The following is a 261,732-nucleotide window of genomic DNA, read 5'->3' on the forward strand; positions in this document are numbered from 1 at the left end:
CCCCCCCCCCCCCACCCCCCCCCCCCCCCACCCCCCCCCCCCCCCACCCCCCCCCCCCCCCACCCCCCCCCCCCCCCACCCCCCCCCCCCCCCACCCCCCCCCCCCCCCACCCCCCCCCCCCCCCACCCCCCCCCCCCCCCACCCCCCCCCCCCCCCACCCCCCCCCCCCCCCACCCCCCCCCCCCCCCACCCCCCCCCCCCCCCACCCCCCCCCCCCCCCACCCCCCCCCCCCCCCACCCCCCCCCCCCCCCACCCCCCCCCCCCCCCACCCCCCCCCCCCCCCACCCCCCCCCCCCCCCACCCCCCCCCCCCCCCACCCCCCCCCCCCCCCACCCCCCCCCCCCCCCACCCCCCCCCCCCCCCACCCCCCCCCCCCCCCACCCCCCCCCCCCCCCACCCCCCCCCCCCCCCACCCCCCCCCCCCCCCACCCCCCCCCCCCCCCACCCCCCCCCCCCCCCACCCCCCCCCCCCCCCACCCCCCCCCCCCCCCACCCCCCCCCCCCCCCACCCCCCCCCCCCCCCACCCCCCCCCCCCCCCACCCCCCCCCCCCCCCACCCCCCCCCCCCCCCACCCCCCCCCCCCCCCACCCCCCCCCCCCCCCACCCCCCCCCCCCCCCACCCCCCCCCCCCCCCACCCCCCCCCCCCCCCACCCCCCCCCCCCCCCACCCCCCCCCCCCCCCACCCCCCCCCCCCCCCACCCCCCCCCCCCCCCACCCCCCCCCCCCCCCACCCCCCCCCCCCCCCACCCCCCCCCCCCCCCACCCCCCCCCCCCCCCACCCCCCCCCCCCCCCACCCCCCCCCCCCCCCACCCCCCCCCCCCCCCACCCCCCCCCCCCCCCACCCCCCCCCCCCCCCACCCCCCCCCCCCCCCACCCCCCCCCCCCCCCACCCCCCCCCCCCCCCACCCCCCCCCCCCCCCACCCCCCCCCCCCCCCACCCCCCCCCCCCCCCACCCCCCCCCCCCCCCACCCCCCCCCCCCCCCACCCCCCCCCCCCCCCACCCCCCCCCCCCCCCACCCCCCCCCCCCCCCACCCCCCCCCCCCCCCACCCCCCCCCCCCCCCACCCCCCCCCCCCCCCACCCCCCCCCCCCCCCACCCCCCCCCCCCCCCACCCCCCCCCCCCCCCACCCCCCCCCCCCCCCACCCCCCCCCCCCCCCACCCCCCCCCCCCCCCACCCCCCCCCCCCCCCACCCCCCCCCCCCCCCACCCCCCCCCCCCCCCACCCCCCCCCCCCCCCACCCCCCCCCCCCCCCACCCCCCCCCCCCCCCACCCCCCCCCCCCCCCACCCCCCCCCCCCCCCACCCCCCCCCCCCCCCACCCCCCCCCCCCCCCACCCCCCCCCCCCCCCACCCCCCCCCCCCCCCACCCCCCCCCCCCCCCACCCCCCCCCCCCCCCACCCCCCCCCCCCCCCACCCCCCCCCCCCCCCACCCCCCCCCCCCCCCACCCCCCCCCCCCCCCACCCCCCCCCCCCCCCACCCCCCCCCCCCCCCACCCCCCCCCCCCCCCACCCCCCCCCCCCCCCACCCCCCCCCCCCCCCACCCCCCCCCCCCCCCACCCCCCCCCCCCCCCACCCCCCCCCCCCCCCACCCCCCCCCCCCCCCACCCCCCCCCCCCCCCACCCCCCCCCCCCCCCACCCCCCCCCCCCCCCACCCCCCCCCCCCCCCACCCCCCCCCCCCCCCACCCCCCCCCCCCCCCACCCCCCCCCCCCCCCACCCCCCCCCCCCATCAGATGCCCTCAACTATTGACCTGATTGCCTTCTGTGTTACTCACAAACAAGGTTTCTCCACCCACCCTGGACACTCCAACAGATATATACTCCACTTGCTTTCCCAACATCAGATCCTCTGAAGATGCCAGCCACAGATGCAGGCGAAACGTCAGGAGAGAATGCTGCTAGAACACAGCCATACAGCCCGGAAACCACACAGCACCCAAAATCAGCAACTGTTTGTACACCTGTCTTCTCCATTGTGGCCCCCAGGTTATGGAATGGCCTGCTTGAGGAGGTCAAGAAGGCTCCCACTCTCCTGGCTTTCCTTAAACTAAGCAAAACTGAATTATTCAAGAGGACTTTCCTACACAGGCAGTAGAGCTGCACTGTATTAAATGTGTCATGAAGTTACTTGCATAAATTATTATAGTGTAGACCACAGTCCCTAATAATTTATACAAGTAATTTGGACAATTTATAGCTTTATGAAACTAGGATTCCACAGTGAGATTTTGCATCACTTAATGCAGCATGTTAATACTGGTGCTTTGCTTCAGTTCAGTTTTTAGTTTTCTGGTTCTACAACCTAGTCCTGTTGTATTCTTGTTGATTGTATGGACTCGCTCTGTGTAACCTGCCTTGAGTACAAATCAGAAAGGCAAACCAAAATAATTTAAATAAATGATATAATTTATTCCTTAGGCATTAAAGATTCCAGAGAGATTCTACTATCTTTAGACACTTTTTCTCACTCTGACTATAAATTTGGGGAGGCATTAATTTGGCCAGGCATGGGGAAATAGGCAGATGCCACCTATCTCAAAAGTTCTTTTCACATTAGATGGTGAAAACTTTGTCAGTTGATTTTTCATAAATTGTATTAAATTTTTCTGTGTGATTTATTTTCAGGAGTGGTCTAACATTAAAAAATGCAAATTTCCCCAAATGTTTGAGAAGGAGTTTCCAGCAGAGGTAGGTTTATTGTTTTAATCTGTTATTTCAAGTATCACCCATAAAATTAACATGAAGTATTTACAAAATAAACATTCTATAATTATACTGTATTAATAGCATTGGCAAATAATTCTGATTTACATTTTCAAGAAAACCCACATCACTAACCCAATCAGACAAAGAGCAGCTCCCTCTGGGGCTGTTTCCATTTGGGAAAATAGTGTGGGGTGTGTGTGGGGGCTTCTGCCAAACTCTTGTCACACTCTGCTCCTAGTCTGAATTGGACCCTAACACATCTGATTTTTAAAGAAAGAAACACTGATAGTTTCATTCATGACAGTCTGTGTGCCACATGTAGTTTTGCGCTAAAGCTGGGCATGTCATGTTACCAGTGGAGGGTTGCCATCAGTTGACTTGACAGCACTTAACTCACACACAATTTATGCTTTACCTTTGGCTTTATGGATGCTGGGGGTTTTGTGATTCTTTATAATGTAGTGCATAAGATCTTTAATGCTTTTTTGCAAATTGCTTTAGTGGCCAATATTTGTAGAAAAGGCCAGTTTCAACATGTTTTCAATAAATGAATAAATACTGCGGTAAAAAAAACTTGTCCATAATTTTTCTTATCTGTTCTCCATTACAGTTTTTCTTGTTAATACCATTATTTTGTTTCCTTATAGCAATCTCTAATTAAGAACATGCTTTCAGAAGAACCGTGTAAGAGGCCATCAGCGACTGAGATCTTGGAATCATTAAATCAAGGCGAAGGGAGGGGCCGACACACTTGTTAACTAATGTCTCAGGACATAACCACAGTATTTCTTTGGTATATTTAAAGTCTAAAAATGTCATCCTAACACACAAGTGACATGCAGGTATCAGACTGCTTGGACTTTTTAAGGCTAAAGGGCTTTGCCTCTTCCAAAATTCCCTGAACTGTTGGGGATACTTTTTTTAAGGTTGGATCAGTATGCAGTCAGGTAATCTGGGGTATGCAAGGAAGCATTCTCAGGTGATGTCTTCCATGATGTCTTCCGGAGCCCTTCGGGGATCGGGCGGTATACAAATTAAATAAATAATAATAATAATAATAATGTTATGGAACCCTCTGCTCACTGACAGATGGGCCGTATAGCTTCTCTGCATTTCAGCGAAGCAAGCAAAACCTTATTGTTTGAACTTGCTGTAAGGTGACAGTAATGAGGGAAAGCTGATTTCATTGCCTTTTTAAATGATTTATACTTGTTTTTATTATTCTGCTGCATTTGGTTTTTTAATCCCATTTGTCTAAATTGAGAACATTTTTAAAGGATAGGATCTGGCCAATTAATGTCTGCTGTCCTTCACTGTTTAATATCAATTTACATAAGTATTCATAGCTTGCTTAATTCTTGCTTCTTGAAAAATAATGGTGTGTGCCAAATCTTCAAGTGAATTAATAAAAGCAACATTGTGTATCGGGGTAGACAACTGGTAGATCACTGTCTTCTGGCAGATCATGGGCTCAGAAGCCACAGTGAATCCTCATTACCCATTGCTCACTACCATAGATATAGCACTTAGGATAAGCCTTCCCCCACCTCCCGTTCTGTAATTACCAAATGCATACAACCTCTGGCCAATTTACTTTTTTCTTAGTCTAGCAACCGTTCAGATTAATACTCTTAATGATCTATGAGGCATACTCTCTTCCGTTTTCGACCCTCAGGCATTTTTTCCCTCCAAAATTCCAATTGCCATTTTCTTCTATTATTATGCAGCCCCCTTTGTCAAACTGTTACAATAGAGGTAGCATAAAAATGATGATTTTTCTTTAGGTTGTTACTTTGTGTTTTCCCACCTTTATAATAAAATGCAAATAAAAATATTCTTCATTTGATTAGTGTGAACACCTCTCAGCCAGGCAAAGATCTACGCTTAGGAAGCACAGAATAAACCCTTTCCCTTCTGTCAGAAACAACACTTAGGCACCAGGGCCTTTGTAGCTTTAAAAAGATAACAAATTGAGTTTTTATTTACAAGAACAAGGCCAATTATGTGCAACTTGTTCGCTGCATAGCGAGAGCCAATGTCTGTCGCAGCAATATTTCTTGAATGAACATATTTCTTCAAGACCATATTTCACCTTTCAATCTGCCCGTGGCAAGCGAGACCACTTCTAGCACAATTTTAATTTTTCTTCACCGCCAGGACAGAGGGACCTGCTAGTGAGTGCAGCTATGCCCTGGAGATCTTTCCCCCGCCCATAGGCAGCCGCTTTGCACACTTTCTCCTCTGCACCCCCTCCATGCTTCCGATTTCTTCTTGCTTCTCTAACTATTGGACACCCTCTAACGTTGGACGCCCTGAACCTTTTGCAAGGAACAGTGCAAGTTTCCCGCTGTCCACTGGTAGACTTCTGTTCTGGAACGTGCATTGGTTTGTTTGCTGGTGGGCATATCAATAAAGATGGGGGTGCAGTGTACTGGAAGAGGAAGGACAACAAAGGACCATTGAAATAAACACGAGCGAACTCTCTGGCTATGTGTGGCTCAATGGTGAGTGCTGTTTGAGAAACGAGGCGATTCTCAGTCCCCCCCCCCCCCCCGCCCAGTGTGCCAAAACCTCTTCCTAAGCTGGGGTTTGTCAGCTCCAGCATCGAGAGCCCCTAACCCTAACCCTAACCCCCAGTCCCTCCTGGCTCAAACTGCTCTCAGTTTTCATTCATTCCTCGCAAAGGGAAGGAGTTTTGTGCCAGCCCATCCTCCCAATTTGGGGTTTCGTTCGCACTTTCAACTCAAGACTTTGGGTCCATCCCCCCTAACTCCTGCTCCCCTCCCCTTTGTTTCCCAGGCACAGATCTGCGTCTCTAAATGGAGAGACTGCCTCTCTAAATGGAGAGACTGGAACCAGAGGCCAGGCAGACAAACTGTGCTGCAGGCTCCGGGCTGCCTCTTCACATGTAAATAGGAAAACATGAGGAGAGCCCATTATGTGCCTGTTGTGCAGAGAAGAGGCCTAAGGTAAACATCCCATGTGTAGTTGCTCCCAAAGTAGTTTTGTCAGAGTACTACATATCATGAATACGTCCTACCCGAACATGAGCCGATCCAGTATTCGGATCGGCTTGTACATATTTGGGCTTCAGCGCACACGGCTTGTGAAACTTTTTTTAAAAACCTGTGGAAACCCCCCCCCCCCCGCCACTGCATGCGGCTTGCAAAAGTTAACCCTCCCCCGTGAATTCCTCCCCCCAACTGCCACACGTGGCTTGTAAGTTTTAAAAAACTTGTGAATCCCTCCCCCAGCCTCCGCACGTGGCTTGTAAAAGAAAAAAAACCAACCTCACATCTCCTCCCAGCCAACGCACACAGCTTTAAAAAAAAAACCTGGTCCACGGCTTGAAATGCTAAAAAAGGAAAAACCGAAAAAACCCCATACCTACTTTGCATTGCTGTCTGTGTTGGGGGGGACTCTCTGTTGTGATGAGGGCTCTGTTGGGGGCTCTCTGGTGTGCTCCAGGGCCAGCCTGAAGCAGGAAATGTAATGAACTGAGACCAGACAATCAGAATCTCTATAGAAGAATAGGACCTTTATTGAAAGGCTGAAGCTCCATTCAAAGGCTTGCAAGCAATGAGATAAAAACTGTAGAAAAGTGTCCAAGAGAACTCTGGCCCGTTCCCCACAGAAACCTTCACACGCCAGGCCAGTCCAGTCTGGGAAGGATGCCAAATAATGCAGATAACACAAACAGCGAAACTTCACAGCAGGTGTTAAGCAGTAACTGAACATTCCACTCCCCTCTTCACAGGAAAGTTGTGGGATGAAGGGAAAGGAGCTTTAAGCCACCTTGATTCTCCCTGTCCCTAGACTCCTCCTTACAGGAGAAAAAGGGGTGGGGGAATCTCCAAACTCTGCTTGTTCTGTTGATCTGGCTTCAGGTCTCAGTCCATTGTGGTGTTTTTTTAATTTGTTGCCAGGAGGACAGAAAACACAGCAGGAGGGGAAAAGTTTAAACTGGCCAATGAAGTGTGAGCTCAACTGCTCCTTGGCCAATCAGGGAAGGTTTTTATTCCCTGGGATCTTGGTAGCCTGCTTGCCTGCCTGGCCCAAACATATAAATCGCAGGGGTGCTGGTTCCACCCAGCCCATACTGTGCCAGAGACTTGAGACCCATTGTTCAAGAAGAGCTTGAACTTGTCCTGCTTCTATCTCGTGACTGATAATTGAGTGCCTGTTCTGCAGAGGGGAATTTCCTGGAGAGGAGAAAGAAGATGCCAAACAGTTTGATTTTACTTTTAAAAACAGTTTGCTTTTGCTAACAGTTGGAAGTGTATAGCTTTCCTGTTGCTCTTTGGAATTGGGGGGGGGGGGAACTGGGGAGGTTAAGCCCCCCAAAGGCCAGGGTTCTTGGAGTTTAACTTGTTATTTGTTCAGTTGTTTCACTATTGTGATTTTTGGGTGTGTGTGCCGGGCAGGGTAGGCCTTAGGCCTTAATAGGGAAACACTGTGACTTTGTGATTTTACCTTGTTCAATCGTTAGTTTGGATTTGTGAAATTTATATATAGGTGTCTCCCAGTTTGTTGCTCCCCTCTCCCTGTTCTTCTCGCTTCACTTTGTGGCTAAGTTGCTACTTACTCACTTGGTTTGGTTCTGCTGTTAAGTTTGTCTTAGCTTTTTTCCCCCCAAAGTACCTTTTCTTTAGAAGTGGTTTGTTTTCCTGTAGGTCTTGCTGTGGCCTGGGCAGGTCTGTGTGTCTCCAACTTTAGTTTAGAGGAGGTGGGGGTGGCATTGTTGTATGTTTCTTCCAGGCTCAGGTAAAGTAGCCTTGCCTTGGTTTTTCCTTTGGGTTCCCTTTTGCCACTGGAGATGAGCCTCTTAGCTCTCCCGGACTGACCTGGCCACAGTGATCCATGCGACGGTCACCTCCAGGTTAGACTATTGCAACTTGCTCTTTGCAGGCCTTCCCTTGCGGTTGATCCGGAAGTTGAAGTTGGTCCAGAATGCAGTGGTGTGACTTCTTACGGGTAGTTCATCTCGAGATCACATCTTGCCCGTGCTGCACCGCCTGTACTGGCTTCCGCTAGAATTCCGAATCATCTTCAAGGTGTTGGTTTTAACCTTTATGGTACTCCGCAGCCTGGGGCCTTCATATCTTAAGGAACGTCTGTCCCCATGTGTCCCTGTTCAACCTCTTTATTTGGCAGAAGCCAATTTGCTGGTGGTCCTGGGCCCCTCCATGATACGACTGGCCTCTACCCGGGCCAGGGCCTTTAGTGCCCTGGCCCCAACCTGGTGGAACACTCCCGCTCCCAAGCCATCCGGGCCCTGCAGGACCTAGAACAGTTCCACAGGGCCTGCAAGATGGAGTTGTTCCACCGGGCCTTTGGGGAGGTTGGTCGTTGAAACTGCTGTCCCCTGCGCCCCATATTCCACCTTGGGGGCTTGTCCATATTATGCTGACTGCCCAATGAGTTTGTCATTGTTTATGTTGTCATCTGATTTTAAGATGGAGGTTGATGGGTTTATTGGTTTATTTATAAGAGCCCTTTGGGGATGGGGCGGTATATTAAATATGAATGAATGAATGAATGAATGAATGAATGAATGAATGAATGAATGAATGAATGAATGAATGAATGAATGAATGAATGAATGAATGAATGAATGAATGAATGAATGGTCTAAACAAGAACTAGATGATGGCCAAGTTCCCGCATTATATTAAACATGACGGGGAGGGTTTGGTGGAGGGAGAAGACTTTATTTGCAAAATGGCTCGCAAAAGAGTCACAGCTAAGAGCCAGTTCCTTAAATTTTGGACTTACAGAAGAGATCATAAGTGACCAAACCATCCTAAACGATTGTACTGGGCAAGAGCTTGCAGTAGCAATGGAGGAAACAAAGTACACTTTCTTCACCTCCTTAACTGCTCTCTTGTATGACTTCATAAACATTCTATATGAGTGTCTTGTTCCTTCGTCATAGACCCGCCACCACACTCGCTCAAGTCGTCTCAGCTCCCACTTCATTCTTCTCAGCTCCTCCAAGAAGCAGGGAGCTGGTCTGGGGCGGGGGCAGAGAGGACATCTTGGATTGACAGTCTCAATTGCTTCAGAGAGCCTGGAGTCCCAGCTCTCTACAAGCGCATCAAGAGTGTCGCCAGTGGGTGGAGTCTCCTGCAGGATGTCCTGAATCCGCTCTGGGTCCATTAGTCTCCATGGGCAGGCCCAAATAGGCCAGTTTACTAGACAGGGGGTTGCAACGGCATCAATTCAGGCCTTAAGGATGTAGTGGTCAGACCACAGCACTCTATCTATAGAGGATAAAGCCACATACACGCCCACCACAAAGATTAGGTTCAGAGTGTGGCCTTGATGGGCGGGACCCCCGGTGTTTCCAAAGAGAGGCCTAGTGTCATGGATGACACTAGATTTGCAGCTGCTAAAGATAGTTAAAGGAATCCGTACTGAGTCCCTGTTGTAAACAAAACAGTCATACTAAAGACATACATGATTGCTAGTTTGTATTCTCTGGTCCTTTTAGCTCCTGAACTGGCTGTTGTGTTCTCCTGTGGTGGCCAAGAAAGCCAATGCAATTCTGGGCTGTATCAATAGGAGTATAGTGTCTAGATCAAAGGATGTAATTGTACCTCTCTATTCTGCATTGGTTAGATCTCACCTGGAATATTGTGTACAGTTCTGGGCACCGCAGTTCAAGAAGGATATTGATAAGCTGGAACGAGTCCAGAGGAGGGCAACCAAAATGGTAATAGGTGTGGAATCCATGCCCTACGAGGAAAGACTCAGGGAGCTGGGTATGTGACATGATAGCCATGTTTACATATTTGAAGGAATGTCATGTTGGTGAGGGAGAAAGCTTGTTTTCTGCTGCTCCAGAGACTAGGACCAGGAGTAATATGTTCAAGGTGAAGGAAAAGAGATTCCATCTAAACATCAGGAAAAACCTCCTGACAGTAAAGGCTGTTCGACAGTGGAATGCACTACCTTGAAGTGTGGTGGAATCCACTACTTTGGAGGTTTTTAAAGAGAGGCTGAATGGCCATCTGACAGGAGTACTTTGATTGTGTATTCTTGCATTGCAGGGGATTGGACTTGATGGCCCTTGGGGTCTGTTCCAACTCTATGATCCTGTGAAGGGTTAGCTATGAAATAGCTAGACTGCCAAGCTAGGTAAGGTGCTTCTTGCTGCTGTCTTGGCCAGAAGTGTTGCCATCCTAGCCCCTAAGAGTTGGACATCACAGTCCAGATGGGGGGATGGCCCATGAGAGTGATGCTGGGCTGCAACGATACATTTGCCCCCTCTACAGGCATAAGGGGACACCCCTGCTGGGGAGAAGGCAAAGATGTTGTTGTGTGGGCACCCCACAGCTCCATGGTAGTGAAACCCAAAAGTGGGCACTGCTGCAGAGCAACTCCGGTGTCTGAGTGGATGCTGGCATGGGGAGGGGGGGAGCAAGATGGGGGGTTTCCAGGGGTAGGGCCAACTATAGTTGGCTTCCACCCAGGCTTTTGAGCTGGAAATGCCATTGCCAAGATTGCTGGGATAACTCTATTAAGCCCTGTGGAGGGCTTTCCAGGCAGCTGGGTTTTTTTTCTTTTTACTGTTTCCCCACGCAGTGTGGAAGTCTCTGGAGATGGTGCGACAGCGGTCCTATCCCTGCCCACCTCAGCCCCATCAATTGGGCTGTAAGTCTCAAGACTATAGAAACTCCCAAATCATTCTGGCTATTCTCTTTCCCAATTCCATCCTAGCACGAGCCAGCTACTTTCCTTTTTCAGATTTTTTTTACCCTCCCCCTTCCAGTCCCAGCTCTTGTGACACCGTAAGATTGTATTTTGAGGAGCCCTTTACTCTTTAGTACTGGTTGCCTTCTTCCCATCTGCTTCTCTATGGCCCAGTGGTGGGATTCAGCACCACTTCGGCAGAACCGGTTGTTAAAATGGTGCTTGTAAACAATCAGTTGTTAAATTATTTGAATCCCACCACTGGAACCGGTTGTTAAATCTTTTGAATCCCACCAGTGCTATGGCCCCTGCAGACCTTTTCCTCTTGTTCTGGAACTGGGCTGCTGCCTTCCTTAGAGTGGAGCCTCTTTTCTACCAGTGGTAAGGGACTCAGGGGTGTGGCAGACTCATTTCCATTCCTGTAAATTATATACATATTTACATTTTCTGTGACATACAGTTTTAAGATTTTTGCAGTCCCATTCTCTCTCTCTCTATTCTAGCCCCGTATTCCATCTCAAACAAAACAGATGGGATGGGTTAGCCTTCCTGCAAGGAAGGATACTTTATTGTATTATGAAAAATACAAAAGGGGAAAGAATGCATAACCTTCACAGATAAACAAAAATTATATTTTAAATATATAACATCCCACAAAACGTTTGTCCTGTTCAAAAGTACACAGTCTTTGTATTTAATTCCATATAGCTCTTGTGGCTTTTCAGACACTTGATTTGTCATTTGAAAATTATTCATGATCTGCAAAAGTGTCTCCTGGGCAGTTTGAAGACAAATCTTCTTGATCTGAACATAGAATAGAGGAAAAATTATACAAATGGAAGAAGAAAGTCTTATTAGACTGAAGCAAAATATTTTGAAGATAGTACAGGTTGGAAAAGACAAATGACAGACCAATTGGTAGTTGCAATTAATGGCTCTGGCTATCATATCCTCCCCACTGTTAGCAGAAGCAGGAAGTTCCTGCTCGTAATGATGTGGTGCAATAAACTAACAGCAAAATTTGGATGAAAGCATTTTTAATACTTGTTAAATTATTCAGAAAGCTGGGAATAAGGCATATAGGTTAACTTTATGACAATCTTTAATGTGCTTAACAAGCAACAAAAATCAGCCAACACAGTTGGCTGACAGTAGGCAAATGAGAATCACCTTGCTTGCAAAATGTTATCAGTCAGTGTGGTGCAGTGATTAGAACACTGACCTAGGATCTGGGAGACCCAAGTTGAAATACACACTCTACCAAAGAAGCTTACTGGATGACGCTGGGCCAGTCACATATCCTCAGCCTAACCTACCCAAAAGGATTGCTGTGAGGATAAAATGGAGGAGAGGAGATTACTGTGCAGTGCTTTGGGTCCTCATTGGGGATTATAGTGGGGTATAAATGAAATACTTGATAACAATAAATTGGACACAGAAGAATCACATTTTGGAAGTGAACTGGGATTTTCTGGATGTTGAAAAGGGAAGCAGTGCTGTACAGCATACCATGTGCTTTGAATGCTTCAGGATAATCTCTAGAATGTTACTTGTGAATTTAGCCAGCACATAGAAACCACGTTTAAATTTCCATGAGATTTGCTCCCAGTCAGGGGCGTAACGAAGCAAACTGTAGCCCTGGGCAAAACCTGAGTTGGATCCCCCGCCCCCCCAATGGACGGCCACTCCACCACGACCAAAAATTTTTTGCACCAGGACATTGGTGCTGGCGGGGGGGGGGGGGGGCATTTTTAGACATATCAGCACTAAAATTGCAGCTTATCATCAGGAGACTGTCCCTATGCTGCCATCCAAGTTTGGTGAGGTTTGGTTCAAGGAGTCCAAAGTTATGGACTCCCAAAGGGGGTGCCCCATCCCCCATTGTTTCCAATGGGAGCTAATCCCCAAATTGCATGGCCTATGCAGCCCTTTGTTTGGAGTTAGGTAAAAACTCCTTGGAATCAGCTGCTTGGCTGAGGGCTTTTAGATTCTGGCTGCGAATTCATTTTCTCTCGGACTGTAATTCCCTGGTCCACCGTCTGCTCTCTGACACCCATTCCAACCCCTGGTTTTCCATAATTGAAGAAAAAATGGCCTCTATTGGACTGTCAGTGGATTCATTTTGCCCTTTGTCCTATTCAGAAGCTTATAGAAAATTAAAAGGTCAACTATTGGATAGAGAGTTCTCTATCCTAATCACCGCAGCCAAGAAAACGTCCCCCCCTCCCCCGTATTTTTCTCTCCCATTTGAACGGGGCCACTTGGCATACTACCTGTATTGCTTAATAAACCCTGCTCAAAGGAGAGTCATAATGCTTGCCAGGTTTAATTTTATGCCTTCTGCCTTGTTACATGGCAGATTTAATAAGCAAGAAAAGGCTAAAAGATTGTCCCCATGTAATGATGGCTCAGTTGAATCTCTGGCCCACCAATTACTACACTGTCTCAGATTCAAGGAAATCAGATCCAAGTATGTGAATCTTTTCCTTTACATTTACCAGATCTCCCCGATTTAATTAGATTACACTACTTGTTGGACAATCCTGATCCTTCTCTCTGTATGATAGTGGCAGACTTTCTCCTGGAAATTATTAAATGCCAGTAGATTTCGTTTGACCTAACATTTATTTCCTGTATTGTATATGCTTTTTAATCCGTTTTTATTACTGTTGTACTGTTGTCTATGCCAATAAAGGCTTGCAATGGGAGCTAATAGGAGACGGGGACTCCAGTTTTGAGGGTCCATAACTTTGGCCCCCCTGAACCAAGCTGCACCAAACCTGGGGGGTATCATCAGGGAAGTCTCCTGATGAGACCCTGAAAGTTTTGAGACTGTGCCTTCAGAAATGTCCCCCCCCCCCAGCCTGCAACCCCCATTGATACAGAAAACTCAATCCAGAACAAAGATTCTTGGGCAAATTTCTGGGATGTTCCTGAAGGGGGCGCATTTTTGGATGTATCAGCACCAAAATGTCAGGGTATCATCTGGAAACTGTCCTGATGGGACCCCCCCCCCCCACCAAGTTTGGTGCAGTTTGGTTTAGGGGGAGATGGGGGTTACCCTTTGCTAAGGAGATGGGGGCTACCCTTTTGAGGGTCCATAACTTTGGACCACCTGAACCAAACTGCACCAAACCTTGGGGGTGACATCATGACAGTCTCCAGATGATACTCTGAAATTTTGGTGCTGATACGTCCAAGAATGCCCTCCCGGCAAGAACATCCCGAAATTTGCCCAAGAATATTTGATCTGCATTGAGTTTTCTGCATTGCTGTCAATGGGGGTTGCAGGCTGGGGGGGGGGGGGGGAGATTTCTGAAGGCACAGTCTCAAAACTTTCAGGGTCTCATCAGGAGACTGCCCTAATGATACCCCCCAGGTTTGGTGCAGTTTGGGTCAGGGGGGCCAAAGTTATGGACCCTCAAAACTGTAGCCCTCATCTCCTATTAGCTCCCATTGGAAACAATGGGGGATAGGGCACCCCCTTTGGGAGTCCATAACTTTGGATTCCCTGAACCAAACCTCACCAAACTTGGGGGATAGCATAAGGACAGTCTCCTGATGATACGCTGAAATTCTGGTGCTGCTAGCCTAAAAACTGCGCCCCCTGCAGGCCAAAAATGGAAAACCACTAAAAATACCCCAAAACAAACCCAGCATTTTGATGCCCCCCACAAAGTGATGCCCTGGGCAGCTGCCCACCTTGCCCAATGGGCATTACGCCAGTGCTCCCAGTAGAGGAAGAGAAAACTATTGAGCTGCAAGTAAATCTCTCCTGTTATTTTTCAGTAACTTTTTTTTTTACCTTCATAGGCTGTTCCACACCAGGTGCAGTAGAAATAACGTTCCCTTAAATATGCTGTCAAAATTTGTAATTTCTCTGATGCCTGTGCAAAATACAAAAATGAAAATATCTTTAAGCATAAAATTCCTGGGAAGCATTTTTCTAAAGGGATCAGAAGTGCAGCATCATGGCGCTATCCTAGGTGGTGCTCTTATAAGGGGACAGGACTCTAGTCTGTTGTATTTATAGCCTTGTTCTTTCTGCACTCCCTTGGATCTTTGTACAGTTATCCCTTACAGATCATGACTTCTCCCATCATGGTTTTGACATATCGTGGGTTGGCATAAAAATTAGATGGGAATTTTTTGCGGAGATTTGTGGAAGCTGCAGATGACACAGAAAAAGTTTAGAAACTCAGAAATGTATTTTATATGTATAATAACACATTTATCTTTTAATACCATAAATATACACAATTTCTTCTTAAAAGTTAAACTAAAAGAAAAAATCAGACTTATTCTGTGGTATAAAGGGAGGGTCAACATTTTTATATGGATTTCCAGATTGCATGGGGACACAGTGCCCCTAACCCCAGTGACGTGGAAGGGATAACTGTAGTCACTCTTTGTATTGCTTATGTTATAACTTGCCTTAATTTCCTGTATGCATTGTTTTCTGTTGCCATTTATTTTGATTTCTAACCCGACCAAGTTGGGCTCAGGGCAGTTTACAACATAATTAAAATTACATATCTGTAATCTTAGTCCTGTTGCATTATTATTGAAAGTTTTGTGTTGTCTGACTGAATTGGATTCTATGTGTTTTGTAGTTTGTCTTAAATTTCAGTGAGGAAGGTGAACTATTAATTAAATAAATACATTTTCTTCACTTGTTTTAAAAACTGCAGATGCATATATTGTTTTATTGTTGTGTTACTGTTATATTGAGTGATATGAGTCACCCTGTGCCCATCTTGATGGGAATGGGTAGCCTAAAATTCCAATAAATAAATCTACAGTAAGCAGATTTTCATGTAAGAATCTATACAGCCTGAGCAAAATCCTGCATACAGACATGTACATTTTCAAGGATAGCTTCATTGATCAAATGTAACCAATTCTGTCAACAATATCCTATGTGAGATTATATACTTTTAGAGAATTAAATGTTTTAGTGCTACGAAGTTGAATTTTATATCCAAATATGCTGATAGTCCTACTGTATGGTTCTGTTCAGATAATATACTTATTTAACTGCTATTCAATATTTATTTTTTCCTGATTCTCAGATGGCAAAACTAGGATACATAGCAAATAGTGGAGCAGTATGCAGTTGCACATATTCACATATAACTTCTCTTTTGGAAATTTTACATTTCTATGCCCTACATAATATGATGTTGATGTTAAAAAATCACAATATCTTGGGCATCTAAATTTAGAGACTCTGAGAACTGATGCTGTCAATTTGAGCCCTACACTGACATTGTTATAGAGCAGTGATGGCGAACCTTTTCGAGACCGAGTGCCCAAATTGCAACCCAAAACCTACTTATTTATTGCAAAGTGCCAACACAGCAATTTAACCTGAATACTGAGGTTTCAATTTAGGAAAAAACGGTTGGCTCTGAGGGGTGTATTACTTGGGAGTAAGCTTGGTGGTAGTCAGTGACTTTGCTTTGAACTGTGCAACTCTTCCAATGGGTGAATCACAATCCTAGGAGGGTTTACTCAGAAGCAAGCCCCATTGCAATCAACCAAGCTTACTCCCAGGTAAAGGATCGCACTTTAGTTCTTCGCATGAAAATCAGTGGGGTTTAACAGCGCTTAACAGGGTTACCTTCACTGCTTCCCCAAAACGAGGTCTCAGGTTTAATGCTAATAATCGAGCCCAGCAGCCCAGACCAGCCTAGATTGGGGGGGGGGGGGGGCTCTGTTTTCACGTGCCCACAGAGAGGGCTCTGAGTGCCACCTCTGGCACCCGTGCCATAGGCTCGCCACCACTGTTATAGAGCTTACACCAGAGTGTCCTGTAAGAAGGGGCCTGGCAGAAGGGGCAAATCTGCAGATGACTCAGAAAAGTAAACAAAAGATCTTTCTTGGGGAGTTTGTGTGTCCCAGAGGACCCTAGCCAATTAACTTGAGAAACAAATCCTGATGCCAAAAATGATAATGACTGAGCTTCATTTTGATGACTTGGTTTTCACACTGAAATCTGGTTTGTTTTTTCCTTTCCTATCTAAACTGAACTTGTGAAAATGTCTTTTTAAATCACTTTTTCTGCCTTGTAACTTTGGCAATGCTTTCTAGCATACAGACACAGAATATTCTTGCTTAAAACAATATCTGAACATACGCTTAAGTCATCTTCCTCTTCTTCTTCTTCTTCTTCTTGCTCTTCCACATCTTCTTGCCTGCCTGGTCTTAACCAGAACCAAATCTCTCTGGGTAGTTCAAGGCCCTTCAAAATAAGAATTTTAAAAACTGTGAGGGAAGAAAGAGATTTGCAAGCCCTTCCTGTTGATTAGCTGCCACAAGGTCAGAAAATTTTTGCAGACATCCCATTTCCACTCAGTGATAGCACCCCTTCCCCTCACACCCCAGGAGTGCCCCAAAACAAATTGTTAACACTAAAAGCCACCAATTACAAAGAGTACATCCCACTAAATGATGCTGTACACCTAGAGCCCTGTACCTGCACTGCTGTTTAAAGGCTCTGCCTGGTTGCCACATCTGCCTACTACCTTCCTACAAGCAAGCATAGAGCTGATCTACCACAACTTCACAGATCTGAGCTACTCTGAGCATGATAAGCTTACATACTTCCTCTCCCCATTACCACAGTGCAAAACCAAATTGGTGTGGCAAAGATTGGACTTCAGCATTCACAATACAAGTTCCATAAATAAATAAATACATAAATAAATATATTGTACGTATTTTGCTCAAGCATTTGGGCTGAACAAGGGAACAAAGAAAAATGAAGACACAGTCCCTTTCCCCTAAAATCTGCACTTACCCTAAAAACAATTTTAGGATAGACTGGCTTTACTTGAAGGTGTACTGGTTTAAAGTTCAGCATTACCTCAATTCTTGTGATTGATATTTCTCTCCATTGTCCCTTGTTGGAATCCCTAGTTTAAACTTAGCCCATCATGGATTGTACCTAACAGAAGAGCTGGAAGTCAAGAGAGCTTATTCCTTGTGTTCCAAGTTTAAATAATATCTGCCTTTCTCCCTTTGGGATGACCTTATTATCCTAAAAGAAGAGTTTACATTTTACAAATTTGGCTGTTTCCCTTTGTGTTCCCTCTGTGTATGACCTGGCAGCAGAGCGCGTAAACCATTGTCCTGCTTTGGTCAAGTCATTATCATAAGCAAGATCTTTGTGCTTGGAATTTGATGGTTCTTTTCTCCAACACCATTTTTTGTCAGCTGTGAATTTGTAACTGGGTTCCTAAGAACACACAGAGTGTGGTCCCCATTCATAAAATATTGGGATGAATTCCTGCATGGAGGGTAGTTTTTCACACTCATCTCCTGCCTCATTAGTTTCTTAACAGTGTCATGTGACCACTTGACAGAAAGATTTATTTAAGATTTTTTTTAAATGATAGCCAAAAAAATCACACATGAATTAAAGAAAGATTGCAAAATAATGTGCACATTGATAGTAAAATTAAAAATGAAGCATCGTTAACAGCAGCAAGCACTACTTTACAGTATGCAATTTAAAATATAATCAAAAAGTAAATATTCTCTGGAAAAGCTGTGGCCACCAATTCTGAACCCCAAGTTTACAAACTTAAGTGGAAATAAGGAAGCAGAATGCACAACCCCGGGGTATGCGCCCTTACACTGAAAGCATCCTACAAATGTACAACAGGTACAACAAGAGGCAGGTGGAAAGTCTCTGGCCTTTGCGCCAGTTTTCCATTTTTATGGGGGGAGTCCATCACCTGAGTCTAAAGTGGTACAGACCATATGATCACCTCAGTATTCCTCATTCACAGTCTGCCTTTCTTGTCGAGACCTCCCCCACTACTTTTCTGCACAGGTGGACCTAGCCTAAACTGCAGATTATTGACAACTTTGCTTTTCTTGCACAAGAACAGCCACTCACTTATCGACTCAGGCAATTTGGCGGGAGCATTCTGGAATACCAGAAAAGAATTGTTTCTTTTATTTCAGCCTATTGGTGTGCTTCCAAGTAAATTGCAATATGTACGCTTGGAAACATGTTTGTGGACTTAGCTGCCAGCTTCAATTCATTCAGTGCAGAATTTTTTGCCCAGTATGAACTGCTGGGTTACAAATGTGCAAGCAAGCAAGCAAGCAAACAAGCCTCTTACTTTCTGCATATCTAACTGGTGGCAGGCTTTCTGGCTTTTCTCCAGGTCCCGTTTTACTTGCAGTTCCTCCTGTTTGGTTTTCATTCTCAATCTGTTGATTTCAAAAGGCAGTTAACATACATGGCACAGGAATAAAAAACCCCACTTTGATCAGAATTAGTGAAGAAATGGAATGTACAGCTTTAATCCCTACAGATAATCCTACCTGTAAAAAACATTTGCTAAAGGAAGAATAATAAAGGTAATTAAGATCATGCTAAGGCTTTCAGAATTTGATGACACAATGACTAGAGCTGGGTTACCATGGCACCCACCAACACCTTTCTTGGTGCCCATCAAGTGTTTCTAGAAGGTGGGTGGAGCCATATGCGACTGCTTCTGATTAGTCACTGGAGATCTGATTAGCTACACAGATAAAAATAACACTGTTTCAGTGGCAGCTGCCACAACAGTGTTTTATTCTCTCTCATCCCTCATTTTTAAATTACCCCTCATTTGATTGGGCTTCCTAGGTGTGTGTGCATGTGGCTCCACTTCCAGCATCAGCCATTTTGTGGCTGCGTTTATAACCTTTGGTCAGAATTTCAGAGGTGCCCATAGGCTCAAAAAAGTTGAGGACCTCTGGACTATACGGTAAAATGAATCAGAGCAACACCAATAAAACATAATGAGCTTCTTCCACCACAGAGGCCAACTGAATTCTATGTATGGACATAAGCCCCACATGTGTCCACTAAAATCCTTCTTTTCCCTACCTTATGCGCACAGTCTAGTGCTGTACTGGCTGCAATGGAACAAATCTGGCCCTTCACATTAGGAGACTGACTCATATCATCTTGCTGTCTCCAGGCCCCTGCTACTTTGTCCAGTTACAGTGCAAACAAGAATGTTCTCACATTGTGTGCTTGCAGATACATATGAAATCATAAAATCGTAGAGTTGGAGGAGACCCCAGGGGCCATCAAGTCCTCTCCCCACAACAGACACCTTGTGAGATAGGTGGGACTGAGAGAGTTCCCAAGAAATGTGACTAGCCCAAGATCACCCAGCAGGAATGCAGGAGTGTGGAAACACACCTGGTTCACCAGATAAGCCTCTGCCACTCAACTGGAGGAGTGGGGAATCAAACCCGGTTCTTCAGATTAGAATCCACTGGCTCTTAACCACTACACCACACTGGCTCTCTTAACAGTCTGTCAGTCTTGAAATGTTAGGAGTTTGCATCCTCATGCTTTATTAATCAACATTTCAAAACTAGTCAGTGGAGACTAAATGATGGATACACCCCTGTTCCTGGGCTGTAAGTCTGACAAGTGATCTGTGATAAGAAAGAATGTTACAAAGTGTGATGTTTATGGTCTTATGGTCTGCAATTAAGTAAACCAGATGGAAATAATAAAGGTGTACGGTCAACCACAAAACTACCCCAAAGCTCATTTAAATACTAAAACAACCACCTCCCTTTGCTAATCTCCAGCCACAACTGATCATGGATCATAAGTAATTATATGAAAGGGGTTTCATATGTTTATCATGTTCTGGGATAATCCCAAATCAATATCATCAATGAGGTATCAGCGATGCCACCTTTTAAAACTCATTAACCTGTTTAAATGCTTACATCTTGCTTCTGTAAAATTGCTTCCTGCCTCTTGAGTCTTGCTGAGATTCAGCTTATTCCAGTTGCAAACCCGTTATCCTTATTTATACCATATCTCTTGCCTCTGAAGTCTTATTGCTTGTTTGGACTTTGGGGTTCGCTGTTGTCAAAAGTGTCCGCAACATTAGGATATCAGTTCTGAGACCTATCCATAGAGTTTCCTTCTACACAGAGAGACAGCTATTTTATGTGTATGGAGGGGGAAGATTCATGTCTTGTTTTCTTAAAACATAGTTCTATTTTTACTCACATTTTCTTGGTAAAACCAACATTTAAGTTTTTTTCTTGCCAGATAATATTAATGAGTACAACCACGCTTATACCTAGATCCTCAACATCAGAAATAATTCCATGTAGGGTTGCAGCCTTAAACTTTTGTTATACATTAGCACACTTATTTTGTATTTTGTTACAGTACATTAATCTCCAAGTTAATTGGCCTGTCTCCCCCTACATCCATGAAAATTGTGTGCATAACCCCCCCCCCCCCCAAAAAAAAATTCATGTGAATGACGTTTTTTGCACATTACTTGAAAAGGTCAGTGGTCTGCTTCTCTGCTTGCTTTCGCAAGTGAAGTTTTCTTCTGTAGTTTTCCAGATTCTCTTCAGCTTTTCGTTTTCTTAATTCTTCATGTCCAAGCCCACTTCTACCTGTTGGATGTTCAAAATATGTTAATATGGTGACAGGCATCATATCCAGAATAAACAAATAAGCAAAAGAGGTAGATTTCTCACCCACCTTTGTTCATGTTCAAAGGAATAGGCTCAGTAATCCCTTCTCCTGCAGAAAATCAGAGCAGTTCATTAATAAAGAGTAGCCACAGTTGACAATGAATATGGGACAGACTTGAATTCCTACTTCTTCCAACAAGCTCAGAATTGTTAATTTGGGATTACTTCGTTTTATTTCTATAATCAGCCTGTGAGGTATACCATTTCTACTAGAAATCATTTATCTAATTTTGATGGGACACTAAATCACGGTTCCTTTTTTCCGCAGGCACAAGCAAAGATTTTGATTATTCAGGGTGGTGAAAATTTAGGGAGACTAAGAGGAGCTCTTCAAATTGAAGACAGACAACAGATTGGTAGTTGACATTCAATGAAAGTTAGTGCCAAGTGATACATGTTAGGCAAGATGCATGTTGTTAGGGTCTAAGCTGGTGATAAAGACTGAGAAAAATGGTCTTGGAGTTGTAGTAGACAGCTCATTGAAAATGTCATCTAAGTATGCACCACCATTTTTTTTTTAAATCCATGCTAGTGATCATCAGGAAAGGGACTGAGAACAGAACTGATAGTACAGTGATGCCTTTATACAAATTTCTAGTGAAGCCTATTATCTACAATGCTGGTTGCTGCCTTTCAAAAAGTTAACTGAAGGGCTGGAAAAAATGCAGAAAACAGCAACCAACATAATCACAGGTTGCAGCACCTGCTTTATGATGCAAAAAATAGAAATCCTGGAACTTTTTAATACGGTATATAAAAAACAACCACCTAGGGGTGACATGATAGCAATCTATAAAAGGATGTATATCAGATGCTGGGGAGCAGTCAACTGGTGAAAATTGTTTCTGAGCTGACTATTGGCACCTGACTGTTAGAAACAGGGTTGTGAACTACATGGACCAGAGGTGTGACCCAACACAACTATTCTTGTTCAGGTCTCCTCAGTAACCATTAATTAACGCTCCCCATTTAAAGGGTTGTGCTTTCATTATTTTGGCAGCTATACCAGTTTTTTGCCAAGATGATCTGAAATTCTGATAATTAAATAAAATTCCTGTAGAAACTAGCACTATGTTTTGAAAGGCAGACTTACCACTCTTGCCTAGAGGCTGCCCACTTTTGTACCCCATCTTTTGAAGCATAGCAAAGCCTTTGTTCTCATTTCCCAAAGCAATGCTTAAAGCATGATCGCGTTGCTCTTGTTCCTGTTCTTTTATACTCTTCTGCCTGCTTCTTTGGTTCGCTTCTTTTTGTTTTTCTTCTTTTTTTAAAGCTTCCTTTACATGCCTCAGCATGTGTACTCCTGGCCTGATGTCCTGGCTGAATAAGAACAATTACATAACCATTATCTCTTTGTATAAGACATGGAAGAAATAGCAGCAAGAGCCACTTCAGTGAACCAAAGGATAAATCTAAGAGAGCAATCCTACAAGATCCCCTGATAGGACAGATCAAGCAAGACAAAACCAAAAAGGCTGAAGCGTGAGAGTCATCAGTCCCTTTTCTACCCAGCCAACCAGAGGCCAAGAGATGACGTCTCTAGCCCTCCTGGGATCTAGATCAGGAACATCACCCTTGCAAGGTAGGATGCTTACAAAGTGCGTTTCATAAGAACATAAGAACAAGCCAGCTGGATCAGACCAAAGTCCATCTAGTCCAGCTCTCTGCTACTCGCAGTGGCCCACCAGGTGCCTTTGGGAGCTCACGTGTAGGATGTGAACGCAATGCCCTTCTGCGGCTGTTGCTCCCAATCACCTGGTCTGTTAAGGCATTTGCAATCTCAGATCAAGGAGGATCAAGATTGGTAGCCATAAATCGACTTCTCCTCCATAAATCTGTCCAAGCCCCCTTTTAAAGCTATCCAGGTTAGTGGCCATCACCACCTCCTGTGGCAGCATATTCCAAACACCAATCACACGTTGCGTGAAGAAGTGTTTCCTTTTTATTGAAGATCCTAATTCTTCCCCCCCCCCAGCATTTTCAATGAATGCCCCCTGGTTCTAGTATTGTGAGAAAGAGAGAAAAATGGCTCTCTGTCAACCCTTTCTACCCCATGCATAATTTTGTAGACTTCAATCATATCCCCCCTCAGCCGCCTCCTCTCCAAACTAAAGTAGGTCCCAAACGGCTGCAGCCTCTCCTCATAGGGAAGGTGCTCCAGTCCCTCAATCATCCTTTTGTTGCTCCTTCTCTGCAAAATTTTTTCTATCTCCTCAATATCCTTTTTGAGATGCGCGCGACTGGTAGAACTGGACACAGTACTCTCAGAATCGCGGTCAGCGACCACTGCTTTATATAAGGGCATGACAATCTTTTGCAGTTTTATTCTCAATTCCTTTTCTAATGATCCCCAGCATAGAGTTTGCCTTTTTTACAGCTGCCATGCATTGAGTTGGCATTCCCATGGAACTATCAACTAAGACGCCTAAATCCCTTTCCTGGTCTTGTGACTCTCTCTGGATAGCACTGGACCCCCTCTGTAAGCGTGTATGTGAAGCTCTTGGATTTTTTGCCTCTATGTGCATCACTCTTACATTTTGCTACATTGAAACTGCATTTTGCCATTTCTGGAGCCCACTCACCTAATTTATCAAGGTCCGCTTTGGAGCTCTTAAGCAATCCTTTGTGGTTCTCACCACCCTACATAATTTGGTATCATCTGCAAACTTGGCAACCACGCTACCCACCCCTACTTCCAGGTCATTTATGAATAGGTTAAAGAGCACTGGTCCCAAAACAGATCCTTGGGGAACACTACTCCCGACATCTCTCCATTGTGAGAACTTCCCATTTACACCCACTCTTTGTTTCCTGTTTCTCAACCAGTTTTAATCCATAGGAGGACTTCCCCTCTTATTCCTTCATTGCTGAGTTTTCTCAACAGTCTCTGGTGAGGAACTTTGTCAAAAGCCTTTTGGAAATCCAAGTAGACAATGTCCACCGGTTCACCCCTGAAGTCCCACATGCCTGTTTACACCCTCAAAGAACTCTAGTAAGTTTGTAAGACAGGATTTGCCTCTGCAAAAGCCATGCTGACTCTTTCTCAGCAGGTCTTGCTTTTCTACATGTTTAATAATTTTATCTTTAATGATAGATTCTAGTAATTTACCAGGAACAGATGTCAAACTGACTGGCCTGTAATTTCCCGGGTTCCCCCTAGATCCTTTCTTAAAGATTGGTGTGACATTGGCCATCTTCCAGTCTTCAGGGATGGAGCCTGATTTCAGGGATAAGTTGCATATTAAAGTGAGAAGATCAGCAATTTCATGCTTGAGCTCTTTAAGCACTCTTGGATGAATGCAATCTGGGCCAGGGGATTTGGTAACATTTAGTTTATCAATGGCTGCCCGAACTTCTTCCTTGTCTACAACTATCTTCGCTAGTTCCTCGGATTCGCCTCCTAAGAAGCTTGGTTCAGGTGCAGGAATGTTCCTCACCTCCTCTTGGGTGAAGACAGATGCAAAGAATTCATTCAGCTTCTCTGCAATCTCCCTGCCATCTTTTAGCACACCCTTTGTTCCTTTGTCATCTAACAGGCCTACCGCTTCCCTTGCTGGCGTCCTGCTTTTGATGTACTTGAAGAACTGTTTGTTGCTGGTCTTGATGTTCGCAGCCATGCGTTCCTCATAATCCTTTTTTGCCTCCCTTACAGCTAACTTGCTTCTCTTTTGCCACCATTTGTGTTCCCTCTCATATTCTTCATCAGTCAAACTGGACTTCCATTTTCTAAAAGACATTTTCTTTTTTCTGTTTCACAAAACAATCTGGTAGCTGTAGCCAATGAGGGCTAAAGTGCTAGATTCTGACTGGAGCCTCCTGAATTCAAGAATGTCACAAAAACATGAAGTATTTTATTATAAAATTACTCAGCAATAATATATAGAACAGCAGCAAACTGTAAGGATAAAACAATAAAACTACAAGTCTTTTATTGGTTCAAGATCCAGATGTTACCCATAAGACGGAGTCTAATAAGGTTTCACAGCTCAAGGCAGTATGACCCACACAAAATCAAGGAGTGATTTTGAAAATCAAGAAGTTTCTGGTCTGAATGACCCACACAAAATCAAGAAATGTCCCAAACTCAAATATAATCCTGGCACAGGAGAAAAATGCACAAAGAAAAATTAGCATGAAATATCTTCCCTATGTGGTGAATGGCCTGATTCCAGTTAACCAGTCAAAATGTATTCCAAATAATGTAATGACCAATGAAACATATTGGTAATCAGATGATCCAGCCAATCAGATTACTTTACCAATTAGACCAGATACCCCACAACTGCATCAGCTCCACTTAACAAACAGGAGTTAACGAGATGGAGTGTACTCTTGTAGATTCCTGCGACCTTAAAACTATTAGGCCTAACTGCCTAGTACCAGAACCTTGGTTCTCATCTCCTTTATCTGAGTCTATGAAACTACAAACAGCTTGACCGAAGTTTTCAGAAAAAGAAACTTTAATTCTTCTAGGCCTCACCCTGCTTTAAGTTTAGTTAAAGTTTTAGTTAAAAAGTCTTCAAAAATAGTTTCAACAGTGTAGTGTATTGACTCAAAGCAGGTGCCGTAGCTGAATTGTAATTGGCAGTCAGCGCCCTGTATTTAATTAGTGCAGCTGTAGTCACTGCTGTTCTGTTGTTGTGGAGTTATTCATGGAATAAACTGCTGGTGTTTAATTCTCATTCGTCTTGGACTTCTCGAAACATTGCATTGGCGACGAGGATGAGATTTGGCCTTTGGAAGCATTGGAAACTGTGAAGTAGTGAACGGACATTAGAGCTGAGTGAATTCTGGCTTTCCAAGGGCAAATGGAAGAATTTAACTTGGTGTTTCCTTTGAAGTGACAGAATTATGAAGCCAGATTGGAATTTTATCTACTGTCTAATGACATAATTGAACCAGAGAGGGAAAGTGCAGGGGTTTTTTTAGTGTTTGTGGAGAGGGAGTTTTTGACCTAGCCACAGCTTTGATAGCTCCTAGGAAATTACCGGCAACATCATATGAAAAGGGAGCAGCTGCTTTTTATTCCCCAGCTGGTGACTGGTGGCTCCCTCTGTGCTGCTCAGGTGGGCGCTGCGGCCGCCGGCCATCTCCTGTACTCCCTGGCCTCCCTGCTAATAGGGGGGCTGCCTGAGCCATCTGGTGTTGAGCTGCAGCGCAGACTGGCTCCTGCCCAAGAGCCAGCCTTCCTGTCAGCAGGAAGGCTGGGGAGGCAGGAATCGATCTCATGTGCCTGCCTGAGTTGTGAGCTGTGGCCGCAGGCCAGTTCTCGGGCAGGAGCCAGCCTGTGGTTGCAGCTCAACAGCGAGTGGCTTGGGGAGAGGGGGGCAGCCTGAAGGAGAAGCCTGGCAGGGAAGCGCTGACAGGTGGCACGCGGCAGGCTCCCGGCCTGGCTGCTCCGGCCCACTGGGTGTCCCTCAGCCCAGCTCTGCCAGGCCCGGCCCTGCCAGGCTGCCCGGGACTGCTGCTGCAACTGCAAGCTATGGTAAGAGGGGTGCGGGGACATGGGGTGTGTGTGCACGGAGCAGGTGTTGCCTCTGGGCGCCATTTCCCCCCAGTACACCTCTGCATCAGTGTACCTAACAGATGCTAACAATTGTGACATCAAATTTAGAAAAATACTCTACTTACTTACTGGACAGTGAGTAACACACTTCTCTCTATGATTCACCTCTGAAGATGCTAGCCAGAGATGCAGGCAAAATGTTAGGAACAAGATCTACCAGACCACAGCCACACAACCCAGAAAGTCCACAACAACCACTCTACTTACTGAACATTAATAAAGGAATCAGACATGTAGTCCTCTTCTGTGTCTCCCATGCTTAATAGTGCTTCACCTGTCAGCTTCTTCCCTAAAAATGATACACTGCTAGATTTTAAAATGCATTGTAAATGTTTTCTCTTCATTTCTAAACACATACACAGTTTAACAGTTCCAAGGTTTATACAAATGTAGATACATGCTTTCATCTGTCATAGATGTACCAACAGAGGTAATCAAATATTATGGCCAACAAATATTGGATAGTTTTTTATGCGTTGTTTGAAAGCAGGGATAGGTTTTGCAATATTATTTTCAGTCCCTTTGTTGAAACTTCCACCATGCAAACAAGGGATTTTGACAGACAAGCCAATTTGCAGGGAATGGGGGGTTTGAGACTCAGCATCCGGCAGCTTACTCTTAGGCACGTCTATTCGGAAACAGCCCTGGCCTGGATAACCCAGGCTAGGCCGATATCGTTAAATCTCGAAAAGTAAGCAGGGCTGGCACTAGTAATTGGATGGGGGGCCGTCAAATAATACCAAGGACACTACGCAGAGGCAGGCAACTAGAAGCCACCTCTGTTAATCTCTAACCTTCAACACCCTTCTGGGCGCTATTAGGCTAAGCCGGTTGCACGTTCCACTCTCCGCCACCTCCATTCGGAAGTAAGCCCCACCGAGTTCAACAGGACACGCTTCCAAATAAATGTGCCTATAGCTGCAGCCAGAGTTTTCCATTTTTGGAAATTAAGCCATTGCTCTTCACCTCTCCGTCGATCTCTCAGACGATAATCCTAGACGTCCTTATTCGGAAGGAAAAACCATGGAAATTAGTAGAGCTTCCACGACAACAGTTTACAACTGCTATCGGATTTACTCCCACCTTGCCTTAATACCTCCTAGAGATACTCTCTAGTCCCCTGCCCGACCACCAACCCCAACCTGATCAGCTACTCTCCGTTCCGCATACAGACAGTCGACTCCACAAGCGAGACCGCGAACGGCGCGTGCGCATTCTATCCGACTTCCTTCCAGGGTCTCCTCTGCGCTTGCGCATGAGCCGGCGCTTCCTCAGGTGTCTATGGAGAAGCCCGGTTCGCTCTCTGAGCCGCGGCTTCGGGAATTCGCCTCTCTTTGCCGAGCTCCCTAATCGTGTGAACAGTCAGAACAGGCCGATCGGTGGGGCGTGAAGAGAAGTTGTGAGGTAAGGCCATTGTCTGGAAAGAAAGTTGAGCGGCCTTCGGGGCAAAGGCTCGGTGGAGGGGAGGGAGCGCTCCTAGGGATCGGAAGCGGTGTCAGCTGAGCGGTGTCCCGGTTGCGCGGGGTGCATCATGGGGATTTTGTTGCCCTGTCAGACGTCACTGCGGAGGTCTCTGTCAGCAACAGCTGGCGAGTGGCCCGACGTTGGAAGCGTCAGCCTGCGTTGTACCGAGCCAGTCCTCCTCGCCCGGGGCTGCAGCTGCTCTCCACGGTCTGAAGCAGCGAGAGATCTTTCCCTGCACCTGCTGCCTGCGAGTCTTTATGTAGAGGCTGAAGCCGCTTGCATGTGAACTGGGTGATTCCCTCTGTTTTCCAAGCCTGATGAGCTCAGACATGTCTATCATCAGGACCCTGGCCTTGGCTGGCTCGGGTTAGCCCCGTCTCATCTGATCTCGGAAGCCAAGCAGGGTAGTGGTCCCGTCCCTCTTAGTACTTGGACAGGAGGCTATCCAGGAAGAACAGGGTTGTTGCACAGGGGCAGGCAGGCAATGGTTAGCCACCTCTTTCATCTCTTGCCTTGAAACCCCTAGCACGATCAGCATAAGTTGGCTGTGACTTACAGCTGCACCCCATCCCTGTTCACTTTTCTTTTGTAATGATGTGAACGCACTTAGCAGATACTTAGAGGAGCACATACCTGTATACCTACTGAATGAGTCGAAGGATGTGTTCCTGATTTCTAATACTTGAGTCTTAGGTAGATGTCCTTCTGCTGTGCCCATGGCCTACGGTATGTGCAATGTGCATTAGTTCTCTACATGAGCCAGTTTTGTGTTTAGTCTTTATGTGCATATTTTCCCATTTGGCAACTAGAACACCTGTTTTCCTGTTCTGGTGTCAGACTGCATTGTTCTCTTAATGTGTAGTTTGTAAAAACCATAATGTGTATTAGTAGACAATGGAAAATATATCAGATTATTTACTTATTTTCATTATTTATAGTCCAGCTTTCTCACTTGGACTCAAGGCAGATTCCACATAATGAGTCAATGCAATACAGTCAGTAAACAATGCAGTAGAATTAGGGTTGTAGACTCAACCAGAAATCTAAAAATAGAACTGAAGCAGAGCCTAAATATTAACATGCTGCATTAAATTATGCAAAGTTACATAGTAGGATCAAAGTTTCAGCAAGCTATACACACTAGTATAGACCTCATTCCCTATTAATTTGTCTAAGTAACTTTGTGAATCATATGGTACGATGCAAGTCAATTAATTGCATAGAAAAGCCCTCTGGATTAGTTCAGTTTTGCATAGCTTGAGGTCGTTGGGAGTTTTCCTGACCTCCTCAAGTAGGCTATTCCATGAAGTGGGGAGCACGGTGGAGAAGGCACATCTATGGTTTTTGATTTTGCCCACTTGCAAGTTAGCACCCACAGAAGGCCTTGCTTGGATGAGTGAAGCTGTCATGGTGGAGTGTAGAGAGGCAGGTGGTCTCGTAGATATGAGGGTCCAAGGCCATGAAGGTGATGCCCAGTACTATAAACGTGTAATTGTTGTTACATATACACATTTTTTGTAAGGTGGAATAGTGTGGTGTGAAATTTAGACTTAAGATGCGTTAAGATTATTGTACCAAATGGGGGAGAGTGAACCACTTGAACCAATAAATCATACTGGGAAAAGTTATTGTTTTAATGTAAAACAAAATTTGAGTCTAGCACCTTAGAGACCAACAATATTTTCCAGGGTATAAGCTTTCATGAATCAAAACTCACTTTTTCTGTTTTAATGCAGATAGTCCCCCTTTTCTCAGTGTTGGGGATAAATTTTAAATCTCTGGTATGTCTGAAATAAGATAGAACAAATGCATTTAAAGTGAGGGTAAGCTTATTTTTAGTATACTTATCTGCCCTATTTATCTATATTTTTACTTCTACAGCAGGAATTAAGAACATCCATAGCAGAATCAGAATTTAGCTAATCATGGAGCTTGCACACAGTTTGCTATTAAATGAAGAGGCTTTGGCTCAAATTACAGAAGCAAAAAGACCAGTTTTCATCTTTGAATGGCTGCGGTTCCTTGACAAAGTGCTTGTAGCTGCTAACAAGGTAAATTAACTCCCCCCTTCCCATTTTTTTATGATTTCTCTTGGATTGTAGGCCCATTCTGGCTTTTAAAAAGTAGAAGCTTTGAGTATTCTAAACCTTTAAAAATGACTGAACTGTATAAAACCTCTAAGTGCTACTGCTCCATGTCACTAACTCTACTGCTTTGTGATTGGGATGAAATTACATTATGTCTCATTGATTCATGGTTTTTCATTTTTTTCCTGGCATAATGTGAGGAGAGTTTTCTTGTGAGTTTAAAAGACATGGCAGAATACCATTGGAAAAGAACACTGGTGAAAAAGTTATCTCAATGAAAAATAAGATGATTCTTGATCAGACACACATAACAAAAAATATCCTAGCAATAATACTACATAAATATCAACCACCTGAAAGAATTAAGCATTGAAATGAGAAGGTTAATATAAATTGGCATATTTTTTTCTTGACAGACGGATGTAAAAGAAAAGCAAAAGAAACTTGTTGAACAGCTAACTGGTCTAATCAGTAGTTCTCCTGGGCCACCCACTCGAAAATTACTCGCTAAAAATCTAGCCGCTCTCTACAGCATTGGAGACACTTTTACTGTATTTCAGACACTTGATAAGTGTAATGACATCATCAAAAGCAAAGATGATACTTCTGCCTACTTACCAACTAAACTGTAAGTAATAAGTTGTAAGTACCGTAAGTAATAAGTACATTTTTTATTAGTAGACAAAATTGGTCCTGGTCTAGTTAGGGCAGTCCAATCCGGAGGGGGGTGGGGCACAAAAGGAGTTGTGGAAGCAGCCTTGTCTGTTTGCCCACCCTGCTGGCATAAGGGGCAAATATGCTGGCAGAGAAAGCGAACACGCGAGTGGGCAGGCACCGTGTAGTTCCGCTGCACCTGATCTGGAAGAAGCTACCACACCAGAGCTACTTTAGCATAAAAGGGAACACTGACATAGTTGGGGGAGGACTAGGGGTGTTCCCGGGGAGGAGCTGACTGTAGTCAGTTTCCAAAGGCCTTTTGGCCTGGGAACACTCCTGATGCATGCCTCTGACTTGCACAGTAAAAACATGAAGTAAGCCACTTTTTCCTAAGGAGTTTTCCAGGTGGCAGTGGGTTGCCTTTTTCCTGCTGCTTGCTGTGCTGCGCACAGATTGGGCTGTTAACTTCTGAGAGCACAGATTCCTCAGTAGTTTGCTGGCTGCTTTCTATGATTCTTGCTTGCAGTGTGGTATATTTCAGAATTCTCTGGGGAAGGTATACAATGATAAATGGCAGAATGACATGATTGTGGGTTTCCTCCTTTATTGCCTGACAAGATTTAAGGGAGGCTGCAAAAGAGTGACTCTGCAGCCTGCCTTGGATCCTAGGTGGAAACAGCAGTAACACAGGAGATGCGTGCCACATCTTCCATACCTTCCAAGGTTGCCATCCTTGGAGGCTGAATATTGAGTGTATCCTTCAGGTAACATATGTTATTTAGAGTATAAACTTTAGTACTTTTTATGTAAGTCTTCATGAGCTCTGCCACAGTTTTCTGATATTGTACACATTTACTTAAGATGGTGCCTTAAATAAGCTTTTGAGTGAAACGCTGAAGTAATTGGTTTGCATCAGGACTCAGGAACACTGCACCAAGACAACTCAAGAATTTGAAAGCAGATCTTATTATAAGATATACTTGTATGCCTGTAGAATATTGTTTAGAGATTATGTGTATACTTGGATTTAGTGACACGATGTTAGTGAAGATTATCAATAAACAAAGCATACACGCATAAAGGTGATTTATGAGATAATTCTATTCTGGTGCCTTTTGTGTACAACATTAGTATAATTAGCAGCCCACAGGTTGTGCTGCTCCATTTCTTTTGTGTTTGTCTTACCCTTGGAGATTTGGCATCCCAAGCAGTCTCTTTCATCTGTTGGGAGCTCAAACTAACACTATTTGAAGGAGAGAAGAGGAAGAAATAATAATTAAAAATATGGTCCATTTTACTGTTTTGTAAGAATTTTGTTTAATTTTCTGTTTACAAGAAGAGGAAAGCTTATGGCATTGCAGATGCTGCTTTAAACAGAGATATTTTTCCACATGAAAGAACTTGCACATTCTCATAAGTAAAATGTACTCAGTACATACGAACACAAGAAAGAGCCTGCTGGATCAGACCAGAGTCCATCTAGTCCAGCACTCTGCTACTCGCAGTGGCCCACCAGGTGCCTTTGGGAGCTCACGTGCAGGATGTGAAAGCAATGACCTTCTTCTTCTGCTGCTCCCAAGCACCTGGTCTGCTAAGGCATTTGCAATCTCAGATGAAGATGCTCGCATACAAAGATACTGATTCTGTCAGCATTATGGTCGCTGTTCCCTATTGGTTCAACTGACTTCCCGTACCAGGTCTTGGGTCCCATATAGAATTAGATCTAGGATCACCTCTCCCCTGGTTGGTTCCACAACCAACTGCTCTAAGCCACAGTCATTTAGCATATCCAAGAATGCTCTCTCCTTACTATGACCTGAACATGCATTTTTCCAGTTTATGTGGGGATAGTTGAAATCATCCATTACCACATTTTTGCTTTTGTTGGCCTCTCTAATTTCTTTTTCCATTTCAGAATCCTCCTGTGCGCTTTGGTCAGGGGGACGATAATATATTCCTAATATTAGACTATCCTTCACACCTGGTATTGATATCCACAGTGCTTCTGTAGGGGAATCAGCTCCCCTTGCATTGTCTATTTTATGTGACACTAGGCTCTCTTTGACGTAGAGGGCAACTCCACCCACAATACACCCTGTCCTATCCTTCCTGTAGAGCCTGTAACCTGGGATAACAGCATCCCACTGGTTCTCATCATTCCACCATGTCTCTGTGATGCCCACTATATCAATGTCCTCCTTCAAAACTCTGTACTCCAGCTCCCCCTTTTTCAGTCAAAGGCTTCTACTATTAGCACAGAGACCCTTGTATACCTTGTCTCTGTATCTAATCTGGGATTTATGTGCTTTTCCCTCTAGCCCTTTGTAGACAATGTCGTTGGTGCCAATGTGGACCACAATTGCTGATTCCCCCCCCCCAGTACTGTCTGCCTATCTAGTAATCATGTTACCTATTTCAGAGGTACTGGTTACTTGCCAACAGGCATCCTTTGGAAAGATATGAACTAGGATTCATTATATAGTTCCTGAATAGTGTCTTTTCTTAATGATAAGTTTTCAGTAAAGTTCTGCATCAGTTTTATCAGTAAAATGCCTCATCAGCTTTTCTGACAGCAATAGTTAATTGCATTAGCTTAAATACCTTTTCAGATCAAATAATTTCTGTCAGGAGTGAAAGTTTACCTTATTCTTAGATTTAGCTGCTAATCGTTTCCTTGCAAGGCAATATGAAAATATATGGCTGCATGGAGAATACTACTTTAAAAACTCCTAAATAACTAATCTGCATTTTAAACTTAATAGTCTAAAAGCTGGAGCTCAGTCCAGCCGAGCGTGAGTGCAGAGTCTAGGTGTTACAGAATCACCCCGTTCCATCTCTCGGCTAATATTTAATGTGTGGCAGTAGCCTTCCATATCCCTTTTCAGGTCTCTGTCCTGTGATATGAGTTTGTGTGACTCAGAGAGGTAGGGCTTGATGAGTGTATGGATGGTATGCACAGATTACTCCCCACCCGCAATGTTTTTTCTTGCTGCTTGCATGCCTGTTCATTTCCGTGGTGATGAGCAAGACACAAGAGAAAACAAGGCTTTATTTAATCATGTAGGATTCCTTCACAATGCCATACTGTTTCCCTGCTTGTCTGGACCAAGCTTTTTGTTTTTTTAGTATAGATCAGCCCCCTTTGATACTTTGGTGAGATATTTGGAGGTTGAAGTAGGGATTAAGGAATGTGTTTTGGATGATTCCTTATGGACAGGTCTCTGAAGGTTGCTGTTGGAGGCCAGTTATAATCAGTGTGGGACTTGCCTTGTGGGTTTAGTCTTATTCCCCATGGTATTCAGTCTCTGTGTAAAGACTTTAGTTGACTAGATTGCCATTAATATGCTGATGACACCAAGCTCTGTATTTCTTTACCTGGTGATGCTGTAGCAATCAGCCAAAGACTGATTGATATGGAAATTCAGTCCCTTCACCCAGTACAACCTGCAGTATGTTCCCCAGTTTTTCTAAACCTACCCATCCTACATGGGAAGATAGCAAAATACTTCTATAGTCTCGACAACCCAGTCCATCTCGCTACCGCATGAGCATTTATGCTTTCGCCAAGAGCTTAAACGCCTTTTCCTTCTAAAGTTACAATCGGGAGATTTCAAGGTGTTTTATTCGCTGACAGACTATGCCCATGCTCTGTTAATGCCGTGGATACAATACAGCATATCCTCCTAGAATCATCGAAACTGCACTCTGTAATCACGGTAGTCACTATATAATCCCGATTATTAAGGCTAAAACAAATCTGGCTTCCGCTTATGTAGTGAAGTATTTACGTAGTGACGCATCTTCTGAGATACAACCTTTAGGGTCGCTACATATCTAGCGGAAGTAATATCGCAAAGACGGTACTAAAATGTGTCCCTCAATGTATCAAATCATCTAAATTACATTGATTTGATGTCTGAGGCTCAGGTCATTGTGGTGAACATGGGAAGTCATTCAAATCAGTTTTGATTAACATATGGATGTTGCGGTGTGTCTCCGGAGAGTTTTTGTATGATTTGTCCTAACTTGGTGAACTGGATTCCTCGTTGTGTTGCTGTTTATCATACAAACATACTGTATGCAGAATTATTTATGCCTAATAAAGGTTTACTGTACTGTACTGCTGTAGCAATTCTGTACTGGTGCTTTGCCACTGTGGTAATGCTGGTTAGGAATGCTAAGCCCTTGCAAGACACTGTTCTTACCACTTTTTGTGGGATCCAGCTGATATTTGCTGCTTTGCTGACACTTGCTAAGGGTTTTATCATTGCTGGAGAAGAAAGCTTTCTTTCGACTTAATTTTCTCTAGAAATCGCCCCTTACCTTGATCCAACTGATTTGGCCACATGAATCCATGCTGCATTTACCTCAAGGCAATATTACAATATTACCTATTGTAATAAACTATATGCAAGTCAATTTGGAAACTCCAGAGAGTACAGAAAGCAACAGCAGAATTGCAGTAACGCATTTTCTGCATCAGTTTCATGCCTTAGATAGGGTTTTTTTTAATTGTTGGCAGAAGCGTAGCAAGGGGAAACTGCACCCGGGGCACATGTGTGTCCTGCGCCCCTGTTGCGCTGGCACCCGCCCCACCCCGGAGTACCCCTGCCACGTCCCCTCCACGTCCCAGCCATGCCTTCACCGCGGCTCCGCCCCAGGGTGTCGCACCCCCCTCATCCCATGGGCGCTACACCACTGATTGTTGGTATCCAAAATGTAAGCTAGTAATTTAGAGATTCTCATGAAAGATATAAAGTATTCAATCAGGGGGAGCCACTGGTTAGCTTTTGGTCTGATGCTCCCATTTACTTGGTAAAAAATTGCTAGAGATTATTTTACCCTTTTGCAGCACGGCTGTGGCGTGTGTTGGAGCATTTTATGAAAAAATGGGGAGAATGCTTGGCAGTTCTTTTCCAGAAACAGTTAACAACCTCTTAAAGTCTCTGAAAAGTGCTGAGGTGAGTGTAAGCAATGTTCTAAAAGTTCTGTGTTTTTTTTCATTGTCCTTCCATGTCAAGCTGGTAGAAGTTTTGACAGAGCCCACTTAGAAATTGCCAGTGGGTTAATCTGTGGGTTTGAAATTCTCCGGTTGTTCCAAACAAATGTTGCCATGTCAATTGGCAGTTTCTCTGTTGTTTGCTGTGTAACTAATCATCAGATTGCTACATTGGTCTATCTCCCTTGTGTTGTCACCAGATAATTTCTAGGAGAGCATGCAGGACAGCTAGACTGTCAGCCAGTCATGTTAACTGATATTGTGGTCTTTGAGTGGCTGCCTCATTTTTCCATAAAGGTTGAGCATCTTCAAAAAATACTGTTGCCTTTATGGAAACTTGCTGCATATTCTGCATGGAACTGTATAAGTGGTACCTCTGTATGCATATACTGGTAGCAAAAATACCATATTTTCCACAAAATTGAACCGTTTCATCATAACAATGAGCCTGCAGTCAGGATAAAAACAAGCTGGAGGTGGAGTAATGTGATAAAATCCTGAATAAGTGAAATGGGGAGTCATGAACCTGCAAATGGTGAAAAATTGTGTAGGTTTGAAACTGTAATTTAAACATAATTCAAGAAAGAATATAAGAAGAGCCCTGTTGGATCAAACCAGTGGTTTATCTAGTCCATCATCCTGTAAGAACATAAGAACATAAGAACAAGCCAGCTGGATCAGACCAAAGTCCATCTAGTCCAGCTCTCTGCTACTCGCAGTGGCCCACCAGGTGCCTTTGGGAGCTCACATGTAGGATGTGAACGCAATGGCCTTCTGCGGCTGTTGCTCCCAAATCACCTGGTCTGTTAAGGCATTTGGCAATCTCAGATCAAGAGAGGATCAAGATTTGGTAGCCATGAAATCGACTTCTCCTCCATAAATCTGTCCAAGCCCCTTTTACCGCAAGCTATCCAAGGTTAAGTGGCCATCACACACCTCCTGTGGCAGCATAATTCCAAACACCAATCACTGTACGTTGCGTGAAGAAGTGTTTCCTTTTATTAGTCCTAATTCTTCCCCCCAAGCATTTTTCACCAATGAATGCCCCCCTGGTTTCTAGTGAGGACAGGCTTGAAAGAGAGAAAAATGTTCCTCTCTTCTCAACATTTTCTACCACCATGCATAATTTTTTTGTAGACTTCAATCATGTATCCCCACCCTCAGTCCCAGCCTCCTCTCCCAAATCCTAAAAGAGTCCCAAACGCTTGCAGCCTCTCACTACATAGGGAAGGTGCTCCCAGTCCCTCAATCATCCTTGTGTACCCTTCTCTGGCACTTTTTCTATTTCTCCCTCAATATCCTTTTTGAGATGCTAGGCGACCCAGAACTGGACACAGATACTTTTTCCAAGTGCTGTCGCTTTTCCACTGCTTTATATAAGGGCATGACAATCTTTTGCAGTTTTATTATCGTTCCTTTTCTGTAACCAATGATCCCCAGCATAGAGTTTGCCTTTTTCACAGCTGCCGTGCATTGAGTTGACATTCCCAGCTGGAACTATCAACTAAGACGCCTAAACTCCCTTTTCCTGGTTCATGACTGATAGCACTGGGCCCCACCCCTGTAGCATGTATGTGAAGTTTGGATTTTTTTGCCCCTATGTGTACTTCACTTTACATACTTGCTGCATTGAACTTGCATTTACACCGCCATTTCTGAGGCCACTCATCTATCAAAGGTCGAAAAGCTGGAGCTCTTAGCAATCCTTTGTAGGTTTCTCACCACCCTAAGCATAGATTTGGTATCATCTGCAAACTTGAAAAGCACCCACACACTACTCCACCCCTACTTCCAAGGTCATTTCACTGGAATAGGGTTAAAAGAACGCACTGGTCCCCAAAACAGATCCTTGGGGACACCACTCCCGGCTATCTCTGAAGCATTTAGTGAGAACTTCCCATTTACTTACCCACTCTTTTGTTTCCTGTTTCTCAACCAGTTTTAATCCATAGGAGGGACTTCCCCTCTTATTCCTTCATTGCTGGGAGTTTTCTCAACAGTCTCCTGAGTGAGGGAACTCCTTGTCAAAAAGCCTTTTGAAAATCCAAGTAGCGAACAATGTCCACCGGTTCACCCCTGTCCACATGCCTGTTTTACCGCACCCTCAAAGGAACTCTGTAGTAAGTTTCAGGGTAAGACAGGATTTGTTCTCCTCTGCAAAAGTTTCAAGTGCTGACTCTCTCTTTTCCTCAGCAGGTCTTGCTTTTCTACATGTTTTATAAGTGTTATGCTTTAATGATAGATCTCCTACTTGAATTTACCAGGAACCAGATGTCAAAACTGACTATTTGTGGCCTGCTTAATTTCCCGGGTCCCCCCAGATCCTTTCTTAAAAAGATTGCGTGCTTGACATTGGCCATCCTCTCCAGTCTTCAGGGATGGAGCCTGATTCCTTGGCAGAGATAAGTTGCATATTAAAGTGAGAAGATCAGCAATTTCCGCTTGCAGGCTCTTTAAAAGGAACTCTTGGGTGAAATGCAATCTAGGCCAGAGGGATTTGGTAACGATTTAGTTTCATCAATTGCCAGAACTTCTTCCTTGTATCTACCACTTTATATCTTAAAGCGCTAGTTCCTCGGATTCGCTTCTCCCACAACAAGAAGCTTGGTTCAGGTGTGTAGGAATGTTCCTCACCTCCTCTTAGGTGAAGACAGATGCAAAGAATTCATTCGAAGCTTCTCTGCAATCTCCCTGCCATCTTTTAGCACACCCTTTGTTCCTCCTTTTGTCATCATCAACCCTGGGCCTACAGCCCCTTGCTGAAAGCTTCCCTGCTTCTTTGATGTACTTTGAAGGAACTGTTTGTTGCTGGTCTTGACGTTCATAGCCATGTGTTCCCCATAATCCTTTTTCGCCTCCCTCCCAGCTCACTTGCTTCTCTTTTGCCACCATTTGTGTTCCCTCTCCTATTCTTCATCCGCCAACCTGGACTTCCATTTTCTAAAAAGATATTTTCTTTTTTTCTGATAATTTTTATCTAACACTCTCTTTGTGTTAATCCATAGGTGGCTTTTCTTTTGGACTGGAATTGCTGCGCTTTTCTACACCTTGGAACACATTTCCAGCTGAGCTTTTATTACTGTGTTTTAAATAACCTCCAAGCATCCTGGACAGCTCTTGACTCTCTTGATTTTTCCCACTTTCAGCCTTCCCAAGCACTATCCCCCCCCATCATCTTTGAGAAATTTCCCTTTCTCAAGGCGGAATGTAACTACATTAGTAGTTGCCACTTTGTTCGCATGACATGAGATACTGAATCTGACAGCATTGTGGTTGCGCTGTTCCCTACTCCGGCTCAACAACACTGGACTTTACCTGCACCCAGGTCTTGGAGGTCCCGCATAGAATTAGATCTCAGGGATCACCTCTCCCCTGGTTGGTTCCACAACTATGCCCTCTGCTCCTAAGCCACAGTCATTTAGCATATCCAGGAATGCTTACTCTCTCCTTACTATGCAAGCCTGAACATGCATTTTTCCAGTTTATAGCAGAGGATAGTTAAAATCCACCCATTACCACTACATTTTTGTTTTTGTTGGCCTCTCTAATTTCTTTTTCCATCTCAGAATCCTCTTGTGCACTTTGGTCAGGGGGACGATTATATATTCCTAATATTAAACTGTCCTTCACACCTGGTATTGATATCCACAGTGATTCTGTAGGGGAACCAGCTCCTATGACATTTCGTCTATTTTATAGTGATACTATGCTCTCTTTGATGCTAAAGGGCAACTCCACCCCCAAATTTCGCACTTCCTTGGGTCCTATCCTTCCTATAGGAGCCTACGTAGCCTGGTATAACAGCATCCCACTGGTTCTCCTCATTCCACCATGTCTCTGTAATGCCCACTATATCAAAGTCCTCCTTCAAAACTCTGTACTCTAGCTCCCCCATTTTAGGTCAAATGCTTCTACTATTAGCATAGAGACACCTGTATACCCTGTCTCTGTCCTTAACCTGGGATTGATGTGCTTTACCACATGCTGTCTCACATGGTAACTCACCAGTTCCTCTGGCGGTACAATAGCAGGGCATAGAAACCTTCCCCGACGTTGCCTCCTAGTACTGGGATTCTCAGGCTAACTGTTTCTGAATGTGGAGATTCCCTTTAGTCATAATGGCTAATAACCACTGATAGACCTATCATCCATGAATCTGTCTAATCCCATTTCATGGAGAATAGGTGTATCAGTGGCTACTAGCCATGGTGACTAAGTGATCAATTCCCAGGGTACATAGCTCACGCATTAGATGGAAATTTTGCTGTTCTATGATCCGGTTACTGTTGGTTTTTAAAGTGCTATCTGAAATGGCAACTACTAGAATTATTTCTCTTACCTCTCCTCCAGGTCTACCAGCAAAGCTGATGGACTCACTGTTACTATCTTGTGCTGTAGCCGTTATGCTAGCAGAGATTGGCAACATATCAGCTGCAGTATTATTCTATGCAGCTGGGGCAGAGTTGGACTTTAGTACTTGCCTCCGCCAAAGAAAAGTCCCAGTCAGCCTTATTAGCCCCTAGGACATTGTGACAGAAATAGAGAACAAACTTTTGCTCCCCAAAAACCTCCTTGCATGGCCATTTCATGCACTGCTGAATAAATGCAGTAGAGCAAGGGCATGGAAGTTTCTGCTGTGAGTCTGTTCCTGTGGTTTTCTGCTCTTACACCACTGAGCAAAAATTAGGCTGTTTGCTCACATAAACTGCCTGCTTATTGATGCATGTTTCCTACATGTGCCACTATCTCAGAGCCACCAGTGATGTGATGGTAAGGAAAAAATATGTATTGTGAAGATTTGAAGTATTATCCTTTTAGTGTGTTATAATCATAGTATACTGAAATAAGATGAAAATCAGTATGTAACTGGGTTGGAAAAATATGAAATAACTTGCTTATAATGATTGCTTTGTTTTTGATCTCCTATTTCTTTCTTTCTTTTTTAAATTCCACTGTAATTTCAGTCACAAGGCCGGAGTGAAATATTGATGAGTTTACAGAAAGTCCTGAGTGGACTGGGTGGTGCTGCAGCTTCCTGCCACCGTGATATTTATAAGTATGCTCGATCTCTTCTGACAGACAGATCCATGGCAGTGCGATGTGCAGTAGCAAAAGTAGGTTTATTCATGGAAAATTATAGCAACATAATTTCCAGTTTGCGTGTATCTGCAGATCTTTTAGCATTAAGGTTTGTGTAACGGTGTTCACCTCATAGATGGGGTCAACACGCCTATGCTGATCCCAATAATCATTGTTATACCTTGTCTCACAGAAAGATAGAACCTCAATGTTCAATTAATCCACAGCCACTTCCTGAACCTTCTTTGTGTTGAAAGGAGGTAGTAGCCATCTTAGGGGACCAGGAAAAATTACAAAATAGGAAGGTTTGAGTTTTGAAAAACCAATGGTTGGAGAAAAATCCCTAGCTGACCCCAAGGAGAATTCAGTTAAAACCGCTGTGATAGCCCAAGGGATTCCAGAGATACAGGCATTTTTACCTGCAGTGGCCACTTTGGAAAAACGAATGTGTGCGTGTCTGAATTTCAAAAAAAACTATTAGTGGGGGAGAATCCTCAGGGGCCACTGAGCAGAATGCAGTTAAAACCACTGTGATAGCCCAGGGGATTCCAAAGATGCAGGTGGTTTTATCCACAGCAGCCATTTTAATATTTTCCACAGTGCAAGCACACTATTTTCACTTCTGCCAAAGAACGCAGAACCACGTTTTGATCTTTTGGTGGAACAGAGTATGGAAGCATCAAAACTTAAAAGATGAAGTGTGACATTGGATTACAGTCAACTTGTTTGTATGGCATTCAAGAAGCATTTGGGCTGCTGCAGAGCAATTGTATCATTCTGAAATGGTGGCCACTGGCACATGGTGACAAATGGTGGGGAGGAAACCAACTAACATCGGCTCCTTCCCCACCCCACCCCCTGTTATACAGGCAGCGGCAGCAGCAGGGGCGCTGGGATGCTGGAGCTGCAGCCCAACATTGGGGAGGGCCATTGCGGCTGCTTACCCCTCTGCTGGGGCAGGTGCCGCAGGAAGGGCAAATACACTTGTGCACTTCCTAAGCCAGTGGATTTGTACCTCCCCCCTATGGATGGAGGGGTTAGTCTCAGATTTGGTAATAGCAGTTATGTATCAACACCACTTTAGTCACTTTCAGAATGCTAGAAATAATAAAAGGATGAGGAACAATTTCAGTTTATTAAGCAATCAGGTTGAGCATGTGATCAAATGTCAGGTTGGTGTTGTTGGGAGGGGGGAGTGTCTGGGAGTGCTTTCGCTTTTGCAGGTGCACCACTATCTACTGGCTCTGGCCTTGGAGTTCTGTGGCTGGGAAGGGCCTCCAGGCTGGACACTTGTGACTCTCTGTTCCCATGTGGGGGTGGGGATTATGCTATCCATATTATCAACTGCTTGGCGCCTTTTCACCAGAACTGTCTTCTTCTGTCCCTCATATGTCTTCAATAAAATCCTTGAAAACCTACAAGCGTTTTATTGTCTGAGTGGGGGATTGACATCATAGCAATGATGGTACTTAAGTTCAGAAATGAATAAGCATTTTAGAAGTGTTCAGCAATTCTTTTTTTTTAATCCAGTGCCTATTGGAATTACAAAATGAAGCTGTGTTTATGTGGACAACGGAACTGGAAAATGTAGCAACTCTTTGTTTTAAGGCTCTGGAAAACTCAAATTATGGTGTACGAGTTGCAGTATCCAAACTTTTGGGAACAGTTATGGCCACAGCATTAATACCAAAGCAAGCAGCAGGTATTGAAAATTACATTGTCTGTAAAAATTACTATCCTGTGTTTGGTGATTTCACAGCATCATATCGTCACATAGGAATATAGTCACATAGGATGATTGTATTTGTTTGCTTCTAAATATAGCTAGGGAATTCTTTATGTTTTCTTCTAAGTTCTTGCAAATAACTAAAGTAAGTTCTACCTATGTAGACAAATGATTCAACCAATAGAGTCTACAACATGAGTCAAACTTTGTCTTGTGAATTCAATACCTTAATATGTCAATAATGTCATCTCACGATTTTACTTCAATTTCTTCCTTGGAAGCAATACTGAATAGGTTTTTGTTGTAACAAGGTTTGCTGCAGCACTTCTCAAAATCATGAGCCAATGTGGTATAGTGGTTAAGAGTGGTGGACTAATCTGGTGAACTGGATTTGTTTCCCTGCTCCTACACATGAAGCCTGCTGGGTGACTTTGGGCCAGTCACAGTTCTCTCAGAACTGCCTCAGCCCCATTTACCTCACAAGATGCCTGCTGTGATAAGAGGAAGGGAAGGGGTTTGTAAGTTGCTTTGAGGATCCTTAAAGGTAGAAAAAAACAGGTATAGAAACCAACTCTTCCTCTTCTATAATGTGCACTCAAACAATACTTTAAAAACTTACATTAAATTACCAATTTGTTGTTGAAGTAATGCGCCAGAATGTGAAACGAGCTACTCTAGAAGAGGTCTTGGAGCTTATGGCCACAGGATTTTTGCGAGGAGGATCTGGATTCTTAAAAAGCGGTGGTGAGATGTTAAAAGTTGGAGGATCTGTCAATCGCGAAGTGAGAGTGGGAGTTACTCAGGTGCACTTGATTTTTAAAAGTTTTGTTTTACTCTTAAAGCCATTTAAAACCATTAAAACTTGCCCATCTAATCACAGTCCTTCCTACATTCGTCTGAATTCTTTTCATGTGTGGATGTGATATGCCAGTTACCCATAACTTAGAAATATAATTTTTTAATTGCCTGCAGTGAAACAATTGCCTCAGTTTGGCAGATATCTGACAACTACAATGTGTTCATAATACCTGCCAGTAGATGCCACCTACTGATTTTAGTTGAATAAGTACAGTTCTTCTATTTCACAACATATTAATTGGTTTCCTCCAAGTAAATTAATGGAAGTCAACATCTCAGGGCATGTGCATACCTGCCTCCATTTGGATTTCTAGAAAGGATAAATAACAAAAAACCTCCAAGATGTTTCAGTTTTTCCCATATGTCATGTGGGTTTGCACAGATTTCCTTTTAATATGTTTGCGTTATGGCATAGGTTAAAAATTTGACTCCATATCTGAAAAAAGGCTGTTTGCTGTGAAATGTCTTGATCATTAAGCTTCATTCTTTCCTTTCTGTTCTTTCATTCTCTTTTAAGAATTTTGAGCAAATTCTCCATTTTTTATTAATAATTGTGTTTTATATTTGTAGGCCTATGTTGTCTTTGTCACAACATTAGGAGGCCAGTGGTTGGAGCGCAATTTTGCTACGTTCTTGTCTCACGTACTGGATCTGGTTTCTCATCCACGAGCAACTCAGACTCATGTAGAAGCTGTGTATTCTCGAAGATGTGTTTCTTTTATACTCAGAGCAACTGTAGGCAGTTTATTGGGTGAAAAGGCACAGATTGCTGCTGCCAAAGATATTTGCCAAGCTATTGGTAAACAGATGAAAGCAGTAGGTAAGAGTAAGAACTTGAGCAAATCAGTAGTTGCAATGCATGTATTTTCTAGTATGAGAATTTTGTTAGTACTCCATGGTTCGTAAAGTTGTAATATAAAATGCTTTGTTTTAAATAGCATAGTTCATGTTTATATATGATTTCTTAACATTAGTGCTTTAAGACCTGATTTTTTTTCCAGCTTGTGAGCCTATTTATGTTGGTACTAAAAAGCAATGTTTTGGTAATCTAAATATAATATATATATGGTAGGAAAATAGTCTTGTAGCGTTATTGTACAAATGTTTGCCCATGGACTTTATTTCTTACTCCAGTGGGAAAGGCAAGTTAATCTTTTACAGCGATAAATAAATAAATATCTTTGTGGCATTTTGAAGACTAATTCCTTAATTTTGGCATAAACTTTATTATTCACTGTTTGCCTCTGAGACTGACATAAAATGACTTAATAGCCTGGCATAGTGGTTAGACAAGTGTCAGACTTGGACTGGTTCAAATATCTACTTGGACATGGGGTGACCCTGGGTCAGTCCTGTGTCCTAACCTGTTTGAATGAGGGAGGGGAGAATCACATATACTGCTCCTGGCATGATAAAAATGGATAGTTAGCTTGTCTAACTAGTTAGGTTGCTTAAGCACACCTTAACTGAAAGGAGAAGTGAGATTCGGTTCCTTTCATGGTCACAGCTAAGGTTTTTAGCCAGTATACTTCAGTTATTCACTGCTTTATCCTTCTTTACTCTGCCTAGTTTACCTCAAAATACCAGAACACTGTAGAGTATTTCTGTTGCTTCTCTGTTCCCTCCCCTCCCCCCCCCCCCTTGGTCCTTTACAGAGGCTGTTGTGAATGATGCTAATATTGAAAATAAATCGGGAGCAGCCGATGTTGCTGCAAGCCAGCATGTGATGGTTTGTGCCCTTCAAGAGCTTGGGAGCCTCGTTCAGAGCCTGAATGCCACTGCGTCTCCTCTTATTCAGGAACCTTCCACAGGTAGGCGGTCAAGTTCAAGTTCAGTTATCTGCTCACTCGATCATCCTCTACAGAGTTCCTTCTGGTGTAAAATACAAGGTGCAGTAGAGAAAAAGACATTAGGTCATTTCAGCAAGTCGAGGTTTTCTCTAGTTTGCATTCATAGTGATTTAAATGCAGTTTAAAAAGAAATACCTTTGTGTGAACTTTGTCAGTTGTTTTTTCACAAAGTAATGATCAGTATCTGTGAACTTCAGTGTGCAGTCTGTGGAGGGAAAGCTGGTGTATGCAGCCTCTGTGCTTTGATTGGGATGAAAAATAAGAGGCAAAACCAAATTAGTTTTAAATCTGGTCCCATTGAGCAGGTTGGCTTCTGCATCCTTCGTGGCTTCCTGCTATGGCTAATAAAAGAAATCTCTCTTCCTGTACCCAAAGTGAGATGGCGGCTGCTTAAAATGTTGCTGTTGTTCATGCTTGTTTCAGGGCTGCTGGAGACGGTTACTTCAGTTCTCCTTCATCCAAGTATGGCCGCCCGACTTGCTGCGGCTTGGTGCTTACGCTGTGTGGCAGTGGCCTTGCCTTTTCAGTTGACTCCTTTTTTGGATCGGTGCGCGGAAAGACTCAACAATCTGAAGACCTCACCAGAAGCTGTTAGTGGTTATAGTTTTGCAATGGCTGCTTTGTTAGGCGGAGTACATCAGTGCCCCTTAGGCATTCCACATGCAAAAGGAAAGGTGAGAGTATGAACATTTAATCTTCATTGCATGCACAGAGAAAAATGAAGCATCATGAAATAATATTAGCAGTTTGAGAACTGAATAGAGGTTGTGGTCCAACAAAGCAAAATGTAAACACAGTCAACAACTGAAAATGCGTCTTTGACATTTTCTGAGGCTCTTGCCTCGGCCCTCTTAAAAAACTGAATAGTGGTTTGCCTCTTAGGCTGAGGGGGGTGGGTGGGTGGGTGGATCTTCGAAAAAAGCTTTGGTTGCATTCTTGAGTCATTTGCAGACTTGTATAGTTTCTTTGGATCACAGCCAATTTTTCTGTGAGTATTTTATAACTATGGTTTTTCCTTATTTTAGAAGCATTTTAGTACACTAATCAGAGGGTAGCTGATAGCACAAGCAAACCATCAGTGACGGGACAGTAAGATAATGTTCACATAGAATAGTTGGGATTGTGAAATACATGATCAAAACATTTTATTTGAGAACATTTGTATATACATTACCGCACTAAGATATTTTGTTTTATTCTTCTGAAAAAATATTTGGTTACATTCTTAGACATGAAGAGCAGTAAAGCCAGTTTAATTCTGAAAGAAGTGAACAATGATGGGTTTCCTGGTGAAGGAAGGCTTGCCTTGTGCTAAACTAGCCCGTTGGTTTTATTAGGTTTTGTTCAGACCTAAATTGTAATCTTTTGTGTTTCTTTCCCTTATTTTCAGATGGTTGTTAGTATTGCTGAGGATCTCTTACGAACTGCTGCACAAAACAGTAGATTGTCTTTGCAGCGAACACAGGCTGGGTGGCTTTTGCTTGGAGCGCTCATGACTTTAGGTGTGTTAAAATTGCTATATAAATTGCTAATAAAGTCTTTATTGCTATTAATTTATTTAAATCAGTGGGGATCCAAAGCAGGTTACATCATTCTCTTCTCCATTTTATCCTCACAACAATCCTGGGAGGTACGTTGGGCTGGCTGGTCCGTGTATTTTTCTTTTATACTTAATAGGCAGCCAGCTCAGATTAACACAGATTTGAGCCTTCCAGAAAATAAATCTAAATAAATGGGATTGTGCGTAAATTGGAACAGAAATAGAAGTTAGAATTAGTGATCATATTTCTTTTCTTATTTTGGTTTCCTTAGAGTAACAGCTAGTTTGGGAAAAGAACAAATCTTCCTCCTTTTCGTTTTATTTTAAAATGTGAAATGTAAGCACTGGGGTAGAGGGAGTGCTTTAAACCCAGACTTTTAGGAAACCTATCGGTACAATAACTTTGACATTATTGAATAAACCCAGTTATGAACAAACTACTACTGAAATTTCCTATATACAGGGCAATGCTTCCTCTTATTTTAAATTAAATGAAATGTTATTATTAAGACTTAAAAGTGTTAGAGCCACAAAAAAGGACTCAGAAAATACATGTAACAAAAGGGCTCCCAATTTTGCCTGCACAGAGTAAATTCAGATTATTTTACCATCTCACGCAAGCCAGCATAGTTACTCTGCACTGTTATTTATTTAAATATCTAAAGTATTTATATCCCACTTTCCCCCTAATCAACAGAGTTCAGTGACTTTCATCAAATTAAAAAATACAAGCTTCCAATAAATATGAATGAAAATTAAGCATACAGTATGTGAGGTCATTTGTTTTGATCTAAAGTGCCCACCTCTCTCTATATGAGCCCAGTTAGCTAAACTTGATCTGTTTGTGCTATCTTGTAAGGTCCAGGATAGTCTCAGCTGTAGCACTTTCTTTTTAGAACTTGCTGCCTGTAGATATGAAATTGGCAGCCTCTTCCAGTTTGTGTGTGTCTGTGTGTGTGTTCGCATGTTGCAAAATCACAGCTGACATGGCAACCCTGTAGGGTTTTCAAGGCAAGAGATGTTTGGAGGTCATTTGCCTCTGCCTCATGACCCTGGTGTTCCTTGTAGGTTGCCCATCTAAATACTAACTAGGGCCAACGCTGCTTAGCGTCTGACATCTGAAGAGATCCAGGGGCTATCCAGATTAAGGAATTGCAAAACAATACTTTGTGAAGAAGCTTTTAACACATAGGGAATTGGTTGAAATGAGAACTCGAGTTCTGAAGAAGCTTTTTATAGAAGGATCTTATACTGGCTGTGATTTACCTCCTTGATCAGGTCCTTCAGTAGTTCGTTATCATCTTCCCAAGATGTTGCTCCTTTGGCGAAATGTTTTCCCCCGTTCTCTGAAAGAGCTAGAAGCAGAGAAGGCTCGCGGAGATTCCTTTACATGGCAAGTAACACTGGAAGGACGTGCAGGAGCTCTCTGTGGTAAGAGCCTCAAAGACATAGATACAGGCTCAAGAGTAATTTCAGTTTGTGTTACCTTTAGGATCCCTTGTGCATGCAGACAATAAGGGTTTTGCTTGTTTGGAGTCCTGACAAATTGGTCCATCCAGAGTGGTTCATTTTCTCTTTAAGAATGTGATTAATTATAGGAGTGTAAAAGGGTGTTTGTGGGTTACAGAACAGAAACTATAATATAAGTTAACTTTCTGATGACACCACAAACCTAGCTGAAAGAGTTTGGGTAAGTTGACAACACAGAGAGCATGCAGATGACATGAGCAGATCCTGTCAGAGTGAGTGGTGGAATCTGTCCTGTTCCAGATATAGAAGTGGATTTTGATCACTGGGCAGAAAGTGAAAGAAGTGGGGCCATCTGCAATGAAATTGGCATGAAGAGTTTTAGGGAACCTGCAGCCCAATCCTATGTGTATTAACTCAGGAGTTATTCCCTGTTAAATATACATAAGATTGTTGCTTAAGTCAGTGTATTTTCTTATGTTCTCTAGAATACCAAGTTCTGCCATATTTCATGTAACAGAACCTGTCCTTCCAACCATGTATACTAGTGAACAGGATTTAAGTTTCTTGCTGTAGTTTTTTGCTTGACCAGTCTGCATTTTGTATCCAGCCTAGTTCTCTCTTTTAGTTTGGGATATTGTAACCAGTTTAGAGTCCTGCTTCAGCTCCAGAAGATAGATTCTACCTACAATTTCTGTGGATGGAAAGATGTATTTCCATGGAAATGAAACTTCTCTGCTTTCCAATGCCTATAGTACCTCAAAAATGTCCTCCTAAAATGCTGTCCTGGGAACCTCTAGAAATAGGGGGGGGGGGGTTTAAAGGTAAATCACAGAGTAAGGGGTCCAAGAAAATCCTCCTGCCTTGTGGGTACAACCCTCTATGCCAGGGGTAGGGAACCTGCGGCTCGAGAGCCGCATGCGGCTCTTCTGCCCTTGCACTGTGGCTCCACGAGCCGAACCGCTGGCCCCATCCTTGCCCGCCCTGCAAAGGTAGCAGAGTCAGAAGAAGCGCATCCATGCTTCTCTCAGAGATGGCCGGAGTAAAAGGTAAAAAAATACAGCAATCCTGCCAGTGTTATCTTTATTTTAAATGTCAAAAATTATTTGCGGCTCCAAGTGTTTTCTTTTCCCATGGAAAACGGGTCCAAATGGCTCTTTGAGTGTTAAAGGTTCCCTACCCCTGCTCTATGCATAACACAGCATAACACTTGCTTGCTTTCTTCTTAACTTTATTTCTTAACTTTATTTATTTGTCAAACCAAGCTGTAAGTTAAATTTCTCTTTTGGTTGGGAAAAGATTGGAATTCTACCAGGATTTAGATTACTTTGCTTATTAAGTACTAACATTCCTTAATTGATGACTAACCTGAGTTAAATATTATCTGATACATTTATCATTAATAGCTATGAGGAGTTTTGTTGCTCACTGTCCTGAACTTCTAACAGAAGATGTCATTCGCAAGTTGATGACTCCTATTGAATGTGCTATGACGATGATGTCTCAGTAAGTATGTCTTTCTGCTGTGGCTTATCCTTTCAGAATTATCTGTTCTCTGCATAAGCATACCGGTATGTGTGAAAACTAGCGAGGGATGTTTTATATTCACATAATATCAAAATGAAGAGAATACTGACATTTCAGCTTAGCTTTATTCCCATTTTTTGTCTTTATTGTTTATAGTTTAAGATTTTTTATTTTTACCTTAAATTATTTATCTGTTCTGGACATGGAGGAATTTAAAGATGTGTATGCTGATATAAGAAAATGCAATTCTGTTACAATATTGATATTATAATTAACAAGTCACCCTTTTGGGAGGCATAAATCCATGGACGGCTTTTGATGGTGGGGCTTTTGTGGGGGGCGGGGGCTCACCCCCCTGTGCTGCTAAAAAGCCCTCTGGTGGTTGCAGGAAATCTCTGTAGTGGCGCCATCCCTAGCCACCCAGGGGTCTAGATTGGGCTGCCCACCTACAATTAATGTTCTAACATTTACTATATCGACAATTTAAATGCTTTACTGAAATGTAATTTTCATTTCCTTTTGACACATAGCATTCCCTCTGTAATCAAGGTCCATGGAGCTCATCTGAAAGCTAGCGCCGCAATGGTTCGATTAAGACTTTATGATATTTTGGCTTTGTTACCACCAAAAACATATGAAGGTAAATTACATTACATGGTTGACTATTGTTCTCAGCATACAGATCAATATGTGGAGCTGACTGTGTAACTTCTTTTGCTATTTATTTAGAAGTAATAAAATTTGTGCGTGATTAGGAAAACTAGTTTTAATTTTTTTAAGGGATGTTAATCACAGTTTTTTTGTCTATGTTCATGCATGCATATGCACACATTCTTCATTCTGTTCAACAAACATTTAACTACACAGGACAATGTTAAACGTGATGAATGATCCTAATGCTGGAACCTTTCAGCAAGTTCATCATCCCCAAGAAGGTCAGGTTCATCATTAGATCCAGGCCCCCTCTTGGATTGCTAATGTAGCAAGGGATGTGTTTTATCCGCTGAGCCCAGAAAAAGAATGGTTTGACCATCAATCTAAATGTTGTAACATCTCAACTAAACTATGTGATAGCAACTGTTCCAGGATATATCAGCAGAATTTCTAGTATTAGCTGAATGAAGCATAATGTACTGTTTGCCACTGATTATGGACTAAATTCAGGTTCTGAATTTCTAAAATATTTTTAGTCCCAGTACTGGCATAGATGAGGGAGTGCCTTCTCTTATATGTTCTTCCCTTTCCCTTAAGATCAGGCACGATGAATCTTTTAGTGATCCCACCATATATGTTACAGAGGCCCAGTGCAGAAAGGCCATTCTTTATCCACAGATATGGAACCAGATATCCTATGGCTTGTCAGATGCAGGTTTGGAACTCTTTTAAGTGAGCATATGTGACTAATTTATACAAGTTTTTCATGGCTAACATACTTTTGTTTTAATAGTATTTGGCTGTGATTAGTTTGCTTTATCTTAGATTTGTTTTACTGTTTTGTTTCTGTTTTATGGTTTTCCTTGCTTTGAGAATGTTTGATTAAAATTAAGCTATATATTAAGCTATACACAAAACACTGAACCATACTTCAGTACACAGATCGTTATCACCCCTGTGCTGAAAGATCTCCACTGGGTTACCTGCATGTTTGCTGGCACAATTCAGAGTAATAGTTCTTAACTTTAAGGCCCTGAATAGCTTGAGCTCTCAGTAACTGAAGAACCGTCTCCTCCTGTTCTCTCCAGTCCACTATTTAAGATCTGCTTCTCAATTCCTGCTCTCTTTGCTTCCATCAGAGGTGGATGGTAGCAAAAGGCAGGGTATTTCCTATAGTGGCACTTCACCATTTGAATGCCCGTCCCCTTGGGGGTTTTATCCTACCAGTTCTTTAATCATCCTCTTCTGTTGTGTGAATAGTTCTTATGTTTCATATGTTCAAGGGCTTCATCTCTTGACATTGTAGTGATTTTAATTGTAATGTGCTTTGAGAAGGACTTTGAAGAGGCAGGGTAGAAGTATCCTAAATAAAGAAATAGATCTTAAGAAAATCAAGTCTAAGTTGCCTTGTTGATAATTTGATTTGTATTCTGTGGCTGTGATGGTATCCTGAATGCCCTTTGAGGTTCAGCCACCACTGGTATCTAGTGCCTCTGAAAAGTTGATCTGAAGATTGGGGAACCCTCATAAATGATATTTCATCAGGACTACTGCTGTGAAAGGGCAACCAGAAGCCATGTTCGCAGAAGTACTTTACACATGCAAATTGATCTCTTTGGATTCCAGTCTGTGTTTCTCCTCTGATATGTATTCAGGATTATTTATACCTCTAAAGATATCAATTTCTAGATAATATTATATAGCATCAAACACAGTATTGTTCATGAATGCAATTTTCTGTCTTGCCAAGTACTTCTGATGTTGGAGATCATTGTGTGGCGTAGGAGGTTAAGAGCTCGTGTATCTAATCTGGAGGAACCGGGTTTGATTCCCAGCTCTGCCGCCTGAGCTGTGGAGGCTTATTTGGGGAATTCAGATTAGCCTGTACACTCCCACACACGCCAGCTGGGTGACCTTGGGCTAGTCACAGCTTCTCGGAGCTCTCTCAGCCCCACCTACCTCACAGGGTGTTTGTTGTGAGGGGGGAAGGGCAAGGAGATTGTAAGCCCCTTTGAGTCTCCTGCAGGAGAGAAAGGGGGGATATAAATCCAAACTCCTCCTCTTCCTCCTCCTCCTCCTCCTCCTCTTCTTCTTCTTAATATTTCTAGTCACAACAGCCAACCGAAGTTGGCTTTACAGTACCTGCAAGTAGACAGTTGCAAGATTGCCTTTGGCCACTGTGCCATGTTAGGACCAATGTTGGTCTAGCATTCCTATACCACATTATTATTATGTTGAATCTGTTCTTGCTTCTGTGATATTTGCTGATTGATGTGCTGTTAACAAAAGCTGTATTTTCAAATAAAACGTTTTTCCTCTAGGATCATTTAATGCCCTCCTTCGAGAGCTAGTGGCTGAATTCACTTTGACAGATAACTCTGCGAATACTACAACATCCCTTCTTAGATCACTTTGCCATTATGATGACAGTGTTCTTCTTGGCTCCTGGCTGCAGGAAACAGACCATAAATCTATTGAGGACCAGGTAATTTTTTTTGCCATTTTCCAGCATTCAGGTCTCATTTTTAAACCTACCCGAATAAACCTTGCATTTTATGTCAGCTTCTAAATATTTCTAGGATGAATCAATTCTACTAATTTTCCAGACTTCAAAACTATTAAATCCAGGCTCCTTTTAAAGTAAAGCTTGAAATACCTTATTTCTTGTGTTGTGTTAATGCAGAAGACTATTGTCAGGCATATGAAGAATTTATGCTAATAAAATAAGTTTACTGATCAACAGGTGTGGGATACTTTTTTTTTCTTTTGGCATCCAAATGACTGTCCCCATCACACATAACATAAGAAGTACCCTGCTGGATCAGACCAGTGGTCCATCTAGTCCAGCATTCTCTCACAGTGGCCAGCCTGTTCCTCAGGAGGGCCCACAACAGAGATCAAGATCCTCCCCTGATTTTGCTTCCTGGTGCTGGCATTCAGAAGTTTATGCCTGTGCACGTGGAGTTACCATGTCCCTTTAGTCACTGTGGAGTCACCATGCCTATGCACGGGGAGTCCCTTTAGTCACCATGGCTAGTAGCCACTGATATATCTATCCTCCACGAGGATACACTTGCTGGCTGCTGCACTAGGGCATCTGTTAATCAACCATGTTTTTTTGCTTCCTTTGTTTAAATCTAGATAGAAACTTTATGTGAAAATATCTGATGTTTCATCTATAATTTCCTGTGTCATGTAGCTTACGAGTCAAGAGACATCAGTTTTTGACTTCTTAGTAATTACATGATTGCAATCATTAACTGTTACTCATGAATCATACAAAAACGTTTTAGTCTTTTTTTAAAATTCTGAACCCAGTTCCTCCAGCCAACAGATGTAATTATTTTGGGATTTACTTGGCAGTGCATAAATGACATCAGCTTTCTATTGAACAAGGACAGCTTGAAAGTGCCTATTGCCTGCTCAAGTAGTAATTTATGTGAGTGAGGCAGGTTTTCTTGGACCAATATGCAATGTTTAATGTGCGAAATATATGTCAGGATCTTATTCCAAACATTTTAATGCTTTGCAGCTTCAGCCAAACAGTGCCTCTGGAAGTGGTGCCCTAGAGCATGACCCATCTTCCATTTACTTACGTATTCCCCCTGGTGAAGCTGTGCCTGGTCCACTTCCTTTGGGAGTATCGGTCATCGATGCCTCTGTGGCTCTCTTTGGAGTGGTATTTCCTCATGTTTCCTACAAACACAGGTGTGTCTTAATGAAGCTTATGTTCTGATGCCCTGTTACTGTATTCTTTAATTCTCCCAACATTGAAATGGGAATCCTATTTAAATGATAGCAATTGACAAATGTTGGATGGTGTCTTTTCTAATAGCATACATTATGTATTGTTTGGACATAAATCCTCCATGTGGAGTGCTTATTTGCATATGCCGAGTAAGTTATAATCAGCAGTGAGTGGGGAGCTTTACTTCACAACTTTACCTGTATGCTTTATTTTGTATCAGCATGGCCAACATGCACAGTAACATCACCCCAATTACATTATCACACACTGCGGCCATTCAAAAGGACCTATCAATTACATACCTGTGGATTTGTTAGTTTTTGTAGGCCTTTTCTCAGTCCTTCCATAAATATCTCACTATGTTTATTTTTACAGACTACAGATGCTGGATCACTTTGCAGAATGTGTCAAGCAAGCTAAAGGCGTCCGTCAGCAAGCTGTGCAGCTTAATATTTTCACTGCTGTTCTCAGTGCATTAAAGGTGAGCCTTTTTCAATAAATATACTGCAGTAGGGTTTTTTCATTTTTTGCTCTTTCTGTCATTAGAATTGAATAACGTTGCAATTAAGGCACTTCTAGAAGGGTATGTTTGCATAACAAATTCCTTTGCGATGATTACATCTGTTACTTTTATAAAAGCACCCTAGTCTGTTCCATTATATTACAGCCTTACTGCCTTTATTGATGCCATCCTGAATAATTCTTGTCATGGAATGATACTATCGCTACAGCAAAGGAAAATCAGATATGACTGTGAAAAGCATCTTTGCCTTTTGATCTCCTGGAGGGAGGACAGGAAGCCATGCAAAGGTGCCAGGATGCAACTTCAAAGGCCCAAGTTACCTCATGGCTGGAACAGAGTTTTCCTGAGAGGGGGAAAATAAAGGATTTTAGATTCCATCTTGAGACATGGCCAGAGAAGCATCTCTGGGCCATGGGTTCCCGGAATGGGGACAAAAGAACCAAAAAGAATTTATTCAGCTGAGCCATTTTTCTAATTGCATTTATGTTTTATTTCTTTGTTTTGAACTTTTACAATAAATCTTTGAGAAATCAACTGGTTGGAGTTATTGGAGAAAAGGACCCAGATTTTTACTGAAACAAGCGTGGCTCTCCCAGGCTTGGTTTCATGATAATTCTGTTTTACACTCACTCACTCACTCACTCACTCACTCACTCACTCACTCACTCACTCACTCACTCACTCACTCACTCACTCACTCACTCACTCACTCACTCACTCACTCACTCACTCACTCACTCACTCACTCACTCACTCACTCACTCACTCACTCACTCACTCACTCACTCACTCACTCACTCACTCACTCACTCACTCACTCACTCACTCATTTTAAATTTGTATCCTGTCCTCCCCAACCAAGGTTGGGCTCTAGGCAGTGCACAATATTTTTAAACAATTTACTAACACATGAAGTTAAAATCGATCCATCATTAAAACATATTAAACACACTACCCACTATAATCAAGATGGTGAATTAATAAGCCTGTGTCAGCCCATCTGGCCTAGCTCAGTGTGAATCCTCTTAATATAGTCCGGGCATGGGCCAGGCTGCAAGCCGGGTTAAAACAAAAGAATCACACATAATGTGATTGTCAAAAAACCTGGATTTGCGGGGTGGGGTGGGGATGCAGAACGGATCCACTTTAGGATTGGGATCTGTGTGAAGTTCTCCCCCAACCCAGGTTTTTTACCGGGTTTATCCCGGTTTAATTGGCCTGTGTGGAAAGGGCCTAACTGGAGAAGCTGTGTATACTGAGAGAAAAGTCTTTCTGAATCCTTAAGTCAGTACCACCTAAGAGTAACTTAAGACAAAACTTCTCTTTTATATGAAATACAACATCTAAGAAGCTGTGCAACCTAGAAAGCTTGATAAAATCCTGTGCCTATGATGGAAGCCTAAGGTCGCATATAGCTTGCTTCTATCTGATTTCCATCTGCTGATTCTCTTCATATTTCCATGTTTGTTCAATAAATTTTCCTTTTAATCTGTTTGAACCTGCCTCAGATCTCTGGAGACATTTTAAAAGGAATTGGTTGGAAAAGAAAAAGGCATTCTACACCTTAGGGTGAGACAATACTGGTAGACACATGCTACCAGAAAGGCTACTCGGTCCCTAGGGACCCAAAAAATGAAAAAGCAGGAAAGTCTGCCTTACAATCGCCATATCATCTTTAACCCATGAACATTCAGTAGGCTATTGCAAAACTAGCTGTGGTGAAACATTCTCACTCTGACTTGTAAGGATCTGTTCTATCTTGCCCTCCAAGACATCTAGCCTGTGCCATCCATCTGGCTTTCCCAACACCTGGAGGGGCTGTTCTCTCCCTGTTTCAGTTCACACACTGCCACTACCTGGTTCTTTGTAGGAACTGCCTGCTGAGAGGATCAGGGCTCCTAGCTTCCCTTCCCTGCATTACTACTCTCTCTGTTCCCTGCTAGATATCACCTTTCTAGCTGGGGTGGGGAGAGCTTGAGCATCACATTGTATCTGACCAGGCCTGGCATTTGCATCTGTAGGGCCTTATTGAATGAGATTGGAGAGCAATTGACTTTCCCTCTCCTGCTTGTTCTTCCAAGAGAATGAAGATTAAAAAAAAAAAACCAAGGTGAAAGTTTTGTTCCATCCAAAGCTCTAAAGAAATAATGCCTTTCTAACATAAAATAACTAATCAGTGAACAGCTGTTGACACTATGTGAAAAGCTAGATGGTTGAAAAGGCATGTTGGTTGAAAAGGCATTATTCTGGCAGGGGCTGTTGGGAACCGTAGTCCAAAAACATCTGGAGCACCAGGGCTGGACACCCCTGCCCTAGGGTTTCATTCCTTATGACTATAAGTCAGCCCTGTTTGCATTACATGATCAAGCCTATAATGTTTCTGTAATTGAAAATTTATTTATAAGTACAATAGTTTTGATATGTTATCTTTTGAAAATTAATTTCTGTGTAATTTCATTGCATTTTTCTCTTTTATTAAAGGGCTTAGCTGAGAATAAAAGTACATTGGGGCCAGAAGAAGTTCGCAAATCTGCCTTGACACTAGTTATGGGAGCACTTGACAATCCCAATCCCATTCTAAGATGTGCTGCAGGAGAAGCTCTTGGCAGAATGGCACAAGTGGTTGGAGAAGCAACTTTCATTGCTCGAATGGCTCAGTTCAGCTTTGACAAGTATGTTGTGTTTTGTGCCAAGTTAAGCTTAATCCTTGTTTAGTAAATGTCTTCTACTGTGATACAAGCATTCTGTTTTCAGTTTGAATAAAATTGTATAAAAGGTATAAAATGGAGCATACAAATGACTTCAAATTATACAAAGTTATTAATTTTGGTTCTGAAGATGTTATGGCAGCCACAGGCTTTTATAGTTAATTAGTATAAAAGATTTTTTCATCTGTTTTGTCCACTGAAAAGTTTAGTCTTAGTCTTATAGTAAGCTTTGTTTTTTGGTGTTGGCTACATGCTTAACATAGATTTAAAAAATCTTGACAGACTGAAATCTGCTAGAGATGTTGTATCAAGAACAGGCCATTCCTTGGCTCTTGGCTGTCTCCATCGTTACGTTGGTGGAATAGGTTCTGGACAGCACCTAAAAACCAGTGTTAGCATTCTGTTGGCACTAGCACAAGATGGAACATCACCTGAAGTCCAGGTAAAATCAATATACCTAATTCTTAATGTGGTCCCATATGTGGATATTTAAATCTAAAGAATGGCACCATGACAGATCTTCTATTCATTCTTCCTCTAGACTTGGTCCCTTCATTCACTTGCTTTGATAGTGGACTCCAGTGGACCAATGTACCGTGGATACGTGGAACCCACTCTATCTTTGGTTCTTACCTTACTTTTGACTGTGCCCCCATCACACACAGAAGTACACCAGTGTTTGGGTCGATGCCTTGGTGCTATAATAACAACTGTTGGCCCTGAGCTACAAGGTAGGAATAGAAATCAATTAAAATGAACGTTACCATCGTGCATCCAACTCCATACATATGTGATCCCATAAATTTTTCAGTGGGACTTCAGAATTTATAAGTAGAAGAATCACATCCTAAAGTTGCTGTTTTTTAATTTTTTAAAAACTCTGTCCCTGTCTCTACTCCCTTTAATTGTATTTTGAGGAATTCCATTACACAGTCAGTATTTTATTGAACAAGGAATACTGAGAATTGTTAGTGTTTTTTTCTAATTGATAGCTGAAGTCCTTTAGTCCAGCAGGAGCATCCAACAGTTCTGGAGCTTCTGGTGGGTCTAGTGTCAACTAGGCACCTTAACTGTAGAACACTACTTGCTTTCTGACCATTCAGTGAAATGGGGAGACCCAGATCAGAATTCAATGCTGACTGGAGAAGGGCTTTGACTGCGCTTTACACGATTCTAACTTTTGTACATTTTATGAACCCTTTCAAGTAATGTGGTGGAATAAACATGAGAGATTGAAAACTAAAACTTTATAACAGTGTAAACATTGTTTTAACTGTTTTCATTTTCTTTAAGGCAATGGAGCTACCATTTCAACTATTCGCTCATCATGTTTAGTGGGGTGTGCAATTACACAGGATCATTCAGACTCTCTTGTTCAAGCAGCTGCTATTTCCTGCCTTCAGCAACTTCACATGTTTGCACCACGCCATGTCAACCTCTCTAGTCTTGTTCCCAGTCTTTGTGTAAGTATAAAATATACTTCTTATTCTGTCAATTCTATAAGATTGATGTATTGGTAATAATAACTAAGTGCTTTCAAAAAAGCACAGATCCTCATGGATCCTCCTCACTTTTCCACTTGGTCACCCCAAAGTGTAGGCTATCCCTTACACTTGTATGATTTTTACTACTTCCAGGATACAGAGCTATTCACCACCTGATGGTTAGTGTTAGGTAAAAATTGCAGGTTGGTTTTATTGATGTATTGGTAATAATAACTAAGTGCTTTCAAAAAAGCACAGATCCTCATGGATCCTCCTCACTTTTCCACTTGGTCACCCCAAAGTGTAGGCTATTCCTTACACTTGTATGATTTTTACTACTTCCAGGATACAGAGCTATTCACCACCTGATGGTTAGTGTTAGGTAAAAATTGCAGGTTGGTTTTTAAACATTTTATGATGTTTTAACTGAAATACTACATTGTATACCACCCAGAACCCTTCGGGGATGGGCGGTTTAGTAAGTAAGTAAGTGAGTATGTGAGTGTGTAAGTGAGTGTGTAAGTGAGTGTGAGTAAAAATAAATAAAAATAAATAAAAATAAAGTCATAATCACATCACAGCTCATGCCCCTGGGCACATGTCTGAACACAACAATCATGCATCCCACGTTCCATGGCACCACAGTGGTGCAAAAACCTTCTTAAAAACGTGGATCCTTTTGATTTTTGCACCGTCATCCCCAAATCATCATTACATCACAGCTTGAGCCCTTAGCCACATGTCGGAACACAACAATCACACATCCCATGCTCCGTGGCGCTGCAGTGGCGCAAAAAAGCAGTGGGAGGTTTGGGATGGAGTGAGGCTTGCTGTTATGCTGAGCTGGCTCTGTGGTAGAGATTTCAATGGGAACAGCTCTGCTGGGGGTCTTGCTCTGGGTAGGGGCACCAAATTTCCTGCAGGGCTGCTGGTGAGTCTCCTGAAAGGAACCAGCAAACTTTGCTGAAGTTTGTGTGGGAGGGGCAAATGCTAAGGGCACACGATTGAAGGTGAAGCTGATGCCCACAGAACGAGTGCCCAGCCATCCAAACTTCAGCAAAGTTGACTGGTTCCTTTGAGGAGACTCATCAGCAGACTTATGGAAAATTTGGTGCTGCTACCCAGAACAAAACCCCCACCAGAGCCCCCAATAATATCTCCAGCACAGAGCCAGCTGGGCATAACAGCAAGCCCCATTGAAGTCTATGGTGAGAAAAAACAATTAATTTTTCCCGCCATAGAACTTGCTGAAGAGCTGTGCTCTGAAGTGGCTCTATTGCAGTCAATGATGAATTTATGTGGGTGTCTGTGGGCATGGACGTAGGTAAGGGGGGTTCTCGGTTTGAACCCCCCCAATTCATGTCCGAAGCTCCGCCCCTCCGTTTGTGGGTTTTAAAAACATTTTAGTGCTTTTTTGGTGTTTGGCCTGCAGGGGGAGCTTGTTTGGACTAGCAGCACCAAACTTTCAGGGATTGTTTGGGGGACACTCCTGATGATACTACCCGGGTTTGGTGAGGTTTGGTTCAGGGGATCCAAAGTTATGGACTCCCAAAGGGGGTGCCCCTATCCTCCATTGTATCCAATGTGAGCTAATAGAAGATGGGGGCTACATCTTTGAGGGTCCATAACTTTGGACCCCCTGAACCAAACTTCACCAAACCTGGGATGTTCTATCAGGAGAGTCTCTTATTGATACCACCCAGGTTTTGTGAAGTTTGGTCCAGGGGTCCAAAGCTATGGACTCTCAAAGGGGGTGCCCCCATCCCCCATTGTTTCCAGTGGAAGCTAATAGAAGATGGGCGCTACACATTTGAGGGTCCATAACTTTGGACCCCCTGAACCAAACTTCACCAAACCTGGGTGGTATCATTAGGAGAAACTCCTAAAGATACCCTGAAAGTTCGGTGCTTCTAGCTTAACAATTGCACCCCTCACAGCAGGCACCCCCCAAATTTCCCCAGATTCTCCTTTTAAATCCACCCCCTTTGGCATGGATTTAAAGGGAGAATCTGAGGTCCTCAGTTTAGAAGAAGAAGAAAAGTTTGGATTTATATCCCCCTTTCTCTCCTGTAGGAGACTCAAAGAGGCTTACAATCTCCTTGCCCTTGCTCCCTCACAACAAACACCCTGTGAGGTGGGTGGGGCTGAGAGAGCTCTGAAAAGCTGTGACTCGCCCAAGGTCATCCAGCTGGCGTGTGTGGGAGTGCACAAGCTAATCTGAATTCCCAGATAAGCCTCTCCACACAGCTCAGAGTGGCAGAGCAGGGAATCAAAATCCGGTTCCTTCCAGATTAGAATGCACCTGCTCCTTGACCACTCATACACATACGTGAAAGTGATGCTGTTTCAGGGTGGGGGATATTTCAATGTTGTTTAACTAGGGACCCCAGATTCTCCCTTTAAGGTGGATTTAAAAGGAGAATTTGGGCTCTCTAGTTTAAACACCATTGAAAGTGATGCTGTTTGGGGGTGGATTCCAGCATCACAGCAGCTGCCCCGGGGGTGGGGGGCAAAACTCAGATTTTGCACCAGGCTCCATTTTCCCTCTATGCCTCTGCCCAGAGGGGAGGGCTGGGCAGGGCAGGGCAGGGCAGGGGAGTCTGCCATCCCCAGCTTTGGAGAGCTGCTTTTATAAGTGCTAGGCCAGGGGCGGGGCTTGGGGAGGCATGGCCATATCCTAGGGGCGGGGGCGGGGCGGGGTGTGGCCCCACCCCTGAACCCTCCCATAAAAAAATCTATACCTACGTCCCTGTCTGTGGGGTGCCCATTTTTAAAGGTAGAGGCACCAAAATTTCAGGGTGTCTTCAGGAGACTCTCCTGATGATACCAGCTAGGTTTGGTGAGGCTTGGCTCATGGGATCCAAGGTCATGGACCCTCAAAGGGGTAGCCCCCATCTCCTTGGGTCTGGCAGTGGTTCAGAAGCCGGTGAGAAGGATGAGCAAGAAAGCTTGCATGCTTTGGCAGGAGGTGAGACAGCATTCCGGCTGGGAGCGGCGAGTGCCAGAGGCTCAAAGCATGGACAAGGTACTTCGGAGGCCACACCCAGGTGGAAGTGATGGCTGGACAGAACTCCTAAAAAGTTTTATGCTTAGTCAGCAAGCAACCCTGAACCTTTTAGTAAGTCAAGACCTGTTAAGGTTGAAGAGACTTAAGAAAAAGTTTGTCAAGTATGAAGTAGGGACGGATGTGAGTATATTTTTTAATCTTTTTGAAGCTATATGCCAGACCTATAGAGTTCCCTACTTTGAGTATGTTACAGTATTGTGGCCCCAGGTTTCGGGAGAGTTGGCCAGACTGCTCAGTGAACTCACTCAGAGAGGTGAAAGAGACATTGCTTTGAAACTTTTTGGCAAGACTGAACACCAGTTAAGGCAACAGTTTCGTCAAGCTTCTCCTAGACCAGGGGTAGGGAACCTGCAGCTTGAGAGCCGCATGCGGCTCTTCTGCCCTTGCACTGCGGCTCCACGAGCCGAGCTGCCGGCTTCATCCTTGCCTGCCCTGCGAGTGGCAGCAGAGGCGAGAGACACACCAACTGCCCGCGGATGGCTGGGCTGTGCCACGGGCTTCCCCTCTCGCCTGCCCCATTGGGCCGAGGCTGAGCCGCCGCGAGGCCGAGCCGCCGGCTTCATCCTTCCCTTCTCTCCCGCCCCGTTGGGCCGAGGCCGAGCTGCTCCGAGGCCAAGCCGCCCAACTTCATCCTTGCCCGCCCTGCAGGCAGCAGGGCAGGCGCACCAATTGCCCATGGATGGCTGGGCGGCGCCCGCGGACGCTTTCCCCTCTCACCACGCGCCCACTGGAGCTGGGCAGGCAGTTTCCCGGTGGCCCGGCAAGGCCGAGCCACCAGCTTCATCCTTGCCCGCCCTGCAGGCAGCAGAGGCGAGGCGCGCAATTGCCAGCGGGCCCGGCTGGGCAGTGCAGCGAGCTTCCCCTCGCCCACCCTGTTGGCCGGGGCAGGCGCTTTCCTGGCAAGCCCGGCAAGGCCGAAGCAGCTGGCCCCATCCTTGCCCGCCCTGCAGGCAGCAGGGCAGGCGCATCCATGCGCTTCTCAGAATGAGTGGAGTAAAAGGTTAAAAAAACCAATATATACAGTGTTATCTTTATTTTAAATGTCAAAAATTGTTTGCGGCTCCAAGTGTTTTATTTTCCCATGGAAAACAGGTCCAAATGGCTCTTTGAGTGTTAAAGGTTCCCTACCCCTGTCCTAGACAAAATGAGAGCATGCGTGCATATATGGCATATATGCATATATGGCAGACTGGTTTAGAATTGCTGGTGTCTGGACTGTAAAAGATGCTGTTAACTTGATAGTTAAAGAGCAATTTTGCCAAACTCTGCCAGAAGGTGAGTGTGAGCTTGTACAAGCCAGGGATCCTTTGTCTGTGAAGGAGTTGGCAAGCTTTGCTGACCAAATCATAACCTTGAGGAGTAAAGAGACCATGATATTTGGCAAACCAGCTGGAAGCTAGTTTGCAAACATGGGACATCTCGGGAACCAGAAAGTCAGTTTGAAGGGACAGCAACTTTAACTCCCAGAAAGGAATTTCCTCTAAAGGCAGACAAACCCGCAGCTTCATCTACCCCTACTGGACTGGTGTGTTTTTACTGCAGAGAATGAGGTCATCTTAAACGAAATTGTTCCAAGCTTGAGCAAAAGGCAGCTGCTAAAGTGAAGTTCTACTCAGGTGAAGAAGATGAGGAGCAGGAAGGTCCTCTGTCTGATTTGTCTCAGGAGAGTGCAGCATTCACGTCTACCCAAATGGTAAGAAAGTCAGCTAAAGCATGGCCTGATCCAGAGAACGTAGCAGTGTGGAGAAGGGCAGCAGAAGCAGAGAAGTCAGGAAAGCTGTCCCAGGTCAGCTCTACTGCCGTGATTCATCAGCAACAGATCGTCAGTATCAGGGATGTTATCTCCCTGGAGCAGAAGCTCTGGGTGAAACACCTTCGCAGAGGACCTGTATTAATTGACAATAAGCTTCCCCTAGAAGTTACTCTGGATTTGGGTGCAGATATTTCATCGATTAGGGTGGATCTACTACCTAAGGTGCCTCACAAGCGCTATGGATAAGTTAGGATTTTGCCTTTTGAAGCCAATGAAAGACTGATGGATTTGGTGGAGGTTAATGTAAAATTTTGATAGTGTTAATGCATTTGAAATGAGATTATGATTTTATTGTGGGGGCAGACTTGATGTTTTGGGGTGGAGAAATGGGTGCAATTTCCTATTGCTCTAGGAAAAAGCATCTTGAGAAATTTTTAGAGGAGGCAACAGAAGGGAGGAAGAGTTATCTGAACTGAGGGATGGTGAAAGGTTAAATCCTCTATCTGTGAGTGATCTATAGCAAGAACCAACAAAGGAAATTAGTGAAGAGCAATCCTTAGCAGGTAGCACTAACTTGCAACCTGAAGCCTCTAAGGGGATATGCAGTAATTCTGTTACTGTAAAAAGTCTTTGCAAGTTACTGAAGATTTTAAACTAGAACAGAGAAATTGTCCTACTTTAGCTGAATGCAGGAACAGACAGCTACCCTTGCATAGTTGTCCACTAGTAAGTCTAAGATTTTTATGGGGAAATGGTCTACTGTTCAGAGAGTATCTGGCAAAAGGGATCAGTGGGTGTTTATGAAGCAATCAAACAACTGATTGTGCCAGAAAAATTCAGGCAGGAAATTCTAAGACCAGCACATGAAATCCTGCTTTTGGGTCATTTGGCTAAAATAACAGAGAAATTTCTATTGGCCAGGTATTCATAAAAAAACGCAAGAGTTCTGTAAAAGCTGTGATGTGTGTCAAAGGGTGGGCTACCTGCAAGATAAGATTAAGGCACCCTTACATCCATTACCTGTAATAACTAAGCCATTTGAAAGAATTTGAGTGGATGCTCTGGGGCCTTTACCAACTAGTGGTGCGGGAAGATAATACGTTTTGTTATTAGTTGACCATGCATCCAGGTATCCAGTCGCCAATGCTTTGAGAAGTATTTCTGCACAGAATGTGGCAAGATGTATTCTTGAGATTTCATTTTACTTTGGTTTACCAGCGGTAATAGTTTCTGATATGGGCAGTAATTTTACATCGAAGCTCATGGGAGAATTATGTGAACTAGCTGAGATTCAACACATCCCAGTTGTAGCCCAGCACCAAAGTGCAAATGGCTTGGTGGAAAGACTGATCCAAACCTTGGGAACGATGTTGAAAGCTTATGCTTTGATTTGCTCAAAGAATTGGAATGCAGCATTACCTCCTCTAATGTTTGCTTTAGGAGATGTGTCACAGAAGAGCCTGAGGTACAGTCGAAATGAGTTGATCTTTGGGAGAAATATTAGAGGTCCTCTGGACTTGATTAGAGCTAACCGGGAAGGAATTTTGAACCTGGAGTGCCCAAACGGTGTCGCTGCTTATTTCACAGATTTGCAACAAACCTTGGAGGATGTTTGACAAGTGACTGGTGTAAACTTGGAAAAGGCACAACAAAGGCAGAAAGTGTATCATGATGAGAAGGCTAGGCTTGGGACTTTTTGTGTAGCAGATAAGGTGCTGTTGTTGAGTGTGGATCATGTGGCAAAGCTGTCAGTGGCCTGGCAAGGGCTCTTCGAAGTTTTAAAGATTTTTGCCTCTTGATAATTATCTGGTGAGAGAGTTAGGCAATAATAGAAAATCTAGGGTGGTGCATGCAAACCATTTGAAGTTGTATTGGGAGTGAGCTGGCATAGTTTTTTTCTCTCATGGCTAAGGAAGAGGAGGGAACTGCCCTCCCAGGTGCTTCTTTTGAGGAGGGAATGAGTTTTGCTGATATGCAGATTTCTGACAATTTGACTGAAGAGCAGCAGAATCAGTTGATTGAGATTTTATTGGACTTTAAGTCAGTGTTTTCCAGTAGACCATGGAGAACTCAACTTGATCTCACATCATACTGACATTGGTAGTCGTACACTGATTAAAGCCAACCCTTATCCTCTTAATGATCCTGTGAAGCAGGTGGTGGCTAAGGAGATTCAGCAGATGTTAGACCATGGAATTATTAGGAAGAGCATCTCCAGGTGGGGAGCTCCCATTGTAATTGTGCCAAAGAAGGTGTCAGAAAATGATCCTCCTGAGTATTGGTTGTGTGTAGATTTTAGGAAGCTGAACAGCAGAACGGAATTAGACCCTTATCCTACTCCAAGAGTGGATTAGTTAGTTGAGCAATTGGCAGGTGCTACGTGTATTTCCACTCTTGATTGTAGTAAAGGATACTTTCAGGTACTTTTAATTCCTGAAGCTACTGAGAAAAGTGCATTTGTTTGTTTTGCAGGACATTTTGAACTTTTAAAAATGCCATTTGGGTTAAATAGTGCAAGTAAAGTTTTTCAAAGGCTTATGGACAGATTTTTGGATGGGTTACCTTTTGCACAGAATTACCAGGATGATGTAGCTGTCCCATCTTCCACATGGCAAGAGCAGTTGGAGCATCTGAGAATTGTGTTACAAAGGTTGCAGGAAACTGGTTTTACTCTAAGGCCTGACAAGTGTCACTTTGAATGCAATGAATCTGTACATTTGGGTCGTCGTGTAGGTGGTGGCAGGCTTAGACCTTTAGAGGCTAAAATAGCCAGCATTAAAGAATGACCTGTACCTACTACTAAGAAGGCTGTTATGGGGTTTCTAGTCCTGATTGGACTTTATCGTTGTTTTGTACCTTATTTAAGTCAGATTGCTACACCATTGACAGATTTGTGCAAGAAAAAAGTTCCAGTTAAGGTTGTGTGGACTCAGCAATGTCAGGATGCATTTGATCAGCTGAAAAGGTGTTTGATAGATGCGCCTATATTGGCTGCACCAGATTTTCAGAAACCTTTCATAGTTCAAACAGATATTCGTAAAAGAGGCATTGGTGCTGTTCGAGACCAAAGGTCTGAAGACCAGGAATTACATCCCATTGTGCATTTAAACAGGAAATTACTACCTTGTGAAGTTGCATATTCTACTGTAGAGAAGGAGTGTTTGGCTTTAGTTTGGTCATTAAACAAACTTAAGCCTTATCTAATGGCAGCCAAGTTTTTTGTTCAATCAGATCATAATTCAGTAATATTTTTGAATAAAATGAAAGGAACTAATGCAAGAATTTTGAGGTTGGCTCTGAGCCTACAAGATTTTCAGTTTGAAATTTTCCATATCAAAAGTAAAGAGAGTATAGTGGCTGATGCCGTGAGTTATTGCAGTGGGTGAGATTTGATGGCTAATTCTGCCAGTGTATTCTCAAGGGTATTACATTGTTAGTTTACTATTATTTGTATTTTGTGTTAACCTGATTCTTATTTTTTGTAACAATGCTGCTGTTCCAACAATGTTTCCAGCTCTGTTATGTATATGGTTAGATGAACTTTGTATTAGAACTAATTGATATTGCCTGTACATATGTTGTCTTTATATATATTGGTAGATGTAATTTGTTGACATTAAGCCCTCAAATTCCATCTTTAGAAGGGGCATGTGAAGAAAGTGTATGTATTCCTTTAAATTTACTTAGAGATCTTTTATCTTGTAAACAGGATCTTTTATGAGGCAACAATTTGGTCTTGCTAGGTCGTAAACAATGCCACCCTTTGGCCCTCATTAAAGTTGTAAATTGTATTTGTGTTTAGTTAAGTAGTGTTATTATTTAATTAACAAAATTGGCTTTTACAAGGACACATTCTGAACTGGACTGGAGGAAAAAATTCTATAAGACCCCTGACATGATGCTAAAGTTATTCAGTTATTCATTCATTTATTCATTCCTTCATCTGCCTTGGGCTGAATAGGCTTCTATTGTATTGGTATTATACTTGGAAGTGTGCTGAGAGAGAGCTGATTGTACTATTTCTTTTTTCTTTCTTTTTAATAACATTTTAAAATCTCAGCTGTTTGAGAGTATCTGGATAAAGAACCCTGTTCTCGATATGTTACTGGAAAGGTACCTGATTGAGGGTAAACCTTTTTTCCCCCACAGACCTGTCTCAGTCTTGTGGTGGGGTGTTTCCCTTTAATTGATTGGGGTGAGTTTGAGTTACCGTGAAGCCCCTCCACCCATGTGCGTATACTTGAGCCAGTTTGAGCAGGAATTTTCAAGTCAATGGATTTCTGTTCTTTGTATTTAAATATTAATTGCTCTCATAGTAGAACCTTTAATTTGCTGAGCAGCTGGCTGCCAGTCATGAATCACATGTATGAGGGTTCTTTAAAGCTACACCAATTCTGACTGTTTGTGGCTCTGGTTACAGGTTCATTTGTGCAGTTCCCACTTGCTACTTCGTCGGGCTGCTGTAGCTTGTCTGCGGCAGCTTGCTCAGAGGGAAGCAGCAGAAGTATGTGAATATGCCATGAGTTTAGCAAAGAATGCTGGAGACAAAGAAAATAATGGCATGAGTAAGTTTTGCTGACATACGTTGTCTTTAAAGCACAGCCAAAATAACTAGTGTTGGTTTTGACATCAATATATTTTCAACTATGCTGCACAAAAGAGTTTAGTCTTGTCTAACAATGTGGATATTGTGTCCATCTGTAATGGATCCCCCTCCCTCCCCCCACACACACGTTCCAATATTACTCAGGCAGGTAGCCCCTCACTGAGCAGGCTTGTCAGATTTTTCCTGCCTTTTTCACTTTAGGGACTGAGATGCTTCTAATAAGTGATAAGAAATACTTTCCCTCAGCCCTTTTATACTTCCCAGAAGGTGAAGGAAGCCTATTAAAAACCTTTCTTGGCAAACCCCTGAAAGGTACAAATAATAACAATGCTGAGGCAGAGATAACTTAAATAGAATAATAGATTTATTAACAGAGTGGAGAAGGGAGATGAATAACGTGGATTAAGGGATGGAAGGGGCAGCAGAAATACATATTTACAAAAGAGAACTTTGGCAGATAAACAGTATTTGTTCTTAGGCACAGACTTAAATAAGTTTGTTCAGTTTCAGTAAGCTTAGGTGGTAAATTCAGATGTTCTAAAGGTGGTACAGTTACTTAGTTCTCAGTTTGCTCAGTTGGTACTCTGGCTAATGGATATCAACAGTGGGTTCTGTCAGACATGGTACATTTACTTAAGTACCCTCATTTAGCCCTCACAGAAAACTCCAAAACTAAAACATAACCATGCTCTTTAGAGGAAAATAAAGCAAAACCCAATACAGCAGACTAACATGTCTTGGGATTCTTCTCCTCACCTTCCTAAACTTTGTAGAGTTGCGGCTCAGAGCCTAGGTGGTTTATCAAAGAATAATGCAATACATTTCTTTTTAATCAAACCAAGACTTTTAAAAATACTTCAATTCAGACCACACAATTGATGTTCCCCTGTACTGGAAGCAACAATTACTCACTTGTGGATAAATTTCCTTCATTAGTTTTAATTCAACGGAGGTTCTTCCATATATAAAATTACTGGATGCTAGCATCACAGAGCTACCTATTGAATCAATATTTTAGCAATGTTCAGCATCTACAAGATGCTGTTCTCAGTGAATCCACTTATTAGATAGTGCTCTTGCTGTTGAAGGTTATTTTAAACAAGATGTCCATGGATTGTGTATTGCTAGTACTTAACATAAATACTTGAAAAGTCAGATGATACTATGTGCAGCTAATTATAGTTGTCTTTTGATTTTCAGATATCAATCCATTTACTCCAGGACTTGGTTCACGGAGGGACATGCATGGCTGTCATCAGGGGATTAATATCACTGAGACAGGACTCGAGGGAGTTCTTTTTGGAATGCTAGATCGAGAGACTGATAGAAAACTGTGTTCTGATATCCATGATACCTTGGGACATATGCTTTCCTCTCTAGCTGTGGAAAAACTCTCTCACTGGTTAATGTTATGTAAAGATGTCCTTGCTGCATCCAGTGGTGGGTATCTGAAAGTGGTCACGTAATCTGACTGACCAAATATTTGTCTAGTTTATTTACAAATATTTATATCCCACCTCATACCAGAATCTCTAAGCAGCTTACACAAGGTTAAAAACATTAAAACATCTTACATAAACATAACAATTAAAACAGAACCATAAAAACAGCATAAAAGTTAACTCTATCTCCACCATGCCCCCCCCCCCCAACCATCAGCTGAGGGGCTTTTACAGTTGGCTCCTGATCATGTTTTAGCAGAGAGAATAGAGCTTCTGTATCTTCTACTTCTGATTAAGCAAGCTAATTAGACTGATTTCTGTATTAGCCATCTGGTGATATCCATGTATACAGTTGTCTCTTCGGTTTCCTAAAACATGTATTTGCAATGGACAAATTGTTGTCTTTGCTAAATTCTGTGAGCCAATCTTATGCGCCAGTAAGGTGGTATGGAATTATTTGTTCTTGGAAACCCTTTTTTCTCTGGGCAGTTTTTATGAGTGTTGATCTATATTTACCATTACACATGGAAGCATCATAATTTTACTCTTGTTCCGTCCCTTGTTGTATTTGGAAATTCACTGGTACATGGTTTTATAAGTAATTAAAGTGGGCTAGGTATGTTGGCAAAATTGTCTAGTGAGGGTTATTTATGAAGTACCGAATAGGCAAATGAAATGTCTGAGTCACTGATCCGTTGAGTCCAATGTCGTCTTGGAACATTTTTAATAGATGTTCTGCCTGGAGCTTGAGTGTAAAGCAAGCTATTGATGTCTTGTAAATTTCATTACTTTATGCAATGTGGTGTCGCAGGATTATTCTATATTTCCTGTAAATCTACTACCCTGCCCATATTTACGTCATGCACAAATATTTTTGTACATATATTAATTTTAAAGACTCTTTTGCTATACTGGCCTTCAAGTTTCATAGCACCATCTCCGCTGTCTTTGAGAAAAAAAGCCTGGGCATGAATTTCTTACCATGTCTCTTTCGGGGACAGCAAACATGTGTTTAAAATAAAATTACTTCAGCTTCCAAACTGATTAATAATTTAAAAAGTAACTCAGTGCAGTGCAGTGGTTAGAGCACTAAACTAGGATCTGGGAAACCTAGGTTTGAATTCCCACTTGTGCCACAGAAGATTGTTAAGGGATCTTAGATCAGTCACACACTCTCAGCTTAACCTACCTCCGATGTTAAAATGGAGGAGAGGAGAATGAGGTTACCTGTTTTGGGTACCCACTGGGGAGAAAGGTAGGGTTATAAGTGAAGGAAATAAATAACACCACATCCCCCTTTCTTGCATTATTTTGGGTTTGACATGCCTCTGTGTAAGAACTACAAGTTAACACTTTGGAGCCCTCCATTGGGAAATTCATCTGCCTTCCTCTATGCATTGCCCCATTAACTGTTATTGGCCTGCCTCCATGTGTTGTGTGTGTGTGTATTTTTATGTTTTTCTGAATTCGTTTAAATATTTTATAAATACTTTTTAAAATGCTGTTTTAACATCTTGGGTGTTTCAGTTTTGATTTTTTTGGGGGAAAGATAACATAGAAACTGTTAAAATAAATAACAATAGTTTTGTTCTTAATGTTCGTCATTATTTGCATTTACAGTTTGGATTATTTCTAAATGAGGTGCAGAGTCTTAAATAATAGTATTATACCGTAATTACTCAAAAGGAAGATAACATTGAATGTTGGACACCTCCCCCCAAGTTTCACTAAAAAAAAATATTATTGGACATAACTGCAACTTGTGTGCAAATGTAGATGATACCCTCTGTTTTGTGATGGCATATCGGGGAAAAATTAGCGGTAGAACTGCTATTATTGGACATAACTGCAACTTGTGTGCAAATTTAGATGATACCCTCTGTTTTGTGATGGCATATCGGGGAAAAATTAGCAGCAGAACTGCTGGTGACCCCTGGCCCTGCGATGATACGGCTGGCCTCGACCTGGGCCAGAGCCTTTACGGCTCTGGCCCCTGCCTGGTGGAATGCTCTACCTCCAGCTGTCCGGGCCCTGCGAGACCTTGGTGAGTTCCGCAGGGCCTGTAAGACAGAGCTATTCCACCTGGGCCAGAAGCTTTGAGGCCGGTCAAGGGCTCCTACTGCCCCCACCTAATCTGAGGCTGCCTGTCTCCCATCTTTTTTTATTCCTTGGTTGGGCCTGATCTACTTGATGACATCACGGGTCTCTTACCTATTTCCTACACTTCTTTGTGGCCTTTAGTTTGGAAACCTTGGTTTTGTAAAAGTTTCTCAACTCTTTGTTTTAAAATACTTCTGTTGTTTTAATTTATTGCTGCATAGGTTTTAAGGGGTTTAAGTTTTTATATTGTTGATTTGCTGTTCATTAGAACAGCCATATTGTGAGCCGCCTCAAGCCCTTCGGGGATGAGGCGGCCTATAAGTTTGTTTAATTAATTAATTAATTAATTAATTAATTAATTAATTGATTAATTAATTAATAATATAACTATCTTATTTAATTATTCTTGTTTTCTACGTTTTAATGCAGAGATTTTAGTATTTTGGTTAAGCCTACCAAGAAATCCTTCCTTGTGAACATTTTTATTCCATTTCTGAGAACATTAGGTACACTTTAAAAACAATTTCTCAAAACCATTTTCAGATTGGAGCATCTTCATATGTGTGGCATTTTCTGTATTGTAGACATGAGCACTGCAGCTCCTTTGGGAGGTGAAAAAGATGAAGAATCAGAGAAAAAAGATGAAATGGATGATGATACAATGTTTACAACACTTGGTGAAGAAGATAAATCAAAGCCTTCTGTGGCTCCTCGCTGGGCTACTCGAGTATTTGCTGCTGATTGCCTGTGCCGAATTATCATGCTATGTGAAAATGCAAACAAAGCCCACTTTGAACTTGCTCTGGCCCGATCTGCCAAACTCAGAAACCCAAAAAGTAAGGAATAATAGTTTCTTTTTAGCTATTTATCTCTCAACAAAAATCTGGTGTGGTGGATTAGTTTGGAAGGTTGAAGGTTACTCTGCCCAGTTCATATCTGAGCAAATCTTTAATTATTTGCCCACTTCACTTCCAAGCACATGAGCTTCTGATTTTTTTTGTTGCATGTGTAGATCAGTGCTTAGTCTTTTGGTTACAATTCTGACACTTTCATTGTCATTTAGAAGTATTAATTAGCGTGCTCAATGACATGCCTTGCAACCATGTGTGGTATGTGTTTTGTTTCTTCCTTTACAATACTTGTATGCTGTTTTCCCCAGTTATAGAGACTTCAAACAGTTAGTGATTAAGACATCACGTAAGATGATCATTAGTCTGAGGGAGCTGTTGTGCCTTTCACAGTGGTACTGGGAACATTGGGATAGGAGCGTAATTTTAATGAATGCTTTGTGACTTCAAGATAAGAGTACTGTAATATGCTGTGCTTGGATTGCCTTGTAATTGCCCAGAGATTTCAGCTGGTATAGACTATGACAGCTTAGTCAGTTTTTCTCACATAATATAATTTATCTCTTGACCATGCTGGGTGAAAACAAATAGATGGAGGAATGTGCTTTAACAGCTGCTTGCTGCAATTGATAACTGAAATCATCAGGTTCAGAAACAGTAGGCCCCTAAATGCCTGTTGTTAAGCAGGAGAAGAGGGCTATTGACCTTGGTTTCTATTTTGGGCTTGCCATGAGTACCAGACTGGCAACTGCTGGAAGCAGTGTATTGGAATAAATGGATTTCGTTTTGGTCCAGTAGGATTTCTTTTGATCTTCTTTAATAAAAATGTTGGGTTCCTACAATAACAACATTTAGATAGGAATTTGAATTAGAATAGACACCAAATATAGACAGGATTTTGAAGTGATCCAAAACTCATGTTCCTATTCTTCCTCTTGAACAACTTGTTTGGACCAAATGTATTATCTCAAAGAATTCCCAGATGTCTGTATGTTACCACTTATGAAGCAAGATGCTTTTCAGCTTTTGTTAAAAAGGTGACAACATTAGATATGTTTGTTAGATTTTTTAAAAAGAAATGCTGCATATTAAAAAGTGACATTGCTATTTACACTGATGTGATTCTTCAAAACTCCATTGAAATGGCCAATTCTTCATTTACAGGAATCCTACACAATTCAATTTAAAATTGAAGTAAACTCAATTAAGAAAGAAATGTAACGTCAACAAAAATAGTACATTTAAATTCTTTTGTCATACTCTTTGCCTTGCCCTAATTCAATAGATTTGTTTACAGTCTGAATCAGTCTTTTGTTTCCAAAACGCTGTGAGTGAATTGTTCCTTTAATCCCAGTTAACCAATGACCGACTGTTAGAAGTAATCACGTGCTCCATTGCGAACAATAGGCAATAGGCATGTGAGTTTAGCTAATTACTGTATAGATTTTCTGTGGTCATGAACAAAATTCTAGTTTTACTAAAACTTTTATTTCCCATTTTGATCAAGGGGAAATGTAGAGAACTCACAAGAATTCATTATTTGTAATGCTTTCGTTCAGTTTTTGCTGGTGGTTTGCTGAGATTGTAACAAATGTGCATCTTATAATGTAGCTCCTCTGGGGAAATGCATGTCGTAGGAGCAGGCTGCAATACCAAATGATTTCTGAAGTAATGAGAGCTTGTCTTTCTTCTGTTTCAGATGACCTTCTAGTGCTTCACCTCTCTGATCTTATTCGCATGGCATTTATGGCTGCAACTGACCACAGCAACCAGTTGCGAATGGCTGGTCTCCAGGCACTTGAAGATATTATCAAGAAATTTGCAGCAGTTCCTGAGCCAGAATTTCCAGGCCATGTTATCCTAGAGCAATATCAGGCTAATGTAAGACTATATTTATGTTCTTTTCACAGTTCAAAATTTATCAAAAAAACCCACCCAATTTCTGTATCTTTTTGCAAGTATAGGAGCTTGAGTGTATGTGTGAAGATGCCGTTGAGCATAAAAGGTTTACATGCCTCCATGGAGGTCCTGCTGAACTTTTGTTCAGTTTATCATATGACAGGGTTTTCCTGAAGACAGTATTTTTCTCTCTAGAAGGTTAGATTCATTTCATTCCCTTGGTTGTTATAATTTAGGGAACCCCACGTAGAAGAGTTTAAATATAATTTTGAACTTCCCAGCGAGGGTTTCTTGCTCCATTGCAGTACAGCAGCAGGTCTTCCTTGAGTCTGTGCCTGCCAAATCACTGCTGTAAAATTGCAGAAGCTGGAATAATGGGTGGCCATCACTCAGGTGTCTCAAACAATGTGCCTGTCTCTTGTCACTAGTTCCCTTTCTGTTATTAAAATAGAATCATCAACATAGCGAGGAAGAGCAAATTCAAAATTAAGCAAGCGTAATGAAATAGAATCTCCTCATAGATGCATTTCTGTAATTAAATCTTTATTTGAATTTTAAAAAGACTGCTAAAATTGAACAACTTCTCCTTTTTTCAGATGTGCTAGGGACAACGCTTAATGTCTGAATTCTTGTCTCACAAGGCTGTTTTGTAAGAATTGCCACATGTTTTTCTTCCTCAGGTTGGGGCTGCTCTAAGGCCAGCTTTCTCACAGGATACCCCTTCAGACATCACTGCAAAAGCCTGCCAGGTACAAAATGTGGCATTGTTTCTGCTGTGCCAATCAGTGACAGTCACTGAATTTCAAAATTTTCCTTTAACCTGATGACACCCTCAATACCTTCTGACCCTCTTTCTTACTTTGCTCTCTATATACATTGTCTGATGGGATCTACGTGGGAATGACCACATGGAAGTAACTGGGCAAGAATGGTGTGTGTGTGTGTGTGTGTTGGGGGGGGGGCGTTGCAGATACAAGGGAAGTCCTGTTACTTGAGCAGAAATTGAGGACTGTCCTTTGGCACAAGTAAAGTATTTTCTATCGTGCAACAAGCCCCATGGGTTCCAGCAGTTAAGACTGTCCAGTTGTCATTATGTTTCAATCTTACCTATCTCTTAAGATTGTTACAATAATCTTGAGAGATAGGTAAGATTGAAACAGAATGACAGACTAAAAGTCAACTAGTGAGCTTAATGCTTGATTGAAGATTTGAACTCTTGTCTCCTTAGTATGTCTGGCTCTCAGTGTGGGACTGCTATTTCTAAAACGTATGTTGCTTGCTGTATTCCTTTGTAGGTGTGTAGCACCTGGATAGGAAGTGGAGTGGTCAGTGACCTGAACGACCTTCGCCGCGTTCACAACCTGCTTGTCTCTTCTCTGGACAAAGTGCAGACAGGAAAGGGGTCTTCTAGGCAACTGTACAGGGAGAGTGCAACTACCATGGAAAAACTGGCAGTACTCAAAGCTTGGGCTGAGGTAAGCCTTTTGTTGTACTACAATAAGCTAATCTATCTTTTCAGAAGACACAAAAGGATCTATTTATTTGTTGTAAATAGCTTTTGTAATTTGTCTGGTATGTATTCAGTCCAGGAGAACTCTATCAGTTTTTGGACTCATTGTCCAATTTGCTGCTGTTAAAATTTAGTTATCCTATTTTTATTGCCTTATATTTAAATCCTCAATAGCACTAAGCAGCTGTTTCTGCCTGTGAGGCAACATTGGACCTGTTTGGAGGGCGGGGCCAGAGAGATTTGTATATTTATTGTATACCCTTTCTAATAATACTAAAGTTTTTTCTTGAAAATGTTTGAATGCACCAATTTCAAGGATTTTTTACAAAAACTAAATCGTGCTTTGTGGTGCTAAGCTAAATAGCAGAAAACCAGTTACCTTTAAACTTCTGTATGAAATGAATATACAAAGGCACTGTTTAATCAGGAGAATTTCAGTTTACATCTAAAAGATACTAATTGGGACTTGGCTTGATATAGTACTCTGTCCTGGATAACCTCGGCTAGTGTGATCTCAGAAGCTAAGCAAGGTTTGTCTTGAATGGGAGACTACCCAGGAAGTCCAGGGTTGTGACAGGGGCAGGCAGTGGCAAACCACCTTGGAATGTCTCTGGCCTTGAAAGCCATACAGGATCACCATATGTGACTTGATGTCACTTTCTACCACCACATGATCTAGTAAGTGAATTGGTGAATTTAGGCCTGGGACCTGTTTCTAACACAGGTATGGACATGCTGGCTGACCTTGTATACGTTGTTTTTTTTCAGCTCCCACCCACAGGCAAATGGATCTCTGTAGTCTGGAGATCAGTTGTAATTCAAAGAGCTCTCCAGGCCCCACCTGGAAGTTGGCAACCCTTACTTAACCTACCTGTTACTGGGCATTCTGAGAGTATCAGCTTGCATTTTAAAATATAAAGGCTTCTAGTTCCTTAACAGATTGAAAAATGGACTTAAAATTGTGCTATGGGTTACCATGCTTGGGTTACCATGGTGCAGAATGTGGTTCCTTTGTGCACTGTTGTGTCTGTGACTGCTTGTCTTTTCTCGCTAGAATACATTTATGATATTTGTGTCTGATATGTAACTTCCTTTACATGGATCTTGGTCTAAAAGGTATATGTTGTAGCTATGAAGATTAAAAAAGAAGCAGAAACTAAACCAAAATCAATGAAGAATGGAGGGGATGACGAAGATGATGATTATGGAACAGTAGATGAACTGCCACCAGACAGCTTAATCACACTTGTGCAGCCGGAACTTCCCACCCTTAGCCGCCTCTGGCTAGCTGCACTGAAAGACTATGCTCTTCTGACTTTACCAGCAGAATTTGCGAGTCAGCTTCCTCCAGATGGTAAGCTGTGAGATTTTCTTTAGAATGTAATCTCCCTGTAAGACTGAACTTCTTGGATGGATAGGGCAACAAAATGGGCCTCGTAGAAACAAAGGAAGGATTCCTACCTGGGTATGTTTCCCCAGGAATGCAGTAAAACAATAATTTTCCCCTTTGAAAAGAAAGAAGACATTCCAGTGAGCCTTGAGCATTCTCCATGAGTCATGAAATGCTGAGAGAAATTAGAACTCCGTTTATATAGAGCAGATCTACCTTTTATGTTCCCTGTTATCTTCAGCTATTTGTGTTATTTGTTTACTTCATTTTTGCCCTGCCTTCCTCCACTACAGGGAACCAAAACAACTTACATCATTCTCTTCTTCTCCATTTCGTACTCATAACAGCTCTGTGGGGTAGGTCAGGTTAAGATTTTGTAACTGGCCTAAGATTACCCATAGCGGAGTAGTGATTCAAACCTGGGTTTCTAAGATCCTGTTCTGAAACTGTACGCACTACCAAGAAATAAAAGGATGCAGAGAAATAGTATGTTTAAATGTATTATTGAAAATGGGTACAAGGTGTCTTTGTATACGTAAATTATCAAAAGAAATCAGAAATGCATTACCAAAATATGTTTGGTTTTTTTAAATTTCAGCTTTTTCTGCAGATCTTTTTCAAGCTTGTAGAAAGGTCTTTCTGGTCTGTTAATGACTCCAGTTTTTAGATTTAGGTACCCACAAATTTGGCCATGTTGAGAATTAGATATATTAATGATGATAGTGAGCTACCACATGTACATAATTTTATGTGGTTGTCCCTTTGTCCTGGCTTGCACACACATGCTTTCAACTGTTGTTTTTCTGTAATACTCCCACTTGCATGTAAAAAATGTAATGTTATATTTTGGCTTAACAGGTGGAGCGTTTTATACACCAGAGACCATTGATACAGCTAGATTGCATTACCGAAATTCATGGGCTCCAATTCTACATGCAGTTGCACTGTGGCTGAACAGTACAGGATTTATTGCTTCTGAATCAACAGAAGAGGCATCTACAGCAATACCTAATCCACAGAAACGGGCCACGTCAATTATGTTAAATCCAGCACCTGGAACACCAACTACCACCAGATCTATGCAAGAGATAATCAAAGATAGAATGCATTTGATGTTGGGTAATGCTTGTGTGCTATTGTTTCAGAATTCTGGAATGAAATAACAACTTTGTATTATCAGTTAAAAATATGGATAAAAGGATTACTGGTTCATCAGAGGACCAGAATTAGGCCAATTTAAACTTTTGAGGCAGTTTGATTATTTGTTTTGCTGCAGGAGAATCCTGTCTGGAAGAAAATGGTGGATGCAATTCTATGCTCAGCCATGTTTTTTTTAAAACAACATTAAAATCATATACATGAGAGAATATAACATAGCTAATGTTTTATTACCACCTTTTCGAAAAGAGAATTTATTTTGCCTAAAAATCTGAAATTGTGTGCTTTTTAGGTGTTAGTATACAGTTCCTCTGTTCCCCTCGACCAGAAGAACCTGTTGAACATGTTACATCCTGTTTACAAGCACTGCACACTTTATTGGATTCCCCTTGTGCCAGAATCCATATTGCAGAGGATCAGGTATAGTAACTGAATGTTCTCACTGCAGTTACTCATTTTAGCATGCAAGAATTGTGAATGTATTGTTGGAATATTAAATCAAAAAATTTAATCCATGGAGTAAAGTGTTTAGGAAATATGCTTGTCTAAAGTCTCTGTTGAAAAACCACTTGCGGAAGTAACAGAACCAAGCATAAAACTTGCACTTTGAACTTGGTAAGTCAGTAAATATCAGCTGAAGACACTCAAACAGGCCAAGTGGCCTGGACTTGAAAAAGCAGCAATTATGATGACTTCCAGCCAAAATTAGGGTAGTGAAACATTTAAATTTATAAATACATCATTAGTTAAATTTGCTTGGAAGACCTCTTGTCTAAATTGTCCAGATGTACTCATATTTAGGTAGAATGACTATCTATCTATCTATCTATCTATCTATCTATCTATCTATCTATCTATCTATCTATCTATCTATCTATCTATCTATCTATCTATCTATCTATCTATCTATCTATCTATCTATCTATCTATCTATCTATCTATCTATCTATCTATCTATCTAAATGATAATCAGTTTATTTCATAATATTCAATACATGAGGCTATATAGTACATAACATGCAGGCTTATGACTTAATGGAAGATCACACACAAGGTTTGATAGTCTAAACAAGGTTCAGTCTTATTTCTTATTTGACTTATTCTTAGATTTATTTTTATTCCAAAAAAGGGGAGACCAGACTTATACAAACTTATCTTGTGCATATCTGTCTCCGTACCATAACTTCTCACGAGCAGATATATTCCCCATTAATATAGTACTGCATACTTTCTTTAGCCATTTCTCAGTATCTGGTACTTTCTCCAGTCTTCGTGCTGCAGCTATTAACATTCTGACTGAGGTGAATAAATTTCCTATTATAACCACATCTTATTAATTGAGAACCCTCTGGGCATGATTTCAAAAGAGCAATCCTAGAATCTTTTCATATTTCTATATTCAGAATTTCTGTCACTAACTTAAGCACCTTATTCCCAAAAACTTTTACAAGCAAGCATTGCCATCAGATATGAATGAACCCCATGTGTCTTTTATAGCTGTCATAAAATAGGATTAGTGGATAACTCTCATGTTTTAATATTTCATTGATTTCCTTTTTATGACTGATCCTTACATTATAGTTTTCTTATAAGAACATCGCAAGTGGCATGGGAAAAATTCTGACCATTCTGGCATCAAATCTCTGATGCTCTGAATCAGGCATCCCTAACATGGTGCTTACAGGCACCTTTCTTAGCACTCACCATGTGTTTTTAGGAATTGGGCAGGCAAGCTAGAACTTCTAATTGGCTGTGCAGATTTGTGGAAAGTTGATTCAGCAGTAGCTGCCACCATAGCATGTGGATCTTGTATGACTGAAAATAGGCTGTGTTTTTGTAAGAAAATACTTTCAAACAATACAGTGGAACCTTGGTTTTCGTTGGCAATTCGTCGGGGAAACCTCGGTGAAAACCGAAACTGACGAAAACCGAGGCTTCCACTGGCAAGCAATGGAGCAGCAGGGGGATGCTGGTTTTCGTTGTGAAATTAGTGTGTGCGCGCCGACAAAACCCAACAAAACCCGAGGCGACGAACAAAAACCGAGGCAACTGTTCATTGAAAAAACCCGATGAAAACCGAAACCTACAAAAGCCGACGGCAATGATAACTGACGTTCCACTGTATGTTCATTTTAAAACACATCTTGTTAAATAGAGCTTCTGCCTGAAATATTGAAGGTTTACTGCTTGAATTGTGCATTACCTCACACTCTGACATTTTGCAGTTGTCCCCACCTTCTGCAACAGCCATTTTGTCATTAGCTCTACCCTATCTGCCAGCTATTTTGTGGTTGTACCTACTATCTTTTGTCACAAATTACAAAAATTCTTACAGGCTCAAAAAGGCTGGAAATCTTGCTCTAAATAGCTTTGTAAAATGCATTAGTGTGAGCATTTCTTATGTGATTTAAATTAATCAAGGGATTAGTGAAAAACAGAGTTGCAAATTTCTCTGGAAGTCTGTAGTTTATAATTTCTGAAGACTTTCAGATAATTATTTGTTGATAACAGCTTCTTGGCGTTGAACTTCTGAGTGTGCTCCATCGTCTTCTGTTGACCTGCGATCCTCCTTCAGTCCAGCTACTCGTTACTGGAGTTGTGCAGCAGATAGTAAGAGCTGCTCAAGACCATTTGCAAGACAGAAGAAACACATTGAGTAAGATGTTCACATTACTTTTTTCCAATATATTATATTTCCAAACTGAAGACCTAATTTTATTAGCGCAAAGTTTTATTAAAATAAGCTATTTTGTGTGTTCACTGAATTGGGAAAAAATCATCTTGATCTGGAAGTTATGACCAGCACTATAGAGTTTGTGAAGCAAATACCTTCATGCTGGATTGCAAGATAAAGGTACTTTATGATAACCCAAGAGGAAAGTTGGGTTACAAATATTTAATTAATAGTAATGAAATTAATAAATTACAGAGGGGTTGGACTAGATGGCCTATATGGCTCCTTCCAACTCTGAGATTCTACTTTTAGTCCTGTGGAAAGTCACGTGGTATTCTTATTTAATGTGAAAGCTGAAAGTTGTCAATTAGCCAGAAATGCAGTTATTACAACAGTTGCTAATCATTACATATAACAGTATGATTAAGCCAATCAAGCACAACAGACAGGACCTAGAAAAGTACATCTGTGCTGGGACTTTTGCTCCTTCTCTGTCTCACTGCAGCCCCTTCTGACCTAGCAGACAGAAGGCCCCAGAATTATATTAGAGTGTGAAGGTGCTGTTGTAAGTGCTGTCCTTGGAGCATTTTTTACTGAAAGCTAGATCAGAAATCATGAAAAGTGAAATTAGGGGAAATAAATTCTATGGAAACCAGAACTCAACTAAACACATTTTAAATAAGGTGCTGTGCAGTGGTACTGTATATTTTAGTGGGGTGGGTGGTGGGTTAAATGCTTACCTGGATTGTTCACAGGCAATGAATGGGAATTGCTGTTTTAACTGAAGTTCTCATTGCAAGCCTGGTAATAAACTGGGTTTATTCACTTTTTCCCTCAACCATGATAACATGTGATGTCTGAATGCAGTTTTTATGGACTGATTTAATTGATGCAATTGACTTGATAGGTAGAGGATGAAAAATGATCTTTTATTTGATAGAAATGTGAAAGGAAATATTTTAATACTTTGCTCTAATATATGTCACTTTACTAATAGATGATCATTCTAAGACAGTTTACCTTTTATATACTTTATTAAAAAAGAAAAGAAATATAGCCTATACAGCCATTGAATCATATTTGAATACTGTGTAACAGTAGGTTTGTCATTGTGTCTTCAGAGCAATCCCAAGTGGGACTGTGCAGTTCAGGCTGGCTGTGGAGAACTGATTAGGAGGTTTCAAGAAGCTTCAGAGTGTTTGGAGTGCTCTTGCCGTTCCCCTCCAACAGCCTGGCTTCCCTTCCAAATGGCCATGTGAAAAGGGGTGGGGAAGGGCTCCTCCCTCAATTCTCCACCATGAAGAGAGGACCAGTTTTAACTAAGCACTTCAGTTTCACCTCTAAGTTTTGTCTTAACTGACATGGTGGTGTTCAAAAATGTTCCAGATGTGGAACAAAATGATTAGTATGATTAATGTTTTTTCTCTCTGGGTGAGACTCATGTCTCTGAGATGTGCCTATCTTGTCACTTTTTTGCTCTGAATGTCAATGTGAATGGGCTTCGAGGCTTAAGGCTTCACTGTGGGAAAAGTTTGTCACTTCAGTGAGGGCTTGCATGCCTTCCATCTTTTCAGTTCATATGACTATATCTGGACAAACTCTGGACTCGACTTTGGTGGCCCAACAGGCAACCTCTGAGTCTCCAGTTAAAAAGGCCAAAAGAAAGGTTAAAAATTCATCTCAGTCTCTTTCAAAAAGCAGTGAGTTAATACAAAGATCTGTCTGCCATCTACTGGTCATTTGTATACTATCATGTTTTGGGGCAAAACTGGTTTAAGGAATTGCCTAATATGATTTAATATGAATTCTGCATTCCAAAATTTTGGAATATTGATTTTTGTGTCCAACTTTTTTGTTTTGTTGCATATCTGGTGACTTTACCTAATTTTGGGACTATTTATTTTTAAAGAAAACTGCAAAAAACCCAACCAATCCTAGGATTTTTGAAACAAAGAAATTTTGAACATGCAAATAAACCAGGAAGGATTTTAGCTTGTTGTTTAAGGAAAGAAATTGGAAAAAAAGACAATTAATGTAATCAAGAGAGGAGGTAAAGTTACCTTCTTGAAGAAAGAAATACAAGATCAATTTGTCCAGTTTTTAAAGGCATATAAAAAAGTGCCTCAGAAGCATTTGTTATAAAAGACTATATTGATAACATACCTGCGGAAAAATTCACAGTGTGTGCTGCTAGCAGACAGGGACATTCACTTACCTGTAACTAGTGTTCATCAAGCGTCTTTTGTGCAGTGGGCTGCCATTTGCTTGATTGGTGCTTTTCCATAGGGGCGAAGGAGAGGAGTGCTCTCCTCGTCCCCTTCACATGACCATTTGGGCAAGAAACCAGCCCACTCTCAGTTCCAGAGGGGAGGGGGAAGAGTGCTCCAAGTGCTGTGAAGCTTCTCAAAGTCTTCTGGTCAATTCTCTGCCACCAGTATGAGCAGTCCCTGGACAGAAGACACCCGATGAGCAACAGTTACAGATAAGTGCAATTTTGTTTGCACTTTGTAGTGTTATGATACATGATTTTGTAGCCTCCTTATATTGTATAATTATCTTAAAGTAGATTTTTCATATTGTAAAATTATTTTACTTTGACCAATGTTTCTTTGTTCAGATGAAGAAGACATAAAGGAAAAAGACACTAGCGCTATTTTGGGTGAAGGAGGAGAAAGTGGAGGTCTTGTGCCTGGAAAATCTCTCGTATTTGCTGCCATGGAGCTGCTAATGTTTATTCTAGTACGACACATGCCCCATCTCAGCATGAAAATGTCAGATTCTCCAACTCATATCTCAAACAGAACTCAACTCCCAGAAGAAAGTGCTCGTCTCGTGGCTGCCACTGTTGCCATTCTGTCTGACCTGCCCACACTGTGCTCTCCAGCTGGTAAGGCAAAAATCTTTAAGATGTGCCCATTAGTGCATTTTGTAGAAAATAAATGCTGAACAATGAAATGAAAACATTAAATATATAAATCAAGCCACAGAAAATGAAGCATGTTTGGGAAGATGGTCCTGACAATCCACAGAAAATTTCCAGAACTGTCCCAGCCCTTTCTTATAAAGTGAAGCTGAGCTTTCATAGGAATCCTTAACATCTATTTGAAAAGTAGATGTAAAAGCAGATTTGAAAAGTGGATGTAAACGAGGTATTTCCTAGATTCGTACTCCACTTCTTTGTTCTACTTTAAGAGGTTTGGGCAAGCTTTTGATTGTCTTCAAACAGCCTAATGGGTTTCAGCAACCAAATAAATAAATCCAGCAATCACCCCTTTCTAAAGTGGCATAGCTCGCCTTTAGTCTGTTGTACTTCTCACTCCCAGAAAAATATCATCCACTATCATGCCTCAACAGTCTGTCTTTTGTCCTGCATCCTTTTTCATGCCTCTTCCAGATGTGAGTTGATACTTGGTACTGTAATGTCTTCTTCTTTTTGACAGTCTAAAGTTTATTCTTTCTTTCTCCTTGAATTCTTCTATTCCATCTCAGTAGCTTCCTGCTAGCTGACAATTTCCATTTCCTCAGTGGTTTCTCCCCTTCACATAACTATCAGAAAATGTCTTGAAATACTCCAGATTTGCTTCAATGGTCAATACTCATAATTTGCACAGAATTTTATTGTTTAACAGACTTGTGATCTACAGCAGTTATTTTGCCCTTCGGGGAAGAACTTGAGGCTTTTTGTAAATGGTGAGAATAGGTTTTGAGCCAACTGTAAGGATACTGTAAGGATAATTTGTACATCAGTATATGTAAAGTATTTTTATGTGCTAAAGCAAAGAGTTTTTGAGAAACATTTTTATTTGTATTTACCATAACTCATCCTATCCTCTAGAAAGATGACATTTAAAAAAAATCACAACAGTATCTTTTTTAAATCAGGAGATAAAACAATATAATCAAATGGTTTTGATATGCATTGGAACTCTGTACTTTCAAGAGTCAGCCTGTTCTGTTCAGTAGAGTAGGTAATACTGCATCCAGCTGTAAGAATTATCCAACAGGATAACCCCTACTCATGTAGAGTTCAGTGTCGCCCAACAGGTCTGTGGACCATAGTGTACCATTCTACTGTTTCAGTGAATTGCTATTAAGTATTTTTTGTTTCAGGGTGCATGACAGTTTTACCCACGGTTCTATTTCTAATAACACAAGTGTTGAAAGAAACTGCTGTAAAAGCAATGGGAAATCAGGTCCCACCACCAGTCACTGCAGCACTTCAAGGTCTGAAAAACATTGTAATGCTTCCAGTGGCCATGAATGACGAAATTCACAAACAGTGGACAAAGCTTATCCGTAGCACCCTGGCTTCCATCTTGGAATACTCTCAGCCAGGTAATTTGTTTCTAATTACTACAGCTAATTAAAGATTAAGATGAGGTAATGATTTACTTATGGAGAACCATTTCATGTGCTTATAGTAATGTGGATTATTGTTCAAGATCATCATCATCATCATCATCATGCATAGCCTTCTTTTCTCACTGAGACTCAAGGCAGATTACAAAATATGAAAAGCAATTCAAAGACTTTAATAAACAGTGTCAGAGGACTAAGATTGTAGTGCAAACAAAAAAACAGCCTAAGGTGTGGCATGCTATAAAGATGGAAGGAGGTTACAAAGATATAGGACTGATATTGCAGTAAAAAAACAGAAGTGACATAGAATAAACATTACAATAGAGTACAACATTATTCTGCTTGATCCATTATAAAATACTTCTGGTCTCTGTGAAAAATGCCCTTCTGAACATTTCTGTTTCACACATTTGGCAAAATGGTAGAAATGTGGGGGTCATCCCAGTGCCGTGTTTACTTATAGGCACAGCAGGCTGAAGCCTTGGGCCTAAACATCTAGGGGGCCTCCAGCCAAGGTGTATAGTAGTTTTGACCCTGTCATAGGCCTTTCTTACACATGCTGTCATAACTCACTGCAGTATCTAAACAAGCCTTCAGTAATTTTCCTTGCTCTCATTTCAGAACAATACTGTCTTCAGCCGATAACTTGACATTAACATTGATTTCTGTATTGATTTTGTCCTTGCAGGACAGACTTTACTGAAGGGGACCCCATTTTGTGGACCCCATCTTCCTCTAGCTGTGAGGGTGGTTGGATTGGGAGGGGCCTCACAAGTGAAAGAGCCTAGGGCCTCTCTTCATCTAAATCTGGCACTGGGTCTTCCTCGTACCCTCAGGCCAGTGGCTTTGTGGGAACCATCACCACACCGGTTTTATGCCTAATAAAGGGATTGGATTGGATTGGGAACCATCACAATGTGGAAGCCATTACAGAATGCACATGAACGAGTAGTTGCCGATTTTACCAAATTGAAGGGTGGCACCTTCAGAAAGCTTTGCTCAAATAAGCAAAGCTGTTGCAGCAGGGCATAGCAAGAGAGGTGGTCCTACCAGTATGTGGGTCTGAGGCCTTCAGTAGCTTTGTAGGTGATAACCAAAATGTTGAACTAAACCTGATAACTATCAGTTCCACTTAGTAGCGAGGCTGGAGTGTTCTATATCAGCTGGAGTTTCTCCAGAACACCTCTGTGCGTTTTAACTGAGCCAGTGAGTGTTAGCTGGAAACTTCCCTTCCCCCATGAGAAGCACAGTGTCCTTAAAGACTTAATGTTAAGATTCAGGCCCTTTCCGCACTGCGGAAAGGGCGCTCCTCCACTGGCAGGAATTCTGCCGGTGGAGGGGTGGGGGCCGTTCGCACGGGAGCGTGTGAGCGGCCCCCGCAGAGGCTGGCGCGGGAGAGGCGGCTCCGCACGGAGCCGCCTCTTCCCCGTCCCTCTCCCACTCACCTCGTCATCTTCGTCGCTCTACTGGACTGCTGAGACCCGCCCACGCTGCCCTCCGACCTCCAGGTGAGTGGGAGAGTGGGAGAGGGACGGGGAAAACAGCGTGTTCCCGGCGGTGCCATTCGCACCGCGCCGGCGGGAACGCGCTGTTTTCCCAAAACCCTCCCTCCAGGAGGGAGGTTTTGGAGGCGGCCCAATGCCGCCCTGGGGGTGGTGGAGGGGAGCCAGGTCGGCGCTGCTGCGTTTTAGCAGCACCGCCTGTGCAAACGGCTCCCTGGGGACGGCGTTTTTGCCGTCCCCAGGACGCCGTATATGGCCCGTGCAGAAAGGGCCTCAGTTTCAACTTGTTCACTATTACTATTTAACCCCAGGAGTAAGGCACTGGTTCAGAACTCTACAACTTCACCAGCTATGAATTAAATTGCATACCATGTAATGTTGCTGCCTCCTTAGTGCTTTAAAAACTCTGTACTGGTTGTGCTGAGAGTTTGCACTTTTCCATATAGGGTAAATGTATTCCTTTGCATGTTCATTTCAGCTGTTTGTTTTGTGAAGGGCTAATGTGGCCAAAAACAAAGAGAATTCAATATGTACTACATTAGTGTGGTGTAGTATTACTCAGTAGTATCTTTATTTGTCAGCCACAGGCCATCAAATACAATAATCAAAAAGCATAAAAACTCGCACAATATGGTAAATTTAATTCGGAACCAAGGATGAAGTGCATCTAGAATTCCAGCATTGCTTACAATCCCTGTTACTGGGCGGCTCTAAGCTACTCCTGTTGCCCTCTTCCTTCTTATTTTTGCAGCTAAGAACATAAAAATGGCAACATTTCCTGTAACCTCTGGGAATACGTCAGCCATGAAAAAACTGGCGTTTTCTTCATCACTACTGTTCAGTTCCTTTAAGATCTTGTTGAGATATTTAGCCCTTATATAATTGTAGAAGAGGCATCTCAAAATGTAGCGTGGGAGGTCCTCAATCTGACCTAGCGCGCATCTACACCATAGTTTTTTGGGGATTTTATTAAATCTCCCCAAGATAAATTCAGTTGGAAAATATTGAAACCTTAGGCTGGTGATGGCCTTTTGGATGTTAGCATCTGTAAGATTTGTTAAATATTGAGCTATGGTTTTATTTTTCTTCACTGTTGAATATTAAGGGGAGCATTTTGAATTTGCAACGCTCTTTGTGTCTTGGACAGCATCTTTATTACGAAGCCATGAATGGATTTGTTTCAACCCTGAGGACTTTATAAACTCTAAGGATGTTATTTCATACCGTTGTAAAATGTGGTGTATGTTTTTCAGAATCTCATATAAATTAATAAATGTGAAGCAAGTTTTCCACAGCTTTATCACGATACTTAAGCCTAATGAAATCCATTTCCATACCACATTCCAATTGTCCACTACAAAAAAATAATCCTTGAACAACTGCGCAACCAAATATTCCATCATTTCAAGGGGGAAAATTGTGTGTGTCTATCCATCTCTAGTATTTTCTTACCTAAAAATAGCTTAGCTACATTTGCCTAGAAAACAAATTTCAAAGCTTTTCAGTATAAGCTCTCAGCCTGTTTTCTTTGGATTTTTTTCAGAAGCCTCAAATCCTATTTTGGATGAAGTAAGCATGCTTACAGCTATTGCACTCTTCCTTTGGTCTGCAAGCACAGAAATAATTGGAGTGCAGTCATTACAGAATGGTTGCATGAGCAGATTCAAAACTGCACTGAACTCATCTGATCCTTGGGTGAGTTTTTCATGTGTGAAGATGTATTGCCTTCTAGGTTGCTGTCCATCAGTAATTACTCTGCCCTCTGAACTTCATGAAAAGGCACACTTTGTTCTCTTAAAAAGTTACAATACCCTATCTGGAATGAAAAGTGGAATGTCTGGAATGAAAAATGTCAAAACCTGCTCTTTTGGGCAGATGTCATGTACAATTTTCATAAACAAAAAACACTGTCTTGCTCCATAAGACAAGTGTGGACTTTATGCTCATTGTGCAGGAAATGCCTTAGATCCTGATCTAGCAAAGGGGATTCCTGCGCCAAAGCTGCCTTCTGTATGCAAATTTCCCATGATGGCTTGGGACATTAAATCAGATTATCAAGCTCACAGCTCCCGACTAGTGCATAGTGAAAATATGTTTACCCTTTAGCATTTCAAGGAGTTCAGGAATGTAAGCAAAGCTTTATCTGGCTAATCCACTGAACTCATAATTCTGTCCCCTTAATAGCTGTTACACGGCAAAATATGCAAGAGCATTAATGGCATGATAATTTTTTTCCAGTGTTTGGAATGCAGTGAGCATGGGAAGGTATACGTATACCTTAGAACTTTTGTCTGTCCTCTGTGCCATCTTCCCAATTCATCCTTTAAAAGCAGGTTATACTACTTGTCATTGCTTCCTATTGTTGTTACAATAGGTAGCTGGAATTCAGTCATACATTGAAGCAGTATATAAAGTTATACACATTTTATTTATTTACTTGTATTGTTTATAGCCTGCTTATCTTCACAAAAGGACTCAAAGCAGCTCACAACAGAAATGTAAAAATATTCAGCTGGTATCAGTCTCATTAGCAGGCTTTTGGAGGGAATTTTAAGCCATAGCCTTTAAAATATGCCTGCCTGGCATTCTCAGGAGAGAATGTGTTGTGTTGTGGGTGGATAGAGAGGAACATGGGTGCACATGAGAGGACTGGCCCCATTCATTCACCATCTCACTGGGTATAACCACCCAAGCAGTCTCTTTTCTAGCTTGAAGTGCCAGTAGGGGGTTCATGCATATGCATTTGATGTGTGCGTTTCTAGCTCCCAATGTAGTTTATCCTGTTCACGATCTAGCCTAGCCAAGGTTCTAGCCGATGTATGGAAGAACCAGGTGCAAAGGTGCGACACTTTGAACACAATCAGAGCTCTTAGAAGAGAGATCTTTATAACACAACTTTAGATCCTAGAGCACCACCATTGGGTGGGAAAAAGTATGGTATCAAGTTTAATAAAATAAAATAAAACAAGTACATAGGAAATGTATATAACAGCACTACAGGTTTATGGCAGAACTAAGAAAAGAAATAAAACATATGAGCCTAATTTAAGCTTTACCTAATTAAAGCTTTAGTTTTAAGGTAACTGGTGTTACCTTGAGAACCACTCGAGGTATGGGATGGATGCAAGCCAGCTGGAACATTGAAAATAAAGGCTGATCAAGGCAAGCATCATTCCTCACCCCCCCCCAATATTCCTGGTCCTGGCTTGAGCACTTCTGGGAGATCTGCCTGGGTATGATGGCTTCCTTCTTTGGCCTGTACTGCTAAGGCACCCTTTAGGGGAGGGGGACAGGTAGGGACACTGCTTCCTAAAAACAGCCCCCTCCCATTCCACCTCAGGCCTGCCTGGTAAGAGAGTAGTGGCAGTTCTCTTCTGCAAGAAGGGTTGAAGAGGAGCTGCTTTGTTGGTTTCTACAGGGCGGGACAGTGCCTTGACAATGCCTTGCCAAAATTCAAACAGGAGCACAGTAAATGTGCTTGAGTGAGGTGATGGCTCACCCATCCTAAGTAAGCCTAGGGCTTTCAACCACAACTGCTGTTGTTTCACTGTGAAGTAGATAGAGACTGGATATTGGAATTGCTTCATTTAATAGGATTTTAAATCTCACTTTATCCAAGACTCACAGTAGATGATAAACTATGAAATCTCTAGGCATAAGGAATATGTTGCTATCATACATCTTTTGCTGAATTAGTCCTTAGTAACATTGGCTTAGATCCTGGCCCTTTCTTTTGTTTTTGCAGCATGCTATCCATTGCAGAGGTGGTGTTCTATTGAGGCGCACTTAGTTCTTTCTGCTCATTCAAAGAAAAGGTGCAGAAACAGGGGTCAGTTTGAGTTGTTTTGTCTCCTCATGAATAATTGTTCTATCTTTATTTATTCATCTTTATTTATTTCATTGCAAATCTTCAACTAATCCCCCAATGTTATATATGTTGATTAGGTTCAAGCCAAATGCTACCAACTTCTGCTTTCAGTATTCCAACACACTAATCGTGCTCTCTCAACCCCGTACATCCATTCACTGGCACCAATCTTGGTTGAAAAACTGAAAGGGGTGGAAAAAAAGCGACCAAACAACAAAACAGAGCTGTTAGCAGTCCAGGAAGGAATTAAAGTTCTTGAAACTTTGGTTGCTCTTGGTGATGAACAGAATAGTAAGTATATTGCTTTACTGCAACACTGATTCTCAAATCATGCACTCGGATCCGTCAGGGCCTTGAACTGGCAACTCTTTCTTACACTGAGATGATTCTTTGCACTGTGGATCTTTCTTCCCCAAATATTTTTAATATAAGGCCCTTGACATCATTTCAAAGGAGAAGAAAGACGGCTCTGAGATCTCTTAATTACAGCTGTTCTGTCACTGACAAAACAGACAAGAAGGCGAACCAGGAGACTAGGCTATCCTGCAGTCCAAGGAGGATGTCTTGCACATCCTTCTGGGAACTAACTGAGAAAATGTACTATGCATTTTTGAGTGTAACAATGACGTATGCCTCCCGTTTTAAACAAAAAAGAAACTGTGCTCAAGTATCAAGAATTCAGAATGATTTGCCCAGAACGTGGAACAATTTCCACATAGTATGTTTCCACAGAAATCAGTTGTCTGAAATATATTTGCAGATTGTCATTCTAATCCAGTGATTTGTTGTGTGCATGGCACTCTCCCATTCTCAAGGGCCCTTAATATCAGTGCAGAATGCTAAGGTGTGTTTTTTCTTTCTTTTGCACGCTATTGATTCTTCCAGTAAAATTACACTTATGTGAGGGCTTCTGAGCATGGCATATTTCCTGTAGCTAACAAATCTGTGATATTGCAGGTTAAATGCTTTGTGATATGCAAAACTAATTATCTGAGCTATTGGCAAAATATCTAAAAGGTGTGACCTGCTCTTCTACTGGTTACTTATTTCTAAGTGCAGTTTTATGCTGTATCCCCTTGGTAACAGTTCAGCTGTGCTAGAACTGAACTCAGTGTGGAGTTGAGAGCAGATCCTAAAAATAGTCATTCTGCTGTTGAGTTTTTGCAGATTTGCAGTAGGCAAAATTGAATAGTGACTGTTTTTGAGCAGAATAAACCCTGAAGCCCTGCATTAAAGTCCCAGTTTCGAAATATTGATTTTTAATCTTTGTTTCTGTTGATACTAGGAGTCCAGTTGCTCGCCCTGCTTGTTCCCACTCTCATATCGTATTTGCTGAATGAAAATGCCTTTTCCTCTGCCTCCACGGTATCAAAAGAGCTCCATGAGTTTGCTCTGCAGGACCTAACGCGCATTGGGCCCCTGTACCCTCATGCCTTCAAGACCGTGATGGGAGCAGCCCCTGAGTTGAAAGTGCGACTGGAGACTGCAGTTCGAGCAAGTCAGGCGAACAAAGCCAAGGCAGCTGCTAGGCAACCACCACCCACGGTCCCTTCCACTCCAACCATTAAACTCAAAACTAGCTTTTTCTGATTGGTTCCAGTAAGGATAAATCGTAAAATCCATCCCTCTCTGTTTTTTCTATTAGTGTTTGTCAGAAGCTGACCAATAGCTATGTATGTTCTTAGGTTTGTGGTATGACTTGAAATCTGCGCATTATAAGGGACATAATATTACCTGTATGTACATAGATTTTAATGAAATATGTTTGATTTGGTGATGTATCTGAGTCTTGTGTTAAACGATCTCCTGTAATTAGGTGCTTTCTGTTGTATTTTGTATGCTAGGAACGGAAAAGATCGGCACGTACATTTGTGCAACTGTTGAGAAAGGGAGAAAATCAATTTCATTGTCACTTAATACAGGAAACGTCTGGTGAACTAAAGCATGTTTCCATTCAAAGGGGAAACTGGGTATTTTATCAAACCTTTTGTTTTTCTCAAGTCTGGATCAATGTATGTAAATTCCGCTGGGTAGTCTGAAGTAATAACCCCAAATAGTTTTGGAGTCCAAGAATGAGTTTATGGAGGGCCTGCTGTCACCTTCTCTCTACCCCTCCCAAAGCTGCTGCTCATGCTCAAGAGACTCTTGGGAACAGCTTGGAATGCAGTGCTGGGCCACCAGTCTTTCCCCCATGTATATATATATATATTTTTGCTGTATTCACATAATAGCTTGAACAAGAAGGAACAAATAATTTCTGCATATGTCTTCTTAAACTGCATCCCTTTTCCTGGGCAGTATCCCACACTATTTTTGAGAGTCCCCTAACTCTCAGGAGTAGCATACATGAAATTGCCAGCAAAGTGGGAAAATACTCATAGCCTGGGATAAGAGGTGGCATGTTCTGTTGCAGGCTAGCATGTTGACATTTTTTCGCTTGTACACCTGAAATGGTTTCAGGAGAGTGACTGCACAATATGATGAAGGCAGTTCTTTTATAATACCTCTGCAAGACTTCTTCAGTACTTTACTTTATGGATCCCTCAGTATAGGGAAATTTCCCACACTATCTCCTGTACCCACCACAAATACTCAGCTTCTGCAAATGCTCCATGACATTCATTTATCAGTGTATAGAGTCACTCTAACATGTTACAGCTTAGGCCATTAGGGAACTGTTTTAGTGAACCTGTTTGTTCTAGATATAAAAAAGAATAGCAATAGGCCATATTATTCTTTGTGGCATGAGGAAGGGAAGGAAGGAACGGCTGCAGTGAAATTGCGTTAAGTAAAGCGCCATAAGTACTGGAGGCAAACTGGGAATACCAATGTAAGCACTTACTTGCTTGAGCAGACCAAACATAGCATTCTTTTTCAGAGAGCAAGGCAGCCAAGTAAATGTGTCAATCTCACAATCTGCACATCATGGCAATAGTACATGGCACATCCCCACCACCTGCAGAGGCATTTAATAGCCTGTCTAATAGCCATTGATAGATCTAGTCCCCATGGATTTGTTTAAGTAATCATTTATAGAGGCCTTTGCAAAACATGATCCCATGATCATGGTTTTTGAGAGCCTCCTAAAGCAGGTGATAAAAATTTTAATTGCTTTTACTGATCAGCTTACTTTGTTTAAAGAGAATTTTGCCCTTTGTCCTGATACTTTTTTTTGGTAACATTCTTGCATCAAATGTCATGTTTAATTTGTTAAAACCCGCCTTCAGTTTCACCTACATTATGCATTTACATGGGTTTCTGCTGTCATTCCCAAAATACCTAGCGCAAAGGACAAAATTTCTGACCATGTTCAGAGTTCCTGTATTTATTTACTTAAAATATTCAAATACCATCTTATCTCCTTCGACTCAAGGCAGCTTGCAGAAAGCAACAAAAAGTGTTATGAACACAAAAAAATCAGTAATAGGCTTGATAAGGGTGAAGAAGCTGAAACTCAATCCTGACAATACAGAGGTTCTCTGGGTTAGTGGAAAGGGACTTCAGATCTCTCTGTCTTGGGCCCCTTCCACACATGCAGAATAAGGCACTTTCAATCCACTTTCACTACTGTTTGCAAGTGGATTTTGCTATTCCGCACAGTAAAATCCAGCTGCAAAGTGCACTGAAAGTGGATTGAGGGTGCATTATTCTGCATTTGCGGAAGGGGCCCCGGATAGAGTTAAACCCCCCTTGAAAAACGAGATTCACAGCTTGGGAATGCTGCTTGACATAGCAGTCACCTTAGAAAGCCTGGTGGCTGCTGTGACTTGGATTGCGTTAGCCTAGCTTCAGCTGATAAGTGAATGGTGTCTGTTCCTGGATCAGTCAGATTTAGCCACAGTGATCCATGCCTTAGTCGCATCTAGCCTGGACCATTGCAGTATGTTGCACTTGGGGCTACTCTTGAAGAGGGTTCAGAAGCTGCAGCCAGTGCAGAATGCTGCAGTTAGATTGCTGGCTGGGATTGACAGTTGGAGTGTATATTCCCATTGCTGCATCAATTATGCTAGCTACTGATCCGCTCCTGAGCCCAGTTCAAGGTGCTGATTTTGCCCTTTAAAGCCCTACACAGTTTGGAACCAGGATACTGGAGAGCCATCTTCTTTCATATGATCCAGCCTGGGAATTAAGATCATCGGGAGATGATTGTCTCATTAATCAAAGATATTTCTCTAGTACACAGGAGAGGATCTTTTCTGTGGCAGCACCATAATTATGGAACAACTGAAGTTGCTAAGTAGGTACTTCTGAGTGTTGTGCTCCATTACTAGTCACAAGCACAGCATACACCATCAAACTATAAACAGGAAAGTACCTACTGTTCCAGTTAAGTTGATTCTGCAACAAGGCATTCAAAAATGGACTCCAGCAACTGAGACAGCTTCACTGATCAGCAGGATCTGCTGTTTCCCAAGGGAACTTGCTTTCCTTGTTTGAAAATGTTGCACAGACTGTATCTGTGATAGGCCTGCCTCTACATTCTTCTAGCCCCAACAGTGAGATTGTTGTCTGAGTGTTTAGCAATTTCATCTGATCTTAGTCGGACTTTTTAATGCTACTGGGTGAGAACTGGCAGACATCGTAAATTACGCAACCCAAACCCCGTAAGTTATGGATTTTTCTGCTGGGCAGGGTTGCTTTGTTGTCACAGAAGCCTGTGTTGTTTTTAGCAATGGAGTGGGAATTATCAAATGATCTGAGAGCAAAAACTGGTTGAGCAAGGTTACAATTTTTTATTTTTTTTAAATGGGAACTTAAATAACATAATGCTAAATGATTTCTAAATCCTCAAAAAAATTAAATGAAGTTATCAGTCTAGGTAGGGTTTTTTAGCAATTGTAATTGGTTTTTCACCTTTAAATATGCTGGAAATGTTTTATGACCAATTGGAATGATTTGTTCTCTGCAGTAGAAACAAAGAAGAACAGACTGATATATGGAGTGTGGCTATGAAAACAGCTATAAAACTTTACTTTGTACATAAAACAATATCCACCTTATCAAAGAATTCACATAGGAAACGGGTACTCAGGGGTGGTGGTTGCAGTAGTTCCTCATAGCAGAGGAAATTATTGTAAGGAGTATGGCTCATGACAGAGGTAGGCGTAGGTCTGTGTCAGCTGCCCTTAATCCGTTCTTAGATGTGACCTTTTCCAGATTCACAAGCACCTTAAAGTCCCAGCTCCTGGTGGCTTTTCCAGAACGTGAAAAGGATTGGGCGAGTGGGTGGGTGATAACTGCCCAAGTGATCAGGCTCTTACAACATTTTAATTGGCAGTGGCATCCTTGTAGCCACCATGAGGACAACAGCGTGTCTAGTTTGGCTCTCAGTTTAACAACTACCTCCATGTACAACTTACATACAAACAGAACATATAGGTGTGTAGATGGCTGGCTATCTAGAGATACAAGTCACTCAGCCAAACATCTGTAATTCAGTTTGCCAACAGTCCTGGAGAAAAATTTGCCCTGTATTTTTGACAGAGATTTACACTGCACACTTCAATTCATTAAGCCTTATCAAAAGGGCAGTGCATTTTCTCCAGGGCCAATGGCAACCCTAGTTCCTTTCCCAACAGTGACTGCAGCTCCCCTTTATTTGTTTAAGTTTAGTTCTACTTCTGCTGTAACAATTGGCCCTCCTGGTACTGACTGAGGGAGGCAGAGGTTTAAACAAATGGTTCTTCTGCTAATAGGTCTAATTTAACCCTGAGGGTTTCCGGCACTCAGACGCCATACTAGGAGCCTGTAGATGTAGGTGCATTGTTCCCAAGAACAAGGATCTGAATGACATTCCCCAGGTGGGAATGAAAAATGCAAAATATAATTGCAAACTTATCAGACCAGTCTTTCACCCAACTCTGCAAGATCATTGGAGCCTCTAGTCATTAGTATGTTAAACTTCAGTTTTGCCACAATTGACATACAGTATATCAAAATAATATTCTGATCCTTTCATTCTGCATCATGCTGCACCTTGATTACAGAGCTATGGATGGGCAAAATCTCTAGAATCTTGATAGTAACCTGGAATTGTTTGCACAGCTTGAAAAAAATGGTTTCAGCTGATGTATGCCTTACACACATATTTAATTGTGCTACAAGAGCTAGTTTAGTAACTTTTTAAAGTGTGTAGCTGTAATAGGTTCTGGCTTATGCTACTCATGGGGTAAACATGGGATCTCAAAAGAAGACAATATATTAAATGGTTATTTTTATCTACTTGTTCAGAAAAATTATCTTTTAAAATCTGAATTATCAGATGACTCTACAAAAAGTATTCACAACAGATTTAAAATTAGCCACCTAATTTTGCAAACAGATTCTCCTTTCTTAGATTCCACCTCCACATCCCGATATGCTCCCCTAACTTTGCAAACGGGCTCTCTGTTCTCAGATTCCTCCCCTCCCCTTAAAAAGGCTTACCTAACTTTGCAAATGGGCACTCCTTTGTCAGATCCCCCCCCCCCCCCACACACACATACATACAGACATCCCTAACTTGGCAAATGGGCACTCCTTTGTCAGACCCCCCCCACACACACAAAAACATACAGACATCCCTAACTTGAATCCTTCCTCAGATTCCTCCCCTCCCCACCTCCTAAAAACAGACAGAGTCCCCAAACTTTGCAAACAGGCTCTTTGGGCTCAGCTGCAGCTTCACAAAGTTTGTCCTGTGTTCCCAGGCAGGAAGTTCTTCAAATTTAATCACAGGGACCTAGTCCTGGTAGGGGAAAGCACACAGTGGGATCGTGGGTGGGGGAAGGGAAGTATGGCATCCTACAGCAAGAGCTGCTGGGGAGTGTAGTCCTTGCCCTTTCAGGAAGGGCTGGGATCTGGATGCTCTTGGATAGCTATGGACTACACTTCCCAGCAGCCCTTATTTTTTCTGGTTTGTCATCAGGGTCACGCTGCTCAATTGAATAATAAGATTGCTAGGATTGGGGTGCTGTGTGGTTTCCAGGCTGTATGGCCGTGTTCTAGCAGCATTCTCTCCTGACATTTCGCCTGCATCTGTGGCTGGCATCTTCAGAGGATCTGATGGATTGCTAGGATTACTAGCTCCAGCTTAGAAAACTGCTGGATGGATTGGAGAGGGCAAGGAGCTCAGTGGGCTATAATGTCATAGAACTCACCCTCCAAGTTTGCCATTTTCTCCAGAGGAACTGATCTGTGTCATCGAGATCAGATGTAACCATGGAAAATCTCCAGACCACATCTGGGGGATGATAACCCCAAGCATGGGGATAGAACTGCATGTGGTGGAACTTTACAGGACAAATTCCACAACTGGTCTCTGACAGACACCCTCTGAGTCTGTTCCATAAGTAATTATTCTGATCAACCCAAACCACAACCCAACACTTACGTGTTCCTCCAAAGTCTTGAAAAAATGGCATGGTCCACCACATCAATGACTATTGATCCAGACAACATTGAAGTACGGTGGCTATAGACCCTCTGTATACAGATGTTGTCCAGTTTGAATTAAAAATGAACTTCAGGCTTAAATAGAAAGAACTCTTACATGTTCTTTGCTATGTACTCAACAATGGTATATTGAGGGAAACAAACTGTTGTTACAAAGGAATAGAAGAGATCAAAGTACACTGTAGTGATATTTCACAGCTATTCTACAACTATCTAGAGCCGTGGTGGCGAACCTTTGGCACTCCAGATGTTATGGACTACAATTGCCATCAGCCCCTGCCAGCATGGCCAATTGTAGGGGCTGATGGGAATTGTAGTCCATAACATCTGGAGTGCCATAGGTTTGCCACCACTGATCTAGAGTATAGCAGTGGTGTAGTGGTTAAGAGCAGGTGCATTCTAATCTGGAGGAACTGGGTATGATTCCCCACTCTGCTACTTGAGCTGTGGAGGCTTATCTGGGGAATTCAGATTAGCCGGTGCACTGCAACACATGCCAGCTGGGTGACTTTGGGCTAGTCACAGCTTTTCGGAGCTCTCACAGGGTGTTTGTTGTGAGGGGGGAAGGGCAAGGAGATTGTAAGCCTCTTTGAGTCTCCTACAGGAGAGAAGGAAGATATAAATCCAAACTCTTCTTCTTCTACAACTCAGAGAAGGAATAGGTACAGCTGCTGATGTAAGAAGAATTTAAGAGTTGTGTGCTCTGAAAGGCATGGTACATATTCCCAAATATAGAGTTGCCAACAGGCCTGGAAAACGTGTCATATCCTACCCCTTTAATAAAGGTTTGATGTGTAGAAATGGACAACTGAAGGTTTTCATTGCACCAAAGTAAATAACATTAAGTTAAGCCTCTGTTCAATGAAGAGAACATTTTTCTCCAGGCTTGCTGACAATCCTAGTAAGAGGGAACTATGCTAACCATGGCAGACCAAGACCAATAGTCTGACTTGACATGCATCACTTTCAGGTATTCAGGAGTACCGGGGATCTTCTGCTCCACCATGAACTCGCCCCCCTAGCTCTACTATTTCAACACACAGCAGCCGGTACTGGAGGGGATGAATCGTGCCAGAGAAACTATTTGCGGCAAGACCAGCATCAAACAGTTCTTCAAGTACATCAAAAGCAGGAAGCCAGCTAGGGAAGTGGTAGGCCCATTAGATGATGAAGGAACAAAAGGTGTGCTAAAAGATGACAGGGAGATTGCAGAGAAGCTGAATGAATTCTTTGCATCTGTCTTCACCCAAGAGGAGGTGAGGAAAATTCCTGCACCTGAACCAAGCTTCTTAGGAGGTAAATCTGAGGAACTAGCGAAGATAATGGTAGACAAGGAAGAAGTTCTGGCAGCCATTGATAAACTAAATGCTACCGAATCCCCTGGCCCAGATTGCATTCATCCAAGAGTTCTTAAAGAGCTCAAGCATGAAATTGCTGATGTTCTCACTTTAATATGCAACTTATCCCTGAAATCTGCCTCCATCCCTGAAGACTGGAAGATGGCCAATGTCTACGGTGACCAGATTTTAACATTGGTAAAGAGGGACACCATTGATTGGGGGGGGGGGAGCACGAGGCCCAAAAGAAATGTATCCTTGCTGTGGAGCAGAGCACCAGTGAATAATCAGCCATACAGACCTTATTTCTTGCTTTTTTAAACAAATGCCCCTACAATAAACAAAAAAGGTGTACAGTGGCATTCTTGACTACAGTGGCAGGCGACCCCGACGCCGCTGCCATTCCCCCTCTGCCCGAGGGAGAAGGCAAGCACCTTCTCTCTCGGGCAGAGGAGCTTCTCTGCTCGAGGCTGCCTGCTCCCGCAACGCAAGAGCAGGCGACCCCAAGCAGGCCAACGCCGCTGCCATTCCCCCTCTGCCCGCGGGAGAAGGCAAGCACCTTCTCTCTCGGGCAGAGGGGCTTCCCTGCTCGAGGCCGCCTGCTCCCGCAACGCAAGAGCAGGCGACCCCGAGCAGGCCAACACCGCTGCCATTTCCTCTCTGCCCGAGGGAGAAGGCAAGCACCTTCTCCCTCGGGCAGAGAAGCTTCCCTGCTCGAGGCCGCCTGCTCCCGCAACGCAAGAGCAGGCGACCCCGAGCAGGCCAACACCGCTGCCATTCCCCCTCTGCCCGCGAGAGAAGGCAAGCACCTTCTCTCTTGGGCAGAAGGGCTTCCCTGCTCGAGGCCGCCTGCTCTTGCGTTGCGGGAGTAGGTGGCCTCGAGCAGGGAAGCCCCTCTGCCCAAGGGAGAAGGTGCTTGCCTTCTCCCTCGGGCAGAGAGGAAATGGCAGCGGTGTTGGCTCGAAGTCGCCTGCTCTGGCTTGGCGACTCTCAGCAGCTGAAAGCAGGCGCTGCCACTCCCCCCTCTGGCGAGAGAAGGCAAGCACCTTTTCTCTCGGGCAGAGGGGCTTCTACTCGAGGCAGCCTGCTCCATAGCAGCGCAAGAGCAGGCGACCCCGAGCAGGCCAACGCCGCTGCCACTCCCCCTCTGCCCGCGAGAGAAGGCAAGCACCTTCTCTGGCGGGCAGAGTAACCTTCCTTTCGAGGCCGCCTGCTCCCGCAACGCAAGAGCAGGCGACCCCGAGCAGGCCAACGCCGCTGCCATTTCCTCTCTGCCCGAGGGAGAAGGCAAGCACCTTCTCCCTCGGGCAGAGAAGCTTCCCTGCTCGAGGCCGCCTGCTCCCGCAACGCAAGAGCAGGCGACCCCGAGCAGGCCAACGCCGCTGCCATTCCCCCTCTGCCCGTGAGAGAAGGCAAGCACCTTCTCTCCTCTCTTGGGCAGAGGGGCTTCCCTGCTCGAGGCCGCCTGCTCCCGCAGAGGGGCTTCCTTTGACTCTGATCAAGCAGAAATCACCTTAACTCTTCATGTGCCGGGTGGCTCCTGCTTTGCAGAATTCTGATCCTCTTCAGCCAGGCTGTTCCCCCCACCCCCCACCCCGACATGGAGATCCTTAAGCAGGCGCAGAAACCTTTTTAAAACAGAGCCTCTCACCACTAACTCTCATGGAGGGGAGGGGGATTAATCATTAACAGACTTGCTGGGTCAGTTGAAGTTGAAGTTAATCATTAACCCTGAGGAAGATTCATCAAAGGAGTTGAAGTTAATCTTTAACAACCGGTTCTCCGAACTGAAGAAAATTTAACAACAAACCGGCTGCAGCCTCCAAAACTTGGGACTTTTTTAAAACGCCTCAGGACGCGTGACTAATTGTTAAAAAACGTGAAGGTCCCGCCGAAAACGGGACGGATGGTCACACTACCAATGTCACACTAATCTTTAAGAAAGGATCTAGGGGGGACCCAGGAAATTACAGGCCAGTCAGTTTGACATCTGTTCCTGGTAAATTAGTAAAATCTATCATTAAAGATAAAATTATTAAACATGTAGAAAAGCAATGTTACCCCAATTAGAGGGAACAGGATAAGTTACCCAATACAGATTTAGAGAATCAAAGAGACAGACAAAGAAAATGATTTTAAGAAGTTAGTAGGTTTATTAGAGAGGAACAGGTTGCAAAAGCACCCTGGGAGGAAAGACTCAACTTCGGCTTTGGGGACTGTCCCTTTTATAGGCAAAACTTCACATGATAAGTCATTAAATTCATATATATCACAGAGTTCTTGACAGGATAACATACAAAACTGAAGGACATGCTTTCAGACACAGAGATGTTTTCTTTTGCCATCTCTGAGAGGTATGTCCCATAGATTGATCGTTTCTTTATTACATGTTCATCCTATTGCCTCGTTAAACTCAGGGTTAATTACAGGACAATCCTTGAACAATTTTCCACATTATTGAAACAACTTATCCTGATGCACCTTGACCCTTGGCATCATCCCAATGCTCCTGCCTTTACCCACTTAGATGGATGGTAAAACACAGGGTCTGACAGGAGGAATGTACTGACAGAGGCAAGTGCAACTCTAGCCCAACTCCCTGTCTCCGACCTTGGTTCAGGCAGGAGAATTTACTGCTGAACGCTTTGGCTGGTGTACCCTTGAAGGCCTTCTTTGTTCTTATGCCTTCAGGATCTGCTGAATCAGCAGAGAGTGTAGGTATCCATGTTGTTTAGTTCTTTGTTATCCAGCTCAAGTGGAGAGTTAGAGTTTTTGTATAATGACTAACTTCAAATAACTAGTATAACATAGGAATAAGTATATCATAAATGTTGAATATAAGTGACAATTAAATGCCATTGGATGTGACTAAATATGATTATATATAAGACTTAAATGTGATTAAATGCGATTAAATGCAGTTAGACTTTCAGTGCTAACAGCAAGACCTGTTGAGGAAGAGTCAGTATGGCTTTTGCAGAGGCAAGTCCTGTCTTACAAACTTACTAGAGTTCTTTGAGGGTGTAAACAGGCATGTGGATAAGGGGGAACCAGTGGACATTGTCTACTTGGATTTCCAAAAGGCTTTTGATGAAGTTCCTCACCAGAGACTGTTGAGAAAACTCAGCAATGAAGGATTAAGAGGGGAAGTCCTCCTATGGATTAAAAACTGGTTGAGGAACAGGAAACAAAGGGTGGGTATAAATGGGAAGTTCTCACAATGGAGAGATATAGGGAGTAGTGTTCCCCAAGGATCTGTTTTGGGACCAGTACTCTTTAATTTATTCATAAATGACCTGGAAGTAGGAGTGGGTAGCGTGGTGGCCAAATTTGCAGATGATACCAAATTATGTAGGGTGGTGAGAACCACAAAGGATTGCGAAGAGCTCCAAGCGGACCTTGATAAATTAGGTGAGTGGGCTAAGAAATGGCAAATGCAGTTCAATGTAGCAAAATGCAAAGTGATGCACATAGGGGCAAAAAATCCAAACTTCACATACAATCTACAGGGGTCAGTGCTATCAGTCACAGACCAGGAAAGGGATTTGGGCGTCTTAGTTGATAGTTCCATGGGAATGTCAACTCAATGCATGGCAGCTGTGAAAAAGGCAAACTCTATGCTGGGGATAATTAGGAAAGGAGTTGATAATAAAACTGCAAGGATTGTCATGCCCTTATATAAAGCCGTGGTGCGACTGCACTTGGAGTACTGTGTTCAGTTCTGGTCGCCACATCTCAAAAATGATATCGAAGAGATAGAAAAAGTGCAGAGAAGGGCAACGAGGATGATTGAAGGATTGGAGCACCTTCCTTATGAGGAGAGGCTGTAGCGTTTGGGACTCTTTAGTTTGGAGAGGAGATGTCTAAGGGGGGATATGATTGAAGTCTATAAAATTATGCATGGGGTAGAAAATGTTGACAAGAGAGACATTTTTCTCTCTTTCTCACAATACTAGAACCAGGGGGCATTCATTGAAAATGCTGGGGGGAAGAATTAGGACTAATCAAAGGAAACACTTCTTCAGGCAATGTGTGATTGGTGTTTGGAATATGCTGCCACGGGAGGTAGTGATGGCCACTAACCTGGATAGCTTTAAAAGGGGCTTGGACAGATTTATGGAGGAGAAGTCGATCTACGGCTACCAATTTTGATCCTCCTTGATCTGAGGTTGCAAATGCTTTAGTAGACCAGGTGCTCAGGAGCAGCAGCAGCAGCAGCAGGCCATTGCTTTCACATCCTGCACGTGAGCTCCCAAAGGCACCTGGTGGGCCACTGCCAGTAGCAGAGTGCTGGACTAGATGGACTCTGGTCTGATCCAGCAGGCTAGTTCTTATGTTCTTAAGAGATTTGCAGGGATGATAACCTGCTGGGCTCTAACACGTAGAGGGGCAGTTTTTCTCCGGAGCCTGAGGTGGGCAGACCAAGAACTACACTTCCCAGCTTGCCTCCGCTCTGTCAATGCAGAACGCGTTTTTGCGCTGTCCCCAGCGGGGCCCGGTAGCAGCCGGCGGGGGAGACTGACAGGCGCTGACGGGCTACGGGACGCGCCCAGTTGGTTGCTGCTGCTGCCGCCGCTGCTTGCACTGAGGCGCGGCTACCTAGTTCGGGGCGGGCGGCGACGGCGCGGCTGGTGCTCGGGGCTGCGCAGGCGGAGCTGGGGGGCTCCGGCCGCGACGACGGCTCCGGCCATGGACGAGCAAGCGGGGCCCGGCGTCTTCTTCAGCAACAACAACAACAACAACGCCGCCGCACTGTTGCTGCCGCCGCCTGCGGGCGGGGCCGGGCCGGGGCTGGAGCCGGGGGAGGCTGCGGCTGCCGCGGCTGCAGCTGCCGCGGCGGCGGCCGGGGGCTCCTCGGCCGCGCCGGCGCCGGCCTCTGCGGCGCGGGCTCAGTACAGCGTGCCCGGCATCCTGCATTTCCTGCAGCACGAGTGGGGCCGCTTCGAGGCCGAGAGAGCCGAGTGGGAGGCGGAGCGGGCGGAGTTGCAGGTAGCGTCCCTTCGCTGCCGCCTCGCTACACGCGTGTATGCAAGCAGACGCGTGTACAACTCCCTACCTCTCTCTCTCTCCCCCCCTTATATACATATATTATTCCTTATCGTTCTCCTTTCCGCGATCTTTTTTTTCCACACCCCCCCCCCCGCCGCCGCCCCCCCCGCCCCCGCCCCCGCCCCCGCCCCGCTTCCGAGGAGGGCGGGCCGAACCTCCGGGACACCTCCCAGTGTCAAGACCCACGTTGTAGCCGTGACCAGTCGCGCCAATAATAGCTTCGAGAATCAGAGCTCCCTTCGGCTGGGGTCTTCGTGCAGTTCTCCACCTCTGAGTATACGCAGAGAGCTTATCCTTCCCCACTCGGTAGTCGTAGTCAGCTGTTGGCTTTCCTCTGGGGCTGTGTGGGTGGGGAAGACTTCCAAGACTTAGGCTGTTGTTTCTTTTCTAAAGCTAGGAAACTTTGGCTGCCACTCAGGAGAGAGAGCCACTCAAATCGGAAGCCCTTTGGCACCTCGGATTGTCCGTGCCTACTCCGTGTGTGTGGAGTGTGAAAAGCTACGATCCAGAGTGACTGTATTATCCTCAAAACCAGCACAGTATTAGTTTTGTGTGTTGTCTTCACCTCTGAAAGCACAGCATGGGAGATAAGGTTCAAGGGTGGCAGAAACTGCTTGCTTTTATTGCTAGGAGACTTAGAGACTGGCATGGGTGTATCTCACCTTCATGGCCTTGGAAACAGTTAAAAATATTTAGCTACTCTTCAAATATTCAGAACATTTAACATACATGGTTTTAGAAATCTTTGCAATTCCTGTGTAAGGAGAGATCTAAGCCACTGTTTAAATGTTTGTCATGTTTGACAGGTGAGAGGCTTTTCCACTTCCCCTCCATCACTGATCCCAGTAGAACAGTATTACAAGCTAGAACTCATTGGGAGGACATTAATATTGAAGCACTGCTGCTGCACAGTTTTGTGCAACTTTCTGTTTGTTTGGCCCTCCAGTGTATGGCAGAATGAGAGGGAATGGCTGATATTTCAGTTAGGGCCTGTTGTCTGCTTTGAAGAAAATGTTTGGATATATAAGGCATGTTTGAAAAAAAATCTAGTTAGTAGTATTTAGTAGTAGTAGAATTTATATAGATGGCTTTCCTTCACATACCCCTCCTGTCTCTCCACTGGGGACCCCAAGTGGCTTATGTTGTTTTCTCCTCTGTTTTCTCCTGTCAACAACACTGTAAGATAGAGAATATGTGAGTGACCCAGTGTGATCCAGCACACTAACATGGCAGAGCCAGCTTGATGTAATTGTTGAGAGCAGCAGACTTTAATCTGGAGAAACAGGTTTGATTCCCCACGCTTTCCCATGAGCGGCAGACTCTAATATGAAGAACTGGGTTAGATTTTCCACTCTTCCACATGAAGTGTGCTGGGTGACCTTGGGCTAGTCACAGTTCTTCAAAACACTCTCACCCCCACCCACCTCACAAGGTGTCTGTTGTAGGGAGAGGAAGGGAAAGGAGTTTGTAGGGAGAGGAAGGGAAAGCCCCTTTGAGTCCTTATGGTTGTTAAAAGTGGGGTATGAATCCAAACTCTTTCTTCAGAGTGAGGATTAGAATTTTGGTGTCTGAGCTCCTAGCCCGACACTCTAACCACTACACCACACTGGCTCTCGCAAGTGGGCTTCTAAGTGCGTATGTCTGTATTATTTGATATTACTGTGTGTCTGCAAATTAAGTGAATTGCAAGCTGGACAAAGTCTATGTTTAGTCTATATTGTTAAGCTCTGAATAATACAACAAATATTTTCCGTAAGCTTAAGAAACGATTGGGGAGAGTAACCAGCATTTATGATTTCAGAGTTTAGGTTTCATACTTACTGTGCAGCAGCCCCACTGCTTTGAATTGAAAAGTCTTAAGTATTGGATTAACTAGATGTTTCACATTTAAATGGTTTCTGAAAAGTTTTAATATTGTAAAGGATAAATTCTAGCATCTTAGGGAGACCGCTCCTGTACCTCATCTTGTACAAGAAACAACCAACAAGGTGTGTGCTTGGTTAGTTTGTCTACTGTTTGTTGGCCATGTGTGTAATCTTAACTCAGGAGGAGAAGGGCTGTTCTTCCACTTTGCTTGAGAAGTGGCATTTGAACAGAACTGACAGACTGACTTTTTTGTCTGTCACAAAGATATTTCCCTCCCTCCCTGCTTCTTAAGGCAGTTTTTCAAGAATTTAAAAAAACCTGTTGATTGAAAAAGTTGAACTTTTAAGTGTTGAACAGATGTTTGAACAGATACAAATTGTATTCTGAGAATCTTCAGGCCTTAAGTTAAACTTGGTTTATGCTGCATTCCGGTGCATACTTATTTGAGAATAATTTCCATTACTTTCAGCAGTATTTCTGGGTAAGCATAGCTAGAATTGAACTGGGCAGTGTTTTGGGGGGAATGAATGACTAAAAGTTCTGATAATTTTTTTTTTTACAATATGGCAAGGCTGCTGGAGTAGCTCACTGTTATATAATCTTACTCTTCATGAGAAATACAGCATTAATTGTTCCTTCTTCCAAAGGTAGCACAAGGTCTGAGTCTAATTAATATTTATAATTTATAGTCGGTCTTTGCAAGACTCAAGGTGGATAAAACAGAATGAAATGGCAGAGGGTGTCCCTTCAGACTCTCATTATTGGCTATAAACAACTCCAGGAACAACAGCAAATAAATATTTAAGTGACTTTTTGTTCTAGACCCTTTTTTGGCACCTTGGGAGTACTTTCTGTTTGTGCTGAGCATTTTTTTCCATTTGAGTTTTTTGTTTGTATTATAATTCTGTTCATTTTGGCTGCTTTTAAAAAAGAACACTCTCCTATTTTCTTACTATCTCCAGTTAATTTTGTTGTTCATCAAGAGCACTAATGCTTTATACCAAGATTGATTAGTGACCATGCTGTAAGAATGACTGTAATTCAGTTTTATTGTATGTGTTCAGATTTCATGGGTTATATGCCTAAAAGTTGTATTATTGTGGTGGAATTAAGGACCTGCGTACATTGTGATCCATATTTTTTCTAGTAGACTTATGACTGCCTTTTCTACCGAAGGGACTATCACAGCCTCCTTTGATTTTTGGGGAACTGGGTTTGTTTTAAACTATAAACCTTCACCTCTGTTAAAGGTAAAGGTAGTCAGTCCCCTGTGCAAGTACCATGTCATTACTGACCCATGGAGTGATGTCAAATCACAATGTTTACTAGGCAGACTATATTGAGAGGGTAGTTTTCCATTGCCTTCTCTGGTCATTTACACTTTATCCCCAGCAATCTGGGTATTCATTTTACCAGTGTCAGAAAGTTGGAAGGATGAGTCAACCTTGAGCCAGCTAGCTGAAACCAACCTCTGTCAAGATTGAACTCAGGTTGTGAGAAGAGATTTGATTGCAGTACTGTGGCTTACCACTCTGCTCTGTGGGGCAGCCTCACAGTTACCAGGTGTTTTAAGGTAGTAGGACTTTGGGTCCATAACTGTGATTTAATTTTTTTTGGTGAGGAAGTAGAGTATGAAAATTAGGAATTGTATATAAACAGCAGAGTAGATAATTTCAGAGTAGATAAAAATCAGTGACCCATTATGCATGGAAGGCTTACCTCAGGGCTCTTTACTGCGCAGTGGACTTTTAGTGGGGTCTCCTCACATTTCTCTGTTTACATGCAAGGAGGCAGCCCACAGCAGTTTGTCTGCTGAATTCTGCCAGCTCTCCATTCCTGGTTCTTTTAACTTTGCCCATCAAATCAGCCTTAAAGGCACTGGCTTCTCCCCTTCCCCTCTTCTCTCTCTCTCTCTCTCTTCCTGCTGCTGCCACAGAGATAAAAGGCTTGTTTTAAAGAAAAGACTCGTTTGAAATAAAGTTTTTAAAAGCCCTTCTGATCATCAGGAAAGGTGGAAGCAGAATGGGAAAAGTAGGTGGAGCTAAAAAGAGACTCTGCTTGTACTATTACCTGGAAAAGCCCTCTCTCTTGTTGTTATATTGAGATATCGATATCTCATATAAGCATTTAGAGAAACAAGAAAGAGCTGGCAACATGAAAGGGGGAGGTGAGGGGAAAAGCATGAATGGCAGGGTGAAGCTAGGTAGGCTGGCTGTGGGTGGAGGGAAAATGTCGGGGGCAAAGCTGTGCTCACTGGCAAATCTGTCCCACTCTGGTGATGAAGCAAATTAAATTGGTGCGAGAAGTGGTCACGCTTGCTGTGAAGAGAATGAAAAGTGAAAGCAGGGCTCCAGAAAATACATCCATGCAAGAAATCTTGCTACAATTCACATTCACTCCCATCACACAGCAGACATGTTGTGCATAATCAGTCAATGATTTTTTAATCAGTTTATTTAAAAAAAAATCAGATTAAAAAAATAAAATTCTTTTTGAGGAAAAATCTATCTAAAGATGCTGGTTGTAGTGGGTTTTCTGGGCTGTGTGGTAGATCTGGTAGGTAGGTCTGGTAGATCTTGTTCCTAACGTTTCGACTGCATCTAAATATTTATTTATTCGACTTTTACACCGCCCACCCCCGGAGGGCTCTGGGCAGTGTACAACAACTAATATAATCTAAAATAACAAGAAGAGCACATTCAATAAATACATACAATATAATAACATCAGTTTTCTAATTAGATAGTTTTCTATCTAAGATACATTATAGTCCAAAAGTTATTCATCATGAAATAAGGATTAGTTTTTAATTATGTGGCACAAGATTGTATATTAATGAAATGTTGAAATGTTTTGGTAATTTAATTCCATCAGTTTGTTTGAAATGTAATTCTCTTCCAGAGGTTTCTGTAAGATATTTTGTGCACTTTTTCCATCTAAAAATATTATCACAGATGTTTGGTTTTGCAGTTCTAAAAACTGTGAATTTGTGTCTGCAGAGATAACATGCCTGTTTCACACTAAAAATGTTATAAAATAATCATACAGATTTGACAAAAAGGCTTTCATCCCATTGTTCTGTTGCAAACCTCTGTACCCAGAATCACCCCCTTACTACTTAACAGCTAAGTTTCAAGAAGTTCAATGAATAGAAAATTGTTTGGCGTGGAATAGATCTGTGCAAGGAGTGATATGTGATGAGGGAGGGGCAAGTAGTTGAAATGACAGCGAAGCTTTTTGAGCACAGTACTCCACCAAGCTTAGGATCTTTGTGTATATAGCCTGAGGTTAATTATTCTGTCCCTGAGGAGAAAATCTATCATGACAATAGATCATAAAAAAGACCCAGTTTGGGAATATTTTTATACAGTTCCTCTACCTATGGGTAAGAAAAGCATGCATGCAAAATGCAAACATTGCAACAAAGAAATGCAAGGCCTTGTGGCAAATGAAACTAAAGGTAGTTCACCTCACAATAATATCAGAATTATCTATGTATTTTAATAGTATAGCCAAATCAGTACTTTATAGTGTAACTGTAAAACAAATCTGAAAAATTATTATTCTAAAAATGAAACCTTGTCTGGTAAATATTAAGATTATACCAGCAAGAATGAGACTTGATGTAGAAAACCATGATTTAAATCTAACCTTATTGACTAGTGAATCAAATTGTGATCTACTTCAAGGAATAGATTAGCAGCACAGGTCTCCAGACAGAGGAAAAACCTAGCTGAGGCATGTAAATTTAAGCTGGTTACAACTGGTTTGAATGTTCTTTAATGCTTTCAGGCACAATTAGGCTTTTACTGACTAGCCAGTAGGTTGAATCCTCTCACTCATGCAGGAGTCCACCCAAATCAACCTCTCCCTTCCGAAGAATCAGTCTAAATGGGGTGAGATCTGCTGGTTACCAGAGGTAGGCCTGACAATCAGGTACTCTCTTCTCTTGCAGATGTAGAGCTAAACTACACTGTTTGCTGCAGTTTCCTCACACAGGTAGAACTACTTTTCAAACTGTCTGTTGTTTTACTGAGCCAGACCTAGAGGGTCACTGCACTCTTCTGAGGCAGACCTGAATTAACTCCTGCTGAACTCCTCTCTAACATTCCATCCCTGTCTAAAAGGTGATTGGATATTGGAGCAGCACTCCCATATCCTCAACTATGGCTCTTTCCCCTTGAGGGGCAGGACAGCCTCTTGTCCGTCACAAGTTTCCATAGAATTTATAGTGAAACTTCAGGAACTAGAACTAGAAATCAGTGTACATATGTGTTGAGCCGGGAAATAAAGGATAATGTATGAGCATGTTTTTGAGAGTTGAAAAGATGTTAAGTGGAGAGTGGGTGAAATGCAATCTAAGGAACTATTCTGACTAACTGCTAGTCGTCTGGTATTATTCCTGAATTTAGAACTTCTGTGAAGTATGGGTAAACGCAGCCATTATGTAATCCAACTGTAGCGTAAGGGAGAGTAATTTTGGATCCTATTATTTCGGAGATATTATGCAAGAAGGGTAGGGGGTGTCAATTAAGTTTACTGCAATTGCTGTATTACGATGGTCATGTCTCAGAATAGGACTTAAAATAGAGCACCCTTGCTTCTGCAGTAGCTATGCTGTTAATAATGATTTTCCTTGTTGCTTTGGAGATTTCAAGGTTATTAAAATTGCTCATTTGGATGTGTCCTGTACAGATTTGCAATTTGTGTGTACATTATAATGCTAGAAGAATTAATATAGCAGTTGCTGAACCTGTCTAGGTCAAGCATCCCAAAGTCCTATTACCAGTCTACTTCATTATTAGATTATCTTCCCTGTTCTTACTGAGGTTGTTTGCCTTCTCCAAGACCTTTTCTGCAGCAACAGGTTATGGATTTTTTTTTCCTGACCATTATGCAGGAAAGTTTTTTAAAAAAACACCTTTAGTATGCTTCTTGTAATTCTTGTATTCTTGTGGATTCTTGTAAAAGGATGGTAGCATTCAACCTGGAACTTGTCAGTTATAACTTGTGAAGGGTTGTTTTTGAGGTTACAGGTTTTGTATTTCCTGTGTCATGTGCTGAAGGAAGTTGTTTGCCTCCTCCCTCAGCTTGTTCTGTTCTTTTTTTCTTTCCTGAGCCTCAATTAAAGGGTCTCTGTTATGATCCATAACTGGATTGGCTAATGTAGATGAGCTTCATACCTGTTATTTCTGGGTCAGCAATCCTGCATGCCACATATGCAGATCATTATTTGAAACTTAGGGGAGATCTCAACACATTCTAATTGTTGCCTGGAGGGCTGTTGTTTCCCAGGAGAGATAAATAAAAAAGTCAAAAATCCATCTGTATTTGCAGAGTATCTAGTCAGTGGTGGGATCCAAAAATTTTAATAACAGGTTCCGATGGTGGTGGGATTCAAACAGTGGCGCTGCCGCACAAACGCACCTCCAGTCCCTATTGGGCAGGGAGGTTGCTTTAGTAACCCCTTCTCCGCACTCAGAAAAAATTAGTAAGCACTTCTAGAGAAGTGGTGAGAACTGGTTGGGTCCCACTTCTGTATCTAGTCCTGCTAAAGTAGCATCCTGAATTATGTCATTAGTTCAGTCCACTGCCACCTATTTTAGAGGAAAATAGTTTAAAGAACTTCAGACTGTGGTTATCACCTTAAAATGTCCTTTTTTTATTGGTAGGGATAACTTGAAAAAAAATCTGTTGGAATCACTGTTAACTTGTATAGCCTTTTTTCTAAGCTCTTTTTCTTCTGTGATCAGGAATAACAGCACTTCAAACTGCAAGTAAGCAGATGGTGTTCTAAATAGATAGGTGCTGTTTGTGGGAGAAGGGGGACATCTCATACTCTGGTAGCAGTGCTTTTGGGAACAGTATTTTAAATAGTCTTTGGCTGCACAGATGAAAAATAATTTTAGATTAACAAACTCAGAACTTTTGGCTGCTGTTTTTTCTCAGTAAGGGTAAAATGAAAAGTTAGTAAGCATACTTTTTCAGTAAGTCTGAATTGTATGCTCATTACCAAAGAAAGGCAAGTCTGACCTTCTCAGTGAGCTGCTGTATCCAGCAAAGCAAAGAACTACTTCCTCTTTAGAAAGCAGAAAAGAAGCACATTCTGGCTGATTTGTGCAAGTAGCATTGTTTCCACATACATACATACACAGTTTAATTTTTCTTGAGTTTATAAAAAAATATTGTAAGTGTATGAGAAGATGCATGTAGTTTGGGGTAGAGGAAGACGGCATATGTTCTAGTAATAAGACGACTATATTTAAAGAAGATGAACTTAAAATAAGGTGACAGCACTTTACAGAGCATGTTCCCTACTGAAGTTATGAACGTACTCTGATTTAGTACTGCCTTATATTTATATTGTGTTCTGGGTTGTTAATTGCTTTTCAGGTAAGATAATCAAATACCTATAGAAATGTTTTTTTGGAAAATGTATTTTAAATGAGAAAAATATGTATAGAAGGAGAAATAGAATGCCATATAGTGAAAAATGGAAACTTGGAATCTTCCTGTTCTTTGTTTAGAACACTCCCTCAACCTTAGAGACTCATGAGTGTTCTGAAAGGTAGCACGTCACATTCTTTCATTATTAATGGGTGTGCCATTGGTCAGTTTGGAAGAGCTTACCAAAATGTGAATTGGCATCCATGTTGCCCAGCCGTTCATTGAAAGGAGCAATAGATGGGAGCAAGGTTGTCTTCCCCATTAACAGTCACTGCTGCATATTTTAAAAAGTTTAACTTTGAAAACTCAGTCTTCTCTTACTGTGAACCCCATTCATAAGCCTGGTGTCAGGCAGAAAGGTGTTGTGGAAATACTTTAAATAAATGTGTATTCCACCTTATCTTATTTTCCCCCACTATAATTTTGCTCCAGCTTTGCAAGGAAGATGTTGCATAAGCGCAGCTTTCTACGTGTTTAGCAGATGTGACTGGAGATGAACATCTAGGTGTGCATCACCATTCTCATTGCAGTTTTTCAGTCAGTCCTCATTGAACTGGCTGAGTGAAAATGAGGTTGTGCATCTGCATCTGGTGCCACCAGTTACAAGTGGGCCTGGGCCCTTTGACTCTTTATGGAGTAGAGTTAAAAATCTGTGTTTCATTTTTGTTATTTTATCTGTTTTGGGAACAGTACTATAGAATAAGTAGCAGTTCAGGCTCAGTATATTTTTTTTATAGAACATCCCTGTTATGAGCCTCGTCCTGTTAGTATAATAAGCTTTGCTTGTCTATGATGCAACTATCGTGTAGATGGCATAGAAATTTGCTAAATACTGAGTTTTAAATGCTGGTAATCTGAGTTCCCAGAAGTTTAGGAGTGTAGTTCTTCAGGATTTCTTTTTTGAATGCTGCTGAGGAACTGAGTTTGTGGTGCCCTCTTGCTGTACCCTGAACAGTTGAATGTTCTTCCTTTATTTTGAACTTTTTTCTTGTTTTTAAAATTTAAACATTATTTCAGTGAAAACAAAACTGTCAGAATAAAGTATCATGGCCCGAATCTACAGGCTGTTGTGGGTTTTCCAAACTGGGTGGCCATAGTATGGTAGTTTTTCTGTTAAGTTTCACCTGCATCTATGGCTGGTATCTTCAGAAGTATATCATGGTAAGACATGTTTCTCTCTGAGGCACAGTTTGGAGTGATTGTGTGATGGGGTGTTTGTTTTGTCCACCTCACAGGTAGGAGGGAAGGTGTAATTGTGACAAATAACGTTGTGGCTTTATTAGACATGTGAATTTCCCATTAACTCGATCCTTATTGTATGTTGCTTAAACAGATGGAGATTGCAGTTAGTCAAAGTTGGTGGTTGTGAATGTGAGTGTAGTGGTTAAGAGCTGCAGACTCTAATATGGAGAACTAGGTTTGTTTCTCTATTTCTCCACATGAAGCCTGATGGGCAACCTTGGACTAGTCACAGCTCTCTCAGAATTCTTTCAACCCCCTCCCATCTCATAAAGTGTCTGTAGAAGGGGAGGAATTTGTAGGCCCCTTTGAGACTCCCTTAAGGTAGAAAAAAGTGGGACACAAAAACCACCTATTCTTCTTCTTTTGAATTAGAACAAGAGTATGCCTGTATGCACTTGGCTAAACTAGCAGCCTAATCTGGGAAGAGAATTGAATGTAGTGAAAGACAGTGTGTGTAGGATGATAATCCATTCAGAAACTGAGGCGTTTGAACTATTCAAATTGTGCGACTGCCTTCCAAGAGATGGTGTGGAATCTCTATTTTAATGATAATGCCCAGTATAGCTAGACAAATAAAACAATATTAGTCGGCTACTCTTAAAAATATTAGCATGTATGCAGCATGATTTAAAATGTCATCCTATTTTGCTGAACAAATGGACTAGGGAGTTCCTGTGTAATAGTGTTGGTGTTGTCCTAGTCTTACTGTTATGTGTGAGTCATACAGAGAAGTTTGAATTTTGGAAAACACACTGGGTCAGCTAAAGCAGTTTCTGGGCCTCTAGCTGATATTTGGGAACCATACTTGAGAGTAAAGTGTTTTGAAGCATTTAACTTTTATTGAGGATCACATTTTTCTCATTTTGAAGTTTCTCTTCAAGGGGCAGAATTCTGTGACAGTATTAAGATCTGTATACCCAACAGTTGAAAGAAAACTCTATCTAAAATGAATACTCTTAGGCCTCTTCTGCACATGCAGAGTAATGCTCTTTCAATCCACTTTCAATTCACTTTGCTGCTGGATTTTACTGTGCAGAATAGCAAAATCCCCTTGCAAACAATTGTGAAAGTGGTTTGAAAGTGCATTATTCTGAATGTACAGAAGGGGCCTGAACTCCCCAGCATTTATTGGTACCTTCGAGCAAGCTCTCTGATACTGTTAGCTGGCTGCCTGAGGTACTGCAAAGAACTTTTGTACTTTGTAAAATAGAAGCATCTGTCCTTTACAAAAAGGAGACACAGGTGCCATTCTCACATCAGCCTGACCTTAGCAGATTGGTTTGGAGGACTGAGTTAGCTGTGCCTGGGACAGGTTAAAGTAGGCTGTACATTGTGATAATATTTCTGTTTATGGGTTATTAGTAGCACATATGTTTTGTACTTCAACCACACTGATTTCATCTGGCCACTTAAAACCTTGAGTTATGTATAGGAGAGGGCATTGAGGTATGTGTCGAATAGTTCACACATCGATAGTGGGGTCCCCATTGTAGTGTCTGTGAATGCAGTAGCACCTGCTGACCCCTTTCCTGGTGCCTGCCAAGTATTTTTACAACGTAGACAGGACATGCTGGGGCTTCTGCACATCAGGGCTTCTGGTTGTTCATTGGAGATCTAATTGACTATTCAGCTTTTTAAAAAATTCCAGGAGGAGTTACCACCACACCACAGGGATATTCACTATGTGACTATATGTTAAAGAATATGTTCATATTAAAAGGAGCAGAATTTCTGCCTGAAATGTTGAGGAGTTAATATTAGTCACACTCCCTGACATTTTGTGCATGACTGTTGCCTCCTGTGGTAGTCATTTTGTGGTTGGGACCACCACCCTGTGTCAGAATTTCAAAGTTGTTCACAAGTTCAAAACGTTGGGGACCAGGGAAGCAGTGGCAGTTACTTGTGCTTCCGTGCACTTTCACAGCAAGAAGCTGAAACAGGGCAAATTCTTTGTTATCTATGAAGAGAACCATTTTGAAGCCTTTTGAAAATAGTTTCAGTATCTTTTTAGAAGTAGACATGTATTAGAAGGTTGGACCTGTGTGTACTTGAATGCAGTGGCTATTATTGCAATGCCACCATCAGGTCTGCGTATGTATCTTGGTCCTTATTCATTTACCTCAAAGGGTAAATAGCTCTTCAGGTTTATTGGATAGGAGGAGCTGTGCAAACAGTCTGCTGTGAAACAGCTCAGTAATCTCTTATGTTAAAGAGGTACTTCTACTATAGGAAATAATGACTGGAACTGTATCTACTAAAGCCTCAGGTTTAGCTTTAAACATGCTTTGAGAATATAGCAGAATTAGAAATATAGGACCTTCTACCTCTGATCAGTTACATTTATATTTTATTTTAGTTTTGTCTTTATCTTTGATTTTATTCTGAAATGCTAATATGTCTTTCTATATTAAAACTGGGAGGGTATATTGACATGGATTTCATATTGGTTTAGTGTTGAATAAAGTTAAACTTGAAGAAGTGTAGAGAATGTGCTCCACCCATACTGAAAAAACATATCATTATCTCAAGTTCATCTCCTCCCCATCTTCAGGAAGAAATTGTGACAATTAAATTGGAATGCTGACCTTTTAATGAAGAAGGTTCTGCAGAACCTGTTGGTGATATTTTTTAGGGTGTGTATGTAAAGAATGAATCACATAAACTATTGTAGGAGTGTCTGCAGAACAACCCCATGGGTCTGTCAGTCATGGTGCATTCAAAAGTATGATTTGCATCCCTGGTATTAAAATATTGCTAAATATTTTGCAGTCAGATTTTTAGTTTAGATCTCTAACATGCAAACAGATAACACTTAAGTTAACATTACATACTCTTGAATGTTGTGTATTGTCTGATTAAAGTCCTGCATTAGGGGAGTTTTCAAGTAAAGGAAAGTGAGTGCTGTTTCTGTATCACCAGGTGTATGTTACCATTCATCAAAGCCTTCACTTTTTATCACATTTGTATTTATTTTTAAAAGTCTGCCTTTCCACCTGATTAATGTCCCCAAGCAGTGAAAATGAAAACATTTGAGCAATTAAAAATAATTCAACCATTATTTTTAAATAATAAAACCTCAGAAACAAACATAAAGCCCCAGAACCATAGAGAGGGCCATTAACCATTATTATGAATATGCTAAATGAAGCAAAAGATAATTTCCCATTGGCTAAAGGGGGAGAGAGAGGAAGAAAAATGAATCCCCTTGGGAACGGAATTCCGAAGTTTTGGTGGCATGACCAAGGAAGCCCTTTCTCGGGTTGCCACAAGTCTAGCCTTACATGGTGGGGGCAATAGAAGCAGGACCTCTGAAGATTATTCGAATGATCAGGTAGGTGCATATGGGAGAAGGTAGTCCTTAAGGTATGTTAGTCCCAGGCCATATAGACCTTTGAAGGTCAATACCAGCACCTTAAATTGAGCCTGGAAGCAAATTTGAAGCCAGGCTAGATGGAACAAGGCTGGAATTATATGGTCTCAGTGACCCACTCCAGTCAACATTCTGGCCATAACTTTCTGTGCAAACTGTAGCTTCCAACAGTCTTCAAGGACAGCCTCGTATTGAACTCACTGCAATAATTGGGAGAGATCATCTGGAGATTTGGACTGAACTGCCACTAAGTTGATAGTTCCATGGGAATGTCAACTCAATGCATGGCAGCTATGAAGAAGGCAAACTCTATGCTGGGAATAATTAGGAAAGGAATTGATAATAACACTGCAAAGATTGTCAGTGGTGCGACTGCACTTGGAGTACTGTGTTCAGTTCTGGTCACCACATCTCAAAAAGGATATCGAAGAGATAGAAAAAGAGCAGAGAAGGGCAACAAGGATGATTGAGGGATTGGAGCACCTTCCTTGTGAGGAGAGGCTGCAATGTTTGGGATTCTTTAGTTTGAAGAGGAGACGTCTGAGGGGGGATATGATTGAAGTCTATAAAATTATGCATGGGGTAGAAAATGTCGACAGAGATAAATTTTTCTCTCTTTCTCACAATATTAAAACTAGGGGGCATACATTGAAAATGCTGGGGGGAAGAATTAGGACTAATAAAAGGAAACATAAAATAAAAGCAACGTGTGATTGGTGTTTGAAATATGCTGCCATATTGGTGATGGTGGTGATGGCCACTAACCTGGATAGCTTTAAAAAGGGCTTGGACAGATTTATGGAGGAGAAGTCGATCTATGGCTACCAATCTTGATCCTCCTTGAGCTGAGATTGCAAATGCCTTAGCAGACCAGGTGCTTGGGAGCAGCAGCAGCAGTAGAAGGCCATTGCTTTCACATGTTGCATGTGAGCTCCCAGAGGCATCTCATGGGCCACTGCGAGTAATAGAGTGCTGGACTAGAAGGACTCTGGTCTAAACCAGCAGGCTCTTTCTTATGTTCTTAATAATCTAATCTTGATGTTACTAGGGCAGTGGTGGTGAACCTATGGCACTCCAGATGTTCATGGACTACAATTCCCATCAGCCCCTGACAGCATGGTCAATTGGCCATGCTGTCAGGGGCTGATGGGAATTGTAGTCCACGAACATCTGGAGTGCCATAGGTTCGCCACCACGGTACTAGGGCATGTACCACAGTAGCAAGATTTTTTCTGCCTAGAATGGGCTGCAGCTGGCTCACCAGCTAAGGCTCGTAAAAGGTACCTCTGGTCACTAATGTTAAGTGTTTCTCCAATAGGAAGCCTGGAGAAATAGCATGCTTAGGCTATTAATTTGCTTCTTCGGGAGAGTGCAGATCCACCCAGACATGAGGTGACTCATTTCTTCGGTCAGACCTACTCCACCCCCATCACCCCCATCAGGCTGGTGTTCATTGTTCTCCCTGCCTCTGTTTTCCTCTCAAACCATCTCTCTTAGAGAGGTTATGCTAAGAGAAGCTGTGATCCAACCAGTGAGCTTCATGGCTAATAAGGAATTTGAGTTTGGATCTCCCAGATCCGACACTGAAACCAGTACCCCGTGTTGGTTCTTGGAGCATTGGACACAATACCATGAACATAGAAGCATGTGCTCATCACACCTGTTAATTTTCAGTGTTTCTGGTCACACTGTAATTTCATCTGGGAAGACATAGCTTATTCCCATATTACCAACAGTACGTTTATGCACAATCTGTGGTAGTTGGTCCTTATTGATTTGTAACTGTTATAAATACTATTAGTAGATTGTAAATCCAGAGCAGTTAACAGTGTTAGTTGATTGCAGCAGCAGAAGAATTTGGATTTGTACCCCACCTTTCCTGTAAGGAAACTCAAGGTGGCTTACAAGCTCCTTTCCCTTCCTCTCCCCACAACAGACACCTTGTGAGGTAGGTGGGGTTGAGAGTGTTTTGAAGAACTGTGACTAGCCCAAGGCCACCCAGCAGGAATGTAGGAGTATGAAAACACATCTGGTTCACCAGATAAGTCTCTGCCACTCAGGTGGAGGAGTGAGGAATCAAACCTAGTTCTCCAGATTAGAATCCACCTGCTCTTAACCACTACACCACACTGGTAAATTAAAGTACATCTTAAAGACTAATATAATTTATTCCAGCATGAATTTCGTGAATCAGAGGTTGTTTCAATTTCTATTTAATTTTATTTGTAGAGGGTTATTTCAGAAGAACAGATTCAGAATACTTTAATTGCAAATGCTGGATCACAGTTTACTTTTTGGGATTTCCTTGCCTGAATAACTTGGGTAGTATTGTAAACATTTTTTTTTAAAATCAGAATGGTTGACATTTAACTAGGGTTGTTGTTGTTGTTTAAAAAAATCTCTGTTAATGTTTTTTCAGGCCCAAATTGCCTTTCTTCAAGGGGAAAGAAAAGGGCAAGAGAATTTGAAGAAGGATCTAGTGCGAAGAATAAAAATGTTGGAATATGCTCTTAAACAAGAAAGGTATTGTGCTTGAAATCAGTGCTTACTTATGTTTTGAATTGTGATCACAGAAATTGCTTAACAAATTTAGAAGAGCAACATGCCCTCAAATCCATATTCTCTCCACATTCCCCCTCCCAAGAGAAAGTAATACCATAATTTGTAGCTGTAGCTGTACAAAAAAGCCATACTTTGTAGTATAGATATTAATGCCTATAAAGACTTCTGTTGGGGGACACCTGCCTTGACAACAGTTTGTGTGAAAAGGATCTGGGAGTCTTAGTAGACCACAAGCTTAACATGAGTCTACCATCGAGATATGTGATATGACAGCTTAGAATGCGATTCTGATCTGCATCAATAGGAGTATAGTGTCTAGGTCAAAAGAAGTAATCGTACCACTCTATTTTACATTGGTTGGATCTCATCTGGACTACCACAGTATTCCAGTTCTGAGCACCACAATTCAAGAACGACAAGTTAGAGTGTGTCCAGAGGAGGGTGACCAAAATGGTAAAAGGTCTGGAATCCATGTCCTATGAGGAGAGACTCATGGAGCTGGGTCCATTTAGTCTGGAGAAAAGAAGGTTAAGGGATGACATGATAGCCATGTCTAAATATTTGAAGGGATGTCTTGTTGAAGAGGGAGCAAGCTTGTTTTCTGCTCCTCCAGAGACTAGGATATGGAGTAATGGATTCAAAGTACAGGAAAAGAGATTCCACCTAAACGTAAAAAAGAACTGACGGTAAGGGCTGTTCAACACTGGGATATTCTGTCTTGGAGAGTGGTGGAGTCTCCTTCTTTGGAGGGTTTTAAGCAAAGGCTGGATGTCTGTCTATTGGAAGTGCTTTGATTCGTGGCAGGGGGGTTGGACTGGATGACCCTTGTGCTCTCTTCTAACCCTGTGATTCTAGGATTCTATGAATTTTGCCCTTTGACTATTCTGAAGATTTACCTTAAGCTCTTTCCTGATGTGAGGTAGAAATAAGCTCTTTCAGATTGTTTTTAAAAACTTCTGATAAACCACTGATAACAAATGAGAGAAAAATGAATAGTATGTTTTGAAGATGATATTGATGGTTTTACATAACTTTCCTGATTATTACTTAGTGAAAGTATTGTAGTAAAATGATCTGTGCAATTTTGGAGGGGCTAAAAGCCACTTAAAAATCTGACTGATTCACTGCTTGATAAAATGGCATTGACTAATGTCCACTGTGTATTGGAATAAATATGGACTGTCTTGCTGTCTGATCTGCTCATGTCATGGTTAGTAACTGAACCATGTTCAGTTGAGAGAGCACATAAGGCTTAAATAAATTATAATTACATTAATTATCCCACAGCCCACAAGCAATGCCCCAAAGAGCAAGTTTGCTAGGATGAAATATCATATTGGAAATACGAAAAATAAAAAATCAGACACTTTTCTCCTGGAGCTATGTGTTTACAGTAGTGTGATTTTAAATTTAGACCTCTTGGCCAGTTAAGAGCATGGGTGTGGATGGAAATATGGATGTACCCAAGCTGAGGGCTTCATCATCATGTCTCCAATTCAGCTAATGTTAGTAGTTATTTAAATCCCATATGAACTAAATGGTATTTAAATTAGTCATGCTAAGTTCACTTCAATATGAAGCATGTTCACTCAGCAGCAAGACAGTCTCCCCTTTGTGCTGATATAGGACAGCAGCAGTTTGACTTCCACATGGCCGGTTTCCTTGCCATTTCTCCTCCCTTGGCCACTATGGTGTTTTCAGGGCTTTTAAAAATGGCAGTTGAATATAATTATATTGATACAAAGTTTAATAATCTGTGTATTAGGTTCTCTGTGTTCCCAGCTTTCATTTAAAAAGTAAGCCTCTAGCTCCCGCTGTTGTACAGATGTGCCTTATATCACCGCAATGAAAGAAGCCAGATACTTTTGTAATTAATGCTAGGAAATGTAAAGAACCTGATTGGAGATTACTGTAATGTTATAGCAACATTCAATTGCTAATTCAAAACACTCCCCTGATGGCAGGGGTGGGGGTAGGTGGGGAGGGATGACTGCCATGTGGACAGGAAGATCTGAACTTTCTCACCTGCATGGTGATCATCTAACCTTCCCTGGAACCTTTTCCAAAACCTGTCATCAGATCTGGTTTGAAAAAAAATTATAAAGCCTTGGAAACCCTGGGAGAAACAGAAATGCACACAACTAGAGTGTAATCTTTAAAAACGACAATTTAAATAAAAGGAGGAGGTGGCATTGGATGGATTTCACAAGAGGAGTATACCATAATTTTAAAACTTTATTAGAGAAGTATTTCTTTAATTAACGTGTAGAATATGTTACTTAAGTTGCAGAAAATAATGGTTTCTTCTCAGCCTTATAGTTCAGACTCCATTAACTTATACTTAAAGCTTGGATTTTTGTTCCAGTATGTATCACCTTATACTTGTCTACATTGGGCTTTGTTTGTGACATTGTTGCCCATTGATTCAATTTGTGGAGATCCTCCTGGAGCTCTTCACAGTCAGCCTTGGTTTTCACCATCCTAAATAATTTTGTGTCATCTGCAAACATGGCCATTACACTGCTCATCCCCCAGTGCTAGATCGTTTATGAGAAAATTAAATGGTTTATGAGAAAATTAAATGCGACAATACTGATCCTTATGGAACTCCACCGCTTATTTTTCTCCATTGAAAAGACTCTGTGTTTTTCCTAATCTCTGATTCCTGTCATTTAACCAGTTTTTAATCCACGAAGGGACCTAGTCCTCTTATCTCATGACTACTAAGCTTAACCTAGGAGTCTTTGGTGAGGTACCTTGTGAAAAACCTTTTCAGAGTCCATCTACCAGGTCACCATCTTATCTACCTGTTGTTTACTTTCTCAAATAATTCCCAATGGTTGGTGATTTAGGGCGTCCCTTTGCAGAACTCATACTGATTTTCCTTCAACAGATGTTGTTCCTAATAATTGTATCTTTGATTAGTTTCTAATTATTAGCTTAGGACAGACACCATACTAACTGACCTGTGTTTTAAAAATCAGTGAAACATTTGCTACTCTTTCTAACTTCTGACTTACTGGCTAAATTTAGTGGCAAGTTACATATAATTGTTAATAGATGAACAGTCTCACATTTGAGTTATCTAAAATCCTTGAGTGTGCACCTGGAGACTTAATGGATGTAAGTTTCCTCAGTAAATCTAGATTAGAACTTAATCTCTCACCTCAGGACTCAGCTCTTCAGACTTCTTTCTTGAAAGCAGTGCCTGTGGCTTGGGTGCATACTGCATCCTTTCCACAATGAACATAGATATAAAGAGTTCATCTAGCTTCTCAGCTGTATTCTCCTTTTATTCTGTGGTTATGCAAAGTCCCAACTGCTTCTCTTCTAGATACGTTTAAAGAAATGCTATGTTATAGGAGTTCTAGTGAATAATAGATCTGACAGTTTGAGGCTGTGCAAGGAAGTATGTGGAAGACTTAATGACTGGAAAATTTCTTTCTGACCCAGATCTTCAGGGTACATTAAGCTCTTAGTATCTTGACAGTGGCCAGTTTTCTCTTATCACCCCATTCCCCCATCCCCATATGTGTATAAATGTTGTAAACATACATTCAACTTTCCTCTGTAGTGTCAAGCTGTTTTGGGTCTCTATTGGGAGGAAATAGGGTATAAATATCTAAATAAAATAAAGCATAAATACTATCAAATATAATAGAACTATTAGTGTATGTGACTTCGTACAATGCCATTTCTATTTTATTTTAAATAAGAGACACTAAAGGACTGAATAGGAATATATGCACAAATTAGGTGTTCTGCATGAATCAAGCTGCAGCACCTTTGTTTATACATTTCAAAACTAACCTCAGGGGTTTCTGTGTGTGATAAAAAGTCACTTAATAGACACTCGCTGTGTAAAGTTCATGCATGTTCTGTGTAAAGTTCATGCAATATGAGTCTAAGTATCATATTTTTAAAACATGAAACTGATTTGTATGTAGGCCTTTTGAATTGCTTCAGACGAGTGCAAGAATTTAGCCTTTTCTTTGAGGCATGATCGCTCAGTGCTGTTTCTGGCAGAATTACTTGTTTATGTCTCTTGCTTTGGCAGCAACTCCTCATTTTTCTATGGATGTTTTGGCAGGGTAACTATGCACAGCTGGATTGGATTCTTCAGGTCTTTAGATTACAGGTTTGGCAATCAAACTGATCCTTTTTGTAGGAATAGGCCTGGTGAGATATATGCATTTTCAACAGTGGCAGAATAGAAGCCAAGCATGTTCAAGTAACAGTGAAATGGCTTAGGCTATGTTTTATGTTTGAAGAACAGTCATGTAGAAAGGATATTTGCAGGGGGTATATGGAAAGAAATGAACAAAATTGTATTGGAAAAGAATGGGAACACATTTTTTCCCCTTGCCATGGTCCTTTATGTGAGAGACCAGTAATAAGCAAGCACACTGATGGATTTTTCTCTCTTTTTCAGAGCTAAATACCACAAGTTAAAATATGGCACAGAATTAAATCAGGGGGACATGAAGCCTCCCAACTATGATTCTGGTAAGAATTAATTTTGTGTGGAAAGAAGAAGGGATTGTATTGCGCAAAGGTATGAACAACAACACAAAAAATTAAGCCTGGGCAACTGATATCTTGGCTTCAACCCCTGATTTAAACCAATCCTTAACTGTCAGTGTTTATTTTAACTAGTCGCAGGTGTTGAACCTGAATACTGAATGGAATCCAAAATATGAATGGGAAATCATGTGCTGCAAGAGACAAGGAGCGTATAGATGCATGTTCTGTGTCACCCAATCTCTAAGTCTTGGTCCCAGTGCTTAATCTGAAGTGGCCTACTATTTTTATACATATTTTTATACAGTTATAGTATTGAATGGTTGTTGAATAGGTAGGTGGACTACTTTTCAGTGTCGGCTGAGATCATGCAAAAAGAAAATTGAGCCACTATGTCTCAATATGATTCACTTACTTTATAAAATAATCAGAGATAAATCTGGAATCATGGAATCTGTTACCACCCAATTCAGATGGGGGGGGGATCTTTGAAGCTGGTGCAACCTTGTGATGACGCAGGTGCCCACCTCGCTGGTGCCAATGGCAAATGCGCCAGCAGAAGGGGAAGATATGCAGATGACCAGGAGCCGTGTGACTCCATGGCGCCCAACTCTGGAAGTGGCCCCATTTCCCTGCCTTGCCAGTGTAGGATGATACTCCAGCAGACCTGGGGGCATTCCAGGGTCAGAGCCAAACTTAGCTTCCACGAGCCTTTTAACCTGGGTACACAATCGCCAGGGGAGTTGGTTTTATGCCGCTTATTTATAGCTGAAAAAAAGGCAAGGGGAAAAGAAGCAGTACCCCCTGAAGCTGTACCCCTGATCTTAATTTTCTCTCTCCCCCATGCTGCTATTCATCAGTAAAAATGTTATTAGGATTCATTCGTAGTTCTACTACTTTCTCCTGGTCTACAGCTTCTCTAGCATATTTCTAGCATATCTCTAGCATAATTTGATTTTAGCACTTCAGAATGCTAAATTGCTTCTCAGTCATAAAATGGACAAAATTGAGTCTTCTGGTTGCTGATTTTTAATTTTTATTTTGTTTCCATTTTGTAGATGAAGGGAATGAAACTGAAGTCCATTCACAGCCAAATAGCCAGCTGATATGGAAACAGGGACGCCAGTTGCTCAGGCAGTAAGTATCTCCCAAAAGTATCATCTACCCTAGAGAGCCAGCATGGTGTAATGGTTAAGAGCAGGTGGATTCTAATCTGGAGAACCAGGTTTGGTTCCCCATTCCTCCACCTGAGTAGCGAAGGCTTATCTGGAACCAGATGTGTTTCCACACTCCTACATTCCTGCTGGGTGATCTTGGGCTAGTCACAGTTCTTTCAGAACTATCTCAGCCCCACCTACCTCACAAGGTGTCTGTTGTGGGGAGAGGAAGGGAAAGGAGCTTGTAAGCCACCTTGAGTCTCCTTACAGGAGAGAAAGGTGGGGTATAAATCAAAACTCTTTTGCTTCTTCATTGCTAGCTTCCAGCACATTTCAATGACGTTTGTGGTTGATCGTCCTCTGCATGGTGCTAGTTCAAAACAAGGGTAACCCTAAACGCATCAATGCTTATAATTTAAGAACATAAGAAAGACCCTGCTGGAACAAACCAGAGTCCATCTAGTCCAGCACTCTGCTACTCGCAGTGGCCCACCAGATGCCTCTGGGAGCTCACATGCAGGATGTGAAAGCAATGGCTTTCTGCTGCTACTGCTCCCGAGCACCTGGTCTGCTAAGGCATTTGCAATCTCAGATCAAGGAGGATCAAGATTGGTAGCCATAGATTGACTTCTCCTCCATAAATCTGTCCAAGTCCTTTTTAAAGCTATCCAGGTTAGTGGCCATCACCACCTCCTGTGGCAGCATATTCTAAACACCAATCACACGTTGCGTGAAGAAGTGTTTCCTTTTATCAGTCCTAATTCTTCCCCCCAGCATTCTCAATGTATGCCCTCTGGTTTTAGTATTGTGAGAAAGAGAGAAAAATGTCTCTCTTGTCAACATTTTCTACCCCATGCATAATTTTATAGACTTCAATCATATCCCCACTCCAAGTGCGATCGTACCACTGCTTTATATAAGGGCATGGGAATCTTTGCAGTTTTATTATCAATTCCTTTCCTAATTATCCCCAGCATAGAGTTTGCCTTCTTCACAGCTGCCATGCATTGAGTTGACATTCCCATGGAACTAAGACACCCAAATCCCTTTCCTGGTCTGTGACTGATAGCACTGACCCCTGTAGCATGTACGTGAAGTTTGGATGTTTTGCCCCTATGTGCATCACTTTACATTTTGCTACATTGAACTGCATTTGCCACTTCTTAGCCCACTCACCTAATTTATCAAGGTCCGCTTGGAGCTCTTCGCAATCCTTTGTGGTTCTCACCACCCTACATAATTTGGTATCATCTGCAGACTTGGCCACCACACTACCCACCCCTACTTCCAGGTCATTTATGAATGGGTTAAAGAGCACTGGTCCCAAAAAAATTTCTCAGAAGGGCAGTTTCTTATCTCTGTTTGCAGGTGCTCAGAGGCTCCTTTTGGAATCAAAGCAGGACAGTTCTGCAGTGTTTGCTTTTAAGTGGAAGTGGAACCCTCCCCACTTTTACTTATGTATAGCACAGGATTGTGCCAATGGGTTTATCTGTGAAATACATCGTACGTAAAGTTGAAGACAGGAATAATAAACGAGAAGGTAGCACAGTTATAGCAAAGGTGGCAGGATGTAGTGATTAAAACGAGAATAAAGTGTAATGAAAGGTGGGATGGCAGTGAAAGTGTTTTAAGCATGTTAGCTGTTTATTAAATTTTTATTAAAACTTATTTACCCCACCTTTCCTCATGGCTCAAGGAAGCCTACAATAAAAGTGAAAAAAATTCCAGTTAAATTCCAGTAAAACCAATAAATGCCAGTAGCTTTATAGTTGGTCTCCATGTTAGTACTTGGGGGCCTTTCTGATTGTCAAAGAGCTGGGATGTAATTGATCAGCTTGTGAGGTGATCTTTATTATGGATAATACTTCTTTCCCTTTCAGTTCTTCTATCCCAGACCTACTGCATTATGTTGTTATACTAGGAGACTTTGCTATTTTACTTGGATATCAAAATGTTTTGTAATCCACTTGCTGATAGAATTGGTTTAGTAGGACTCGTAGTTGTTAAAATTGAAATGTTATCATTCGAACGTTAATCATTTGTGTAATTGGCTTACTGATTGCCTGTACATTTCTATCATACTGGTAATCTGCCTTGTGTCCCAGTAAGAAAGACAGACCGTACATGAAAATAAGTAAAATAATAATATAATTCCCCTGAAAAATCCAATTGTTCTGTGAGTCTTTGTGCTGTCTTTAGACACCTTAGAATTTTTTTAGGAATTATGCTAGACTAAAGAAACCCATGCATCAAAAACCCTGAGCTTGATGAAGTTACGAGGGAAATTTGGTGGGCAAAAAATATTTAATTTTCCAAAAACAGTGCAACTTATTGAAAAATTAAAAGGAAAAAATGCTTAAAGCAAACATAACACATAGGAAATTTTTATCCCTTCTTTAATTTGTCAAGTTACAAGTGACTCAAAGTGGAAAATGAATAACTGAGCCAAGTTTACTCGCCAGAATTTTTTTCTATACAGATCTGTGTAAAATACCTGTTGTGGCATAATAGGATAAATTGATGCATATTTATTCCAACCTTCCTTCAAGGAACTCAGGTTATCATAAATTGTTCTTTCCTCCTGCATTTTATCTTCATAACAACCCTATCAACTAAGCTGAGTATGTGCAGCTGCCCCAAGTCGCTCTGTGAACTTCATGGCCAACTAGGTCTTCCCAGTCCTGGTCTGAACCCTGTAGCCTCTGTGCCACCACAGAGGTTAGATAAATAAAAGTAAGGAGAGTGTGGTGGAACTGGTCATTTAGTTAATAGGGATTATAATATAAAATAACTGTTAGAATTTCTGTTTTTGGAACATGAGTTGCACTGGTCTTGGTAAGAATTGCATGGATTATAAAAGAATGTTGTTGCAACTGAGAATTTCTGGAGAATTGTTTTCCCTTTTGGCACGTATAATGAATACTGTACTGTTTGTAAACTGACAGCAGAGCTCTGCTTTTCTTGGGGACTGTAGAGACTGGCACTGCAAAGCCATGGTCTCCTCTGCAGCTGGTACAAGATGGTTTTGAAGCCTACTGCATCATCACACAGCCCCATTCTTCTTAGCACTTAATACTGTACATCAGTTTTGGGAGGACTGGAGCAATCCATTTCAGCATCTTCGTTGGCAGCTTCTGAGTAACTGGCATGGTTTCTCTTCATACAGATATCTGCAGGAGGTGGGATATACTGACACAATACTAGATGTGAAATCAAAACGGGTACGAACTTTGCTGGGCCTCTCAGGTGATGGTCCAGCTGGGGAAAATGACAGAAACCAAGGATCAGTGGTGAATGGCACAGAAGCTGAGATTAAAGAAAAAGTGATGATTGGGCAAGTATTGCTGACAATGTGTTTTAAATTGTGCTTTTAAAAGTAATGTGCTCTATATTAAGTAAAAGTTTTGGAAGTTGTAATGTATACCAGTGTGCAATATTTGGAGTGAGCTTGTTTTGTTTTTTCCCCCAAACTTTGTAAGAAATACCAGGAATAAAGAAGCTATTAATGATGGGTGCTTTTGTTTTTTAAGAAGCACACGATGATATGTAGTCATTGGACCATAGTTATATCTGTGACTTGTCTGTTTTGTTAAGATGTGGTACTGTCTTGTAGAATGTGATAGGATTGTTAGTGCCCTCCAAAATACACAGCATAGTAATAAAGTACAACTATCCGAGGTAAAAATTCTAATGGTCCATTATAAATCAGAGTTTGTGGGGTGAAGAATTGTTCGTTTGAAGAATTCTGCATTTGTGGACACAACTTTTGTGAAATTCTTTTTCCCCATGCCCTGGGACAGCACTACTGATGAGAGTGAGCTGTTTTAAACTATCAGAATGGCTATAAATCAGCAAGTGCAAGAACACTGAAAGGAAACCATTTATCTTAAAAGAGCAAAGTGCTTACGATTCCCCATGGTGATTTAAAGATGGCATAATATTTCCTTAAGGAAGAGTTATTTGTTCTTCCCAAGATCTGTTTTACACAAGCCAATATATTTGCTAATATACAGATCCCAGTGAAAACTTTTGCAGTGGAGAGCATCATGTGGACTTAGGATGCATCCTGGAAGATTTCAAGCCCATGAATGGAAACGTTATTTTGATATTTTGCAAATATAATCCTATTCACACATGTTTTATAATGTTTAGTGAAAGAAATGTTCTTCAGATCAGCACACAGGTTTTACAAAAGATAAGTACCGCCATTCAGCATGAATGAACTCAGCAGGGGACACTAAAAATTAACCTTTTATTAACATCTAGACTTTCCAGTGCTTGCTGTGAATGTTATGTAAGGATGATCTTTAATATTAAATGTCATTGGCAGAAGGAAAATAAATGAAAACTGCCTCATCAGTGTGGTATAGCCTTGCTTAGTATACCAACTGTTTTTTAATTTAACCCCAGCTTCTTTATTTCAATGTTACTTTTCTCTTTGCAAATTGGAATAAATTCTTTGAGGCTGCATTGTTTGACATCTGGCATACCTTATGAATATTAAATTCTTTAATAATCAGATTTTCATTGGAGCAGGCCTGTGTTAAATACTGATGACATCATTGCTGTAATCTGTCTGTGTATGTCTTGATGAAGGCAATATGAAAAAGATGGTTTAGACAATAATTTTTTTGTGAAATAGGAAATTTTGTTAAATGACTTTTTAAATATCACATTTTGACATACTGTAACATTTATTTTAATCAAATAATAATTGAGACTGTTAACAAATTGGATTTCAAGTAATCCTTAAAGTTTATGATTCATGTGAATTGGTAAAATTATTCAAAAAGGCCTTAACAGTTGTAGAAACTTCATTTTAAAATCTGTTTTGATAACTCACTGTGGGTTTTTTTTAACTTGCATTTGAAATTAGGTTTACATCAATATTCTCTAGCAAACACTTAGGTTCAAAAAGTGATGGGGAGTGGGGAGTCCAGAAATCCCCTTTTGCCTTTCTCTTTTTTTTTTTGGTGCTATGTGTTTATTCTTGCAATCCCTTTTGGTTACTGTTTTGGTACCATTTTTTCATACCTGGTTTTTTTCCAGGGGGTATCCTGCCTATTTAGGGATCATGTCATGAAGATAATATCATATTGCCAATACAAAAGGAGAATAATTTGCCCTTTCCTTGCTTGACTTTGTGATACCATAATGTGGCCATCAGATTTGGGTGTATGATAATATCACAATTCAAAGTGAGGGCAGAACTCTTCGCCTCCACTCTGAATAGATGCCAGGAGGACAGCCAAACTGGGAACACTCTCCTTCTGTTAAAAGTCCCCCTCCTCAACGTAGTAGAATGATTTTCATGGGGATAGTGTCAGATCGCTCCTCCTCCTGTTTTGGCTTCACTTTATTGCAAATTAAAACAATTTGTGCTTTAAAAAGGAGCATAATGTAACCTGACTGGTTTTGTAATGAGTCATTTCAACATAAATTATTTGTCCCCATTCAATACAGTTGAGAAATGAACTAATGTACATGATAATGACTGTTACTTGTAAATTATGTATATTGGAGGAATTTCTTGGTCTTTATTAAGTGATTGCTATCTTCATGCCCTCTCTTCATGCATACTCAGCTTGTAAAGGACATTCATGATGGGTAACAGATTGGGTTGTCAGCTCTTGGCTTGGGAAATACTTGGAGATCTTGGGGATAGAGCCTGGGGACTGTGGGGTTGAGGAGGGACTGCAGTAGGGTATGATGCCATAAACTTCCAGAACGGCCATTTTCTCCAGGGGAACTGATCTTGGTCTTCTGGAGATCAACTGTAATAGCTGGAGATCTTCAAGTACAACCTGAATGTTGGCAAACCTAGTAGCAGACAAATTTCGAATGCAACTATTTCTTTGATCCTGATAAAAAAAACTGTATTTTTTTTCATTGTAAGTCACATTGAGAAACAGAATGGACTGAGACAGTGGGATTTAAAGGTCTAAAATTATAATAAACTCTGTGTAACATGTATAAGGTTGTTCTGTGTGATCTTTACCCCTCAGCATGAGGAAGCAAAGATCATGTGCATCAGGATTGTGTGTGTGTATGGTTTTGTGTGCAAAAATCTGTGTGTAAATGTTGTTCCTAATTCACCGATGGGGGTGGGGAGGCTTGCAAAATTGGAAGACAAAGGAATGGATCACAATCTTGTACCACATGAAAATCCTTTCACATATGTATGAACAGGACCGTAATGTAAGCCCTTTCAATAACATGGTGTTAGTTGGTTAAGGAAAATAGTATACTAATTGTACATGCATATATCTGGTTCTTTTAAACATCCTATTGCAATGTTCATCAGGAAAAAAAATTGCTTATTATCAGGAGTGGCAGTAAAATTTACAAGGTTCCATTGAGATTGCCCAGAATGACCCTGACTCAAAGGAGCGATGCCAGTAACCTCTCATAAATGGTTCTGCTTTCATTTTGTTTGCTTCCTCTTGTAGCAACAACTGGCTCATCTGCTTAGTTTTCAATATCCATTTCTGTACTGTAGAAAATAGTGTTGAGCATGCAATGTAGAAGTCATATGACTTGCTCAGTCTCTCTTTGCTGTGTGGGTTGATGTTCCCTGGTAATTTTTGATCAAACAGAAAGTTATTTGGGAGAAGTGTAAATTCTGTGCACACTGAAGACTGAAAGCACTGGAATGCAGGACCAGCAAAGTATTGTCTAGTGTTTATAAATCTTACTATGAATGTTGTACCTGTGTACTACTTTGTTTTCCTAATCCCAGACGTGAACTTCATTAGGTAAGTGATGATGTCCAGTAAAGTTCTGACCAGCATCTACATCATGGCTTAGTTTTGTCTCACCTGAGAAGATATTATGTATGGGAAAAGAAGAAAATCCATCTATTTCTATTTTTTAATTTCCAATTAATAATAATAATAATAATAATAATAATAATAATAATAATAATAATAATAATAATAATAATAATAATAATAATAATAATAATAATAATACATGACTGATTTTTGTAATCAGTTTGGTGAAAACTAAAGCACAGTGAATAGAAAAGGTAATGTGTCCCTTGGTTACTGTTTTTGCATCTCTGCATTGTGAATATGAAGTTTAATAATTGTGTTTTTGATTTATTTTACTTTGAATTATCCTGGACTTTGTAAAAATGAACAGAAGCAAGCAGAGTCAAAATAAATGGCGTTGCTGTTTTTATTTTTTATCTAGGAAACCGGATTTGACTGACTCTGCCTCACTGCTAGAGACTTTTAAATTCCTTGAAAATGCTGCTGCTGAATTCAGTGATGAAGATGATGATGATGATATTGATGGAAGAGAGAGCGCAATCATGGATACTTCAACGGTGGGCTGAGTCCTCTAATAAGTAATAGTGAAAAAACTGAAGGAATCCTTAATTTTTTGATATGACAAAATGTATATATGACTGTGTATGTGATATATGTATGTTTAGAAAAACATGAAAGGTATTTATTGTAGAGCTGTCATTTGCAAGCCACTCTAGCAAAATCTGGATTTTGTTCTATAACCTTAATTTAATAATATTTAGTAAGTTTATGGCATTGTAGTGTTCAAAACAGTAATAATTGAATCTTGCAGGTAGACCAGTGTTACCATCTTCCATATTGCAAATGGAAGTTGATACTGAGAGAAATTCGGTTGCCTAAAGCTACCTAGTAAGCCTGTAGTGAAAGTAAAATTTGAACTGGGAACCTCCCAGATTACATCTCATTCTCAGCCATTTCAGTGCTTAGACTATAGTTAAAGCTTAGACTATAGTTAAAGCGAGTTATAAACACAATACATCAATCAATATTTTCAGGGAGATTTAAACCAAGGAGTGATGCATACATCTTTCCAGTCTCCATTTTTCTTGCTTGCATTTTATGTGTGTGTTGTGTACTGTGTTAAAAATAACACAATATTTTTATCTTTTAATTTTTTGTTCCTCATAGATTGTCAGGAAAAGGGTGCTGTCTGATAGCAGTGAAGACAGAGATACCGAAGAAGCCTTGAAGGAGTTTGATTTCTTGGCTACCTCTGATGAAGGAGATGCAGAATCCAGAAGTTCAGGAGATGGTACTGACTGGGGTAAGGGAGCTCAAACACTCTCATTAAAAACTGTTGTCACTTCTACTGAGATTGTAATAGCCTTCAGAAAACACTTCTGTGGTTTGGCAGACAGAGAAATCTCCCAGGCCTTTTTTCTTTTGTATTAATTTTCTGTATGGAAGAAAGGCGTATTAGTTGAAGAGCATAGGCTTCTATAGGACAAAAGTTTGCTTTATTTTAGAATATTATAAAAGCATAATGTGAAAAGTGTTATTTAAAAAAAAACAATGAACAGTTGTAGCATTTTAACCATACAGTGTCGTAGCATCTGTATGGGACCTAGCCAGTACTAAAATGTTGTAGGTTATCCATCTTTTGTAACTTTGTACATGTTGGTTGTCAGAAAGGAAACAATTCAGTCATAGGTTTTCCAATTCTTTCATTGCACAACTGATGTTCTGAGACAGGCCAACATGCTTTTTGATATTCATAAAAGAGATTGGATTTGAGATGGACTATATGCTTTAATACTATCTTCTCATCTTCAAGTGAGGAAGTGAAACTTTGTGAGTGGTGAAGCAAATTAGAGACTGGTAGAACAGTCTGATCGATGGAATTTGCTAAAGTTCTGAAGCCAATCAACAGGATATATGTTGGGGTGCTCACTTTATTTTCCCCCTTCATCTGGACCAGTTTATAATCACTAGATATTTTAAGTTGGTCCTCAGTCTCCTCCAGAGGGGCCAATTGTAGAAGATTTAAAATTAAATTTAAATTGATCCTTTGTCTTTAATGCCTGTTTCTTAAGTGTCTGTCGTGCCTGTTTGCTGGAACTTATAGTCCTTTTACATGCGCATGTGTTTTACTGCATTCATTTAATGTTCCTCTGCAATAGTTTCCTAATGTATTTAGTGCTACCTGTTCCTTTGAAGCACTTCTTTTTAACCCCTTGCTTGTCTAGGTGACACTTTTTGTTTATTCTGCTTGGCCATTTTCCCTTGCAGCTTTCGTTGCAGTTCTGGTTGGCCTTTCTGTTTCATCCTGAGTTAGCATAAATTCTGCACCTATTCCCTCAAAGCCCCCTTTTTGAGAACTGGACTGTTCTTGTCCAAAGGGTGAGAGATTGTCATCAGTTCTCCCCTATCATTTCTGATTTCCATGTTGGACCTAAGGCTATTCTATAGAGCTCTCTAATCTTCCCCCTCAAGAGCCAGTTTTTGAGGAGTACAGGGGACCTGCAGCAGGAGGGGGCAGGTCAGGGAAGATATGTTCTGTAAGATTATTTCACTCTAACTCTGTATATTCCCCGATGATCACCATTTGCTCTACTGCTCTCTTGATCCTTTGGATTTGTCACCTCCATCTTGTTGAACATTTTATGGTGTCTTGCGTCTGCAGCTCCATTTATTTTTCTGTGGATCATTCATTTGGCACCATTCAGCTTGAGAACATGGTTTTGTGGTTCATGAACTCTTGACAGTCCAGTAATATGCTTCTTTACTATTGAGCCCCACTGAACTCAGGGGTGCTTACTCCTAGGTAAGTGTGCATGGGATTGTAGTGATGGAAGGAAGAAAATGTCTGATCTTGTGCGTATGGATTAATAGAGCAAAGCTTGGCTCATACAATAAATAGAGACTTCTTTAAAGAAACTGAGAGGCTAGGTTTTTAGAGAAGTTCCTTTTAAAAGAAGTCAGCCTTCGTACGGAGTTCTTCTACACCTGTAATATAACCAGAGATGAAAGGGAGCTATACTGAAACCTTTTTGCTTCTAAGGAAGCTCCATGATCTCCCAGGGTGTAGAGAGGGGGAGGGATGCCATTCTACAGGACTCTAGAAGAGGTGGTAGCAGTGCTTAGTAATCCGAATGTGAAACCCATCATCCAGGCATGGAGTGCCAACCCCTGCACCTTTCTATAGTGTGGTAAGCAGAACACACTCCCATTATCGTTATAATAGAGGCAATCATAGATAAGCAGACTGTAGACTATTAAAAATCTTCCTAAGGTGCACTTGGAAAATAGTTCTAAGAATATAATTTCCTGAGAGTCATAGGTCCCTTTTGTCAGGTACAAGTAGGTGGTACTGGGCTCACTCAAATTTTGTTCTGGATCTATAGTAAACAAGAGAAGCTCCCTTTGGATGTAGTGTTTGCATCCACACATTATGTGTGTAAAATGTATTTGTGGAATTGGATGTCACAGTAACCATTTGGATTTGTCAAATAGATAACATGTTAAAAGGTAGTATTTATTGGGACCAGTCATCTTTACACATAAGTAAACTGGAAATGCAGTTGTGGGCCCTACACTGTTTATAGCCAAAGCTTGTATTGTCATAATTTGAACTGTTTTCATTATGTCTTTCAATTCTTGGGCATCACAGTCAAAATGTACTTGTGCAAGAGAAATATCTGGAATTGCTGTTTCTGTTGCCTTCTGATACAGCAACAGACCCAGCTTCTTATTGAGGTTGTAGTCATTTTGAGCTCTCTTGCCCAATATAAAAGAAATCCAGTCAAAGCGAAGTGTCTGTTCAAATGCTTAAATGGCACAAAAGGAGGACTAAAATATAATAGACTTCAAATAATTCAAAATTAAATTAACCGAGGAAGAAATACTTTCTACTCAGACCTGAATTGCGGCAGTATTTATAACTGTTCAGAACTGCAGCTCTGCATAATTATTTTCTTAAAGATTCTGAACAAATGAGATAGAAAGGTAGTCTCAACTGCAGTACTCTTAAGTTGTTGGCATAAAAATGTGTGTGTCAGTTGCTGCTGCCTCTTTCAATTCCAAAACAAAATAAAATGACATAAAGAGGATGTTTCATTTGTTTTACTTTGTCTAGAAAAGGAAGACCAGTGTCTCATGCCTGAAGCCTGGAATGTGGACCAGGGAGTAATAACCAAACTGAAGGAACAATACAAAAAGGAGCGCAAGGGGAAAAAGGGGGTGAAGAGTAAGTGGAAAACATTGCACCTTAAGACCATAAATCCTGCCTCTCTCACTTCGCCAATATTATCTGTCTTTCAATGTTTTCCTCAAACTACTTACTCTTTTACTTTGCTGCTCCTGACTGCTTTCCTGTTGTTCACCAATTTTAAAGGGGTGGAAATTAATAATATTCAAAATACATAGTGGATTAGCTGAAGGGGCACTGCTTTTATCCAGTTGGATAAAGTGGGAGGAAAAAAATTTATTACAGCAGTTAACAGACATATTTGGAAATCCAGGAAAAAATACACTTCTTGCTAAAGTATGTCCAAACCAGCTGAAGGTTTTGCTTGAGCTATAAGACGATTCCCCCTAAACAAAGTAAGTAGGGTTACATGATGTCACAAACTTTGTAAATTCTGCTGGAGATATCTGATGACCCTTCTCTTTCTTCTTCTTCTTCTTCTTCTTCTTCTTCTTCTTCTTCTTCTTCTTCTTCTTCTTCTTCTTCTTCTTCTTCTTCTTCTTCTTCTTCTTCTTCTTCTCTCTCTCTCTCTCTCTCTCTCTCTCTCTCTCTCTCTCTCTCTCTCTTTGGGGCTCATAGGAAAAGTTGGAAACATGTACAGCTCTCTGTGCACACATAGTAGTGTGTTTTAAGCAAAAAGCAAGCCCGTAATTTTGGGGGAAGTAAGCATGTGTGTACTGATAACCTATAAAAAAAATAGCCCCATGAAGAAAATAAACCAGTGTATAAAAACGGTGAAAAATGATCTTTGGTCTGGACATATTTTTAACCAGTAGTGGAAGTTGATAAATTAATTTCTACCCCTGAGTGTATTTAATGTTTGATACATGCAAACCATGCTGTCCTCATAATTTGAATGCAGGGCTCGAAATGGAAAATTAATCCTATCAGGCCTACTAGTAAAATCAGTCCGCTCATCTCAATCAACAGTTTATTATATGAAGTTCAATTTTGATGCCAGGGAAACACCTGGCTCAGTATTTGAAGCTTACTTTCTAGCCCTGTGTCTCATACCTTTTTTCTGTGTTACATCTCTTAAAATATAAATTTATTATTTGAAAGCTGTTCTCTTAAATATGTAATGCAAGCTATTTTGGTATTTAATATGGAAATTTCAGGTGCTATCATTCAAACACAGTAACAGTATTGTGAGAATATTTGTAGGTGTTCCTTGATCAAGAGACATAAACAAAAGAGAAATAATTGACATTTGTGAAGGGATTTGCTTAATTTTTAAGAACTATCACTATGTGTTTGCTAAGCTGATAACCAATGTAAGCTCCCCCCTATGAAGATAGGGTATACAATTATCTTTTAACATATTTCAGAGGCTATATCTATAACAAGTTATACTGTAGTGTAAATTTATAAAGCTTATAGTATTGCTTAATTGAACCTCATTCTGCAATTGGATCACTATCCATGTGGAACAATGAAAAAAATATATTGTCATGAATATTGAAAGGTACTCAATAGAAGAAGCCATTATAGACAGTGGAATTTATTTCTCAGCCATTATTTCCTTAACAATCTGTTAAAACATGATCTTCACATTATCTAGCAGTATTGAGAACAGTATCTCCTATGGTCCTTTGGACAGGAGATCTAAAAAGTCCCTTCCTCCACCCCCTAGCAATCATAACGTAATCTTCAGAAGAAGGGTAACTACTTTTCATTCTTCCAGAATGCTTCACCCAGTTTCCCTTCAGAACAATAATTGGGGTATAGCCCATTTTTCTGGAACTGCACTTGGGACCTGCAGTTGTCCGCAGGTCCTTGCTCCAGTTTTTAAAATGCTGCAGCTTCTGCCTGTTTGCCAGATCAGCTGTAGCCTAGTCTGTCTTATAGGCTCCACTGCATATTGCTTGAAGATACTTACTGTTGGTCCCAGCCTAGTCTCACCAGCTTTGGAAAGGATATTAAAAGGACTGGTTTGAGCCCACGAGAAAGTACATTCATCCTTGTTTCTTCAGCTGCTGTTAACAGTAGTGATAAAAAAAAATCATTTATTTAATTCCTGCTTGTCCACTTTGGACAATGATGACAGCTCACCCTTCTTGCACATATCCCTCAACATGGCTTCTCAAGTTTGGGGCTTCACTTTATAACTTGCAACGAATATGAATGTATGAATGTATACAGCAAGTGGCACAGGCAGCAGCAATTTGTGGCACTTTGGACTGGAATGTAAGAGTCCTGGAGCATACAGTGGGACTGCACAACTTGGAGCCCTGCCACACTAAACAACACTCACTCATCGTACACTGTGTAGCTCATCAGAGTTCAATTATAAACCTGACTCCCCTCCTTGACAAGCACTGCAAAATGGGGATGTGTCACTTCAGACAGGTTGCAATATTTAAATGGTGGACTGTATTAGTTTTGCACAGCTAGTTACTCACCAAGGAGAAGACATGGTTCTGTAGGAACACTGTAATGCTAATTAAGGTAGGACACTTAACAAACGATTGGCTGCTACAGCACAGAAAACAACTTGCCTCTATTACAGAATTAGAACATTAACTTTTTTGGGTCTAAGGCAAAGAACTTTGGAGCTGTGAGCCTCAGTTCTTTGATCACCTGTTGGCCACTGTTTTCTGAATTAGTAGATTGCTTTTTTACAATCTTAGCACAGCTTTTTGGACTAGAGACCTAAATATTTCAATAAGAGCAGTTGATTAGAATTTGTTCTCCCTCTCCACTTCACCAAGCACTGTTTTGTGAACAGTTACTATTGGTCCTATGAATACTAACAGTCAAGTAAATTTTTACCCTTATTGGCATCCTTCATATGTTCAGAACAGGTACTTTTTGAAGAGATATTAATTCCATGTAATCTAGAGGAATTTAAAACTGATGAGTTCGCTTTACTAGATGAGGTTAAGAATGGAACTCCAGAGTGGAAACCTGAATGTTGTGCTATAAAGCCACTATACTTTGAGTCTAATCAGTGATGAATGCACATGCCTATACAATTTTATGTGTTTTTTCAGGCAGTGATACAGTCTTGCAAATTCCTGCGTAGCTTACTTGAAACAATATTAATTAATTAATATTGATTAATGTGATTTAGAATTGTCGTTTTGGCAGGGTTTGGGTAAAACAGTTTTTCTGACTTGAGGAAATTTCTGTGATTTTGCAAGGCTGTAGTGAAAAGTAAAGTGTGTGAAGTACAGCCATATTAGAATACACTTTAGAAATAGCTGTGTTATTTACTAGACTAGGACAAACAGTTATGGACTGTGGGTAAGACATTTTCCCATTCTTAATTAAACTTACAACAGGAAAAACTACCGAAGATATGTTTCAGCCTCAGTCCTATATAAAACAATCAAAACAGGGATGTGGGAAAATGATGGAGCAAAATGCGGGTAAGTGTTGAGAAGGGCATGGGTCTTCACCACATGTAGCTTCAGGAAGAACAAAACAGTGACTCTTGCTTGATTTGTTTTGCTTTTGGTTTTGTTCTAAAGTAATTGTCATGTTCTTTAGACTGTGGCACAACCAAGCTAAAACAATCACACAAATGATTAATTTTGTGAAAGTTTCAAAACTTATGCACAAAAATGTAATGCATTTGCAATTTTTGGAAAAGTAAAAAAACCCATTTTTTAAATTGTTTGCTGTCCATTGGGTGTATTTTACGTTGTCATGCAAGTCCATGAAATGTGCGTGCAGAATTTAAGTTGCATCCATCACTTCCTTTTTCAAACATCTTACTGCTGGTCACAAGGGCCCATTCATTTTATTTGAGATTTCACGTGTTTGCTAAAGATAGCATCCATTGATAGTTGTCAGAATAATGTGTGTAATAACAGATAGCTTTACCATTAATAAAGTTTACATAAACCTTTGCTCGTTTTTGTTTTGGCCAGGGCCCAACAGGTCAAAACTGCAAGATATGCTTGCTAATTTGAGAGATGTTGATGATCTGCCCTCATTACAACCATCAGTTGTACCACCCACTAGACCAAGTACTTCACGACTTATTGAACATGAGATCAACAGAACAGATGAAGGTAAGTACTAGATGTGCAGGAAGAAAGATTAGGCCTCAGCTGTTTAAAAGAAAAAAAATGGGAATCCCAGCATGGTGAAGTGATTAAGAGTGGTGGACTAATCTGGAGAACCAGTTTCCCTGCTCCTCTGGATGAAGCCCTCTGGGTGACCTTGGGCTAGTCACAGTTCTCTTAGAACTCTCAGCCCCATCTATTTCACAAGGTGTCTGCTGTGGGGATAGGAAAGGAAGGCATTTGTTAGCTTACAAAGTAAGTGGAGACACCTTACAGTTGAGAAAAACTGTATAAATCCAAACTCTTCCTCTTCTTCCTAGAATAATTTACCCTTTTGCCTTAAGAGGCAGTTTGTATTTGACGTTGATTCCCATACAAGCTCCTCAGGAGTGTTCCAGGTCATTGGGCCATTAATATGCAGTGCAAGGCAACACTCTTGTAAATCAGCATCCCCACATCCCCCCACCCCCCCCAACATGGCTTTGGTGATCATAATGGCTTTCAGTACAACCTCACATATGTGCCCCACATAAATCATGCCTCTACTTGAGCAGTTCCTGGTAGTATCCTTCCAGGCTGCACAGATGATTCCATGGGGTTAATTATGAACTGGTGCTGGCATTCCCTGGTTTATGTCCTGTATGTCTAAATATATTTTTAATATTTTAATATGTATGTCTAAATATATAAAATATCCTGCTCCTTTGTATTTATCTGATGAAAGCAGCTGTGTGCTGAAGAGTTGATATAAGAAGCACTGAACACAAATTCAATAACCCACATATTTAAAGATGGTTTTTGAAAGACAAAAAGTTACTTAGCAACACTTTGGATTTGCTTTCTTTCTTCCTTCATTGGAACACTTTCTTCCATTCCATAGTTGTTTAACTGAACTGCTAGATGATAGCTTTTCTACTGTATCGCTGTGTTAACTGGACTTTCAGATGGGTCCATCACATTATTTTGATGTTCACAACATTTAATAAATGAGTTATATCTAATGAGCTACAAGCAGAGCTCTGTTCACAACAGAAATTTCTCCCATTTCAACCCACTGTACCCACTCCCAAATGCTTTCTCTGGGTTTCAGGGGACCCCCCCCCCCCTTGAATGGCATGAGATGTGTGTGAGGGTCTGCGAGGGGAGGAGAGAATCAGTTAGAATTGCCAATTCCTCTCCATTTGGTGAAGCGACCTCCTACCTGCGGAAAACAAAGATTGGATACAGTCCAGTGTCTTTATTTTTGAGTGGAACTTGCTATTGTATATCTGGATTACGTATTAACATGGATGTTTGATGTGTTTAAATGGGAATGAGAGGCCATTTAACTTTTTCACTTGGGTTATTTCCCACCAAAATTGCTGTTCTCAAAATTGTACGAGCAAGCAGTGTGAAAAGAAAGAATTAAATTTATTTCTTTTTAATCAAAGGTATAAAGGGAGAGGGAATTTAAGAATATCCCCATTTAAAAAATCTTTCTCCTTCCCTCTGGCAAAGCTATTTGTTCATAGAGCTTTCTCTGTTGCAGGGAGGGCGGAATTCTGTTCACTTTTCTTTTTTGCTGCAGCCTGAAATTCCAGATATCATTGCTTCCCAGTTTTACCTCTAATCCTCAGTAGACGTTTTACAGTGGGTGTAGGTATATTCTGAGGGAATAAAACAGCAGGGAAGAAATTGCTTCCACAGTTGTCCCCTATTTGGTTCAACCTGTTATGTTTTGAACTCTGTTAACACAAGAATGTCTGTTTTTGCTTTTTGTGTGTGACCCTTATTTTTCAAGATCTTTTCCCCTAGAATGTAATAGCCCTAAAATTTTCTACTCTAATATTTGGACAGTTAGTTCTACACTGTTGCCTCTTTTGTATCCAATTGTGTTGAAGGTTTCTAAGCATATGTATTTTAAAAGTCTATTTTTGACAAGTATCTGTTCTTGTATTCATAAATCTTTTGTGGTTACTAAACTTAACTTCCCAGAAATGTTATGCAACCAACAATCTACTACATAGCTTTGGGGACTGGAGTATTTATATTTTCTCTTTCAGTGGAAGCTTTAACATTCCCTCCTTCATCTGGAAAATCTTTCATTATGGGAGCAGATGAGGCTCTTGAAAGTGAACTTGGTCTTGGAGAATTGGCAGGTCTTACAGTAGCTAATGAGGCAGATTCACTGACATACGATGTAAGTTTTTGTTCACTGTGTGCTCTTCTCTTCTCGGTTTTTAAGAATTGTATGTCTTGTCATCAAAAACTAGTGAGAAGCAATGTTATCAAATTGTTTATAGATGCTGCTTATACAAGATATGTCTTCCATGCTTTGATGTCCGTTCCCCTCTTCACTTGGTGAGAGGGCAGAATTGTACACAGTCTTTCTATACATGCAGTATGGTTAAGGGGTTCAGTCTGTTGCAATAAATAGGAAAGGTAGAAGAACCTTAGAGTCACCATAAGGTATCAGGGAAGTCATTTTCTCTTGACTTCAGTCCCTTGTCCATACATATGAAAAGTCCTGAGAGATCAGATCCACATGGTCCAGCATTCTGCACTTTTCCTTATGGGATTTTCCCTATCTCTAGGCAACTTTTCAATGATTGGACTGTCACCATCTCTTCTCCCTCCACTCCCCCCGCCCCCAGTCCAGAGAAGGCTGATATACTGACACAGTGTTGAAATGATAGTTTAAGAAGATTCTCTCAATCTCAATTCATTTTCATAAAATAGTAAGCCCTTTGTACAGATATATTCCTTGGCTCTTATACCTCTGCAAAGGAAGAGTCTAGATATTTACATTTTTTAAAATAAAAACTGGGAATTCAGAGAACCTGTTTGAATTATTAATATAACAATATACTTCTATGTCAGTTTTTGGGGGCCATTTAAAAAAATAAGGGGAGTGCTAAAATAGCACCAGTGATGGCTATATCCTTCTTTGAAAATCCTCATTATTGAAGGCATGTTCAGAAGAAAATAAACTGACTTCACAACTGTGGAAATGCATAGGGAAAGCTGACATTCTCAAGAACTGTGCCCAAGCCAATTCTAATGTGTGTGAATTGACTGCTAAGAACATCAGGAATGATATGAGTATGCAGAAAAGGTCTCCACTTCCTGTGGTTGACCAAATGGTTCAGAAAGCCCACAGAGGACACCAGAGTTTCTTTGTACTGGTGGCATTCAGAGGCAACATGCTTCCAGAAATGAAGATCCCAGATACTGATGTATCTAGCCACCAAGAATTTTTCTAAGCCACCTTTTAAAGTCATTTGAGGGGTGGCCCTTACTTCATCTAAGGCAACCAGTTCCACATGGTAATTATGCATTGTGTGAAGCAGTATGCTTGTTGGGAATAATTGTGATCTGATGACAAGATTGTCAAGAAGGCAAGAACAAAGGCTGTGGATCATCTAAGACATCCTTATGTTCTTTGTCTTCATGTCTTTTTGAACTTTGTTGTTTCTCCTTCACCTGGCTGTGAAAGGAGAAGTTAATAGAAAATACACTTAGGTACGCATTCTGCTAAGAAGAATAAATTACTTTATAAGAGTATTCTTGCATTCATACCAGTGGCATACCTAGGCAAACTGGAGCCCTGGGCAGAACCTGAGTTTGATGCCCCCCCATGGGCAGCCACCCTCCCCCACCATGACCAAACAAGGATTTTTTCCACCAGGTCGTTCCAAAGTCACCATCACATTATAGAACATCCCCCAACTCACAAATCTGAACACAGCAGAAATATTTTTGAAAACATTTTCAAAATGCTTTCAACATGTTTTATTGCTGCTATGAAAACATTTCGATTTAGGAAATGTATCTCAGTCCCCTCAATCTGGGGTGGGAAATAGCATCACTTTTCATCGTTATTTAAACTGGGGACTCCCAGATTCTCCCTTTAAGGTGGATTTTAAAAGGAGAATCTGAGGGTCCCTGTAGATTAAACCAAGTGATGCTGGAATCCACACCCCTAAACAGCATAATTCTTCAATGGTGATTTTAAAACCTTAGGGGAGCCCAGATTCTCCTTTTAGAATCCACCTTAAAGGGAGAGATTGGGGTCCGAAGCTTAAAACAACATTGGAAAAGTGATGCTGTTTTGGGGTGGATTATCTCCCCACCCCCTGAAAACAGTATATCACCTCTCAATGTTATTTAAACTGGGGACCTCAGATTCTCCTTTTAAATCCATGCCGAAGGGGGTGGATTTAATAATAATAATAATAACCTTTATTAGGCATTGAGAGAATAAAAGAAAGAAAGAAAACACGCATTGGCAGGAAGGGGGTGGATTTAAAAGGAAAATCTGGGGAAATGCCTACTGTCAGGGGTGCCTGCTGTCAGGGGTGCAATTATTAAGATAGCAGCACCAAAATTTCAGAGTATCTTCGTGAGACCCTACTGATGATACCACCCAGGTTCGGTGAAGTTTGGTTCAGGGAGTCCAAAGTTATGGACCCTCAAAGGTGTACCCCCCATCTCCTATTAGCTCCCATTGGAAACAATGGGGGATGGGGGTACTCCCTTTGGGAGTACTCCCTGAACCAAACCTCACCAAACCTGGGTAATATCATCAGGACAGTCTCCTGAAAATTCCCTGGAATTTTGGTGCTGCTAGCCTACAAACTGCACCCTCTGCAGGCCAAAACGGAAAAACACTGAAAATCCCACAAACGAACCTGCAGTTTTTGCGCCCCCCCCCCCACAAGGCGGCGCCCAGGGCAACTGCCCACTTGCCCAATGGGAGGAACGCCTCTGATTCATACCATTTCTTTCTTATAAATACTGTCTCCATAAATTCTTAAGTGGTTCCGTGTGCTGTGCTGGTTGGTCCCTGCACTATTGGACACCGCCTTATTAGATGTGGCATGCTGTTGAGTGCATGTAGAATAACACTTGATGCAGTTATTTTAATTATGCAAAATTTATTAGTCTGAAATGAGCTGTAGATGTTTTTGTAATACTGGATCAGTCTAATGACTGATCATTGCTCGCCGTCGCGAGGGGATTTATAGCTGGATACTAACTGTGTAAATAGCTGAAGCCTTTTGACAGGAACCACGGCGGAGATTGTTTACAGAAGAGAAAAGAATCCAACAACCATATAGATATTTAAGGAAACCACCTTCTGTGCAAATGGAATAAAGGGAAGGTGGGAAGAGGGGGGAGCACAAATAAGCATCCTTGAAAGGATGTGGGTGATAAGAAGATTGCAGTGCTGACAACTGGCATTTTCAGAAACTAGCATATGTAGGCAATGTTGCAGAAAGAGTAAGGGCAAGTTTAAGCCTTCAGAGCCAAGGGAACTTTTATTAGAGACTGAAGCCAATGGAAAGAATAAGTTAGAAGCCATATCTGGGACCTGCAAACTATTCCATGGTTATATGTTGTGTTGAATTCACATCTCATGCTGTTGTGTAGACTTCACTATTACAGAGAAGGAGTCTGGGGTGTACAACTGGTACTTGTGTTGCTGTAATGGAAAAAGAAATAACATCCAGCTGTGGGGGGTATTTCATCTCCATTGTACCTTCTTCCCACAGACAGTCCTACTGTAGTTTATATAAAGGTTTTGATTGATATTTTCCCCCTACTCTTCCCAAAGGTTATAGGTTTTTGCTTTTGTTAAAACAGATCGCAAATAATAAAGATGCATTGAGGAAGACTTGGAACCCCAAGTTTACCTTAAGAAGCCATTTTGATGGAGTAAGAGGTCTAGCTTTCCATCCTATTGAACCAGTGTTAATTACAGCATCAGAGGACCACACATTAAAAATGTGGAATCTACAAAAAACTTCTCCAGCAAAAAAGTAAGGTCATTTTTGGTACATTGAAGTGAAACCTGTAGGCTGTTTATTTCATAACAAGAAACAGATGTGATTAATCTCCTACTGGAGAAATGTTGTTGTTCTCTATGGCGTCTGTATCAAACTAACAGGAAGTTGAACTGTGCAGATATTCAAAGCTAAGCTAAAAGGGATTTTTGGCACTTGCAGCACCACTAGGAGATGACTGTGCTTGTGCATTTCCTCTAGTGGGTGGGGCAACACTTTCCCTCTCAGTTCTTCGACTGGTACAATGAAGACATTGTAAAGAATTTTTTCTTTGGAGAATGTGAGTGAGGCAGCTACCTTTTAAAATATGTGTATATACATATGTATATATATATTATTTATAAAAAGGTTTATTGTAAAGGAAGAAGAAAGTATATATACCCACACTTATATATGCATACATACAGTGGTGGGATTCAAAAATTTTAACAACAGGTTCCGATGGTGGTGGGGCCAACGGGACCAGGAGGGGAGTGACACGGTGGGGGCGTGGCCTGGGCGTTCTGGGGGCGGGGCATTCCAGAGCAGGGTGGGCAGTGCTGCGGCAGGGGCGCAGGGTCTGCGCGCCCCAGGTGCAGTTCCCCCCTCACTCCGCCTCTGGATTTTTTTCTGTACCTCCCCTCCAGTACTGTTGTTGGTACTTTCACCAGTTTTCCAAGCTTCAAAAGTGCCCTCCCTCATGAGGCAGAACTTAGCCTCTACAAAACTGAAAGTAGAAGGTCATATTTTCTTTTAACAGAGATGTATCTAGGGCAGGGGTAGGGAACCTGCGGCTCTCCAGATGTTCAGGAACTACAAATTCCCATCAGCCCCCCTACCAGCAGCATGGTCACCAATTGGCCATGCTGACAGAGGCTGATAGGGAATTGTAGTTCTCTGAACATCCTGGAGAGTCAAGCAGGTTCCCAATTCCTCGATCTAGGAAAATGGAGCCCGGGGACAAAAATTCTGAGTTTTGGCGTCCCTCACCCACCCATTAATCGGTGGCTGCCCTCTCCCACCATGACAAAACAATGATTTTTTTTGCCCCAGGTCATATCAAAGTCACAATCACATTATAGAACATGCCCCAACTCACAAATCTGAACACAGCAATGGGGCCGTGCCACAATAACAGAAGAAATAAAATTTGTTGACAACATTTTTCAAAATGCTTTCAAAATGTTTTATTGCACTGCCATTGAATAATGCGTTTTATGGAATTATATCCAACACCCCCCAATTGCCTCCCCCAACATTGGAAACACAGCCCAGAGCACAGGGAGGGAGGGAGGACAGGGGACAAATCTCTCAAGTCATGTTTTTCACATAGTAGTTGCACACATTGAATTTCCTAATACTGACAATGCTCTTAGTCTTAACTTTCTCCAGTCCCAGGCTCTGAACTTCCTTTTCCTAGTTCTACCTTAACTCTGCCCATCAACTGATACTCTTCAAGGCATACCTCATCGCCACACATTACTGCGTGAAAACACGATTCTTTGTGGTCCGTCATGCTGATTCCGACTATCAGGGCTAATTCCTTGTTTGGTGGCATACAATCAAGGGAACAAAGCAGAAACATTTAAACGCCGAAGATAGCCAAAACTTACTAAATTTTTTTCAAAGAGCTTTATAGCGGTGATATACAGTGTGGAAAGCTTTAAGTTGGGATCTGGGATACCCAAAGTAGCTTTACCAGGTATTCTCCCCTTCTGACAGTGCTCTGAGGTCCAGTTTCCATATCAGAAGTGGGGAATTCACACTTTGGGTCTCCCCAGATCCTAACCGCACTTCACTCATATCGTAGCTTTCCTTGGTAGTAATGCCCTCGCGAATTCCAGCTCATACTTTATTTAATGCATTTATTTGCGAGCAATACAGTTTACATGCCACCCTTCGATACCAGGCTCCGGGAAGTTTCAGTGTATAATAAACAATAAAATCATCACATTAAATACTATTTAAAAACACAGATGAACTAAAAACATCCATCACTTAAATTCATTAAAAGTCTAAACTTAATACATTTTGGTCTTATCACTGTAACAAGAATAATTCCTTCTCAACTATGGCCGTCAAAGGTGGACCCTGTTTTTTAATACAAAGGTAATGCAGCCTGCATTTGGCTGCTCCTTGTGCTATAATATTCAAGTGTGCAGGAATGCTGGGTACAGGTCTGTTACAAGCCCACCCCAGCAAAACATTTCCCAAACTGTACCTCGTAACAGCAACGGGTAACAGAGGATGGTAACAGGAGAAAAATAAATCTCTTCTACAACACATAGTTCTCTGCTCTTCTATTTAAGATGGGGACTCTTGTACCGAAGCCTTAGGGAAAATAGACTCTGTTATGGTCATGCTAGGGAAGAACATATTGTTTATATAGATGTCTTTCTATTGTGCACAAATAGCAAAGCTCAAGTTCACTGGCAGTCATTTGCAAAGCAACTTCAGCTAAATTGTCGAAGACCCCTTTCATGGCCCGATTCAACTGGTTGCTGTAGGGTTTTCTGAACTGTGTGACTGTGGTCCTGATAGATCCTGTTCCTAAAGTTTTGGCGTGCATCTACAGCTGGCATCTTCGAGACGTATCCCATAGAGAAGTGTGTTGCCAGATAACACCTCCTGAAGATGCCAGGCTGCAGATGCAGGTGAAAGCGTTTAGAACAAGATCTACCAGACTCACGGCCAAACAGCCTGGAAAACCACAACAACCAATCTATTTATAATTCCATGAACAGGAAAGAGAAACTGCCCTTGTGCTAATCCCATAACTTCCTTCATATTCATAATTAATGATTAGATATGAAGTTTAATTATATTTAAGTTTATTTAAGATATGAAGTTTAATTATATTTTTAAATAAACTCATTTTAAAGAGAACAAGAAGCATGGCCAACAAAATTAAACTTCCACATAGGGCTAAAGGTAAATATTAGAATATAAACAGTAGTGCGTAATAATAAATAATGTACCCTCAATGTATTATATTTGTATCCTTTGTTTTGAATCAGCATCTGGGCATGCTATGCAGAAACTTCCCCCCCCCCCCCCCCAGTAGAAATAAAATGGTGTCCTTCCCCAAACTTTTAAAATAAAGAAATGTCTTGCTTTAGCATAATACAGTAGTAATTCCACCCATCTGCAGATTAGCAACTCCAGTCTTCAATACACTTTTAGAATGAGACTTCTGAGATCGTTTTAGAACTCTGGTTACCTCCCTTTAATTTATTAACATTAAAAGGAAAGGGTGTGTGTGCACTGAGATCTCCTTCCAGAACTTCCAACAAGTGATGGCTTTTATTAAAACGTAAGAGTGTTGCTTTGCAAAAATCTGGGAGAAAAGAAAAATGTTCCCCACTCCGGCCTTCTGCGCCCACTTCCCCAAACAGGTTGTTTGAAATCCTGGAACACGGATTTCCCTGCATTGTTGCTCCCAAATGGAAGACCTGATGTGCCAGATCTGTGATCTGTTCCAGGTTTTGCCCTACCTTTGAAAATCTGGAGAGGACAAATTCACAAACTGAAAGTAAACTGGAGGTTGCAATGCATAGAAAGTCAGAAAAGGACTTCTGTGACTGCAGCATCTTTGGAACTAAGGATGAGTGGGGGAAAAGGCTGAGGAGAGGGAAAGGCTTACTTAAGGCTATAAGTAAAACTTAACCCTAACCTCCCCCCCCCCCCCACACACACACACCAGCTCGCTGCGTGTGCCCTATGGGATCCAAGCCTGCCCTGCCTGGCTGTGCATGAGCAGCAAGCAGAGCCCCAGCCCCGATGTGGGTGGGTGGGGTGCTTCCTTCTAGGTGCTGCTTGGACTCAGAGGCCACCGTGCCCATCCTCCTCCACCTCCTCCTCTGGGGTAGGTCCTCTGGCGCTGCTCTGCTTACCCTTCAGCAGTTTCCAGCCTGCCCCTCTGCCTGCCTCTCCTCTAACCCTGTGTACCTGGACTCCTCTCCCCTGGCAGCCAGCTGCTTCTCCCCTCTGCTTTGCTCAGGCTAGCTGTGGGCGGGGGAGGGATGGAGGCTGAAGAGAGACAGCCAGGCGGAAAGAGACTTACGTTAGGGATCGTCTGCAAATTCCTATCTCGTTCTGAAACGAAAGTAAGTGTGTGAGGGGTGGGGGTGGGCACCGCAGGGTGGGGTGGGATTGGGGGGTGCCATGGAGGGCAGGGGGGTGCCATGGAGGGCAGGGGGCCCCTGGGGATGATTTTGCATCCCCCACTTGATGAGTTTTGTTGCACCCAGAGACAGAGATTGCCCCCTTGTCCCTTATGGAGTTAATCATTAACAACCGGTTCTGCGAACTGAGAAAATTTTAACAACCGGTTCTACCGAACTGTCTGGAACCGGCTGAATCCCACCTCTGCATACATATGTGTGTGTATAATTTACTCCTCTCTTTTACAATAAATCTCTTTCATAAAGATAAATATATACAGAAATAAAAATATATGCATACATAAATGTGTGCATTTCTCTTTCCCTTCATTCTGTTTGGAGATTTTTCCATCTGCATATAGTACAATGGGCAATTTACAGAAGGTAAATCTTGTGAGGGGATGTTATCCACTACACTTCAATCAGTTTACAGGGAAAACAAAATAAACTCCTGACAATATTTTTTTAAATTTATCAAGCAACTAGCGGGGCCCAACCACGCGTTGCTGTGGCAGTTGTCCTTCTCATCACAGTCCGCAACCCACACAGATGTCCATGCAGGTCCAATGATCTGCAGCATAGCCTTTTGGGGTGGTCAAATGGAATCCCTCTTTCCTTTTTCAATTCACATTGTTATATGGCGGTGTATTTTTTTTTTTTTTGGTATAAGGTAACCCTTTCCATTCCACAACGGAACTGTTCAGAGTGCGAATACCGCTGTCCATGAGGCTGGTTGACATACACAGTCCTGGCTTGGGTAAGGCAGAACTGGGGCAAGGAGGCTATCCCAGTCAGGCAGCAGAGGCAGGGTGGTGAGGCGCTCAAATCGAGGCCAGCTCCCTGGGTTTTTAAAGGGCCATGTGCAAAAGAAGCGGAGGCAGTAGTGTTGGTTCACCCCCACCCTGTGGATTTTCTTAGAAGAAAAAGGCAAACTCCAGCTTGCTTTTAGTAAAAGAGAGCTGTGGCGATTATGGGTGAGGAAGTGGGTAAGTGGTGGTTGGATGTGAGGGAGGGCAGAGTGAGGTGTGTGAGGATGAGCTGGATGTGTATGAAAGTATGTGTGTTATGTGGTAGCAGTGGGTGAGGCACAGAGAGTGAAAGTTACCTGCGTGTGAGGGGGGAGAACCCCACCTGGTGTCTCACACGGCAAAGTGTGTATGTGTTTCACTTCCAGTCGTATTACCTAACAGTGTTACCTATTTACTGTTTTAACTGCTCATCTCTGCCCATCTGCGTGAACATTCTAAGCCCTCAGGCCACAGACAGACAGACAGCACAAACATTCTAAGGGTAACACAAACAGCTTCATGGCCTGGTGCGCCAGGAACAAGACATTTTACCTGACTCAGGTATGGACTTTTGGTGATTTGAAGGTCCGATTACCTGCCCCCAACAGGGAGGAACGTCATGTGAAAATTTGGGGGCGGATCCAGCCGTTTCGGCATTAGGGAGTGACTAACAAAGTCACTGTTTGCTTTTTATATATATAGATTGGTCACACACTCACACACACACACACACACACACACACACACACACACACACACACACACCCGAGGGATTGTTTTTGAGTTAGCCCTGTTGAAATCATTAATAGGGATTTACCCAAGTTGGAGGTTTGTGAGATATGCAGGAGTAGGAAATAGTTTAGAAATCTAAATCATACTTTTTCCTGTAATTGATTCTGGACATCTACATTTTCTAGAAATCCTGAAGCTGCAAGGAAAATTCCCGTCCTTCCCTTTCACTGTCTGAAGGGAAAAGGGAAATTATTGGGGAAAATTGAAATGTGTCCATAACTGACTTTTAAAAATCATACATAGAATTCATTTTACTGGTTTAAGAACAAAAAATGCAGAATTTTACAGTACTGTGTCTTATCCATGATGCACATTAGGTGAAAAACTGATTCTAATTTAGATGTTTGCAGCTTTGTAAACTAAAGTCAAATGATTATATCCACTTATATTAAAGCAAATAGATAAGGAGCAATAGGACTGTGTTTAGTATAATCACTCTGCATAGCCTATAGGGAAGAGCAATTAGTCTTGTGAATTTTTTTTAAAATTTAAACCTGGTAGATTTTATTGCAGTTAGCCTTTGAATTGTATTCTGTTAATCAGTTTCTTAAAGAGCCACGCTCATTTTCTTATTACACAACAGAGCATTTGGCTGTTGATATCTCCACAGACATTGTGTGACTGTTCTTTAATGATTACTTGGAAGTGCATCTTTTCAATAGGGTAACAATCAAAATCACCAGAAGGGTGCACAGAAAAATGAGGAATAGTTATTTAATTACCCATGCATAACAAGGAAGTGTCTTGAAAGAGATTGGAGTGGAGTTGCTAAGGACTAATACATACATAGTAGACAGGTAGAAATACAGGACAGTTTCAAAAGGTTAAGGTAACTTGAAGGTTCCCTTTGAAAAGCTTTATCAGATTTTTATCAGATTTATCAGTGGTTCATGTTGTGTACATCTTTGAACATGCTGTTCTGTTTTTATTTTTGCTCAGGAGTGCTTCCCTTGATGTTGAACCTATATACACTTTCAGAGCACACAAGTAAGTAAAATGTTTGACAGCAAAAGGAGGGGTTTTTTGCTCTCAAGAAAGGGTATGGCTCATTATTCATTCAGCCATGTTTATGAGTTGAATTGTGGATTGATTTGATCCAGGAAACCATCTCGAGATGACTTCATCTTATTCAGAGTTCAGGTTTTATTTGTCTAGCAGTTCAGTGCTTCTTCTGAAAGGGTTTTGGGAGTGGTGATCAAGGAAAAGAAGGAGCTAGTTTTGGCATATGTTTGGACAGGGTTCTAAGGTTGCTTAGAACAGTTGTTCTTAGATGAGGTTACTCCTATCGGTGACAGAGAAAGAGAAACTTTGAGTGCTTAGGAACTATGCCTTAATTTGGAATTGAGAAGGAAAAGTCAATGAGCCAACCCAATTTCTGTGCCCAGAAAAGATATTGTGGACCAGCCTTTCATTTCCAAGGCATCTAGAAAAAACTATACACATGTAGCTTTGATTGTTTACGTGCATATGCTTATGTATTGTTGATAAGCTGTCACTGATGATGAAGCTCATTAATCAAAGGGTTTTTTGCATGCTTCCTCCTGCAGTAGTCCAGTGCTGTGTGTCGTAATGAGTAGCAATGGGGAACAGTGTTATAGTGGCGGAACAGATGGTGTAATCCAAGGTTGGAATACTACGAACCCAAATGTTGATCCTTATGATTCTTATGGTTAGTGTCATTTTTTTTTTTTTTGCAGATTTTGCTTATATTGATTAAACATGCATGACAACTTGTTGAGTGCAGTGGAGCTCAGTATGAAATCAGAGTCAGGGTATATTGAGGGAAAAATGGAACTTGAGCTAGATGAGCTGGAATGCTGTACAAGAGATCATGTGAGAAAGTCCTGTTAATTTGGAAGTGGATAGAGATTGGGCAAGGATCTGTAAACAGGGAAAAGATACAAAATGCGAAAATCAGAATGTAAGTGGACAAATTTGAGGCAATATAAGTGCTATTAGAATAGGGTAGATCAAAGTCTTATAAACAAAATACTATAATGAAAACGTTCTTTTTTCATGGTTTTTCATGCTACTATTTTAATGGATTTTAATGCACTTTTGATTTATATTGCTGTATTATGTTTTATCATGACCTGTTGGTTTTATTGTACAATGCGCTGAGCCCTTCGGGGGTAGGGCGGTTTATTAAATTTAATAAATAATAATAATGTTAATGAAGAGCCAAATGTTCTTTTTAGATATTTAGGTATACTTGCTTTCATTTTTAAAATATGTGTTCACAGATCCCTCTGTCTTAAGAGGTGCATTTGTAGGCCACACAGATGCAGTGTGGGGCTTGGTTTACAGTGGAACACACCAGCGTTTGCTCTCCTGTTCAGCAGATGGCACTATACGGTTATGGAAAGCTTTGGAGATCTCTCCAGCACTGAATATATTTAATGATAATCAAGGTAAAGAATTACATTCAGAATTTTAGAACAGTTAAAAATAATGCTGCTTTCATTGTTTCAGTTTATAACTGTGTTTTGGCATATTTGCGTAGTTTAATTCATATGGATCATTCCTTGTTAGCATACTTTTTAAAAAAAAAATTCTCAACTTCACAACACACCCTTAGGAAAACATACAGTTTCCAAGGGTCTTAGAACTTAATTTTTATACCCTAAATGATCATACACATTTCCCTCTTTCATTTGTTGAAAGGAGATTGTGAATGCAAAAGCTTATTTATAGCAGAATATGCTGAACTCATGCACACTCAGACATCCTTCAGCTGTATCTTTACTTTGATCCTTGGGGGATCAGATATAAACATTTAATTTCTACTTATTTGTTTCAAAATATTATTTGGATATAGATTCATTTTCTGCACCAAAAATGCACAAGTAAGCTCTATAGCAATCTACTGTATTAGTACTCTCTACCAGTAGTGATTTTCTTCATGAGGAATAAGTAGCAAATTTGAAATTCTTCTTGGTACTTATCTACAGAACAAAGCCTTGCTATTTTGGTCATTTTATTGAGATTTCAGTGGGAAAATATTGGAAACAAATCGTAACCAGAGCCATGAAGAAAGGCAGTTGCTGGTGGATGAGAATTATTCCCTTTAACTACTTTCTTTAACTACTTACACTGGAGTAATCCCTTCAATTTGATTTCCTTCATATTGAACAGCTGGTGGTAATATTGTACATCACAGAGCAATAAAGCCAAATTAAATGTGATACTAGAATCTATCTGTAAAGAAAGTGTAGTTTACCTTTCTGCCTGGTTTCCTGAAAAATCTTAAGAACATAAAAAGAGCCTGCAAGATCAAACTAGGTTACATAGTGTAATGCATTAACAGTCCTCACAAAGAGACATCTGATAAGTACAGTATAGGTCAGCGGTGGCTAGCCTATGGCACGGGTGCCAAAGGTGGCACTCAGAGCCCTTTCTGTGGGCATGCATGCACAGAGTCTGTCATGTGGAGGGGCGGAAAATCACCCCTCCCACACACACATCTAGGATGGCCTGGGCACGATCGTTTACCTGGGAGTAAGCTCGGTTGCTGGCAATGGGGCTTGTTTCTGAGTAAACCCTCCTAGGGTCGTGATTTACCCATTTGAAGCATTGCACAGTTGCTTCATCAAGCTTACTCTTGAGTAACGTGTTTCTAAACTAAAACCTCAGTATTCAGGTTAAATTGCCGTGTTGGCACTTTGTGATAAATAAGTGGGTTTTGGGTTGCAATTTGGGCACTTGGTCTCAAAAAGGTTGGCCATCCCTGGTATAGGTTGACCCAGCCAGTATGAGGATACATCGAATCAGCAATGCATTGGGAATAGAATTACCGAAATTTGAGTGAGTGCAGTCTATTAGGTATGATAGAGTGTGGATATAATGAAGAAAAATGGCGTTACATTAGTAGAAAACAGTGAAATGAAAATAGGGGGATACATGCGGCAAACTGATTATACATAATGGTATAATCCACCATACCTTTGCTTTTATTAAGTGCCTTCCTGAACTATTCTGCTATAGTATATCCCCATTGCCTTTATCGAAAAGATCTTTCAAACAAATCCATTTTACATAGTTTACAGAATTGACAGGAGCGTAGGAGACTCCTCAAGCAGGCTATTCTGCAAGGGGGGAGGGGTACATGTCTAGGTAAGTATATGGAACATAGAAGGAGAGGACTTGGAACTAATGAGCTGCATGAAATCTCTTCTATTTTTGTGTGTGTGCAGAGATGGGAATTCCATTTTCTGTGGACCTTGTAAGCAGTGACCCAAGCCACATGGTAGCATCGTTTAACAGTGGGAATACAAGCATTTTTAACATGGAAACAAGACAACGGATTCTCACCTTGGAATCCAGCATAGATTCTAGTAGGTATCCAGAATGTTGTTGTTGTTATGTGGTAGGAACATTTAATTAGTTGGTATTGATATTTAGAATTCAGTTCTTCTGTAATTAGTCCCAATAAATGGAGGCAGAATTCATATTGCTTTTGCAGTCAGAGCAAGGCTCATTAGATCCCGTAGTGTCTAGAAATTTCATTGTGGTGTGTAGTATCTTTAACAATGATTTTATTGAACTGTGTCAGGAATTTATTTATTATTTTACTTCATTTGTACCCCACCTTTCTCTCCAGTGGGAGACCCAAAGCCACGTACATTGTTCTCTTATCTTCCATTTTATCCTCACAACAGCCCTATAAGGTAGGTTAGGTTGAATGTGTGACTACCCCAAAGTCACCAAGCAAGCTTCCATGACAGAGTGGAGATTCAAACCTAGATGTCTCAGATCCTGGCCTGACACTCTCAAACCACTACACCTCATTGGCTGTCTGTGCCAGTATGAAGGGTTGGATCTAATCAGTTTTTCCACTGGTGAAAAAGGAAGAACCATCAAAAGGGCTATATTTGGGGTTGTGCGACCTGCACCCACACAAGCCATGTGGAATGGGAGCTGTAACAAGGAGAGGAATAGATCAAGACTAAGCAAAAAAGCTGGGTGGATCCAACCCAGAGAGTGGCAGTATAGGAACAAAGTAGTGTCCGATGCTTATTCATATGGCCAGTGACAGATGTTTAGGATACAGATGTTTATGCCCTCTTTGTTGTGAGCTGCTGGCCATGATGTGTCTGGGAAATTATTTGATCACAAGTGTGAGCCAATATAATCAAGCAAAAGTTCTGAAGAGACAAATGGTGGAAATTATATGCTGGATTCTTGCATTTTATCTGATCTTCAGATCTCTTTGTTATGCTTCCATTCCCTTTTCTGTATACTGTCTCCAGACATTTTGGTTTTTCCCTCCCCCTCCTCCTTGCAGGGATATCAATAAAAAATTAAAAATAAATTTAAAATGTTACTGAATTAGAATTTCTTTGTATTATAGATCGTCATTATGGATCTGAAATTCAATGAATTGTCTGAGAATGTGCAGTGCTAACTGAATAAAAACTTTAATTTGTTGGGGAGAAAGGCATGATCTTATTTATGTTGTATACTAATAGGCCCGAAGAGGCATAATTGCTTTGAATAGGCTTGTTAGATTGATCCATTCACTCATGGATCATATAGTTTAACACTTGTTTGAAGTTCATTTTGTCTGTTATGTTTTTTCTTAGCTGCTAGCTCTTCTTGCCAAATAAACAAAGTAATCAGCCATCCTACTCTTCCAATTAGTATCACTGCCCATGAAGACAGACACATCAAATTCTATGACAATAACACAGGTGAGTATTTTCTTTTGAAGGTTATGTAATATAAAAAACCTGTCATAGAGTTTTGAATTAAGCTTTGCAAGTTCTCTAACTTATTGAAAAACAAAAACAAATCAGGAACAAGAATACATTGGCCAAATAGAACATTATGCACTTTTTATATTAAGACTTTAGCACCTCACGCAGCAATTCCTGATATTTATCTTGTCAAATAAAGCAGATGATCCATAAGACCAGAGAGGAGATTGGGAGAGCTAATTTGTGCACTCAAATTTTCTGTACTATGTGATGTACTGTCAAGGGCTTTGGATTTTATTTTTCATATGTGTATCTGTTTGAAAATCTGTAAGAAGTTCTCTACCTCTAAGTTATTGCCCCAGTAGATGATAACATTTTTCAGTTATATAAATTTCAGAATAAGTATCTCTTAAATTTTCTGTCATTGAAATTTTGTAACAATTAAGAGTGCTTTGCTGAAATCTGAGCCATTATGTTGCTTAAATCATTTATTTTGCAAGGCACGATTTCAAGACAACTCAATACATGGAAGTTGCATCTATTTTGTTTTAAAGGTTAAACTTTGTTTAAATTGTGTATTCTCTTCATAACTGATGCACACTAGACCTGTATTTTGCACCTGGTCATGGGGTATATAAGAAGCCTCCCTTTACTGCATTTTACTGAAAATGACAGTAACATTGTACAATACATTAATTCCCAAACTTTATATGTGAATTCTTTGGTAAAAGTTACCCATCATGTTGAATTCATCCACCACAATCCATCAGTGTGTGGTAGCTCTTTATAGTGTTGCCTTTCCCTTCCTCTCCTTGGAACAGTGTTCCTCTTGAAGGCAATTGAGGAAATAGGGGGTGGGGTTAAACTTACCCTCAGTTTTAATCCAGAAAAGACTGTCCAGTTATCCAAAAGCTGGAGAAAAGGATTAGCAAAATGTAGTAAGAGAGAGATTAATTGATACAGAAACAAAGTCAACTGGTCTTTCCAGGAGAATAAAAAGTAGAAGTACCCTCTTCCAATAAGAAGAATTGACCTAGTTTAACTTTTTCAGCATATGTTTATCGTTACATATGTTTATCGTCTTTATTCTGATAAAGGTCTATAATGCATTAACTTGTGAAAACAGATTGTTAACATCACATTTTATCTTTAATTTAAAGGAAAACTGATCCATTCCATGGTAGCACACTTGGATGCAGTCACAAGTTTAGCTGTTGACCCAAATGGCTTGTACTTGATGTCTGGCAGTAAGTACACTTAGTGTTCATTCTTTAGGTATCCTAATACGTTTAATGTTGGCTGTAAATATTAGTGTTTTTTTCTCTTTTTCCCCCCTAACATAGGCCACGACTGTTCAATACGCTTATGGAACCTTGAAAGCAAGACTTGTATTCAAGAGTTTACAGCTCATCGCAAAAAATATGATGAATCTATTCATGATGTGGCATTTCACCCCTCCAAATGTTATATTGCCAGTGGAGGAGCTGATGCACTTGCTAAAGTCTTTGTATGACGCAATGCTTCCCTTCCCTTCTAGCTGCCGTGTATATAAGAGAAGCTGTACAAAAGACAAGGGCAACAGTCTTGCCCTTTAATTCTAGTGAATGTTAGTAATGGTCTAGTTTTTTGTTTTGTTTTGCAAGGTGCTCTTTTCTAAATTAAAGGGTAGCTATATGAGCTCAGCTGGGAAACTGTTTCAAACAGGGCAGAGAAGAACCATTTTTTAAGTTTTGGCAATGTCAGTTTGTCCAGGCAGGCCTGCGGCAAAAGGAGACCCTTCCCCACCATAATTTTTGTTAACGATATCAGCAGTGCAGAGTTGTTGACAAGGAAGCAGATAGCTTCTCTGCCTGTTCCTCAATTAAAGAGTTTCATTCACATGCTTCAGTTAAATAATGTTGAACTTTGGGGATTCATATGACTCCTGGATCCACCAGGTTAATATCATCCCAACTTCTCCTTTTTTGGTACCTCCTGCTGGATGATGTACATAAAATAATACTTGATTTAACTTTAGCCTGCTGGCTGTTATGATAGGTGGATTGGATTTAAGATGTTAAATATTTAAAAATATTAATGTGGTAATTTGTTTCCCTAAGTGTATTGTATTAAAAGCAGATATCTAAAAGGCAGAAAATGTATGTTTTATTTAAGCCTTTAAAATAATATATTAAAAAGTGGCTGGGACCATAGTTTAACCTTTAATCCACTTTCACGTGATACCCCCAAAGCATACATTGTTTACAAGGAATGTAACTTATTTCAGATGTTGATAATTTGAAAACTTCTCCCCTCATCAGCTACCGGATATCTGCAAGGTGTAAAAGGCCTTGCTCCTGAAAAGCATGCTAGCTGCAACTAAACACATTTATTGTGTCTGGAATGAAGCATCACTGTCGTGTGATCTCAGCAATCCATTCCTTATTGCCCCTAAGTCTAGACTGCTTCTCTCACACTGTTACTATGAAGGAGTACTTATGTGAATTAGCTATGTGGGTAGGATTTCCCTTCTTGATCAGCGTCTTCCCTGTGGATTGCTGATGGAGTGGGAAAAATGTTCCACTCCAGCTAGTTGGCCCATATGGTTCCTCCTGTCACACTGCACAGCAGCCTATACTATACCCTCAGAAGCAACTATATGTGCCACTATGAATGGGAGAGGGAAGGGAGAGTCAGTTACTTTCCATCTGGTATGGAAACTGCTGCAGAGTAGTGGAATACTGGAAAGTTAAAAACAAAATTTAAACCTGTGCAACTTCTTATATCCCTGAGATATTTTGATTTAGTTGTGTTGTTTGTCATTAACTGTGTGAGATTATGGCAGTCTAGTTAAAAGCGATCACAAGTAGGAAAGGTAGTCTGTACCATGACCTCATTCAGGGGACTTTCTGGGTTATGAATAGGTAGCCACTTCTTAGAAGTAATTTGAATCTCTTGAAGATTTACTGCTCTCGTGGAAGGGTTTAGATACGAACAGATATCTAACTGGACATCAACTGGAAATGAAAAATTCAGATTTAAACATTTGGTGTTCTGTTGTGGAGCGTAAAATAATTGTTTCCTTTTGGTTTGAAGGTGTCGCATGCTGCATTCAAAACACAAAAATATGTGAAGAAACTGTTAATAGGTATTTCCTCTCTATACTGCTGTGTAGTATGTGCCCTTAAATGAAAATAAAACTTTTAGATGTAAAATTACAATTGTAACTTAAAACATTTAGGCATCATCTTACCACATATTTTGAATTAAAGTGGAAAGTTGAAATGCATAAATATGCATTTATCTGTATGTATGACCTCTTATGTACATGCCCCAGTCTTCTTGATGTCCTTTATTTTTTTAAGGGTATTACAAAGATTTGTTTAGAAAAGAAATACATGAAATTGTGTATATTATGTGTTTGTACAGATATATATATATAGAGAGAGATTATATATAGAGAGATATAGATTGTAAACAGTATGTATTAAATACATTTAAGGGAATATTCTATTGGTAATTTTGCTGTTTTAGTATAAACGTTCTTCAGGCTTTGTGAGTACAAAGGATAAAATGTACGAGTATTGTGCTCTTTGATTAATCAATATAATATACAGTTGCTGATGCTTAAACTGCTGTACATAGAAGTCAGCATGCTTGTTTTTAAAACTCTCATTCTCATTTAAAAGTTACGAATGTAGATGGAAATCGGTTTCATTCTTCTTAGTAAGTTCTTGCTCCAAATGAAGTGATTAACAAAAGAGGCAAATAGCTAGAGGCTGAGGTGCTTTTTGGAAAACAAGAAATAGCCTTACCATGTGGTTGTGTACTCTTTAGACCCTATGTCAGTATCCTGCTTGCATTCTGCAGATGGCCTCGTACTGTGCACAACAGTAATAAAAGTTCTCTGAGATCCCTTTATCAAATAGAGATGAAGAAGACTTCACCTTATCCTTTGCTTTCCTGGCAGAATTGAGTTTCATCTCTTTTTGCAATTACCAGCCCTTGGGCCAGACTGCCGAATCTTCAGCTCCCCCTTTTTTGTTCCTTTTCACTGTCACTCAGTTATAGCTGAACTAGTGAACTGCCTTCATTGAAAAGTATTGTAGTTAAGGTGATGTCAGATTATATACAGAACTTGCCTGTGAGATGTTGATCTGTGAGGGGTGTGACCACATGCCTGTTGTCTCTTGGGACTTTGATCGCTGAATGGTAAATTCAGGAGCTTAGATTTTGAAGGAACTTGTGGATCCATTGGGTTGGATCCAGATTAAACTGTCCATTACCTCAGACTCCCTTATGTCATCCCCAGGGTCCTCTGTCCTCTAGGAGCATCATTTTGTGCAGATGGGGCTGGGCAAGAAAGTTCCATTCTGCTACTGGATAATTTAGCCTGGATCCAGCCTATTGTTAAGCATACAAGTTTGCACAAGAATAGCAGAGATATTATCTTCTTTCTGTTTTCTCTGAATCTCTGTAAATGAAGTGCCAAATAATATTCCCCTCAGAGAAATGAAATACAAGATTAGTAATTTTGCTATTTGGCCTATCACGTTTGCAAGACAGTTATAGCTCTGAGCACTTTTGCAAAGAAGAATGTATTCATTTGCCACATCAACAGGCTATATAAGGGTTATGTCAGTCCCCATTAGTTTAAATTGGCAGACCAGGGGATTAGCAGGGTCAGCATTAGTGGTGCACCCAAACGGCAGATTGCCCAATGATGGTTCCTCATCTGATTCCTCTTATATAGTATTGCATGGAATCCATAGAAAATATTGGACCATTTGCATGTGACACAGTGGAAAGTGCTTTTGAGACCACCTTGCATTGCATATGAACATAAATGTAGAATAGAATGTGGAACAAATGTAAATGCCAGGCAAAACAGATTTCAAATGCAAGTTACACAGCAGTTTAAGTCAAATGAAGTTCCACCTGTGAAAACAGATCCTTGCCCACTGTTTTGATCTTTCCTATATTTTCAATGAAAAGTCTCACTGGACTGAAACATGGTGAAAGCCTCAAGAGCTTTTCAACACATTCAGTATATGGTATAATTCTGCTGAGAACATACCACTTTGAATATAGTGGGGTAGTAAATGTTTCATCAAATTGGTCGATTCCCCATGGTCAATTAATCGCGTGGTACTCACGCAAAATATCAAGGTTTCAACAAGAACTCCCTACTGCTTAACTGCCGAACACAGATTCATCCTGGTTCTGGCGCTCCCTCTCCCCCTTATCATGTGTTTTTTAAGAATCTGCATGGACGTGCACCTTTTTAAAAAATGTGCTGAAGCCAGATCAGTGAGGAGGATCAGAATCTAGGTTTACTTTCCCGACGTAGGGAGTGACGTGGAGCCTTCAGAGCCAATCAGAGCACAGTAGGCTATGTGCGATGCAAGCGCAGCCGTTTTAAAAAAATTTGCGCCAGTGGTGGCTTCGTTGAAATGTGGCTGCGTGGAACGTGATTTCTGTGCCAACTGTAAACTAAAATTAGACTTTCGTGCCAGCGCAGCTGCATGGGTAAAGAGTGCCGAAAAAGTCGAAGCCACACATAAACGTAGCTTCTATCTACGCATGTGCATGGTGATGTAGCTGCACACAAAAAAAAGTTTTTTAAAAATTCCCGCCCCGACACAGCACAACAGTCAATCAGGAGAGCCGCTGAGCAGATAGACATCGCTTGAAACAGCGATAGACATCGAGGTCTTCACTAAACATACGCTGCAGTGGGGACAGAGAAACCGCGATGAAAAGGTGCTGTTCCTTTTGAAACCTGGTTGTATCCGGCTTTAATTTCTCAGTGGGGAAATGGCCATTGTTTCCTTATATTAAAACTTTCTACAGAGAAAAAGCAAGGAGAAGCGGCCTGAAGCTTCTACCTTGTCAGGGTGGCTTTCTATCATGTGGAAGTTAGTAATGTATTCAAACATCAATTGGCTCATCTGTGTTCTGAAAGTGGCTATAAGTCAGTGGTAAAGTATATGCTTTGCATGTGTAAACTCCCAGAATTAGCTCTCAGTTCAAGAATTTCATGTATCAGATGGGAACTTGTCAGGTAGAGCCGAAAGTCTGGTTTTAGTATACAGTAGCTCTGCATGAAGTTGAACAAGAGTTGGAATACTATGCCATGTGCCTTTGTTTCATGTAGCCTCACCCTGAGATCTTGAACCAAAGCAAAATTACCTGCATACAATTTCTAGGTCATCTCAGCCCTCATATTGAACTCCCAGTATGGATTTTTTGTACTCATTGCTAAATTTTATTTTATTTTTTTAAAATGGATTTGTCTAGTTCAAACAATTTTCTAACCAGCACAAAATGGAAATAATTCTGTCTTTTGTAAAAAAAACTTATCCAGCTTGCATTTTATTTTTCCTGTTTGTTAACAAAACTATTAAACACGTGATAACCCTTTGGCTTTGGAGGTCTCATGGCTATTTCTGGTTCTCTCCACCAGATTAGAAAATTTTCATTGGTTTCATAAATACTTCAGACTTTAACAGGAATCCGTTTTTAAAAAAATAACAGGTCAGTTTTCTTAGCCAATGATGAATCTGAAGAATGTAGAACTGCTGTGAATTAGATTCGCTTGGTTAAAGTTATTTATTGGACTCTATAAAAGAGGCAGTTGAAAAACCAGTTTTCTGCTCCACGGTTATTGCAAATCAGCTTTGAGTTTTTGTAATTAATTTGGCTAGATGTACTTATAGTGGATGAGCAGATTTAAAGGCATGCTGTGGTGTGACAGAATAATTCCCCCCCCCCTTTCTGTGATTCAAGTGATAGAGGTCCATTAGGCTTTAGTATTTCAAAATTGTGCTTAGATCTTAAAAATAGAAGATCTTAAATCCTGCCTTTTCACATGTAGTTACTCATTTTGAAAACAGGGATCCTTACATGGATTGCTCCAAGTCTGGCAAAGTATATGTATGCCCTGACACCAATGTATTAAGCATAGAAGGACTGCACAGTTGAGTTTGTTGGAACTCCTTAATGAAAGGGAAATAACTTCTTTCCAAGTCAAATGTAGGCTCATTGCCTACATGGAGAATTTAATAAACAGCAACCAAAGACATTGTATAAAGACTACTGGTCAGACTTTCAAGGATTTTATTTTTGTTATAGGAGTTAATGTTTTGAATGTGATTGGATTTCTGACTGAGTGCCTTCCAAAATATTTCCAGTCATACTCAGGTGTTTATGATAAACAAAGGCTTCAGTGCCATTGCATCTGTACCATTCTACAACAGGACAGTTTTGAAATCAGACAAATAATAATAATAAGTAAAGTCTTGTAACTGAGTAGTCCAAATTAACTGAAAGGATCTCTTGTGCTACGGTCCGTGGTCTTCTGAAGCTCTGCATCTGAGCAAACTGAAAAGAGCATAGAATAACTACCATACTTCACAGTAATATATGCTAGTTGGTAGTAGAAATAGGAATTAAAGGGAGTTGCATCAATTATTTTATTTTGACTATCAGTCTTTGTAATTTTTATAAGACCGCATAGTCTTGTTGACTAATGGGGAAGCCACAAGGAATGGCTTAGAAAGTCCAACTCTGGCTGTTTCTGCATGATCCAAATATCCCAGGTTGAACAAGGAAAATATCCTGGTTTGGCCAAGAAGTTTGCATGGTTCCTGATCCTAAATCTGCAATATTTCCCTCATCCTGGGTTTTTCAAAAAAACGCTAAAATCATGATTTCCCCCCAAAAACCCACGTTGTATCCGCTTCCATGAGAACCCCACAAGAGCAAAACTGATTTATTTTTCTTATCCCATCGCTTGATCTCCCTGCCTTGCATCATATCAGTTTCATTTCTGCTAAATTGCAGCCTGCCCTTTCCGAAATGTTCCCCAAACAAGTTTTCTGACAGGTCTTCCAGGAGCCAGGCAAGTGAGCCCATGTGGGAAGGCATGAGCGCTTGCCCTGTTCTTACTTGCTCTTGCCAAGTGCTGCTCGCTAGCCGAGCCACAGCCTAGAGAGCCCAACCTTACAACTCTGGGCTCATGTTCCCAATGGGGTCCTGGGAGGGGCGGGGAAGTGCCTGCCTGGCAGGATGCTCTCACCCCATGACTGCCCCAAAGACCAGTCAGATGTTATTTGGTATATCATTGGGGGTAGAGAATGAGTGTCTCATGCTGTGATTTCTTGCACACCATTAAATTTGCATGGGACATAGTGCTCTGCCCAGTATTGGTCAAAAGTTTTTACTTCGTATAGAACAATGTGCTTTCTGTGTTGCTCACTGCCCCAACTCCTTTCCAAAGCTACAGAAAAGATGTATGTGTGTCCTGCTTGGTTTTCCTGCGGTTGCTGTGGAACCACCAATCAGAAGTGTTGCCTTTGGGGGTGGGGGAGCCAATCAAATGCACGTTGGAGCATGCATGGCTGCATATGCATTGTAAAAACAAAAAAAGCCGGGCTCATGTGTATTTCCTCTCAGTCTTAACTCGATTCCACAGAAATGGGCATTCATGTGGGATAAAATAGACCTGGATTTGTATTATTATGTTGTACGGAATTGACCTGCATTGTATTTGGAGTAGAAACTTTGTCACCCCTCACAGATACTTCAATATCTTGCTTAGCTGATGTGTTTTTCACAAGTTAGTTAGGCGTTTCCTATGTGCTGGCAGCGATTTCTTGTCATATGCTTCTATTTAAACATTTATAAACAACCTAGGGTTGTTGTTTTTTTGAAGTGTGTTGTCAGCCCTGTGGGGAGAGGTTTGGAGTTAAGCAACTAGTTTTATGTTTACCACTTGTATTTTGAAACCCTGTTTGCATTCTAAAAGAATACAGACACAGTTGAACTGAAGTTGAAGCCACTTCAAAAGTGGATATTGGCATGTACACATAAACCAAATTGAAGTGATGTATATACATCTAAACAATGTATTCAGAACTGATTCCTTATGGTTACATCTAAAATAAGAGATTCTTGTGGCACTTTACAGACTAATTTTATTGTGGGCATAAGTTTTTGTGAACCAAAGCCCCTTTGTCAGATGCATCCAGAGTCGCATGACTGTTGTAATTGTAACACGGTACACTAGTCTTTTGAAGCTTTCATTATGTGGGAAATAGCAGTTATTGGGAAGAATGTTTGTGCATGCTACTATTTCTGATAGAATCAGGCTATGAAGTGTTACTATAGACTGGGTTAATTTAAGGCTAAGGTGAGATGTGTCCTGGTCATTCTATGATGCATGAATGGGTATGTGCACCACAGCACATGTTTTGTCCTCTAGTTGGTTTTCTAGAAAAGATAAAGAAAAGATATCTGCACGAGTCCAGATGTCCTATGCTGGTGTTTTTCTGATGGGTATCAATTTTCATATAATATACTGGTCAGCTGGGAGAATGAGCGTGAGTGGAAATAACCTTTATAATAATGTCAGCCTTTTATGTTTAGGGACAGGACCTGTAGAACTTTCAGAATTACAACTGAATTATAACTGTACCCCTGGAGAAAATGATTGCTTTGGAGTTAGACTCTAAACCCTTGCTGAGCTTCTTCCCTCCCCAAATCCTGACCGCCTCAGACTTTACCACAGTAGGAATTTCTCTACCTGGAACTGGCAACCTTAGGCATGGCCCAAGTGAGTCCCTCCTAGAATTGGGCCTGGAAAGAGTCCTGGCTTTACTAACAGAAATTGAAGCCTGGAATGCTATGGTTGCCTAGCAACTTCCACTGAGGAATCTGTTGCTTAAAGCTGCAGGCACCCTTTTTATCATGTTTAGGTTGTTAAACCTTCCCCCCCCCCCCCTATACTATTTTAGATTTCACTTCTTCTTTTTTGCAAACCTGACACTCTTTTCAGGCTTATTGAAAGATCTGTCTTGTCCGTTCACAGCTCCACTCACCTGATTTAAGTATCTAAAGGTCTGGCCAACTTTGCTGTTAGAATATGTGATGATTAATGCAGTCAGTCTTTGTTTCATTTCTATAACAGTTCATAAAAGTTTTCCAGAGGCGTCATGTGATATATTGGTTTGAGGGCAATAAATAGTGTGGATGTTTCCATCATATTAGCATTAATAAAGCTGTGACTTACATCTGAAGATTGACTTCCACTTGAGGTTTATTTAGTAGAAGAGAGTCATAGGATCCCATCCCAATCTATGATGTGTTTAGAAGTAGTTTACCACAAAGATTCTTCATCCCATAATTTTACTGAACTAATAGTTGAGCTGCTACTATTAATCCAACACTTAATCTTCAAGCATTTAGCATCAGATTAATATTTAAAGCCTGTATATTTGAAGAATTGAAAATGGCTTCTCATCTTTCTCAAACTTGGTAGGATTCAACTGAAAAAATACCCACAAAGGAATGTGTGTGATCTTTTTTAAATCTCTGAAACAAGCCACTTTGAAAAGCAACCCACAGCAAAATTATTTGTGAAATATCTTGAATAAACTTGTTTGCTTCCTTGATAACATGAATAAAATGTTCTTATGTATACACAGATAATCTTATTATACATGAGGAAATGCCAAGGTAGTAATGAAGGCAGTTATACTGGACAGCTGCAATGCAGAATGGGATTTCTATGTACAATTCCTGCATTTTGTGTTGAGTAAAATCAAATGGACCTTCCTGAAGTAACACTATACAGAGCAGCTTTACTAAATATTACAGGAGCAAATAAATGTCCTTTGTACTATGTATTTATGTAAATTGGGTTCTAATAAATACTATTTTTCAACATCTTTGTGTTCTTTCTTTCCCCTCCTAAATGTACGTAACAAGTCTATGGACTTTTACCTTTCAGTGCTTACTGTGCATAATTTGTCAATTGTGTGCTGCTTTTACGGTTTCAGCAGTTAAGCAATGAGAGGAAGAGATGATTCCATCATTTTGAAAATGGTTTATAAAATTAAGTAGGCTGTGCTCAGATCCCAATATCTCTCGCAAGAATCATTATTATTGGATTTTGGTTGTTGGTGATCCTGATTATGAATTCACGTGGTTACTATGGAAACTAGAAAATTCCAGGCTGTTTAGAAAGGGGCAAATAATATATACAGATCATTCCATTTTTTGGAATTGACCATGATGCTTTGTATGGCTTTCCCTTTAATGCCTTGGGGATATATGAAGTCCAAAAGGGCTTTTTTCAAACTGACAGGATAGAGAGAAATTGCTGCAGGCCCTCAACCCATTTTGTTTTCATTTTTAGTATATATCAAACCTACAAACCCTACCACGTATTTTGCCTTTGGGGGTACTTAAAATACCTTTAGTATCTTCAGCACTGTGTCTAAGTTTCTTCTTAGATAAACGTAACTACGGTGATCCTTGTAATCTCGCTTCATATATGCACGTCCCATTACTTTGGTGTGTGTATGATCACTAGGAAGCCTGTCTGTTGAAAATCATTGCAGTTGAGCTGAGACCAGGATATTTGAAAGTTCTGTCTGACCCTTTTGTTAATACTTAATGGTGCCGCCATCCATGTGAATCAGGTCACAGTCCTAAAATACACAATATTTAATGTATAGAAAAGATTTCATTGTAGTGTGCATCTCTGTGAAGAAATAGTACCACCAAAAGCTCTTCTCTAATGCCTCTTTTTTTCTCCTTCACTGATGAAGTTTTTGCTCAACTTTCTGTGGGAAATGCAATAACTTAACAAACATGTTCAAAAGCACTTTCAGTTCCATTTGCTTTAGGGTAATCAACCTGTGAACCCACCACCAGTGAACATTATAAATATTATCAAGCCCGTGCGAGAAACTTGGGGCAGAAGCAGCCCTGCTCCCTCAGAACTGAACACTGTGTCTCGCTCTATTCTGTGATTCGCAGGGGAAGGGAGCTTCCATGGAAAGCTTGTTCTGCACCTCCAGAGGTCTTGGCCTTCTGGTGTGTACAGGTGCTGGGTGAGAGCATTAGTTGTAGGGTGGAAGCCCATTCCTGCTGAGGCTAAACACAAGTTTGCTCAGGTATTTTCTTAAGCTGCTGTGAAGGCTTGCCCAGAAGAATGGTGGAATCTAAATCTCTCAGATAAACAAGCCTTGAGAATGTCATTCTGCATACCGGTAACTGCTGCATAATTGCTGTTTCCTAGTTAAAAGAATAAACCTAGTGATGACTAGTCAAAGCATGATGCTGGGATTCATGATTTGCATGCAGAAGCTCCTTGATGCCATCACTGGCATCTCTGTAAAAGAGGATTTCCATTAGTATGGAAGAACTTTTCCTGAGCACCTAGACCAGTGATGGCGAACCTTTTCAAGACCGAGTGCCCAAATTGCAACCTAAAACCCATTTATTTATCGCAAAGTGCCAACAAGGCCATTTAACCTGAATACTGAGGTTTTAGTTTAGAAAAAACAGTTGGCTTCGAGGTGTGTGTTACTCGGGAGTAAGCTGGGTGGTAGTCGGTGGCTTTGCTTTGAAACAACCGTGCAACTCTTCCAATAGGTGAATCATGAACCTAGGAGGGTTTACTCAGAAGCAAGCCCCATTGCCAGCAACCGAGCTTACTCCCAGGTCATGCTTTAGTTCTTCACATGAAAATCAGTGGGGTTTAACAGCACTTAACAGGGTTACCTACGCTGCTTCCCCAAAATTAGGTCTTAGGTTTAATGCTAATAATCGAGCCCGGAGGTCCAGCCAGCCTAGATGTGGGGGGGGGGGGAGTTTCTCTGTGTGCGTGCCCACAGAGGGGGCTCTGAGTGCCACCTTGGGCACCCGTGCCATAGGTTCGCCACCACTGACCTAGACACTGCTGTCATTCAGTGGATACTGACAATCTCTATATGAAAGATTCTGCAATACAGTCTTTGGTTCCAAAGAGGGATGCTATTGGAAAAAAGAATTGTGGCATTAGGTTTACAAGTGTTTGAAGGAAAACACAAAGACCTGATACATAGACACGCTCTTATTTTTTATTGTAAAAGGTGCAGCAATTGATAATGAAATATTATTAAAATGTTAGAAAAGGAGTGCTGCTTCCTTCTTTCAAACATACAAGTACATAAGTAAAAGAAAATAGAGATTTATAAAGTCATGTTTTGAAAATGGAGATGTACAAAAATTATGTTTTATCAACAAAACCTTTGCAAAGGTATTTTGATATGTAGCTTGAATTTTCAGACTTGTTAATGTTGTAAAAGTACAAAGAATTCATGACATGTTTTCACCCTCCTGCCCCTTCATTACATGTAATTAAATTTTTACTGGGACTCCTGATGTCCTCAAAGCTTTCCTGTCTCCAGCAACAGCTAACAATGTGCAGAAGCAACAGCATCATGACTGCAAAATACAAGGTAAGTTGTACGATGTGCCATGGTCAGGGAAGTCAACATTGTTACCATTTTCAGTGGCAGATGTATTATGTCAAGTAGTTCCTTCTTTCATCTGAGACTTTTCTAATTTTAAGACTTTACTGTCCTTTAGTCATCATAGGGATAATACCAGTATTTGAATAAAGGTTTCCAGCAAACCTGAAAAGGTCCTTTAAAAGGTAATTCAAACATCTTCACATGTTTACAGAAGATCATTTACATTGGAACATCTCCCTATGCTCCGCCACAACAACTCTGATCATGTCAACAGGGGGTTCTGCAAATCTCAGCCTACAAATGTGCAAAATCCACTTTGCACACATACTTTCTCTTTGTGGCTTCCACCTTGCAGAATGTTCTGCTCAAGGAGGTCAGGAAAACTCCCACTGTCCTGGCCTTTAACAAACTATGTGATACTGAACTATTCAAGAGGAATTTTCTGTGCGGACAGTGTCTGTGAGACTTACTTTGGACAAATGGTGGGACAGACATGTGTGGTAGCTTTGATGAAAGGATCCATAACCTGCAATTTGATAGCTGTATCCATGCATGTGTCATTATAAATACTCATGCTATGCTTTTGTTTCTTTCTGGTGGTTCCAGTTTCTAATATCCTAATGCATTGATTATTAAAACTCCCATTTTGTTGATTCTACTGACTAGGTATAATCCACCTTCAGTTCCTCTGAAAAAGATAGATTATAAACAACACATAAATAAAAAATAAAATATCGGAGCTTGTTTATCAAAAATATCGACAGCTGCTACCACTTTGGCTTTTTGTATATGGGTGAAGGAGAATTCTCACTGCACTTTGACAACATGGTGCTTAAGCAGCTTCACTGATGATTTTGGAGTTGTTTTTTCTAGGTATATGAGGCAGTTGCACCCCATCTGAGCCATCTTTAAAAGGTATTTGGGTACTTCGACTATATTACTAGCAGTGACTGAGGAAAGTCCCATTTCACATCTTTTGCAGCATATCTGCATGTGGTGTTGCAGGACAAATAGTCTGAACAAATTTCCATATTAATTGCAATCTGAAGCAAGCACCCTTCCCATCAATCACACTTCATTCTGTTTGTGGCAACTGTGAAAAATATAGGCCTTCCTTTAGTTAGAGTCTGAGGTCATAAATAAAATTCTGGTTGATGGGCTGCAGAATAAATAAAATACTGTAGTTGCACCTTCTGTGTTAGATTTGTAAATTGTTTTAAGCACAACTGTGTATAGTCTGTTGACATGTTTACAAACCGCTGCCACTGCTACCTACGGCTTGATGTTTAAGACTAGGAAGGGGTGAGTTGTCGGTCTTTTCTGGGGACCCTTCCTATGGTGCCCTGGGATGTGATATCTTTGTCCTAGAAAGGCAGGAAGCTGCCCCTTCGGCCTGTTCTTTGCGAAGGCAAGAAGAAATTAACAATATGTCTCACTGTAATTTCCTTGCTGGACTAACATGCAGAATTGCCTGTCATGTGTTTCAGCTACCATGTCAATAATCAATAGATTTCTTTGTCCAGGGCTGCTCTTGAGATATGTCTACTCTATCCATTCAGGTACACCGAGAAAATTAATATACCCGGGGGGTGGGGGTAAGTCAAGGGAAAAGTGATTTTCAGGCTGCACCGTTGACTATTTTTATTCTGGATTTAAAATGTCTCTCAATTCTTATTAATCTGTTGCTGCTCTTTAATTGCTTCCACATTGCCCACCTCTGCCAACAGGTCCCAATTAAAAGACAAGAGCTGAGCACTATAAGCAACCTTCAGATAAGTATGGGGTCTTTTCACCTTTCTTTCTACCAGAAGCGCACATGCCCCTGAGGACCTCTGAAACAGTACCTCCTGAGGTATGAGAGCTACTACATGAGCATGATAGAATCTGTACCCCAGCCAAAGCGTGCCAGCAGTTACACGCGTGCGCGTGTGTAATATTGGGATTGTGTGTTAGCATCTCTGAAGACCCAGTCTGGCAAGATGAAGTGGGACTTCTCACGGTTGCAAATGCTTTTTGTGTTCTAATCATGGGAAAGTCACCTTAAGTCTAGCCATTTGATTCCCTCTTTGTCACCAGAACATTATTATTGCACAAAGTCTCTAGCACAGCCAGAATTTCAATCACATGCATCTGGGTTATATAAACTCTGGAACTGTTCTTCCCCACCTCTATGAAATTTTGAACACTGGATTTGAATCAAATGAATTAATCTAAGGATTTTACCTGTCTTTCTATTAAATAAGATTTGAAACTTACAGAAAAGAAAGGCATTAATCTATAGTACACTTATATTTCTACTTATGGGATCAGAGTTAAAATTGGCAACTGCTAATGTCCATGGATAACATTTTGTATTACCTTGTGCGATGGTCATTGACATGGCATATAACAGAGCATTCTGTTCCACTTAGTTCCGTGGCTGTGAATTAAACTCTGTACAAATATTCTGGATGATCCTTGGAACAAATCTGTAAAGGCTGTCAAATTCATCCACAAAAAATGAATGCTGTCTATCGGGGTCAGTTGCAATGGCTTCTAGCTCATCTTGGGCAGCCCATGCAATTCCTATTGAATAGGCAATGACTCCTGAAGTGAAAAACAGAAGCATGTAATGGATTTGTTCATTAGTTCCAAACAGTATTGCATTTAAATGAATCTTCATATTCATAATATTCATAATATATGAAAGGAAAAGATGACTGGTGTCTGCTCAAAATTTGTAGGTGATCTGCTTGCCCCAAATTCAGTTGCAACAGGCAGCTTGATGATTCTGTGCTAGTTCCAGCATCTTCCCCAGTTTCTCCTGTAGGAGGCAAAAGACCGTGCATTGCAAACACAGTCTCTGCCGTCTGAATTTTGGTTAGATGTCGGTGAATTGATTTTATAAAAGTTTTTACAGACCAGTTTTAAGTATGTCCGTATGCCACCCTGAGCCCAGCTGTGGTTGGGAAGGGAGGGATATAAATTTAATAAATAAATAAAGGTGTATGCCACGTACACTATTTAGCTCCTTTGCAAAGCTTGCACTTGAGGAAGAGGCTCGCACAATTGAAGAGCAATATTTCGGGCTGATTCCGCATGGGCCAAAAACAGTGGTGTGAAAATGGTGTGAAAATGGTATAAACCCTTTTACACCTTTTAAACCCTTTTACATCATTTTCACACCGCTGTTTTTGACCCATGCGGAATGAGCCTTGGATTAATAGCTGCATCACAACACCACCGCATGTGAAGCTATTTAAATGGTGTTTATAGGGTATGATATTTACCATTGTGATGAGCAGCTGTTGCTGGCCCCCGGACATCATCGTAAGATCTCCCATCTGTAATCAGGATCATTATCTTCCTTTTGTTAGGTTTGGACTTGCTGAAGAGCTGTTCAAAGGCATAGTTGATGGCTGCTCCAGTACTGGTCCCTCCACTCCAATAATTGATTCTTTTGATAGCATTCAGGACATCCTGCTTAGTGTGGTATTTATCAAAGCTGAACTCCAGCCTCTGTTCATAGGTGTACTGCACTACACCAATGCGTGTATCTGTATCAGAAATCTCAAATTCTTTACTAATGTTGGCTGCAAACTGGAGGACGGTACGGAAGTTACCAGTGCCCACGCTGCTGGATCCATCAATGACAAACCCAATGTCTGCTGAATTTAGGCAGGTTTTACTACATACAAGGCGATCGGAGTCACAGACTCGTTTCACTAAAGGCTGCACTATTTTATGCAGGGTGAACCAGCTGGGAACATTGATTGAATAGTAGCCATTGGTTCTGCATACAGCCTGAAACAAAGGGAACAAAAAGCAGAGCGTTTTCATTATAATTTGGAAATGTGCTGTGATTGTCTGCCTGACAAATGTGTACAGTGCTGTTAAGAAACTGGCCTTGTGTGGCTGTTTCTTAGCTTTTCAAATTTTGGTTCAGGCTTTGGGCCTAGTCAGGTTACAGAAGGCTCATCTCTGGGAAATTAATGTCACATGGATTTGAAGTTTCCAGAGAGAAAAGGGATCAGATGGAGTCAGATACAAAGGCAAGTAAAATCATGGGATTGGGGGATTCAAGACTAGAAGGAGTTTCACATATATTCCAACTCATTTGCACAAGAAAACGTGGGCATGAGTAGGTTTCTTGACAGAATATGTGCTAGCTGCAGAAATATATGTTCAGGTGTCTTAGCAACATACCTGATAGACCAAACAGGATTAGACCATCTTTTGGCAGTCTAGCATAAAGCAAAGCCATTCATTCTAGTTTGGGTCTTTCCTTCAGGCCTACCTGTCCTTTTGGCTTTTGAGTGTAGATCTTGTGCAGCTGGAACTCCTGCTATTTGGGTTTTGGACTTGGAGTTCTGTCTCAGTTAAGTGTTAGTTTAGAGGAGCTGTGTGACGCATTAGGCTCTTATGGGGTTAATTTGCAAAGGTCCAGTTAGCCAGAGCGCAGCCTGATTGGCTAGGCTGTAATGGTATAGCTGGCAGCCACAAATAGGGTACACTGTCTGCTATAAAAAGCAGGAAGAAGCCTGTCAGTGAGGAGATAGGGAATTGACAGTCTTGAAAGCAGACTGAGAATCAGTGTGACAAAAAGAGATTCCCATCGCTTCCTTAGAGTCAGTCTCAGATCTTGTCTAGTGGCAGTGAGGCCAGTGAATGACATAGAGAGGAAGGCTAGATGGCCAGATTCCTCTAAGTGATCTCTGAGAGACTGAGAGGAAGGATCAGATAATACCAGAGGCTAGAGGCAGAGGTGGGATGCAGCCTATTCGCACCTATTCGGTAGAACCGGTTACTAAAATGTTCTCAGTTCGGAGAACCGGTTATTAATGATTAACTCCACTAGGGGCAAGGGGGTAATCTCTGTCCCTGGGTACAACAAATCTCGTCAAGTGACGATGCAAAATCGCCCCCAGGGCCCCCTGCGGCCCCCCTGCCCCTTCCGGCACTCCCCCCACATGTGTATGAACTGTATGAAATAATACAATATATAGTAATTCTATTTTATTTGTTCGTTGGTATAAAGGTTGGGAAAGTATTATAGGTAAAGATTTTTCCTTTTCTTTTTTCCCTTGAAATTTATATTGGAAAGAGAGGAGTTTAAACTACTCTTTTGGATTAAGGATTTTGGATCTCTCCCTCTGTTAATTTTCTTTCAAGTGGAATAGATAAAATAGTTTTAGGAATCTGAAGAGGAAGTAGAAAGTAGGGAGGGAGGGAAATATGGGAAGGAGGGAGGCAATATAGGATGTTTTAGTTGGGGGGGTTGAGAGAGATAGACAATTAGATATGTTTGTAATATGTTAACAATTGTAAACAGTTTTTGGTTTCTCTCCTTACTTATGTTATTATTTAAAATCAATCAATATAATTATATACAAAAGAAATAATACACTACTTTTTGGTATATTGCTTTTTTAATACTTTAAACAGGAATTATTTGAATCTAGAGGTGGGGCGAAGGGGAACTGCACCTGGGGCGTGCGCGCCCTGCATCCTTGCCACAGCCCTGCCCAGGAATGCCCCACCCCCGGAATGCCTGGCCACACTCCCGTCATGCCCCGCCCAGCCCCATTGGTGCTACAACACTGTTTGAATGCCACCACCATCGGAACCTGTTACTAAAATGTTTGGATCCCACCACTGGCTAGAGGCCTAAGTTGGTAGTAGACTAAAGGGAAACCTATCACACAGAGACCCTCCTAAGCCAATAAAATCCCTTTGGAGATAAGGGTGGGTGTTTAGGGAGTGTGTTCTGGACCGTGGATGGGAGATTTGCCCTTACAGAGTCACCTGTGTGTGTTCTAACGCTAAAGGCTGTACTGAAAGTCTTCTACTGAAACTTCTGTAACATCTAAGCCATATCTGCCTAAAGTGATGCTTATGTACCTCTTTGAACCATCATCCTGAGAAGAGAAGCCCTGACGGGAGTCCTGTTTAAAAGGCCTGTGTGTGTGTGTGTGTGAGTTGAGGGGAGTGCCTTAGGCCAACAAAGTCAGCTACCAAGTATCCACCCTCAGCCACTGGCTTCCCTCCCTTTTTGGGGGCTTCTGTTTTCCCTCATGGGGCGGGGGTGCTGTTACAAGCTGCCACTTCAATAACACATTAAGAAGGAACTATGAGGGTGAGTGGATATGCATGGTTACTTCACAAGCCAAAAGCACCTATGGACAGGGAAAAGGTGATAGGTGTTTGTTCATGCACTTCACTAGAACAGCATTCAAGCTGCAAAAGTGGGATTTGAATGGGGATTATTATGTACATTTGTTCAAGATTCATTACATATCTTAATGATCTCCTTGTAAATGCTTCCATGTTCTAAGGTCAGAATTCCTTCAGCCACAGATCAAGATTTTTAGTCAAATTCAGCCTGAAGGTTTCCCAGTTGAAGGTACTAAGAGCGTTTGAAGCTCCCATGAAAATGTGCTTCATAGCAGAGAGATGGTAGAAAGTATATAAAATTATCGAGGAGAGTGTTCTGGAGAAAAAAAAGTTGTTTTTTTGAAGGACAGTTCCCAAAATCCATACTGTTTCTTTACAGTATGGGCTCATTTACCAGGCTTCTAGCCACAGCTGCATACTAAGTCCTCTTAGTTGAATAGGCATTCTGTAATGGGTAACCAGTCTAAGCTATATTGCTTCTGAGAGTGAGTTCTGACTGAAGTGCATCCAGAATATTCATGTACTTTGGAGCAAAACTGTAGGGAAGAGCACACAGTATTCGGTAAACATGTTTTGACACTATGCATCTTGATTTAGGTGTTGAAGTAATTTGATTGCTTTCTCCTTGCTATTTCTCTTGGACTTTTCACACTTGTACTCTAATCAGCACACTCCAGCTACAAGTCAGAGCAGTAGCCAGTCAACCTTCCACATATATTGGACAAAGATGTCCCACTACTATATTGGGTCTCCTCAAAAAGGTGGAAGGAAAAGTTCAAATTCCACTGTTTTTCAAAGTGAATTCATTCACAGTACTAGAGCCTACATCTCATCTCTAATCAGATGTACCCAAATACCTTACCTTATCCACAAAATTTGGTTCAATAACATTCAACTTTTCATTTTCATCTGGTCCTTCAATGGTGACAAAGAAAATGTTAATGCCAGATTCCCTTGCCAGCCTTGAAGCCTCTTCCACCTTATCAGTGGGCCATCCATCTACCATCACTATGGCCACATTGGGTGCACTACCTCTGTTCCCATTGGAATCATCGAAGAAGTTTTTGTTAACAAAGGAAAGTGCTCTCCCTGTGAAAGAAATGAAAAGAACAAAGTCCAGTTCCAATTTACTTAGTAGAAGATGCATATGTGCCATCCAAAGTGGCTGCTCTCTATTAATGTATTTTGTATAATACTGGATACTGTGTGGAATGGCAGAAACTGTTACAAGGGAAGACAGTGTTGTAATAGAATTTAGAGATGTCTTCCAGGTGCCCCCTTGGCTTTTTTTTATAAAGGGTTCTTATTTTAGATATTATACAGTTCAGGCCCAGAGGTGCTAACTTCAGTAGCTCCAACACACATCTAACCAGATCTCCTAATAGTTCTTACCAGTTCCACCAGAAAAAAGATGGCTACTGATCTAAACATTAGGTCTTTATTAATCACATAATCTTTTTATACAGTCAGTACCACAGACAGGACCAAAAATTGTATCTGTATGAAGGTAAAAATAATAATGGCCAAACTGTAGTTGAATGCAATATTGTGCACATAGCCCGAGACAATGTCTGGGAATTAACACATTCATCTATATTCCAACATCTATCAAAATGTGACCCCACATAAAAGCCATGCAATACAAGTTGGTTTTCTCAAATCCAAATGCTTATGTGCCTTTTTCTAATGTCTTTCTATGTAGTCCCAAATCCTTCAAGGACTTTGCCTTGACATGTATCATCTTTGCTGAATTGGGATAAATGGTTCTTTAACCTCTTTCAGAGATTTTAGAAGGTGAAAGATGGGATGGATTATTCCATGAGAGCCTTGATATTATCTTTCATAGAATTAAGGCATTTGGTATTTAATTTCTGTTGGGAAACCCACATAGAGTCTGGCAGTATCACACTTGATGTTGATAAAAGTGCGTTTATGCTATAAAGTGAATATGAAATGTTTTTTTAAACTCAGATAAGTCATACATGCTAGTTCATGAATTTCTAGAGGAAATAATATTTTTCACTTGGGGTGGGGGGGAACAGAAATAGGTGAAAGTGACTTGTAAGAGGTTTTGACCTGAATGTGTCAAGAATATCTAGCATACCACTGTGGCTGGTCTTCTGATTCCTAAGCTGATTAGCTGTGAATGTATCATTCAAGTTACATACCAACATTGGATAATCCTCCTTTCTGTAAAATCTTCTCAATAGCGTTTTTCAGATCCTTAGCATTTGAATAGCTCTTCAAGTTAAATTCAGTAGACGGGTCATCACTATATTCAAACCAAACAAAATATAGTCTTATGTAGAGAAATTTCCCTTGTATTATCCCCAAGAAAAGACATTTAAAGGCTACATTATACATATTGTAGAATTAAGTATGATGTTAGTAGTAGAATCCAACTTCGTGTGTATTATCCACACACTTAAATGTATCCTTACTGTCAAAGTAAAGCAAAAGAATTTAGCAACAAACTAGATAAGATGGTAGAGCTATAATATGGAATCTCTCGAATCTTTTTTTTAAATAGTTGCTGGGGTGGGTGCATCACACCTAATATGAAAAACTTGCATGTACTTTTTCCATATCAATGAACAGTAGTTTTGGAAAAATAGTGTGTGGGAATATGTAAATTAATCTCATATAATTAATCTTAGCACTGTGACCTTGATCTGATTTGCCTTATGATGGCTGTTGTTAAAATAAGTGTTAAGAAAAACGAAAGATCCAACAGGGATCTTCAGCATCTCTTTTAGTTTGGTCCTCTGTCAGCACTTTCTCAGGTTCATAGTGTAATTACACAGGCAAGGCATTTGTACCTATGTTACCCAATTGTGATAAGTGAAGGTATAATCCTAGTGTAGATGATGCAGTAAAGCATTTATTTGTCTATTGAAACCAAACAAAAACGCACCATTAAAAGAAGAAAAACCAAGTTAAAATACACATATACAACAATTACAATTAAAACATGGCAAGGAGGAGGGAACATTGAGGGAATGCCAGATAAAATAGAAAAGGCTCCACCCAATTGGTGGAAGACAACAGAAATGAACATGTGTGTCTGTGGGGAGGGAGTTCCAGATTTTTGGTGCCATGATAGGTAAGACTTTTCCACATTGCCTCCAGTAAAATCTCAGAAGATAGGTTCCCAAAGCAGGGCCTCTGAAGTGTAGCTCAGCAAAGATTGGAGTAACATAGTCCCTATAACCCACTTCAGTCAACATCCTGGCTGCAGCATTCAGTTTCCAACACTTTTCAAGGCCAGCACTATAAAGAAAACATTGCAGTAATCTAATCCAGATGTGGCCAAATTATGCACAGAGTGGCTGGATTTTTTCTGCCCAAAAAGGCCACAGCTGGCTAAAGAAACTCCAGGCCACACTTGCCACCTGTTTATCCAACAGTAGGCCTGGGTCCAAGAGTATCCCTAGATGACAGACCTATTCCTTCAAGGGGAGTACAACACCATATAAAACATGTGACACCTTAAGTCCCAGGTCGGACCTTATGCTCAACAGTAACACTTCCATCTTGCCAGGATTAAGCTTCAGTTTATTAGCCTGCATTCACACCAACATTGTTTTTAGTTACTAGTTTAGGGTTTATACCGTCTCCCTGAGACTGGCAGGGATTGGTTTCATGTAGATGTTGAAAAACATAGGAGAGACTTGAGGGACCCCACAGGCCATGGAGCTGAGCAGAAACTCCCCTGAACAAGTATTGCCAACCTTCAGGTGGTATCTGGAGATCTTCCACTGTTACAACTGATCACCAGCCTACAAAAATCAGTTCCCCAGGAGAAAATGGCTGCTTTGGAAGGTGGACTCTATGGCATTATACCCCATCAAAGTCACTCTCTTACCCAAACCCCATCTTCTTCATGCTCCACTCCCAAACCTCAAGATATTTCCCAATATGGAACTGGAAACCCTATCCTGCGCTACTTTTTGAAACCCATCCTCAGTTAGGTCAGAACCATCTAAAATGGTGCTTTCCAGTAGCAACTTGGAAAGACAACACCATATAAAAAGCTGCTGAGAGGTCCAGGAGAATAAACAGTGTTGCACTCCCAGTGCAGGTCATCTATTGGAAAGATCAAGGCTGTTTCAGTACCATAGTAAGGCATGGCACAAAATTGGAAAGGTTCCAATCAATTGATTACAAAAAATTATGCTACTTATATTACAATCACAAATTACAATTACAAAGAAACAAATCTTTGGCTGATGATGCATGGCAAGGTTCCTGTAACTTCAAAGAGAATTGGTCATGGAGTCTGTCTCAGGATATGTTCAGCATTATTACCTACCACCCTGTTTGCAGCAGGGCAGACATTACCCAACAGCTGGCTTTTTGCTTGCGTCCAGGGCATGTGTAATTTTTTGCGGGTTCTCTTATCTCACATGCATGCTTTAATTTTTAATATATTTAATTTTAATTTTAAACCTTATCAATAGATTGATCTATATATTAACATTAAAAAGGCAAACTATTATAGAAAAGTCTTGAATACAGCATCTGTACACTTTGTCCAAACACCGATTGTCTTTTATGGCAGGAAGTGAGGAGAGAGTAATGGCAGTGTGCAAACAACAAAATGGCAAAAGGACAATGAACTGCCATTTGCTAAGCTCCCCAGGTTCCTGGTCGTCCGTCTCCCAAGTGTCAAGACCGATGGGTTTTTCTCAGCGTGGTCTGGAATCACTGATTGCTTGTGTATAAAACTATGAGGTTTTTAGTGTTACTATCTTTTAGTGTTACTCTTTTAGTATCAATTTTAGTGTTACTATCAATTTATCACTCTATTGATATGGTTATTTAAATTTGTTTTAAAAATCTAATGATTTAATGATATGCAGGAGTGAGGAGGTCATGGGCAATAGAAATATGGCAGCACAAGAAGTGGGAGATAGTCAGCTACGGGGGGGCAAAGGGCAAGCATGCAAACAGCGTGAGAGGGGGGAGGGGGGTAAGACTAGGCAGGCTGGCTGTGGGTGGAGGGAAAAGGTTGTGGGCAAAGCTGTTCCACTCTGTTAGCAAAGCAAAATTAAAATTGTGTTATAAGTGCACTTGCTTGCCCTGAAGAGACTGGAAAGTGAAAGCGGGGCTAGAGGAAATATGTTCATATAAGAAATCTCGCAGTGGCGGACATTTGCCTCCACCATGCAGCAAACACCTTGTGTGTAATTGGCCTTTGCTTGAGGAGTAAAACCCTCAATCTCAGACGATGGTACCCTGTTTTGTGATGATGTTCTGAGATACTATAACAGGTTGTAATAGGCTGGGAATTCTATAATCTTAATACTGAGCTTGCCTGGGTACTTATTCTCTTATCTGTATTACTTCACTACCGTATATACTTGCGCATAAGTCGAGTTTTTCAGCCATTTTTTAAGGCTGAAAAATGCCCCCCTCGACTTATACACGAATCAGTGATACCCCCCCGCAACGCCCGCCCCCCACACCACACACTTACTTTAACAAATAGAGCAGGCTTGAGAAGAGGCCTGCTGCTTGTGTTCCCTTCCAGGCTGAAACGGCTGGGTCTCCTGGGAAATGTAGTTCCCACCCTGGGGCAGAGGGGGAATGGCGATGGCGCTCTGCTCTGTGCAGGGAACCCCCTCTGCCCCAGGGAGAAGGCAGCTGCCTTCTACCTGAGGCAGAGGGGGGATGGCAGTGGCGCCCTGCTCTATGCAGGGAACCCCCTCTGCTCCAGAAGGGGTTGCCTGCTCGGTGCCCCCCCACGGCCGCCCCCCACGGCCACCCCCAGTTTTTTGTGGTAAAACTAGGTCCCTTGATTTATACTCGGGTCGACTTATACACGAGTATATACGGTAATTCCATTCAATTGAAATTAAAAAGAACGTATTTAGAAATGAATCTAGGACATTCTTACACCACAGCTGCATATATAGATATGGAGATTGTTATTATACAGTTCATATAGTTTGATAATGTATATGTTTCTTACCCATATTGAATAATGCCCATGAGAGGACCAGCTACACCAACATCCAGGGCTTGAGCTACATCTTTGAGGAACTGTTTTTGAATCTGAAAGCGGCGTTTTCCAATACTCCAGCTCCCATCTATCAAGAATGATAAATCAACCTTGCAATCTGAAAAAGTAAGACCATACACAGTATAATTATCCATGTATTTCCTGTTTTAATTCCACATATATCACACACATATCACATATTACAACTATACCAATTAATTACATACTAAATCTAAGAGCAATTATAAATGTCAGCAACAAGGCAGGTTTTAAATACCAGAAATCTAAGCATGGCTTCCAGCTTTTAAACAAAAAGGGTATTTTTCTCCCATCTATTATAATTCTGTTGATGCAGACATCTTTTGTTGAATCCACAATAATGTTCATCATTTTAGCACTCTTCTAATTTTTTGCTGTTAACTTTGATGGAGTAAGACATGAAGCTTAATTATGTTTGTCATAGGAACTACATTATCTATTAAATGTAACAATATGTACTTTGGAACAAAGGGTAGTTTATGACTTTTGGGGACCCTATAGGGTTTTCAAGGCACATAGTTAAGCCAAGATGGTTTGCTATTGCCTTCCTCTGCAAAGTCTTCCTGACTAGTCTCTGACCCCTTCTGCCCATGCAGAATAATGCACTTTCAGTCCACTTTCAATGTACTTTGAAGCTGGATTTCACTGTGTGGAATCGCAAAATCACAACAATTGTGAAAAGTGGATTGAATGTGCATTATTCTGCATGTGCGGAAGGGGCTTCTGATCCAAGTATCAACTCAGCTTAGCTTCTTAGATCTGATGAGGTTGGACTATACTATCCAATTCCACAACTCCAGCATTTATACTTTGCTCTAAATATATCTTATTCAATTTCTGAAGAATATAGTGCTATAAATAAATGTTATGAACATTCTCTTTGATATTAGTACTTGCGGCTTTAATAGGACCTCTTGTAAATATTTTCCATTTCTGCTCAGCAATTGTACAAAGGAACTGCTTTTCCTAGTTTCTAAAGAAAAATGGTTCTTTCATAGGAATTTGTGTTAGCAGCTTTTTCATTTCTTGTGCCGGACATATTCATTCAAAAGCTGTCAAATTAACTCAAAACTCCCCTTCTGCGTTTTTTCCTTTGACTCAACTGAATCAATTTTGTATTGATACTTCTTTCTCTCTAAAATCTGCCATCAAAACAAATAAATCTATTTTTATTGTCAAAACATTCTTTCATTCACAATACAATTTGTCCAAGGTTTTATTTGTACATCTGCATTAAAAAGGAAAGATTCCAAAGGTAAGTAGCTGGACACAAGTGATTTCTCAATTTATCCCAGGAAATAAGCACTCTCTCTATTAATTCACTCGTATATTTTAAGCAAGCCTTATTGGGGTTGGGGAGTGTTGGTTAATAACTATTTGAATACCAAGATAAATAACCCAAAGAAATTCTCAAATATTCTTGTTCTAGGACATATCTAGGTGTGCCTTCATCTGTATAATTTTACAGATTGGTAATATGTAGCGATATGCAGGAACATTAATTCACCATCTGGACAATTTACACAATCTACACAAGCTGGACAACTGCATGGTTCCACATCCTAAAATTGAAACTGATGCAGATCTTTCTTCCTGTAATAAAGGGCATTAGAACCAATCAACTTGAAACCACATAAACTTTTTAAAGGGTGATTCCATTCCCTAGAACAACAGAAGAGTTTAATTTGTTGGAATTTGAACACAACATGATTTAATTAAACAATATCTGTTCTTGACCTGAAATTACATTTGATAAATATGCCAATACATTTGCAAGATTTCAGCTTCAAGAGGCACTCTAGACAAGCAGTTTTAAGTATGGTAAACCTCTTCTTTAGATTGTATCATTAATAAATGCAAGTTGAGATTTCATGATTGATTCCCCACACACAGACACATGATAAACCTTTAATGTATAATGCTAGTATGTCAATTAGATGATTAACAGCTCCATCCAAAGGGGGAATGACTTTGGAACTAGCACGAGTTTGCACAGGTGTTTATGCCCACACTGACTGTGCCAGTGGGCAACTGGGAGGCAGGTGACTGGCATTCTGCCCTGCATTGATGTTCAACTGGATGCCAATGAGGTGGGACAGGCCAAGGCATTCCTGGGGAGGAGCTGATGATAGTTGACTCCCACCCAGATTTTTGGGTTGTGACCACCATGGCCATCACCCCAGACTGACGCCACCTAAAAGGGTGATGTAAGTCCATTCAGTCCCATGGAGGGCTTTTGGCCAGCTGAGGAGATTTGTTGTTGTTCCCACCTCCAAGCATTGGAGGCAGTGTGGCGGTATGGTAGTGGTACATTCATGACTGAACGTTTAACATTCTGCGAATCTTCAGTGCCTCTCACACTTTCCTCTGTATTGTGTGGTATCCTGCATTGTCCCTTTTACAACTATTTTAAATTATACATTAATTAGTTTTGGAATAAAAATCCCCTACAGTGTTCAAGCAGCAATTGCTATTTTGTAGATATGAAAGTAGTTCAAAGAATGGTAATCCATTTTGCGGATTTCAGATGTGTCTTTCCAGGTAGCTTGTTTAAAAACTTAGTTAAAGGTAAAGTTTCCCCTTCAGTCGTGTCCGACCCTGGGGTACCACTGTGAGCAGTGATTTTATAGGCAAGTCTCTTTTGTGGAGTATTTTGCCATTGCTTTCCCCGGCTACTCCACAACCAAGAAATGGATGGATGGCTGAGTTGACCATGAGCCAGCTGCCAGGATATCTGATCCACAGGGGGCTCGAACTCTTGACAGTGTGAGCGGCAGTGCAAGCACTTAACCACTACACCATGCGGCTCTTAAAAAAACTTAGTTGCAGACACTTAAATACATATGTCTCTGCTCATTTTACTTTTTGGTCTCACAGGACTCCAGACACATCCAAAGTTAAAACTAACTTCACTTTAATTTAAAGAACTATCTGATCTTTAGTAACCTGCAAATAATATCTTCAAGAGTTCACAACCTATCTTTATTTCTTTTCAAACCAGTGATAAAACAGTGATTAAGTAAAAAGGGATCAACACTTAAATAGCAATTAACGTGCATCTTCTCAGTTAGTGGTTTCTCATAACATTCATACCCAATTGGCCCATAAAAGAGGGGTGAAAATCTTTGAAACAATTGTGATAATAGGAGAGGTGTAGAATCAACATTCTGATACAGCAAAACAGTAACAAAAACATAAGATTACTGGCCCTCAGTATGAGTCGGCTTGTAGAACTACTAACATTGTTGACCTTGTTAAATGTTTCTGAACAAAGCCAGCATGTTAGTACTTCAGTGTACAAAATTGCCAAAGGTGACTTTATGTGGGAGTTCTATTGGGAGCTCTGGTTTTGTATTTGGGGGAAGGAGGTAAGCTTTCTGATACTATACCCAGTACAAATGACCCCCTGCTTAAGCTACTCCTAAATCTAAAGCAGAAAATGACAGCTACCTGTATTGCATCTGTCTTTTTTCTTGAGCAAAACTAATAGCTTCTATTTTGGGAAGGGAAGAAATTTACACAGAGGGACAAAGAAGGGGAAAGGGGCTAACCCTATCCTTCAGCATCACTAATCTGATCACAGTCAGAGCTTGGTGAGTCTGCCATTGCACTAATCATATCTCATGGACAAAAATATTATTTTAAAATGATGCCTTAGGGCAGTGATGGCGAACCTATGGCACAGGTGCCGGAGGTGACACTCGGAGCCCTCTCTGTGGGCACGCACATACAGAGTTTGTCATGTGGGGGGTGGAAAATCACACACACACACACACACACACACACACACACATCTAGGCTGGCCTGGGCCACTGAGCACAATGTGCAAGCACTGCGGTGAGCAGGGAGGACTTGGCTGGCGGGCCTAGTGCCTGTGCTCCAGGTGGCTGCTGCCCGAGGGGGGGGGGGGCGCAGAGGAGGCAGAGATGCTAGAGAGGCACAGAGTGGTGCACGCAGGACTTGCTGGAGGCTACAGCAGGCTGCCCCCTGCTCGAGCAGGTGGGGCGGAGGAAGAGGGAGCCAACCGTTTTATTCTAAAGTAAAACCTCAGCATTCAGGTTAAATTTCCGGGTTGGCACTTTACGATAAATAAGTAGGGTTTGGGCACTCGGTCTCAAAAAGGTTTGCCATCACTGCCTTAGGGAAAGTATGTAAGAAAAAGCATCTTAATTAGCCTTGCAATTGCCCTTCAAGTGTACAGGCGTTTTGGCCTGTACATGTTCCTTTTGATTTTAGGAACATTTGCAGTATTTATTAATACTATCAAAGGCCCAGAGCTGTGTATGCAGTCCATTCTGCACAGACTGCCCTCTTAATTTTTATGGAGGGAACAGATGTGTATGCTAAAAAAATATGAGAGTAAATCTGTTCCTTTCCTCAAAATGAATGAGGCACTCCTTATGAGTGGGATAGCTGGGTCAAGGTGAAATGGCAGAAGAAATGGCATTCTCAGTCTTAAGCAGAGAAAAGCCATATCCATTTTATTTGTTGGAATGGATTTCAAACATTTATCCCCTGCCCTTCCTCCAAATGACTAAGGTGGTTTCCAGCAAATACCAACATCAAAATTAGCAGTAATATAAAAAATAATTACCTATGATATTTTTATCCCATACTTCATCCAAGGAGCTCAAAGTTTGCCACTCATATATTTTAACCACACAACAATGACAGGTAGGTTAGGCTGAGGAAGAATGACTGGTCTAAGGTCACCAGTGAGCTTTAGAACTAAGATCTCCCCTATCCAATATTCAACACTTTTAACCACTACAGTCCCACTGCTTCTATATAAAACATGATTTAAAACATAACCACAATCCAATATTTTCATACTACTACCAAAAAAAACCCCAAAACCCAGAGTATACCATATGCCAGAATTAAAAACAAGGGGTTGCCTATGACATTCTGAATATAATCACATACTTAAGCAATTTTCTTATTTACATACTTGGATTTCCCTGGGAAACAGGCTCAAAAGGTTTTGGGACCAAGTCTTCTTTGGAACTGAAATCTGGAATGTTAATTAAAAATACAAAAAAAATGGATCACAAATACATCAAATAGCAAAATCTTACAAATGCAATTGTGGGGCCAGATCCGCATCTCTGGTCCTACACAGCAAGATTAGTTTTAAGAAAAACTAAGTTAGAAATAAAAGCAAGACATCTGACATTAGAAAAACAAACTGACAGTTTTACTTAGCAGAATATAGATCAGTTACAGAATGTGAACTCTCCCGAGGGAGGGACACGCCCCAATACAATGTTTAGAATGTTACAGGAGATTGCCCTCTCCTGGGTGGCTCTCGAAGGAGGCACGGCCAGTATAGGAAAACCTGAGTTTTTGTAGATGCAAAGACGTCACACAGTCCTCCCCTTTTGTTCTACGTATGATGATTCATATGTGTTCAAACTCTATTGGTCAGATCTGTCTTTGGTCACAATAAGACAACCTCTTATTCTACGTCAAACGCTACATGCTGTTAGTGCGTGCTTTCTCTCTGTGCATATACAAAGAACTGCCATAAAAGCTAGCTCACTGTCTTCAAGAAAAACCCGTTTTGCTAGGTTTCTCTCAGAGAAAGCTATCCCTAAGGCAATGCAACATTCCTTAGGCTCATAAAACTTTTCTTTTCCCAGCATGAAATGTTTCTAACAATTCCCCAGTTTGAAATGTTAAAACATGATTCTAAGACTTATACAATGATTCTAAGACAATAGAATTATAGTAAAATACAAATACATGTGAATGTGAATCACTTATCATTTATGTGTTCATTTAGCTATATAGAAAAACACTTTGTAATTTAACTAATCACATTCATTTCTAACCCAAAAACCAAAGTAATAAAATTGCATCTGTCTGCTGTCACGTAGGCCCTCAGTGCCAAGATGTCAAAGATGTTATCTTGCTTGTTTGCATCTCTGCTAGCAAGCTGGTAACATGCCTTTTTGACCTGTTGCAAAACTGCAGGCCTTGGTCACTTACACAGAAGCTCCCATTTTGATTCATTGCAAATCCTTGGTTCTATGACTTAATCAAATACAAATTTATACACATTCTGGCCTGTTCCCACACAATGATAAATCACCTTACTAATGACTGATTAGAGAATGATTGAAGAAGAAACGCTACAGCTTTTGAACTACAAAAATCCTCGGTATTAATGAGCTATTAATTAATTTAAAAATGATTGATCACACGCCTATTAATAATTATTTAAATAAAATGTTAATAACTTTGCATATCAACAACTCAACATAGGTCTCTTTTTGAAATACTGAAGGAAGTAAAACTTAATTCACTTGTTTAAAATTGCTCTTATTCTTTAAAAATGGCCTCACTGATTAATCAACCAAAATGTAAGTGGTTAATTTATTGATTGATTGCAGCCCTACTTAACTGTATTAAAATATGTGACCACTGCTTTGACCTGGAGAAATATAGGAAGAGTAAGTTCCTCCCATCACAGGCTTGTTCTTTACATTATGACTGCAAGAAGTTTCAGGTGGTTAACATGTTAGTCTGTAGTATGATATACATGTCCTGTAGTATTTTAGAGACCTTTTCTTTCTGTCTGGCTGAAGTGTTTGTGACACAACATACCTGAATACCCCATTCAATATGCTATTTCAACTTTTGTGTCACTTATACAAGGCCTGAAGGCCACACTAGGTCCCTCCTACCTCAAAATAACTTTATAATTCCATTCTGAAATGAAGCCAGCATGGTCCGCTAGCTTTTAATTTTTTATATTAAAAAGTAATATTTAAGGAAGGTTGAGAATTTGATAACTGAATAATTCTTTTTAAATGGTATACAGAGGCCCCCAGCATGTATCACTCAGTGCTAACAAAGATTGTCATTTATAATTGTACTGTCAGTCACAGGAATATTAACTCATTCTCTAGATACCTCATTGAAAGATAATTAAGTCCCTTCCCCCCATCAGATTATCACAGTTGCCTGGGCATATTAAATCTCCATTCAGGTGGTAGTTGCCATATACAAACCAGAAATCACAAATTGGATATTGGATAATTAATAATTATCCAATATCCAATAATTATCCAATATCCAATTATCAAAACCCTTTGAAGTGATCATCTGCACGCAGAGACTTTCAGCAATGGATTTTTTAAAACTGTTTTCTAGTTCCTTGATACCTCACACCTTTCACATAGCCCCATTATGCACGAAACGCTTACCTTGGGGCTCTTAGCTGCGTAGTGGGGTTGTAGTGTAGTCTCCTCATGTTTCTCTGTTTACATGCAAGGAGGAATTAACTGCTTGCCCCGCAGCTTGCTTGCCGAAGTCTCAACATGCCTCTGCTTTTCCTGATTCTCTTAACTCCACCCACCAACCCCCTCTTAAAGGCACAGATCTCATCACAACCAGTAGTTGCAAGATAAAGACCTTTGTTAAAGCCCTTTAAGTTGCAGTTATATCGATATACCTATGATTGCAGTTTTATCAATATTGTAGCCCCTTTCCAAAAATAACCCCCTCAAAAGAAAGAGGCAAAGCAATTCCCTGAACCACACTCTGCTTAAGGAGGGGACCATATCCTAGAACTGATATCTCCCCCTCTCCCCAAACACATACTTCCTGGTTTTCAAAGGCAATAAAAGACAGCGATTTTGCAATGATTCTCTGTTTATATCACTATATTCACATATCCATATAATAAATAAAAATTGAAGTAATAAAAAATCTGAAAAGGGGAAAGGGAGAGGTGTGCACAGCAGTGTGTGGGAATGGGAGGAGCTGGTGGTGGGTGGAGGGAAGATGTCCAGCGCAAGCTTGTGCTCACTGGCAAATCTCCCCTGCTCTGGCAGTGAAGAAAATTAAAGTCACACTTGAAGCAATGTTGCTTAGCACAGGGAGGATGGAAATTGAAAGCCAGGCTTGGGAAAATACATCCGTACAAGAAATCTTGCTGCAACTGACATTTGCCTCTGTGCAGCACATACCCAGTGCTTAATGAGCCATACTTTTCCCACCCAAACTTGATATACAGTGCAAAGAATAACCTTATATGTATGTCAGCCTTCATACCTTCATGCTCCGACGCCACCCCATCTCCTCCCAAGGGCTTTTCTGCAGCACAGGAAGCCAGAGGAGTTCAAAACAAAACACACACACACACATACAGAAGAATAGAGATACACCAAAAATTGTGGCATATCTCTGCCAGCAATTCCACTGGTGCATGGAGCTGGCCAAGCACTAGAAGCCAACCAAGGTCCACCCCCCCAACACAAATGATCCCTGGAATGTCTCCTTTGGGCCTGGGCGATGGAGGAAATCTCTGGGCCGGGTAAGTTGCTCCTCTGCTGGCACATTTGCCCCTTGTGTAAGGTGACCAGATGTGAACCGGGACGGGCGGGCAGCCCAGACGTCACCTTTGCGAACTGGGATGGGCGGACAGCTGCACGCGGCATGCAGGAGCGCACTGCCTTCTGTCACAGGGCAGGAAATGGGAGCGCCCCAGAAGGCCATGCGGGAGGCTGCCGCACTGCCTTGCGCCCCAGAAGGCAGTGCGGCAGCCTTCCAAAACCCGGGACACTTGAAAAAACACGCGGGACAAGTTGTTTCAAGGTGGGACTGTTTCGCCAAAAGCGGGACGTCTGGTCAGCCTACCCTTGTGCCAGAGAAAAGGGCACTCATGCCAGCATAGGGGTGCTCTGGTTCCAGAGAGAGACACCCCCCCCAGCCCATACTGTTTATAAGGTCATCAAGAGACTAAAAACTCTAAGAATTTAGATTAATATCCATGAGATGGATCTTCATTATATCGTTATATTCAAGAATTTGTTCTGGTGTTAGAGGATGTAGGAAAAACTGTTGAACATTGCTTTTACAGAAGCAGTTTGCTGCTACTTGCCTCAAACAGCCTCCAGCACCATTTTAAAGCTATAGGCCTGACAGCATGCCAGCCCAAACAAGTCTTAAGATAATGGCCTCCCCTCTTAATTTTCTTATTTTGTAACATCCAATCCGTTGAAGAGTTCTAGTGAGCCCAAAGGTTTGCATACTGTTTTGTGTCACTTTGATTGATCTCAATAAAATAAATTTCAAGCCCTTTGTTCTTAGTTTTGTGTTTTGTTTTCAGAGCAACATGGCAGCAGCCAACTTTGGTGGACTGTAAGTTATAAAATGGTGAAAAGAAATTTATTTATTTAGGAAATCTTTATGACACCTGTCCTGAGAACCTGGATGAAATAAAACATTATTAAAATATTAAAAGTTATTAATTAAAATATAGAATGTTTTAAAAATCCAGCCAGAGCATAAAAACATAAATAATTGAACAGCTTAAAGTAACACTTGTTAAACTAAACAAGTGATGATAAAAGATCGACCCTTTCATTAAAATCTGGAGGAAAGGAAATGCTTTTCCAGGCAAGACTCAAGGGAAAGGGCATTCCATAAGCAAAGTGCCACTACTGAAAAAATCATGTCTCTCGTTATCAGCTGCTTCATCTGAGAAACAGCCTCATAATCTCTTCATGAATTTGCTGGTACGTAAAATACTTTCTGTAAGGTATTTACCTGTTTCAAAAAGGCTTGATCCAGATTTCCATAAGTCTGTTTCCAAAGCTTTTATAAGGGAGAAAAAGAATTATTATTTAAAGTAAGAACATAAGTAAGAAGTTAGAACAAATGGCACACTTTGTGAATTTTATTATAAAAACTGAATATCAGCAGTACGTACAACAATCATGGCTTTAAGTTAAATGTTAAGAAAGATGCTACAAACATTTTGGAACCTTGAAGTAAGCTTTTGGGTGTGAGAGGGGATTCTGAATGAGCCAATCTGATCTTACTTCCTCTTTGATTTATTCCTTCTGTTTTCCTGGTTTTAATCAATATTGGTCAGAGGTGCTATGGGATTTCATTCTGCTCTTTTGTAATCCCTGCCCACTTAGATTCTGGTGCTGGGGCAGTATTTACATATCTCAGATCTTTTCAGATGTTTCTGTGGCACCCACCTGGGTGTTTCTGAGGGGGTGCTTTAACACTTAGGGATATTTCTGTATTATATTATCACTTTGTCATTCCAGTGTGATGTTCTGGAAACATTAGGGCTCAAAATGCCATGTAAATGCATTGACATGGTTCCTTGGAAGTAAATGTGTTTGGAACTGAAGTGTAAAACACCAGCCATAGTAGCTGATGCCAGGAATAAGGCAGTGAGCAAAGTGATGTGAGCAAAGTGATTATTTGTTTACATGTGCGGAAAATACCTAGGGGAAATTGTGAGTTGACTGACAGGATAAATGTTGTTAACTAGACTATGAAGTAAACTTGGAATGAAAAGTACACCAATGACAGGAAAAAAATAATGTTCCTGGAAGCAGACAGGATGTTCAATGCAAACATTCCGAGTGTGTATTCTGAACTAACTATACATAAGTTTAACAAGATGCAAGCACCAAATGTGCTGAATGTAGCAGAACTAGGAATGTTACCTAGTCTGTGAAAAAAAGTTTTTTTTAATCTCAAACTAAGTTTTCAAATGACTTGACAGTTAATGTTGCATGGGTAGGAAAGAATATATTTGATGTTGTCTATCCTGAAGAAATCTGGTCTGAAAAACTGTGTGTAGATTGCTGACAAATAACCACAAAACATCCTATAGAAATTATTCCTGTCATTTGGTGGGAGATTTTTTTTTGTCCTTGACCCACTATACAGTCCAATTTCAAGAAATGAGAACTATTTTCAAACATAGTGGGAAACATGCGCTGGATAGTAGTTTTGCGGTGCAGTTACTCTAGTCGAATCACATTGACACTGCAAGGAGTTAGAAACTAGTGCTTCTATTCTATTCAGAATGGAAGGAGAATCTACTCAGACATAGAATGTTATAGAAACCCCCAATTACCCCAGTTATGAAAAATAAATCCTACTAGAGGCTGAAATTTACCCAGATTGGCAGGAGAATTGGCAGGCTTCCGAAATGAAGCAATTAGTTCTTGGCGTTGAACACCTGTGTGGTTTGACAAACAGTTTCACAGAGGAGTCAATTCTAGGGGGCAGAATGAATCTGAAGCTACAGTTTTTACTAAAAAAAAAACCATTTGAAGAGAGTTAGGATGTGAAAAGGATGTGTGTTTTCTATGTACAAAGAATATTTTATATTTCATGTATGAAATTAGCCAGTTCTTTCTCTTTCTGGCCTCTGAAAATGTTGCCTCAATAAACATAACATGTAACAGGCATGAATTTGTAACTATATGCACAGTTTTTTCAATAAGTTGGGACTGATACTCCTTGAAGTAGGAGACTGTGGGTAGTTTGAGCGCAGTTTGAAAGAGAAATGACTTCTCATTGTGTGTATAGTTGTTCCATTTTTATTTCTGGTTTTTACCTGCTTTTACACTGTACTTAAATCAGTGGAACCTTCTGTTTGACCAGAGAGACAATAGGATCGAAGAAATATTTATGCCATGGAAATAAATTTCTTTCTTAAATCACTTTTGATCATATTAATTCCGGGTATCAGAACAGGCTAAAATGATCAAGACATTTATTTTAGTAGATTCCCCACTTCTATAACAATATAGGTTGTTATTCATTTATGGGAACTTATTCTGTATTATATTTATAAAGACAATGTTAGAAATCTTGCTCTTATTTCATGGAAAGTAAGTTCAAGCTAGCTCAAAAGACTTGCTTCTGCAATGTGTTTCAGATGGAATTGCAAATTTTACTTTAAAGACATACAATAAGTTAGATTACAGACAAACTAGAAAAATAAATAACAGAAAAGCTTTACCTGCATTTGCGCGAGGGTTATTTCTGCTACTTGCATAGCTGGAAGTGCTTCTGAATGCTTCAAAAATATTTCATTGGTCAGTGCATAAACTCCAACATGATTTTAATTAGAACATTTTCTTAGTCTGCAGTAGTTTACATTGGGACATACCTTGATTCTGGGTCCTCCCTTGTACTGCCTGAACCTGTCCTGAAGTACGCATTAGAATGGAAAATATCATTTAGTTTTCAAATCCATTATAAGGCATTCATTTTAAAGTAAATGCAATGTCATAGCAGGTCTTTTGTACTAATTCTTAGAAATTAATTTAAAGTATTTATGTAGAATATGAATCAATATTTATAATTTAATTTATAAATATTATTTATGAATTCTTGGCATGAATCCAGCCATGTACTTCTTCTCATGTGCAGGATTCATGTTTGCGCAAGTGAGGTGGTGATTTTTGCTTCATCTCCCCTCTCTCACTATAGACCCCCCACTTTGCCTCTTGTTCTGTTCCTGACGATTCACTGGGAGACTCAGTGGGCTTCAGCAGGAGTGGGAAGTGGAGAGATCTTGCTCTGCAAAGTCTTTGGATGTCTGGATACATGCCATGAATAGGGATGCCAGCTTCCAGGTAGGACCTGGGGTCCCTCAGAAGTATAGCTCATCTTCAGACTACAGAGACCTGTTCCCCTAGAGAAAATAGATGGTTTGGAGGGTGGGTTCTATGGTATTTTACCCCATTGGGGTCCCTGCCCTCCCCAGGATCCATCCCCAAATCTATCGACATTTCCCAACCTAGAACCTAGAAATGCCAACTGTTATTGACATTCAGAGTACTTAACTATGGCTATTACAGATTCTCCACTGTATTTGATTGAGTTTTGCCAAGAAATCACACAGGATTGCTGTCTTAAAGTAGCTATTTGTCAGAGACAATATACTTTCTTTTCTGCGGATGGGATCCAATGAATTACCTTTAAAAGATACAACTTTCAGTATAATACTAATTATGCTTATTAAGAAGTAAACTCAATTGATTTAAGTGGGATTTTATTTCCGGCAAATTTATTTAGGATTGCAATCCTCACATGATGATGCCCTGCCATGCCCTTGTACTTACTTGATGCTACAGCTGCCACTGATGAGTAAGCCGGATGGACGTGGCTGGAACCTAAGAACAAAGAAGGGCAACTCTTACTATTGGTACAATAAATGCTGCAACCCAGGTTTTTCCAACCTGTTTGGGCTTGGGGGCATATTTGGAATTCTGACACAGCATGGTGGAAGCAGCAAAAAAATAGCTGCCACAGGAGGCAGAGCCAGCCACCGTTTAACATCAGTAACATGGTGTATCCTTGTGCAGTGATGTCAGCTGCTGGCAAAGCAACATTTTAAAATATCTGCACAGCCAGTCAGAAGCCTTGCTGTGAAAAAGTTCTACCTGGCCCTGCCCACTTTCTAGAAACAGTTGAGGGGCACCAGAAAAGGTGTCAGTGGGCATCAGGGCACTGACAAGCATCATGCATCACCATTCAATTGTCAATATGTGGAACAGAGGATGAGATTATGGAAAATATTGCAGTGGTTGTCTTTGCAGACAACAGTGTTCTGTAAAGTCCTACAAGCCCATTTGTAATGTGCTCAGTGCTTCAGGAGATGTATTCCATTCTACTCACCTATATCCCTGACTTTGTGAATTGCTTGCTGAGGCTTTGCAGTTGCCACAGTCATTGCTTTGGTGGTGACTGTTGTGGGGATGGTGGTTGGGAGTGCTGTTGGTTTTAGAGCGGTGCTGACAGATTCTGTTGTCATGACAGTGGGCTTTGGTAAGGAGGTGGCTATTTTAGTACCTGGTAACGGTGCTGCAGTTGTCAGATATTCTCTGCGCAATGAAGTTCCTATATTAATATGTAAACATGTAAGAGTAACGCAAAGAGGTATAAGATACATTATATGTAGAAACAGTCAAAACTATGGATCAGTTCAAACAGACGACAGCATCCCATTAAGGTACCCTGAAGCACATGTGGGCATCCTCTGGGTTAATGGTCCAGAAGCTTTCAGGCAGAAAAGCATGGTTAGCAACAGTATTTGCATGAGAGGCTACTGCATTTACAGAGAGCAACAGCATTTACAGTTTCCACAGCTGCTGTAATTAGTGCATCTTAAAAGGGGGGAGAGAGGAACACATGCATCATAACTGCACAAGTCCTGCATTCAGACAGGAACTCTGTGGGCTTTGTGGTTTCCCAGCATTGTTTAGAGGTAGACTGGACCTGAACCTGACCAAGGAAGTTCCCAGTGGGCCACTGCCCTGGAGGACAGCCTGCAGCCATGAGAAAGGGTGTATCTAACTGATCATGTGAGACCAAGTTGGGTTGGGAATCACCCAACCTGTCTCACAGTCGTATGTACTTCTCATTCCGGGACGACTCCAATTAAAGACCACGTCCCTGTTAAGGCAACCTCAGATATTAATATCACCATGGAATGCAAGGCTATTAAAAGTATATGCAAAAGATCTTTTCTGACTATAGGTGCCAGGGTGCTGCTAACCTCCCTGAGGAATATTTCATACTTAAGAGCCGACTCTCACTCCTTCTGTGTGAAAATCTTCATAGGCAAATTAGCATAAAGTGGAGTGCTATTATTCAAGCAGTTCAGTCAAATGATTCCAGAGATTTCTGGCGCTTAGTCACCAATCAGATGTGTTCATCCATCCCTTTGGTCTCTAATATTGATTCTAAAACCTGGCATAGGTATTTTTATGACCTGTTCGGTAATGAGTCTGACAGCATCAATGGGGACTAACACCATTCTGCTGGCAACATTCCTTGCTGATCCCCAGTTACTAAAGATGAAATAAGGCTATTAATAATCTTAAAACTAACAGGGTACCTGGTCCTGATGGCATCCCAGTTGAAATTTATAAATCATTTGCCGATTGGTGGTCTCCTTTATTAGCTGCTCCATTCACTATGGTGAATAATTTGGGCTTGGTTCCATCCTTTTGGACAAATGCCATTGTTTTAAAAAGGTGATCACAACCTGCTAGTTAACTACAGACCAATCAGCCTTTTGGTGATCTCTAGCAAACTGTTTGCCATATTCTTATTAAACCATCTTCTCTCTTGGATTTTGGCAAAAAAAAATATTGGCATTGAACAGATTGGATTTATGAAGGGGAAGTCCACCTTAGACCACTGCCTGACCATGAGTATGCTCATTTCCAAATATGTACTGAAGGGTAAATACAGTCTTTATGTAGCCTTCATAGACCAAAAAGGGGCATTCGACTCTGTAGACAGGGGCCCTTTGTAGTCTAAACTGGCAAAACTTGGAATAGACCCCAGGCTTTTTATGTTGATAATGCCCCTGTATAGAAACCCCACCTGCCAAGTGAGAAACAATCTGTTGGGCCACTTAACCCCAAGTATCATTGTTTCCCAGGGAGTTAAGCAGGGCTGTGTGTTAGTCCCTGTACTAGATTTTTGTTGTGTGTTCTGGATTAGGTTTCCCTGGCTCTTGTTTATACTATTGACACGGTTTAGTTCCGGATTCACCTTTTTTATTTTCATGTTGTAAATGCCTAATAATGGTCACTGAAACTGAAACATATGTACTTGTGGGCAGTGACATATCTTGGGGGGCAGGTGGGTCATTTTGCGGGGTGAATTTTGACCCCTCATCCCAGCCCCAGCCCCTGGCCAACCCCCACACCCCCTCCCACTGAACTCCCCCCGTTGCACTGCTGTCCCCACAACCCCCTCCCAATTCCAATAAACCTTTTCCTCCAAGCAGCACTTGATGGCACCACTCTGATGGGAAAGCATGTCTTGAGCGAGCAAGATGCTGATCCCTGTGGCTGCCTGGGGAATGTTAGGGACAGTTCCAGCACAGGAGTGCTTGGAGAGGGTAAGAGGAAGTGGGCGTCTTTCTTGGTGCCTTCCCATGCCTTGAGTTCTGATGCCAGCTTGGCACCCAGCCAAAGGAAAAGGTTGGTTGGAGTTGGGGTTTTTTGCAGGAGCGGCAGGGGGGAGTTCAGCAGAGAGAGTTCAGGCAGGGTGGTGGCTGAGCACTGCCCTTTGTCTGGGTTGTCCTGGGCAACATTTTGAGTCAGTACACCACTGCCCTTGGGGGCTCACCAATGCACTTAGAGCACTCAGAGGCAGGGGAGGAGGGGTTTCTTGCCTTCCCTTCTATACCATTTTCCCTAAAGAAAGGAGAGCTGTTTGCCCCTTGCTTAGGCACCATGTGTCCTGGGATCATGTGATCAAATTCATTAATGATTACTGCTGTCTTTTAAAAGAGGGGTTGGAACAAAAACAAACCAAAGAATTATTTTTTTAAAATCTGACTTTTTCAGTATTCTACAACTATTAAGCTTCCCAAGTTAAACACTAGACATTTCCTGTAAGGAATAAAAATTCTACCATATTTTGGCTAGAATCTCTGACTGGATGCAATCAATATTTTGGGTGGTTGGTAGATGGTGAATATTCAAAGAAATGTAAAGAAATATCAGTTTTATTAGTCTTATTAATGCCTCAAGTAAGGCCAACTTGACATAATGCAACTAGTAATTCATATTGGGATGGTATATCTTGAAATGCATCAAAAGATCAATCAGTTGATGAGCAACATAATAAAGTTGTAAATGCACATCTGCATCTACTGGTATAGGAAACTGAATGTGTTTAGAACTCAGTTGCTGAATAGGGGCACGACTCTGCATTACATATAGGGAAACATGCAGACACACTCTCAACAGGAAAAACAGCTTCAGCAGAAATTCAACCACTTGCCTCCTTTAACTGAGGGGCTTCTGACAGATAAATATTCAAGAGTCGATGGATACTGCACATCTTTTTTGGGTTTGCCTTCTATGGAAAACAAGCAAGAAAAACAAAGCGTTTTTGAAATGAAATTAACCATGTTTTCAATCACTGTACATTTAACATTTAAAGTATTCAACATTAATCTTCAGTCCACTTGAGGTTTGCATTTAGACTTTCACCCATTACTCAGGGTTTGCAGCTGTGGGAAGACTCACCATATATTTGGCTGTGTAACACAAACAAACATATGGTTGGGCTGGTACATTGTTATGGACATTATTTGAAAATGCCTTTATGATGAAGAATCAGCAGTTTAACGCTATTTGCTTTTCCTATCTCTTGACATTTTTTTTGTAAAGATAACATTTTAATACTCATCCTACTGAACCAATCAAGATTTAAATCATGGAAGCAGGAGTGGGTGGAAGCAGGAGTGTGTGTGTGGGAGGAAATGATGTCACGCCACTTCCAGTGAATACTCGGAAGTGAAGTCATGTTACTGCATGGCACTAGAATCTGGACAAAATGTTGATGGTAAAACTCTATAGAGAATAAGAAAATGCTATCCATCATAAGCTTTCATCAATCAGTGGTCACTTCAGATGCAAGAAGTAAACATTCATAAAACCACTGTATTTATATTTAACACTAGTGGGGCCTGGCCACGCGTTGCTGTGGCAATTGTCCTTCTCATCACAGTCCGCAACCCACACAGATGTCCATGCAGGTCCAATGATCCGCAGTGTAGCCTTTTGGGGTGGTCAAATGGAATCCCTCTTTCCCTTTTCAATGCACATCATTATATGGTGCTGTCTTGTTTTTTTAGTATAAGGTAACCCTTTCCATTCCACAACGGAACTGTCCAGAGTGCGAATCCCGCTGTCCATGAGGCTGGTTGACACACACAATCCTGGCTTGGGTAAGGCAGAACTGGGGCAAGGAGGCTATCCCAGTCAGGCAGCAGAGGCAGGGTGGTGAGGCACTCAGTTTGAGGCCAGCTCCCTGGGTTCTTAAAGGGCCACATGCAAAAGAAGTGGAGCCAGTAGTGTTGGTTCGCCCCCACCCCGTGGATTTTCTTAGAAGAAAAAGGCAAACTCCAGCTCGCTTTTAGTAAAAGAGAGCTGTGGCGAATATGGGTGAGGAAGTGGGTAAGTGGTGGTTGAATGTGAGGGAGGGCAGAGTGAGGTGTGTGAGGATGAGCTGGATGTGTATGAGAGTATGTGTGTTATGTGGTAGCAGTGAGTGAGGCACAGAGAGTGAAAGTTACCTGCATGTGAGGGGGGGAACCCCACCTGACGTCTCACACGGCAAAGTGTGTATGTGTTTCACTTCCAGTCGTATTACCTAACAGTATTACCTATTTACTGTTTTCACTGCTCATCTCTGGCCATCTGCGCGAACATTCTAAGGGCAAACCAACCCCTCAGGCCACAGACAGGCTGCATGAACATTCTAAGGGTGACAGTTAAACACAACCAGCCTCATGGCCTGGTGTGCCAGGAAAAAGACGTCCGATTACTTGCCCGGAAGATATATATATATATATTGCAAATTGCTGATGCTACTTCTATCTATGTATTTCATGTATTATGTTGGATTTTATTTTTATTCTTTGTGTATAGACAGATACAGTAGACTATTTAAGCAGAAAGGCCTAGTGTTCTACTGAATTGTATTGTGGCTAAAATGTTCAATACCTACAGCAACTTGCTTAGGACTAAAAATGCTAGTTAATTAAAAAAAGAGAGAGAAGGGAAAACTGGGCACAGTTGCATTTGATCTGTATACTTGGTTCTCCATGCAGTATCTAAGTACTCATTTGACATTTCACCAAAGAACATTGTAATTATTAAATATATGCTATAGAAACCCAGTATTTAATTTTTTTTGAAAAATTGAAATTCAAAGCTGAGTAGAAGATCAAGCAGATGGCTGTCTACCCCCCCCCACACACACACACACACATGCACACACTTGGTTCACTTGGAGAGATACACAAGAGAAGATTTTAATGGTCTGCTGGCAGATGAATGCTTTTGATATAAATGGAGTCATTCATTTACATACAAACACATTTAAATACTTTGACAGCGAGTACCAGCTAATTTGCATGCCTCCTAGTGGTCTCTTCATTTTGATCCCTACAAACTGGCCTGGTGTCCGTGTCATTCTTCTTCCTGGCTTGGCAGCCATAGCTCTTGCTTCTCTATGGGCTTTTGTGCAGATCTTTATATAGGCCAAGCAGGCAACTCCCAAACTTCTCATGCTTCATAAGTGGGCATGCATTGTCAGTATGGCTTTTGTTTTCAATGCTGAAATGCCTCTATTGGCTTGTTGACAGCAAGCTTCAGAGAAATGGCGCTCTTCTGTTCCTTCTAAATGTTCCTTGCTTTATGTCGCTGACAGATGATTTACTGCAGTTTGTTTACTTGTATTTGTGTTTACTTTTAGAATTCCCCTGCATATTTCTCTAAGTGAATTAACAAAACCTTCTGTGTGTGTTAAGTGCCATTAAGTTGCTTCCGGCTCATGTTGAACTTATGAATCAATGTCCTTCAAAACATCCTATCATTAACAGCCTTGTTACCAACAGTGAAATTTGGTGATTCTTTAAAAAGCAGTGGATGCTCTGCAACTTGGCACTCCACTGGAAGAACTGCTTCTATTTTTTAAAAATGTAAATCTTTAATCACTAGGCCCATTTCATTATTCTGCTATAGCCACCCAGCATTTCTAAAGTGTGAAGACATCTGATATCTGCCTTCTTAAATACCTCACATCTAAAGAGGGATATTTTGGCTATCTCCACAAAAACATTTAAAATGTTTGCCAAACATTTTAGAAATGTTTTGAAAAGAATAATTTTTGTGGGTTTTGTTCGCATAGCCTGGAGCAATAAAGCATTTCAGTTGAAAACAGTTCTTATAAAAAAATACATGGATCTTCAAATCTATGGAACTTGATATCTGAAGCCTTTCCAATTCAGACATCATATCTATGTAGGTTCGAATCTTCCTCAAACAGTATGAGATAGTGTGTAACACACTTCTCCCTGTGATATGCCAGCCACAGATGCGGGAGAAACGTTAGGAACAAGATCTAGCAGACTACAGCCACACAGCTCGGAAAGCCCACAAGAACCAGCAAACTCATAACATTCTTTTTAAAGGGAAAAATGTATGCATAATAAGCAGGCTAAATTGAGTTTATTAGTGCACAGCAATGACAGAAATGGAGGGCAGCCATGACGCCAGATGACAAAATGTCCATATGAAACTTCAGCAAATGGTGACACAAAGAATCACTGAAGCAGAAGAAAATGGTGGGAAGCAAAAAAAAAATGAAATTGAGAGCTTCAAAATTGAGAGAGAGGGATATGTTTCCTGATCTCTGAACAACAAGCAGGAAATGTTTTGAAAATGTTTTTCGGGGAAAGATAGCTAGTTTAGTGGATCCAAATAAAACATTTTGAGGGTGAAATAAAATATTTCCAAAATGTTTCGAACTAAAAGCTGTTGAACTCCTGCAGGAAACATTTTATCTTCATGCCTTAAAATGTTTTATTTGTGCTGTGCAGAAACAGTCTTCGTCACTTTTTAAAAAACGGAATGAACTATATAAGATATAAACTGATTGCATATATATTAGCTAAGCTGGGGGTGTGCGTATCCTGATGCATATGCCTACTGATTACTGTCTAGATTGAACTTTGCATGGTAAGAACATAAGAAACGTGCTCCTGGATCAGAGGGACCCTGGCTCAGTAGCTGTGGATCTGCTTGGCATGCAGGAAGTCCCAGATTTAATTTTCTATCTCTTTAGTTCTAAAAGATCATGTAGCAGTTGATGAGAGACTTGTGACTGAGATCCTGGAGAGAGCTGCTAGTCTTCTCAAGCAATACAGATTCGTTTCTTACTTTCCCATTGCCAGCCAGTCTATGTGATTTTAAAAATATAAAATATTGCACCTGAAACAATGAAAGACTCCCTCCACCGCGGCAAAGACAGTGATTGGATTCCATTGGCATAACTTCCCTTGTAACCAGATTGTCCAGCAACTTTCTGAACAAGAATTTTCCCTCCAGACTTGTCAATTATGCCACTGCAAAAACAATGTAATCCCATCAGAAACATAACAGCACCAAGCCAAAACATTACTTTTTAATAATTCTTTCAATAATGAATCATGTTTTTGAGTCTAATAACTAAGAGGTTCCATTTTTAAGCTGTTTATATGATCTATGTTTGAATGGCAACTTCCTCTTCTAGGTCCACTGCTCTGAGAAATGGATGTTCCAACTCAAAACTTAGGTGTTTCCCTTTGTGTTTAATCCACTGAGGTGCATGTTCTGCTACTCACTAACTCCAAATTACAGTAGTGAATCGAGTTACTTCCTATTCAAGGACTAAGTTTAATTTGAGGATTAGAATGTTGAGTGTGAATGTAGTGTTTCATTTAGTTAAAATCCTTCCCACAGAGCATTCCAAACAGATATTTAATTTACATTTTGAATCAGTAAAAGATTCTGCAGTTCCTTATTGAGATATTCACGCAACACCATGGAAGGCATGAAGATGAATTGTACTCAGAATCCAACCTGTTTCCTATATGGGGTTTTTGGCACCCCACCCCCTTAAAAATGTCCAGGGTTTCATGCTTTCTCTACAAATTCATGACCAAATTTTTGGTCAAATTTACTATCCTGCCTACCCAACTTGGTAATTATAATAAAGATGACCTGTCTGGCCCAATCCCCAAAAAGAATATATGCATGAGGCTGCTTTATACCGAACTAAACCTTGGTCTTCTTTGACTGACAGCAGTTTTCCAGAGTCTCAGATGAGATTTTTCACATCACTTACTACCTGGTGGTGGAGAGTGCCATCAAGTCACAGTTGACTCATGGTGATCCCATAGTGTTTTCAAGGTAAGAGACTGACAGAGGTGGCTTACCATTGCCTGCATCTGTGTAGCTACCTGGACTTCTCCCATGCAAATACTAACTAGAACCAGTGCTGAGATCGGATGAGATCAGTTTGTCCTGGACCATCCAGAAAAGTGCACTTGTTACCTGGTCCTTTCTAAACTAGAAATGCCAGGAACCGAACCTGGGACTATTTCGATATCAAATTGATGCTCTACATCGAAGTCGAGGACCATCCCCAAAACTACATTTTGACAGACTAGCACAAACTTAATCAAAGCACAATGTAACGAACCCAGTCATAGGTCATGTCCAGCCAATGCTTTAAAGAAATACCACCTATTTTACCATTTATTTGACGCAATCTATTTTATACATTATTAATCTATTGTTTTAACATGTTGTAGACGTTCTTATAATTTTAATAATTTTAATGCTATTCTGTTTTAATGTTTTGTGTTGAGTTGTTGTAACCCGCCCTGAGCCTTTCTGGATACGGCCAGATAAAAATGCGACAAATAAATATAGAATGGAAATAATAATACACATGGTGACCCATCCTCCACCTATTCAAGTTTGTAGGAACACAGAACATGTGTGCTGTCCTTAGAAAAGCCATCTAGACTGTCAAGAGCTTAACACATGTGGCTTCAAACAGTTGAATGGAGTAGCGAGAGAATGTGTAATTGACCTGAGCTTTGTTGTTCCATTTGAAAGAAGCTTGCAAGCTACTATCCTAGCAAATTAATAGAGGAAGGGGGATCATACCTGCTGCTTCCGTCTATCTACTTCTTGTTCCCATGTTGTGTTTAGTACAACATGGGAACAAGACCCTCTGACAATATTAATGTACATATTTAAGTCCTGTATCCGCAATGGGGACCATGAATTTGCCAAGAGTCTTCATTTTGCAGACAAAAATTAGTATATCCATATGAACACATAAAACAATCTTATACGAAGAAAGACCGTTGGTCTATCAAGATGAGTACTGTCAACTCTGACTAGCAGCAGCTTTTTAGGGTCTAAGGTCATTCATATAATCTACTACCTGATCCTTTTAGCTGGAGATGCCAGAAATTCAACCTGGGACCTTCTGTATGCAAAGCAGAGGTGTTCTGTCATTGAATCATGGCCCCTCCTGTACACTAGTTCACAGGTTGTAATATAAGATATGGGGGAAGGGAATGGCCAATGGGTGCAACTCAACTCTTTACATATTATATTCACTCTTCCTGGGTAGGAACTTATGAGTAGTCTAGTTTCACTTGAAAAAATGGGATACCCATTGTGTCCCTCCTTCAAAAGAATGTGCCTCGCCTACAAAGTGATAGGTTTAAGCCTAACGATATGCAAGCATTCACCATTTCCTCTGAATGGATGAATTAGTTCTCAAGCACATTTGCTAGTTATTATTTATTCACTTATTTAGATATTTATATCCTCCTTTTCTCCCCACTGGGGACCCAAAGTGGCTTACAACATCATCTCTCCTCCTCCATTTTATCTTCATAACAACCACTTTAACATAAAGAGCAGCTGTCCAGAACACAAAGTTCTTGAACATTTGGCTACTGTAAGAATAGCCAAATATTTGGCTATTGTAGCATTTCACTACCCACATTCATGTTATTTGCTCTACTTACTGATTTTGTTTTGAGTCAGTGTAATCTCCATCCTACCTTAACAACTACTGTACTTAATAAAAGTGCCTGAATATATCCTTCTAGTCAGCAGGTGGCAGTATTTGGGGGAATTACCCCCTGATCTGCAGAAAAAAAGGAAAACTATATTTGATTTCTAAAATTCTCTCTGTGTGGATGCTAAGCAGCTAAACATTTTGTTTCAAAATCCCTATCTTCTGTCTTTTAAGGACATACATAATTTCATATGTTTTCAATGTATTAATTATTTGTTATTAGATTTTTGTACCATCCCTCCCTTTGTAGGCTCCCTATGCTGATGACACCCAGTTATATCTACTGATGGGAGACCAGCTGGAAATTACCCTAGAAAGCTTAGCCAAATGTTTGGAGGCCATCGTGAAATGGTCGCCTCAGAGCAGGCTGAAGTTAAATCCTTTGAAGATGGAGGTCATTGTAGCTGGGCCGGGAAGGACAGGTGGAGAATGACTGGCTGATGAAATTGGACGGGATGACATTGACAGCTTCACCTGCAGTCCAAGACCTAGGTATGACTTTGGATGCCTCTTTATCCATGGAGGCTGAGATCACATGGACAGCCAAATGGGCTTTTTTCCCATCTTTACCAGGTAAAGCAGCTGATCCCCTACGTATCTCTCCCTGACTTAGCTACAGTGATCCATACAATGGTTACCTCCAGACTGGATTACTGTAATGTGCTCCAGAAATTACAGTTGGTCCAGAACACAGTGGCAAGGATCCTTACTGGGAGTAAGGATTGTACATATCTCTCGTGCTTTGCCAGCTGCACTGGTTATCAGTTGAGTTCTGGAGCAGGTTAAAGAGGTTGGTGTTGAATTCAAAGTCCTGAGAAGTCTGGGTCTGTCATCATTATGGAACCAAATATCCCATTATCACCACCAGAGGGCCTTACGTTCATCCACCAGTAATCCTCTGGAGGTCTCTGGCCTGAAGAACACCTGAATGGCCTCAACTGGGGCCAGGGCTTTTGGCCCCAGCCTGGTGGAACTCCCTGCCATCTGAGCTCAGAACCCTGCAGGATATGGTACAGTTCCACAGGGCTCTGAAAACAGAGATGTTCCACCAGACCCATGGTTGAGGCAGTTGTGGTTTATCATCTAGTCTGGCCCCCCTTTCCTACCCCTTTTCCTTTTCCCTCCTCCCTTCCTTTCCAATTCTTGTCATTTTCTTTCTTTCCCCCCTGTTCTTCCTTGTCCTTTTCCCTCTCTTGTTTTCCCTATCTGCTATATTAGGAAACATCCCTATGACTCAGTGGGTGACGGCTATTGGATTTTATCATCTCAAGTGAGGGTCCTCAGTGGGGATATCAATTTTTTTAAAAACTGGGGAGTCCTAAGACACCCGTCTTGTTAGTTTATACTAGCTGTATATCAATGTTTTAACTGTTTTATGGCTAATTATTGGATTAGAATTTTACTGTTAAATTATTATGTTATTTCAAAAACTGTTGCTCATCCCCCTGATCCTGATTCGCTGGGGTTGGGCAGGATAGAAATCCAAATAAATATATACATACATACAATACTTATTTTTAGTTTGAAACTTTTTTAATTCTAAAGAAGCAAATTTGGCACATACATTTTTACCCTGTCAGATCACGTTTATATAGGATGAGGGCAAGATGGCTTTGGGCCAGATAAACACACTACAGTGCCCAACAAACCCACCCTGTTTCTGAACATCCATGGGGTGGGGTGGAATATTTCTATTGGATGTACGCAGGTATATAGTGTTCAGCTGGAATTTTTTCTGAAAAAAATTCATTAAAGAAGTATGCACAAACCCCTGAGTTGACTGTTTTGGCCCTGTGGGAATGTTGGATGGTGAGTCTCACTTGCTAGCTGGGTTATCTGTCCACCCTACATAGGAGACTGGGTCACCTTCATATGAACCCATCTGGCCACTGCTTACGAAAACTAAAAATTAAAATTGAGATATTTGCGGATATGTTCACAAAGCACAATTTGTCTCGATTTTAGTGAAGAGACTCTAAATACATGTCTAAAGGATTGACAGTTTATTATTCTATTCCTACAAATCCTCCTCTTCACCTTAATGTTGAGGAAAAGAAAGAGCTTTGCTACATCTGTGCTTTGCATGAGACCTAGGTAAAAACCAGATATATCACATACCATTGGTGGTCTTAATGATTCTAGAGTCCAGGATTAGCTACAGAATCAATGCCTGCCTCCTGCCATTGCAGTGTGAGGTAGGTGGGAGCTACCCCTAGAAGCTGGTTGCTTAACCCCCAGATGGGGCAGCAACAAGCAGGCAGAATGAGTTTACTTTTCTTCTTTTCCCCATCTTGAAGCCTGTGGCTCTCATACTCTGAAAAGAATGGGTCAGCAATTTTGTGGATTGTGCACAGCCTTGATTGCTGCCTGTGATGTCACAAAGACATGTTCCACTAACTTCCAGAGTAGTTTGGGGACTTTAAAATATTAATAAGGTGACAAACGGATGCGTAAATGGATGTACATGTGGCATTTTTTTAAATGGAAGGGCAAATGGGCTGTGGGAAGGCAAGCAGGCAGCTGAACCAATGTTCACAGGCGTATGTGCTTGATATTTCTGCTGCAAAACTAAAAGAAAGTAGGATTCTCTCCAGTGGGAGCTCTGTTCTCATTAAGTATGTCTTCACCCCAGCTTAAGTCCATGGTAAAACTTCTCATTGGCATGCCAAAAGTCCCAAGTTGAATCCTTGGCACCACCAGTTAAAGGGTTTGGCAGTAGATGATATGGAAGGCCTCCATCTGAGACCCTGGAGAACTACTGCAAGTCTGAATAGATAATACTGGCTTTAATGGATCCAAGGGTCTGATTCAGGATTAGGCAGCTTTGTGTGTGTTCATGCTGTTAATGCAAAAACAAACATCAATAAGTGTTGCACCTTGTTAGCTGCTGGCAAGTCCAAAGTTAAAGGGACATAAAGGGTTAGTAGCCCCACTGACTGACTGTGCAACTGCTGACTTTGCAGAATTTTTCCCTCACTTGCTGCCAGTTCCATCTGCTGAGGATGCACCCCTCTTTCTCTGCTGACCTGTGAATAGCAGCACTGCACACACTGGAAAAAGAAGCATAGATGTCCGTGCCGTATACACGATATTTGGTGTCTTGACATCCGGAAGGACATTTTGCAATGAATTCTGGATTGATGATTTTCGCAGCTTTAATGTCACATTCAATCTGGGGAACATCTGTAAACACACAAATCTAGTTATTTTTAATGTAAACTACCCCGATAATACAGAAACCATTCACAATAATTGTTACATCAAGTAGGATACTGGAGAGGCAGCATTTAATTTCCCTATATTAATTAATTTAAAAGTTCCCAGTAATTGTTAGGAAGAAATTAAAAAGCCAATGTTCATTTTGGGGTTGAGTGTTTAATAAGACAGTGGTCTTAAGAAGAATTGCACCCAACTATGACACTTTGAAGAGTGCAGCTCTCCTTAGGATTGTAAAAATATCCCTAACAGTATGTTCAATGTGTTTAATCCAGCATGTTCGAGTCTCGATGCAGCAACCTGCTATAAAGGCAGAGACTCTGCCATACAGATAGAGTTCTCTTTGGGACACTGTGAGATTCTGTTTCAGGGAGATGTAGCTTCTGGGGGCCCTTAGCTGATTTTTTGATATAGAATGGGTGTGCCATTTCATTCCTACACACATGCATAAATGCACACTCTCACTGTGTCCAGGTCACAAACATACTATATACAGGGTATGTTACTATTTTCATTGAAGTGGGTGGAGGAATCTGGCCAACAGAGCAATGCCATTGTCTCCAGTTCTATGGTTAACCATGCTACTTCACACTCCTTAGCCAAGCCTTGTCCCAGTATCTTAAAAGTCTTATCCCCCCAACCCCCCCAACCCCCAATGAAAATGTATATAAATATATACTCATGCAGGAGCAGGAAGCTGTCAATGACTGACAATGAAAAGAGCAAGAGGGACAACATGGAGAGAAGCTTAGATTTTTAGGGAAGAAGACTTGAATGTGATCCAGTTCTTATTTAGGTGGAGGTTAATCATTCCCAACAAATACTCAGGGATTCATAGCATGGAAGAGGCACAAAAGTTCTCAGCACTGAATAAGCGAGGGCATGTAATTAAGTACAAAGGACTAATGGGGAAGGGGGTAAGGCTAAAGGGCTGATCTTATAGGGAGACAACTTCGGTTGTCTGGAGATAAGTTAATGGAGAACTTGGATTTCTGTTTAACACAGCTGCTGAGTCCTTCAGTTAAGACTAAAGAACATAATACAAATGTCTTAATAATACATTAAATAGCAAATCTATAATACCATATGGATAATTTAACAGTTTAAAAATTATGTATGTTCGTCATGTAGGACAAATAATGTAATACTGTTACTTTTGTGTCATCAACTGCAACTATATAGTGCCAGTTGCAAATCTTAGGAAACATTATGATGTGTAAAAACTGGAAGCAAAATGGCTGAAAGCTACATACTGCACAATGATATAGTTTCTATAAGCCACTTTTACAATGTCTCCCTTCAAGACAGAGGGCAGTATCTAAAGACAGAAAGAACTTTCTGAATGGATGAACCCCCCATTTTGGACTATTTTGTTCACTTACATAGTTTAGACTTTTTGTTCCTCTTTGCCACTTCTTTAGCTGCAAGTGTACAAGTCAGGAGCAAGGCTAAAACAGAATTAGTTGAAAAAAATATGAGGCAAATACACTACTAGCAGCATGAAGGTTTATGTAAATTTAAAGTGTTTTTTCTTACATTCAAATTGTTTATCTACCTTTACTAAAATTTCATGAATTAAAAATTCTAATTTTCCATTAGTGCTATACTGCAGTTAGCCATCTTTGCATTCCCAAGATTTGTATATCACTATGTTAGGTTTTGCACAGTGTTTCTTTTGAACATATGAGTGAGCCCATTTGGTTCACCTGGCTCTGAGTTGTCTGCTTGGGGTGCTTGGTAGATAAATTTTCCCCCAACACATAAAACCCAACAGCTAGGACTGACTCCAGGATTTTCTGAATGTGCTATACTACTAAGCCATGACCTTTTCCTAGATCAGGAACTGTTCAGACATCTGTTCAGACATCTGTTCTATCTTCTGTACTACAGCAATCTGAAGTCTAAGGGATTTTTTCAGGGCTGCTCCCAATATCTTTTTCACTGCAGACGGAACATTAAACTCTGTATTCAAACCCTGTGATTGACTACTGAGCTGTGCATCCTCTAGTACCGTGGTGGCGAACCTTTGGCACTCCAGATGTTATGGACTACAATTCCCATCAGCCCCTGCCCACATGGCCAATTGGCCATGCTGGCAGGGGCTGATGGAAATTGTAGTCCATAACATCTGGAGTGCCACAGGTTCGCCACCACTGCATCTAGTAGCATTGACATAACCTGTCTTGAGTCTACAAAACAGATTACAAAAATAAACACATTAAGCAGATAATGTAAAGTGTTTATTCTTTATTTACTTCATTTATATCCCACCTTTCTCCAATGGTGAATCAAAGCAGCTTCTCCTCTGTTATATATAGGTTAGATTGAGAGTATTTTACTGGCCTATGATTACCCAGCGAGCTTGCATGGCAGACTGGAGATTTAAACCTGGGTCTCTCAGATTGTAGTCAAGTACTGTAACCACTACACCATGCTAATAGGGAAGTGACTTTAAATACTTACCAAAGACCACTGCATTAACCTTCATGGTGAGAATCCAGGAGCTTTCATAAAGTTCACTGTAAAGTAAAAATCCAATAGTTTTACACTTAATATCATGAGTAGAGATCAGAACATGGTGTTCTCTGCTCAAAATTCAACACTGGATTAATTGCAGGACAGAAGACAGATAGAATGGCCATGTAATTTTACTTTGCTTCAACTGCAGTGCTGTTTAGTGGAATCTATCTACAGCTTATCAAATGATGAGACAACAAGTGATATACATGTATATATTTGAGTAACATAAATGTACCTGTTTTTAAACAATGGATGAGGAGACAGGAAGAAAAATAGAAAGGAAATGCTGTAAGAAATGTTAAAAGATTGGTTAAGGAGGGACAAGAAAAGGAGAACAGGGCAGGGGATAAAAGAGGCAAGGAAGACACAGCTGAATCTGGAAACTGACTCAAGTCAGTTCCCAATCTACTAATCTGAAAATACAAAATGACCCAGTGCCAGCTGCTAAGGGCTGAACTGACTGGAAGACTAAAGTCACTGCCTAGGCCAGTGACCCTACAGCTCTGGTGGCGAACCTATGGCACATGTGCCAGAGGCGGCACTCAGAGCCCTCTCTGTGGGCATGCGTACACAGAGTTCACCATGTGGTGAGGTGGAAAATCCACACACACACACACACACACACACACACACACACACACACACACACACACACACACACACACACACACACACACACACACACACACACACATATCTAGGCTAGGCTGGGCTGCTAGGCACAACATGTGTGCACCGCAGCGACCAGGGAGGCCTCAGCTGGCGGGCCTGGTGCCTGTGCTCTGGGTGGCTGCTGCCAGGGGAGGGGGCGGAGGAAGAGGCAGAGGAGGCAGAGATGTTAGACAGGTGCAGAGCGGTGCATGCGTGACTTGCTTTGCAAGCGTGAGGATCATTTTGCATCTGAGTTTCATTTTGGAAACAGGAGAGGGGCAACCAGCAGCGCAGGAGCGAGATGAGTGGGTCTGCAGGTGCGCAAAATAGGGGAAGGGAGGCACATTTGGTGCTGAAGTGGTTATGTGCATGCGGGGGGGGGGGGCTTATGAAGAACAGGAGGTGATTTTCAAATTGAGCCCTTTGGTTTCCCGATATGATTTTGCTGAGTTGCTTCCTAGTCTCCTGAGAGCTGCTTCCTAGTCTCCTAGGTCGATTCCGCACTTGCCTTATCGACCTAAGTTCGAGCTGCGTTCGACCTAAGTGCTCCGCACAACCACTGAGATAGATGTGGTTTTGTACCAGCTTCGCCCCATGCAGGGGTGTAACAAGGCAGCCCTGGGAAAACTGTAGCCCTGGGCAAAACCTGAGTTGGATGCCCCCCCCCCCACATGGGCGGCCACTCCACCATGACCAATTTTTTTTGCACCAGGACATTGGTGCCTGCAGGGGGTGCATTTTTAGACATATCAGCACCAATATTTCAGCATATCATCAGGAGACTGTCCTTATGCTACTCCCCAAGTTTGGTGAGGTTTGGTTCAAGGAGTCCAAAGTTATGGACTCCCAAAGGGGGTGCCCCATCCCCCATTGTTTCCAATGGGAGCTAATAGGAGATGGGGGCTACAGTTTTGAGGGTCCATAACTTTGGCCCCCCTGAACCAAACTGCACCAAACCTTGGGGGTGCCATCATCTCCAGATGATACCCTGAAATTTTGGTGCCGATACATCCAAAAATGCACCCCCTGCAGGAACATTCCTGAAATTTGCCCAAGAATCTTTGTTCTGCATTGAGTTTTCTGCATTGCTGTCAATGGGGGTTGCAGGCTTTGGGGGGGGGCACATTTCTGAAGGCACAGTCTCAAAACTTTCAGGGTCTCATCAGGAGACTGCCCCAATGATACCCCCCAGGTTTGGTGCAGTTTGGTTCAGGGGGGCCAAAGTTATGGACCCTCAAAACTGTAGCCCCCATCTCCTATTAGCTCCCATTGGAAACAATGGGGGATAGGGGCACCCCCTTTGGGAGTCCATAACTTTGGACTCCCTGAACCAAACCTCACCAAACTTGGGGGGTAGCATAAGGACAGTCTCCTGATGATACGCTGAAGATTTGGTGCCGCTAGCCTAAAAACTGCGCCCCCTGCAGGCCAAAAATGGAAAACCATTAAAATACCCAAAAACGAACCCAGCATTTTGATGCCCCCCACAAGGTGATGCCCTGGGCAGCTGCCCACCTTGCCCAATGGGCATTACGCCAGTGGCCCCGTGTAACGGTCAAATTTCCGACTCCAGTTGGGAACTATTATGGTCAATTCTGCACTTGCGTTATCGACCTAAGTTCGAGCTGCGTTCGACCTAAGTGCTCCGCATAACCAGTGAGATCGATGTGGTTTTGTACCAGCTTCGCCCTGTGTAACGGTCAAATTTCCGACTCCAGTTGGGAACTACTATGGTCGATTCTGCACTTGTGTTATCGACCTAAGTTCGAGCTGCGTTGGACCTAAGTGCTCCGCACAACCACTGGGATTGGCATGGTTTTGTACCAGCTTCGCCCCGTGTAACGGTCAAATTTCCTACTCCTGTTGGGAACTACTACTTTTTCAGGGAACCACGCTTGAACTCAGCTCGATTCCAGTAAAGTGCGGAATCTCTAGTGCCAGGAGTCCCCCATTCAGCCAATCACAGCTGAGTGTTTCAGGCATGCGTACTGCTGGAGAACCACCGTGGCGAAAATCGCACCTAATTTTTTTCCCTCTCTTCTTTCTTGCGTTTGAAGCGATGGCTGGTCGCACAAACAGCGCACAATTTCCACGTACCAATGTAAGCGGCCAATCAAAACACGCCACCTTCATCCCTCCATTCCTGTGGCAATTTTTAAAATAATGTGTGTGGGGATAGATGGAACATGGCCATAGAACAGTAGCCAATTGGAACGGAGCGGCGAAGAGACACAGGATGATTCCGCCCTCCGAGCTGGGATCAAGGTGGTTGCAGTGGGGAACAACAATGGCTTCGACCTAGGTTAGTACCCTTCTCAGGGAACTGGGTCCAACCTATTTTACTCATGTGCGGAATCGCTCCTAGTCTCCTGAGATTGCAAGTTCAATTGGTTTGTTGAGGCTTGATTTTGTGTTGTTTAGGGGTTTTCTATGGGAGTGGATGGTAGGGCTGCAAGCAAACTCAAAAAAAGAGCTGCTGCTGGCTCGCTTCCCACCTACCCTTTCAAAAAAGTCCCTCCTCACTCCATCTTCCGAACTCCCTCCCTGCTTGTCAGCAGTTCCTGTTTCCTTGCTCTTCCTTACGGGGAAGGACGTTTGGGGAAGGAGTCATGTACTCTCCCCTGCTTGCTCCTTTTCTCGTGTTCTCTCTCCCTCTCCTCTGTTTCTCTCTCACACACACACTTCTCTTTTCTCTCCCACTCCCTGCTTCCCTCCTTTCTTCCTCTTCTCTTTCTGTCTTCCCCCTTTTATTACCTTATATAACCAGACAACACCCTGGAATTCAGACAGCTTGGCCTGGTTTTGGTAAACTGCTTGTTAAATAGTGAATTGCACCTCACCATGCTGCTCGGCTGGCTGGCTGAACAACCTTGCACTGGCACAGCACCGGCGAGAAGCAGCACAGATGGCAGAAGGGCAGCAAGACCCTGTTGCTCTCCTAGCTTCACCCGGTTGCCATGGGCTACCTGCGCGCAGCCTCTAGTCTCTCCACCCCCATCCCAGATGGTGCCGCTACTGCCCCCCCACACCTGCATGCCAGGCCCACCCGCTGCCACCCTCCTGCCACCACCACCATCTGCCAGCACACAGCAGGCTGTGGAGGTAGACTGCTCCTGCACCTGGAGGCTCCACTCAGCCCGGAGGCGCCTGCCAGCATCACATCCCTCCTGCCCAGGGGACTGGCGAGGGGCTCTTCCCCATGGCCACTGTGCATGGAACTCCTTTGCAGCCGGAGAGAGCCATCAACCAAGCCCTGGGACTCGCCCCTCCGCCTGGACTCCTGTCCCTCTTTCCACCATTTTTTCTCTCCAAGCAGCCTTTCGGTCCTCTTTCTGTCATTCTTTTTCTCTAAGCAACCTTCCCGTCCCTCTTTCGGTCATTCTTTCTCTCCCTGATCAGTGTTTTTGTGATGTGCCACTGCCAATGGACGTTCAGTGTGTGTGGGGGGGAGGGCAGCAGCCAGTTCTGATTGAACGGGGGGCAGCATTGTTAAATGTTTTGAATCCCACCACTGAGTAGGTAACCCTGTTAAGTGCTGTTAAACCCCACTGTCCCTGTATAAAACCCCCATGATCTTGAAAAGGTTCACCATCACTGGCCTACAGTGGATTATGGCATGGCACTGGATTATTATCAGAGCTACCAAACTAAAACCAACAGGAAGAAAGTTGATTTATTTGAAATGTGGTGTTAAAGGAGAGTTTTACAGAATTTGAACTGCAGTCATTTGGGCCCAATCAAATCTCCCTTTAGAAGGTAATTTCATTAAAAAAACCCCACCTAAAATAATATTAGGAAAAGTTTTAACATTTTAAAGAAAACAATTCTTCCTTTCAAACCACACCTAAGCCACAAATGCTATATTTAAAATTGAAGTATTATTGGAAAGCTGACTTCTATAATACTCTTTACAGTGATGCAGGATAAAGACAAGTTCTTCTAATGGATTGTTTAATTATACTCCTCATAAACAGTTTGGGCATGCCTAATCTGATATTTTTAAATGGAAGTGCTGGTTTTAGGTATTTGATTTTTTCCTGTGGATTATATAGGCAAACAGACATTCTTTATGGGCATCACAAGGTTTAGCAATGTAAGCAGTTTATTATTTCAAACTGATTCATGTGGGGATTATGTGCGTGCCTTGCAGTGTTGACTAGATGGTCTTTTTGCTAACATGGAGGAAAAGTCGATTAAAGGCTACTAGTCGTACCATCTAAAGGGGACCTTCATACCTAGTGGCAGCAAACCTCTATACCAGTGCTGGGAAGCAGGATCAGGGGAAGGGCCTGTCCTGTGTGCCCTGTTTGTCTGAGCCTGGTCAAGGCACCTGATTGGCTGCTTTGTGGGACATTATGAGGGAGTAGGCAAACCATAGTTCTGATCTATCAGGTCTTCCTTATGTCCTTTCCAATTGATTCCAAACAGTTGAATTACTACTCATGGCCTAAAGAGAGGAATTTTCCTATTGCGAGACAAGGAGGAGGAGGAAGAGGGAAAAGAAGTTGAAGAGAAAGAGGAGTTGGTTTTTATACCCCACCCATGGCTACCTTTAAGGAGTCTTGCTTACAATTGCCTTCATTTCCCCTTTCCACAACAGAGGTAGGTGGGGGTGAGAGTTCTGAGAGAACTGTGATTAGTCCAAGGTCACCCAGTAGGCGTCATGTGGAGGACGGGGAAAACAAACATAGCTCCCCAGAGCTCTGCCACTCTTAGCCACTGTAAACCAAGCTGGATCTCATGATAAGCTCTAGTCTGATTCCAAACCCATACTGACACATTCATTTTTAAAGTGGCTCTCATCTGTTATTTGTCCTGAATTAACAATAGTGCAAGTGAACAAACTAAAAAGGGAACTCTGTGTGTGAAAAATTCATAGAATAGGGAATATTGGACTCATTCTTTTTGAATTACTTTGATCCTTTTACCCTGTCTTTCCCTTTCATTAAAGCAATGCAAGTACTTAATCTTTTAGAAATTCTTCTTTAACAGATGGAATAAAGATCTTGCATGGCAACTGGGACAAACATCCTACCCTGCTTACTTCACACAGATTTAACAATCATTATGGGACTTCCCCTTCCTTCAACCCGTTTTTGTTGTTAATAGAACGAGTGTATAACCTCTACCATCTAAATGTAACAACTAAAATGATAACACTTTTTCTGGAAAAACTGGAAAACATCTTAGTGAAAACTCAGTTAAGAAAATAGTAAAGGGTTAAAATGCTGTTCTAGTCAAAAACAGTGAAGGGTTAAAGGCTGTTCTAGAGAAAACAATTTTCTTTAAAGCTATGTGGATGGAGAGCAGTAGACCATTTCAGCTGTGGCATATGGAGTAAGGGACATTAATTGGAAGGTGTACTGCTACAGAGATTGGGAGAGAGCTGGGTGAGGGATTGGACATGGTGTACTGGCTGATTATCGTGCTCAGGATTCTAGGAGCTCTCTTTTCATTGCTATGGCTTATATAACCAGACAACTGGATAAAATACCTTCTGGCATCTTTGAGACTAAATGGTTTATTTGGCATGTATTCTTGTAGGCTCAGAGAGCCAAGAAATGGCTTAGATTGTTGACTCAGTTAAGGCTTGGCCAGAGAAGGTAGCTTAGTGTGTCAAATGTCATAGTTTATAAAAATGGAATGGCAAAAGAAAACATAGCACCGGTGGAGGAAGGTGTGAGAGTTTCAACTGAACTTTATATTAAGAGGCTTGAAAGTGTGCAATTGGTGAAGGATTACTTGATCCATTATAAAAGGTATCATTATTTTGCCCACTACACAGATACTGTTCTTTTGGCCACATAAACACCCCGATCCACTTTGTTACTGCTGCTATGCTTCCAGTGCAGAGAATAGCACTGCCATATGTAGCTGTGTCTGAATATAAGCAAAACTAAAGCTGATCAGAAGATGGACTGGAGATACCTGTGATTTTTTTTGTACCTTACTCTGTATTCCTTGAAAGAACAGTAGGAGACAAATGGCATGGCATATAAACCTGCATTCTGCAAGCAAGAATATATATTTGTTGTGGTTACAGAATGTGTTATCTTTCCACACATCAGTTCTTGATTCAGACATAAGATGAGGCAAGAAAACTCCTGCAGTGCATTATTCTGTCCCATGTGCACACTGGCTTGCTCTGTGCTGGAATGCAGATCTATTATTTTGGCTTCTGTCTACCTTCCCCCAAGTTTGACTGTGGGCCATAAAAATATTTCATTTGCAGACTTTTCTTATAATCAGTGTGCTACTTGTGCACTATAGCAATAACAGCAGCTTTGGTGCAATTTTACTGGGGAAACCGCACAGAGAAATTAGTGTTGATGCCTTGTACCCCAGGGCTACAGCCAAGATCCAATCCCCACCCTGCCCCCTACACTCTTTCCCCACAGACTGTTTAAAATCTTAGTAAAGTTAAAATGTACTCTGGTCTTGAGAATATGGTGAAGAGGGACAGAGGTGGGAGTTTTTTAGGAGCATTGAAGATGGCATGGTTTCTCGAAGTGTATAAACAATTTTGTCTCACTGTCATCAAAGGTCAAAAAGGTTTTATAGTGCCTCAGAGATAATAGAAGGAAAGGTGTGCACATTGGAAGCAATAATACCTCTGGAAAACCACCTGTAATGACAGTGGAATTTGACAGAAACCACCACTGAAGAGAAGCAGCATCTAGGTGGATCCCCAGGTTGCAAGCCAAGGTCGGCATCAAAGAGACCTCTTCCAACACCAGGGAAATCCTCACACACACACCCACGCGGCCTATCCAGAGGATCTCCGAGAGAATGCTGCTAGAACACGGCCATACAGCCCGGAAACCACACAGCACCCAAGAAGCAGCATCCTTGGGCAGCAGCCATTTTGAAATCATTTTCAGTGAGTCTTGCACATGAGTATATGGTGTATATTTTTGTATTGTTATTATATTTGTAATGTTTAATTGTTGTATTTTGGGGGAATCATCGTGACCCTCACTGAACCCTGCAAGGATAGGATGGGATAGAAGTTGAAATAAATAAAAATAAATGATGAAGGCAAAAGGTTTCACCATCAGTCTCCCAGGATATTGGTTTCAAAGTTTCTCGTTGCCAATATCACACTACCTTCAACTCATCTGGGGGAAAAAATCTCCAACCTAAGACCTTTAAGCCTCATGGTGAGGCTGCGCGAACATCTTATAGGATGTTTATGAAAGCCTATGAGATGGCAACGAAGAGGGCGAAAAGGGATTATTTTTTGCCCTCTCTCGCGTCCGCTAGCTTTCGCCCAGCACAATTGTTTCGTATTATTCCTGATTTCCTCATTAACCGAGGGTTCTAGAAATACTGAATTGGCTGTTGGCTGTGAAGCATTTATGAGCTTTTTTGTGGATAAAGTCACTTTGCTCCCTGCCACCTTTGCTACAATCAGCAAACTGGAGCCCTTGTTGCCGCCTTCAGGTCCTTGCCTGGACCAGTTTCCCTGCTCACTGAGGCTGATGTTGACAGAGTCCTGGCTGCTGTTAGACCTACTACCTGCCCTCTGGATCTGTGCCCCTCCTGGCTAAATAAAGTGTGCCAGGAGGAGTTAGGACCCCACCTGTTGAATATCATCAACTGCTCCCTTTAGCAAGGAGTGTTTCCAGGTGGGTTGAAGGAGGCAGGGGTCCACCTACTCTTAAAAAGACCATTTTTAGATCCTAGCAATCTGGCCAATTACCGCCCCATTTTGAATCTTTTGTTTCTGGGGAAGGTAATTGAGACAGTGGTGTTGGAGCAGCTTCAGGGCTTTCTGGAGGACACTTCGGCTCTTGATCCCTTCCAGTCCGGCTTCTATGCTGGGCATGGGACGGAGACCGTCCTTGTCGCCATCACAGATACGCTTCGCATGCAGCTTGACCAAGGCAGATTGGTGCTGTTGGTACTACTAGATCTGACTGCAGAGTTTGATGTGGTTGATCACGACCTTTTGACCCACTGCCTGGTTGTCTTTGGGATACAGGGCACAGTCTTTAAGTGGATTTCCTTGTTTCTCTGGGGCTGGAGTCAGCAAGTGTGGCATGGAGATCAGGCTTTCCAGAGGTGCCCGCTTCATTGCAGTGTTCCTCAGGGAGCATTACTGTCCCCACTATTATTTAACATCTATATGTGACCCCTTGCTCAGCTGGTGTGAAGTTTTGGGCTGGGTTGTCTTCAATATGCTGATGACACTCAGCTCATTCTGTTGGTGGTGGGGGGTGGGTGGCTCTACAACATTGTTTGGAGGCAGTCACTGGTTGGTTGAAGCAGAGCAGGTTAAAACTTAATCCATCGAAGTCGGAGATCCTCTGGATAGGCCGCGTGGGTGTGTGTGTGAGGATTTCCCTGGTGTTGGAAGAGGTCTCTTTGATGCCGACCTTGGTTTGCAACCTGGGGATCCACCTAGATTCATCTCTTTCTATGGAGACCCAGGTGACCCATGTTACCCAGATTGCTTTTTTCCATCTTCACCAGGTCTGGCAGCTGGCTCTCTACCTCTCCCAGGCTGACCTTTGATCCACGCAATGGTCACCTCCAGGTTAAACTATTGTAACTTGCTCTATGTGGGCCTCCCCTTGCGGCTGATCCAGAAACTGAAGCTGGTCCAGCATGTGGCGGCTTGCCTTCTCACGGGTGGCTCTGTTAAGGACCACACCTCCCCTATGCTGCACTGGCTCCCAGTGGAATTCCGGATCGTCTTCAAGATGTTGGTGCTGACCTTTAAGGCCCTTTGCGGCCTGGGGCCCACATACCTTCAAGACCACCTTACCCCACATGTTCCAGTTCGGCCTCTGTGTTCTGCAGAGGCAAATGTACTGGTGGTCCCCGGCCCTGCAATGATGCAGCTAGTCTCTACCTGGACCAGGGCTTTCTCCCTGGCCCCCACCTGGTGGAACACTCTTCCTCCAGCTGTTGGGGCCCTGTGGAACCTTGGTGAGTTCCACAGGGCCTGTAAAACTGAGCTGTTCCACCGGGCTTTTGGGGAGGCTAGCTAAGGATCTGCTACCCCATCTTGATGCCCCGTGGACTATGTATGTACACCATCTGCAGCGAACTGCCAATCCCCTCCCGGGGGTGTGAGAGCAGGGACTTGGGGTTCAGACGCCATCTCAAGGGTTTTTAATGTGAGTTACGATGTTGCTACTGATTTTCAATAGATTTTAATGCACCTTCTGATTTATATTGTTTATATTATGTTGTATTACTGTTTGATGTTGGTTTTATCGTACACCGCCCTGAGACCTTTGGGTCTATTAAATTAAATTAATTAATGAATCATCATCATCATCCACCTTTAACTTCATAAGTCACTAGAGAAAGTAATGGAAAATGAGAAGGTCAAGATCCTGTGGGACTTTCGAATCCAAAAGGACAAAGTGTTGAAACACAATGCACCAGACATCACCGTTATCAAGGACAAGAAAGTGAGCATCATCGACATAGCAGACCCTGGTGACAGCAGGGTCACTGGAAAAGAACACCAGAAGGTCACTAGATACCGCAATTTGAAAATCTAGCTTCAGCGTTTATGGCACAAACCACCTGAGGTCGTCCCAGTGGTAATCTGAACGCTGGGCACCATCCCAAAAACACTAGGGCAGCACTTGAAACTTCTTCGAATTGACAAAATTAACATCTGTCAAATTCAGAAGTCAGCCCTGCTGGGATCCGCACAAATACTACGCCGATACATTACAACTTCCTAGGCTTCTGGGTGAGGCTCGAATTGTAATGAAGGCCAACAACCAGCTAAAGATCTGGCAGCTGTGAAATTTACAACAACATCAATACTAGACAATTATTATTATTGTTATTGTTATTATCCACCTTTAACATCTTAAGTCACTACAGGAGTCCTAGGGAGTTGGCTCCTGCATTTTGTTGCCAATGCTGAATTGTTATCAGTTAATAGCCTGGATCAAGAAAAGGTATGGAAGGAAATGGTTTTTCTCCTTCTCCTAGTGGTCCGTTATGATTTTACCAGAAAAACTGATTTCTGGGGTTGCAGCAGCAGTCGCCTTGTGCGTGCCAGTGGACTGAAGTGAGGCGAGGAAAGGGCGTGAAATTGCCCTTCCCATTGCAGTCCACTGACTTTCTGGCTGTTACGTGAAAAGGATTCTGTGACCCTGGGAATCAAGTTTTCCAGACTAACAAATGTCTCTGGAAGATCTGTGATCTTCATGTGAGTGGACTGCTGGATCCAACCTCACATGCCTCACACCACCCCATTCAAACTATTTTATTAAGCCTCTTTTTCCACTTTCATTATCACAGCTTATTTAGCAAACATCCTTTAGGTGATATTGCTTGTTTGGACTATCCAGTTCCTTTTCAATACTGTTGAAAATGCTGAACAGCACTTTTCTATTTTCCGTCCTAATATACTGACTGAAGATGAGCCCTGGTTGCATATGAAAATATTGTACTATTGCCATTAAAGTTTCAAAAGCATTACGTGTGTATGTTAGCTTTTCACAAGTTTACAAGTTTATCTGAACATCTAACACTGAAGTTATGGCTTTAGAATGCAACACACCTTGCAAAAATTTAAATGGCATAAATGTGAACTCTTCCTAGGGTTATTAACTCCAACTGCATCTCCCCACCCCACCCCAGGAATTCAGTTTCACGCCAACACCTGTGTAATGTTCATTCTTTTGTTCCTTTATCACTCATATACTTCCTCTCATATACGTATTGTAAGAACTTCAGATTCCAATAATTCTCACCCAAGTAGTGAAAAAAGCATTGCTCTCAATGAGTCCTCATGGATTAGGAATGGGAATTTTAGTCTTGATTTCTTACAAGCCTCCTTTGATCCTGAAAACTTATTTTGTAGTCTGTTTTCACTTCTATATCACACCTTTTAAGTTTATGAATAGGTTTATATGTTCTTACCATGACTTACTATGGTTAAAAAGAAAAAAAGGAAATCCTTCAAACAAATAAAACAAATCTATAGAAGGGAATGACATACAGCTGAAAAAGATGTACAACAAAACCACCTTGAACCAACTGATTGAAGATGATGACTATATTCAAATAAATACATACAATAGAAATTAACAGTGTCAACTATTACTATTTTAAAAGTTCATTAAAATAGTATAACTGCCTAATCCAGAGCCCTGAAGAGGTCTTTTTGGCAGTGTGGGAAGGCAATTTTTTAAAACCCTCCCTGCTGCCAAAAATCCCTCTATTGGGCTCAGTGGACTTACACCAGTGGACTTATGTCAGTTCCATTTCCAGCCATGCCTCTGGAATGCCCCTGCTACTATGGTGAGGTGGGTGCTCTGCTCTGCATCCAGGCATCTTGGTGGGGCATTGCAGCTGACTGCCAGCAGATTTGGCCCTCTGCCAGAATAAGTCCCAGGGAGGACATTTCTATTGTCAAAGGGCCATGTCACCTCCAAGACTTGCTTCAGCCTCCCCCCACTCTGAATTGGGTAGATAAATGGTAGAATGGTAGATAAATCACAATAGAAAACTGATATAAATGCTAGTTTCTTTGGGGTGTTGTGTGGTTTCTGGGCTGGATGGCCATGTTCTAGTAGCATTTTCTCCTGGCATTTCACCTGCAACTGTGGCTGGCATCTTCAGAGAATCCTCTGAAAATCTTCTGAAGATGCCAACCACAGATGAAGGTGAAATGTCAGGAGAAAATGCTCCTAGAACATGGCCATACAGCCCAGAAACCACACAATACCCCAGTGATTCCGACCGTGAAAGCCTTCAACAATACTAGTTTCTTTATTTCAAATAATCCAGTGACTCAAACTTCTTGGACAATATAGATCATACTGATATTGCTTTCTAATTCTATCCTCATAGCCACTGCATCAATTTTTTTGCCTAAGCCAGCATTATACCTAAATCAGTATCAGCTAGCAAAAATGCACAATGGAAGTGGAAAAAGCACTAGTAGCAATTGTTGGCTAAATCCAGAAATCTGGCTGAATCTGGGAAAGGGCAGAATAAAATAAAATTGAATTGAATAAAACAAGCAAACAAATAAAAGGACCACCAGCATGCAAACAAAGAAAATAAGAGCCAGTGTTTCAACTACACCACATTTACAAAGACAGTCCAAGGGGGTCTCCAATGCTCTAATCTAGTGAAAACTTTGTGACCTGAGACCAAATAAGTAACAAAAACATAGAGGGCAGCCCCAAAATATGGAGTTTACATTCAAGATTGAGTCTCCATTGTGAACACAGCAATCAGAATATTAAAAAAGAAAGGAAACTAGAAGCTTCCCTAGAATACAGAACCTTCGGGTACAGGTGAAAACCAACTTCCAAGGTTGGCATTCCACTCAACCATGATTTCAGTGGGAGGACCACAGAGGACATGCAACGGGGGACTCAATTGATTTTCCAAAGGAAAGCTTAAGAAGTTTGATCAATAGAGCTATCACCTCTTGTAATCCACATGACCACCCCATACAAAAGCTGTGACAACACTTAATTCCCCAAAATGTGAATTGCTGCAGAAAGTAGAAGAAAAAAAATGACAAATGCTAAACTATTGTTGGCAGAGAGGATGGAGCACATGTCCACGAGAAGAAAGCTTGATAGAGAATTCCTAGATAGTGAAACTAGAATACCAGGTTAATTGGCTGATAGTTCAGCTTCCAAGACTACTACTTAATCTGAGGGAATCTTTAAATTTTTCACAATTAATTACCAAATCCTCAATGATACGAATTCTGAAAACCCTTCAGCAGCTACCCCATCTCTCTGTTCATAGTGTTGCAAATGTCTACAGCTTCATGCCAGTGTATTATAGTACTTAAGAGTGTTGGACTAGTATCTGGAAGACCCAGGTTTGAATTCTCGCTCAAAAAGTTTGGAATTCTAAGACAACTTTTAAAACAATTAGTATTGCTTCTTAATATGAGAGAAAGCTTGTGATTCACTCTTCTGAACCTCCTTTTCAAACAGCAGAGATGGGATTGATCCACAAAGTACTTCTAAACTCTTAACCCAATCTGCAAAAACTAATGCCTCTCTGTCTAAAACAAGTGGGTGCATTCTTCCCAGAACATTGGCTTTAAAAACCAGCTCCATCTCTACCTTGATTGGATTAATCTTTTGCTTGTTCTGCCTTAGTTACTAGACCATGGTAAAAGAAAGCATCCTTCTGGGTTGAATAATTCTATATGATCAAGTGGGTTATTTAGCATATACTAGGGCATATCCCTTTCTAATGTTCATATTTAATGGAGATGGGGCAAATATATGCTTAGTTTTCACTTCCCCCTTCGGGCTTTATGACAGCTTTCTAGCCTACAGGAATAACTTTCTCTTCCTTGCCTTTGGCATAATTTCCACAGGCAGATGTTTGTATTGCACTTATTAAGTAAAGCATTATTTTTTTTTTAAAAAAAAAGAATGTTGGCATCGTAAATGGGCACACAAGTGCTCTAGGGAAAAAAATTTGTTTTCTACTTTCACTCCTGGAAAGTTAATGCTATCAAATACATACTACTAAGGTTTTTTAAGTAGGGTAACCAGCTGGAGCCAGAAAATAGAACTTTGTTGTGTAACACCAGTCCGGTATGTTACACTGTTTATTAGTTGGTGCTAAATATAATTAGGGTTTTGGGGAAGCTGCAGCAATTAAAACTTGGGCCAACTTCAGGAAATCTTTGTTCCCTGAGAAACCGATGAACATGGCAGCACCTTTTCCCTATCTTGTCATGCAAGTAGATAAAATATGTCCAAGTAAAATCTATGAGGGCCTGAAATTTTAGTAAAAGGCGAAAGATTTGTACAATCTGAAGAGACACCACAGGACAGACTAGCTAGATTTGAGTCAGGTAGCACTTAGAGACCAACCACGTATTCAGGGTATAAACTTTCAAGAGTCTAAGCTCCCTTGCGAGCCTCACATTTTAAGACCCGTGGCCACAGAAAAGTTTATGACAATATCTCCTTGTAGCCATGGATACTACCCTGGGGACAGTAAACTGCTGGATATTTTGATTCCTGCAGAAACATCAAATGAAGAATGGCAGTTTCCTCAAAGAAAACCGGTACGTTTCGATACAATTGTTGAGCAAAGATATAAAAATACATTTGACATTAATAGCCTGTTAGACTAATTGTAGGCCAAACATTCTAGGGGGATTCTTGGGCTTGGCTTTGCCAGTAACAATAAGTGGGCACAATCTCCCAAGTATTGCTCCCACAAATACTGCATTTTTCCAGTGGAATTTGTGTGGGAGCAGCAAATGTTGGATTGTTCCCAATGAATTCAGAAATGCAAAAAAAAAAGCTTTCTTATGTAAAGTGTTGACAATTGGTGAAAACTTTTTATTGTACACCAAGATGCAAATAAAGTTTCCAAAAATGTAGCACATAGTGTTGCAAGAACCAAATTTAAGAAATATTATCCAAAGATCAGCAAGGAAAAATGTACCCTCTTTATCCTTTTAGGCTGCTAGTCTAAAAAGCAAGGTATGGATATAGTACATAAGATAAATTTAAATAGATATCTCTGCAGCCACTTGTTGACAATGAGATGCTGGTGTCATGACTGTAGATGTTTTTGGAATTACTTTGATTCATTTCATTCTTGGGAGAGTGATCCTTGAAGATAATGAATGAGTAGATTATTGTTTGTACATCAACCTACAATGTCTACCCTGAGAGATTTCAAAGAATATCTTCTTGCCCATTTTCCTTCCCAATCTGCATTTGAGATGGCAGGTTTGTTAACTACTAATATGTTGCTGATTGTCATCTCTACTTGCCATGTTAACTTGACCCAAGTCATGAATTCTTGATGTTGAATTACTTTTTACAAAATCACTTGAAAGACTAATGACCCCAATCAAAGAGGCAGGGCCGAATCCACTGCTGGAGGCAGCATGGGCCTATGCTGGAGGATAAGAAGGGAAGGGTGTGTGTGTGTGTGTGTGTGTGTGTGTGTGTGTGTGTGTGTAATATAAATAAATTATTATTCTTATATGAAATCACAGTTACCTGATTTGTTGCTCTTTACTGCTCCTTATGTCATCTGCTAATTGAATATCGGCCAGTCCCCTCCCGGGGGGTTAATGCCGGACATCACCTACTTATTTTAACTGTAGAAGATTACTGCTGCTAGTGTTTTAATGTTTAATTTATTTATTGTTTTAATTGAAACTATATGATGTATTTAAGTGTTTAATTGTTCTGTAAACCGCCCTGAGCCCTTCGGGGGTAGGGTGGTCTATTAAATTGAATAAATAATAATAATAATAAGAACTAAATAAAAACTTCAAAACATGACAAAATACAAGATGATAAAATACAAGATGACATCTGAAAGTGGATGTCAAATGATTATTGCACAAATCAGCAGTTGTGATCCCAGTGGTTATTGATACACTCGATGCCAAACCAAAAAACCTTGGATGGCATCTGAACTATCCAAGTATTGATAAAAACTCCACCTATCAATTATGAAAAAGCCACACTGCTTCAATCTGCACATATACTATGCTGATACCTAATGACATCCTAGGTTCTTAGGAAGAACCTGATGCATATGAAGGCTAATACTGGTGAAGATCAGGTAACTGTGATTTCATATAAGAATAATAATTTATTTATATTACACACACACACACACACTCTTCCCATTAGAGTGGTTCAGAGTGGATCACAACAATATAAAATACATGATAGTTACACAAACAATAAGTATCTCATTAAAAATGGTCTTAAAATTATTTCATTAACGTGAATGTTGAGCTTAATAGCATTGTTGTCAGTGTCCCCAGTTCATGCAACAGCCTCTGCATCTCTCACGAGGTCTTGAGCACCACTCAGAACCAAGTACAAGATCTCACTGACTCTATGAACAGCTGTTTCAGTCAGTCATTTGTGATATCTAGGAATCTCATTTCTACAGCATGATTCAAGTACATGTTTACCCAGTCAATGTGAATGAGTACTGAAGTCTCTCAGTATCATCACATTTCTGCTTTAGTCACCTCCAATATTTCCTTCTTCATCTCAAGATCAGCCTCAAGGATTTAATCAGGTGGGCACCCCATATTTAAGTAATCCTTAGAGCCGGTATTTCTACCCATATCACTTCTATTGGGGAGTTTATTCCCCTAATTTTTTCTAACTTATTTGATTCTATGCCTTCTGTGATGGGCAATGCAACACCTCCCACAGCTTGTCTCTCCCTGTCCTGTCTACTGTTGTATCTTAGTTCCTGAATGGCATGATAAGCAAGTCCACATCCATATCAAGTCATCCATATCAAGTTGGGGGAGATTTGTCCAGGTCCAGTTCTGTGCGTATTTGCCTTTAGTTTTGTGTACGTAAGCAACAGTGTTGCAAATGGAGTGTTATGGGATTTCCGGGCTGTATGACCGTGTTCCAGTAGCATTTTCTCACGACGTTTCACTTGCATCTGTGGCTGGCATCTTCAGAGGATCTGATGGTAGTAAAGGAAGTGTAGTATATATACCTGTGGAATGTCCAGGGTGGGAGAAAGAACCATTTGCCTGTTAACAAGTGTAAAGGATGCAATTAGCAAGTGTGATTTGCATGTTGAGTGGAATCCACCCATTTTAACATATGTAAGTAACAATTAAGTTCCAATGAAGTTGCTGAAATTGTTCATGTGCTTGTGGATTTCAATGGCTTTTGTGTGTAGTCTGACATAGCAGTTGTCAGAGTGGTCCAGAATTTCTGTGTTTTCAAATAATATTCTGTGCCCAGCTTGGTTTATCAATGTTTTGCTATTGCTGATTTTTCCGGCTGAATTAGTCTGCAATGCCTTTCATGTTCTTTGATTCGTGTTTGGTCCCTATGTAGATTTGTCCACAGCTGCACAGTATGCAGTAGACTCCTGCAGAGGTTAGACCCTCTTATCCTTTGCTGAACATAGCATTTGTTGAATTTTCTTAGTGGGTCTGTAGATTGTTTAGAGGTTATGTTTCTTCATCAGTTTCCCTATATGATCAGTGATTCCCTTGATGTATGGTAAGAACACCTTCCTCTCTGTGGCTGTTTATCTTCATTCCTGTGGTCTGTTCTTGCACGCAGCTCTTCTGATGTCTGTAGTGAACCATTAGCCTGTAGAGCCCAACTTAGGTGATTCAGTTCGTCTTGAAGGAGGTGGGGTTCGCAGATTCTTTTTGCACGATCTACCAGAGTTTTTATTGTGCTCCTTTTTTGTCCTGGGTGATGATTGGAGTTTTTATGTAGATATCTATCAGCGTGTGTAGGTTTTCTGTGTGGCCCAATTGTTGGTTCAGTTTGTGGAAGACGAAGACATTTAGAAATGGTAGTTTCCCCTCATTTTCTTTTTCCATAGTAAATTGGATGTTCAAGTGGATATTGTTCATATGGTCCAGAAACTTGTTTAGCTCCTCTTCTCCATGGCTGCATCCTCAAAATGGACGTGTCATCCTCAAAATGGAGCCAAACAGTGGGCTTTTTGGGTGCTGTTTCCAGGGCTTGTTTTTCAAAGTGTTTCATGTAAAAATTTGCTATTACAGGCTAAGAGGGTTACCTGAGGCTACCCCATCTCTCTGTTCATAGTGTTGCAAATGTCTACAGCTTCATGCCAGTGTATTATAGTACTTAAGAGTGTTGGACTAGTATCTGGAAGACCCAGGTTTGAATTCTCGCTCATGTCATGGAAGCTCACTGGGTGACCTTGGGCCAGTCCTACTCTCTGGCTCATTCCGCACATGCAGAATAATGCACTTTCAAACTGCTTTCAGTGCACTTTGAAGCTGTGCGGAATGGCAAAATCCACTTGCAAACAGTTGTGAAAGTGGTTTGAAAACGCATTATTTTGCGTGTGTGGAAGGGGCCTTTCACCCTAATACATCTCAAGAGAGGAGAAGAGGAGGAGGAGGAGGAGGAGGAGGAGGAGGAGGAGGAGTTTGGATTTATATCCCCCTTTTCTCTCCTGCAGGAGACTCAAAGGGGCTTACAATCTCCTTGCCCTTCCCCCCTCACAACAAACACCCTGTGAGGTAGGTGGGGCTGAGAGAGCTCCGGAGGCTAGATTGCCCAGGGGTAGGGAACCTGCGGCTGCGCCAGATGTTCAGGAACTACAATTCCCATCAGCCTCTGTCAGCATGGCCAATTGGCCATGCTGGTAGGGGCTGATGGGGAATTGTAGTTCCTGAACATCTGAGTCAGCAGGTTCTCGGTACCCCTGGACTAGCCAAGGTCACCCAGCTGGGCGCAGGGAGTGCACAGGCTAATTTGAAATTCCCCAGATAAGCCTCCATAGCTCAGAGGCTGCAGAGCTGGGAATCAAACCCGGTTCCTCCAGATTAGATATACGAGCTCTTAACCTCCTACACCACTGCTGCTTTAGGTCCCCGTTGGGGAGATGCAAGCTGCTTTAGGTCCCCATTGCAAGCTGCTTTAGGTCCCCATTGGGGAGAATGGCAGGCTATAAATGAATTAAATAAACAAATAAATATGTGAGGAATAGCAGTCTGAATGGGTCATTTAAAGCTTGGGAGCTAAGCAGGCTTGCACATAGTACTTGGATGGGAGACCACCAAAGAAGACCAGGATTGCTGTGCAGTGGAAGGCAAGGGCAACCACCTCTGCTCATCTCTTGCCTTGAAAAGCCCATCATAGCTTGCCATCAGTTGGTTGAAACCTGACAACACTTAGTTATCAGAAGACAATAGAAGGAATGGGTTCATGCCCTCTACCCATTATGCAGGCTGTTCCTCTGATTCACCATAATTTATTAACAGAAGCATTTATGGCCACGTATGGTCAAGGAATCTCTGTGGTGAAGGGGGGAATGGCGCCTGGGGCAAAAGGGTGTTTGGGCCCCATATCCCCCCGCCCCCCACTTACCTTAGTTCAGCCTGGGTGGGCCATTTCAGGATGATGTTGTTGGGACGGGGGAATGTCTGGGAGTGCTTTCACTTTTGCAGATGCACCGCTATCTACTGGCTCTGGCCTTGGAGTTCTGCGGCTGGGAAGGGCCTCCGGCCTGGACACTTGTGACTCTCTTTCGGTGTTCTCATGTAAAGTGGGGATTATGCTATCCATATTATCAACTGCTTGGCGCCTTTTTGCCAGAACTGTCTTCTTCTGTCCCTCATATGTCTTCAATAAAATCCTTGAAAACCTACAAGTGTTTTATTGTCTGAGCAGGGGGTTGACAGTCAGTGGCAGGGGCAGGGGTGGGGCCCTGTCAGCTGAACTAAGCCCCTCTAACTAAGGTTGAACTTACCTTAGTTAGAAAAAGCAGCCTGGCTGGGCAGATGCTCAACCCCACAGCCCAGACCCGCCAGGCGGGCAAGGATGGGGCCAGCGGCTCGGCTCATGGAGCTGCAGTGCAAGGGCAGAAGAGCCGCATGCGGCTCTTGAGCCGCAGGTTCCCTACCCCTGGTTTACATACATGCACTATGTGTTTGGGCATGTGTGTGTGCTCTTGTCACAGATTATGGTGAATTCATGGGAAAAGGCAGCAGGCAAGGCAATACCTCACTTTGTACATGTGTCAAGGTTACATACACATAACATGTGAATGAGACCTTTGACACTCCTCCAGTTTGTTGTCTCCAGTCTCATGTGTGACAATCTCATCTATGTACATCTATGTACTCCAGGATTGAAGTGATGTGCCCTTACTATGAAGGGCCACATAGATTTTTTTTGCCTTCAAGTCTGGCCAGAAATAATCTTATTTCTGTGGGGTCCTGTGTGGTTTTCGGGGTGGATGGCGTGTTCTAGCAGCCTTCTAGACAGAAGGAAGAGAGCTGCTTGTATTTGCTGGCATCTTCAGAGGATCTGATGATGATGATCAGACCATCAGATCCTCTGAAGATGCCAGCCACAGATGCAGGCGAAACGTCAGGAGAGAATGCTGCTAGAACACGGCCATACAGCCCGGAAACCACACAGCACCCCTGTGATTCCGGCCGTGAAAGCCTTCGACAATCTTATTTCATATTTAATACAGCAGTTTCAAGAATATGGAAACAGTTTTAAGAACCCTTTTTTAAAAAACAACTGATGTTGGCAAGCATACAGAAAATTTGACTTAACAAAGTATTAAGTAAGGTGTTTTATTTGATTGATAAATCTTTGGAAGGCAAAGACATTTAGCAGAACTTGTACCTTCACTGCCCTTTTAAGGTACCACCATTGACTGGTTCTCAGAAGCCTTTACAGTAATGCAGTAGCTATGTGCATGGCATGAAGCTTCCAGCTCTGGATTGGGAAATACCCTAAGACTTCAAAGGTGGAGGCTGGGGATGGGAGGGTTTGGGGCAGGGAGTGACTTCAACAGGGTATAATGCTTTACAGTCCACCCTTCAAAGCAGCCATTTTCTATGAGGGATCTGATCTTGGTTGTTTGCAGATCAATTGTAATCTCCAGGTACCATCTGGAAGTTGGGAACTTGCAAGATATAAAGATGCATGATTTCACTGGTGCTTGAACTGAACCCAGAGTCATATTTAACCAGTGTCAGTAATGGTGGTTTCTGGATTTTTAGTGTTATTCATTTTTTTACAACAAAAAGATTAATATATCTCCATGTTAATCCAGAAACCTCACTTCTGCCAAGCAATTTGTCAGATAAAATTAAAATGAGATGGGAAACAAGTCTGTTCAAAATCTGGTGGCAATTTGCATTCAGCAAATAGCACTTTATTTAGGTGTAGTAAAAAGAGAAATCTTTCAGCTCAATAGCTATCTGAATCTAAAAGCACCCTTGTTGCCTGAGAAATGGTTGCAGGGACTCCTTCTGTGTTTCTTATACAAATATGCACTTTGTTTACTATGGCTAAATGCAAACTGTCTGATTATCTTTGTTATAAAATCCCGTTTGAAAATCTTGTGTCTTTGACTGAATTCCTTTTGCAATGACATGCTAATGAATGATGACAATTTTAGCTGCTTTCTGATTTCCGTCTGGGACTTGTTGGAAGAAGAAAGTGAGTAACTAATTAAATAAGTAAGCTCTCTGTCCCAAAACAGTTTTTTTTTGAAGTATATTATTTCTTTATTGCCTTGAAAGTGATGTGGGTATCAACCAAGCATTCAGAACTGTCTTTCTCTCTCTGAAATGTTTGCTTGGGGCAGTCACTACATGTTGCTACTGGTCGGACACAAATCACATTGTAGAGACTTATCAAGAATCCAATCTCTCTAGGAGAAGGTAAGCTGCAGTGACAAGCTTGATAAGTGCTAACCCTCTTCAAAGTCTTACTAGAATAGCAGCCATTCAGCACAAAAGGCTATTTGGAGGAAAAGAGTCTCCTTTACTACCCAAACACACACACACACACAAACAAACACACACAGAAACAAATATACACAATCATACCCTTTTGATTCCAGAAGGGTAGCTGAGTCAGTTTACCAAGGCCAATACAAAGGAGTCTCATAGAACATGAAATGAATTGTGCAACAAATGCATGAGGAGGCAATATCTTTTCCCTCTAGAAATTGGTATAGTATCCAATGAGAGATTTCCAAACCAGTTAACTACCGTAACATGAATTCATCCTTCTGTCAGTCTCATGAATGTGCTTCCTCTTGCTCAGTCAGTGAACTTTTTGGGTAAGGTCAGATTCTCCCTAATTTAAAGAAGGTCCCTCAATTGCCCAATAGATACCAGCATTTTTTGTTTAAAAAACCCCCATCACTAACTTTACAGAAATTTGCTGAAAATAACATTACAGCAACATCTTACACCAATATTTGTGCAATTCTGATATGGCAGGAAAAGAAAGGGGGGAGAGGTTGGAATGAAAGTGATACTTGAAAATGAATACAAGTTTAAACACAAATTATATACCTACTGTCTTGCCTAAAAAATATTTTCAAGTTATTCAATATCAATTTAAAAACTCATGGATGCTATTTGTGTGTGCTTGTCTTTGTGTACATAACTTAGTAGGCACATTAATAATTTTAAAAATCTATGTCAAGTATAGTACAATTTCATTTACATTTTTTACCTTCAGGAAATCCCTTAACATGCATATAACTTAAAATTACAAAAATAACAATAATTTAAATTTATTTCTACCCTCTCCCCACTATTCTAATCCCCTTCAAAAATTAAATCTGTTAAAAAAGTGTAGGGAAATAATTGACATTACCTTGCTGGAGGTGTATGATTTTTTAAAAGTTCTTTTCTCCACCCTGTCAGTCTGGGTCACTTTTTCCAAGATGGTCTACACCACAAACTTCAGACAATTTTAGTCTAAAGAATCAGAAACAAGTAGAAAAAGGAGTCCAGGGCACCTTTTTTCTTTCTCATCAAACATTCCCGTCAAGCTCCCAGTAGTTTGAAAGACACATTAAACTCCTTCTCCCTCTCCCACCCCCTCCCTCCCTCTCTTTCTGTCACCACAAACACAGAGCTCCTTACATTGATGTAGCTGCTGAATTAGGCGGTGCACTTTTAAATTTCTATTCCCTCCTACTTTTTTTTCTTGGTGGGGATTTTGATATAGTGGGAACTAAATTGGCATGTACTATTTTTGTCATAGTGTTGAGCCTTATGAAAATCCAAGACTTTCTTCACTTTGTTTTGGTTTTATTACTTCAGAGTTTCTTTGTGTGCTCAATACTATTGAGGTTGTTCTTTCTTTTTCATAGGATACTAATAGCATATTTATAAGAATCTATTCACTGACAGACAGCAAAGAGTAAATATAATCAATAGACAAACTAACACATTTTTTATTCTGTGACAATGTATACATATGAGATGTGCATTTACTTGGGTTAATAGTAGTAGCTGTGATAGGAAGTATAGGGATCAGATTGCTGGTTAGGGTCAATTTCAGGTTTCTGCAGTCCCTGGGTGACATAGTATAACTTGGCTCTTTGTACAGCCCCTTTCTCCTTTAACTTTAATGCCTTCCATTTTTTTTATTTTGAGTACTATTCAATAACATTGGAATCAGTTGTGTAAAAGCACTACAGGTATTGTTCTGGAGGAGCCTTGGTCTCAGGATCTATAGAAAAGTTTCTCCACTCTCATCATTCACAGTGAGAAGTGATGAAACTTACTTTGAAAGTTTGGCATAAATGATGACTTGCATAGAGCCCCATCTGGTTGCATAATAGAAGTTTGTCAGTGAGAGAGACGCTCATGATGAACATCATATTGGTGGTGTTAAGCGAGTGATGACTTTACGAGTGTAGCCTTGGAGAACGACAATACAGGTCTGTGGCCATGTTACCCACAACTGTAATTAGGGCCGCCCCGGATAAACCGGTCGCTTTCGAGGGATGGCCTGTATTGTATCGCACCTGACTGAGGTCTTTGCCCTCCCCAGTCTCCATTCCTGAGTCTCCAACCTGGATCTGGCAACCCTACCTCCCCATCCTGCAATAGTGGCCAGGGAGACCTTGCAATCCTCTCTGGAGTATTTGGTGGTAATAGAGAGCTGGGGAGTGATACACCTAGGGTGTACTTGGTGAGTTGCTTCTACAAATACTGCTGCAATTCAGGGCATATCTTGTAGACCTATCATCCATATATTTAGAGAGCCAAGCTCAGCATGCGGCGAATATGGCTGGAGTCGGCGATTCAGCGCCCAATTGAAGACGCTTTCGGGACCATCCGCGATGGACCGGTTCTGGGAAGAGTAAGGCGAGACGCCAAGGCCAGAGCGCCGGGCGTCAATTCGGTTTAATCCCTGGGCCTCCGGCACATCGCCGAGGAGCCTGGGGATACCTCTGGCCTTGGCGCATCTGCTCGAGGTAAGTGGCGAGGCCAGCGTCCCCAGGCGTGTCCTCGCGACGTCGGAGCAACCCAGGGACAAGGTAAGTGCCAAGGTGGGGAGGCCGGCGGGCGGCCGATTGCCGCCATTCGCTCACGGCAGTTGCTTTTCACGGCATGTGATTGGCTCGGAAAGAACGCCTTTCCCAGCTGCTCTGGGGAATACACCCGGCTTCAGGCCGGGCGGCGGTACATGCTACGGCTCCGAGACGGGCATGCTTACTCGTCTCCAGTTGCCCACCATTTTCTGCCCACGTCGCAAGGAAACGGCCAGAGAGAGGTATAATCTTCCAAAGTCAGTCTAGCTCAGGAGCAACCTGCTGTTTCTGATTGCAGGAGAAGCTGGCTTTACAGAGTGCTGACTGGCTGACCGTTGTGGCAGTGCTGAATCCATTTCCTGCTATCACCTAGATGTTTTCTTTAATACAAAGTTTGCATAAAATAAAGTATCATTTTAAAGGACTCAAATATGTTAAGGGACTGAGGTGCTACAGAAATAAGGTAGCATTTGTTTGAAAGCACTTTCCCTCAGCCCTGTTATCACTCACCAGAAAGTGAAGGATATCCACTGACTTTTGTTTTTCTTTTCCACAGGCACTTTCTTCACAAAGGCACAGTGAAGGTTATAGGCACAATTATATCTTACTGTTTAAGATATAAGCTTAAACACTAACACAGATTTATTTAATAGGCAGAGGATACGGTAAAGGAAGGAATATTAACTTGGAGATGGATTTGGATAAGGCAAATAAGGCAAGAGAAGTATATTTACACAATTCACAAGAGAGTTTGGCACAGAGACTTACAGTTTTTGGTTTCTTCAGCACAAGACTTGATTGTAGTGGTGCACTGCCGACCCAGCAGTGCCGTAGTAGAACGTTGGGACGCCGACGGACCTGCGGCCTTGCCGGTCGCATCGCACCCCCACTCCTCATCCCCCATGAGTCACGGGTCGTGAACTGTCTGGCTCAATCACCGGGCGCAGGGACAATGATCTTGCTCTCAGGTGAGGATTAGGTTCAGACGCCAATGACGCTTCCTCTCCGCAAGACGTGAGCCAGATGAGATCATGCATCACCTTGATGATCTCCTCGACCTCCTGCTCGCCTGAACTCCCCCCAGTCCTCCCTCTGCTCCTACGAGAGTAACAATAAGTAAGGTGCGTATGGAACCGCAGGCTGGAGACTTCGCGGCTTATGAACACGGACCTCCGGGTTCCGCTGCTGGCTTATCTCCACCAGATGTTATCTCGGCGTCTCTTCGTCTTCGGGTTTCTATCAGCTTCGACCGCGGTGTGCTCTATCTGATAAGCTGGTGCTTCTAAAACCCGGAATCCTTCGAACTCTCCACCCTGCTCACCGTCAGCTTAGAAGGGGTTTCCTCACGCGATAATTTAAGTCCGCTGGATCGCGCGTGATCCAGGGACCACTGCTCGGCATCGCTTCGTCCTTCTGGATGGCGGCAGTATTCAGATGACACGCCGTCTCAGGACACTCTCGGCCCCACGTGAACACCGTGAGTATGGGGAGCTTTGCAAAAGCAGGCTTATGACAAGCACGCTGGACGGTAACTGAAAAGCTGCTAACTTAAATGCGGCAGGGTCCCCTCGTGAAGAGAAGCGGGAGCTGCGAAATTGGTTGAGGAAGGATTGGAAGCTCAGTGTCCATGGTACTCCAGAGGGGGGGGGACATTGAATCTTAAGGACTGGGAGAAAACATCGGGCGACTCTTCGCGATTGTGAGCCTCGGCGGCGCACGATGTCAGCTGCTACTGACGTGGAGACAATGTTTTGTCGCCATCAGCCTGCAGACCCACGGCTCCCTTGCTGTAGGTCAACTTCCTCCTTCGCTCTCGAATCTTTCAACCTTCAATTTCAACCCCGGAATTTTCGTCTATCCACTAAATTGGACGCCTGTCCTCCTTCTGCCCCTCGCTTCCTTCACCCATTCTCCAACTTCTCCCGCTGCTCAGCTCAGCCTCCTCCCCTTACTCCTCACGCCTTCCTTTCCTCGGTAAGCCACTGCATCTCCTCCGTCACAGCGCCAGCGCCAGAATGGCGCTTGTTTTCGAAACTCTCGCCGAGAACGTGATAGCCACTGCATCTGCAGAAGAAAGAAACCCTGGACGGAAGACGACATGCCGAGACTTTTGCATTGTGCCCCATCCACTTCACAGGATACTTTCGAGGAGGATGGCAGCGAAGTTCGCTGAGTTGTCGAAAATCACTCTTGAGCTATAATATCGCTCACCCGAAATCTCGGCAGAAGCAATGTGCGGACGTACGGAATCACTTCAGCCCCTACGTGAGAGGCATGCTGGAAGCCACCTCAGTTGAACCACCTAATGGTTCCAGAGATGACTGGAAACCACCTTTCGTGATGCCTCCTGAGCCCCGCGCGAAGTTTGTGGTCTGGGAAAGTGAGTTCAACAAAGCAATGCTTCAACAGAGCAGCCACCTCTTGGCGGCGCTACCACACCGGCCAGCTCTCTCAGCTTTACGGCTTCATCGGCGTTTTGCCAATCCCAACGCATCAGATTGTCCTGCTCTGAGGCCACCCTTATGGTCGCCTTCTGAGTGCTTCTATAAGGCATTTATCAAAGTCCCCAATGCCGCCAGCGCCAACTCCAGAGTTTCTCCTCCATCCGCAAAACCCCAAGAGCTCCTCATGCCAGGAATTTGTAAACAGGCTCCAGGAAGCCAAGAGGCAGGTAGATAGCTGCAGGAGGCCCAAAATCCAGCTCCCTATGGGCGCCTCGCAGCGAGAACTTCCATGGAGTGCCGCAGGGCAATCACGGCCTAGGCAAAAATCCTGAACTGGCCGCATCTGTATTACGTTGGCTTGCTAGGACATTAAATCCTCCGGCCACCAAGTTGGCCTCCTCGCTTCAGCACTTTCCACCGCAGGAGACAGTCTCTCAGGATGATCAGTTTTAACTCGCGGCAGACCCGACACTCTCCGGGGCGAGTGTAGGCAGCCCGTAGGCTTACAACCCCTGATGTGGAGGAGGGTCCTCCCTCAGGGAGGAGAAGGCCACCTAAAACCCGGGTGCCCACGCTGCTGTCAGAAGGGTTTCCATTGGAGAGACGCACTGCCTCAGCCGGGAAATCTCCCCGCCTCGGCTGCTCTCCCCAGCCCAGGACCAAGGAGAGGAGAGTACCTAGAGCAGACCCAAACGCCAAGGCCCCTGCCAAAACCACTCCTCTCGTGGGCATCTCGGCCACATGCACCTAAGCCCATCTCCTTTAAGTTCCTGACGGTGGTTCTTGTCACTCTAACTCAGTATGACGGTTTTATCCCTACCGGGACAATTGGGTTGGTGCTGCCAGCGCCTCTAAGCCGCTGAACAGGGACTGTTCATCGCCCTCGAGTGATCGTACTCCACGCGATTCAAGGACCCATCCACCTCCCAGGTCTGGACAAATATCCCACAGGAACTGCTCATTGAGCCAGCTGCAGCCAGTTGATTCTTTCTTAGTTCCCATGCGCTGCCTGCCTTCACTCCAATAAAGGGGCTTACGAGCCCCAGCAGCTACCATGAGCAGAGCTTGCCACCACCTGCCAGCAGCGTGGGAGACGCTTATCGAGCTCCTGCCCATATCTGGAGCTCGCCATAGAAGGGGATGTAAGTTCATGGGCCTGGTGGGACACCGGCGCGCTGGATGTTACCGCTATCAGAGGCAGCCTGAAAGTGGTCCCGGCTCAGTGGGCTTCGCACTCCCTGAGCTTGCCCGCACATCTGGGTGGTGAGACAAAACCGCTGACGGAGACCGCCTCGGCCACACACGGTCAACAGCCGCCCAGGACTCTGAGCTGCAGCTCACAGTCCTACTCCCCCATCGCTCTAGATATCCACATGTCAATCTCTTGGGAAGAGACCTCATGGAGTCAGGTTAAACGACTCTCACTGGGACGGTAGAGCCGCCTACAGGTCATTGATCCCAATCTTGCTCCTCCCAAATTATTTTCTTAACTCCCACAAGAAACCGTTTCCTCTCTCCTCTCTCCTTCTCCTTCTAGTTTCGACCACTCAGAGGCTGGGAGGGCCAATTGGCTGACTGGCCCTCTCCTGGATTAAGCACCTGGCCCGGCCCTGGATACCCCCAGAGCACTGTCAGGACAGGCCCCTGTTTAAAAAGGGGTGCTGCCGCGACTATGCACCTTTCACCCATAAACGCTTAAGTAACTTGCAAACAAGGTTGTTCTCCTGTTTTGGGTGACTGGTATTCGCCCTAGTCGAAGGTCACTTCCTTAAGGAGCGGTCTCGGCGGTATGCGCACCCCCCCAGATAATTCGGATCACAAAATTCTAGCACCATCCAGCTTCCTGCATTAGCCACCAAGGTCACGGTAAGTGCAACTCCCTTGCAAAGAAACCCCCTTCTCCTCTTGTGTGCTAGGAATTTGGCTCTCTAATTGCCTGGATTGCTTCATCTCCTCTGATGTGCACCTCCATCCCCCCCAAAAGGTGCTCCAAAGCCCCTTTGTGTTGCTGATTAAGCATGCATACCCACAATCCCCCCCATAGGACTCGCCGCTTCTGTTCCTTCCTCTTCGCGGCCCGACCTCGCCTTCTCTTGACTTAATTCTGATGGACGCTTGAAGCCAATTCCCACCAGGGTCGCTCTACCTCCTGCCTCCCTCCCTGTCAAAACAATCCAAGAAAAGAGGAGGTATGGCTGCCCCAGCGAGGGTTGTATTAGACAGCAACCTTCAACAGGCTGCAAACAAGCCTTCTTTTCCTTCCCATATTAAATCTTAAACACTAACTCGATCCTAATCTCCCGGGCCATATCCGCCTTTAGAACTGAGCCTGGCATGGGATTCGCCCTCGCGTAACTCCGGGAAAGGCGGGGTGGTGGCAGTCCCTCTTCCTACAGGTTCTCCTGGACTCCGGATTCGCCATGACAGGGCCAACTCCATGGAATGGCGCCAGGAGGAAACTAACTCTATCCCGGAGATGGAACGCGATCTCCCTAGAGGATCCTCACCTTGAAGCATCCTGCAGGAACCGCCACGCCAACTTCAAAGACCCGAATGACCTGGGAGACGCCAAGGCTGCACTCACCAGCCAGGCTCCTGAGCGCCGCCAAGCGCCCAGCAAGACCACCTCGAGACGCCTCGGGAGAACCTCTTGTGCCGCCTTCTTTATGACATCATCACCACCAACTCAGCCGGACCACCATCCTTTGCCTGCTCTCTGTTGCCTCCTGCCGATGAGCATCGGCACACCCCTCCGGCAGTGCTTTCACCAGACCAACATCTGGGAGCAGTTTGCTGTCCGCTGCCAACGCCTCTTACCTTTCTGCCTCGCCTGCACCTAGGAGCCGGGAGACTGCCCAGTCTCCTGCCTGCTCCCCTGCCTGCAAGCACCCGAGACTTCCCTATGGAGTCTGGCCTGATCTCTTCATGAATGCCTCATCCATCAGATATTCTCCTATGAGCTCACTGGGGACCCGGCCTGCCCAAACCTCGCTGGCTTCCTTCCTGTCACCAAGACGGGTCGCTAACCACGAGTCCAACACCTGCGCCAAGATCACCGCGAAATAACGGAACCGTAATTCGCCCATTCGTCGCTCGGGCTAAAGTTGGACTGCACACACATGGAGGACATTCCCCGTGTTCGAAACATCCTTGCTCCCCAGGGGCTGGTTCTGACTCCGCGGGAGAGGACGTTAATCCACATCCCCGCCACTTCCCTGCCGAACTCTTCTTTTGCTGCCTCAGTCGCCTCACCATTGTCCTGTACTCCTGTGGCTCCACCCCTGGAGTCTGCCAGCCTCCGCCTCTGCTCTTCGACCTCCTGTCGAGCTTATCATGTCGCCTCTCTCCGGCTGGAGTTCGCTCTCTAACTTCCTAGTGGGAGTCCCCCGGACTCCGCTCTCTACAATGCTAAGACTATTGGTCAAGTTGGCCTGTGCCCTTCATGGGTCCATCAACTTCTACCTCCACCGCTTCTGATGCCCTGGGGCCTCGAGCAGGAACTCGGGCTGCTTACCCCACAATCGTGCCGCTTATTGGATTATTTGTTGTTGCTACATCACCAAGGTTGTGGGAGAGAATGTACATAATATGTGTTGTTTTAATCTTCTGATAATTCCCAATTGATCCACATGAGTGCGGAGTTGCAAGAAGTTGTATCTAATCTGAAGTATGATGTTTTGCCCCATTGGTGGTCAGCCCTCTGGAGTTGGCTGCCGGGAGGATGGTTGGAGCATTGTACAGCTCTGCATTGGTTTAATTGTGTGCCTTGTTATCGGATCTTGTTTCATTCAATGCTGTCTAATATTGCCCATTGCCGCCCCTTTAAATCGCCTTGAAGCGCTTCGCCCCCCGCTTTCTAAAATGTAAAAAAGGAGGGAGATGTAGGTGCACTGCCGACCAGCAGTGCCGTATAGAACGCTGGGACGCCGACGACTCCGCGGCCTTGCCGGGTCGCATCGCACTCCCCACCTCTCATCCCCCCATGAGTCACGGGTCGTGGAACTGTCTGGGCTCAATCACCGGGCTTAGGGACAATGATCTGCCCCAGGTGAGGATTAGGCTCAGACGCTGCAGACGCTTCCTCTCCAAGACGTAGCCAGATGAGATCATGTATCACCTGGATGATCTCTCTCACCTCCGCTTCCCGAACTCCCCCAGTCCTCCCTCCTACACTGATAGAGTAACAATAAAAGGTGCTAGGGAACCGCAGGCGGGAGACTCGGCTAGGGAACACGGACCTCCGTCTCCCCGGCTACATGCATCTCCACCAGATGTTATCTCTCCGCGGCTCGTCTGCTTCTTGACGCTGACCGCGTGGTTTAATTACACTCTTCTGATATTACTAATCCAGTTTAGATTAGGTGTTTCAAAGATGTTTCACAGTTTGTACAGTTCCTTTTCTTAGATGTTCTGGCTAATGGTTATCCACACACAAGGTCCCAACATAGGCTAGGGACATTCACTTAGTACATTCACGCAGCCCTCACAGTTAGGTAAAGCCCTCTAAAATAAAACATGAACTCTCTACTGAGGTAAACTTAAGGCAAATCCCTATACCCCAGACCCACTGGTACACCAGAACTCTCCTCTCTTTAGAAGCAGTTCTTATCCCGGTTTATATGGCGTTCAACTTGGCTCTCCTATAAACCCTTTCCCACCAGTATACTTGGTCTTTGTATGCAGTTACTTGCCCAATCACAGTGCAGAAGGCCACAGCCAATCAGGTGATTTTCCTGTTCCTAGACCTTTCCTGCCTTGGTGTGAAAGTAAACAATATTTTCCTTCAACAGAATTGCTCTTTTAAAAAAGATATTACTACTGCAGTCTGTCACAATTGGCTGTGGCAAAATTTTGGGCTGCAGTGGCTACAATATGTAGATGAAATTAGAGAGCAGAATCAGTATGATTTATATTGCCAAAGATCATTGATTTTTATTGCCGAAGATCATGGATTATTTGAAATAAAATTAAGTTAATAACCCTCCATTTTGGGGGGCCTCTGTCTCTACCCCCCATCATTTTGGGTTCATGACCAGAGTATCTGTGTCAGTCACATGGGGTTGGGGGGCTCTTTGCACAATAATAGGTGGTAATTTGGCTGAAGAATAGGTAGCAACAGAAATGCCAAAGTGCATCATGTCAGAGAAGCATTCTCTGGCAGCATGATAAGCTCAGAGACACATTGCCTGGTACAAAGGAAGCCCAGGGATAAACTGACTCAATTACACACTGAAGGTTCTTAGACTATTGTTCAAGGGATTTTGCTTTAATCAGGTCTCTTTTGGTACAGTGCTCTGTTGTCTTGCCACATTCCTTTCTATTAGAGTAACATTAACCTCTAATTAATGAAGTTTTCTCCTCTTTCATGACAAGTCCTCAGAAGGTAACTAAACCTACCTCTAACATGCCACTTTCCTTCCTTTTCTTGATTGAAAATTTTCAAATAGGAGAGGTCCCTCTGCTGTACCCCCAGTTGATAAGGTAACTGTGTTGAATTCACCTAAATTCCCTGCCCCTCTCCAAGCCTGGGGAAATCAAATGCTTCATCTGCTATTCTTCCCTTGCTCCTATATTTAAGCTGCTAAATCCCTTCAAAGTGTGTTCAGTAATCCCATTTTGGAGTGTTCCTGCCTTGTACTGATGTACTCCCTATTCCCTAGATCTTTTCTCTCTGAGTTTTATTGGAATTCTTGTTTGGGTCCCCACAAGACCTTGGCATGCTGTCATCAAATAAACTCCACACTTCTACTCTGAGTCTGTGTACACCTAAAGTTTATCAGCTGCCTGGATACTTAACATCTTTCCATTTGAATCCCTTTCCCTTACAGATTAGTTAGTTTAACTCTGCTTGTGTTTGTGGGTGTGTTTCTGTTCACACAAATTAGTGAGTTTGCTGTGTATTGGTGCATGCAAATTGTGAATTTTTCAATGTATGATTCATATTGATTGGAGTGCATGCACCTTTTCTGGCCTGCTGTCTGACTGTCTGGCATCCAAATGGCAACTTTTCCCTCAACCTTGTGAATTGGTTTCCTAAGGCTCCAGATTCTTCCTTTTGCCTGGTGTGTAATGCCATCAGCCTTTCAGGGATGCTAAATATCTGTTCTTGTTTGCTCTGTCAAATAAGAATCTCCAGGGATGGAACTGTCTCTCCACAGTTTATGTTAATTGGATAAGCAACTTTCTTAATGCTATAGTATGCATTTTTAAAGATTAATTGGCCTTTATTTTAACTTTCTATAAAGCTGTGGAAATTGCTCTCATCTCTCTGAAATCTGGAGGGTTATGTTCACAGGAGAGGTGTTTGATCACTGACAGTATAATCTAAATTGAATTTTTAAAAGGTAAAGTTAGAAATTTGTTTCTCATTGAGATAATTTGTTTCTCTTTGACAAAAATGAATACAATAATGAAAATGAGCACATAATGCAATTTTTGAAATTTAAATGAAAATTTTGGTAGACCCCATAACTGGGCTTTAAGTAAAGGTTATGTTAAACAGTTCTAAAATGGCTTACTTAATGGCTTTAGAAAGGTATACCCTATCAACTACAGATGAGTAGACTATATTTACATATGTGAGGTGGAAAAGTTTCCATGAAAAAATTGTCCACATTTCTGCTTAGGATTGTACACTTAGAAGTGAATCCTGTGGCACACCTTGCACCCCAAAACTCCAACAAGATAGTAGTGTTAACAAAAGGATTAAAGAGCATTAACAAAATACATCTATACGTGATTCCTTTTTTGAAAGCACAGCAATTAATTTAGCATATATCCAAACGAAAGCTTCTGGGGGCCAAACTACATGTTATATTTTTGACTGATCGGGTCCAGGTTCTAGTTGTCACTCAGCAGCTGTGAGGAAAGACATATTTAAAGTCCTCAGGAACCCGACTAGGCTCAGGAGGACAATGTGGTGGGAATTTAAAAGCATGGCCATTTCAGAACAGGGCAAGAGGCAGGCTCCTAGTCACCCCAAATCCAGTCAAGTTCCTGGGGACTGCAGCTGCTTTTCCCCACAGTGTGACTATCAGAACCTAGACTCAAATAATCAAAAATATACTTTGGTATTTGGCTCATTATATTTGTCACCTGAGGGGGGGACTGGTATTGCTCAGGGTCCCCAGACAGAAAAACACTCAACATCCGTATCTGTGGGTAAATATTTTGGCCATAGCCAAACTGTTTATTGACAAAATATGCAAAGAAGCATGAGGTGCAGCTTGGGATCTGATCTGTACACAGGGCAGCCAGAGTGCTGTCTCCCAGTGAGCTTTTCCTCCAACCTGCCTGTTGGAGGAAAACGTAAACCTTGCGCTGCAGTAGCAGAACTCCGCTGGGCAGAAGAACACCTGCTGGAGATCTGTGGAACTTAGCTGGGTGGAAGGCCACTTGCTGAAGATCCATTTACTGCTAAGCGGCCCAAGCCTCAGTAGCCCCCATCTGGGTGTCCCAATACACAGCTTGCTGTACCCCACAAACCTCTTACGGAGGTTCCTCCCCGGCTCCCCTTCTCAACAGATCAGTTCCCAGTGCAACCCGCCAACAGAGGAGGATGACCACCACCCCGCTTCCATTAAACTTGCAAGGGCCGGGCAGGGTTTTATAAGGCAGCCGCCCCCGCTCCTTCTGGTGACATCGCAACACAGCAATGTCTGCCACTTTGCTTGCACCCTTCCAAGGGCAGAAGCCCCAGGCATCCCTTTGCCGTGCCCTCAGTCACGGTTGCTCTTTCATTTAAGCTTGTTTTGCCCCTCTGTGTTATTGCACTTTGGATTGAAAACTGGGGCTCAGGATAGTGTAGAGCAAGTAACATATCTTGCAAGATCCAAGAAACTGCTTCTGCATTGGTGATGCTTTTCTTTGTACTGCATTTAGAACTTGAAATGCCCACTAATTCCATGGGATTGCTTTAACTACTGTGAACAGCAGATGTCCAGATCTGAATGATGCTCATTAAATTTGGAATCAGGAAATGCCTTAGGTTTTTTTTCACACAAGGAAGTTTGTGTTCATTACAGGCCACAAACATGTTGTTAAACTTCAGAGAGCTAAAATAAGTATGCTTGCTTCGGGAGCTACAGCGGAGAGTCCACTATGCCAGCCCAAGTGCATTGATGGGTGAAACATCCTCTTTTGTTGAATTCCTCTTGATGCAAAGGTGCACCAAATGACACTTAATTCTAACGGAGTTGTTCAAGTGAAAATGCAGCTGTGGGACCGTAAGTCAGCTTAGGTCAGGCTCTAGAACAGGGGTCCCCAAACTACGGCCCGGGGGCCAAATGTGGCCCCCTGAAGGCATTTATCCAGCCCTCCAGGCATGGTGGCGATGGCTCCATTCATGTGCAGTGGGGGCTCGAGGGAGAGGAGGAACCAGCCCCAACGGCTGTTGATTCCAGTTACATGATGGCACCCCCAAATCTCCATGAATTTTCTGACCCAGAGTTGGAAACCTTACATGTGGCAACGCCTACTCCACTCTTCCCTCTCAGCTACTCCATGCTATTTGCTCTCAGGACTTTCCTCGTTCCGCCTCACTCCCATTGGCATCAGCCAGGCTGGCGAATCGCTCGCTGGCTGCTAGGGAGGAAAGAATCCAGGAAGATACTTGATCCTGGGTTAGATGGAATGTTTCATTGGGAAAGTTCTGCTTTTTTTTTTTTTTACAGGGGAAGGTATTCCACAGCCTCCCCAACAATATTTGGAGCCCACCCTGTACCTCTGACATTAACTTTGGTTACTGTTCTAAAAATAGAACCATGACAGAAAGGCTGAAAAGGTGAAATCAAACATTTTACAATCTTTGTGCATAGGAATTTTGTTCATAGATTTTTAGTCCCGGCCCTCCAACCTTGAGTCTGAGAGGACAGTGAGACTGCCCCCCCTGTTTAAAAAGTTTGAGGACCTCGTTTAGATCCCAGATAAAATTAGGGAGCACCTATCAAGTTTGGTCAGCATGGCTGGCCATGCTGGTAGGGCTGATGGGAATTGTAGTTCCTGAACACTGGAGAGCCGCAGGTTCCCTACCCCTGCTCCTAGAACAGGGAGTAGGAACCTCTTGACTCCTCAGATGTTGGGAACCAGATTCCATCCCAGCCTCTGTCAGCACAGTGGCCATGCTGGTAAGACTGATGAGAGATGCTCAGGCGGCGCCAGTTCCTACTCAGGCTGTCCTCACAGTGGAGCAAAATCAAATACAAATAAGCTACCTTTAAGCAAACCAACCGAGCAAGCAAGAAAGGCTAACAATAAGTAAGAAAGCAGAACTACGTCTGACTGTCACTCTGGCTGGAAATTTCAGCTGCTTTAGGAACACTTTTGAGTTTGTGAGATTGTTGATGTTTGTTCCTTGTGCAGTCATTCTCCATGCCATATGGAAAACTGCATTTAAGACTGCCTTCACTGGCTTAAAATAGTATAGATGGGTGGGCAGGAATAAGCTATTCCTCAGGAAATACAAGTCAAAAGGTCATTGAAAAGAATGATCCACAGAGGTAGGCAATGCTACTTCTGGCAGAGGAAGAACTGTCTTTATGCCCCATACTATTCAGCCAGGATCAGTAGGCATGCTACCATATTCGTTATGGAGTGCACTGGACTGACATAATGAAGAGTCTTATGACACGGTAGCCTTCAGGTTGCATCCTCAATTTATTTTAGTTTTCAAGAGTTTAAAGCTAGTTTTTCATATATCCAAACCAGAAAGTCTTTGGTTTTTGAGGTTACAACTAAGCACTGCCACACATCCAACTGGAGTCAGTTGTTGCAAGTCAGATAAAATAAACATGGGATTGTCTGCTTTAAGTAGTCTTTCATAGTGCGTCAGCAGTTAATCAGAAACTGACTTCTCTGCAGTGTTGAACCAAATGGAAAGGTGCATGGCGAAGCAGAGGATTTTGTGGTTTACAACTGAATGAGTGACTTTCAAAATTCACTTTGCCCACTGCTATAAACCTGGCCTATAAACTATAATGCCAATAACAGCCTTCTTTGTGCTGTGCCTCAGGACGTCCTGCCAGGCTTCTGCAGAGATTCCATGTGGCACTGAGCTGTCAAACAGTGTAGGCAATGCCAGCATCAATTGCTTAGTGCCCAGCTTCCATGGAACTGAACAGATCCTCTCTGTGGTGTGCTAATTCCTGGCTACTTTATCCAGTGTTCCAGGATCTGAACAAAATGCAGATTTTGCAGAAGCATGCTGGAACTGTAGCATAGCATTGGCACTGACACATTTCTAAACAGTTTCTGCAGCCAGAACTGCCAGTGAGATCAACTGGGAAATTAATTTATTTCTGTCTTCTGATTTCAAGATAACTGCAGCAGTTTACAAGAAGCCTCTTATACAACCCTACCACATTCTCCTCCCTCCCACCATTTAAACCCACACACTTCAACTCTGAACTCATCTGATCAAAAGTTTCTTTACCCAATGTAGAAAAGAGGTTTATTTTTCTAAGAATTGTACTATGCCATGGATTACCAACCTAGATAATCTGTAACGACTTTATAGTACAGCTCTCATGGGGGAAATATTGTACAAGTTGACCACATCCTCACTGCAGCATGTTTCTAGTGAAGACATCTAGGCCTGCCCCTGGGGGGGGGGTGCCTGCTGTCAGGGGTGCAATTGTTAAGATAGTAGCACCAAAATTTTAGAGTATCTTTAGGAGACCCTCCTGATGATACCACCCAGATTTGGTGAAGTTTGGTTCATGGGGGCCAAAGTTATGGACCCTCAAATGTGTAGCCCCCATCTCCCCATCTCCATGGAAATTTTTTAAAAGAGAGAAACGTCTCTGTGCAATGATGTGACAGCAACCCTGTTTGTTTCTGTGGGCCTGCATGGGACACATGTGAACGTGTAAACAGAAAAACAGTCCTTTATCTTGACTGCTACCCATTGTACATTTGCTGTGCGGAATTGACCAATATCAGGTTATACTTTCACATTAATAATATTTTACCTAATCAGAACAGCACATCACCTATCTTAGCAAAAGGGGATATGCACTTCCCTTTTTTCTGTTAATGTCTGATTGTGCCTGAACATACCCAAAACAGAATATCTACAATGTGGCTCTCAAACTAGAACAACAATTCAAATTAATGGACAAACACTGAAGAAGGCCACCCAATTTAAATACCTAGGGTCCCTGGTCTCCATAGACAGCGACACAATGCCAGACACAGGTCACAAATAAATTCAGCATGGTTGAAATGGCAGCAAACTACTGAAGTTCTATGTGATTCTGAAATGCCTGAAAAACTCAAGGCTAAGATCTACACTACAGTTCGCCCAGTAGCCCTCTATGGGGCAGAGTGCTGGCCATCAACAAAGAAACACGAACAAGCCCTTAACACAATGGAAATGAAAATGCTGAGATGGACACTTGGCCTGACACTTCTTGACCATGTGCCAAATGATGACATCCACTAAAGACTAAGAATAAAAGCAATTAACAAGAAAATGCAGGAAGCCAGGCTATGGTGGTATGGCCATGTCATGAGAAGAGAACTAACATCAACAGCTCAAACAGCACTACATTTGGAGACAGCAGGACGACAACCACGAGGACAGCCAAAAAAAATATATAGATGGACACCATCAACGAAGACATGCGTGCTGCCAACCTGAGCCCTGCGGATGCACAAAACAGAGACCTGTGGAAACGGCAGTCACAGTGCTAACCCCTCCACTGGGAAAATAGCCGAAGAAGAAGAAGAAGAAGAAGAAGAAGAAGAAGAAGAAGAAGAAGAAGAAGAAGAAGAAGAAGAAGAAGAAGAAGAAGAAGAAGAAGAAGAAGAAGAAGAAGAAGAAGAAGAAGAAGAAGAAGAAGAAGAAGTCTGATTGTGCCCTTCACATCTTTATGTTTTCAAAGGATGCCAGTGGTGTATTACCTGGACACTATTGTCAAATGTCAGAAGATCAATGCTTTTGTATCTGGATCCATAGCTCTGGAGGATTTACTCCATTATATATTTGATTGTCCATTGTATGTGGAACCCAGAGCTAAAATTCTTTCTGGGATAATATTCAGTTTAAACTTCTACTCTGACACTGAGAAATTAATATTTTTGTTGTCTCTGTATGCCCTGGCAGCAAAGAAATTAAGGTCCAATTTGGTTGCTAGGAGAGCAGTTTTTCAGAGTTGATTTTATTGGATGTTATATTTTGTTTTATGGTTTATTTGATGTTGTATATTTTATTTTACTGTGTGCCCTTATAAAGTTTTTGATATAATTGTTGATGTTTTTGTGATGTCCTATGGTGCTACATACAAATAAATTCATTCATTCTTTATTAACATCTTATCTTCTTTCTTTTCTTAATTCTTGCATCTCCTGAGTTTTTTTGTTAAATCATTCACTTTTCTGTCCCTTTTTTTTAAATCATCAAGTTACAGTTGACTTATGGCTACCATCCAGGGTTTTCGAGGCAAGACACATTCATAGATAGTTTGCTATTGCCTGCCTCTGTATAATGATCCTGGTATTCCTTGATGGTCTCCCATCTAAATACTAACCAGGGCCAACCCTGCTTAGTTTGCACACTATAAAAACATTTATATTATTCTTGTACAAATTGTTTAAATAAAACATTTAAAAATATGACTTCTTTTCAAAACTAATTGCTGCCCAGAGCTAACAAAATCACAGGATTACTAGGGACCTACAGAATCTTCTCAATGAGAGTCATGGATCAAGGGGCCATGAAGTCAGCTGTGAGTCAGCTGTGGTCTGGAGTCTCCAGTTATTCTCACTCTCCTGGGAATGTAAATAACTTGGTTCTACTTAAGTCACTGTTCCATTAACTAAACATCCACACATTTAATATTATACATATAATAATACATATAATAATAATAACATATTAAGCAGTTAAGTTGATGGATTTTTAGTAGGCATAAATAGTATCTAAATGTTGAAGGACACAGTAGGAAACCCCTAGTGTTATGCTCATGTTCTGTTCTGATCAGTTACACATATTCAAATCTCATTCAAGAAAAAGGAGAATAGGATATCAGCTCAAACTGTTCACAATTGTAATAATGCTTGTACAGAGTCTGCTGTGATATCCATTCTCAGTTTACACTCCCTTTAAGTTACTTGGAGAGATCAAAAATAGTTTGAAAGTGTTCTAGGAACATTTGATTTGAAAATACCTGCTCCTTTGTTAGGACCTGAAATGCTGAACATAGTTCTTCAAATCTTATTAGGTGAATAATGCCTTCTAAATATGATCCTGTCTGTCCTGCTCTGGTATGTTCTCGAAGGGATTATTCTGGTGGTCACGTAATCAGAGAAATGGAAACCCAGGATTGACATAAAGGCTCAAACCATTTGGAGTAGAACAGGATAGCCCCGGCCCCAAAATTCCTGAAATGTTAGGTCATATAATATTGCGCTCTTTACAATGAGTCGAAGACCAAGTGGTTACCTGACACTGAAAGTTTGCAATCATGCATGTGGACTTGATTTGCTTGATTTCTTCTCCTTCTTTAAAAGTAGGATTTGTGTAAACTGGGATTACACATGGATTGTGTAAGAGAACTCAGACATGTTGTCACAATGATCTTTACATTGATTTCTTTTCAGCGTATTACAGGTTGTGCTTTCTAGGCTCTGTTTCCTTTCTCACCCTCCCTCCTGCCGTTACTGGCCAGTTCCATTTAAATTAGTAGTTCAAGGAGCTAAGCGTCTGGGATTTGCAATATAACAACATTTACTGACAAGATGAAGGATGAGCATGAGGAATGGTGACCTTTGTTGACAAAAAAAGAAAAATTAGATGATGGAGTTATTTAGTTGAGCACTACAAGAGAAAAGGCAGGTATTTTTGGTATTCTTACAAACCTCAGCCTTTACTCGCTTCAATCTTATCAAACCGATCACAGCTGCCTTTTTGGGGCAGAATTAAGTTGCCCTTTGCCAGAATTCTGTTCATTGGTACTGAAAATGGAATTCCTCTGTCCAGCCCATTAGAACTGAACCTTGAATTTCTTCCTGTTTTGAGTGCTAAGCTTACAGTTGCAAACTACTTCTATAGGCAAAACTATTTCATAGAGAATGTGAAGTACATAAGATCCAACTGTCCCTATTCATGAGAGACAATCTTTGTTTTCTCAAACTGTCTCTATTTGTCCTGTCTCTATAAGGCCATTGCTTTCACATCCTGCATGTAAGCTCCCAAAGGGACCTGGTGGGCCACTGCGAGATCCAGCAGGCTAGTTCTTATGTTCTTATGTCCTGTTTAGGGTTCTGTTCTCTGACCAGAGTCTTTAAAAGACCATCTCTGTCTTGTTCTGTGAACTACACATATAAACTGAAAACGTGCAGATTTCTAGTTCAAAACTCACTTCAGCTATGGGTTCAGTACGACCATTTCCCAACTAAGAAATTAAATCCAGATACAACCAGGTTTCAAAAGAAACAGCACCTTTTCATCATGATTTTACCCTCCCCGCTACAGCATGTATGTGATGAGGACATCCATGTCTATCACTCTTTCAAACAGATCAAACATGTGACCTGCTCAGTGGCTCTTTCTTCCTCGTCCTGATTGGCTGTTGCACTGTGTTGGGGCAGGATTTTTTTAAAAACTTTTTTTTGCACAGCTGCGTCACCATGTGAATGCGTAGATAAGACCGTAGCTGTTTTTCACACTAAGCTATGTTATATGTGGATTCGGAACTCTTTACCCACGCAGCTGCGCTGACACAAAAGTCTAATTTTAGTTTACAGTTGGCACAGAAAATTCCACGCAGCCACATTTCAATGTAGCCTCTGCTGGTGCAAAACAAAAAAAGGGCTGTGCGCAGTTTGCACACAGCCCACTGTGCCCTGATTGGCTGGAAGGCTCCATGCAGGTTCTTAAAAAACACTTGATAAGGGGGAGCGGGAGCGCCAGACCCGGGATGAATCTGTGTTCGGCAATCAGACAGTGGGGAGTTCTTCCTGAAACCTGGATATTTTGCGTATCATGCGATTAATTGACCGTGGGTATTCGACCGTACATGGTCTTGTGGAAACTACTATCAATAAGTCTTTGTGTCTCCCTTTCTTCCTCTACATTAGTGGATAAAAATATTGCCCTATTTTACAGGTTTGTCTAAATCTGTGTGAAATGCTTCAATACTATAAACACAATGCCAAAGGCCGATTAGGAGAGCAACCAAAATATTTGCTGAGTTGTCATATGAAAGGAGAGATTTTTTTATGGAACTCTCTGAAAGAAAGAATCTTGAACAATAATTTGTTGTGTAAGAAACAGAGGTGGGTGCCAGGGGGGCTGGGGGTACATTGCCAGATCCAGGACAGGAAATCCCTGAAGATTTGGAGCCTGAGAATGACAGGGACGTCATTGGGTTCAATGCTGTGGAGTCCACCCTCCAAGGCATCCATTTTCTCAAGTGGAACTGATCTCTTTCGTCTCGAGATGAGCTGTAATTCCGGGGAATCCCCCGGTCCCATCCCTAACTCTAGTCTTCTTATAAACATACTTGAAGTACCTTCCAGCAGTCATATGACAATTTATCATTAAAAAAAACCTTGATACACAAAAGTGTACAAAGAAAACAGATGTGATTATAGTGATCTGTTTGGTTGTATTATATTTGCTTTGTTGATACACAAACTGTTTGGCTTGATTAAGGAAATATAGCCAACAAACTGTACAGTCTTTTTTCAGGTCGTGTTAAAAGAAAAAACCTGTTCAGCAAATCGGAACAAGTCAGGAATGTTTTCCCTGCTCAGAGTCCTGCTGATTTTCTGCACGGCTGAGCAAGCAACCCTGTCACAACATTATAAGACCAATTACCAGCTCTGTTGGATGGTGGCATGTAGTGGTGGTTTCCCAACAAGCAACACCAATTCTTACAAAGTCACGAACAAGGCAGCAGGCCTGATCAATGTTGGAAGGGGTGGAAAAAATTAAATGTCTAAAAATGCATTGTTTCACAAAAGTAATAATAATCTATTGGTGCGATTGCCAATACAATATTAGGCAAGCTTGTCAGTTTCAAAGGCAGCTACATCCTCTAACCTCTGTTTTGTGCCAAAATCTGTTCTTACTAGAATGCAGAACGTGAATAAAAGAATAGGTTCTGCCTATACGGAAGGTAGTAGATAAAATTATTTAATCAATTACTTGATATTGTTTGTTATAAACCCTCAATACAGATTCTGTTATGAGACAGTACAATAATCCTTCAATTTAATAGAAAAAGTATAGCTGTTCATAGTAACATAGTAATATGAAGCCAGTGTGGTGTAGTGGTTAAGGACAGGTGGATTCTAATCTGGAGAACCAGGTCTGATTCCCCACTCCTACACCTGAGTGACAGAGGCTTATCTGGTGAATTAGATGTGTTTCCACACTCCTACATTCCTGCTGGGTGACCTTGGGCTAGTCACAACTCTTTGGAACTCTCTCAGCCCCACCTACCTCATAAGGTGTCTGTTGTGGGGAGAGGAAGGGAAAGGAGTTTGTAAGCGAGCTTGAGTTTCCTTACAGGAGAGAAAGGTGGGGTATAAATCCAAACTCTTCTTCTTAAAACTAAAATAGTCTTAAAACTCTCTTAGCCTCACTGATTAAAATTTGCCATCTATTAGTCAGCTGATCCTTTACTCTTTTAAAAATCATTGTACTAATTTATAAAACATTCTTCCTGGGACTTCCATGCTTTTAGCTTCGTGGTCTCTAAAACTTTGACTCATTGATCTTCTGACTTAGCCAGTTAAGGTCAGCAGCTACATTTGTAGCTGAAAGGAATTCAAAGGATGCTGTCTGCTATGACAGTTGGGAAGACTTAGTGGCAAGACTTGTGGACCTATTAATGGAAATTAGTTAGTTCCTCACAGTTTGGATTGATGTTGATATCTCTGTTTAAAACACAGGTGCTTGTAACTTGCATAAAGTCTCTTCAGAAAAGGGCAGTAGGCTTCAGGTCTCCCTCTTCAAGGAACATGGCTAAATTTCTGAGAAGAGTTAAGATTAAGCCAGCACTGCAGCAATTGGTCACAAGGTTTCTTTATCATGAGATTTTGCTCAGTGAGTGTCAACCTTGGAGCAATATTTAAAGGTAATTGATCTAAACCCATGCATTTTTCTTAGTCCACAAGGTACAAAGGGATGTCTGACTTCTAAAACCTCTAGGTGGCCTGCCTCTGTCGGTGATCCGGAAATTGAAACTTGTTCAACATGCGGCAGCCAGACTACTTACAGGAACAGCTACTTGGGACTGGATTACTCCGGTCCTATACCATCTACACTGGCTGCCCATCGAGTTCCGGGCCATCTTCAAAGTGCTGGTCTTAACCTTTAAGCGGCATTGGGCCTACATATCTGAGGGATCGCATCTCCCTATGTAACTGCCCTACTAAGGCCCTCCGCTCTACGGAGGAGCGGTTGCTGGAAATCCCTGGCCCAAAAAAGATCCAGCTGGCCTCAACAAGGGCCAGGGCTTTTACTGCCCTGGCCCCTACCCACAGATGGAGACAGGCTCCCCTAAGGAGACCAGGGCCCCTCTGGGACAACCTTTCAGAGTTTCCGCTTGGGGCCTGCACAAAGACGGACCTGTTCATGCCAGTCTTTAATGCAGCCAGCCGGGATGAGCCATCCTTGACCCTCATACCATCTTGAGTCTCCCATGAAGTAGAATGGGGTTGGGATAAATTAAAAGCCCATCTGCAATTTTTTTTTTTTAAATTGTTTAAATTCTATGAATTTAATATTGTCATAGATTGTTTTTATCTTTGTATTATATTATGTTGATGTACACCGCCCTGAGCCCTCTGGGGGAGGGCGGCTTAAAAATGGAAATAAATAAATAAATAAATAAATAAATAAATAAATAAATAAATAAATAAATAAATAAATAAATAAATAAAAGGCGCTGCAACTGAATTATAAAAGCAGACTTTTAAAAAATAGCTAGAAAAAGTCAAAGCCCAACTCACTCAAAGAAAATTGAGGGTAGCACCAAACCAACTGAAATTCCTGCCTCTAACCTTCTCCTGCTTCCCACCCCCTACCAAAGCTACTTACTGTTTAAAAGCTGACCTTTTCTGATTGTTTGCTAATGGCAGTTGGCGTGAATGGCTAGGAAAATGTTGTGTAACCAATTGCTGTGATTGCATTGTTAAATGTGAAAGAAGTGACACATGCAAAGGTTACCACTAGAGTTTATTTAATTACAGCCCAGCGCATCTACATGAGGCCCATCTCTTTGTCTCCCTCATTGTTGCTTTTGAGCGCCAGTGAAATGTCACTGTTCTGACTGTTAAGGTGGAGGTCAAATATCACCACACAGCTGAGTTCAATGAGGAGATCTTCTCAAGCCACCAGGAGAACTTTTCACCAGGGGAGTTGCTGCTTGACCACTTATATGCCCTATTGTCAGATATTTCTGAGCATTTTTACACTCTGTTTCGCACATTAATTGGATTATTTGTTTTCAGGCATCTTGCTGAGCAAATCAAATTGCCCCACACCCAGTGAGCACATCATTGTGAGTGGTTCAAAAAGTGGTCTTGAAGGTGAGTATGAGTGTACAGGCCGAGGCTGGTTCCTGAGCCTGCTGTGACTCTTGAATTCATGCTTGGCTTATCCAGATGTCAGGTTATCTGAATCATCAGTTCAATGGTTCAAGCATCATGCATGACAGATATATATACCCACCTGAATTGTTAAAAGGAGTTACAGAACTCATGTTAATCATATTATCACTCTGGCAGTGGAAAAAAAATGTCCTTCCATTGCCTCAATACTAAGAATTTGAATGATGCTAGCCAAATTCACTCTGCTTAACAAACATCACTTTGCTCAACACAAAAGTAGATCCACAACTGTGTAAATAACAGTTCATTGTATTTTGGATGTGTTTTTGAGCTATTTATTTGGCATTGTAGAAATTATAGATGGTTTTCTCATTACAAAAAACTAAATTGTGTCCCGATTAGTTATATGCAGTCCAGGAGCATTTCAAATTCCTATTACCTTTTGTAGGTTTTTTTTTTAAACTAAAACATAGATCAAGTACTTTCTACTAACTTGACGAATCAGTTAGATTTTAGTCTACAGATCTACCTACTAGACTGATCCAAATTCCCTAACACTGATTGCCATTACCTGAGGTATGACAGCAGAATATATGATCGTATGAGATCACACCACAGGGGAGTGAAGTTGTAAAATACAGGAAAAACGAGAGAATGCATTGCTGCATTTAGTGACAACTATGAATCCGATTCAGTGTAAACATGAATGCATGAAGCTGCCTTATAATAGCCCTGTTCATATGTTACAGTGACTGCACACATATATCCTGCATGAACATATGTGTATCTATTTGTAAGAAAGAACCAAGAGAAAGGGCCCTTCTGTTCTTTTGCTAAGGTTGTTACTGAGCGTGCTGAAGACAGGGGATGCTGGTAGGCATGCCCACCCTAGATTCTGAAAGTCTGATAAATGAGTGTAACATGAGAATTATTCAGTGTACATATAAATTAAGTGGTCTCTGTATGCAGATTGTATAGGTGGATAATCTAGGAGGACTGAATCAACTTGTCCTAGATGTAGGGATATTGGGGCTTTTCAGAGCACATTAAGAGCTTGGAGGTGCTGTGCTTATGGATCCTGCCTTACTGTTTGAAACACAGGTTGGCATGCTGGCCAGGAGAGACTTTTATCAGCTGCATCTGATTCACCAGCTCTTTCATTATCTAAACTCAACTGATCTGGCCATGCTGATCCATGTTTCTGTAACCTCAAGGTTGGATTACTATAATGCACTTTATTGGGGGGGGGGGGCGCTACCCTTGAAGACAACCCAGAAATTACATGTGTTCCAGAATGCAGCAGCCCAACTGTTGTCAGGGCCTAGGCATGGGGAATGTATGTTGCTCAATTTTAAATAGTTATTACATTGGCTACCTGTCTGTTTCTGAGTTCAATTCAAGATGCTGCTTATGGCCTTTGAAGCTTTCTATGACCTAGAAGCCACATATTTGAAAGATTGCCTCTTTCCATATGTCCCTGTGCACTAATTACAGTAATCAGGCAGTCACTGACTAGACCTCAGCCCTTCTGTTAAAGCTCTCACTTCCCTTTTGGACCAGGAAAGGGATTTGGGCGTCTTAGTTGATAGTTCCATGGGAATGTCAACTCAGCTGTGAAAAGGGCAAACTCTATGCTGGGGATAACTAGGAAAGGAATTGATAATAAAACTGCAAAGATTGTCATGCCCTTAAATAAAGCAGTGGTGCAACCGGACTTGGAGTACTGTGTTCAGTTCTGGTTGCCACATCTCAAAAAGGATATCAAAGAGATAGAAAAAGTGCAGAGAAGGGCAACAAGGATGATTGAGGGATTGGAGCACCTTCCTTATGAGGAGAAGCTGCAGCGTTTGGGACTCTTTAGTTTGGAGAGGAGACATCTGAGGGGGGATATGTTGGGGAATTGTTTCCCTATTTGGGTAATAAGCAGAGTGAGAGGAAAGACCAGGAGACTTTTGCTGTGATTATAAAGAAACTTTTACTTAACTAAATCAGGAGTAGGAGTATACATGGGAATAAACATAACAAATCCTTACTATTCTGAGTACAAAACTTAGTTGTGCAAGAACTTTAGGGCACATGTAGAGCCCACATGTGGCCTATGAGGCATTCACCTCTTACAGGTGAATCCATCTTGCAGGTACAAAGAAAAAAGAGAATGGAGTGTGAGACAAAGAAATATAGTTAACTTTATAACCTCTGACCTACGTGCTCTGCCTCACCTAAGCAATGTCGGATTAACTGCCCAATGACTAATCAATGAATAGATAGCAAGACACTGACCTCACTAGCTAATTAACATGCACACAGTTAACCCCTTGTTGTCAGGATTGTGACAGACACTTGCAAATCCTAACAGGATATGATTGAAGTCTACAAAATTATGCATGGGGTAGAAAATGTTGACAGAGAGAAATTTTCTCTCTTTCTCACAATACTAGAACCAGGGGGCATTCATTGAGAATGCTGGGGGGAAGAATTAGGACTAATAAAAGGAAACATTTTTTCACGCAACGTGTGATTGGTGTTTGGAATATGCTGCCACAGGAGGTGGTGATGGCCACTAACCTGGATAGCTTTAAAAAGGGCTTGGACAGATTTATGGAGAAATCTATCTATGGCTACCAATCTTGATTCTCCTTGATCTGAGATTGCAAATGCCTTAACAGACCAGGTGCTCAGGAGCAGCAGCAGGAGAAGGCCATTACTTTCACATCCTGCATATGAGCTCCCAAAGGCACCTGGTGGGCCACTGCGAGTAGCAGAGTGCTAGACTAGATGGACTCTGGTCTGATCCAGCAGGCTTGTTCTTATGTTCATTGTCACTTTCTTGAAAGTAGGGGACTGGGGGCAAGGGAGTTCTTCTTGTCTGATAACTCTCTTATTAGACACTAGCGGGGCCCAGCCCCTCATTGCTGTGGCTTATTGTGGTGAAATGGGAAAAGAACAGTAGCAGCAAATCAATTGCAGAGGCCAGCAGTACGTGCTCATGGAAACGCACAGGCTGATACTGTGCAATGTCATTGGTGTGTGTGACCGCATTCCTGGCGGGGGAATGGAAAGGCACACCTCCCACACATCTAGGCTGGCTGGTCACGATCCTTTACCTGGGAGTAAGTTGGGGTGTGGCAATGGGTGTCGCTTCTGAGTAAACCCTCTGAGGGCGCAACTCAGCCATTCAAACTATGTAACGGTTGCTTTACCGAGCTTACTCCTGAGTAACGCGTGCCTCGGAGGCAACCTGGTTTTCTGAACTGTAACCTCAGTATTCAGGGAATCTAGGCTGGCTGGGCCCTCCCTTCCTTGCATGCCACCCCTCCCACTCTCCCCTCCCTCACTTCTGTTCCCTTGCATGGCACCCCTCTTCCTCCCTCCCTCCCCTTTCCCTTTGCTAGAGTGGGTGGGTCATACCCAGATGCTGGGCCCACTCCCTCCCCTCCCTTCCATGCCACCCCTCACTCTCTGTCCCCTCCCTCACTTCTCTTCCCTTGCATGCCTCCCCCTCCGTCCCTTCCTTCTCCCTCCGCTGAATGTGTATGAGAGTAGGTG

The 261,732-nt window shown here is 41.9% G+C and overlaps 4 protein-coding genes across 15 annotated transcripts; 2 read left to right on the forward strand and 2 right to left on the reverse strand.

The window, feature by feature from the left end:
• Positions 1–10,947: 10,947 nt before the first annotated feature.
• On the reverse strand, positions 10,948–27,788 carry GPATCH11 (G-patch domain containing 11). 4 transcript variants are annotated; one of them, XM_048484404.1, is made up of 10 exons: positions 27,647–27,788; positions 27,471–27,507; positions 26,712–26,793; positions 22,032–22,258; positions 20,946–20,987; positions 20,737–20,857; positions 18,547–18,637; positions 16,551–16,655; positions 14,217–14,298; positions 10,948–11,215 (listed from the first exon to the last, which is right to left on the reverse strand). In XM_048484404.1, exons 3-10 carry the CDS (start codon positions 26,759–26,761, stop codon positions 11,160–11,162), a joined length of 774 nt encoding a protein of 257 aa, XP_048340361.1. In that variant the 5' UTR covers positions 26,762–26,793; positions 27,471–27,507; positions 27,647–27,788; the 3' UTR covers positions 10,948–11,159. The 4 variants fall into 4 exon arrangements, with proteins under 4 accessions (XP_048340361.1, XP_048340352.1, XP_048340376.1 ...); XM_048484395.1 differs by having other exon boundaries at positions 27,471–27,517; positions 27,577–27,788; XM_048484419.1 differs by lacking the exon at positions 27,471–27,507.
• On the forward strand, positions 27,764–93,010 carry HEATR5B (HEAT repeat containing 5B). 5 transcript variants are annotated; one of them, XM_048484346.1, is made up of 36 exons: positions 27,764–27,908; positions 29,850–30,019; positions 30,472–30,683; positions 35,565–35,673; positions 40,676–40,825; positions 42,321–42,492; positions 43,162–43,319; positions 43,945–44,194; positions 45,030–45,185; positions 45,648–45,898; positions 46,615–46,726; positions 48,043–48,195; positions 49,638–49,737; positions 50,289–50,398; positions 52,734–52,897; positions 53,945–54,120; positions 54,536–54,641; positions 57,165–57,355; positions 57,674–57,833; positions 57,933–58,122; positions 58,685–58,854; positions 68,116–68,260; positions 69,502–69,741; positions 72,428–72,679; positions 74,391–74,572; positions 75,271–75,339; positions 75,886–76,065; positions 77,217–77,454; positions 78,349–78,609; positions 78,941–79,068; positions 81,160–81,304; positions 83,940–84,209; positions 85,433–85,657; positions 88,727–88,878; positions 91,129–91,342; positions 92,337–93,010. In XM_048484346.1, the coding sequence occupies exons 2-36, from the start codon at positions 29,894–29,896 to the stop codon at positions 92,639–92,641; spliced, it is 6,222 nt and encodes a 2,073-aa protein (XP_048340303.1). In that variant the 5' UTR covers positions 27,764–27,908; positions 29,850–29,893; the 3' UTR covers positions 92,642–93,010. The 5 variants fall into 5 exon arrangements, with proteins under 5 accessions (XP_048340303.1, XP_048340337.1, XP_048340328.1 ...); XM_048484371.1 differs by lacking the exon at positions 27,764–27,908 and adding an exon at positions 28,105–28,175; XM_048484355.1 differs by lacking the exon at positions 27,764–27,908 and adding an exon at positions 28,144–28,259.
• Positions 93,011–104,366: 11,356 nt separating this feature from the next.
• STRN (striatin) lies at positions 104,367–168,997 on the forward strand. Of its 3 annotated transcripts, XM_048484430.1 has the most exons (19): positions 104,367–104,811; positions 120,216–120,319; positions 124,791–124,864; positions 125,938–126,016; positions 129,203–129,370; positions 133,231–133,366; positions 133,977–134,112; positions 136,924–137,034; positions 140,319–140,405; positions 140,910–141,053; positions 143,090–143,226; positions 146,673–146,848; positions 153,534–153,581; positions 154,142–154,263; positions 154,838–155,005; positions 156,788–156,928; positions 158,177–158,284; positions 159,451–159,537; positions 159,634–168,997. In XM_048484430.1, exons 1-19 carry the CDS (start codon positions 104,512–104,514, stop codon positions 159,801–159,803), a joined length of 2,496 nt encoding a protein of 831 aa, XP_048340387.1. In that variant the 5' UTR covers positions 104,367–104,511; the 3' UTR covers positions 159,804–168,997. The 3 variants fall into 3 exon arrangements, with proteins under 3 accessions (XP_048340387.1, XP_048340397.1, XP_048340404.1); XM_048484440.1 differs by lacking the exon at positions 140,319–140,405; XM_048484447.1 differs by lacking the exons at positions 136,924–137,034; positions 140,319–140,405.
• A 3,085-nt stretch (positions 168,998–172,082) lies between these two features.
• Positions 172,083–235,732, reverse strand: VIT (vitrin). Of its 3 annotated transcripts, XM_048484466.1 has the most exons (19): positions 235,510–235,732; positions 212,690–212,745; positions 211,609–211,674; positions 210,037–210,193; positions 204,355–204,488; positions 200,354–200,431; positions 197,225–197,446; positions 196,669–196,719; positions 195,711–195,749; positions 195,561–195,617; positions 194,709–194,771; positions 193,331–193,378; positions 188,724–188,786; positions 183,704–183,851; positions 179,898–180,001; positions 178,592–178,818; positions 174,846–175,359; positions 173,935–174,162; positions 172,083–172,264 (listed from the first exon to the last, which is right to left on the reverse strand). In XM_048484466.1, exons 2-18 carry the CDS (start codon positions 212,712–212,714, stop codon positions 173,984–173,986), a joined length of 2,175 nt encoding a protein of 724 aa, XP_048340423.1. In that variant the 5' UTR covers positions 212,715–212,745; positions 235,510–235,732; the 3' UTR covers positions 172,083–172,264; positions 173,935–173,983. The 3 variants fall into 3 exon arrangements, with proteins under 3 accessions (XP_048340423.1, XP_048340415.1, XP_048340431.1); XM_048484458.1 differs by having other exon boundaries at positions 172,083–174,162; XM_048484474.1 differs by lacking the exon at positions 194,709–194,771 and having other exon boundaries at positions 172,083–174,162.
• Positions 235,733–261,732: the final 26,000 nt, after the last annotated feature.

The sequence above is a fragment of the Sphaerodactylus townsendi genome, linkage group LG01 (genome assembly GCF_021028975.2).
Source record: "Sphaerodactylus townsendi isolate TG3544 linkage group LG01, MPM_Stown_v2.3, whole genome shotgun sequence".
NCBI lineage: Eukaryota > Metazoa > Chordata > Lepidosauria > Squamata > Sphaerodactylidae > Sphaerodactylus > Sphaerodactylus townsendi.

What these genes read in the sequence shown, in the direction of transcription:
- GPATCH11 (XM_048484419.1), bottom strand. Translation starts at nt 26,761, where the DNA reads ATGGGAGACACAGAAGAGGACTACATGTCTGATTCCTTTATTAATGTT. An exon ending in GATTCCTTTATTAATGTTCA is followed by an intron (nt 22,259 to 26,711) that starts GTAAGTAGAGTG and finishes GTTCTTATTCAG; the next exon opens with CCAGGACATCAGGCCAGGAG. An exon ending in ACCAGTTAGATATGCAGAAA is followed by an intron (nt 16,656 to 18,546) that starts GTAAGAGGCTTG and finishes CTTATTTTGAAG; the next exon opens with GGCCTTGAACTACCCAGAGA.
- HEATR5B (XM_048484346.1), top strand. Translation starts at nt 29,894, where the DNA reads ATGGAGCTTGCACACAGTTTGCTATTAAATGAAGAGGCTTTGGCTCAA. An exon ending in GCTCAGTTCAGCTTTGACAA is followed by an intron (nt 57,356 to 57,673) that starts GTATGTTGTGTT and finishes AAATCTTGACAG; the next exon opens with ACTGAAATCTGCTAGAGATG. An exon ending in CAAACTCAGAAACCCAAAAA is followed by an intron (nt 72,680 to 74,390) that starts GTAAGGAATAAT and finishes CTTCTGTTTCAG; the next exon opens with ATGACCTTCTAGTGCTTCAC.
- STRN (XM_048484430.1), top strand. Translation starts at nt 104,512, where the DNA reads ATGGACGAGCAAGCGGGGCCCGGCGTCTTCTTCAGCAACAACAACAAC. An exon ending in GGACGCCAGTTGCTCAGGCA is followed by an intron (nt 126,017 to 129,202) that starts GTAAGTATCTCC and finishes CTCTTCATACAG; the next exon opens with ATATCTGCAGGAGGTGGGAT. An exon ending in CAATCATGGATACTTCAACG is followed by an intron (nt 133,367 to 133,976) that starts GTGGGCTGAGTC and finishes TGTTCCTCATAG; the next exon opens with ATTGTCAGGAAAAGGGTGCT.
- VIT (XM_048484466.1), bottom strand. Translation starts at nt 212,714, where the DNA reads ATGAAGGTTAATGCAGTGGTCTTTG. An exon ending in GAACAAAAAGTCTAAACTAT is followed by an intron (nt 210,194 to 211,608) that starts GTAAGTGAACAA and finishes GTGTGTTTACAG; the next exon opens with ATGTTCCCCAGATTGAATGT. An exon ending in AGTGGCAGCTGTAGCATCAA is followed by an intron (nt 195,750 to 196,668) that starts GTAAGTACAAGG and finishes TGCGTACTTCAG; the next exon opens with GACAGGTTCAGGCAGTACAA.